The sequence below is a fragment of the Aquarana catesbeiana genome, linkage group LG11 (assembly GCF_042186555.1).
Source record: "Aquarana catesbeiana isolate 2022-GZ linkage group LG11, ASM4218655v1, whole genome shotgun sequence".
Classification (NCBI taxonomy): domain Eukaryota; kingdom Metazoa; phylum Chordata; class Amphibia; order Anura; family Ranidae; genus Aquarana; species Aquarana catesbeiana.
The window spans coordinates 256,682,382-256,970,739 of NC_133334.1; the positions used below are offsets into that span (position 1 = coordinate 256,682,382).

The following is a 288,358-nucleotide window of genomic DNA, read 5'->3' on the forward strand; positions in this document are numbered from 1 at the left end:
GCTGAGAGATATTCCTCCAGGGAAGAAGGGAGTAAAGGTGATGGTGCCAAATTATATAGAGAGGAGTAATATTCCCCAAACGTCTGAACAATATCTTTTGGCAATGAGAGTAATTGTCCATCCCTTCCTTTTATATGGGGTATGTATGATGCCGTACCCCTTTCCTTGAGCTTCCCAGCCAGCAATTTTCTACATTTATCTCCCAATTTGTATGATACCTTCCTGCCTGATTGTATTTCTGCTTTGGCTTTGAAGCGGAGAAGATCTGTTATCTGTCTCCTCAAATGGGCCAGGTCATTCCCCAAAGAAGGCACCTGTGTCTTCTTATGTTGCAATTCAAGGGCCTGGATGTCCTCTAGCAGTTCTGTTATCTGTGCTCTCCGCGCCTTCTTTAATCGGGATCCGTGTTTGATCAAAATCCCCCGAATTACTGCCTTATGTGCTTCCCATACCATGCCCGGGTCACTCCCCCGGAGTGTCGTTTATCTGAAAGTATGCTGTAAGCTCTTTAGCCACATCGTCCCGAATTTCAGGAGTCTGCAGTAGACTCTCTTTCAAACGCCAACGCCACTCCGAGGAGTAAGTGGAGCCAGACAGGGAAAGACTGAGCGTGACCGGAGCATGGTCCGACCACGTTATGTGTCCTATGGAAACATCCAGTACCGAGGCGAGTAAATGATGTGGGACCAAAAATAAATCTATACGAGAATATAATTAATGAGGGTTGGAAATAAAAGTATAATCTCTTTCCCTTGCATGAAAAGTACGCCAGGCGTCTACCAGCTGCAATTCATGTAACTTCCATAGAATACGTTTCCTGACGCAAGAAGTCCCGGAGGAGGTGTCTACTCTAGGGTCCAAAGGAACATTAAAATCCCCCCCAAGGATGAATTTACCTTCCGCAAACTCTGCTAGCTTTGAGAAAGCTTTACTCAAAAGAGTCTTGGTGCAAATTTGGTGCATATATAGTAGCCAGTGTCACCTTAACGCTGCCAATGTGGCCTTTAAGAAAGAGATAACGGCCATTTATATCCAGATGTTTATCCGTAAGAGGCCAGGATACACAACTGGCGATCAAAATAGAAACACCTTTTAGATTTTGCTTCTTGGTTAGAAGCATGGTATGCACAGGGGAAAAAATCTATTCTGGAGAAAAGGAAGAAAATGTGTTTCTTGCACAAATGCCACATCTGTACAAGAGTGCTTCAAATCATTAAGAAGCATCTAAGTTTTTCCGGGACATTAAGACCCCTTTCACACCGAGCCGCCCCGGGCGTTAGCGGTAAAGCGGTGCTATTTTTAGCTTTACCATCGTTTTAGCGGTGCTATTTGGCCGCTAGCGGGGCGGTTTTAACCTCCCACTAGCGGCCGAAAAGGGGTTAAATCTGCCCGCAAAACGCTGCTCAGTGTTTTTTGCCGGTGGTATCGCAGCGCTACCCCATTGATTTCAATGGGGAGCAGCGGTGGAGGAGCGGTGAGTTCATCGCTCCTTCACCGCTCCAAAGAAGCTCCTGGCAGGACTTTTTCTGACGCCCTGCCAGCGCACCGCTCCAGTGTGAAAGCCCTCACACTGGAGTGCATGGAGCAGCTGTTTTAGGGCGGTTTGCAGGTGCTATTTTTAACGCTATAGCGCCTGCAAAACACCCCCAGTGTGAAAGGGGTCTATATGGGGAGTTGATTTGGAATTGGCTGAGGAGCTAAGCTCCTGACCCTATTCCCCCAGCTATTTATATAATCACATAATGTAATACAACTATACAAACCCAAAATATTTGTATGCATTCATGCAAAGTGAAAGAGAGCAGCATATATCAATCCTTCTTTATATGTACCAAAGGAAGGGGAAAAAAAAAAAAAGAGGTAGGAGGGGGAAATCCCCTCCCCCTTTATATACAGTATACGAATATATACATATATAGACTCCACTCTGCTTATATGGCCTTATCTGAGCTTCTGCTGGTATCTAGCATCTTACATCTTACTTCCCTCAGGCCGTTCCATGTTCGCACAACTACAGGCTATCCAAGGGGTTCCCGCAACATCTTATTGCCATTCTGTCCCAAATCCTGTCCCATATCTAAACAATATTCTTTCCAAGTCTCCTGCTGAGGTTATCTCCCTCTCATCTCTCCACTACCCCTAATCATTCCCCACCCGTCTTTACCCCCCGCCCCACTCCACATATGCCATTTTCCTCAAACCCCATTCGTATCAGTACATTCTCGTGGGGGTATGGGAGGAGAAGGGACCAAAACAATACCCTCAATATAACGGATCTTCCACGTAGTCCGAGCTTATTTTCTCAGGCTCCGTGGCTGGAACCCTCCTTCCGGTTCCACAGTCTACCTCCGCCACAGTATACTTAGACTATATTACTAGTACTAATCACCTCTCTCAAACCAACACACCAAAAAAAAAAAAATTCTCTTTCCCACCCCCTTTCCTTCCACTCTTTAGGGGGAACCTTCTTCCCCTTTCCTCTCCCCTCGAAAAACAAACAACAAAAATCCACATTCTTGTGTCCCACCTAATTTCCTATAAAAAACATTAGGGCTGCAACTAACGATTTTTTTCATAATCGACTAGTTGGCCGATTATTGTTTCGATTAATCGGTTAAAAAACTTTTAAAAAAGTGTGGTGTATAATTTACGGTAGTTAATATGTAAAGTTTTAAAATAAAGGCAATTTATTCTTAAATATCTCTATGCAGTGGTAAATATAAATAACCAACTATATGGTTAGGGAGCAAAATATCTAATCCACTCTGAGAATAACAGACAGAAGAGATATACTGTACAGTATATACTATTAGAGGTGATATACTGTATATGCTATTAGAAGAAATATACTGTATATACTATTAAAGGGTGAATCTGGTAAATATCAGACTCAGATATCAAATTTTTTTATTTAAAAAACAATGTCAAACTTAAAAAAAAAGTCATTTTGACGGGAAAATTTGGAAATAGAAAACTTCTTGGTGAAAGGAATTATCAGACAGTGTATGTGGTTTTCGTTCATAAATTACATTCATTTTAAAAACAGAATGTTAAAAACAAGTGAAAATTTCAAACATTCTTTCATTCAGCGAATGTACAAAGATTTTTCGTCTGAATATTCTTGTCTGAAAATTGATCCGTGTGGCCAGCATAAGGCTCGGTTCACACCTATGCAGTTTGCTTTTGATCTGTTTCTGCAGTGTTTTTTGCTGTGCTTTTTGATTTTTGCGCATGTGATTTTGCTGCGATTTGCGTTTTTTTGCATTTTTTTGGCCAATTTGTTGTTGGGCTAATTAAAAAACACAAATTGCTGCAAAATTGCATTACATGCTTTTTTTGCAGCTTCTCCATTGAAGTATATTGAACCAAAAAAGCACAATTTTGCATTAAACAAAAGTCCCTGACCCTTTCCAAATAAGCAGCGGCTGAAAAAAGCATAGATGTGAACGTGTCCCGTAGTAAACCATGTAAATGAACTGTAGTGCGTTTCTGCAAAAAACACATAGCTGTGAACCAGGTCTAAGACGTTTATTAACATAATGGGGTTAAAAAAAACTAAAATTAGCCCTTTATAGTACAAAAAAGCAAATAATCACTACTGTAAGGGGTTTAATTTTTTACTGTAGAACTGTGAAAGTAATATTTACAGTAGCAATTATTTGCTCTTTTTCTACTATAAAGGGCTCATTTTGGTTTTTTTTTAACCCCATTATGTTACTGGCCGATTAATCGATTATGAAAATAGTATTTGATTAACTTCATAATCGATTAGTGGTCGATTAATCGATTCGTAATAATGGGGTTAAAAAAACTAAAATGAGCCCTTTAGAGTACAAAAAGAGCATATAATCACTACTGTAAATATTACTTTCACTGTTGCACAGTAAAATTAACCCCTTACAGTAGCATTTATTTGCTCTTTTTGTACTATAAAAGGCAAATTTTTTTTTTTTTACCCCATTATGTTACTAAACGTCTTAGGCCTGGTTCACACCTATGTGTTTTTTGGTGCTTTTTGCAGAAACGCACTGCAGTTCATTTAACTTTCACATCTATGCTTTTTTCAGCTTCTGCGTATTTGGAAAGGGTCAAGGATTTTTTTCCAACGCAATATACTTCAATGGAGAAGCTGCAGAAAAGCATGTAATGCGTTTTTGCAGCAATTTCTTTTTTTTTTTAATCTGCCCAACAACAAATTGGCCAAAAAAAAGGCATAAAAAAAAATGCAAAAACGCAAATCGCTGCAAAATCACGTGCGCAAAAAATCAAAACACACAGCAAAAAGCACTGCAGAAACAGATCAAAAGCAAACTGCATAGGTGTGTACCGAGCCTTGTGCTGGCCACACAAATCAATTTTCAGACGAGAATATTCATATGAAAAATCTTTGTACATTCGCTGAATGAAAGAATGTTGTTTGAAATTTTCACTTGCTTTTAACATTCTGTTTTAAAACGAATGTAATTTCTGACCGAAAACCACATACACTGTCTGAAAATTCCTTTGACCAAGAAGTTTTCTATTATTTCTAAATTTTCCCATCACTGTGGTTGAAAACAAATGTCGATTTGACCCCACTAATGATTAGAAAATCGAACGAATGTTCTTAAAATCAATTTTTTTTTGGAAGGAAAACATTGTTTTTGTATGGCCAGCATATAATATATTACAGTTCTGTTTGAAAATCTGCTAAATAGTCTAACTTTTTTTCTTTTACATAAAAAAATTTGATCTCTGAGTCTGATGATATTTACCAGATTCAACCTCTAATAGTATATACAGTATATCTCTCCTCTAATAGTATATACAGTATATCTCTTCTGTCTGTTATTCTCAGAGTGGATTAGTGATTTTACTCCCTAAACATATAGTTGGTTATTTATATTTACCACTGCATAGAGAGATATTTAAGAATAAATTGCCTTTTTTTTAAACTTTACATATTAACTAAATTATACACCACACTTTTTTTAAGGTTATTAACCGACTAATCGATTATGAAATTAATCGTTAGTTGCAGCCCTAGGTATATCTATTTCTTAACATTTATTAGGGAAAAGTACAAAAAGAATTAAAGATTTGTAAGAACATAAACTTTATGTTAACTTTTTCATGCATATTTACCCAGCAGAGGGCTCACTCATATAGCCGTCCAGGACCACACATCACCAAGGTCAACACATCTCCCTAGACTGTACAGCCAGGTAGTAAGCCACAACTGCCAACCCCACACAAATCGGTGACCCCCTGACGTTATCTATGCGGCAACTACCCGCAGCCAGGGCTCCTGCGACGAGCAGCCCAAGGCCCCTCGTCTGTCCCTGGCCCAGGCAGTCACTCCACAGGTGATTACAAGCAGACAGCTGTGGAACCTCCAAACCGCGACTGAACGCCAACACCTGTCTGCACCCACTATGGAGATAGACTGATGTGGGAGGTGAACCATCACATGAGTGAAGCCAAAGTCTGTTGATCTACTGATTATCCTAGTGGAGAGATTTACATTTAATATAATGGGATAGTGAGCTGAGAAAATGTTCTTTTTCCCTTCTCCTTTCCCTTCTTTCTCTACTCTAACCTTTTCCCCCCCTCTTCCCTCAAAAAAAAAAAAAAAAATGGGGATGGGGGGAGCCACCCACGGGGGGCCGCGATTTCCTGCTCGGGCTCCATGGGAAGAACGCCCAATTATGTTTGTTTCAGGGCAATCGTCCGCACCCTCAAAGATCCCATGAACTATGTGGTAAGTGGAAAAAAAGGGGGGGGGGGGAGCTACATATAAATGCGTCTACCCACACACCCTCTCTCCTACCCTTAGTCCTATATCCCATACTGATTTATATATAGTACTTTAAGGGTGCCTATCCAATATATGACACCTTGTAGAGTGCACCCCTAACCTAATAAGTGATTTATACAACATCTATTTATAAAAAATAAAAGAATTCAATAGTGCATATAAAGTCCACGCTATCTGCGAGACCTCAGCGGACTAGCTGAAAAAACATTTCCCTGAAAAGGATTCTCGCTGCCAAAAAAAAAAAAAAAAGGGATAAATTTGCTGCAATCTAAAAAAGAAAAAGAAGAAAGGGCCTTGGCCAAGTTAAGTCTCATGTCCTAGGGCGGCACAGTGGTGTAGTGGGTAGCACTCTCGCCTAGCAGTAAAAAGGGTCGCTGGTTCGAATCCCAACCATGACACTACCTGCCTGGAGTTTGCATGTTCTCCCTGTGCATGCGTGGGTTTCCTCCGGGTACTCCGGTTTCCTCCCACACTCCAAAGACATGCTGGTAGGTTAATTGGATCCTGTCTAAATTGTCCCCAGTATGTATGAATGTGAGTTAGGGACCTTAGATTGTAAGCTCCTTGAGGGTAGGGACTGATGTGAATGTACAATGTATATGTGCGTAAATTGACGGCGCTATACAAGTACCTGAAATAAATAAATAAAAATAAAAATGTCCTCCAGATTGGGAGGTAATACCAGATCCCCGGCTTCCCCCTACTGTCTGGGGTGGTAAATCATCTGCTATAGAAGAGGTTGCTGTTCGTCATAACGGTCTCATTATAGGCTGCAGCCAATTTGGGATTGAAAAAGCCTCTATCCCCAAAAAGGTGAACAATTCTGGGAGGTTGGCAGGACAAATGACGATGAGTCCTTCTTTAATGAAATGGGGTAACCCCACCGGTATGTACCCCCCAACTTCCTGATCTTGTCTAAAAGTGGGCGCAACATTGCCCTTTGTTATAAGGTAGCCGGGATAGATCTGGTAGTATTTTCACAGGGGCCCCCTCATGGTCAATTTCTCCTGCCTCCCTTGCCTTGTGACTTAATAACTCTTTATGAGCATAACGATTGAAACGGCATATAAATTCTCTGGGTCTATTCAGGTTTACTGAGCGAGGTCCCAGGGATCTATGCAATCTCTCAAACGCCAAGTCATGGGAGGGAACAGGAATAGCCAACTGCTGGCATATTGCTAGGACCATAGGATGTAATGCTTCTCGTCCTATTGCCTCAGGGATACGCCTAAACAGCAAATTATTGCGGCGACTCCGGTCCTCCAGCTCTTCCAAATGGAATTGCAAGGAAAAGGCATGGGAGGCTTGCAAAGTCTGTACCTGTTCCAGATGGGAGACTCGGTTTTCCTGGGAAGCCAGAGATGTTTCATCTGTCGTAAGTCTGTCTGTTAACTGCTGTACCTCCGTCTGGACCATCTTCAGATCCCTGCGGTGCACCTCCTCCAGATGGGAGACCATCGCCTCCATATCCGCTCGCGTCGGCAAAGCCTACAGGAGTGCTCTGAGATCCGAGTCCCCCAGTACAGGGAGCAGGGCATCTCGCTGCTCTGGAAGTCTCAGCTGCTGATAGTCCGCACAGCTCTGTGATGCTGAAGCCATTCCTGGCATAGCTAAAGGCGTAAGTGGGGCGGGGTGTGCTGACCCTATGGGCTCCACACGAACCACCGCACTTCGTATCTCCGCTACTTGACCCAGGGATACTGCTGCCTGTGCGCACGGAAAATACTGTTGAATCTTGGGTTGTGCTGATAGTTTTTGCATTCGCTTTTCTTTCCTCTTCATTCCAGCTAGTGTAGCTGCATTGATAGCTGAATAGCTGGAGGAATGGTCAAAGCTCTGTGAGTGTGTGTCTCTACTCCGCCATCTTCAGACCACACCCCCTGTCTGACGGTGCCCCCCTCACTTTCCTCTTATGTCCCCTCCCTCCTCACATGTCCCCTCTCTCCTGTCTAAATGTCCCCTCTCCCCATCTCACATGTCCCCTCCCCCCTCCTTACATGTCCCCATGTAAACCTCATGGGATGACGTGCTGTCACTTGGGATGCAGTGGCTACATGGACACAGCTGCTGCTCTCAATCCGTGTGGGTGCACCCTGGATGCATTCATTGCCGTACACCCGCACAGATGTCACAATGGGAGCAGTGGCTGTGTCCGTGTAGCCGCTGTTCCCAGGGGCAGCCAGGCAAATAAAAATGTATTTCATTTTCTGTCCAGTATCTGTGTCTGTGGAGCTGCTGTGTCTTAAATGACAGCATTGGAACTCCCTGCATGGGCATGCACAGAACACCTGTTCATCCCCGTGTGAGTTTACTGGCTCTTAAACAAAGTATGGATTCATGCACCCCGTGTGAAGGAGGCCTCAAACTGGCCTTACAGGTTAAGATCTCCATTGATCTGAATGAGAGAAATCACTTGTACGTTTATAATTTTGGAGCATATTTACCTCAATATTTATTCACATGGACCTTTTGTGTTGTGGAAATCATTGTTTCCAGCTAGCATTGTTGTATATTCATTAGTAACTCTGTTTACATAAAGCTTTTGTGTCTGTTTTAGGTCGTATGAATCAAGCTTCCTTTTAACAGTGGAAAATGTTATTTGTGCTTTCATTATGTCATTACGCGTTAGATTTTATTCCAAGATTACTCCATCCTAATGGCTTCTTCTAGTTTAATTTCTGTTGCCAGCAGCAGAATGTTTTGGAAAATGCGGCAGTCACAGAAATCAGTGCTTATTCTGACTCGATACAGAACTGCATTTTTTATTTTTTTTTTGCATTGGAAAGTGCTTGCTGTAAACACTGAGATTGCTATCTGCATTGTTACAGTGTTCCTTGAACGCTGCTAATATCTGTACCTATTTAGATATGCAGATAGGGTTAGAGCGAAAAATTGTTACTCAGAATTTATAATATATTTAGGTATGTAAAGGGTCAGTGTCAGAACGAAACCAGCAAAATGTATAAAAAATATCCTCTGGTAGAAGCAATACCAGTATTTTGGCAGATTCTGGGTACTCAATCAGTTTTCTTTCAGGAAGTTAAAATGTTTACATTTTGTTCAACCATTTTACCTACAGTTGTGTAGTTTGAAGGCTCTAATGTTGTATTTAAAGCCCAACTCCATTAGAATTAAAAAAAAAAAAGTCTACCTTCACAGTAGCCCCCCCACTATACACAGGAGAAGATGCTGGCGCTGGTGAGGGACAGTAACTGTTGAGGGAAAGGTAGGTATTGTTCCCTTTAGTTCTGCTTTAATGTGAGTGTAAACCCTTAATTTTTCTTTTTAAAAAAACAAAAACAAACATGTTATACTTACTTGCTCTGTGCACTGGTTTTGCACAGAGCAGCCCCGATCCTCCACTTCTCGGGTCCCTCCCCAGTGCTCCTGGCTCCTCCCCCCATTGAATGCCCACCTTAGATGCTTGCTATGGGGGCACTTGTGTGGAGTCGCTCCAGAGTCGACTGTGTGTCCATAGACACATAGAGTATGGCTTGGCCCTGCCCCCCGTTCCCTTGTTACTGTCTGTGATTGCAGCAATTGCTCCTGAGCCAATGAGGAGGGAGAGAGTCGCTGCACTCATGCGCATAGCTGAATCAAGATTAGGTCAGGTAAGTATGAGGGGGGGGGGCTGGGGAGGAATCTGAGGAATCCGGTAAGTGAAACAGCATCTTAAGTTTAACTTCAATTAACTCTTGCAGATTAATCAGAAGGTTAAAACCTCTGTAAGGTTTTTATTGCTGTCTGTGCAACCATTTGGAGACTTCTAGTCACTGTAAAGTGATTCAGTTGCTTTCTGTATCAACTAAAGTTACAAAGCATTTCCTGTTCCTAGATAATCCTGTGCCTGAATCCTCATAGCTATATCTGCTGTGTGAGACCATCTAAAGGCCTGATTCACACCTATCCATTTTTAGTGCTTTTTGCATTTTGCAGATTTGCACTACAGTCCATTTAACATGGTTTCCTATGGAACACGTTCTGTAGTGCAAAATGCAAAAAGCACTAAAAATGCATAGGTGTGAATCAGGCCTAAGGCAACACTGCTAATACCTGCTAGCCTCATGGGATCTGAAAATGAGATTTGGTGATGCCACTACTGTGCTGCTCCCTGTTCTGCTTGCTGATAAGAAAGCTGTACCTGATCTGAATTGCAAAGATCTCCTTCTTCATTCATTCTTTGGATCGCTGCTTCCACCCTCTGCTTCTTCAGCATTACCTCACCAATCAAATCCCGTTTCTCTAACAAGATGGTCAACTCACACAAAGACACAATGCAGAACAAAGCCAGTAATGGGGAAAAAGGTTCAGGTTTTGGAGTGCATATAGGCAACACCAGTAACTAGTCCTTTGCTCTCTGCTTGCCTTATTTTTCTGCACAGTTTCCAGAATTCAGGTCTTCTTTAACTGCTTGCTGTCTGGGGCCATTTTTAATTTTTTTTACAAACAAATTAAAATCAGCATTTTTTGTTAGAAAACTACTTAGAACACCCAAACATTAGATATTTTCAGAAAACAGGCCCTAAAAAATTAGGTTGTTGCAATTTTTTGATGACACAAGATATTTTAGCAGCCATTTATCAAATTCAAATTTTTAGGAAAAAAATACACTAAAATGAACCTTAGTGCTCACAAACACAATGGGGGTTATTTACTAAAGGCAAATCCACTGAAAGTGCACTTGGAAGTGAAGTCGCTCTAAATCTAAGGGGTAGATCTGAAATGAGTGGAAGCTCTGCTGATTTTATCATCCAATCATGTGCAAGCTAAAATGCTGTTTTTTATTTTCCTTGCATGTCCCCCTCGGATCTACAGCGACTTTACTTCCAAGTGCACTTTCAAGTGGACTTGCAGTGCAAAGTGGATTTTCCTTTAGTAAATAACCCCCAATGTGACATTGTTCACACGGGGCGTAGTACAGCATACGTATTTCCGAGTGTCATGTTTACCCTCGCGGGGATGTGCAGGTTTCCCAATTCGGATGCAGCGGCTGCACAGACACAGATGCTGCTTCCAATTTGATATCTGTGTGGGTGCACGGCCCCGAATTTAGACAGTGTGCGTTATTTTTATTCTATTTATTTATTTTTTATGAAGATTTTCATTTAGCTTTATTGCTATCACAAGTGGGGTAACAAACCCCCATGTGATAACTTTGCTCAGGTGACAGGTGCTCCTTATAGAGATTCCAGGGACCCCCAATGTCTCCCCTGCTCCCCAAAGCAGCTAATCAAGCACAGGTCATGCTGCTTAAACTAGAATTGACAAAATCAATGTCGTTTATGGCTTCATTATTCACAGAAGTGATTGGGGAATTGACATTCCTCCATCTCCTCTGTATAAAGCTATTATGGCCATTTACTGTGGTACCTGGAGGTACGGGAGAGCCTGGCAACTACTGCGGGCGGCAGCAGGAGGGGGCCTTCTAGATACCATAAAAGTTATTGGGTGGCTGAAGAGCCATTCAGATCACTTGCACTAAATAGGCAGTTGCCGGCTGTAAAGAACAGATACCAAACTTATGGTGGCTGCTGCTGCAGTGGTGGAGTTGTGGATTTGTAGTGGTGAAGCACCCATTGGTTCGCTTGGCTCCCAGGCAGGAGATGCCTGCAGTGCAGGTATAAGTGAAACGTAGATCCATTATGGCTCAGTTCATAGGCCAGGGACTCACCAATCACACCCATGTGATACTTTTTTTTTTTTTCTAGTATTATGCCCAGGTTCACATTGGGCCAATTTGCCAAATCGGCGGCTATTGCCGGCAATGACACTGTCCGAATCAGTGCGATGCCGACTTTGCGGCGCTGCACCGATTCCCAAAAGTAATTCCTGTACTACTTTTGGTGACTTTGGGGGCGATTTCAATAGACATCTGTGCATGAAGCCGCACAGATGTCTGTCAAATTGCCCCCAAAGTCAAACTGCATTACCAGGTTGAAACTGATTTCTAACCCACATCGGTGTGAACTTGGGCTGTATTTTGTTTTGTATTCATCGTCATTTAACATTCCATATACTTGTTACAAATACCATGTTGTTGTTCATCTCATATTTTATTTAACAACAATATAAAGATGCATTTAAGTCATACAAAATAACAATATAAAAATGCATTATGCTCTTTCTGTTTTTTTTTTGTTTTGTTTTTTGTTTTTTTTTGACAAAAATATCAAAATAAAATCTTTTGAATTATTCATTGCACCAAATAAGTAGAATATTTATTTTATACAATACAATGCACTTTAATGATACATATTAACAGGTTAAAGCCTTGTTGTGTGTATGTTTCTCAGAATTCCGTGCAGAAAGCGTACTCTGGTCTCACAAGCTACATCAGTGCCTTAGAACGCTTATGTCTGTTTAGAGGTTTTCAGCTCAACCAGGGTGACTGCACCTGAGTTTTCGTATTTCTCTCTATATAGAAGATACATCTGTATATAGGCATATATAAATCAGATAGAGGGTAGAGTGATTTTCTTTAACACTGTTCCGGCACTGGACAATGAACATTTCAGTTAGTTTTCACATTACTTGAACTATGAAGAAATAGCACCATGGAATTTCATTGTTAAGCTAATTGTTCTGGATTCATGTTACAGTAAGATTGTCAAGCATTTGTTACTATGATAAAGCACACCAAGTCCTTCAAAATCAGGGAGACACCTGCAATGTATGGCAAGGCTAAATTAAAAGTATTAGTCTGCCACATTGTAGATGCTACAAAGGATCACTAGCAGCGGTGGAAAGACAAGTTTATGTTACATATTGTAAAAAAAGGGTAGAAAATACTGATAATGTTTGTTTACAGTGGTCACAGAAACGGCTTACATAAAGAAAAACATTGTATGAAGGTTATGGTCAGATACTTTGTTAAACTATTCAAATTTGTAATTCAATAAGCTGAGAAGGTTCCAGTGACAAACTCCTTCCTACCGTACGTGTGTCGTGAGTCAGAATAGGGTTATTTGACTTATGTGACACAGAACTGTCATCTACATACAAGCCTGTTCAATGCTGAGAGCAGAGCAGATTTGTGTAGTTGTATGTATGTTCCACAAGTCTTAAAAACATTGAGAAAAGTGCACAAGAATGCCAAAAACAGAGGTGGACAAATTTAAAGGAAAATTCGAGAGTCAACTAAATGATTAATTCCGGTAGGGACAATTACATCCCAATCACAGTCTTTTTAAAAAAAATGGACAGAATGGCGAAGAAATAGAATCTCTGGCAAGTTTTTTGTAGTCTGTGTTCCTATTGGGAAAATTTCACCTCATTTCTTGTTGAGACCGGAAGTGATGGCAAATCTCCAGTGGGGTCACAGACTGGAATAAAACACTTTTTCAAAAAAATTGGGAAAGGTTATAACCTCTGTTGGGTTAATAACACTGTCACAGTTTTCCTGTGCCAATGTCATCTGTTTCCCTCATATCACAGGGAACGAAATTGAAGTGAAATGTCCTCAATGGTGCTCACAGAGAGCAATTAAAAACCTGTATTTAAAAAAAAAAAGATTATTCTGGAATTGGGCTTTAAACAATCAGGGAATATTTGTTTCTGTTCACATTGTATGTAGAACACTCGCTTTCAGGTTGAATCACTGTGTTTTTAACCACATCTGATTCACATGACATGTGAACCTGCAGCCTTTTTAATGGATCCCCGGTTCACATATGTGTGGGCCTGGCCACACCGCATTTTTAAAAAGAGTCCGGTACGATTTTGAGGATGGTTCAGGTGTGATTTCCATTGTCATAAACTTTAAAAATTAGCACCTAAATTCATAAACTTTAAAAATTAGCACCTAAATTGCACCTGAACCGCTGAACAAAGTCACACCAGAGGGGGGCTGAAATCCTGCTGTCAAAACCAGACCGTACATATGTGAACCCGGTCTATCAGGCTTCTTTCTCCTTCACTTTAACGGTCAGATATCCCCGGTAGAATTCCCAGGGTCCTCCACATTATAGAATAAGGCTGGCCATACAGTGTAAAATTTCCTTGTACAACTTTCCTTTAGATTTACCAAAACCATATAATTTGAGGTCAAACCTCAACACTTTCAGTTTGTATGCATTAGGCAGGCCCTTGCAGTACATAGTAATGCCCCGTACACACGGTCGGACATTGATCGGACTTTCCGACATCAAAATCCATGAATTTTTTCTGACGGATGTTGGCTCAAACTTGTCTTGCATACACACGGTCACACAAAGTTGTCGGAAAATCCGACCGTTCTGAAAGCGGTGACGTAAAACACGTACGTCGGGACTATAAACGGGGCAGTATCCAATAACTTTCATCTCTTAATTTATTCTGAGCATGCGTGGCACTTTGTGCGTCGGATTTGTGTACACACGATCGGAATTTCCGACAACGGCTTTTGTTGTCGGAAAATTTTAAAGCCTGCTCTCAAACTTTGTGTGTCGGAAATTCCTATGGAAAATGTGTGATGGAGCCTACACATGGTCGGAATTTCCGACAACAAGGTCCTATCACACATTTTCCATTGGAAAATCCTATCGCGTGTACAGGGCATTAATGGTAAAGCTAAATTAAATCGAATAAGAAAATTGTATAATGTATGGCCAGCCTAAACAATTATATAGTACCTTTGGAGTTCCTCTGCTAGAGCGTAACGACTTTGTTATGGCATTTAGTGAAGGATGTGTAGAACAGTATAATGTGGAAGAATTTCTCCTTTCTAGCCTCTTAGTTATAGAAGTGACCAGAGGGTAAATGAACCCGGGTATAGAATAATCATAAGGAGTTTATTTTTTATGAAATTGTAATCCGTCTCATTACTGCATAAAGCATACCTCCAGAATCTTAACTGTAAAGTTTATATGTATTTTAGTACCCTTTTTTCAGTCAAAAATGTTTTTGCAAAAAATCTAGTCATCAAAAGTATTGAACATTTTATTTATGTCTGTATTCTGACCCAACCATTCATACATGCATTTGACTTTTAAGTTATTGACTAGAGTGTGTCATCGTAACCAGATAACTAGAAGATACTAAATACATGTCATGATTAATCATGTTGTACCTTAGCGCCATAAATATTTCTTGTTAAACGGTCTGTCCACACAAACCTGACATTGGTAGTTACTGAAGAGTTAACCCACCTAACATTTTATCATGTCTCTGGGACTCCAGTGTTATAGTATTTGCCCTTGAACTTCCAGGCCTAAACACCTGTTGTTGGCCATTACCAGGGGTTCCACTCTCTCTTTTAGATGTTTCATGATTTTTTTCATGATGTGAATATATTAAAAAGAGTAGAAAGAATACACCCAAGGCTGGAACATCCAAGACTGCATGCTAGGTGGGAAAAAGGCCAGGAACTGTGGCAGGAGATCTGTGCCAGAATCCCCCAAGACTAGAGCAAGGGAGGCCAGCAAAGTAGTAGACTGACCCTTTAACTGAATCTTTAAATATATGTTCAAAAGGCAGCATGAAATATAGAGCATTTAACTGATATTTTTAAATATATTTTTTTTGGAAGAGCGTGGGTTTCATTTTTAATATCCAACCTTAACTCTTCAGCTAAAAGAAGTTAATAAGTAAGAAATTATGTACAACAGTAGAAAAAAAAAATAAGCTTTTGACTATTGTCTGTCCAAAGCAATTAAAAAGTTGGTTCAGTAAAATCAAAATACATATAAACATTGCAACATTTGCATAATATCAGGTGCATCAATGTAGATTACAGAACAAAGGGAACTTATTTACAAGGGTGGCAGTGCAAGTTTGGCAAAGCTTAATGGGGAAGATGGGAGCTGCAAAAGAGTAAAAAAGTATATATTTATAAACCTTGTAATTCAGGTTTTTTTTTCCCCCTTGATTGGTCAGTTTTCTTCACAAAGGACAGGTATCACGTCATTCGGTTATATCCCTTCTTAGAGGAATTTTAAAGCTAGTTATTTTTTGACCAAAAAGTTGACTTAGCAAATTGTTCTGTGATTCAGCTGTCCTGTAATTTGGTGGCTCAGTGGGTTTTGTATTTGCCCCCAACCTCCGTTTGTGAGGGGGGCCATTCATGGACAGAGGAGAGCTTTTAGGGGTATATGTGTGTAGACTTTTTGTAAGAAGAGCTCTTTTGCTTTTGTACTCTCCATTGCTTGATGCAGCATTCACTTTCTTTTGATTATGTGTATCTAACACAGTCTTTTTAAACTGACCAGTGACACCTCCTGAGTTGAGCCTGTGGTAGGCCCTATTACTCGGAGCCTCATCTTTAGCATCGGAGAGGCTGTTAACCCAGTCTGTTTTCTTTGCAGCAGCTAAAGACTCACTTTTTCCGGTTATTGCCAGCTTGACCTTTTTTTTCTTTATCTCTCCATCTAAATTCTCTTGTGACCCTGCATTGGTTTTAAGACCAGATATTTTTTGTTCTTTGCACTTCTTCAGGTGGACTTTTGGAGCTGCAGATGCTAACATTTTGTCAGCTGTTTTAAAATCTGTGTTGTTTTTGGATAAGATAACAGTTGGGTCTTTTTTTGTTAACTTTTGCTGGCTGGATGCCATCTCTTTCAAAGTGCAATTGCTGCTGTCTTGAGAGCAGGCAGCCTTGAATTTTAGTGTGGAAGATTTTAATACATTATCACCATTAGATGCTAAAACACTGGTTTGAGTTGGCGATATGCTGTTGAGTTGGTTGACTGACTTATTCTTTTTGGTGAGCTTTTGACCTTTTACTAAGGCATTTGTGTCTGTCACAGGTGACTTCTCTTTAGGGGTATTTGCCACAGTGGCCTGTGCCACATCTTGTGACAGTGACTTTTGTGTATGTTCTTTGGGTTCCTCTGTGACTTCAGGTAGTAAGCTTTTCGGCTCTTTTGAAGTGTCCCCAGGCGATGGCATTACTTTGTTAAATGTAAACGGTTCAGCTGGTTCCTGCAACACCAAATTAGAAGTATCATCCATTTTAAGTTGCAGTATTTGAATATCTGTTTGTTCTTCCTTTTCTACAACTCCTTTTTGTTTTACTTGCTTTTTGGTGTCTGGCTCAGTTACTTTGGAGTTTTTATCATTGTTTATTGGAAAGATTACATTTTTTGCTGCACAGATTGAAGAAGAAAAAGCTATGTCATCATTTAGAATGGGGAGCATCTGTTGGGTTATTTTATCATCTCTTTTCTCAGAAACATTCAGCTCACAGGGTACAGGAGACAAATGGCATAACTCATCATTAAATGTGATTGGTTCTTCCTTCCCTTCAGCAAAGAGCTCAGGAGCTTCCAGTATCATCTCTTCTGTTTTCACCGAATTCTCATTTACAGGGCTTTCCTCTGACTCTTTATCAAAGAACACACCAGGTGATAGCATTGGGTACTGAGGGGGCTCACCGGCATCTGGCAAATCAATAGAAATATCAGAATAATTTGACAACTTTGGCTTTTTAGATGGTGGCATACATTCGTATTCTGGGGAATCTATCACTTTTTCTTTCACCTCTTTTCCAGTCGTGGTCGGCCTTGTTACCCCCCTAAATTTGAATGTCAAGCTTCCACCAATCAGGTGCTTTTCCATATGTCTGTCGTATTGTTCTTTCTTAGAAAACGTGTAGTTGCATGTGCTACATATAAAAGATTTCTTGATCACATGCATAACATCCGCACAGAGTTCACATGCATAGAGGGTGGTGTGCTTTATTTCAGATTTCTCTGTCAGTTGGTGCTCATTAGTAAGATGACTTCTCAGGTCCTGCACTTCTTGGTAAGATTTAGGACATCGATGACACAGGAAGATTTTTTGCAAACTGTGAACAACAAGGTGTCTTTGCAATTTAAATGGTTTGGGGAACTGCTTTCCGCAGTGATGACAATCCCTAGATGGGTCTTTGCAGTGTGGATGCATACTTGCATTTTTGTGTATTGTATCGCTCTTGTGAGAACTGTCCAGTGGGGGGTTGATGGGCAGCTTTGGAGCTGGTGGTACCACTTGAACACTGCTTTCTGATTCTTTCTCAATAACTACCTCATCTTCTTCCTTGTGCTCTTTTGGTTCTTGCCTTTTAACCACTGGGCTTTTTTCATCAATCTCTGTGTTTTTTGATGACTTAGTGGGTGTTCTATATATAAAGGTGCTCAAAAATGTTCTTACCATGCTCTCTTCTCCAAAACACCCTGGAATCCCCATGACTGATTTTTGAGCTTGGCCTTTCCTTGCAAACTGAGTGGCATGTTCCCTCAGATGCTCATTGTACATCCATACGTCAGAGATTTCTTTCAGGCACATTCCACAGATCCAGAGACCTGCCTTGTTTTTTGCATGCTTCTCTTTTAAATGATCCCTTAGTTGTTCTCGAGAACTGAACTTGCGCTGGACACACATATAACAGGTGGGAGGAGGAGAAGGGTTATGAGTTAGCTTATGAAAATCTAGCTCCCCCAAAGTCAAGAACCACTGAAAACAGACTTTACACTTGTACTGTTTGTCTTTGCTTTTAATTTTCACATTGTTGCGATTTTTCAACTGCCTCTTTTCGTCAGTTTTACTTTTTGCATGTTTCTTACGTCTTTCTGATTTTTGTGTAACATCTGTTGCATCTGAATCGCACTGGTCAGAGTCATCGCCACATGCACTAAAAAAAGACAGTTCTCTCATGTCAAACTTTGCACTTAGCATCTTCATATCTATTGTGGGAAATTCTGGAAGTCCTGATTCATCATTTGTTTTACAGTCAATGTTTTCTTCCACTTCAGATTCTCTCATTTCTGAGCCAATCTCTGCAGAAAAATCAATGGATTCTTCTGGTGACTTAAAGATGTTTACATGCATTGAGATGTCTGAATCTTGTTCCAGTGGAAGTCGTCTTTCAGCGAGAGATTGTTCATTCATGTTTTCTGGTTTACTCTGATGCACAAAAGACAGAATTTTCTCATCTACATCCATACCTTCCTCTAGGAGACAGGGCTGGTTGTATTGTGCAAGATGCTCTGTTTGGGCAGAAGAATTAATTCCCAAAGATGAAGAATCCCCAGGAATGGATCTATAATCACATGAGTAGTGGATTTGTGAGGAGTGGCAGTGGTCACCCTTTTCTTCTTGTCTGAAATCTGTTTCAAAGGGTGAAGTTTGTCTTTTGCTTCTCTTTCCATATACACGTGTACACTTTCTTCTAATGAAGTGATCATCTCTGGGAAAGAGTTGGGAAAAGGAGTTATCGTCGTCAAACAAGCTATGAAGATCTGTCACTGTTTCCTTAGGTAAATTGGAACCTTGGACATCATTTTTAACATTGGAATGCTCTAGAGTGTTTACCTGCTCCTCTGCGCTACTTATCAAATTCTGGCCATTTGTCAGCAAGTTATTTATGGGTTGACTTTCACAGCCATTTGTAATGTGTTCAACGTGTCCCTTAATATTATCTGTCCATGTTTGCTCTTGAATTAAAGCTTCTCTGTTCATTTCCATATCTAGCACATCACTTACTAGCTTCTCATCATCATCATCTGTGCTGATAGTGCACATTTTTAACTTGACTTCTTTCAAATCATTTTGCTTCCTTGGCATATTTTTATCTGAAGGCTCTTGCCATTCTGTCTTTTCTTCAGTTGAGTTGAAGCTGTTTGAGTGCCCAATTGCCTTTAGAATGTTTGTTTTCAGGATGTTTAAAACATCATCAGGTGGAACTTGTGAATCTGCACACACTTTATTTTGAGCCTTAACTTTTCTTTTTTTGACTTTGACATTCATTTTCTTTTTGCAGGTGATATCTATACAAGATGTATTGTCAGGTAGTCCATTATTACTTTTCTCTGCTTTGGTTTTTGATGATTCTTCATCTGGCTGAAAAGAGTTGCTTTGGTTTAGGAATTCGGTGATTCTTTGCTGAGGTGTGGTGTCAGTTTGCAGGTTTTGTTTAGTTTCACTGTTGCACTTCCTCTTCCCTATTTTATTTAACACTCCAAGAGTTTTATCACTTGTGGAATCTTTGGATGACATCAGTGAGTTGTTATGTTTAACAGCTTTGTGTCTCGTCAGACCTGGTTTAGAGCGGAAGGATACAAAACATATATCACATGTTAGTGATATTCCAGACAGTTTCTTTTCTTTGATTGGGCTACGCTTTGTTGTAATTCCAATGCTCTGCAAAATTTCTTTGCTCTTGTCACCTTCCAAGATTCGGAGTACACCATCTATGATCGAATGCATATCATTGGTACCCTTTTTTTCAGACTCACTATTAGATATGCTGTTCTGTGTTTCTGATACATTGTTTTTTTCTGGAAGCAAACTTCCAGCTGTATTTTCTGTTGCTTGATGACAGTTGAAATTTACATACTCTGGAGAAGTTATGTTCATTAGATCGCACACCATAACTGTTGAGCTCTTGTCTTCACTTTGGTATGCATGATCAATGACAGGAATGTCTTGTGATTTATTCCAGTCATTCTTAGGGCGCGCTTCCTTGTGATTGCACATTAACGGTTCTACAGAGTTTTGCATGCTTTCAGAAAAAAGTTCAGTATGTAGTGTTGGAAAATTTTGATGGTTTTCTGCAGAATAAATTGGAGGATATGTATCATCTGATTCCATTGACTGACACCCCAGAATTATATCTGCAACAGATTGTACTTGCTGTTGTTTAAAGTGTGGGCAGACCAATTCAGAGCAAAAACATGGACTTAAACCATCTTCAACAACTGGTGTCACAGTGATAGTGTCTTTTGCTGTCAACTGTTTTTGGCTAGCCTCTGTAGATGATGTCCCAATTCCCTCTTCGCTGAGAAATAATGGCATACCTGTAGTTCCCACTGAGTTTTTTTCAGGTAATTGTTCTGATGGACTCATGGCTACACTGGGAAATGCTTGATCAGTGCTACATAAGGGGTCCTTTTCATTTGGGTTTAACTCCTTTTGTGGCGTGTACAGATGTTTTTGCTGTTCTATTGTATCTTTAATTGATTCGACTGTGAGCAAGTCAAAATTCAACAATGATTGCTCTGAAGTTAGTCCAAGGCCATGAAGTTGAGTTCCATATTCATCACTGCTGTTTGGCTGGACATCACTGATATTATGCTGCAAGGTGAAATGAGGAGACTTTTCAGCAAGGTCCGAGACATGGCAGTTACCTTTACTCAGTGTTGAGCTGTGTTCTTGGGTTTTGTTGTTATCTACCAAAAACAGTTCTGTTTCTTCAAGCATATTTATGTCTTGCATATGGTTGTTTGGACATACAAAACCAGAGATCTCTCTGTTCAATCCCTGGTTGCTGTCATCTTTGGGCAGTTGCACTACGTCAATATTTAAAGGAGCTGATGCCAGACATCTAACATCAGGTCTGTCACATGGAGATTCTTGAACACTAAGCATCTTTGATGTAATTATTGAATCAGATGTATATTTTTCTTTATCAGATGTGTTATTGGACCTGTCTGCCATTTTGGTTTTCATAACAAATGAAGATAGTCTATGACCGGGTTCTTCAATAACCTTCACTTCATCTCTGGTGTCAGGTAGAAGATTATCATTATGGTTTCTCACACCCTCTACACCAATGTTAATTACATCTAGGCTGGGACATGCATTATCGAAATGATTTATCTGTTCATCCTCACAGGGCACTTTGTTGATTATGGGTTCTGCAAGCATACCAGAAATTGTGTCTTTGTGCCCAAGCATGTTGACCTCATCATTCTGTGAGGTTTGTATGCCTGATCCTGATAACTGTGTTGCTCCTTTTATCTCTGTCGTTTCTTGATTATTCTCTGATTCTGCTGTAAAAGGTTCTGCACTTTCTAGAATATATGAAGCATCTGTTTCAGCATCTGACTTGTTCTCTGCAGTAATTGAAGCTGACAGTATCACTGGAAAACATGGCATAAGCATCTCTTCCTCATTGTTTTTGGCTGTTCTTGCCACAAAAAGTTGGAGCTGCTGCAATGGATTCTCTGTGGCTTCCTGAGTTGCTGTAGACTTTTCAGGTATTGTGCTCTCCTCTTTCACTAAGACTGGCATATCAAGGAGTACAGACTGTTTATTGTCCTTGTATCCATGTTTGTCTGATGTTTCCTTGTCATCTAGGATTACATGGTCATTGCTATGTGCTGTGTTATTTGCAGTCCATGGAATTGATAGCTTTATTAGTGGATCACACAGATTCGGTTCAGATGTGCTATCATTGTGATCTGGCATTACAGTCATATTTAAATGGGGAGCACTGTCATCTTTCAGATCAAATTCAGACTTAGTTTCAGAAATACTTTGAAAGTGCTCCAGCTCAGGTGGATCATCAAACTGCTCGTCCAGTTTCTGCAGTTTATTTATTAAATTTTCATTGTCATTCTGTTGGCTTTCTTTTTCTGGAGTATCATTTTCTTGGGATTTGGAAAGCAGCGTTTCCGTTGTGTCCATTGTATCATGTAGAAGTTCATGGTCAGAAAAAGTCTGGCATTCCATTTGGTTGGAAAGGCTGGGCAAGTAAACCCCTGAGATCACTGAAGGGGAGCCATGGTTAAGAGACCTTAATTCTTCTGTTAGGCAAACATCACTAGCTGCTGATTGGTACTGGTTGCTGTCTTCTGGAGAACCAAAGGAAGCCAGTGATCTGGTTTGTTCGTGACATTCAATGTTAGAACTAAAAGTATCAAACTGAACTGAACAATCCCAGGGACTTTTTAGATTTTCAGGTGTGTTGTCTTTTACAAGTGGTTGAGAGTCAAGAATGTTGTCTATTTTGGGAGGAGGCACATTACTTTGATTGTTATGATCCTCATTCAGATAAGAATTACTGCTATTCTCAATTTGATTTACCTCCATGTCTGGAAATGGAAGAGAGGAGTCTGTGAGCTCAGAAGTAATATGATGTTCGGCCAGTAATTGAGAAGGTACCTCTTTGTGAGCTTTGTTTGTCTGAAGCTGATTTTCTAGTTCTGTAACCAGCCTTTTAATTTCCAACTCATCCTCTGACTGAACAGTATTTATATATGATGCACTGTAATCAGTAATATTCCTTGAGAGATCTTCAGAAATTTGTTGAGATGGAACAGGCACTTGCTCTGGAGCTTGATTGTCAGTGCCTTGAAATTGAGTAATGTTAGCTGATAATACTGGAGCACCATCCTCAATGAGGTCCCAACTTTTCTCTGGCAAGTACTGTGTGAATGGATGTTCAAAAGGGGTTGGTTTACTAGGTTGGTTAAATTCCATGTAATTGTCCTTTGGTGGCGTTATGTTATTGTACATGGTGGACTCAAAATCGGATATTGGCAGCTCAGCAAATATAGATGAAGCGTCAAATGAAAAACTTGAGGAAACTTTATCAGGAGGATAAGTAGGTATATCTGGGCATTTTTGCTCAAAAGAGTTGATATTGTTGCCATTGCTTTGATTTGCATATATCTGTTCAACATTGATGGCAGCAGGCATTTGGGTTTTAGCAAATATAGTATTAGTGTATAAACCAGGCAAGTCCTCATGTTTATCCCCTGGAAACTGTTCACATTCCGTTCCAAACTCTTTTTGGTTTTGTTGAGGTAAAATATTTACTGTTGAATCCCCACTGAAACAAGAAATGGGTAAAGCAAAGTCTTTATGACCATAGCAAAGTTCTTCGCTTAAATTTTTTACATTATTGTCTGAGCAGGTTGAATTACTTTCAGTGTTAAGCATTTCGGGAATAGAAGATGAAGAGTTAAGTTGTTTCTTCCGGTAGTCAGTATTGTCTGAATTAAAAGTAGACAATTCTTGGGGCACATTATTTATGGCTAATATCAAGTTGGATGTATAATTATTTTGTGATAAGGTGGTAGCTGCCATTGTGTCTTTGTAAGTGCTTAGTTTTGTCTGTCTGCTTTCTTCAAAATTGAGTGCTTCTTTTATTTTGCCGGAGTTATCCACTGTTGGATCTGTGCTTTGCTGTAATGTGTCCTTTTCTTGGTAATGTGTCTCGATATTCATTGTTGATGGAAACACCTTTGAACTTGCAAGTAGGAATTTGGCAGATCCAAACCTTTTGGTCCCTTTGGAAAAGTCTGTTGAGTGAAGTTGGCTATCTGATATATTTTCTCTGTATATGGGCTTGATAAGGTTTCTTTCCAGGTTGGTGTTCTGACCTCTAGCGTTGAAGGTTTTACACCTCAGTGCTGTTTCTTGTTCATTTTCAGAGTCTGTCCTCTCCGTACTTTTAGGGCTAGAGCCAGCTTCACTTGACATACTTGTACTTTGATCACTGCTATTGGATGACTGGCTGCTTCTTCTTCGGATCCTGGTTAAGTTGTCTTTATTTGTACACCTCAGGTCTTTACTTTGGAGCTGGAATCTCGTTGCCTCTCCCATGCGCCAAATGGGCTCTTTTAATTTTTGTCTTCCACCTCTCCCTTGGAGATCCCGGTTTAAGCTATACTTCAGTCTACCATTTGGTTGCATTTTACTAGGTAGTAAATTAGCAGCAGCATCCTCATCGGAATCTGAAATGTAGTCATATTCACCAAAGGGATGGTTTTTGGTTGGTGGAAAAAGTCTTTCTGTCACCAGTGAAAATTGCACATTTTTGTTACTCTTCACTTGTAACTTGTGAAGTTTGTTTTTCTGTTGCACAATTTTGTGTATGAGCTCTTTACTCCAGGTCCCGTTGTGAGGCTTCTTTTTTTTTACATCCTTTAAAGTTGTCTTGCGTGACTTTGGGATGTCCATAGTGGATAAATCTTTTGGGTCATTTTTTCCTTGCTTAAATTCGAAAGGTTTTATAACTTTATCTTCTGTACCTTTAAAATTATTTTTGTTAAAGTTAATTTTCTTTTTTTCCTGTGATGTGAAAAAAGTTTTAATGTCCCCTCTTGTTTGCTGATCACTGTCCTCAGACCTTGTATCTGTAGCGTGTTTACTATTTGTTTCATTATCCACAAAATATGGGTGAGCAGTTCCCACCTCTGCAGATTTTGATACATTTCTCATTTTTATTGAGGTTCCGTGGTTGTAGGAGGCCTCTTTTTCAAAATGTTCAGAATTTTCTTCATAGGCATATGGGACTTGGTTATGGCGTGCATGCTTTTCCTCTGTAACTTCATTTTTTCTGGTGTCCTTAGAATCTTTGTCCTTGTGAGGCTGGCTACATGCATTAGCTTTAGATGAGGCTAGGTCATCATCCACAAAAACATCAATAAAAGTGCTGTCTATTTCAGGGTTGTCCACTTGAAATTCAAGGCCATTCAGTGCTTCTATGATTAGACTATCAAGCTTTGCGTCATCCATTTCCAATGTCTCACAAGCAGTCATAGGCAGCAAATGTGCTGCTCCATTGTGGAAAGTACTGCTTTTTAGAGGATCCTCTTTGGGTTCTCCTTTTGCATCGCAGTCAAGGAGATAATCTTTGTGAAAACCTGCTAACTGGGAATGAAATTCTATTTGTTCTTTGTGATGGGACAAGCCTGGTATTGTTTGAGAAACAGAAGATTTTCTTATGTCTCCACCATGCAGAGTGTCCTTCATCTCATTTTGGAGAGTTGAATTTAAATTACAATACTGCCGGTGCTCCAGAAAGGATGACAGATTTCCAAAATTTTGATCACACTGTTTGCAGGTTAGAAGAACATCAAGCTGATCCAAGTTTGCACTGCTAAGAGAGCTGGCAAGGAAGTGGTGGGAGGCATAGGGAGGTGGGGGTTCACTTTCAAAGCTCTCAAGGCATCCTTTACTTGGTTCACTGGCTAATTTTTGGTATTGGTTCTCTTGTAGGTTTTTAAAAGTTTGTTCATCTTTTGAAGAATCCAATAAGAAGGGGAAATTTTTTGTAAGATCTACTTTGTGATACAGAAAGGAGCCAGAGTTAAGTGGATCATTTGGATGAAAAGATTTATCTGTTTGATGACACGGCTGATGAAAGTATGGAGACGATGTCAGAGTGGGTGGCACTTGGCTCTCCTCTGAGCTTGGATTCACAGGACTATTGGACATAGGTGAAAGAGAAGAGCATGTGCTTCCAGTCACAGGGTTAGTGACTGGGGAAGGAAGTGGAGATTCACAGGGAGATTCAGCTACAAAAGTCTTACCCGACAGTGGTACTGACTGGTTGGAATTATTCCGTGATTGTGGAATTGGTTGGCTAATGCCATACAAAATGCTGTTAGTTCTTGAATCACTTATTTGAGAGTTTGTATCCTTCACACTGTCGTACAACATATCATTGGATGAGCTGTAGCTTTGCCTGCTCATTTCAGACCTTTGAGTGGAACTCCCATCTACCACAATGTGTTTTTTTGCATGATAACCTGGTAAAATCTTTGGCATCATAGTGCTGTTTTGCCAGTCTGAATTACCAAGATTGTATTGGAGTTTTGGGTTCCCGTTGTGCCTGGATAGCTCAATGTGATTTTGGTTTGCTGTGGGTGAAGTAAGGTGAACTTGCTGCCAAGGCATCCTTGGATTTTTCAGTGCCTGTCTAGGGTCAGTTGGCTGGCACTGATAGGGCATTGGGTTTCCAGAAGCATTTGGGTAAGATAAAGAGTTTTGGTCCAGAGGTGGGAAACTGTTGCTACCTGTATCCCAAGTCTGAGGTATTCTGGAAAGGTTTTTATCAAAAGGCACAGATCCTGTGTTTACATTGTTATAGGGCTTATTGGGGAAGTGCACTTTGTTCAAAGAAGTCTGTGGTATATTCCTTCGTAGGGTATTGCCTGGAGTTAGGAGTCTTTGACTGTGTACAAAGTCTTTAGTTGGCTGTTGCCTTTTACTGATTAATGCTGGCACACTGTTATTATGTAAACTAAATTCACTAGAATTAAAAACGGTTTGTTTTTCTTGAAAAGTGCTTTGGGTTTGTTCTATAGCACCAGAGGGAGTTATAGCACCAGATGAAGAAATAGCACCATTGTGTTCAGCCGAGTGTTCGTTCCTTCCTGTGTAGCATGGGGGTGTGGGTGGATGCTGAACCCCCTGCTGTTTATGGAGGAATGGAGATTGCTGGGAAGGTAAACCATAAGTACGGCTGTCCGGCAAAACAGTATTATAGGATCCATTGCCCTGTAGATCCTCTGGTCCTTCTCTTGAGGAGTTTTGGAAGGAGAAAGAATTGTGTGCTACCTGGGAGGCAGCCAGAGAGACATCAACAAAGTCTTGGCTGTTCCCATTATTGCAAAATGTATTCCCATTTGGCTCCTGTAATGGCTGAAATGGATACTGAAATGGCAGCGGTCCAAAGCCATGTGAATCCGATTTGTTGCTTTCTGGATAAGGACATAGCTTTTGGTTTGGAATGGGATACCCGCTGGTCCCAGAATAGAGTTTTTCAGAGGGATGCCACTTGTTTTCATTTGGTTGAAACTCTAAGTAATGTAATTGTCCATTGGAGCTGGATTGGTCATGAAGATTGCCCGGCTGAAGCTTTAGGCCGTGGTGAGTTCTGTTAGCTGGAGCAGTTTGTGAGGTATAGTTTGTGGAGGTCAGATTAGGACTTGGCTCTGGAAGAGAACGACTGAAGTTTAGGTCCTCTTGATGGAGTTCTGCCTCCCTCTCTGGAAGACTTGGAACATGAAAACGATAACTTCCAGAGATTGGTCCATTACTTACTTCTAATTTTTTTGGTGGTGTCACCTTCTGCTGAGGGTAAGCAATCCCAATGGTAGGGTTGGACCTTGCACTATTAAGGCTGAGTCTGTAGAGCTGGTGTTGGCTACGGTCTCCCTTTCCTGACCTTTTATTTTTGTCTTTTCCTCTACTCTTTCCTGTCGGAGACAGCGGACTACTTTTGCCATTAGTCCATGTAGTATCGTTAGAATACTTTGGCCTGTTTTGAAGAGATTTAAAGTCTATTTTACCTGCTTGTTGAGGCCTTATTACAGCCTCGCGCTGGCTACAGGTATCTCTTTCCCTACCATTCAATTGAGATGCTTTGTCAGCATTTAAGGCACTCTCTGAGTTGTCTGACACCCTTCTCGGGTCACTCCCAGCATCCTTCTTGTTGAACTGTTCAAGGGTAGTGTCATTTTCCTTGGAGCTGGGTGTTTTAGCATTGATGGCATACATATGCTTTGTCTCTCCCGTCATGGTACCACTCAGATGAGGTGGGAGGCACTTGGCACACCGGCCACTTTTGTTTTGCTCATGTTCTTCACATAATGATTTTTCCTAGGCCTTCCATGTGAAATCTGGCAGGAGATCAAAAAAGAAGCCCGATCAATGGCATATTCATTCTTGATAGTCAGACTCCAGTGCTGAGATCATCACTTTCAGGATTTCCAGGGTCAGACTGAAATTAAAGAGAAAGAAAAAGGAGTCAGCCAAAATAGTCACATGAATTTTACTAAAGCTTTAAGTACATTTATAAATAAAATTGCCTGGTCTGCTACTGAGAAATTAAGTGAAAGAAGAAGATTTTGAACTGTGTTTGTGTGCTGAGTGCTGCGTGGCATTTAGTTGTCTTATTGTTGCCATACATTTTTCTTGGCAATATACAGATATTGTTCTTGTGTGTGAGAATAAGGCCCAAGCAGAAATGAGAAAAACATTCTAACTCCATGCAGGCAGCCTTATTAGCATCCAAACACAAGACTTCAGTACTGCAGAGCTTAACCATCATGCTACCCTGTTGAATTCTGTATTTTACAGCGGCCCATGGAGAGGCACCATGATTGGGGTGTACAGTTAGATAGATAGACAGAGATCCTATTAAGGCTGGCCATAGGTGCCTTGTTCTTTTTTCGATCAGGCAGTGGGTTTAATGAAAAAAGAAAAAAAATCCTCCATCAACACAAAAGAGGTGGATGAAGAAATGGGGAAGACGTATTCCAACAGCAGGGATCAACTTCTGTTAGGCTGGGTTCACACTAGTGCAAATTGGATGTGGGTTTTTCCCTGCATCTAATTCGCATGACAGGAGATTGTGACCGGCTCTCAGTGGAGCTGGGTCACATATCTTCGGGGTGGCTTGCATAGGAGTCCTGTCCGCCTTTAGCTCCGTTTCAGGGTGGAATTCAGGCAAAAATTTGTCCCTGAAATAGAGAACAGGGACGCACCAGACCCCCTGCTGCGAGCCGCATCCGGCACAAGTGTGAACCCAGCCTCAAATGGACAGCCTGACATGGATCAACAAAAGTTTTTCAACATTCCCATTTTATATCTAACAATCCACTTCTGATGGAAAGGAACGGCCGCAGGGATCACCCAAATTCCAAATCATATACAGACAGCTTAAAGTGTTACTAAACCCAGTAATATGAAAATAGTTAATCTGCGCCCCCCCCCCCCCCCCACAGTCCTCACTGCCTATAAATCTTCTTTTTACATTAAAATACTGCCACTATATACCCTTTTGGATGATCTGTATACCGCGGTTACATGATAAACTGCAGAGTTTCTCCAGTGCTGAGAGTTCAGGAAGGAGATTTTCACTTCAGCCTGTATACACGCCCACGTGTGATGTCAATATCATGTGACCTGGCTATCTCTGAGAACAAGTAACTGTTCTCTCCAGCATAAAGGACACAGCTGAGCATGTACAGATCGGCTACTCTGCCTCTGTTAGCCTGGCCTTCCCCAGATAGACAGTGCAGGAGGGGGAGGATCTGTGCATACAGGATAAAACAGACTTTTTACACAATGCAGAGGATTAACCCCTTAAGTTCCACAGTGAGTATAACAAGCATGCTATGATCCTAGAATTGTTAATGATAGTTCCAGTACTTTTTAAACAGGTTCCCTTTAAATATACATATTGATGTGACATGTTTACCTTACATAATTTTGACACAAATCAAGATTCTTCTTGAATCTAAAGGTATCCATACACATAGGATGTCACACAATCCACCCCTGTTTGATCAGATCAGGTCATACTTTCATACCACTAGCAAAGTGTGCCTGTTCCTTGAACAAATATTCAGAACAGTGAGGTTTATTTAGCTGTAAACCTGCATTCATACCTCAGTGGAGTAAATTGCTGGTGATTTTGAAGCAGTTTTTTATGTTTTTTAAAGGCAAATTAGAGGTGTTTTATTGGCGTTTTTTGCTGGTGTTTTGAGCTTCAGGAGTTTGTTTCCTGAGCCAGGCAAGGGGAAAAAACAGTTTTATAGGAGGAGGGTTCTTCAGGTGTAAAAATGTGCAAAAAAAGTGTGTATTGCCTGTTTATATGAGCTCCCATTGAAGTCTATGGGACCAGATTACGCTCATGCAGAAATATGCTCAAGTGTAAATGGGGGGATAACGGTGTATATGATGGGATTGTGCACTTCATGTACAAGAAGATTGTTTCCTGATATTGTTACCTAATATGCCTATGTGCACCTAGGCTCCATTCTTAGGCCTCTTTCACACGATAAGCCTGCTCGGATCCTCCTGTCCATTCTTCTATGGGCAGGCGGATACCAGCGGAGATGACACCCGTCTGCCATCCGATCCGCTCAAGACAGACGTATGGCGATACGTCTGCCATCCATCTTATCGGATCGGATTAGATCTGATGAAAACGGACATGCTGTCTGTTTATTGTCCAATCTTTCTATAGAGATCAACGGGGCTCTGACGGGTCTCTCCCTGCTCAGTGAGCGGAGACGGACCTGTCATCTGGCGGCTCAGCGGAGATCAACGGAGCAATCAACTCCACTGAGCGGATCCGCCCGTGTGAAAGGGGCCTTACTTGCGAATGAGGCAGTTTGTGATTACCTGCAGGAGAGTCGGTGGGGTCTATGCAGATAGTTGTGGGTGGGAAGCCCTATTGAAAGCAATGGGAGCCTGACAGTACCCGCAGCTGTTCCCAGCAGTTCACATGCAATCACTCATGGAGCGATTACCTGCTGATGATTGGCCCTGAGTGCAGAAAGTACTCAGACACTTTTATCTAACAGTGTCTGTGATCTATGGCAGATTAGGTAAATTTACATCATTCAAACACTGGCAGGACATGCTGGGTCTTGTAGTTTCTGTATTCCTAGCTTTAATAATTATGGTTAATCTATTTAGTAGTTAAGACACAGTGTTCTTTTGCAGGCAGCATATTTGCATTGAAACATCAAACAGTAAGTCCAGTTCATTATTTTGCAACTTCCTAAGTAGTTGTATGTTTTTTTTCCCCTTCGCATCACGATAACAGAATAAGATTGATAGTGTATGTATTGTCTTTGATCATAATGTATTAGGAAAATTAAGCAAGACTGCGGTACAGTATGTGGAACAGTTTTAAAACAGCTCAGTATGTAATGTAAAGGTCCTTCTAGATCTTACAGTCTTCAATTACTGGAAAGCACAGGCTAGATGGGTACAGTATGTGAAAATGATAATAATGGAATGATTAATGTACAGCAAGTTTCGGTTCTGCAGTAAACCCTGCTTGTAGATGTTTGAAAAGTGAGTAAGGAGCGACAGCTGTCAGTTCCAGCCTCAAGGCCCATCTCCATTCCCCCATTTAATGCATAACATTGCTGTCATGGCTTTCTGGAAAATGCCAAATTAGTTGCAAAGTACTGAGACAAATGACTAATCTGTAACTGCAGTAGAACAGCATAGCCTAGCAATATGTTCCCTTTCTCCAGAAATGTCAGGTATTATCATCAGTTCTATTTAAAATTCTTTCATAGAATCTATGAATTATTCTGCTTAGTTTAGAAGGACTTCTCGTGGTGCGATTTACATTGGGGTGTGTGGGTGGGAGGGATTACCTATTAGGAAAACCTTCTACAGTTAGCAGCCCTTCCCCTAGGATACTGGAAAGAAAGGTGGGCAGTATATATTCTCCACAAAGAGGCTTCGTATATTATGCCATAGAGAAGACTGGCCATCAGCAGGGTTCAAAGAGGCGGCTGGAGTTAAACCCTTCATGACAGAGGTAAAACAAACCTTAAAGGGGTTGTAAACAATCATGTTTTTTCACCTTAATGCATCCTATGCTAGGCTTACATAGGAATCATGGGAGGGAAAACTCAGAGGTAAGTTTGCACCTTGTAACAGATTTACCCCAGGGTTTGCCATCCACCCGCACTAGCAGCTTCATTTCCCCCTCAATTACTGACTCTCTGTCCAGTTTATTGGAGGAGGGTAAACTGTCAATTACCAAAGCCTTTAGTTTCTGTAATCCTGACTAAGGATGAGCTCCGGCGTGTTCGCAAACAGCACCTGCAGAGCCCGCCAGGAAGTCGGCACTGCACAGCGCTAATCACAAGCAGTGAGACATTGTCCTGATACGCGGATGCAGAGATCGGTAAATGTCTCACTGCCTGAGCTCATCCTTAATCCTGACATTACCTTTGTTATATGACAGTCTTCATAGGCAGTGAGTTCAGCTGACATGAAAATCTAGCAAAGCCCCTGATGCTTATCCAATAAAGAGAAAATACTACTTAGACCCCTTTCACACTGAGGCAGTTTTCAGGCGTTTTAGAGCTAGAAATAGCGCCTGTAAAGCGCCTGAAAACTGCCTCCCATTCTCTGCAATGAGTGCTTTCACACCTGGCGGTGCGCTTGTGGGACATTAGAAAAAGTCCTGCATACAGCATCTTTGGGGCAGTTTGGGAGCACTGTATACAGCACTCCCAAAACGCCCCTGCCCATTGCAATGAATGGGCAGCGCTTCCGAAGTGCCTGAAAAGCACTTTGGAAATGCTGCAACATGGGAGTTTTTAACCCCGTCTTTGGGTTTAAAAGCGCCTCCCTAGCAGCTGAAAAACAACGCAAAAGCACCGCTTAAACAGCAGTAAAGCACCACTAAAACAAGCTATGCTTTACCAGTAAGGGCCGCCGCTTTCAGTGTGAAAGCAGCCTTAGTTCTGGTTTCTACAACTACCCATTTGGGACTTGTTCTCTTTAATATAGTTTGTACAGTTGATAATAGAGATGGAATTAGGTGGTACAGTAAATAATGGTCAGTGTAAGTTAAATTATCTTTATGTGAGATCTTGTATAAGATTTTATTAGCCGTGACTCACAATAAACCTATACATAGGATTAGGTTCAGGTCTAGTATCTGCTCTCTCCTTTCCTGCCTATCATGCTTTAATAGGAATCTCCAGCACTTCACAAGATTAGACACCATTGACAGTGCTGCCCTCCTGTGGATTTTACTTTGTAAGAATGATGCTATCCATACAGCTGCCGGCTCTCACTCAGGACCTGCTGAGTTGACATAGCTAAATCCACAGGCAACCCTTTGCGCATGATATTAGCTTGACAACAATCCACCACTTATACCCAATACTGCTATAACTATCAAGTCTGTTCAAATCTGCAAGGGCTTTCTGCCAAGACAAAACAGAGCAGCCAATCCTTGCCACATTATCACAGTTGCAGTCTTTCAGCTGCATAAAGAAGGTATTTTGAGCCTCCGGGCTCTATCTTGTGTCAAAAAAACTCTGCCGTCTGTCTGTTGCGGGGAATCCTGATTAAGGTTTATTGCTTATAAATTGCCAAAAGAAACAGCCATTTAACTAAATGGTTTTAAAGAACATTTCCTTCCCCTGATGGCCTTACTTGTGAGGTGTTTGCAGAGCAGAAGTAGCCAACTAGTGGTAAAGCATTAGTAAAGCACCTCTCCATTGACTATTTGTGCTGCATGCCAGAAATGTAGGATCTTCATTTATATTTTATATAGCATTACTTGATGACACAGGGGACGGTTTACTAAAACTAGAGAGTTCAAAATTTGGTGCAGCTGTACATAGTAGCCAATCAGCTTCGTTGGCAAAAAACATGAAGCTCACGTTCACACTGAGGGAGGGTTTGAAATCATGTGAATTCAGCTGAACTCGCACAGTTTCCTACCGGCATTTCAGTCTAACTTCAGGGGCAATTTGACAGACATCTGTGCGGGTTCATGCACAGATGTCTATTGAAATCGCCCCCGAAGTCGCCAAAGAGTAGTGCAGAAACTACTTTTGGGAATCGGTGTAGTGGCGCAAAGTCGGCATTGCACCGATTCGGACTGTGCCTTTGCCAGCAGTAGGCTCCGATTTGACATGTCATGTCAACTCGGCCCAGTGTGAACGTGGGCTGAAGCTGACTGGTTTCTGTGCACAGCTGCACCAGATTTTGCACTCTCCAGTTTTCAGTGAATCAACCCCATAGTGTCTGAGGTCACCTGAGAGCCTGAGAATCTAATTACAGACACTGACTGTTCCTGTTCCTTAGGCTGTGTAGAAAGATATATTTTGCTTAAATTTGCAATGTAAACCTGCTACAAAACTAATCACATAGTGAAAAAAGCATTAGCAGAGTTTAAACAGGCGAAAACGGCATGTGAAAATGATTAGCAGATCTTGAGGTGTAGACAGCTGAAGTAATATGCAAATCTCAGCTTTCCTGTAAGCATTGAGCATGGCCTCTCTCACATACTGGGCCTCCTTATTGTTTTTTTAAAAGTAATATTTAGTGACTGACCAATAGGGAGGTTCAAGAGAGACAGCAGGGAAGGGTGTAAGCCTAACTGTTACAGCCAAAAATGAGATTTCTGTTTGACTTCTCCGTCTTTACAGATTTAGTCCCGGTTCACATATATGCGATGCGGGAACCATCGCATGTCACCTGCCGGCGGTTCACACTGACATCTGCGAACGGCTGTGGGTGTTAATGCAAAGTTAATGACATCCCCAGATCGTTTCGCAGATCGTAGTGCGAACTGCCAAATGGTGCAGGAATCAGATCACATAACTGTGAACACCCATGCGATCTGATTCCAGTGCGGACCAAGAAAAAGGGTCCTGCACCATTTTGGTGTGAATGCGATGCAAATTCAATCATACAATCTGTATGGCCAAATTCTCATTGCACAGACATGGCATGTGATCTGCACAGCAACGCGGTGCGAATCACATGCAATGTCTAACATTGCACCAGTATGAACCCAGCCTTTGACCCCTTTAACACTGGGGCGGTTTTCAGGCGCTTTAGCAAAGCACCTGAAAACCGCCTCCCATTCATTCCAGTGTGCCTTTTCACACTTGGACGGTGCGCTTGTGGGACTTTCCAAAAAGTCCTGCAAGCAGCAAGGGCAGTACCAAAGCGCTGCTTTAGCGCTAATAGCCGGCGCTTTCAGTGTGAAAGTAGCCTTATACACTTTTTTGACTTCCAGTTTTTGCTGAAGGTAGTCTCTGCTTTATGCATTTTTCGCCGTGGTTTTTCGGGTTTACCTTAGGACAAACAAGCTTCAGGCTTGTGTTGAAGGGCAAATAAATGCAGCAGTTTGAGACACTTCGGGGGAGATTTACTAAAGCTGGTGCACTCAGAATCTGGTGCAGCTGCGTACAGTGCATCTGGAAAGTATTCACAGCACTTCACTTTTTCCACATTTTGTTATGTTACAGCCTTATTCCAAAATTGATTAAATTCATTATTTTCTTCAAAATTCTACAATACCCCATAATGACAACGTGAAAGAAGTTTGTTTGAAATCTTTGCAAATGTATTAAAAACAAAAAAGGAAAAAATCACATGTACATAAGTATTCACAGCCTTTGCCATGACACTTAGAATTGAGCTCAGGTGCATCCTATTTCCACTGATCATCCTTGAGATGTTTCTACAACTTGACTGGAGTCCACCTATGGTAAATTCAGTTGATTGGACATGTTTAGAAATGCACACACATGTTTATATAAGGTCCCACAGTTAACAGTGCATGTCAGAGCACAAACCAAGCTATGAAGTCCAAGGATTTGTCTGTAGACCTCCGAGACAGAATTGTATCGAGGCACAGATCTGGGGAAGGGTACAGAAACATTTCTGCAGCATTGAAGGTCGCAATGAGCACAGTGGCCTCCATCATCCGTATATGGAAGAAGTTTGGAACCACCAGGACTCTTCCTAGAGTGGGCCGCCAGGCCAAACTGAGCGATCGGGGGAGAAGGGCCTTAGTCAGGGAGGTGACCAAGAACCTGATGGTCACTCTGACAGAGCTCCAGCGTTTCTTTATGGAGAGAGGAGAACCTTCCAAAAGAACAACCATCTCTGCAGCCCTCCACCAATCATTCCTGTATAGTAGAGTGGCCCGACGGAAACCACTCCTCAGTAAAAGGCACATGACAGCCCACCTGAAGTTTGCCAAAAGGCACCTGAAAGACTCCGACCATGAGAAACAAAATTCTCTGGTCTAATGAAACAAAGATTGAACTCTTTGGCCTGAATGGCAAGCATCATGTCTGAAGGAAACCAGGCACCGCTCATCACCTGACCATTACCATCCCTACAGTGAAGCATGGTGGTGGCAGCATCCTGCTGTAGGGATTTTTTTCAGCGGGAGGAACTGGGAGACTAGTCGAGATTGAGGGATAGATGAATGCAGCAATGTAAAGAGACATCCTTGAAGAAAACCGGCTCTAGAGCATTCTGGACCTCAGACTGGGGCAAAGGTTCATCTTTCAACAGGCCAACGACCCTAAGCACACAGCCAATATAACAAAGGAGTGGCTATGGGACAACTCTGTGAATGTACTTGAGTAGCCCAGCCAGAGCCCAGACTTGAACCCGATTGAACATCTCTGGAGAGATCTGAAAATGGCTGTGCATACTTTCTATTTTTTTAAATCTGGCGCCTTTAAGATGCCAGTAATCCAGGAAGTGATGTCATGACATCGCTTCCGGTTACTAGAACCGAGACCCGAACTAAACATTGACTTTGTTTGAGTCTTCTGACAGCCAGCGGAAGCGCTGGCTGGTTGCTCTGGCCTCTCGGTTGGACGGGAGAGCCCAGGCGAGCGGCGGGAGGAGGGGGGGTGTCCTCTCCCCCTGTTTGTAATAATACCTGAGTGACTGCAGTTGTTATTACAATAAAACTCACCGTCCACTCTAAAGAACAGTACCAGGGGATGCCTGCGGTGGGATGACAGGAATGCCACTGTGATGATCTGGGTGATTTGCACTGTTCACTCATATTTTTTCTTTATTAAAACAAACTTTTTTGAAATGTCACTTAGTGATAGTTCATTAGGTTCTAATGGCTGCCATGTGGTGCAAGGCAGTGGATTGCCTCGCATTGTGATGCTCTGGAGAAAAGTACTGCTTGCGGTACTTATTTCAGGGTACACCATTGTCGCATTGATGGCACTGACCAATCAGAATCCATCTGGTCCATCCTGAAAGTGCCGATAGAGAAGAGGGAGAACAGCAGGGATTTCAAATCTCTGAAACGCTGGAGCGTCTGCGGGGGTGCTGACAGCTCAGCAGCCACAGAGATAAATACAACGGCTATTGGGGGGGGGGGCAGCAGATATAGGTTAAGGTGTCTGCTGTTCACCTTTACATTTTTTCTGTAAAGATGAACTAACCCTTCAAAGGGACCCTTTGAGGACAGAAATATTGGATCTCCCTTTGCTGATCTCCTAAGAATATTAATTTTCCAGTCTTTATCTGGCCTTGATGCTTTCTGAATCACTGACTCAGAAGAAGCATGCGGAATAGAAAGTTTGAATTCCTGAATACTCGTTCCAGGTCAAAGCCTCAGAAAATCTGGAGGTCAGATGGTTAGTATGGCAGTCAGGCATTTGGCATCATTAGAATCAGAAGTCAGCATTGGCAGCATGCATATTTTCTTAGCCTAGGTTGCATTTTATAAAAAAAAAAAAAAAAAAACACTTCAAGTGTCCAACACATGATGTATGTATCCAAAATATTGTACTTTCCATACATATGCCAGGGCCCAACTGAGAAATTATATTGTGGAAAATGATACTCCCTCGGTAGCAAAATCACCCTAGCTGACTTAAAGTGACTCTGGTCTGGCTAAAATATGCCTAGGATAACAATATTGCTGAAAAGCAAGAGCTCTGTTTGCCAGACATTTGCATCTGAACATAGTTTATTCCATACACAAGTCAGTGTAAGTGCATAGCAACTCAGATGCAGTCAAGAAATAACTCAGAATGAAGTCAAAGGAAGCCAAACAAGCACTAAAGCATAACACATTTAATTTTTTTTGGAGTCTTACACCATGTACATGAGCCCTGAGAGCGATAAGCTGATGTAAATGTAATGAAGTTCACATGTGCAATTTCGTTTTTTGTCCACCAGGAGGCGAATAAAGCTTTGAAAAAGAAGTGAAAAATCCAGCACCTTTAAAGACAGTAATTTATTTGATAAAGAATATTTCACTGTGGTCAATGAGTATACATCATTTTATATATGCAATCTGTCTTTAAAAAAATGTATGCCTTGAACGAGGAATTTTACATAGTAGAATAAAAGGAGACATGTACTGAGAGAAATATTTGGGCTGCCATTGCTAATCGAGTGATATCAATACTCTCTAAGGCCAGGTTCACACTGGTACAACATGAATGTTGTATGACTGTCATCCTACTTTGCCCTGCGACACCGTTCCTACATCGGTCTTACTTCGATCCAACTTGAATGAACAGGATACAATTTTGCTCCGACTTTGAGATACTCCAACTCGTCTTTTGACTAATCAAAACAAGCCCAGTGTGACATAAATTCCTTTTTCCTGCTGCTTTAATCACCATGTCAGATGTCACAAGTCGGATGGTTAGGACGAGAATCCGACTTTCAATAATGGGCTGAAAACTGACCAAAGTTGGACCAAAGTAGTGCAGGAACCTTTTCTCCTTTTCTAAAGTCAGACTGACTTGTGTCGGACCAGTTAAGACGGCTCTCATAGAGAACCATTGATTTGTACACGTCATGCGGCATGTGCTCCCAAAGTCAGAGCGTATGTTGCACGAGTGTGAACCGGGCCTAAATCACTGACTTGGAAGCTTTGATTTTCTGCATACTTGTTCCAGGTCAGTATTGAGGAGAGCAATAGTAATAAAGGCAGAGGCTGCCATTGCTGACCTTTTGAAAATGCTAGTTGCCTGGCTATCTCTGGCTTTGAGACATCACTTTATTATTATTACAGGTACCTATATAGAGCGGGCAATTTATGCAGCATTTTACATTGACCAGATTGGGCAAATCAGTGTAAAATCAAGACTGTAAATTTCAATACCTATTGCAGAATAGTAACCTAGAAAATATGTATTTTTGGTCAGATCAGATTAGATCTGGCCTAAACAAACCCCTTGTGAAGTTTTCAATGGCAAAACTATCTAGAGCTCTAAAAATGTCTGAATAATCATTTTGCAATATGCAAATAAGTCAATCTTTTTAACCAGACACCCACAATAACCTGCTGCCCATGTCCACCCTGCTTTAAAATCATTAGTCTTATGTTTTTCTTATTGCATGTTTTTTTTTTTTTTCAATACTTTTTTGTTAAAGCAACTCTATCACTATCAATGTTGTAAAGTAAGGACCTTCAAAAGAAGTTCCATTTGTGGTCAGAATCTTCACATTTGACATCACCACTTGTGTCGAATCTCTCCATCACCTGCTGTATGATGTGGAATCCCGCAATGATGTAGGTGCTAACAGAAAGAACCACAGAGCACAGCAGAGGATCAGGCATTTAAAACATCTGGAAACTTGTCAGATATGAAGAAGCTGCTGCTGTGCAAGAGGGTGAAGATTAGAAAATCAGAGTCACTTAATAGTTTTTAAAGCATTTTTCTTTTTTTATGTTCTAAAACTAGAACATGCTTAACTACAGTCATATTTGCAATTCTTTGCGGAATTAATTAGGCTGACAGACAAGGTTATTGGTAAGGGTAAGTATTACACATAATGATATTCAAGGTGTCGTTAGAACATGATTTTCAGGGTATGGATGTGAGGTGCTGCACCATAGGCTATTCCATCGCATGATCATGGCACAGGGTGTGATTTGTGGAGCTTGATGCTCTGACTAAGGCAGCTCACATACACCAGGGGCCTCAGGGAGCACCCTGGGAGAAGCCCAGATGTATTCAATACTAAGGGCTCATTTACACTTGTAGCTGGGAGGCAGTAAAAGCACACTGCTGAGCCCCAACTGCTTCCCCCCTTAAGCTGTAAAGGCAGCAGCCAGGGGTGTACCCCCTGTGAATGGGAATTATGCCTTTCCAAGTGAATGGTCGTGGGCTGCAACCTCGTGCAATGTATGTGGTTGAGGTGTAGTAGTGCGCATTTAGGGGGTCAAAACAGTGAGGAGGTGACATATTGCCTCCTCATGGCCCCTCAAACACCGCTGCAAAGCAATCCAAGTGCAAATTACTTTTCAGGGGATCACCCATTTTTCCTGCCTATTTAAACAGTGAGCGCCATACGAATAGTAGCAGAGTCCAAAGATCTAAAATCTTTTAGTCCTTATTTGAAATTACACTAGATGTCGTAGCCTATACAGTTTTGGGGTTAGCAAAGCCCCCCTTCATTGGGGCTTTAAAAACTATATAGGACTATGAGGGAGGACATTTGGAAAAAACTTTTAGAAACTTGTTGGTTTTGTGCTAATGGAAGCGCTTCCCTTAGTTGGGAGTTGACAGTGTGAGTTGACATCCTAAGTGCTTTTGACAGGGAACTATTAGCTCCTGCTGCGGTCAGTCAAAGCCAGTGAGCAGAGTGGGGGGGGGTCGGCGAGCCCCACTGTGTGTGTCTATGGACACGCAGAGCAGGCTCAGGGGTGAGCCCATACGTCTGCCCCTATAGCAAGTGCGTGCTGTGAGCAGACACTGAAGAGGAGGAGCAGAAAGTGCTGGTGAGAGACTCCTGAAGAGGAGGATCAGGTCTGCTCTGTGCAAACTCATTGCACAGAGCAAGTTAACTATAACAGGTTTGTTATTAAAAAAAAAAACCCTTTACAATCACTTAATAATCATTAGTTATATTTTAGTGAAATCTTTGCCTCCCCAAAAGCAGAATTCTCTGTCGTAGAACACTTTGAAAATAATCTAGCGATTTATAACCTCTCTGGCATCTCCAAATACAGTATGTCCTGTCTGACACTCTCCTCTTTATCTGTATTAATCTGCAGTCTCTCAGGCCCATGAGTTATATACAGCAGCAGGTTTAGTGTGGGGAGCTTGCCAAGTCTATGGCTTGCCTGCAAAAAATGACTTCCTTCTGTGAATTGACCCCTCTCAGGAGCTAATTGTGGTTCACATTGATGCTTGGGTTTCTAACACCCTGATGATTGAACCAGCAGACAGATATATCAACTACATCTTATCCTTCCTTCTCAGAGTTGGAATATACAACATACAGTAGGTCCCACATTCACTGGGGGGGGGGCGACACTTGCAAAGTAAAAATATGCAAGGATCGATTTGTCAATATTTTCTGTTCCTATCTGCTGTGTAGTGCTATATCCTTAGGCTCCATGCACACTGAAGCTTATAAACGGCTGTTTTTGGGAGTTTGGGCATTTTTTTTAACAGCCCATAAACTCCCCTCTGTTATACTATGTGTCCATCAGCAGTGGAGTTTATGGGCTTTTGTCTGAACACCCTAAAATCGCATTCAGGAGCTGTTTTTCTGACCACAAAAAAACGCTTAAAAACGTTAAACACGCATAAACGCTGATAAACGCTCACCAGCGTTATTTAATGTTTTTGATCTATTGAAAACAAACCCCATTTTTTCTTAACGCGGAAAAACGCTAAAAAGCTCTAATAACCGCTATTTTAAAAACGTTGAAAGACTCACTGCAAAGCTACTGGTGTTTTTATAACGTTATTTTAACGTCCAATGTGTATGGAGCCATACAATACAGATAAGTTGGTTTTCAAAAAAATTGACATAATTTTGTTATGAGGAGAAACCTAACTGCCAGCAAGCTTAATTAAATATTCAAATATATTTTCTACATTTTCCTTTACTCTCCTTGGTGCTATTATTAAGGAACTTAGAGCTTGGATACTATTCTCTTCAGCTCTCGTGCAAGTGAAAGATTAGCAGCAAGCTCTTGACGCACTCAATATATTTAAATGCTATTGGCAGGTCCCTATGAAAGTTTTCAATCATCTACTGGTCCACAGACCTGACAGCTCTGCACCTCACATCCTACCTTGGCATGAGCTCAGCTCCTTCGTGGAATAGAAATTCCTTTAGCCAATGTCAAAGTTTAGATATTTGAGGAATCTTCTTGTGCTTGCCTGCTGGCTTCTACAGGTTTGAAGAAAGCACAGAGGACTCATCTAAATGTCCATTCATTGAAGAGTTCAGCCTGGATAAATAATTGAGGTGTGTTTATATTTTATCGGAAGATAAGGGGAAAATCTTTTTAAGAGTTGTTAAGCACCTGTGGTTCTGGGTTGGTCTGGATCATTTTTCTGGTGGTCGTAAATGTTGACACAATTTTGGCTGGTAATGACAAGGGATCCAATTACTGTTTTCTAAATGCTTGTTTGAAATTTTTAGCTTTTTTTTTTTTTATTTTTTATTTTCTTGATAAAATTTCTTGATATATTTTGTTGAGAGTATATGTAATAAATACGTTTTCTTCTCAGTTCATTGTGTTCTGCAGAAAATAAAGTACAATGCTCTGCAGCGAACTACTGGATTAGGTAGATTTTAGTCAAACTTGAACAGTGTACAGACTATTTAAGATAAGGTTAAAAAAAATCAGAATATTTACTCTACTTGCTGAGTCCTTGCTCTAATCCTCATCCTCAAATCCATCTTTGTGAGCTTTTGAGAATGAAGCCTATGTGTTTTCTTGTTCCAACACTACCCTATGTCTGAGCTCACTGAATCTTCACCAACACGGAGGACATGAGAGTTTGCCGTCTTGGTCAGAAGCATTGTGAAGAGCCTGCTGAATTCAGCTAGGGTATATATTATGAAACTCAGATTAAAGGAGAACTGAAGAGATTAAAGTCCACTCCCCTGTGGTCCCAGGAGGTTTATGCCATAATGTACTGCTATGCACAGCATATTAGCACATAATTGCAGACTTTGCCCTCATGCATAAGCCCTCATGCATATTGAGCTTATAAAAAATGCTGCTTTTACAGGCATTTTTAGCCTGTAAAACACCTCTATGTCAGCCTATGTGTCCATGTACACATAGGAGTTTACATGCGTATTGGAAGAGGAGTGTTTACAGGCTGAAAAAAACACCAAAAGCGCATTTGGAAGAGGAGCTTTTGAGCAGAAAAACGCTTGACGCTAAACGTTTGTGTTTAGGTGCATTTGAGCACCTCCCTCCTGTTGAGTGCCCCCACAGCAAGCAGCTTGCTGTGGGGGCACCCGAGCTGAGCCGCAGCTCCCTGTTTCCATTCAGACACAGAGCCGTGGTTCAGCCTCGCCCCCTCTCTCCCCTCATTGGCTAACTGACTTTGACAGCAGCGGGAGCCAATGGCGTCTCTGCTGTGTCTCAGCAAATCAGGAGGGAGAGTCCCGGGCGGCCGAGATACTGGTGGACTTTGCCGGATTGATTAGGGGGCTGATGCACAGAAGGCTTTTTTTTCTTCTGGGCAATAAAATCCATTAGTGCTCAACGCTAAGTGCATATAAACATGTGTGCAATCACTTCAGCCCTGGAAGGATTTACTCTCTTAATGACCAGGCCATTTTTGTGATGCTGCATCGCTTTAACTGACAATTGCACTGTTTTGCGATGTTGTACCCAAAAATCGATGTCCTTTTTTCCCCCCACAAATAGAGCTTTCTTTTGGTGGTATTTGATCACCTCTGCGTTTTTTATCTTTTGCGCTATAAACAATAAAGCGTCACTTTTGAAAAAAAAAATAATTTTTTTCACCCTCTGCTATAATACACAGCCAAAGAAAATGTAAAGAATCTAATTTCAGTTTAGGCCAAAATATATTCTGCTATACATTTTTGTAAAAATAATCTCAATAAGCGTATATAGATTGACTTGCTCGAAAGATATAGCGTCTACAAAATAGGAGATAGATTTAGGAACTTTTAATTTTATTAATTGTTTTTACTGGTAATGGCGGTGATCTGCGATTTAGCGGGACTTCGACAAATCTGACCCTAAGTGACACTTTTTGGGGACCAGTGACACCAATGCAGTGATCAGTGCTAAAAAGACGCACTGATCAATGTATAAATGACACTGGCAAGGAAGGGGTTAACACTAGGGGGCGATCAAGGGGTTAACTGTGTTTCCTGGGTGTGTTCTAACTGTGGGGGATGGGCTTGCTGGGACAACACAGAGATCGCTGTTCCTGATCACTAGGAACAGCAGATCTCCATGTTGTTCCCTGTCAGAACGGGGATCTGCATTGTTTACATAGGCAGATCCACGTTCTGCCTTTCTGTACCGCGATTGCGGGTGGCCAGCAAACATTGAGTCTGCCGGACCGCGTGCACAGCGCCAACACTATCACATGCACAGACCGACGTACAGGTACATCAGTTTGCTCAGCCGAGCCGCCTTGCCACAGTATATATGCGGAAGGGGGTAAGCAAGTGGTTAAAGGTGCAATTTTATTATTAATTATTCTAGGTACTTATATAGCACCATCAATTTACACAGTTCTTTACATATATATATTGTACATTCACGCGAGTCCCTGCCCTCAAGGTGCTTACAATCTTAACGCCCCTATCTCAGATTCATACATACACACACTAGGGCCAATTTAGACAAGAGCCAATTAACCTACCAGCATGTCTTTGGATTGTGGGAGGAAACTGGAGTACCCGGAAACCCGCACAGGGAGAGCATGCAAACTCCAGGCAGGTAGTGCCATGATTGGGATTCGAACCGACAACTCTAGTGCTGGTAGGGGGAAGTGCTGACCGCTTAGCCAAGAGGAGAGAAGCAAACAGCCTGTGTGCATAAGGCCTAACTTGTCAAAGGAAGCCAATGGAAATCCCTTCATCATGTGGCCTGAGCTGCATATGGCTGCATGTGCATTAACACTGACAGGTTAGAGGAGGCGTTTATGGCAGAAGATACCATTGGGTATGGTCTCTTTGTTATAAAAACCCTGCCTGTCTGCAGATTTTTACATTTTACAGTTAACCTTTTGACATTCGATTCTTGCTACATGAAGTTGCCATTTAACAATCAAAACATTGAACACTATTTTGAAGCAAGACTTGTATTAAAACTAGGGTGTTGCTAATTTTATAGTAAAGCCCCACAACTCAGATAAACACCCTGCTATAGTTATTTTCCTTTGCTCATTTTTCTAAGCACCTGATATTGATTCTCCGAGCAATCTTTGACGGATGTCAGTCTCTGTCATTATTGAAGAGGTCAGGATATTTAATTTTCTGCTTCCATTTGCTCCATGTTTGCTTTAGCTTTTTTTGCTCTGTTTTTGTAAATTATTTCCTTTATTAACACTATCCAAAACCTGCTGTGACCTGCCACAGCCAAGGAAATGAAAAAGAGACCAATACTGATCTATTTATTATAGGTAAATTATTAACTATAATGGTGGCTTTTACATTCACCTTAATGAATATGTGTAGTTGGGCATTAAAAAGAGTCCATTGATAATGTCCCAGATTATAGATGGTAGGAGCTCTCTTGTAACACTATATACATATGTATTTGGAGGAGTCAGCTGAGTCATGGTGCTGGAATAGTTAAATGTGTTCTCTATTACTGCAGCTTCTGATAAATCACTGAGTAAAGTGATAGCTCTGCTGATACAGTGCAGACAGATACATTTAAACATACTTCCTAAATTATCTACTGCATTAATCTTAATGACTTTGGTAAGAGTATACACAGTACTGTGTGCTCAGTTGGCGAGAGCATGCTAGGCCTAAATTAGGGCTACTAGGAACCGTGGAATTAACAAGAGATATTTTTGAATTTTCAAATAAATGTCAAAGTAATAGTTTTATAGAGTGCACACAATCCGTCCCAATAAAGTGCCTTGTACAGTAGTCACTGACTCATCGGCATCTGCAGGGCTCTCAAAAACCTATTTCAAAAAGGCATTGTGCACCAAGAACTTAAAATATGCTTTTATGGCCTTGAAAAGAGTTGGTTTAGGCTTGAAACCCTGCCATTATGCTCAAATTATTTTTATGCTGCTGTTTTTTCATACGGAAAGAGCTACTTTTTTGCAGGAAGCATATTTGAAGTCCTTGGTACGGGATTTAATAATTTTCTTCTTGTCAAGAATTCAAATTAGCCCTCATCTGCTCAAACTCTTCCTCGGTTTCCTCAAAGGAAAGCTGGGGATTGAGCTAAAATAGGATTTCTAGGATTAAAAAAAATCAAGATGTAACGCTAACCTCCTCCAGGATCCAGCACCAGGTCTCCTTTCTGCTGAACGGCCGCTGGCACATCTAGGTTACACCTGGAGTGCTGGCATCAAGGCAAATTAGGAAAGCTGTCCCTAGATTGGTGGTGGATCGTTCAGAAGACAGCTCTACTGATTAGCGTGCCTTTAAATTGTGAAGCCACACGTAGTTCCGTATTTGAGTCACCTATTGCTACTCTTTACCCATGCTGATGTACTTACTTGCCCCTCTGACGTTGAGTGACCTGTACATGCAGTGTTATCTAGTATCCTCCAGTGTGCCTATGTCATTCTGTGAGCCTGAGTGGCTTCCTATGCACCCCAGTGTCATCCAGTACACTTCAGTGTACCTGTGCTTTATTGTGACCCCAAGTGACCTCCTGTGCACCCCAGTTTTATTTAGCTCGCTAGTGTCATTCTGTGACTCTGAGTGACCTCCTGCGCAAACCCATTTTTCTCTAGTGGCTCCAACGTGCCCCCTGACTTCAGTGCACCCCTAAGCATCCTGTGTCATCTAGTGACCCTGTACAACCAGTGACTCCAGAGCATCCTGTGTAATCTAGTGACTCCTAGTGCATCCTGTTATCCTCTATGACACCTTTGCCCCCCCCCCCCCCCAAACAAAGTTTCTGTCACACTGCACAGTTGTCTGGCTTGCTATGCTTCGCTGGTAGTATCAGCTGCTGCTGCTTCATGACTGCAGGGGGTGCGGTTACAAAAGTTACTTTAACACCAGCAGAAACCTTGTCCCGCTGTTAGAGCCGGTTCACACTGGGCGACTTGTCAGGCGACTTAGTCGCCTGACAAGTCGCGTTCCGTTCTGTACAATGAAACCGTTCTAATAGGCGCGACTCAAGTTGCTCCGACTTAGAAAAAGGTTCTTGTACTACTTTGGGGCGACTTGAGGCGACTTGCATTGACTTCTATATAGAAGTCGTTTTGCAAGTCGCCGCTGCTGTCGTGTGCAGGTCGCCTGAGGCAGTCGCGCTGCAAGTCGTGCTGCCTCAGTGTGAACCGGCTCTTACTCGCACTAATTGAAGAATTACTGTCTGTCAATGTCTATAGTAATACATAGCTATTTTAGCTTTGCTACAAGTGAATGGGGAATTTAGGATCCACTACATGGGTAGTTTTATTCTCCTGTTTCTAAATAATTCTATTTGTTAGTTCTTCAACAGCACATTGTGTTCCAAACAAGGAGATTATGAATTTGCTTAGTAGTATGAGAGTAGTTTACAGGTCCAATGATACCCTATGGGTCAGAATAGCTGTACAGGATTCCCATTCATTTCATTACAAATTAAATGATCCTTTGCAAAATGTGACTAAGGCGTAAAAACCATTCAGACTTTCAGATTGATTTTATCCTAAGAGAGAGCTTATACTGCACACCAAATTCTTAAAGGTACAATAAGGTGTATTCTTCTGCTGGTACATTCCACAAGGACTTTCCTTTTTATACCTTACTGGAGCCCTGGTCGTCCTCATGGAAAACTGATGAAAGGCTAGTTTCCATGACCATTATAATGATCTTCCTCCGATCATGACTTCCTTTGGTAGGGATTGGGTTAACGAGAGAGCTCCTGTTTAAGGTATTTACACAAGTGGAGCTTATTAAGGTGGCATGCCCCTTCTATTTAAATAGCCTGCTGATAAATCACCCCATTGTTCAGCGCAGTATGCTCTAAGAAATTAGATTTACTGTAAAAATAACGCAGACATCAGACTATATTCTCTACCAGCAGTATTTTTTGGGTTCTCCTTCGTCTCACGCAATCTCATGTGGCTAAGGGAAAATCCCAGATTTGTGCTCTTTTTTTTTTTTTTTAATTGAAACTGGTGACTGAGGTGAAGGATTTCTTAGATCTACAGTATGTACCTAGATTGTACTTTTTTAACAGTGTACATACTAAATGCTGATAGTAGTCAGTATACAGTATTTAGAACTGTAAAAATTGTGCCTGAGCCCCTTATATGATTTACATACCTTTCATGCACTTGTTTATGAATAGAGTTAGTGAGTTGGTGACATGACCGACTAGCTTTCCTGGCCAGTATAATGATCTTTCTCCGATCAAGACAGTACCAGTATAGCGTTACACTGAAAGATGTTTAAATAAATTTGGACTGAGTATATTGAAGTTTCTGGAAACTATCAGAGTAGAAAAATGAAGATGATATAGTGCATGGATCAGTGTATTTTCAGTGTTGGGAGTTCAATGCTGTTAGATTTTGAACTAAATGCTTTTGGTGTTAAGTGCTTTTAGGGCTTACTTTAATGTGAAGGCCTAGGTAGCCAGCCATAGATGGTTCGAATCTTGGCCAGTTCAGCAGTATCTGGCTGAGATTTGAACCATGTATGGGTAGGCTGAATGTATCAATCTATCAACTTGGGTGCAACCAGCCTGTCAGATTTTACATGTGATTATCGCTAGTGCCTGTTATAGCCACTAGCACTAATCACTGTGTTCTCCTGGCCGGGGTGGCCTCTTCCACCCCCCCCCCCGCTGGGAGAACATAATGGTTTCGAAGGAGAGATTCACAGTCAGTGTTAATGGGGTAATTGAGTGATTTTGGTTGGTTGCATGAAAGAAAATCGCTCTGTCTATGGCCAGCTTTAGGCAGGCCATAGATAATGCGATTTTAGGAAAGAAAATCCCTCAATCCCCTCTTGCGGAGCTATTGTGTTCTCCTGGCAGGTGGATGTGGAGACCCGTCCCTGCCAGAAGAACACAATAATTTTTACCGCTGGCAATAATCGCATACTAGAAATCCGACATGCTGGTTGTACACAAGTTGATCAATGAAACGACTTGGGTAAAATCAGCCCGACCATAGATGGATTGAATCTGGGCCGGTCCCTGCTGAACTGTCCGAATTTTGATCTATCTATGTGCGGTTTTAAGGTAGGTTTTTGGGGGGTGTATTGTAATGTTAATTGGTAAAACACAAGTGTAGTTTTATTTATTATTGTACTGATCTCCTCTCTGGACCTGTGCCCTGAACACTTACTTGGTCTGTAAGCATCAGTCCTCTTCCATAAGATCCCTGGAAACCTGCACTTCCTAAAGTGCAAGGCTTCATGTTTTTTTCCCCCCTGTGGAGGTTATCAGTATGCCCCTTACATGCACAGTACAGTGATATTCTCTGCATTATTAAGAACCACCCAGTTCCTGAGAAGAGGAAGAGGGTCCTGATCCAAATGTGATCATACTAAGCTTCTAGAAAAAAAAATACATGCTGAGGGTTAATAGTAGGGTGACGTTGGGGTGCAGGTTACAACTTAAAGCGGAACCAAAACCATCAATGTAACTGTTTCCCAAAGCAACTACATTTCAGGCATGCAGTGAATGATAACTGTTACAGTTGCTTGTGCTCTCAACCGAACTGTCAAGCCATCAAATGGCTGGTGTCATAACTGATTACATGTACAGCACAATGGCAACTGGGGATCAAACAGAGGCTAAGACCACTGCTTACTTGGCTGTGAGGCTCAATTCACACTATAGCGATGTCAGACATTGCATGTGATTCGCATCGCACTGCTGTGCAGATCACATGCGATGTCTGTGCGATGCAAATTCAGCCATGAAGATTGTATGGCTGAATTTGCTTTGCATTCAGACCAAAATGGTGCAGGACCCTTTTGTTGGTCCGCACTGGAATTGGCTTGCATGGGTGTTCACACCCATGCGTTCCGATTCCTGTCCAAATTCACAGTTCGCACTGCAATCTGCGAACCGATCTGGGGGTGTCATTAACTTTGTATTGACGCTCGCAGTGGTTCGCAGAGGGCAGTGTGAACAGCCGGCGATTCAGGTGTGACGCGGGAACCCGCACTGGATTTGCAGGGTTTCCCGCATCGCACAAGTGTGAACTGAGCCTGAAGGACAGGAGGGTTTAGTTCCACTAGAATTTTAAATGATAGGCTTTATTGATAACCCTTACACTAACTAACTCTATGTTTCAAGTTATGTTAAATATTTTGTTTGGGCCAGGCTGGCCCAAACAAACTTTCCATTACTAAAAAAATCCAGCTGCTGTCAGCATTGTATAAACTGTATGTAACATCAGCTTGGCCCAAACAAACTATTTAAAGTAACACAAAACCTGGAGTTACCGTGTTTCCCCGAAAATGAGACCTACAGTGAAAATAAGACCTACTGTGATTTTCCAGAAGGGCTGCAATATAAGCCCTAGTTTAAAGTGGTTGTAAAATCCTATAATCCACTCTATTACAGTAGTATATCATGTACAATGTGTATGTTTCTGTAATATAATTGTGCCAAATACATTTGGTACAGAGCAGCTCGGAGCTTAGCTGACACCCCCCCCCCCCGCTGCTCTCCTCCTCTTCTCCCAGCTTACAGCAGGGGATCTTGGCCCTCCCTCTGCGGTGCTCGGAGCGGGGAAGAGAGCTCCGGCGGGTCACGGAAGCGCTGAGTGGCGGTGTAATGAAGGTATTTGGCACAATTATATTACAGAAACACACACACATTGTACATTTTATAATACTGTAATAGAGTGGATTATAGGATTTAACAACCACTTTAACTTGGTTCACACTGGGGATTCCTGACAGGCAGGGAGGGAGAGGGGGAGAGAAGACAGCACATTACATGATAAGACCTAACCCGAAAATAAGCCCTACTGTATCTTTTGTTGCCAAAATTAATATAAGATATAACTTATTTTCAGGGAAACACGGTAGGATTTTAAAGTGTTTGTTACCCCAAAATTTCATATTTCCTATATGTGTTTGTTATACCATGTACCTGTATGAGAAAGTATCCTGTTATTTTTTCCTTTGTGTGAAATCCCTGGTGATCCTGCCAGTCCCCGTGCTTTCCTATTTCAAATGACCCACGATAGGCAGGGAAAGACATCTATCTTAGTGTGGTCAGTTTGCTTCTTTGCATTGTACTTGGGAACAAAGCCTGCCAGTACTCCATTGGTTCAGGCTTGTTCTGCCCTCCTGCACAGCTTTTCACTGGGAAGATTAGCGTACTGCTGTTTTTTTGCCACTTGCTCACATGCCCCCCCTGCGGTCTCCACCCCCACGCCTTGAATGCATAGACTATTTTCTGTAAGAGCCCTTTCACACTGAGCTGCGGGCTGCGTTAGCGGTAAAGCACCGATAGTTTTAGGGGTGCTATTCGGCCGCTAGCGGGGCGCTTGGAACCCCCGCTAGCTGCCGAAGAAAGAAAGAAGTTAAATGTGCCCGTGTAGCGCTGCTGCTGAAGCGCTTTGCAGGCACTTCGGCAGCGGTTCCCATTCATTTCAATGGGCAGGAGTGGTGTATACACCGCCCCAAAGATGCTGCTTGCAGGACTTTAACTTCCTGCCAGAGCAGCGCCCCAGTGTGAAAGCACTCCGGCTTTCACATTGGGGTGGCAGGGGAGGCGCTTTACAGGCGCTATTTTTAGCCCTTTAGCACCTGAAAAACTCTTCAGTGTGAAAGGGTTACATTAAAGTGTAGTGGCTCTGGTTACAACCAAAAATATAAATGTATTTTATTGGGATTTTATGTGATAGACCAACAAAAAGTGGCACATAATTATGAAGTGGAAGGAAAATGATAAAGGATTTTCATTTTTTTTTTTTTTTTTTACAAATAAATATGTGAAAAGTGCAGCATGCATTTGTATTCCGCCCCTTTACCCCGATGCTCCTAAATAAAAGTTTAAAGCAGGGTTAAGTTATACAAAAAAATATCCCTAGCTTTGAACGTCTCACGGAGCACTCTTCAATCCATCATCTGAAAATGGAAAGAGTATGGCACAACTGCAAACCTACCAAGACATGGCTGTCCACCTAAACTGACAGGCCGGGCAAGGAGAGCATTCATCAGAGAAGCAGCCAAGAGGCCCATGGTAACTCTGGAGGAGCTGCAGAGATCCACAGCTCAGGTGGGAGAATCTGTCCACAGGACAACTATTAGTCGTACACACCACAAATCTGGCCTTTATGGAAGAGTGGCAAGAAGAAGCTATTGTTGAAAGAAAGCCATAAGAAGTCCCATTTGCAGTTCGTGAAGCCATGTGGGGGACACAGCTAACATGTGGAAGAAGGCGCTCTGGTCAGATGAGACCAAAATTGAACTTTTTGGCCTAAAAGCAAAACGCTATGTGTGGCAGAAAAATAACACTGCACCTGAAAAATATCACCCTGAACACACCATCCTCACTGTGAAACATGGAGGTGGCAGCATCATGGTGTGGGGATGCTTTTCTTCAGCAGGGAAGCTGGTCAGAGTTGACGGGAAGATGGATGGAATCAAATACAGGGTAATCTTAGAAGAAAACTTGTAATGCCGCGTACACACGAGCGGACTTTTCAGCATCAAAGGTCCGATGGACTTTCGGACGACCGGACTTGCCCACACATGAACAGACTAAAGTCTGTTCGAAAGTCCGTTGGTTTGAACGTGATGACGTACGAAGGGACTAGAATAAGGAAGTTCATAGCCAGTAGCCAATATCTGCCCTTGCGTCCTTTTTTGTCCGTCGGACTAGCATACAGACGAACTGATTTTTCGACCGGACTCGAGTCCGTCGAAAAGATTTGAAACATGTTGCAAATCTAAAGTCCGTCTGATTTTCGACAGAAAAAGTCAGCTGAAGGTCCTATGAAGCCCACACACGGTCGGATTGTCCGACGGGTTCGTTCCGTCGGACCAGTCCGGTCGAAAAGTTCGGTCGTGTATACAGGGCATTAGAGTCTGGAAAAGACTTGAGACTGAGGTGGAGGTTCACCTTCCAGCGGGACAATGACCCTAAACATACAGCCAGAGCTACAATGGAATGATTTAGATCAAAGCATATTCATGTGTTAGAATGGCCCAGTGAAAGTCCAGACCTAAATCCAATTGAGAATCTGTGGCAAGACTTGAAAATTGCTGTTCACAGACGCTCTCCATCCAATCTGACAGAGCTTGAGCTATTTTGCAAAGAAGAATGGGCAAAAATGTTACTCTCTAGATGTACAAAGCTGGTAGAGACATCCCCAAAAAGACTTGCAGCTGTAATTGTAGTGAAAGGGGGTTCTACAAAGTATTGACTCAGGGGGGCTGAATACAAATGCACGCCACACTTTTCACATATTTATTTGTAAAAAATTTTGAAAACCATTTATTATTTTCCTTCCACTTCACAATTATGTGCCACTTTGTGTTGGTCTATCACATAAAATACATTTATGTTTTTGGTTGTAATATGACAAAATGTGGAGGATTTCAAGGGGTATGAATACTTTTTCAAGGCACTGTACATTTGTAGAAGCTGGTCAGACATCTGCCTTCATACTGTGGGTTAGTTATATGTAGACAGATATAACAATCTCCTGTTGTATTCCTGTGCTGAATATTAATCCGACGCTCAGCACGACTGCCTTCATCCTGAAAGTGTCATGTTTACTTTACAGTATTCAGGATCTGTTAGTAATAAAAGCTGTGTATCTTTTTTTTTTCTTTATGCTTTTCATTAAAACATTAAGAATAGAAAGGGAAAATCTGTGTTTCCTGAGATACAGTTTGTGCTCTACTGCTACTGTATTTTCTTACCAATAAATAATAAATCCAGGATATGTGATGCTCCATTTTCCAGTAATCATCAATATGATAGCAGCCATGAAGCCAAAATTTGTTTTAGTTAAACAGATTAAATGCTGCGTGAGGCTTGGTAATGACAAATCCACACATTAAGGATGGGAATGACCCTCTGAGGAAGATCAGACATAACGCACACCGGAATGAACCATTTAGATCCATATAGACTGAAAATCCAAACAGAACTGTGCACTGTGGATTGATTGAGAAGCGGGCGAGAGAAAGAATGTGGGGGTGTTAGATATAAAGATATAATAAATCACCAATTCACTCAAGCATTGGAGCAGCTCTGAGCAAACAAAGACATTTCACAGATTTAGCTGCTGATGACAATTTTAAACATTCATTGAAAGACTCCAGGTAAATCCTTGGTCAGGCTGTAAACTGGATGCATGTGTCAAGCTTGAAGAATAAATCAAGCAGTTTTAATGTCCTTTTCATCCATTTACAATTGTCCAGTCTTTCTCTGTCTTCGGAAGTAAAACTGAAAAAATATATTGACAGTTCACACAAAGATATCCAATCAGCAAACCTAACAAAAAAAAGATGACGAGATAGAAGTCTTTTTTATCTTTTTTCATTTTTGTTTGAAACCTTTCTATGGTTTCTTGGTACATTGTAGGCTACAAGTTTTACCTAAGGCTGTAAGCAAGACAAGTTATGTATATACAATGCCTTGAAAAAGTATTTATACCCCTTGAAATTTTCCACATTTTGTCATGTTACAACCAAAAACGTAAATATGTTTTATGTGATAAACCAACACAAAGTGGCATATAATTGTGAAGTGAAAGGAAAATGATAAATGAAAAGTGTGGCGTGCATTTGTATTCAGCCGCCTTTACTCTGATACCCCTAACTAATATCTAGTGGAACCAATTGCCTTCAGAATTAGTAAATAGAGTCCACCTGTGTGTAATTGAATCTCAGTATAAATATGGCTGTTCTGTGAAGCCCTCAGAGGTTTGTTAGAGAACCTCAGTGAACAAACAGCATCATGAAGGCCAAGGAACACACCAGACAGGTCAGGGATAAAGTAGTTGAGAAGTTTAAAGCAGGGTTAGGTTAGAAAAAAAACAAGCTTTGAACATCTCCTGGAGCACTGTTCAATCCATCATCCGAAAATGGAAAGAGTATGGCACAACTGCAAACCTACCAAGACATGGCCGACATGGTAACTCTGGAGGAGCTGCAGAGATCCACAGCTCAGGTGGGAGAATCTGTCCACAGGACAACTATTAGTCGTGCACTCCACAAATCTGGTCTTTATGGAAGAGTGGCACGAAGAAAGCCATTGTTGAAAGAAAACCATAAGAAGTCCAGTTTGCAGTTTGCGAGAAGGCATGTGGAGGACAAAGCAAACATGTGGAAGAAGGTGCTCTGGTCAGATGAGACCAAATTTGAACTGAAAAACTAATACTGCACATCACCCAGAACACACCATCCCCACTGTAAAACATGGTGATGGCAGCATCATGTTGTGGGGATGCTTTTCTTTATCAGGGGCCAGGAAGCTGGTCAGAGTTGATGGGAAAATGAATGGAGACAAATACAGGGCAATCTTAGAAGAAAACCTGGTAGAGTCTGCAAAAGACTTGAGACTGGGGCGGAGGTTCACTTTCCAGCAGGACAACAACCCTAAACATACAGACAGAGCAACAATGGGATGGTTTAGATTAAAGCATATTCATGTGTTAATATGGCCAGTCAAAGTCCAGACCTAAATCCAATTAGAATCTGTGTCACGACTTGAAAATTGCTGTTCACAGACGCTCTCCATCCAATCTGACAGAGCTTGAGCTGTTTTGCAAAGAAGAATGGACAAAAAATGTCCCTCTCTAGATGTGCAAAGCTGGTAGAGACATTCCCAAATAGACTTGCAGTGTAATTGCAGTGAAAGGGGGTTCTACAAAGTATTGACTCAGGGGGGCTGAATACAAATGTACCCCACACTTTTGACATATTTATTTGTAAAAAAATTTGAAAACCATTTATCATTTTCCTTCCACTTCACATACATGTGCCACTTTATGTTGGTCTATCACATAAAATCCCAATAAAATACATTTACATTTCAAATTTAAAGGGGTATAAATACTTTCTTAAGGCACTGTATATTTGGAAAGAAAAGTTGGATATTATGTGTTTTATTATATATGTCAATTACAGGTAGACCAATCGTATTTGCATATGCGCAATGTACTTTTAAGTGTGCACATTTTATGTTGTGACTTTGGTTTACAACCTTCCTCCTGGGTACACTTAAAGCCCCCTTATTGATAGTGGGTGATTCTACCGCTGCCAACTGTGACCCATTCAAGTGGTTTTGAGGGCTTGTAAGACTTAAAACAACACGGTGAGGAGGCGACACATCACCTCCCAGCCAACTATCAAATGCTCTATGAAAAATGATCCAGAGCAAATCCATTTTTGGAGGGGATGCAATGACAGCTGCATATTTAATCAAGCCTTTCGTGTCTTATTTTTCAACTTCCTTTAACCGACCAAGCTAACCTGCAAAGGTGGCTGTTAGAGGGTTGAGACAAACCATTTACCACAGATGGAGGAATCTCAGCTGCCAGTCATTGTTTTCAAGCAGCTGTGATACGCAAGGCTGGAAGAGTCACAGAGGTGAGAATGGTCATAAAACTATCAGATAATGATTTAGAAAGCTGAGGTCATTTTATCAGATATCGTTATGGCCATTTTAACCTTTCCTCACTCCCATTACTTTGCCCTAACTTCGCCTCTTATATGGCTCTTTTTATGACTTTGCTTGTTTTTTTCATTCTTGTTTAAAGTGGTTGTAAAGGCTGAACGTTTTTCACTTTAATGCATTCTCTGCATTAGGGTAATAAATCTTCTATTGGCAGCTTCCCTCAAACCCCCCAAATACCTGAGCCCCATCTAGATCCAACGCTGCTTTTTCTCTCCCTCCTCACTGGACTTAGTGACAGCTGTGGGAGCCATTGGCTCTTGATGCTGTCAATCAAATCCAGTGATGAGAAAGCGGGGGGGGACAGGGCTGGGCCGTCTATAGACACACACAGCCCAGTTCAGGATCGATTCCGCATGAGTACCACCATAGGAAGCAATTTCCTATGGTGGCACGCAGAGAAGAGGAGGAGCCCAGAGCTCTGGCAGGGGATCCCATAAGAGGAAGAAAACCATTGCATAGAGCAGGTAAGTATGACATGTTTGTTACTTAAAAAAAATAAAAATAATAGTCACTTTAACTTTCACTTATTCTTATTAGCCAGATCATGAAGGGGCTCATAAACACAGAAGTCTTTTAAATATTTTGTATCAGCTTAGACCCAACAGAGTGGATCCATCAAAACCTCGTCCTGAGAAAATGCACAGAACTTACTTTTTTAGGGTTATGAATATATTAATACTTTTAGTCACCTTACTTATATTGGTTACTAAGTTACATAGGTTGAACAGTCTGTACACTGTGAAATCCCATTTAGATGTAGCAACTATGTAGTGCGGGGGGCCTAAATGCTGGTTGACACTGGTGCGATTTTTGATGTGACTTGAGTCTCACAGAATCGCATGACAAGGGAAATCACATTATTTTCAATTATGCCTGTTCACATCAATGCGACTGTGCGGTGCAATTTTGGAAACATTTCTTGTGCTACTTTGGTGCAATTTCATTGTGATTTGGCTCCATAGAATATGCTAACCACACCCAAAGTTGCATCAAAGTCACATAACATAATCACACTGAAAATCACATCAAAAGCGCATTGCAGTAGTGTGAACTGAGCCTAAATAAATAACTTAGGGTAGACATATGCGTGACATAGTTGTCGGGTAAGTCAGAAAAAGTTTGTGCAGCCAGCTTGATAATAGTTTATTGAGCTAATATGTTATTATTTCAATTAGTTTTTGATAGGTGGGTAACAATTGGCGCTCTAGCTGGTCTGGAATGACAGGTCACTCTGTTGTCCACTGCTCAGAGGCTACTGCAGGGGCAAACAACTGCTGTCCTTGGAGCATTAATTCTCTCAGTTTTAGGATTTCCTTAATTATCAAACAAATGTAAGAGAACTAATGTGGGGTGTACTAAGCAAAATGTTTTTTCTGTTCTTAAGCCTGGATTGTGTGTTACCTGAGGACAGTTTCCCCAAACTTGATGACATGTCTTCTGTGCTTAATGGACTTTGTGTATTTTAGGCCCAGAATGGAAGCTTTGGTACATCAAATATGTCCGTATACGTCAGCATACAAATGAACTTGGCGCAGAGAAAGAAAATCTGGATACACTGAGGTGGACACCTTTTGGTCAGTAACTTTGTTCATTAATAATATATCTGTGGATACATTTGCTGCAATGTTACATCAGTAACCAATAGAATCCATGATTAGTTATTTTTTTCTGCTCCATGCTGGGTAATCTTTTTTGGTCAGGTGACATAACAATTATTTCTACTCTATGAAAACTTGTGATTGGCCCTAATAGTATAACTGTTATTGCAGATCATTGCATTTTGCGTTGGCTTGTAAAAATAAGCTTTATTTTTAATGAACTCAACTGAGTCAATATTCCATTGATGGTCAACAAGATATTGTTTCTTAAAGGACTGGACTGCTAGTGATGTCTATTCACATAAACCACAGAGGAAAAGAATCTGTAACTGTTATAAATTAGGCATTACATGGCAGCTTTGAAGACTTCCTGCAGAGGGAGCCAGTGTAGCCTAAATCCAATCATTTTATGTGCTGTACTATTATACAGTTTGTATGTATTTACTATATATCCGCTATGTGCACTTACACACCTTAAGTAAGGTCATATCTGCCTAGGTTCTGCTGTTGGAAATAAATAAGCTGAAATCTGTGAATAACGCATTCAAAATAATGAATGTGTCTAAATGGACCATATACTGTATGTGTGCATGTGTGTATGTATATTATATACGTGTGTATATGTGTGTGTGTGTGTGTGTGTGTGTATATATATATATATATATATATATATATATATATTTTTATTATTACCGTTGTACTCAGGATCAAAACTCGATCTATAGCTGTTCCCACTGGAGAGAATCTAACAGGAAAGTCCTGCTATCACAATACAATGGCACAGCGGGGAGGATTCCATCATCCACCTCGCTTGTGTGAATAGGGGAATCTGTTTGTTTTTGTTTTTTTTTTTATTTATGTTGTTTTTTTGTTTTTGCCGTTCAACCCAATCTAAAACGAAATATGAGCAGCCTTATATATCTGAAAAACAGCAAGCACTGAGATGCTTCTGTATAATGGTTTATCATGTGCATTGTTTCCACATTACATTAAAACTGGCTGGTTTATGAGTCTTTCACATAGAGTGAATGACTTGTAAACCAGCCAGTTTTAATGTAAAGCATTTGAAAGGGGAAAATCTCATGATGTGAGTCAACTAGAAGAATATATAGAGTATATCTCAAGGCTCTGAGACACTATGTTTAACCCTGTGTTTGCTGAGGACTTGGTTTAGCAGGGGTTAAGACAGCCAAAGATGTCATAAAGACACTTCAGGCAGGCGTTGGAAAACTGACCCTTTTGCCAATTTTCACAGCTTGCAGTGAGAGATTTGAAGCCGGCTCCTGTCTGGCTGTTCCATTTAGTGTCAGTGTATCCAACAAGGTCTTCTTTAAAAGACAGCCTCTACTAATTGGAAAGTGTCCCTCCCTTAAAGAAAAACACACACACCTTGTTCTGTGGATGTGGCTGGGAAGAGACATTGACAAGTCCTGGGCACGGTGTAGGCAGCGGTAAGACGGAAAGTCACAGAATGCAGGGAGTTCGAGCCGATGTCATATCATTCGTTCACCCCGTACACGTTTAGGAGCAGGCTGTGGAAAAGGAAAGATACTTAATTATTATTATTATTATACAGGATTTATATAGCGCCAACAGTTTACGCAGCGCTTTACAATATAAAAGGAGACAATACAGTTACAATACAATAAAATACAAGAGAATTAAGAGGGCCCTGCTCAGAAGAGCTTACAATCTAATAGGGTGGGGCAGGTTGTACAAAAGGTTGTAACTGTGGGGAATGAGCTGATGGAAGTTGTAGGAGATTAGTTGGAGACGTGATAGGCTTTCCTGAAGAGATGAGTTTTCAGGGATCGCCTGAAGGTAGCAGGAGTAGGGGATAGCCGGACCAGTGGAGGTAGTGAGTTCCAGAGGATGGGAGAGGCTCTGGAGAAATCCTGGAGAAATCCTGGAGGAGGAGACGAGAGAGCTTGAGAGTAGGAGGTCTTGAGAAGAGCGGAGAGGACGATTTGGGTGATATTTGGAGACAAGATTGGTGATGTAGCTCAGGGCAGAGTTATGAATGGCTTTGTATGTTGTGGTTAGTATTTTGAATTTAATTCGCTGGGTGATTGGGAGCCAGTGTAGGGATTGGAGGGATAATATACAGTAGAGAAACAAAATACCCTGGAAATGTAAATTCCTGTCAGCTGTATAGCAATGTCTGGAGTAGGGGAGGACTGGAAACCTTTGGCCTCTGGGGCAAACATAACTATTGTAAGGACCTTATTTGTGTGAGCTAAAGTTAGTGTACCAAGCATAGTCCTGCATTGATTGGAGGGCATAGTGAAAGGTGGGTGACATTAAAGTGGAGTTCCGCCCCCCCCAGCAAAAAATGAAGTTAGCAGCTGTACATACTGTAGCTACTGACTTTTAATATTGGGACACTAACCTGGCCTGGAATCCAGCCAACGTTTTCGATCGTCTCTCCGGTGCTGCCGTTGCCATTCGTGGTAAGGGAAACCGGCAGTGAAGCCTTTCTGATTCACAGCCGGTTCTCTACTGTGCATGCGAGAAGCACTTTCTGAATGGCCTGGTGGTGGGGGAAGGAGGAGGGGGCGAGATCTCTCGGAAGTGTGGACTGGTGCCTGTCAAAAACAGGTACCCCCCCCCCCCGAAAGGTGTCGGGGGGGGGAAGCAGATAAGTGGAGCTTCCACTTTTGGGTGGAACTCCGCTTTAAGGGTTCGTTTACACTTGCTTTAAAATGTGGACACTTGGACACGTTTTATAAAGCACTCTAAATGCCAATCAAAGCACCTGTCACTAAATAAAATGGTTACCTTACAGTCCTGTTCATACTGTTGTCTTTGCTTTGCTTAAAAAATTCTACCTCATGTCGCTTTCTTGGTGCTTCAGTTTCTCCAAAGCCTCCATAGAATTCTATGACAACGCTTGCTTACAGCACCTGAAGCTTTTAAGGAGCGTTTATACAACGTTAGCTTCGCTTTGTTTTGGAGGCATTGCAGATATGAGATATCCCAAGATGCCATGGGAAACCAACATGTAAACTAGAAAGATATCATCAGCAGGCCCTTCCGGTTCAGGTGTATATATTCTGGAAGTGTCTGGGGCAGACGTCACATCTGGTGTGCAGTGTGGAGCAGCAGGAAGCTCTGGAGTGGACTGGAGTGGAGCAACTAGCAGATGGCACAAGTGGTGTGCAGCATGGAAACACTATAGTAGAAGGTGAGTGGGGACTGGAGAGAGAGGACTAAGCAGCAGAGGATCAGCAGAGCTGGGGACCATTGTGTTCTCCCAGCGGGGGAAGCCATCCCTGCTGGGAGAACACAGTGATTATTGCTAGGGTCCATAACTGCCACTAGCAATAATCACATGTAAAATCCAACAGGCTGGTTGTACCCAAGTTGATCGATTTGATCAACTTGGCTACATTCAGCCCGCCCATACATGGTTCCAATCTTGGCCGTTTCCCGCTAAACCAGCCAAGATTCAAACTGTCTATGGCCAACTTTAAAGCTTTAAAGCTTAATAGCTCTGTGTAAAACCTTTTTTTTTTTAGTTTTGGATAGCGTAGGGAATTTCATTGTGTCTCCATTGGGTGGGATTCACTGCTCTTGTTTGTCCTAATGACTGTTGTTACCAAAACATAAAGTAAGGAGAAATCCAAAATTGTCCCCAGAAAAGGTGAAGTCTTCCAATGGGTGCACTTGTTCCAGGGACAGCTGTCTAAGACAGGACTTTCTCTCTCTTTCCTGTTGCAACTCTAGGACAAGAAAGGAAGGGAAATTTCCCTAATAGCAAAAAATTCCCTTATAGGGGGTTTTCCTCTACTCTATCCAAAGTAAAAAAGTGTTTTGGCTATACATACACCAGAACATTGACAGAGTACAGGTTGTTTAAACTGGTAAACAGAGGTCTGAAAACCTTGATCAGCTTCTTAAAATCACTTATAGAATTAAGTAATGGGAACCCACTTTGGAGTTCCTGGTTCTATCCCTTCCCACGGGAAGCTGTCACTTATCCCTACAGAGTTCTTCAAGGTGAGAAATAAATGGGTAAATGTACTGTCATTGCCAATAATGTAACATCTTTGTAGCATCCATCAAGACCTTGAGGCAGAAAAAGAATGTGGGCTTCCACAAAAATAAACTAAATATCAGCAAGTCTGTAACTTGGCTTAGTCAGGCCTCGGGGCCTGGGACAGAGACACACTTGTGTGAGGACCCACTGCTGGGGGAAGAGATGCCTGGACTTGTGGACTTAATATGTTTTGTGATAGCTGCAGTATAGTGCTCCACACTGTAAAGACTACTGTTTAGGAAGTCGTGTAATGGAGGTACTGTGTTCTTCACTGAAAAGACACTGTTCAGGAAGTCGGGTTATAGACTGCTATGTCGGTGTTCTACAGTAAACCACTGAAATGCATCTTGAGTGGGCACACTTTATCCTGAGGGTGAGCGGCTCAAACTTTTTTGGGGGGCAGCTGCTGGATCACTTCTATCTGATGGCCAACAGTTGGCTGGCTGCAGCTACTGGGAGAAAACCCCCTGTTTCCACTGATCTACATCAGTAGCAGTAAAAAGGTTAAAGTGGTTGTAAACCTCAGACATGAAATATGAACAAATTATATCCCTGTATGGTGTACTTGTCTCAATTAAACAAACTAAGTGTAATTTCTATACACTGCCTTGTTCCTTTTGATATCTGCATAAGTCACTTCTGACACATTTTCCTGACACCAAGAGAAACATGGTGACAGGGGAGGGACCTCCAGCTGATTGACAGCCTCAACTCTGTTCCTATGTGCTGTGTGCAGGGGTGTCTCTTCCCTCCAATCACCTGAGGATAGTCCCCTCGCTGGGTATATGTAAGGGTTTACTACCACTTTAAAGAGTTTGAAAGTGTCAGGAAAAGCTGTCACCACTACTTTTTATAAATACTGCAGAGAACAGAGAAAAACTGACATGAGAACATCTTTTAATACGTTATTTATATAGTTCGAGGATGACTAATAGAAGTCACACATTATTGTACAGATGAGCCTATAATGAGAACATAGGACAGTGATATGATTATGGAAAGTAGGCTGAATGATACAACAGATATGATGAGTTGTGCCCAACCATTGGTAAATTCCATGTTACCATGCAATACACCAAATATCAGTAAGAAAAATTGGTCAAGCATGTGAACTCTGACCTGTAGCCATGGGGTCTGCAACACAGGACTCCCTGGTATTATACCTCAGGGGAGGTCACGGGTGGTGGTAATGTTTAGTTTGCACAGCTGGAATACGGGGATGTGATGTATGAAATGGATAGTACCGTGGCTACTTCGGGCTACAGAATGACTGTGGATGATTGCTGCTTTCAGAAATAGATCACTATGTGTAAACATTTTACAGTCTGAAATGATTAATTCTTAGTAAAGAGTACAAACTGCTTGTTTTTCACCCTACATAACATCTATAGCTGTCTCCGTGTGTTAAAGTATATTAGACCCCTTTCACACTAAGGCGCTTTAGAGGCGCTATAGCGCTAAAAATAGCACCTGCAAAGTGCCTGTAAAGCGCCTCTCCTGTCACTCAAATGTGAAAGCCTGAGGGCAGGACATCAAAAAAAGTCCTGCAAGCGGCATCTTTGAGGCGCTTGCGCCCCTGCCCATTGAAATCAATGGGCAGCGCTGGCAAAGTGCCACTGAAGTGCCGCTTTGCGGGAGCTTTTAACCCTTTTTCAGGTGCTATCGGGGGTTAAAACTGCCCCGCTAGCTGCCGAAAAGCGCTGCTAAAACGTCTGTAAAGCGCGACTAAAAATAGCGATTTACCGCCGACGCCCAGGCGCTGTGAGTGTGAAAAGGCTCTTAGCGCGAACCTGCAGAAGTATAGTAGACTATAGTATATAAAATATAGTTTAGATTATCTGTCTTTCCACTCCTCACCTCTTCAGTCTCTGCTTGCATTACTAACTGACATATCAGTAGGGATGCCACACCACTTCCTCAAACTACATCTTTCTTTTTCAAAGTATTTATTGGTTTTATGACACAATGTAAGAAATCAAAAGCAAGCATATAGATCGCCCACGCAGGGGCTAAAGAATGATCAGGTATTACAGAGGAATTCAAAAGGAATACGAACATAACAACCATAGTTAAACAACTTTATGCAAACAAGATCTTTCTAAAACAAAGCTCAAAATATTCCCTCCTGCCCTTGCCCTCTTTCCTGACTTTTCCAACAAGATCAATAATACAACCATAATGCCACGTACACACGGTCGGAATTTTCGACAACAAATGTTCGATGTGAGCCTGTTGTCGGAAATTCCGACCGTGTGTAGGCTCCATCGGACATTTGTTGTCGGAATTTCCGACAACAAAAATTTGTGAGCTGGTTCTCAAATTTTCCGACAACAAAATCCATTGTCGGAAATTCCGATCGTGTGTACACAATTTCAATGCACAAATTTCCACGCATGCTCGGAATCAAGCAGAAGAGCCGCACTGGCTATTGAACTTCATTTTTCTCGGCTTGTCGTACTTGTTGTACGTCACCGCATTGTTGACTTCGTAATTTCTGACAACATTTGTGCGACCGTGTGTATGCAAGACAAGTTTGAGCCAACAACCGTCGGAAATAAATCCAGATTTTGTTGTCGGAATGTCTGATCGTGTGTACGCGGCATTAGTCTCTCCCCTCATGCCAGGGTGCTAGATGTTATACTGATCTCTGACCTGTCATTTTAGCCCTAAATTCAATCACTGTCCAAAATTGAAGACTTCCCCACCTTAACATTTCCAAAATATGGCCTTTCTTAACTAATAAAACCAACAAGCTAATCATTCACTCCCTTGTTATCTTTCGCCTTGACTATTGCAACTCCCTTTTTGTAGGTCTACTACTACACAGACTGTCCCACTTTCCGTCTTTCCTAAATGCTGCTGCCAGGCTCACCTATCTTACCAACAGCTCAGTGTCCATCACCCCTCAGTATATCTCCCAAACCGTCCTCTCTGCCCCTCCCAAGACTTCCTGTTCTCTAGCTCCCTTGTCTCCCATACTCACCTCCAGGACTTCACTAGAGCCTCTCCCATCCTCTGGAACTCCCTCCCCCAATCCCCACTCTTTCAGGCCATCTCCCACTCTATCCACCTTTAGGCAATCCCTGTAAACTCATCTCTCTAGAGAAGTCTATCCCGCTTCCACCTAACAACTGAACTTCACATTTTTCCAACAGTTCATCTCCCTAAGGCTTCGTTTAGACTTGCTTTGCTTTGAGGAGGTGTTGTATCTCCTCTTCGCTTTGTTTTAGCCCCCTAATTACCAGACAAATGCATGTGTTGTATACGTTTGCAGCGCAGCATCATCAGATTTGAAGTGAACATGCGTGAGGGCTGACCATTTTGCCTGACATTCTTTGAACCAATAAAAATTTGGTCTAAGTGCTTTCGTCCGAGCACTAATACACTGCCCAACAAGAATTCTCCTGCCTTTGTGGCTGTGTGTGGTGAATAGATGAGCTTGGGCGTGTTATTTGGATATACCCGTATTTATCGGCGTATAACACGCACCTTCACTTTAAGAGGGAAGTTTCAGGAAAAAAACGTAACTTTTAAATAAAGAACTGTGAAGCAAAATAAGGGTCAGTGCCCATCAATGCAGCCTAATCAGTACCCATCTGCAGCCGCACAAGTGCCATGAATTCAACCACACAAGTGCCATAAATGCAGCCCCATTATTACCATGACTGCAGCCCCACCATTGCCAAGAATGCAGCCCCACCATTGCCATGAATGCAGCCCCACCATTGCCATGAATGCGGCCCCACAACTGCCATGAATGCAGCCCCACAACTGCCATGAATGCAGACTCCCCATTTCCATGAATACAGACTTACTATTGCCATGAATGCAGACTCACTATTGCCACGAATGCAGACTCACAATTGCCATGAATGCAGTACCCCCATTGCCGTGAATGCAGAACTCCCATTGCCATGAATGCAGAACTCCCATTGCCATGAATGCAGCACTCCCATTGCCATGAAAGCAGCACTCCCATTGCCATGAAAGCAGCACTCCCATTGCCATGAATGCAGCACTCCCATTGCCCCATTGCCATGAATGCAGCACTCCCATTGCCATGAATTCAGCAATCCCATTGCCATGAATGCAGCACCCCCATTGACATGAATGCAGACTCACCATTGCCATCAGTGCAGCCTGATCCATGCCCATCTGCAGCCACGGAGGGGGCGGGACGAGCGGCAACAGATTACATACATGGGGAATCTGTTTTCTCAGTGGCCTCTTTAATACAAAGTCCTGCCTCCTATGATGGACAGAACAGTCATCCAATGGCAGCGCAGGAGACAGGACTTCCTATTACAGAGGCCGCTGTTTAAACAGGAAATTCTCCTGTATATATGGCAATCGTCCCGCCCCGTCCCTGTGCCCTCCAGAGCATCCAGCATATATATCTTTTGTGGCCCCAGTGCTCTGGGATTCATTGGGGGCCACAAAAGATATACATGTCCAGATTACCAGGCAGGCTGTTCAAAACCGGAATGTGGGCCGGAATTGGTCCGCGGGCTGGACTTTGGATATGCCTGTACTAGATGGAAGGAAAACTCATCCCCATCTGTTTGTTTTTAGTGGATCGGATAGGATTGGATGTTGTTGAGTGTAAACTGACACATGTCCATTTTTACACCCGCCGCTCCAAAAAAGCAATGGGAAATCCAAACATGTTTACAGACAACAGCAGAACAAGATGTGAGCGTAACTCTTCCAATGGAGACAACTATCTAAAGCCCCATACACACACGATAGGACCTTGTGCAAACTTTCCCTTGGATTTTTGTACAAAGGGCGTTGGTCAGAAGTTTGTCTTGCATACAGACGACAGGACTTTTACAGCCAACTTTCACCAAATCACGTGGTTTTTCAGCTCTTTACCACCACCCTTTGGTCAACTTCTGTATTGTTGTCTGATATTGTGTCAATCTTGCCACTTTTATTGGCGAGATTGACACCTTGTGAGCCGGGTTCACACTGGTGCGGGGATCCGACTTGGATCCCCGCCAATGCCAGGCACTGTGTTTGGTATGAATCTTGAGGGGGAACTCCACGCCAAATTTTGAATAAAAAACCGGCATGGGTTCCCCTTCAGGAGCATACCAGGCCCTTAGGTCTGGTATGGATTTTAAGGGGAACCCCCTACGCCGGAAAAAACGGTGTGGGGGTCCCCCCCAGATCCATACCAGACCCTTATCTGAGCACGCAGCCCGGCGGCCCCCCCCCTCCCCCAAAGCACCTTGTCCCCATGTTGATGAGGACAAGGGCCTGACCATGCCCCCTTATGACCTCACAGTCCCAGCATGCCCCGGGACTGTGATGTCATAGGGGGCGGGGTCACCGCCTATATAAGTCATAGCAGAGCGCACAGACAGCATTACAGCCGGAGAGAGCGTCGTGTCAACATCTCTGGAAGAGAAGAGGGAAGAAGACGATTTAAGTTGTCCGGGCTCCTCTGCTAGCAAAAGAGCCGCAAAAGAGCAGAAGATAGCGGAGGAGTCCGGCAGAAGGAAGAAGGCACCGGAGAAGAACCAGAGAGCGCGGACACGACACCGGAGAGAGGGAGAAGATGCCGGAGAGACCCCCGAAGTCGGAAGAAGACCCCGGAGCTGCCTAATAAATTAATTTTAAAACCTGTGTGGTGTGTTTTATTTATTGACACTTTTTTCCCTAGGTGAATGGGTAGGGGTACCACCCCCCCACCCCCCCATGTTGAGGGCATGCGGCCTGGTACGGCTCAGGAGGCGGGGGGGGGGGGCGCGCTCGCTCGTCCCCACCCCCTTTCCTGGCCGGCCGGGCTGCGTGCTCAGATAAGGGTCTGGTATGGATTTTGGGGGGGACCCCCACGCCGTTTCTTCGGTGTAGGGGGTTCCCCTTAAAATCCATACCAGACCTAAGGGCCTGGTATGCCCCCAGAGGGGAATTCCCTCTCGCGCTCGCCGCAGTAGGAAAATGTGTTTTTACTATTGCAGCAAGCGCGAGATGTACAGTACCCTGTCGCTGAGAACCAGCGCGATCGGTTCGCGCTGGAAACATTCTCGCGGCTGCATACTGTAGTTTGTACAAAAGTCCGATGCTTTTGTGTACACACGATCGGACTTTGCTCCATTGGACTTTTGTTGCCGGAAAGTTTGTCCGTTCGCACAGCCAACAAAAGTCCGAAGGAAAAAGAAAAAGTTTGTCCGATGGAGCGTACCCACGGTCGGATGTTTCTCCAAAACAGCTAATTTGCATGTTTGTTGTCAAAAAGTCCGATCGTGTGTACGGGCCTTAAGAAAGGTGTTCCCCTCGCTTTGGAAAAAAAAAATTCACTTTCTGTTGGATCTGCAGGTGCCCCAAAGCAAGGGGTTTTATCCCCTCCCTGCTATATTAAAAAAAAAAGGTCTACTTACGCACACACACTTTGCTTTTTAGTACTGTATGGATTTTCACCTACTGTACAACATGATTCCAATTCATTTTTTGCTGCTTTTGTGTGGCTTAGTGGTAGTTTCTGAGGGAACGCTTTCTTCTTTCAGGGGGTATGCACACTTTACACCCCTTCTATGAATAGTTATTGATGTAGAAGCAAAATACTAGGTATCCGCTACAAACATCCTGCTTTTATCTTCAATGTGGGGACCAGAACCTCAACATCAAAGGCACAGCTCTAATGAATTAAATTAAGCCAAATATAAAGGCTATTTATATTAGAAACAATGCTAGCTTTGCAGTTTATATAGGGGAAAGCAAACGTCTGTTTTAAAAATAGGATATTCTTTATTCAGCAGCCTGTACAGTTTGTTCACACTCTGGGCCAGTATAACTGTCTCTTATAAATAGTGGAAAACGTTACAAGCATACTATACAAATTCTGCATTCTTTAACGCATAGCTGTACCTCCAACATTCAGAGAAGTTAAAAGCCACTGTGGACTTGGCAATAGGGCACCAAACCACATTTCTATAACCAGCATGGCTTCCCATCACCGAAACACAACTGTCCTTTTCTCTGGATCTCCCACTGGGTCACGTCTGTTATGGTAATGCCAGTGATGCTAGAAGCTTTACATAACCTCATTTGTGACCACAGAATAATACCAATATTCATGCTATGGTGAGGCTTTCCTTCAGTCTGGGAGTCTATTGCTTGCCTCCTGCCTGTGTGTTCTTTCAGAAGTTAAAAAGGACAAATTACATACTTGTGTAATGCTGTAAGATTATGTTCCCCTTGTGCTGGCTTTTAAATCCAGAGAAACATTGCTCGAGTGTGAAGGAGACACAGTAAAACTATTTGTAGCACCAAAATTCTCCTAAAAAAGCAACTTTAGGTAGCATGTAAAATCATTTGGCAAATTGCTAATGCTCTGCAGGAATACCAATGTCAGAATGTCCATTAAATCCATTTTTACTAGAGTTTAACCACTTGCTTACTGGGCACCTAAACCCCCCTCCTGCCCAGACCAATGCTCAGCTTTTAGCACTGTCACTCTTTGAACGACAATTGCGCGGTCATACAACACTGTACCCAAATGAAATTGTCATCATTTTTTCCCCACAAATAGAGCTTTCTTTTGGTGGTATTTGATCACCTCTGGGTTTTTCATTTTTTGTTGAAAAAATTAAAAAAGACCGATTTAAAAAAAAAAAAAATACAAAACCGTTTTATATTTTGTTAATAAATTTTGCAAACAGGTAATTTTTTCCTTCATTGATGTACGCTGATGAGGCTACACTGATGGGCACTGATAGGCTGCACAGATGGGCACTATTAGGCAGCATTGGTGGGCACTGATAGGTGGCATTGGTGGGCACTGATGGGTGGCACTGATGGGCGACACTAAAGGGCATTGATAGGTGGCACTGAAGGGCAGTAATAGCTGGCACTGATAGCTGGCACTGATGGTTGGCAGTGATGGGCACTGATGGGTGGCAGTGATGGGCACAGATCGGCACTGGTAGGTGACACTGATAGGCAGCACTGCGAGGTGGTACTGATGAGGCACTGATTGGCACCACTGGTAGGCATTGATAGGTGGCACTTGTGGGCACTGATAGGTGGCACTGATGTGCTGTGGGCACTGATTTGTGGGCACCGATTCGTGGCATTGATTGCTGGCATTGGCAGGCGGTACTGGTGGGCACAGAGGCTCTTCCTCTTCGGGACTAATGTCCCTGCAAACAGAAGTCGGCGATCGGCTTTTTTTCTTCTCACGCTGTCAGGCTTACAGCTGATCATGTGGTAAGGGGCCGGGATCGTCCCCTTACTCGGATTTGTGATCACCCGAGTCTCATTGACTCAGGTGATCACAGCGTATGCCACGTGCCCCCTTCAGGGGGCTCACTGCTATGAAAATGCTATAAAAATGCACTGATTACTGTGCACTGATCACTGTTATAAAAATGCACTGATTACTGTGCAAATGTCACTGGTAGGGAAGGGGTTAACACTAGGGGGCAATCAAGAGGTTAAATGTGTGCTCCCCCAGTGTGTTCTAACTGTGAGGGGATAGGACTGACTGGAGGAGGTGACATATCGCTGTTCCCACTTAGTAGGAACAAACAATATGTCTCTTCTCTCCTGACAGAACAGGTGTTTGTGTGTTTACACATACAAATCCCTATTCCTACTCTTGTGCACGCGATCGTGTGTGGCCGGTGGGGACTACGCCCGCTGGCCACGCGCATCGGGTTCCCCGTCATGCAGCGGGTGCGCATGCTATCGCTCTTAAAGGTACAGATGTTCCCATACAGCGATTCGTGGGAATGAACCACTTTGCCGCCGTATATTGGCGTGAACCGGTCGGCAAGTGCTTAGAAGGAGAAATAGTGTCCCAAGGGCCTGATAAAGGCAAGCTAAGGGCTGCAGTTTGCTGACCACTGGCTTAGGCAGTTGGAGTGGAAGTCGGAGTAGGTACCTGCTAAAACTAGGTACCGGCTCCCCCCAAAAAATAGAGGTGGGGAGAAGGAGGTGTTAAAGCGGAACTTCCCTTTTTAGGTGAAGTTCCACTTTAATATATGTATCCTATTATTCTTTGCAGCTCGATTGTACAGGGTTTTCAGAAGTCTAGCCTTTCTCAACCAGAGTTCCTCCACACATTTTTAGGGTCTTATTGAGCAATGGCCAATTTCTGCCTCTCCAATAAGTAACTGCGGACACCAATGATCTTTTTAGCAATCTGTAAACAAGGCAATGACCACAAATGTAAAGTGCATTCTTCTCAGTGACCATCACACTAATGTCCCAGGAGCTGTAGATATAGTAATTATTAGCTGGGGTTCCCTGAGACTGGAGATTGATTTCAATGGTACCTTCATGTCAAAATCGTTGAGAAAGGTCTAGTCAGTCATTTAGTACTGTGTGGGCTCCCTGTAATCCTTCCTGCAGCCTTCTGTGGAGGTGGATAAGGATAACATCTTTGTCAGTTGTAAATGTCTCAGGACAGTTTGGGTGGAATTTGGACATCCTGACCTGCAGAATTATAGGCAAGGGTTTAGGTGTTCCTAAAGAAATGAATGCCATGATTAAAAATAAAAAGTCTGGTCAGGTCCACTTTGTCTGCTTTGTATAATTCCATGCTGAATTTTCCAGTTTGACTGAAGTGTAGCTTTAGGATCCCTGTAGTAAGTAAACTCAGGAAGTTAACTTTTTATAAATGAAGCACACACTGTAGCCAGACTTTCAAACAGCTATTTTTATCTTTATTTTCCTTCTGCCCCATCAAGTGTAAAAATACGCCAGAAATTATCATTGTGCCACTTTCGGGTTTTAAAATCTGCTGATAGCAAACTTGACAATGTTTCACCAGCTATGAAGGCCACTAAGCAGACTTTTGTGATTGGAAATCAGGGATGATATACAGAGTAGAGGAGTGATAATATGCACATCATATCAGCCAATCATACTACAGATATCAGTATGAAGGTAAATTCTGAGTTGTTGCAATGATTTCTTATTGCTTTTTGCCTTGTGTAAGGGTGTTTTTCTTGTGCAACAGTGATCTGTAGATGCAGGAGCACAATATTACAGCAGTAATCAAATCAGAAGTATGGCCAAAGCTCTTTTGACCATAGTTCTCCTGTGGGTCACAGGAGTGCCCTTAAGTCTGTACAGCCTGCTGTCAGCTAATGTTACAAAGCTGCTCCAGGCTCTGCAGGAATCCTGACAATAATGTCAGGATCCACCTACATGCCTTACTAGCAGCTGGCTCAGCCTCTCAGCATGTCACTGAAAGCCTGAGCCAGCTGCTCCTGCCCCCTCCATAACCCGGTGCTCCAGTGAGCACTGAAGGGGCAGAGCCCAGAGTGGTGACTGACCTGAGAACCTGATAACTGAGCGATCAGAGGTTTTGATCTCTCAATTCTTAGTGTAGACGCGGCGGAGGACAAATGCAGCATCACACAGATGCTGCATCCACCTAGGTGAGTATGAATGTTTATTTTTTTAAACCCACAATTCTCTTTTAAAGAGGAACTTCACCCTCTCCTCCAAAATTATTATTTAATCCCTGCCTACCAGATGCTGGGTTTTCCTCAATTTAGTTACTTAGCCACTCAGAGAATCCAGCATTGTCCTACTGCGATCCACTTTTATGCTGCCACCAGTTGGTTCGTATGCTGCCATTTTTCTCTGCGATGTCATCGGAAGGCGGCGGTCTCTTCTGGGTTCAGGCAGCCACCCCCCGATGACCAATGCCAGGCCTACCCCTCTCCTCCTTACATGAATGGAAGCTGATGCCACTTGGGATATGCAACATACATAGTTTAGGAGGCACCAGGAGCACAGCACGTCATTTCTTCCAAGGCAATAAAGGACGGGCGGGGCAAAAAAAAAAGCTAAACGAAAAAGAGAAAAAAACGTGTTGATGTAGTGGAGGGTTCAAGAAAAAAAATAGTTCAATTTTATTGTGAAGGTCCGCTTTAACGATAACCCATTATTTTGTTACACACAGGTTCATTGATTACTTTTTCTCGAGATTGCTTTTCAGCACTGGTCCCACCACTGGTGGCACATGAAAAGAAACTATAGTGAAAAAATTGGAAGAAGTGTTCTGCCCATTCTAAGATGAGCATTGTTTGACCATGCTGTTATTATTTGGGGGAAAAAAAAACATGAAAGTTGGTTTTCAAACAAGGTTCTGTGTAGGGAAAATACTACTTCTCTGTCTTGCTGTGTAAAATTCTTTGTGAAATGGGTTTTCTAAGCTGCAGGACTTGGGGGGTTGTAATGTGGTATTAGACCTTGGAGTTCTGGCAAGTGGATTCAGCCTCTATGTTTATTGTGGTGGGGCAGTGTGATCACATTGTCCACATCTGCAGAATCAATTGGATGCATGCTTCTATCATTACCTGCACGCTCCATTAGAAGGGACAGAGGAAGGGTGGAGGGAGCTTAGGGCCTGTCTGAAAGGATCTGTGTTCTAGAGATGATGGGATCAACTTACACCAAAACTTCCCAGCACTGTCAACCAACACAGGGCACTCTGTGTACAGACAGCCTGGTCCCTGCAACTGACACGTGTTTTTACAGAAATACAAAGGCTACAGTTTATTTGCACTCTGTCAGAATGATTCTTCCTCACAGCTCCACCTATAAGAGAAAATATTGCCTCTATGCTGTCTTATGCCTTCTTTCTGTCATGGGCACTAAATGCAACACAACTGGCAATCATTTGTCAGCAGTTACTTAAAGCATATTTGAATCCCAAAACGAAAATTGTATTTATTGCAGCTTACTAGTCCTTAAATATTGTAATTGCATGTTTTTCAGTCTGTTTCCCCCTTTATTTTTTACCTGATATGCCTGCGAATAACACATCCTGTCCCTGAGTGGCTATGTTTGCTCTTCCATTGTATCTATGGAGGAAGCCATGGTTGTCAGCCAGGCTGGACTTCAAATATATCTACCTTTTGGTTATCTTTAATATATAGGAGGGTGATGGGATTATTAGTTTTTGCTTCTAGTTCAGCTCACAGAAGTGACAAGGACTCTGCCTTTTTGGCAATATCAACATGAAGGAAGGAAGCCAATGCAGCCACCACATTTAGGCCCCATTCACACTTTAGCGTTCCAGGAATGTGCACAGAAACCTGTGTTTCTATGTGCGTTCCTGCAAACGTACAAAGAGTATGCAAATAAAGGGGTTGCGGGTAGCAGTCCCATGCTTGCCATGCGCAAATAACACGTATTGTAAAATGCCCTTGGCACAGTGCCAAAAAAGGTACTTGAAGTACTTTGGTGCGTTTGCCACAGGTAGGGCAAAAAAAAAAAACGGTAAAAAAAACCTACACTTGGGGCAGCCTCATGTAATGTATATTAAACTATCAAAAATATAAGATAGAGTTTTCAGATGCTATAGGAAAGCTAGAAAGCCCAACAAATTCTACCTGAAACTAAAACATCACATTTTGTTGTTCTACTCTTTTAAAGTGGTTGTAAAGCCTCAAGGTTTTTCACCTTAATGCATTCTATGCATTAAAGTGTAAGTTCACCTTTACAGAAAATCTGTAAGGTTAACTTACACTGGACCCTGTCCCCATCGCACCCGGTCCTGCTAACCTGGAGCCTGCCAATCGCCCATTATGACACATCGCATAGCCACTTTACCAGTCAGGGGATTTGAAATCCCTGTGGCTTTTTCTCCTCTTCGCCTGTGGTGACAGGATGGGCTACACGTGATGTGATTGGTCAGCGCCGCCCATGTGATGGCGCCGACCAATTAGAATGCTCCTAAACATAACCCCTGATGAGGTACGTTTAGGAGATTAAGCCAAGGGGATTTCTAAGCCCCGGACCGGTGAGGAGACTATACAATGTCTCCTAGTGGGAGATTACCGGGCCCCAGGTTAGTGGGGGCGGGGGGGGGGGTTGGTGAGGAGGGGGTCCTGTGTAAGTTCACGGGTGCCCCCAGGGAAAGTGGCTTTCCATGGGGGGGGCCTGGAGCAGTTGGCACCCCAGAAGAAGAGGATCGGGCTGCTCTGTGCAAAATTATTTAACGTGATATTAAACCTTCTATTTTGTAAGGCACTTTCATCACCTAATTTTTAACCACTTCTTTATTTTTTAATTCTTGCCTACATTCCAGCATAAGCTGGTGCCATGATCACTGCCCCAGGTTTCATGTCACAATTTTTTTCAAAATTGAGAAATTTAATACATTTTTTTCTTCACATTTTTTTTTTTTTAAAATACTGTCACTAGTGCAGTACAGCTTCATCACATAATTGGTGTGGCGGTGTTGGCTACAGCTAATCACATGTTTCAGGGTGCTGTGATTGTTCCAGGTACCATGAGAAAGCTGTGGACCAATAACCGCATCACAATAGTAAGCAAAACAGTCATGAATGGAAGCCATTCATGAATGTTTTGCTTGCTTGGCCAGTTAACCCTTCCCTATGCTATCCAAAACGTAAATAATTTCTTGGCTGAAGTTGCACTTAAAAAATATACCCAACTTACATACAAATTCAACAAGAGCAAACCTTGTTTGTAACCCGGGGACTGCCTGTATTGCTGTTTGTGCTCCTGTTAGGGAGATTCACACTCTTTATTTGTCCTGTTTACCATTATCATGAAAAGTGAAAGTAAAAGAAAATCTCAAATTTTGGGTTGACACCAAAACAGTAATAGAGGGAAAATTGTCCAATGGAAACACTAGTTCTGGTGACCCTGGTGATACCCCGGATTTCCTCAGTGTGGAGGGATTTCCTCTCACTTCCTGGCTATGGGACAGAAAAGGTAAGGGAAATATCACTAATGGGACACAGAAGGCAAAAAAAAACTGACAGGGGTTATAACCCTTTTCAAAACGGAAAAAAGTTTTTCCTTTAGTTCACCTTAAAGGTAAAACAGATTGCAATGATTGACACAACCTGAACACACAAGGTCTCTAGCTGTCATTTTAGAATGATTTGTAGTGCTCACTAGAAGCCAGTCAACAATCTTCTCAATCAGCCTACACTATGCTTCTGAAAGCTACTATCATTTGTTAATGTTACTACATAACCTTGTAGTTTTTATTAAACAATTGCATTAATTAGAGCTGGGCGATTTTTTTTCCTCCCAAAAAATCTGCGATTTAAAAAAAAAAAACTCGATTCAGGATTCAAATCAAGTTTTTTTTTTTTTTTTTAAGGACACCGCCCCGGTCCTGAGGAGCTGGGGGCAGGAGTTTTTAAGCGAACTAGGCGGACTAGGCCAACACCGCGGCCTCGCCTAAAAACTCCTGCCCGCAGCTCCTCAGGACCGGCGCAGTGTCAGCGCCGGTCCTGGTGAAAAAAAAAATCTAAAAAATTCGATTTGCAGAAAATTTGAATTGATTTGACCTCTCAACTCGATTCAAGATTCAAATCGATTTTTTCCCCAGCCCTACCATTAATGTAATTTTACCCATGTCTAGGTTTAGATTAGACCCAGCGATTGGCTCTGTGCCTTCTTATCCTTTGCTACTTTACCAGTGCAAGTTTATATGTTGATCGACACTTTCAGACATTTCTGTAATTGTAGTCTTGGTTCTTTCAAGTGGCACCCATTGATCTTGGAGTGGCTGATTAAAGAAGAGGTATTATATCATCACCTACATATTAGCTGTGTGTGTAATTAGTGGTTTTATGCTGACATGCAGTGGACATTTGATAGTAGGAAATTCCTGGAGAAAGCACGGCAAACTAGCCCAGGGGCCACTGTGTACAGCCTCTGAGATGAGGGGGATGTTAGTGTGTGAGACTGTGTATTGTTAGTACCGTAAAACTGGGAGTAACGTGCTGCCAATGTACAGTATAAGAAGAAAAATTCTCTGCCCGAGGCGGCCAAGCTTTGTGAAATCACCTTCTTGTAATGCATTGTTTCCTTGTGGTTACTGCTCATTCAGACGAAGGAAGTTGGTTGTAATTAGCGGTGTTCTGTAGATTTACATAAGGCTGCTGTCTCGACATCTATGTGTCCTAAATAATGTTTTTTTAGCTGGTTATATTAAAAGGAGATAATAGGGATAACAGGATAAGAAAATATTGTCTAAAAAAGAGATGTATTCTTGTTTAAAGCAATACGTCAGTCCACCTACCAGGTGGCTCTGTCAGCGCCCCATCTTTGGACACCAGCATTATGGTGCATGCATGCCTTTGGCTCCTGGCAGAGCACATCTGTGCATACGCAGGTGATTTTCCGCTCATGCATAAAGGCAGGGGAGGTTCAAGACTACCCTAGTAGAAGTGTTTGCGCATGTGCAGGAAACCCAATGCATTCACAGATGGCTAGGGAACTGGTGCATTTGCATATGTGCCACAAGGCTCTTTTTAGACCTGAGCCCTGTAGCACATCTGTGCATATGCAGGGGCGCAGAGAAATTCTAGCCTAGACGAGAATTGTGGAAGTGCACAAATAAATCAGGAATTTGGTGCACTTATACTAAATTAATTTATATTGTGGCTGATGGGTAATACTGTATATTTAAAGTGATTGGAATTTTTTAAAATTAAAATAAGGCTTATACTTACCCACTCTGTGCAGTGCTCTTCTCAGGTCCCCTGCCGACACTCCTGGCTCCTCCCCTCCGGCGAGTGTCCCTTTCTGTTGGAGCACTTGTGTGAGCTCGCTCCTGAACCACACTGTCTATGCCCCGTCCCCTGCTGCCTGCCCCATCCCCGGCCCCGTCCCCTGCTGCCTGCCCCATCCCCTGCTGCCTGCCCCGTCCCCTGCTGCCTGCCCCGTCCCCTGCTGCCTGCCCCATCCCCGACCCCGTCCCCTGCTGCCTGCCCCATCCCTGCTGCCTGCCCCGTCCCCTGCTGCCTCATCACTGGCTGTGATTGATAGCACCGGGAGCTCAAGAAAAGCCAGTGAGACCAGAAAGTGAGGGGAGAGAAGAGCTGCAGACGTGCACAGTGCTGGATCAGATGAGGGCTCATTTAAGTAAACGGGACAGAAGGCGGCTGTAATGCATTAAGGTAAAACATATTTTGTTTTTTTGAACAACTTTTTATAGAAACGTTTTTGTATCAGCAGGTTAGCTTTAAAGCAGAACTCTGGCCAAAACCCTTATGTAATTGCTATATAGAATAGTGAATAATTAGAACCTCTTTTGGATTTTATTACATTAGTATATTTGCCTTAAGTTAGACTTGTTGCAAATACAAGCAGTTGAAGCAGAGCAAGTGATAAATACAAAGCCGCAAAGTTGAGCTTGACTATAACATTAGTTGAGCCCCTATATCCTCCCAAGCGTCCTGTATGGTTAAACAGGCAATCCATCTCATTGAAGCACCAAGAGGTAGGTTCAAGATGCAGGAGGGCATGTTATTGTACAACACTTCAGTTACCTGTATTTACTGATCATTTAACATGTGGTTTTCACTGAATGGTAGCGATTGGTTGTTTTTTTTTCTTTTCTTTATATGCTCAATTTGAATTGTACAGTTTTGTAACATGTTTAGGTTAGGTGACAAAGTTATTGTCAGAGGTAAACGGTCCCTTTTGTATATCGATTTTTAGGTCGATCCTTTGTTTTAGATGGTTTGCATTTAAGTTGTAACAGACTGGGCAGTTAATGGGTTATCTGGTGTTTTATCCTTAATAAAAACTTTTTTTTTTAAAGTAATTGCTTAATATAAAAATACCATTTTTTTTTTTTGTGGCAATATAATAAGCAGCTGCAGGGGTCATAGCACAATTAGGCCCCTGCAGTTTAACTCATGATGGTTGTACAGCATCTGCAGCACAAAACTGCTTACCAAGCACTGCATGCACTTTGTGACAAGAGTTGCCATTGGCTGTCAACCTTCTACAAATAAATGCACCCATAACTGTAACAAAATGAATACAATTACTCCATACTATGCGCCCTGGAAAAGAGCCATGGTCTCTCCAGCAGAATTTCTAGATAAAAGGCAGGAAAAGGTTGACATTTCTGGACTCCCTGGAGCATGTTATTTAGCTGCATATTTTATGTGACTATTTCAGTTTGATTTATCTCTCTCGCTGGGCTAAGGGATGAAAGCAGCTCCTCACATGTTCCCTGTGAAGGGGACTCTTCACAGCTAACAGATGTGCAAACACAGGAACTAAATGGAGATACTGTAGGATCTTTGCAGTGAGTGGGCGAGCTCCCAGGCCCTGACACTTTGTGTGGAGGTGGCAAATATATAGAGTCTATATGAAGAAGGTGCTGGGTGGGATGTGGCAGCTGTGTCTATACCTGACTTTTTATTTTGTCTGTCTTCACACACTTCTTGAACTTTTGGTGACTTCATCTTTTTTGGTGCAATTGGTATATAAATAAAAAAACTCTGCACCTTTTTGCTTGTAGCACAGTCTGCTCAGTTTATTTCTTCAGCCTATAATACTGGTAATAAAGTGGCTCCCCTAGGCTATTCTTTGTCATTCATCTTCCTGGAGTCTAAATACGGAGCATGTTCCTAAAAGGTTGGTGAGGAAGCACAGATGGCTTTAGAATTATTATTGGAGCCCCAACAGCACATGGAGGGATGTCAGATATTAGATGGAAGAACTCATGTTGTAGACACCTGTCATTGCCATCTGAACTAGTCATTAGAATATTGATGAGCTTGGACTGACAACATAGAATGCCTGTGGTGGCTTTTTTTTACAAAGCAAGCTGATAAAATGTATACTTTGCAAAGCTGTGCCAAGATCGGGGACACATAAATGCAATGACCTAAGAAGAACCAGATGCTTATATCATGTTGGCTTTAACTCACTAGTAGTTAACGCGATCACGTGGAACCAGATGAACTGATTTCCAAGAACTTTATTTTTTTACTATAACTTACGTAGCCTTTAAGCATTACATAGCTATTCTTTTAGCTATTTTTATTGTTGTAAATAGAAGCACATGTTCTGTGGCTTAATCCAACCTGCCAGTTCCCAGTTTGGATTGGCTGGTCTCTGAATTCATATAGGCTTGCTCCACCTGCCTTTATTAGGGTCAATATTTTGTAGTACACATGTATTGTTTTTCACTTTCCAGAGTGTACCCTGTTCCATTGCAATTAAAAGGATTACATATGGTATAGTGAAGGAAAAAATCTGATTGGCTGTGGTGAGGCAACACAGACATGACTGGGACAATTATACCTTAAATGCAGTAAAGAACTTCAATCGAGACAAAAGTCAGTAGTAATAATAGTTAATATTAGGTTATGTCAACCTTGAATTGCATGTTTTTCAGTGAAAATACGAGAGGTCTTTGTGGTAAAGCATAAAGGTGTTTATAGGATTTAGATGGTAGCCTTAGGGCCAGTGTTTATGGGTTTTGGGCTGTAAATGCAGATTGCTTTTGACATCAGGCTAAAGTAGAACTATAGGCAAAACTTTTTTTTTGCAATTTGGATAGAGCAAGGGAGGGCTATAACCACTGTGAGATTTTTTTTTTACCATCTGTGTCCCTTTGCGGAGATTTACCTTCACTTTCTGTCCCGTAGCCAAACAGGAAGTGAGAAGAAATACCTGCAAATTAAGGGAATTTTTAGGGACCCTCAGGTCACCGGAACTAGTATCCCCATTGGAAGAGTTCCCTCCAATTATTTTTCTGGGGACAACCCAAAATTTGGGGTTTTCTTTTACTTTCACCTTTAATGATAATAGTAAACAGGACAAATAGAGAGGATGAATTTCCCTAATGGGGGCACAGACAGCGATAGCAACTGACAAGTGTTCAAACCCCTCTCCACTCTATACAAAATGAAAAAAAAAAGTTTTGCCTTTAGTTATAATTTAAGGTGCTTCATTGCAGGTGCATTTGACTTTTGTTCTGACTGGCATTTAATCTATTTCCATCTGCTTTTGCAATACTATAGACTTGTATGAAGAGGGAAGCAGTTGTCGTATGAGCAAAAGCCCATCAACACCAACCTATATAGATCTAATGTCTGTGAAGCACCTGCATAAGCTGATGGCTGGGGCTTTCTGTAAGGGCAATGTGAACAGCCGGGTTGAGAAACCTTGTCAGATTACTGTTTTTTCCCCTTGATAAGCCATTGTCAGTGTTGTCTGCAGTATGTCTCTCCTGCCATTCTGCAGAGGCTAAACACAAACCACCCCCAGAAAATGTATGTAGCAGTCCTTTATTGAGTGATCTAGCAGACTTAGGTCTGATTTCCCTTTGTCTTTTTCTATTTCTGCTTGAGTACATTGTTTGGTGATGGTTGTGAATATCTGAAGGATGTTTAGTGAGTCTATATAAGAGGTTTTTATCAAGTTGGTTAAAGTGTGTGTTATTTCAAAAATGAATAATACATATACCGAGTATGTGTTTGTGTATTCATATAGTTTTTGGTAAATTACGGTAGGTCTATTATGTTTTATTTTCTTAATTTGTTATAAAATACTTGGTAATCATGCCAGTTCCCCTTGTTTCCCCTTTCAATCTGACCATGCCAAGGACAGAAGGGGATCTGGGCTGGTATGGCAAGTTGCATGTCTGGGCTTATGGATACTTATAGGATTGACCTGCAGGACACTGTGCCGATGCAGAGCATGTTTCTATCTACCAAAGTCAGATTTGTCATCAAGTTCCCAATCATTCTCCTTTCAATAGAAACTACTGTATACTCTGGTGATGCATGGCATGTCTCTAGTCCTATAGTTAGCCTACGGGTTGACACTGCCCCTGCTAAGTCCTGTAGAAACTGACTGAGAGTGGCTCCTGGCAGAGATCCTAGGCGATCGTCATTAGGAAACTCTGTCCCCACCCCTCAGAGCTTGGGGAGGAAGAGGAGATATAGCTGTTTTATGACCACCAATAAAACAAAGGCAAAAAGTTTTTTTTTTCCATTTTTTATTATACTGCATTAATACAGCAGTGTGGGGTCCTAAAAAAGCAAACATACATACTCACCTAGATGGCTGCAGGATCATTCTGAGCCGCAGCTGTCCCCTCCTGTCTCTACACCGAGAACTGAGCAATCAAAGATCGCTGATCACTCAGTTCTCAGGTCCATGCTGAACACAGAGCAGTGACTGTCAGTTACCACTGTGTGCTTTGCCCCTCCAGTGCTCAATGGAGCGCTGGGCTGTGGAATGGTGGGAGCAGCTCGCTTAAACTGGGTACACACAAAACGTTTTTTTTTTTTTTCATTCAACCCCGACTAACCATCCAACAATACAGCGATCTCCTCTGCTCAGCTGTTGTGTTCTGTCAGGGGGTGCCCCCCCCCCCGCCAAAACACTCAGATCATCTTTCTCCACCATTGGCGGAGAGCGCTGATCGGGAGTTGGCCGGCTGCTGGGTCTCCAGCATGCTCGTTCGACAGAAGCCGGCCAAATGGCCAGTTTCTGTTGGGACAGGCTGCCATACACACGGGCAGAATGTCGACCGTTTCTTTTTAAATCTCCCGACATTCGGCTTCTGTGTTCCTGGCTTTAGGCTCTCAGAAGTGCGCTGAGAGGCTGAGCCAGGTGCTAGTCAGGCACATGGAGCCTGGAGCGGCTCTTTGATGTCAGCCAACAGTAGACTTCAGCACATACTTTAGAGTAAACCTTTTGTGAAGAAATATTACTGTATATATTTGCTTTCTGGTTATCATGCTCACACAATATCTTTGTATACTCTCACAGCCACTGACCTGAAACAAGTATGTAGATAGGAGTCCTGACTTCCCAAATGAGGTCCATGTCAATGACTAAAAGAGACAAGCCAGGCAACTAACAAATTCAGAAGGTTGACAATGGCATACCTCATTTCTCTTAGGACAGGTTTACTTACTTTACTTTTCAATTTCTGGGATGCGCTAATATTCACAACACTGCGCTAATATTCTCAATACTTTTTAGGGTGCTCTTCATTTCCCACACCTTTCTATTTGCCCGTTTCTTGACTGGTGGCCTTACTGGAAGCATTGGGAAGACTCCCTCAACTCTTCTGAAATATTGGGACACCTAGGGCGATCAAGAATATTCTGAGCACACGAACGTAAAGTATTTCTTTTTTTGCCCAATAAAAATATTTACACCTATTTATTGGCTAAAGGTGCATACGGGTAACATACATGTACCACTCTCCAGGTGGATGCATTTAAGTCCTACAGTCAATAAGTATTTTTATATTAGCAATAGATGTAAAAGTCTTTTCTGCTTTATCCCATCTTCCACATTACCAAAGGTTATGTATATTAATTCTACGGTGCCAAAAAGAAACAAACTTATTTAATTAATTATTATAATATCTCACCTTTCACAAATATTCTCATCATTTAGGCTACATTTACTACCATTATTTCATCTATTTTTGTTCATTTTAGTCTATGACAAAAACGATCGGCTATTACATATGTGCATTATTACATCTTGCAGGATCCGCCCTCGGCCTCAGTGGAGCTTCAGGTTTTCAAATCTCTTTTACGCCCCCTATTTTTGGGTCTTTCTTAATTTTTTTGGAGAAAAACCACCTTTTTATATTCATACATATCTAATTCCTTACTGTTACACACGAAGTAACAGCACTTAAAATATGACAATAAATTCCCGTCTACCGTAATCAGGAATACGCTGAATAGACAGACAATGTCAGTGCCTTTGTTTTTAACTATTTTGGAATGCCAAGTCAGCATACACAGTGCCAATGTAAGTGTGAATAAAATGAATAAGTATGGCATGTATATATGCTTTTATGGTTTTGTATACCCACATGCTTACATTCTTCTATCAGTACATTGTTTTCAATTTAGAATTTTCTGTAAACCTATATCCACCCCCGAGGAGGGAGGCTAAGTAACTCCGAAACGCATCGGGTGCAAGAATATTGGTACCAACACTATATCTGTGTATTAATACATGATTCGCATTCCTTATAATTTTTGCTGTATGTTTGCTTGATGTCTTTACTATGTTTTCAAATCAATAAATCATTGTTTGTACTTTATGTACTCTCTCTATGCCCTTTTACATGTGCCTTTAAAGTCCACCACTAGGGGAATTTCCTTTTTTTGCTGGTATATTTAATCTAGGATGTGGCACAACTTTGCAGCTAATTGTCGATCTACAACCTTCTTTACATGGGTGATTAGCACACCCTGTTATTTCTAGCACCAGGAAATCTGCGTATTCCTGCGGCTGGAATGGCAAGTGTTTGGCTGCTCAGCCAATATAAAACTGTCGGAAGCCGTTGTTCATAACTGTTTGCACAGCCAGTGATTGCCTGCATTGATTGTGACTCGATGCCTTTTGTGTGTGTCCAGCCAGGATCATCGCAGGTTTTTGCTTACGTCTTTCTTAACCCACAAAAACGAGCAAACAATTGCAGTCTGTGCTGTAGAATGTTCCAAAAATGAACCACTTTTCTGCGATTGGCCTGTGTACTTGCATGTGTACATTAGTTTACCAGTATACATTTTTCATTGAGGTGTTGGTAAGCTGCTGAACTGCATTTTAGCTGCAATGACACACCATCTGTCAGTGCCTAGATGAATGTAAATCGGGATATGGAAAGTAGTAAGAGCAGGAGACTCATCTGTGCTGTAAGGTGAACAGGTGAGGCCTTACTTCAAGGCGCTCTTAGAACAACTGCTACATATTTTTGCCTGCACAGAGCTGGTGTTTTAAAGCTGCACACTACATAGCTTGTAATAAACAAAACGTATTTATAAGCTGCCAGATGATTGTCCTAAATGTATGAACACTGCAAGAAGATAGCTGCATGGTTAATTGTCACGAATCGTTATCGCACTTTTTTTCCCTGTTGCGATCTTGACAAAAGTGTTTCACGAGTCTTTCTATGCAAAGAATTCTCTCTGCTCTTCTGAAGCAACAGCTGAAAAAAAAAAAACGGGCAGTCTGCCAAGAATCACAACATTCTTTTGCAGTGGAACTTAAGTATAAAAATTGTAACAATTTGTCAAAGGAATAGACTACGTGTGTAAATGAGGAAAGTTTAATTACTTAAACACTAAACCCTTTTCTGACATTTGTTGGTTTCAAGTTAAAATCATTTTTTTTGCTAGAAAATTACTTAGAACCCCCAAACGTTATATATATATATATATATATATATATATATATATATATATATATATATATATATGTATGTATATATATATATATATATATATATATATATATATATATATATATATATATATATATATATATATATATATATATATATAGTAGAGAGGCTAGAAAATAAAATGGTGGTTGTTGCAATATTTTATGTCACACTGTATTTGCGCAGTGGTCTTTCAAATGCAATTAAAAAAAAAAATTACTTTAATGAATTAAAAAAAAAGCAAAAGAACTAACCAGTAAAGTTAACACACTTTTTTTGTATAATGAAAAAGATTTTACTTAGCGAGAATCGTGATCTTTTTATTCTAAGCAAAAAAATTGTTATTCTCATTTTGGCCAGAATCGTGCAGCTCTATAAGGCAGTGCAGGCAATTGCTGGCTGTGCTCTGATAATAAAACAGTATGTGGCCATCTATTTTGGTACATGGATAAAAATGTTGCCAAAACAATGATCCATTTGATGTCTGTCCCTGGAATTGTGTCACCTAAACAGACAGCTTTGTTCTTGAATTATGGACATTGGAAACATACTATAATCTACTGTCAGCCTATACTTCTCCAGCACCAATACAGCTGTTATTGTGATCAAGATATGAGTGGCAGCCCATTGCTGTAACCATGGAGGCAAGAGCTTCAGCTGAAAGACATGCTAATTATCTGTTGAAAGTGACCTCTCTTTTGGAAGACAGATATAAAAATCTGCTTATGTCTGAGGTCGGGGATTCCCTATGTCTTTCAGTCGGATCCAGACACAATGGCAACACTGGTGTTCTCAATGAAAACTTGAAATCCAGAAATGCAAAATATATGAATATGGGAATCTGAATCATGCAGGATGATATCATAAACTCTGATCTATCTTCACGTGCCAAAGATTCAAAATCTCTGACGCCATTTCCTACGGGACATCTACTTACTGGATTCACTTTGGAAAAAGATTTATTCTAATAAAAGGGGCTGCACATACATTGTGGTGCCGTGGCATTTTTTTGGCTCTGTTGTGCCTTGAAAGAATGTTGTAACAGTAGGCTTCCTACTCAGCCTTCTGGTTCATGAATCATCAACCAACATCTAATATTACATGCGGAAGCAAAATCCTACAGAGCCTCTTTCCTTCGTCCTAGAGTAAGCTGCCAATTCCAACAATGAAGCCTACAATCAATTAAACCAGAGGGTGTCTGCACTTTCCAAAATGTGTTAATGTGCCTATAGCAGGAATACTATTGCTTTACATCAGGTATCTCAGAGCAGTGATGTCCCTCTCCAGGCAGTCTTCCTGTTTGTAAAAACGCAAGTTTGCATTTCATGTGCAGTATGCATGACTGGGTCAGGAGTTCACAGCTTTGCCCTGATGTCAATGCCTTGTTGGGCTACCTAAGGGACCACCAACAGTGTGGATTAGAGAGTGGAAAATGTTTAAGAGTGATGTGCTATCTCTATTTTATTGTGGCGTTCGTTTATTCTATATGTATGGATTGTTTGTATGTAATATGTAAAAACTAACAATGAGAATACATATTTTAATGATGGCGCATCTTTCTGTTTTCTAAATTACGGTTCTAGTAGTCATTTTGAGTCACAGAGTGACCGAAAACTCGTCTGAGGCCCCTGTAGTTCTTGCTATAAAACCAAACTTTGATGTTGGATTTTCATGCAAGGGTCATAAATATTATCACTTTAAAGAGCTAATGTTTCAGTTGTCATGTTTATTTACAGTGCCACAAATGTTATTAGAAGTAGATACAACAAATCTTGTGCCTTTCCTTTACTAAGGAAAACAAGTTTGCAGTGTAATGTAGAGTCTGCACATTTACTGAGTTCAGTTTGGGTTGAAATAGTAAATTACATGTCAGGAGAGCTAAACTGACTCTCTGAGAGTTACTCATTATAATCCAGTAGTGGACATCTGTATGAATGAATAGGATTTAGCATACTTTCTAACCCCATATTATGAGTTTCAGAATTCTAAGTTGCAGTGCATATAGCCGCACCCCTCCCTATCAGTAATATGGAGATTAAAATAAACTTGGCCACATCTGACAACTAGAAAAGACACTTGTAATCACAGAACTTTTTTAAGTCAAGAGAAAGAGGGACCTTGCAAATCTGGTAGCTTTGATGTGGGCCGATCCAGATAGGCCACAACTCCAGCTCCAATTTACATCTCCAAAATAGATTGCAAGCTTTTTGGGGGAGGTTGGGTTGGGGTTTATTTTTCTAGCTGTTTTGTCTTTTAGTATATTACTTTTATGCTTATCCCGCATCTACTGATCATATCAAAAAGCAGCCCAGGTTAATCTCTTGTGCAAGTATTGTTAACAGCTGAAGGTTACTGAGGTGCATTACAGAGTAGAGAAGAGAAACCTCCATGAGACATCAGATCCTAAGTGAAGTTAATGTTCACAGTAAATTTTCTGTCAGCAGTAAGACTCATACAGATCAGGTTATAAACCTATAAAAAACTCTATTAGTGCTGACATGGGGCGCCAGCCATCAGACATGTGCCTATAAGATTAATATAAGTTGGATTAACCCTTTGTGTGTCATGCTCAAACAAAGATATGGCTCCTCTTTAGGAGTACATATTTTTGCATATTTTGATTCATGTCTGTAAAGCTGGCCATATACAATAGTGATGACCACATCTAACAGATATATGCTTTGAAAGTGCAAAATGCCCATTTTGTATGGGATACAAAGAAGCATTTTTGCCAGTACTGTATGGTTCCTTTAAAATATCCTGAGCCTAATTCATTAAAGTCTTGACAGTTTTGATAAGTGTTCCGACACCTGCAATAGTTTCAGGTAGTTTTTAATTGCATTACTTTAATAATCTGTTGCTTTGCCTGCAACAGATTCAAAAAGAATTACAGCTAGATCACAGGTTAGGAAACTGGCGGTATTTAAGGCCATCGCTGAGGGGCTCCAGTGCTCAGAATGGGGCATGTATGTGCTTAGAATGTGGCAGTCACTCGCTCAGGGCTTGTTGGTTGGTAGGACACTGTTATCCTAGCAATCACTGACCCCATTTATCTTCCAGCTGAGGGTTTCTGCAGCAAACAGCTGAATGTAAACAAAGGTGTCTGAGATATTGGGTAACGTCATTACCTAAATGTGGAAATGGGCATATTTGGTCAGTGATGAGAATCTCCTGGCTAGCAGCTGAATGGGTCTAAGGGTACCTTAAAGCAACTAAGGACACTGTGCTGCCTAAGGACTGAAAATGCTGTTATAATGAAATATCCAGCATGGACCCTTTAACCATAGTGTCACCCACAACATTCCTTGATGCAATAAATTCATGTTTCTGTGTCTTGGCAGGTACATGAAATTGTCTCGGGCACCAATATTTTCCATGCAGAGGCATAACACAATTTTAAAGGATATCAATGACACGGTTTTTGAATTTCTGGACAAATTGTTGTTTGTGATTTTTTTCCCCTATTTATACAGCATTGACATATTTAGCAACAGAGAACAGAACCAGTCACATCTCTCCAAATTAACTTACAGTCTAATGTTTCCACCATAATCACATAAGCACCACACAGTACTGCCAGTCTGGGTGAAAGTCAATGTCTATGTGTTTTGTGTGTGTGTGTGTGTTTTTTTACAATATATAACAGTAACATACTACTTCAAAAAGACTTTTGATAAACCTGTGTAAGCATAACAATGATGGAAAGTACAGTATAAACGCTTAAAGTAATACTAGAGGTAAAGTTTATTTTTTTAAAAATTAAAACATGTCATTCTTACTCGCTCTGTGCAATGCTTTTGCACAGAGCAACCTCGATCCTCCTCTTCTTGGGTTCCCCGCTGGCACTCCTGGCTCCTCCCCCCTACTGAGTGTCGCCATAGTGACCTTTTTGCTGTGGGGGTACCTGTCCATAAGACACACAGAGCGTAGCTCAGCCCCCCCCTCAGCTCCCTCCTCATTGGCTGTGATTGTGTCTGAGCCAGTGAGGTGGGAGAGAGCTGGGAGAGCTACTGTTCTCGTGCACATCACTGGATTGAGATCAGGCTTAGGCTCAGGTAATTATAGAGGGGGAGCTGCACACAGAAGGTTTTTTACCTTCCTGCATAGAATGCAGGTAGGTAAAAAAATGTATCTTTTAGTACTACTTAAAGCACCCTACACACGATCAGAATATTGTACAAAAAATACCGCTTTCGAACCGGTCGTACAATAATCTGATTGTTAGTACACAGCTTTCGTCTGAAATTTTCCGAGGGACAAACACGAAAATTATTCTCGTACACTACCAGATTATACGATTTTCGTTTAACCAGTACAGTTTTTGTCCGAAAATACAATACAAATATATTACATCACTTCTGAAATGTTCTGTCGTACAAGAATTTGCGTACTTCAGTAACGTAATAGTTTTAAATAATATTATTATTATTATACAGGATTTATTTAGTGCCAACGCTTTACGCAGCACTTTACAATATAAAAGGGAGACAATACAATGAAATACAAGTGCGGTTCGGCACTTACCCGCTCATGTGGCGGGGCTGTAGTGGCCTCTCCTTCTCTCCTGGAGTGCAGGCAGTGGCGGCTCCGGTGTCAGCTCCCCATGCTTCCTCCACCGTGTGTCTCCTCTTCCGCCAAAGCGCTAGGCATCCAATAGGATCGCCTGACGCTTTGGCCAATTGGGAAACAGGTCTCACGACCTGCCTCCTGATTGGCGGGGAGGAACTTTAGTGTGAAAATAGTGTTCGCTATTGTCACACAACAGGGTGGGATCTGGTGCGTCAAAAAAAACCAAAACACCCACCCCGCATTGGAATCCATAGTCCTGTGCCCTGAAATGTAGATCAGGGGGCCGGACGCATGGATAGGGGAGGTGGCGTCCGTGCGCCCTCTATGGACCAGCTGCCACTGATCACATGTGTACTAGGCTTTAAACTGCTCAATGCAGGAAGACAAGTGTGTGTGCAAGATTTGGTGTGATATTGACAAATACATACCTTTTCACATTTCCTTTTAGACATTTGAACTGGTAATGTATGACGGGTAAACTTGTAGTCTGGAAGCAATTGTTCTCCTTTGTGTTAATAATGACTTCTCTGGTAGCCAAGCAGTTAATTACCCAAGACTGGAAGGAAATCCCTAGGTAGACTGAGTAGGGTAAGTGTCAGCCAAATGAAGACACAGACATCAGTACTGTATATTCTTCCCAGCTGTAAAAACACAGCAAGAAAAGCAATCGGTACAATTATATATATCTGTCTTTACATCCCAGGTATGATGTCATCCAAGTGCACAGTTTGGTCAGAGAGAGCTACTAGTGCTAATGAGAAACACATCCTTATTGTGCACTCAGGGCAGTGGTTCTTAGTAGAGTGTCTTGGGCAATGCTAGGTCTGTGCGAAGAAAATTGATTATAGGCAGGAGATTTAGCATAGCATCAGGACTGCAGGGTTAACAAGTGATGATTCATCAACTTCCCTTATTGCTTTGTTCAAAGGCATGTATTACTTGGGCCATTGGCACCTTGAATATTCATAAATATATTTTTTAAAGACATGTGCTCTCTGAGTTTTATTACCCTTTTGCTTTCATTTTCTCATTAACTTTATCACCCTTTATGGGGGAATCAGGATTTCTTTACCGCAGAGTATATAGATGGATCTTTGCCATAGCACCTCTGTTGCAAAGACTGGGAAATTTCCTCTCACTTCCTGTTGTGACTCTGGGATTGTAAGTGAAATTTTCTTATTGGGACACAGAAAAAATGACATGTCTTCCACCAAATGTCTTTTTTTTTTGCTGTCTTTGTCCCGTTAGATTTCCTTAATTTTCTGTTTCAGAGACACAAAAGGAAGTGAGAGGAAACCTCTCCAAAGTGCTACAAAATCCCATCTTAGTAGCCATTGGAACAGGTTTTCCCATTGAAAAATGTCCCCTTTTTCCTCTTCCGGTAACAGCTCTAAATGACACACTGGTGACAGCTTGTGACAGCCTCTGAAAAGCAATCCACGGTGGATTGCTTTTCAGACAGAGGTAGAGCAGATTTCAGGCAGATAAGGAGTGATGGAGTTTTTTTTGGCAGGATGGGGATTTTGCATTGAGCTATCATGCTGCAACCTCAAGCCAAGCGGCATGTTCCAGGCATTGCCACCTGTCAAACTTGACACGCTAAGTTAAAAGAGAAGAATGGCCAAAGTTTTTGTTGGCAATACTTCTCTTGTGGGTCACAGGAGTGTGCTTACTTTTGTCCCCCTGTGACCCTGATTCAGCTTATAGTGGGCATTGTTGCTCCAGGCTCTGGATGGATCCCGACAATATTGTCAAGATCTACCTGGCTGCCTGACTGACAGCTGGCTCTACCACTAAGCACGCAGCTGAGAGCAAGAGTCAGCTCTGCCTTTTCTCTTCCCAACCTGGCTCTTCAGTGGGTGCTGGTGTAACAGCTGACAGTCACTGCTCTCTGTGGGAGAAGATAAAGAACTGAGCGATCAGAGGTCAGTCATGTGATTGCTTAGTTCTCGGTCTTAGAGCCAAGATGGGACAGCTGCAGCATCACCCCGATGCTGTTAAATAGAGGCAACACACACACACCCATGAAGCAAAGCATTACAGCCAGAGTGTGTGTATTACCCCCTCTAGCTGCCATGTTAGGCTTTCGGAAAGAAGTTGGGGGCGCTAAAGTTTAGATTTCACATCACTTTTTGCCCCAGTGACAGTGATCACAGAACAAAAAGATACAGTGAATCCCCTATAATAGAGGCACAGGCAGCAATAAAAACCTGATATGGGTTCTATTCTGTGTTTTCCTTCAAAGTCACAATCCATACTATTTCCCCTGCTTATAGGTAAACAGCCTCCCTACCCAGGTCTTCTGGTATTCAAGCCATCCTGCTGCTCAGATTATACATATACAAAAAGTTTCAAACTACTGAAATATTTGTATATATCTGTCTTAATTTGCAGAATATTTGATGCCAGGTACTAAGGGTTAAATCGCCACTGTAAGTGAAATTTCCGCTAAACCATTTGCTTCCACTTACATTCCACTGAAACTCTAGACTGCTGGCAGCCCGGAAAACATTGCGTTTCCGACTCGCTACGTATATGACCAAATACAGCCTTTTTGATGGGAAAGAAGCATGAAATAATGGAAAATTCCTGTGAAAGCTGGATTTTCATTGTTCTGACACTTCAGTAAGCCAGCATTAACGCCCTTCCAGCTCCATGGGCTAAGAGGGGTTAAGCTCCAAGTTGCGACTGGACTTCTGCCCAGCCGACACAGTGCAGGTGGATTAGTGTGTCTATGGTAATCTGACAAATAAGATGTTGTAATGGCAGCATAACCGAGTCTTGCGGTACAGTCAGTGCAAAGCAAATGTACACATAGATGAGTACTCCGTCTTCTTGTCACTCGGCCTGCATACTGTTTGCTTTAGCTCACAAATTCCACCTGTCTGTTTGCTCATGAACTGTGTGATTGGTGGTAACATGGATAGCTAAATTGCTGCTACTGCTGCTATATATGCAGGATATACTAAGAAGGAAAAGGTGGTCTTCTTTTCAGACCTATAACAGGATTGAAGTGTTTCAGTAACCGAATATGATCTATTTTATTACCCAGAATATTTTACCCATATTTAGCAAAAAGCATGGGTGGGCTGGCAAATCTTTTTGCCATCTATTTTGACATTTATTTATTTTTTATTTCCAGGTACTTCTACAGCGCCGTCAGTTTATGCAGCGCTTTACACATATACAATGTACATTCACATCAGTCCCTGCCCTCAAGGAGCTTACAATCTAAGGTTCCTAACACATTCATACATACAGTACATATACTAGGGCCAATTTAGAAAGGAGACGATTAATCTACCAGCATGTCTTTGGAGTGTGAGAGGAAATCGGCGTACTTGGAAGTAACGCACGCAGGCACAGGGAGAACATGCAAACTGCAGGTAGTGCCATAGCAGGCATTCTATATGTGCCTTTCTAAATGGAAAGTCTGGATACTCTGCGGAATAAACGAGTCAGGCAACATGGAAGGTTGGAAACCATAGTTCGCCATAAACGGGGATAATTGGGAAGCAGAATTCAAGGCACTATTGTGAGCAAACTCCGCCCACGGAGGTCTGACCAGTTGTTATGAAGGTCAGAAATATAGCAATGTAGGAATTGCTCCAAGAACTGATTGGCTTGCTCTGCGGCCCCATTAGACTGCAAGTGATACGCAGAGGAGAAAGCAAGCTGAATTGCCAACTGTGCATAAAAGGCTCGCCAGAACCGGGACACAAACTGACAACCCCTGTCCGAGACAATTACCTTGGGTAGTACATGTAAGCGAAAGATCTTTAAGTGGAATACCATGGGACATTTTCGTCAACCACCATAAGGATAACTGTGTTTCCCTGGGAGTTGGGTAACTCCACAATGAAATCCATAGACAGGTGGGTCCTGGGCCTCTCTCCATTGGGTATGGGTTGTAGGAGGCCCACTGGAAGGTGTCGTGGAGTCTTTCTCTGAGCACACACGGAACAGGCAGCTATGAAGGCGGTTACATCAGCACGTAGACTAGGCCACCAGAATTGTTGGGAAATGGCCCAAAAGAGTTGATTCTTCCCAGGGTGGCCAGCAGCCTTGGGAGAATGGTAAGTCTGGAGCACGGCATTACAGAGGCTCACTGGGACAAAGCAGCGGTCACAAGGTTTCTCAGGAGGAGCATGGACCTGAGTGGCAAGAATTTTGTCACCCAAAGGAGAAGTGAGACTGGTGCGAACCGTGGCCAGAATACAATCAGGAGGAATCACAGGAACCAACTCCATCTTGGAAGTGGAGGAAAATTGTCGTGACAAAGCGTTAACCCTTACATTCTTAGTACCGGGTAAGAATGAGACAATGTAATTGAAACTAGACAAGAAAAGAGCCCATCGCGCCCTTCTGGGAGAGAGGCGTTTAGCCTCGGACAAGAATGTGAGATTCTTATAGTCAGTAAGAATGAGAACCGGCACAGTGGTACCTTCGAGGAGATGTCTCCATTCTTTGGCTAAAATGATCGCTAACGGCTCTCTGTCACCAATCTCGTAATTGCACTCCGCAGGTGACAATTTCTTGGAAAAGTAGCCACAAGGATGCATTTTGCTCTCAGAGGTAGGACGTTGAGACAGGATCAAGATGTGCCAACACAGGAGCAGAATCAAAGGCAGCCTTGAGACTCTCAAAGTCCTTAATGGACTCCCGAGACCAACTCTGTGGGTTACCGTCCTTTCTGGTCATATCAGTCAGGGGCTTGACCAGAGGCGAGAAGTTACAAATAAACTTCCGATAATAGTTGGCAAAGCCAAGAAAACGCTGCAGAGGACGCAAACCCACGGGTCGGGGCCACTGTAGGACTGCTGAAAGTTTCTCTGGGTCCATCGAAAATTCAGCAGTGGAAATGACAGGAATTTAACCTGTTCACGATGGAATTCGCACTTCTCCAATTTACAATAGAGATTGTTCTCTCTTAGTTTCATAAGCACACGACAGACATCTGTGTGGTGGCTCTCCAGGGACTTGGAAAATATGAGGATATCATCAAGATAAACCACCACACATAACTACAACAAATCTCAGAGGACATTGTTAATGAATTCCCGTAAAATTGCCAGGGCGGTACAAAGGCCAAAAGGCATTACGAGGTACTCATAATGGCCTGTTCTGGTATTAAACACAGTTTTCCACTCGTCGCCCTTCTTAATCCTCACGAGATTGTATGCCCCTCTCAAATCAAGCTTTGTGAAAACCATTGCTCCTTTGAACTTGTCACATAACTCCGTAATCAACGGAATCGGATAGGCATTCTTAATTGTGAAATGATTGAGACCCCTATAATCAATACATGGTCTCAGTTCATCACTACTCTTCTTCACAAAGAAGATACCAGCACCATCAAGAAACGAGGATTTGTGGATGAAACCTCGAGAAAGTGAATCTGCAACATACTCCTCCATGGTCCTATCCTCCAAGGCCGACAAAGGGTAACAGTTCTCGTACTCTGATGGACACGAGGCACTAACTTGGCAGCAGAAGCAGAGCGTGCAAGAACGTCAAATACCCTTTTTCAAAAGAAAGCACCATATAGCAATATAGTGTGACCAAATCCCCATATTTTTTTATAATGTTTTTTGAAAATGTCTAGGTGTTTTAAATAGCCTTGCAGGAGGTAAATGTCTTTTTTGCATGTGTGCGCTGTAATATTTTGTTCTGTTGTATGGTCTTATGGCTGCACCATCTTTAATGCATCTTTTAGGGTGTGCCCAACAAATATATTGTTTGACTATTGTATGGATTCTGACCAAATCCTTTTGGGCAGGAGCACCCCACTTACTCATCAGTGCCTCTCATTAGTGTCCACCTGTGTCATAGGTGGAGACCTCTAGTTCTCCCATATAGAGGAGTATATTGCTCCCATGGTTCAGAGAAGCAGGATTTCCCAGTCTATGGATAGCGTAGGACCCACTAACCATGGGGTACTTTGTCGCAGTAAGTGGGCTTAAGCACCATATAGCAATATGGTGTGACCAAATCCCCATATTTTTTGATAATGTTTTTGAAAATGTCTAGGTGTTTTAAAAAGCCTTGCAGGAGGTAAATGTCTTTTTTGCATGTGTGCGCTGTAATATTTTGTTCTGTTGTATGGTCTTATGGCTGCACCATCTTTAATGCATCTTTTAGGGTGTACCCCCCAAATATCTTGTTTGTCTTTTTTAAAAGAAGCCACAAACTCTGGGTAACTCAAGACAACAGGTTTTTGCGTCTCCCATAGATTGTATGTCCAGGCCAAGGCTCTCAGAAAGCAAAGATATCACGAAACCTACTTCACTTCTGTCCGTAGGAAACTCCTGGGGCAGCATCTCAAAGTATATCTCAACCTGGTTGAGAAACCCTCTGCATTGGACTAGATCGCTCCCCAAATCTTTGGGGAAGCGGAGCGGAACCAGACATACCTCAAGGCAGGTGCCTGCACAGAGACTGGAGCAGCAGCAGCAGGGACGGCCTGCAACACAGGTTGTACTGGAGCATCCACAGTGGGAGATTCCAGGTGAGCCATGTGACTCAGGAACGTTTGTAACACAATGGCAAACTAATCCATGCGGTGATCCTGCTCATCCAATCTGGAAAAAATATTACCAAGTGTATTGACTGTATCTTTTGAATTCATAGCCTTCGCCTACTGTCAGAAACCATGAATCAGACTGAGACAGAAGTACAGTTAAATCACACTTGTTTAATAATAATATTAAAAAGGTAAGCAGAGTAAAGTAGAACAGCAAGCAGGATCTAGAGCCAGAAGGAATGTCAGCCAAGCAAGTCTTTAACAGGAACACAGGAGGGCGTCTCTAGAGATGTGACCAAGGGGAAGGCTGAGATCATCTGGGCTGATTGGCTTAAGTAGGCAGGGCTGACGAGCAGGATACCATCAACAGGAGCTGGCAATTAGTAGACAGCTGAGCGGCCAGCTTTGAGAAGAAAGGGCTGAGCCCAGCCCTGACAATAAGTCAAAATAAGAAAAAAATATGCAGTGCAGAAAATCGCAGTACATCCTTTAGGCTTTCAGACTTTTAGCTTTTCTAGTTCCTCCATTTGAATTGAAAGAAATATTAAAAAATAAAACATCTGTACAAACATCCTGAACGTAAGGAACGCGTTTCTCATTGGCGCCCGCACAACCCCATCCATATGCCTTACATTAAAGGCAATAACCCTCATATTACTCTCCATCTGTTGAGAGCCTCTGTACATGGATCCAACACAAGATGGAGCAAAGCCATCGCCAAGAGATTGGCTGCTTCCATCTTCTTGCTGCTGATCACCTGCCAAGTTGAAGACTCTGAATGATATGGAGTCACAGTGCATATTCGGGTCAGATTTCTAGGCTGTGCAATCCTTTTTGTGGAAACCAAAATGTCAATCAAGTTTTTAAAGAAAGCCAAAGGCTTCTCTGTACTGCTGACAGCCTGCCTGATTTTTTGATTTGGTTTCATATGAATTTTGGTTTTGTTGTGCTCTAAAGATTTGCTTTAGCTTGACCCGGGTCAGTACCGGGTGTTTGATCAAAGGCCTTTTTTACAGGATTTTTGTTTATTCAGTGGGCGTTGCATATATCATGAAGGTTTCCCTTTTGAGTGACCCAGCATATTTGGAATTTCCAGAAATAAGTTCCAGAAATACTTAGGCCTTACACCAAAATTACACTTTTGAAATTTAAATGAGTATTTGCAATGCCCGAGGTTGCGGCATGGTGGTGTGGGCTTTTAGGGGTTAAAACCACTTATAAAACACCCCTCTAACACAAGTGTAGTGAAATTATCTTTGTTGAAATTCAGGTGGATTTAAAAGACACAAATTATTGCAGTTCTGTATTCACTCAAGCATATTTATAGTCAAAATGTAAAATCATATATTAATTTCCACATTTTGTTTTAGTAACAGTATTTCCAGCCTACTCCTATTAAAATAGAGGTATGTCTTTAAAAAAAAGGCAAACAATCATACTAACAAACAGTATCTCACAAAAGTGAGTACACCCCTCACATTTTTGTAAATATATTTATTATATCTTTTCATGTGACAACACTGAAGAAATTACACTTTGCTACAATGTAAACTAGAACTAGACGAGGGTGGGCTTCCCTACTCACCAAAAGACCCCTTAACTAAAACTTAACCTTTATTGTAAATCAGAAAAAGTATGTAAATGACCATAGCAGGTAGGTCAATAGGATGAGGTCAATAGGATGAGGTCAATGCCATCATTTATAAAAAATGTTATAATTTCCTCCTTTTATTCAATATAAAGGCTCCAGGCTGTATTAGAAGATATTTAATTTAAAGGGCTACTCACAAACACCACCTTGTATCAAGAGATGGGGGGATATCTGGCTCTTCTCCCATCTATTGGCCACATATAAAAATGAGATGAACAGAAAAAGAGAAGGTGTGCTAATAAATACTGTCTTACTAAAGATATGGGTTATCTATCTCCCAGATATGCGACACAGGTACACTCATCCATGTGGACACAAATAACCACTGATGGGCGAGCCCCATATATCACCATATGCACAAAAAAGCTTCTCTCTTAATCAAGGCTACATTAACACAAGGCATATCTCACCCCACAAAAAAAAAAAAATGAAGGGGAGAGGGGAAAGAATATGTCAGGACAAAAATTAGATCATGTGAACCTAAATTAAAATAAAGTCAGAAGGTGCTCCCAAAATCAAATCACCCAAACCTAACATTTTTCACTCTTCAAATAGAGCTTTGTCGGAGGTAAAAAAAATAAAAAAAAAAGTTAAGAAAATGAGCAACCAAGAGTAGCTGACTGTCGCATGGTGAAAAGAAAAATGTAGTGAGTGTACAGCTTATATAACAGTGTAAACTTGCTGCTCCCTCAAAATAACTCAACACACAGCCATTAATGTCTAAACCGCTGGTAACAAAAATGAGTACACCCCTAAGTGAAAATGTCCAAATTGGGCCCAATTAGCCCTTTTCCCTCCCCGGTGTCATGTGACTCGTTAGTGTTTCAAGGTCTCAGGTGTGAATGGGGAGCAGGTGTGTTAAATTTAGTGTTATTGCTCTTACTCTGTCATACTGGTCACTGGAAGTTCAACATGGCACCTCATGGAAAAGAATTCTTTGAGGATCTGAAAAAAAGAATTGTTGCTCTACATAAAGATGGCCTAGGTTATAAGAAGATTGCCAAGACCCTGAAACTGAGCTGCAGCACGATGACTAAGACCATACAGTGATTTACCTGGACAGGTTCCACTCAGAACAGGCCTCGCCATGGTCGACCAAAGAAGTTGAGTGCACGTGCTCAGCGTCATATCCAGAGGTTGTCTTTGGGAAATAGACGTATGAGTGCTGCCAGCATTGCTGCAAAGGTTGGAGGGGTGGGGGGTCAGCCTGTCAGTGCTCAGACCATACGCCGCACACTGCTGTCGTCCCAGAAGGAAGCCTCTTCTAAAGATGATGCACCAGCAAGCCCACAAACAAGTTTGCTGAAGACAAGCAGATTAAGGACATGGATTACTGGAACCATGTCCTGTGGTCTGATGAGACCAAGATAAACTTCATTGGTTCAGATGGTGTCAAGCATGTGTGGCGGCAACCAGGTGAGGAGTACAAAGACAAGTGTGTCTTGCCTACAGTCAAGCATGGTGGTGGGAGTGTCATGGTCTGGGGCTGCATGAGTGCTGCCAGCACTGGGGAGCTACAGTTCATTTGAGAGAACCATTAATGCCAACATGTACTGTGACATACTGAAGCAGAGCATGATCCCCTCCCTTCGGAGACTGGGCCACAGGGCAGTATTTCAACATGATAATGACCCCAAACACACCTCCAAGACGACCACCGCCTTGCTAAAGAAGCTGAGGGTAAGGCTGGGTTCACATCAATGTGAATTGGATGCGGGGAACCAGCTCCATAGCAGGATGCTATGGAGCTGGTTCGCATATCTCCGGGAGGCGGCTGTGGAGCGCACTGCACAGAAACGCTCCGTTTCAGGGCCGAATTCAGGCAAAGATTCAGCCCTGATTTGTCCCTGAAACGGATAACAGGGACTTACAGCGTTCCTTTGCGATCCGTGGCCGGTTTAGTTGTGAACCGAGCCTGAAGGTGATGGACTGGCCAAGCCAGTCTCCAGACCTAAACCCTATTTAGCATCTGTGGGGTATCCTCAAATGGAAGGCGGAGGAGCGCAAGGTCTCTAACATCCACCAGCTCTGTGAAGTTATCATGGAGGAGTGGAAGAGGACTCCAGTGGCAACCTGTGAAGCTCTGGTGAACTCCATGCCCAAGAGGGTTAAGGCAGTGCTGGAAAATAATGGTGGCCACACAAAATATTGACACTTTGAGCCCAATTTGGACATTTTCACTTAGGGGTGTACTCACTTTTGTTGCCAGCGGTTTAGACATTAATGGCTGTGTGTTGAGTTATTTTGAGGGGACAGCAAATTTACACTGTTATACAAGCTGTACACTCACTACTTTACATTGTAGCAAAGTGTCATTTCTTCAGTATTGTCACATGAAAAGATATAATAAAATATTTACAAAAATGTGCACCTCATTTAAAGTCCCAAAAATTCTACTTTCTTCTTTTTGTGAAAAATGTGAGGGGTGTACTCACTTTTGTGAGATACTGTGTGTGTATATATAATATAAAATCTATCAGCAACAGGGACACAGACAGAAAAAAAGGCTGACAGGAGTTCTAGACTCCCCCTTACTAAACAAAAAATGTTTGATTTCTCTGTGTTGCTGTTCTAAAACTTCCCTCACTTCCTGTCTCCTAAAATGTTGTCAGCAGAGTAGAAAGCTAGGGGAAATCTCTCTGACAGAGTCCTGTATAGTAATAAAAACCAGACAAGTGTTCTAACCCTTCTCCACTTTAGGGCCAGTTCACACCAGGAATCACACAGGAAAGCACTCCTAGTTCCTATGCGATTCACATGGGATTCAGTGTGGTGTGATATGAGCTTATTCATTTTGCATGCACTACTTTAAAAAATGCAGAGCAGCCAGGTCGTGTAGTACTTCTGTAGCATGCAATCTGGTGCACACAACTGCAGTGCATTTAGAGTGTCATTAACTTAAAGTAATGTAAACCCTCATATATACCCTCACATATATATGAAGTGAACAGCCTCAGATCATACACAGAGATGAAACAAATCGTTCTAAATAAGTTTTACATGTATATTAACTGTTTAGAAAGTGCACATTGTGTCAGAATTTTCACTTCCTCATTCAGCAGTAGCAATGTAGTGTTGGATTACACTGGGACATAGCTGATCGGAGAAAAGTCACATACCCCCCTCCACAAAAGCAGAGACTTTCAGAGCTGTCCTGTGAGTAGAGCAGCTTTATGCTAATCTATTTACAGCACCCACCCAGACACAAAATTCAGGCTGGTTTTAGAACATGTGTCGAGAACTTTTCAGAAGTTATGCTGATAACAGAAGAACGGAGCAGGAGAAATCCACAGGACTTAGTGCTTTGAAGCGAGATAAGAAAACACTGCAGATATATGTGCCCAGCTCAAAATTCATTCACATCCACTTTAACACCCACTATGTTGTTAGCACCCACTACAGACCACAACTGCAGTGCGTTTTAAACGTGCTGTGGGAATCTTGCACGAAACATGGGTTTCCCCACACTGCATTCTGGTGTAAACTGTCCCTCAAAACTAACAAAAACACTTCGGCTGGATGTATGTGAATTCATTTTATAGGACTTTCTGTGTTTGCTTCCATGCATTAATAACACTGTGAACTGTGTTTGTATTACCTTTTTAATTACATTTGTTTAGAATACTGAGCTAGACAAAAATGTAAAACTCAAAATAAAAAAAATTGGATACTGACATTAGATTACGTACAGTGTGGGTCTGGCAGGAGAAGTGTTAATACCTATGCCGGTCTACGTCTCGGGTGAATCATTCAAGAGAGTACAGTCTCTCCTACTAAAACACAGCACATATAAAAAACAGATGCCTCTTATAATGTTACAAATCAGCCCAGGCGGCTGACGGGGATTTGCTGCAGGATCAGAGCATGGTACTAACCTCATCTAATAGGAGCTACTGTTGGGAATCCCCACGGCAAGCACATATACTTTTACACTGCAGCTATATATCAGAGAAGTGAGGGATGTTTGACAGCAGGCCCAAAGCAGATCAAATTGTGCTTTTCCTCTTTGAATGCTCTCAGGAAGTCCTGGAACCCGGCTCAGTTTTTTAGTGGGAAGCAGTGACTGAGGGGGGGGGGGGGGGAGTATAGGCTCCTTACATGGACAAACAGTTCTGTCCTGCTGGAGTGATGCTCCAAAATTAAAAAAACAAACTGTATTTCAATCGGTAGAATTAAACTTTTCTGCAGCTTCTGTTCTCTTAAAGTGGTTGTAAACCCTTTACAACCACTTTTTGCTACAGGTAAGCCTATAATTAGGCTTACCTGTAGCTACACTGCATATCTCCTAAACCTACACGGCTTAGGAGTTATCCACTGTATTTGCATCCCCTATGTTTGCATGTGCCAACCTCATCGGGCACATGCGCACTGAAGCAACAGCACGTACGTTACTATGTGCCGTAGACTGTGCCATTTCCATGCGCGGGAGTGATGTCATCGCGGCTCTGGCCAATCACAGCGCTGGAGCCCACGATACCTGGAAGTAACTCCGGGAGCGGAGCAGGGTATGAGGACGGCTGCAGGGGTTTCGATCTCAAGTAAGTAATTCGTAATGAGCTAGTATGCTATGCATACTAGCTCATTTGTCTTGCAGGTTTTTTTTTTTCTTCTAGGGTTTACAACCACTTTAAGCTATTCGATCTTTTACTTGCATAGAAATGTAATACGCAGTGTCCACAAGGGTGTCCTCTCTGTTTATCTTCAGCCTTTCTGCTTCAAATCATTTTATTTTGATGGTTCTGTCCTAAACTTGAAAGCTTTTCAATCTATTCAAGTGAATGATGGTAAAAATGTTTAAATGCCACAGACAGGCTCATGATTGGCCACTTTTATCAGGTATGATAGCTATATAGTTTTAAATCCATCTAATGGGTTTATTTTCATTTGTTGGTGGCATCGGGGAATTACACATTCTGGTAGGTGTTGCTATATGAATCCAACTTTATATTGCAAAAGTCGGCAAAATACACAGTTGGTTTAAAGAAAAAAGTAGATCTTCATTAAAGTTGTTGTAAAGGCAGAAGGTTTCAGTGTTAAGCTACCCCCTCTAGTCCCCCCTGAGGCTCCATTTACATCAATGAGTTTTTTTATGCTTTTTGCAGCAATGCAGGACATTTCTTTAACATTGGTTCCTATGGAACATGTTAACATCAATGCATTTTTGTGCCTCTGTGTTTTTGGAAAGGGTCAGGGACTTTTTTAAACGCAAAACGTTGCTTTTTTTTTTGGAGAAGCTGCAGATAAGCATGTAGTGCGTTTTTGTCGCAATTTGCGTTTTTAAATCTACCCATCAACAAATCCCCCCCCCCCCCAAAAAAAAAAAAAAGCGTGGTAAAAAACACAGAAAGCACTGCAGAAATACTCAAAGGTAAGGATGAGCTCCGGCGTGTTTGCACAGCGCACATGTAGAGCCCGCCAGGAAGTTGGCACTGCGCTATGCTAATCACAAGCAGTGAGACGTTTCCCGATACGCGGCTGCAGAGATCGGGAAATGTCTCACCCCTGTGATTAGTGCAGTCCCGACTTCCTGACGGGTTCTGCAGGTGGGCTGTGCGAACACGCCGGAGCTCATCCTTACCCAAAAGCAACATGCAGAGATGTGAATCGAGCCTTACACCTGAGTCTTATCTTGATTCAGCACAGTGGATGGAGAAACAGACAAATCCTGAGATGAGGGTGTGGTGGTGCGGGACTGAGCTGCACTATCAGTAGGCACAGACAGCTCAGCTTGGGTTCAAACCTAAAGGTGTGCTACAAAAGGGGGGGGAGAGAGAGTCAATAGGAGGATCGGGGCTTCTATGTGCAAACCCACCGCACAGAGCATGTGAGTATGACATGTTTGTTATTTAAAAAAAAGTTAAGTTTACAATCACTTTAAGCCACTAAGTCTTATGAATGCTTGTTCTGAAAAATGTAGCCCGTGAAAAGTATCTCTGAGTATTTCCCGTCTCAACAAAGTAAAAAATGTCATTACAACCGAACTGAATGAAAAATTCTATCAGTGTATGGCCAGCTTAGGTTTTTAGTTACAGTATTTAGATGGCAAATGTTCTAATCACTATTTTTAATACAACAACAAAATACAGAAGACAAAATAGTTAAAATGGGTCACATCAGCAGTTTCTATAGGCCTCCTTCACACTGCATTGCATTTAAAGCACATGTGTTAATTCAGCATGTTACTGTGCATTAGAGTGGTTGTAAACCTTTTACATATAGTGAGTGGCCTCAGGTGATACACAGAGATGAAACAAATTCTCCTACATGCTTCGTACCTGTTTATCTGCAGTCTTCTCCTCTCTACATCTGTTGAAACTGCAGAATTTATAAAGCTTGTCTGAGCTGTCAGAAAACAGGGCACGAGATGAAATTACGCACTGCAGAGCTCCGTGAGGAGAGCTCTGAGAGCTGATTTGAGGGAACGGACACCCCCCCCTGCACACAGTAACAGAGCTGAGGCTATCAATCACAAGCTGCGCCCTGGAGCTCCCTTCCCTGTCACCTTTTTTTCTCTTTGGGGTCAGGAAAACTTGTCAGAAGTGACTCATGCTCACAGCAGAGGAATGAGGCAGCAGACAGAAATGATACTTAGACAAGTGCACACTACTACACATGGGTAATTCATATCTGTGCATCGCGGTACGCTATAGCACAAGAGCTTTGTCCTGTGCTCCTGCCTTGGGGTGATGTTCAAATTTATTGGCAAACCTAATCAATAGTGTAAATGTAGCTTCAAGCTAAAATCTGCTACAGTAGCTAAAAATATGTGCTCATTTCAAATAAAATAAATACTTCCAAGCTCACTTCTACTAATATGCCTCTATATGTCACAAATAGTGATTAGTGGAGAAATACTGTGTTATCATTTCTTAGCTGGCAGCACTGTTTGAAAGGTGCTTGATTGGCCATCGAACAACATTTATAAGGTAATGGTTATATCGTTCTCACCCACTGCCAAATTTTGCAGAGCTACCCTTACATCTTAGAACAGCGCCTCTATCTATAGCAGCTCAGGGCAGCCATAAAACAAGCTTCTGTTTATTAGTATTGGCTTGGATTCTCACAATCAGGAGCTGTGCTCAAACTGCAGTATATGTGTGGTGCCGTATGTTGTATCCAGTCTGCCATCTCTCAGTTGAGGGATAAAGTCTTTCCACAGCATCGGGAAGCAGTGATCCCAGATATTAGAGCCATATGTGGTCCATCAAGGAATCTTGAATAAAATTCAGTTAACACTATATTGTGACATAGCACTAGTACTAAGTGAGCAAGGCAACCTGTGTATATGTAATGTAGTCTGAAACATTCATACAGTTTTTTTTCCCCCATAATGTCTGTACATTCTTTTGAAGGTTCCAATGTACCCTGCAAATGTTTACAATTTACTTCAGATATTCTTCCATCCATGGAACAAAGGCTCCTTTTACAAGGGTGCTTTTTTACATTGTAACATTTTTTGCCTATAGCCAGGCAAGCATTCCCTACACATATTTTCAGACGCCACCAAATGCTCTATGTGCATGTACCTACTATGCCTGCACGTTGAAGGGGAAAGAAGTGGGAGCAATTATTGAACACTTCCATTATTTCAAATTAGAGCCATTGTAAGTGAGATGCTGCATCGGCGCAGCAGTTAGATGCTCCTATTGCATTAAGGTGTGCATCACTCTCAAGCACACATGCCTTTCTCTGCAGCCTCAGCTGCACTAGATAGTGAATGAATGGGAAGTGCTTTGTGCTGAGTGGCTTGCCATTCAGTCACAAACTGAAGCATAGTAAACATATTTTACTATCCTTCAGTTATAAATGGACATAGTGAGTGAATGTGTTCACTGTGTTCATTTAGAAAAGGAAGGGGGGCAGTAAATGGTATATTGGCTATCCCTTTCCTCCCCTCTCCATCTTGAAATATCCCCCTCAGCCTCAGCTGCACTAGACAGTGAATGAATGGGAAGTGCTTTGTGCTGAGTGGCTTGCCATTCAGTCACAAACGGAAGCATAGTAAACACATTTTACTATGCTTCAGTTATAAATGGACACAGTGAGTGAATGTGTTCACTGTGTTCCTTTAGAAAAGGAAGGGGGGCAGTAAATGGCATATTGACTATCCCTTCCCTCCGCTCTCCATCTTGAAACATCCCCGCGGCAGCCAAAGGAAGAGGAGGGAAGCTAGCAGCACTGCAGGGAGGGTAACATGAGGGGAAGCCCAGGCAGTAGGGGGGGTCGGCACTGCACAGAGTGATTAGGGTGTGCCCAGGCACACCCGGCACCCCCCCGCGCATGTCTATGCTTCTGCGCAAAAGGCTCTTTATTAACATTGATAATTAAAGTAGATTTAAACCCATTCATTAAAATCTTATATAAGTTTTACATGTTAATGTAATTACAAAAGTTGTGTTCAGTGTTTTTAAATCTTCAGCTTTCATTAATATAATCCTTGTGATCCCACCATGAATATCCTCGCTTAGGCACTTTCTGTTTTAGGGTAACCGCTCCCTGTTGTCCAGTTAAAGCAGAACTTTACTCTTTCAATCAACATTAAAGTGATTGTAAATGCATGCTTTTTTTTTAAAATAGCAAACAGATATTATACTTACCTGTTCTGTGCAATGGAATTGCACAGAGCAGCCCCGAACCTCGACTTCTTAGGTCCCCCGCTCCTGGCTCCTCCTCTTTGGCAAGTGCCCCCATAGAACGCCGTTTTTATGAGGGCACTCATGGTTGTTCGCTCCTGAGCCCTGCTGTATGCATCTATAGACACGGACAGGAGGACTTGGCCCTGGCCTTACTCCCTGATCACTGGCTTTGATTGACAGCAGTGGGGAACCAATGCCTAAACAAAGCATGAGGGAGCAGGAAGTGAGGGGAGAGGAGAACTGCAGACAGGCTCAGTGCTGAATCAAATGAGGGCTCAGGTAAGTAAAAGGGGAGGTGAGGGGACGATGCTGATGCCTAAACATTTTTTTCCTCAGTGCAAGGAATGCATTAAGGCAGTGGTGTCCAATCTGCAGCCCAAGATATCTATGAATGCGGCCCAACACAAAATGGTAAACTTACTAAAAAATATAGATTTTTTGGGAGGTGTTTTTGTAAAAATGTGTTTACATTCAGTGAACACATGCGGCAGAAGAAGCATTTGACAGTGGACTATAAGTTTTATGTTCCCAAAGAAAAATCTCCCACTCTTTACAATCACGCCTCATTCATGTTATCAGTTTTCAGCAGCGCCTATATTTGTATTTTTAAGGATGAAGCACAAAGGGCAAAATTAGAACGAAAATATCTAATGAGCATCATAAGAGTACATTGAGAATTGCTACTCCATCCATCCAACCGCACAGTGATATGCTAATTTTTCAAAAACCGTGTCAAATATCACTTTAGTTTTATGTTGCCCTCTTACTTCTATAATAAAAAAAATTACAATAAAATTAACTTTTACATACATTATCTATATCAGTGATCATTAACTTGTGATTTGCCCAGCATTTTCTGCTCATCAGCTATCTTTATTATTAGTGTATTTTATGTGTGGCCCAAGACGATTCCTCTTCTTCCAATGTGGCCCAGGAAGGTCAAAAGTTTGGACACCCCTGTGTCGAGGTAAAAAATGTTTAGGCTTTATGACCATGTTAACTATTTGTAATCCTTATGCTGCTAGCCTTAGTAAATAGGCAGATATTTATTTTTACTTTTAAACTTTTTTTTTTACATTTCTTTAGTTTACTGGTTTCTGTTCTGAACTAATGTCATACATCCCAGGCGTCTTCATGGGTTTTTCTTTTTTATGTCTAGTGCCGGTACGAAGGAGGGGTATTCTCAGCTAAGCACAGCCTCCTGCCTGTATGTCTGAGCTAAGGGCAGATAGATTCTAGGTGGTAAAGGCTACATAAATCATATGTGCTTGCTCAAGATGGCCAGGGCTAGAATGCTAGAGGGTGTTTTTAAAAGTTATTTCTCAACAGAGAAAGGAAGGAGACGTACATGAATAGGTGAGTTAGCTTTGAATATTAAGAAATTAATTAAATAGCATTTTGGTTTGTGTTGCTCAGATGCAGTTCCACTTTAAAGGGGTTGTAAAGGCAGGAGGTTTTTTTATCGTAATGCATATGCATTAAAATAAAAAACCTTTTGTGTGCAGCAACCCCCTAATTACTTACCGGAGCCCCTTCTCTCTCCAGCGATGTCCACGAGTGTCTATGCCGTCTGGGACACTACTCCTAATTGGCTGAGACACAGCAGCGGCACCATTGGCTCCCACGGCTGTCAATCAAAGTCAGTCAGCCAATCAGGGGAGTGAGGGGGTGGGGCCAGGTCAGGGCTCCGTGTCTGAATGGATACACGGAGCTCTGACTCGGCTCGGGTGCCCCCATAGCAAGCTGCTGGTTGAGAGGACACGTGATAGGAGGGAGGGGCCAGGAGCAGCAAAGAGGGTCCCGAGAAGAGGAGGATTGGGGCTGCTCTGTGCAATAACATGTTTGTTATTAAAAAACAAAAAAACAAAAACAAGACTTCACATCTAAGCCTTAAAGTGATTGTAAACTAATGCTACTTACATTGATTGGGCTGTTATACCAAGCACCAGATACATAGACTAAATATATTGTCACATTGTATAATAAATAATGAGAAACATTTAGCTATATGGAGGTGATATTCTGACTGAAGCATTCTTTGGTATGTTTACTACAGAAGCAGAATTCTGTACACTTTTGCCTGTTGTGTGAACTCTTTGGGTCATTATCCTCGGACACTGGACTCAAAGGTGATGGGGTTGCCTGTTGGAGTATAGAATAGGCTAGCTGATTGGCTTGGGTAGATAATTAGTTGTTTTCAGTTGAACTGTTTATTCCAGTTGGTTTTTCTCCCTCACCCATGATCTACATTTAGAAATTCATGCTTTTATGGCATGTTAGGTAAATAGAGGAGACCTTTAAATAGCACCAGCATGTAACATTTTTCCCAGACAGAATCCAGCAGAATAAAACAAACAGTTTTTCCATTTTACTATTAAGCTTTGACAGTGCACAGGAAAGTGTCAATGGCAGATGTTCACCCAGAATTAGTTTGCAGAGATAAATCGCCTCTCACTTTACAGTCTCTTTCATGAATTGGCAGAAAAGATATATTTTGTGTGGTCTTAGCTTAACATTCAGTGACTGGAGGCAATCATGGTTGTCCATTAGCTTTTGTCACGCTTATACAGTGCTGTGACTGGAGTTTTTCAATAAAAGAAATGTCCATTGCTTCAAACAACTGGCTAATTGGCTAATAAAACCCTAAAAACTAACCTATAACTGGATCCTTAAACTTCTCTTATTTGCTCTTTTATCTATTAAAGAATTTAGCCGTATCTGTTTTGACACAAACTTGCCTCATCGTGCAAGAAATGTAGAGAACTGATAACTTACGGTGCTGTCTACCTCTCTTGACTGTTATCCAGGGTAATTAAAAAGTAATGATTAAAAAAAAAAAAAAAAACAGATTTTCTTTTATTTAAATCAGATTTTTTTGATTTTTATCAAATTTATTTTAATAAAATGTTTTTGGAGAAAACTCTATCTAAAGATAGATTTCTTTTTTTTTTTTCTTGTGAAAAAAAAAAGATTTCTTTTTAAGATACATTATTATTATTATTATTATACAGGATTTATATAGTGCCGACAGTTTACGCAGCGCTTTACAACATTAGGGCAGACAGTACAAGTACAATACAATTCAATACAGGAGGAATCAGGGGGGCCTGCTCGTTAGAGCTTACAATCTAGGAACTTTAGTTTATTTAGCATGAAATGGAGCTTAGTTATGTAGCATGAGGCTGTTTATTCTGCAATATTTACATTTATGGTAAACTCATTCATGGAATCCAAGGTCTGCAAACTGAGATAACATGCACTGCATTGATGCATTCACACAATTTCACAGTAACCATTAGACAAAGTTCAGGAATATTCCTTTATCCTATTGTTTTGCAAATCTATGTACACTACAAACTGTATGATTGAATCGGTTCTGATATCACAGTTTTACTAACCTGACAGCTTATTATTCTAAATAGGAAACCTTCATTTTGTTTGCAAATATTAAAGATTCTAACTACCAGGAAGAACAAGTCCTTACATTTAAAAAGCACCTGTCATTTCGGATCCATCATGACAGCGCCTGTTAGTGGGCATCCACTCACCTGCTGCCACCACGTCCCTCACCTTGTTGTGTCACTGCCGTATCACCAGCCGTTCCATTAAAGTGAATGGGACTGTCGGTGAGTCAACAGCGGGTCAGAGGAGGAGCCACTGCAGGACAGAGATGACAATTGCTCTTTAAAAATTATGATTTAAATCAAGTTGTTTTATTTCAAGCCTTTTCCCCAGTAATTTAAATCATGATTTATTTAGACTTGATTTAAATCAAATCCACCCTGCTGTTATCAGTTAGCATTTTTACTTGTTCACTTTGTGGACTACAGAATACAACCCTCTTACATTCTTGAGATGGGCGACAACACTGCTCCTCCATAGATACAGTATGGTGAGTGAGTGTGTCACCCTAGGGCAGGAAGCATGATAAGGGCAGGATCACCAGGTGAAAATAAACAGGAAAAAAAAGTCACACAGTCCCCCTATCACAGAGCCATCCTGTCACACGCAACCCCCCCCCACCCCCCACCCGCTATCACAAAGTCACTTCTTAACACCAGAGCCCTACCTTTTGGCTCCAGCAGTGTGACACAGGGCAGGAGGTGGAAGGAGTCTGGAGGTGGTGGACTTCTGAATGCTGGGGCAGCCCTGCATGCCGCTGCCCTGCATCAGAGTCCTGTGTTGCCATGGTGTTTGGGGGAGATGGCCACCATTACCATAGCAACAAATGATAGCAACATTTATTGTTATCGTATTGGCAGCTAGCCCACCCACACCATGACAACTCTGCTGATCCTAAATCCTGTGCTTGTGGTCTGTGCTGGTGGGGAGCACAGACGGCTCCCTGGTTGAGAAACACTGATCCAGGAAATAAACTCTTGAACAAGCAGGCTAAGATAAAGTGCAATGGTAATGTGCAGTAATAGGCTGCCCAATCCATAATGCTGAGGTATTTCTTAGATGTTGTCTACATACAGTAAGTAGCAAGTAGAGAGTCGTGAGCATGGGCGTCCGCAGGTAGGGGCAAGGGGGGTCAATTGCCCCCCCCCCCTGAATCAGGGATCGGATCGGCACATTCAGCACAGTGGTGTCGATATGGGGGTGCGGGCAGCCAGCGGGGTGACGCCATCAAGGTGCTGTCAAGCCCCCCCCCCCCGTCAGTGTAGTTTGACCGAGGGCTCTTTTTCCCTACTCGGTCCAGCAGAGAACTCAACGGTGCTGTATCAGGAGAAAGCTGCGAGCTGAGGTTTCCCCCGCTCGCCCCACCTTTCTCCTGTCAGGGAGAATAGACGGCGGCTCTCACCAGGTTCCCCACCCAGCTTCCTGCCCGCTCCGTTCCTTCCCCATTGGCCATAACTGAGGGCCAATCAAAGGAGACTAGGAAAGGAGAGAATCATGGGACATGTAGTCTCGAAGATTGGCGGCCCCATTTTCCACAGGAAGGAGGCTACAGCTCGATCAAGAGAAATTGAGAGACTGCAGCCTGGAAAAAAGCTGAGGGAGTGAGTGCTACAGGACAAACAAAGAGGCGTTTACTGGAGAGAGCCACGCTACCCACTGCCACCAGAGAAAAAAGCCACGCTACCCAGCGCCACCAGAGAGAGAGCCACGCTACCCAGCGCCACCAGAGAGTGAACCATGCTACCCAGTGCCACCAGAGAGAGAACCGTGCTAGCCATCGCCACCAGAGGGAGAAGCCACGCTATCCAGCGCCCCCAGAGAGCCACACTACCCAGCGCCACCAGAGAGAGCCACGCTAACCAGCCCCAGAGAGAGAGCCACGTTACCCAGCGCTACCAGAGAGTGAAAGACTGAGCCACTGCCAGGGTAAAGACATGCTACACTACTGACCAGAATTGCCCCCAGGGAACCCAGAGTGAGTGATCGTCCAGCCGGAGGGATCACTTCTGTAGTTATGCTGGGTCTGGTAAGAGGGCCCATCGGGCATTATCCATTACTTATCCTAGGGACTGTATTACGCCTGCAGTCTGACCATGACAATGTGATAATGACATTGTCAAAAAGGGGCGGCGCATGGGTGACCCTGAAATGATGCCCCCCCTTGAAAAAAGTTCTGAGGATGCCCATGGTCATGAGTGCATCACTAGGAGGGCCGATGTCTGTATCTGGCACAAAATCAAAGTAGGGACAGATCTTTGAAACACAATTAAAGTGTTACTAAAGGCCGGACCCTGCATTCATTATATCTGGTCTCCCACAGTACACAGAACATGGAAATGTAGTTATTTCAGTAAATATAAACTTCTAAATACCTTTTCTCATCAGCAGTATATAGTTATACAAGTCTTGTGACTTCTATCAGTGTCCAGCTGAGCACTGGTTAAAGCTTGTAGGAGGAGTTTTCATTCTCCTCTGACTGTCCTATGAGGCTGCATGACCTCTGACAATCTGTCTGGACTGATTGGACCCTCCCAAAAAAAAAAAAAAATACACACCAAACTGAGCATGTGCAAAGTGCCCCGAGGCTCTGTACCATCATCAGATGGATTGGGGTCTGTGGAAGGGGAGGATCAGAGAAGACAGGATCAAACAGCCTTTTTACACAATGCTGAGGATTAACACCTTCGGTTCCACAGTGAAGTATAACAAGCATGCTTTACTGCATATGAAGACCTATTTTACTGTTGTGGGTTTAGTAACACTTTAACCGCTTCAGCCCCGGAAAATTTTACCCCCTTCCTGACCAGAGCGTTTTTTGCGATTCGGCACTGCGTCGCTTTAACTGACAATTGCGCGGTTGTGCGACGTGGCTCCCAAACAAAATTGACGTCCTTTTTTTCTCACAAATAGAGCTTTCTTTTGGTGGTATTTGATCACCTTTGTGATTTTTATTTTTTGCGCTATAAACAAAATAAGAGCGACAATTTTGAAAAAAATGCATTATTTTTTACATTTTGCTATAATAAATATCCCCCAAAAATATATATAAAAAAAAATGTTTTCCTCAGTTTAGGCCGATCGTATTCTTCTACATATTTTTGGTTAAAAAAAATCGCAATAAGCGTTTATTAATTGGTTTGCACAAACGTTATAGCGTTTACTAAATAGGGGATAGTTTTATGGCATTTTTATTAATAATTTTTTTTTATTAGTAATGGCGGCAATCAGCGATTTTTATTGTGACTGCGACGTTATGGCGGACATGTCGGACATTTTTGACACATTTTTGGGACCATTGTCATTTATACAGCGATCAGTGCGATTAAAAATGCACTGATTACTGTGTAAATGACACTGGCAGTGAAGGGGTTAACCACTAGGGGGCGGGGAGGGGTTAAGTGTGTCCTAGGGAATGATTACTAACTGTAGGGGGATGGGCTGTGTGTGTGACGTCACTGATCTCTGCTCCGATGACAGGGAGCAGAGATCGAGTGACACTTGTCACTAGGCAGAACGGGGAGATGCTGTTTACAACGACATCTCCCCGTTCGTCCTCTCCATGAGGCGATCGCGGGTATCCCCGCGGCGATCGAGTCCGCGGGACCCGCGACCCGGCTCACGTAGTTCCTGGCCGACGCGCGCGCCGCCCATGGCGCGCACGCAATGGCACGGCGGGGAATTCAAATGGACGTACAGGTACGCCCATTTGCCCAGCCGTGCCATTTTGCCGACATACATCGGCGTGCGCCGGTGGGGAACCGGTTAATATCTTTATTGCAGATTTACAGGAACCTGATGTGTTTCAGTGAGATATCTCCTCTTTTTCAGGGCTAATAGATCATGCAACTGTATCTAATTTGTAGCAAAGCAGGAAATGACAGCTAAGCAGCCTTCAGCCATAGTAAAGCAGCACGCAAAGCAGATGCCAGTTAAAGCGGGAGTAAACTCCCATGTATGATTTTCACCTGTAGGTAAGCCTACAATATGGCTTACCTATAGGTACTGTAAATATCTCCTAATAGTGCACCGTTTAGGAGATATTTACTTCAGATGCAGCCGGTGACTTCACCGGCGCGTGCGCTCTGAAGGAATGGCATACCTGTGCCATTCTTCAGAGCCATGCCGTAAACAGGGACCTCTGTGCGCATGCCTGGGAGTGATGTCATCGCCAGCTGGGCCAGTTAGATCCCGGAAAGAAGAACGGGCGAAGATGGAAGCGGTGACAGCGTTGCGCTAGAGGGCTTTGTTTTCAGGTAAGTCTATCATAATGTGCTAGTATGTGATGCTACTTTAACTTGACTTCAACTGCCCGGGGCCCGATTTTTTTTTTTGGATGCGCTTTTCTACCGCTTTAAGAAAGAGTACCTTTTACATATCTTTAAACAGCGTTCTTTGCCTTAAACATTGCTAAAACCTTTTTACTAGGTAGAAGGCTGGGTAGCAGCTCAAGCATTTGGTGGTCTGAAAGGGATTTACTAGTACAAACTATGGAGGTCATAGACCACTGCAGTGTGTTATTTTTTTTGGGGGGGGGGGGATGACAAACAGTGTAAGTCCCCCATTGACCCTCAATGCAGAACAGAAATGAGGAATTCACAAATAAAACAACTCGCAAAACAAACATAGTAAATGAGAGGAGCAGACAAGATAATCAATGTTCTATTTACTGAGAATAGTCGATGCATTATCTAAAGTCCTCTTGGTTCTTTTCTGCGTAATTGTCCCCATTCAGATCTTGTTATAGGCACTGTACTGTGACAGAAAATAACATTGTACCACATGCAGACAGAGATCTCATTCAGAAAAGAGGCTTTACTCAGCACATCACATCCTCAGCCCCAGCGCTAGAATTCCAGATTAAAGCTCTCATATCAACAAGCAGAATTATTTAGACAACACTCCACCAACAAGCATCTTGTGCCCACATTGTATCCCGAGTGAATGAATGAACTGGCGTCTTTGTTGATTTACTCCAGCCGGTGTTTTGGGGAATTTTCCTTTATTCAGCTACTTCACAGACACCCCACAAAGGAGAATAAAGAGGAGTGAGACAAGCATTTATCCTTCAAGGCTGAAAACTCTTAGCCTGCAGGCCCCAGAGATGCTATTTTTGGTTTAATGTAAAGACACAGCTTGGAGGAAACCACATAAAAGGTATCAGAACCAGACCTGAGCCAAAAAAATAAAACAAAACAATTCACCACCTCCTGTATCACTACAGCAGGCATGGGGAGCCATCAACTCTCCAGTAGTTGAGGAAATACAAACCCCATCCCATTACTGGAAAGCCACTTACTGCCAGTTGCAGATGGCCTATTATGTAGAGCAGCACATTAAGATGACATGACAGAATAAAGTAACCCATAGCTACCAATAAAGTATCATCTCATGAATTGTGTCATTCCAGTAAATAAAAAAACATGTTTGGTTATTTTGCATGAGGCTGGCTAAAAACATCACGTCCCTATGAGGTGGTTACAGATGCTTCTGACATCAGAGTTGCTATGATCTCTCATGGAGACTTTCCAACCTTTGCGCAGCATGAGAATAGGGAAGGAAGATGCCAACTGGGTCAGTCGTTTTAAGAAACAGTACTGGGTCATACTACTACTACTAGTGTTGGGCAAATGTCCATCCGTCTACTTGTGGGCAGGGCCGGTGCTAGACTATTTTGCACCCTAGGCAAGACCAGCTACTTGCCCCCCCCCCCCCAAAAAAGATTTCTATACCTCTAAAGTATAATTTTTTTTACCTCTATACGGTATAGAAAGGGCGCAAAATAGTCTAGCACAAGTCCTGTCTATACCCACCTGTGATGTTTGTTGCTCCCTCGTTGAGCTGCCAGACACAGCGAGCACAGTTACCAACGTTTACATTTTTTTTTTTAGAGGACTGAGCGACAGACAGCAGAAGACTGGGTGAAATCAAGGGACTGGGCAACAGCAGAGGGCTAGGTGACAGCAGGGGACTGGGCGACAGCAGAGGACTGGGCGACAGCCCTCCTCCTAGATCAGCTCGTGTGATAGATGCAGTGTTCTGTCACACGAGCTGATCTAGGAGGAGGGCGTGACTTTTCTCACAGTGCGGCCAAAGTTTTCACACTCAGCTCCGAGACTCACAGCGGGACATGCCCGCAGACTGTGTAATCCAGGCACAGGCACTGACTACAGTCAGGCTGCGATTATGGGCATGGTGAGACTGCATTATGGGCACGGTGAGGCTGCCATTATAGGCACGGCGAAGCTGCGATTATGGCTGCGGTGAGACAGCATTATGGCCACGGTGAGACAGCATTATGGGCACGGCGAGACTACGATTATGGGCATGGTGAGACAGCATTATGGGCACGGTGAGGCTGCGATTATGGGCACGGTGAGACTGCATTATGGAAACGGTGAGGCTGCGATTATGGACATGGTAAGTCTGAGATTATGGGCACAGTGAGACTGGATTATGGGCACGGTAAGGCTGAGATTATGGGCATGGTGAGGCTGAGTTTATGACGTGTGACGTCCTAGCCATGCCCCGCTATGTCTGGCTTTGGCCGTTGCCATAACAAGGGTGCTAAATCAGCTAAAAGTAGTTGGATCTGTATGTGCATTATGATTAATCGAAATTAGTCGATTAATCGATTAAAAAAAAATCGATTAATGGAAAACGAAAATTTTAATCAGTAACAGCCCTACTTTTTATTTATATTCATGGCCAGTTCTGCTGTGGAATTGTACCTTTCCATTACTAATATCATGTGTAGCCCTATTTACTAGGCCACATTGTGAGCCTATAGTACTGATAAGGGTCTTTCACAAGGGGTTTGGGGTTGAAACATGTCTGGGCCTTTTAAGGTAAACCCAGGCCATCCAGCCAGCTGGTTGAACCAAAATAACTGAGTGTATTTCGATCCAAATATTTGAGGTGGATGGGAGAATTCTCCCCACCATGTTATTGTATTCTGACAGTAGGACTCCTCTGTCACCAGAATACACTGATCAGCCTGTAGCCCATTGAAAATTTTCCAACAAACCTGTTCATGAAAAATTGATCGATAGGTCGGCTTCTCATAAATGGGAATGGCCATACATGGCTTTTGATTCATATATGGTCAACTTTTCTCTTTCACCTTTTACCTTAAAAAAAAGGCTCTCAAAATGTTGTAACTTTTTTTTTTTTTGCTGATATGGGACCATTAAACTTTCTTCAGAATGTACTTCTCGGTGTGCTAGTTTTCTCCTCATTGTTAGGTTCTTATTGCTGTCTGTGTCCCTATTAGGATTATTCACCCTCTTAATTTGTCCTTATGACCATTATCACTGAGATTTAAAGTGAAGGAGAACTTCTATCACCAGTTTAGAAAAGAGGGGAAATCTTCCATTGGAGTCCGTAGTTCTGGTGACAACCAAGGATTTATCCCACATTTGAGGGATTTCCTCTCACTTCCTATTGTGGGTATCCCAAAAAATTCCGACATTGATTATAACCCTTCATTACTCTATTCAGAATAAAAAAAATGGCTTTAGTTTTACTTTAATCAAAACTGGCTAATAACGAGTTACCATATACATGGGATCAGCTACAACCCAGATGCATAGGTTTGGAATGGGATGTGGTAGTGTCGCTTCCCAAAACTATGTAGATGATCAGTAGCCTCTCTGTTAGATGTGAACATCAGTGGCCTGTGGCTATAGAGGTAGTAGCCTACTGGCTGAATCCCAAGCAGCCCACATTCAGAAAAATATGTCAGTACATAGACAGATATCTATAGACGTAACCACTACTAGAAGCCTGGTGTTTTGGAAGAAAGCCACTTCCTCTACCTTTTGAGATGCTGTTTAGACTGCTGGGTAATGTCATATTTTTGATCCAGGAGAAAGTCTTTACAGCTTCTACACTCAAAAAAAAAAAAAAAAAAAAAAAAAATATATATATATATATATATATATATATATATATATACTGTATATACATATATGTGTTGTACATAGCTGATCATCTAGGGGGGATTGCTTACACTTTCTGTCCTGTCAAGCACTGCCAACCTCTGGATTTGAATGGGTCTATTAGTATGTACTTACATGGTAATAGAGCTACGCTATTCCATTCACTTCAATGACTTCCACAGGCTCCCTTGCTTTGGAGAGCATTGAAAGCAGGATGCAAGTGGAGCCTGCAAAACATGCATTACTGCATCCAATGCGGTATGAATCTAGCTTAACATTAAATGACCCATTTTAGCTCTTTGGGAAAGAACTGGTCTATTTATTCAGTGGAATGTTTTGAAACATCAAGGTTTATTTTGATATTTTACATTTAATTAAATTATATTGTTCAGTAAAATAAACTGTGCAGATTATGGGTATGCTGGGCTTATTATGATTACTGGTTTTCAATTTACATTACAGTTTAATATATTAGTACACGGAATCAATATTGAAAATTATTTTATTAGAGGAAAACAGGTTGTATTTTGATCAGGTAGATGTAAACCAATAGTATTTTTCCAAATTGTATAGCCTAAAGTAGAGCTCCACAGAGATGCTGTGTATATACCTGTACTGTAGTCCATCTTTTGCTCTGTGTGTCTTAAGCCGGCGATAGACGGATTGAATCTCGGGCAGTTCTGAAGGGACCAGCTGGGATTTGAACCATCTATGAGCAGGCTGTACCCAAGTCAATCCATCGTTTGACTTAGGTACAACCAGCATGGTAGATTTCCAACATGTGATTATTGCCAGCGGCTAGAGTTGCTATCAGTAATCATTGTGTACTCCCAGCAGGGACGTTTCCGATCCCAACCTAACCCACCCCCATGGGGAGAATAGCTCTGCGGCAGGGATTCCCCCATCAAGGCTGTTGATGGGGGAATCAAGCGATTTTCTTTCCTGCAGCCTGTGGTTGCAGGAAAGAAAATCGCATAATCTACGGCCTGCCTTAGGAAGAATGGCCTTACATCTTTGTATACTCCAACACTTCCCCCTATGAAATAATCAACTGACTCTGCTTGTCTTTTATATAGAGAAATATTCTTCATTTAGATAGATCAACGAGATTGTTCCAGATCCATGTCCCTTTGATGTTATAATAAGCCTCGATAACCATGTGTATGATTCCTTTTATCCCTTTATTAAATATGTCTGCCACATCCCTTCTCCTTATCATCACGGATTTCACTGTAAAGCTTTGTTTCCTGTGCTAGTGGCAGGTCTCTTTTACCTCTTTTACCAGGACTGGAAGCATCTATGTATATAGGACAACAGTCTTTAAGTTGCTTATGTAATAAGAGTAATTTTTACATATTTTTTATGTCTTTACACAGGATTTCTAGGTACCACTGTCACCCTTGGGTCTTCTACAATTAAATGAGTGAATAAAGTTGTTGAGCCGCATGGCTTCACTGTACAGTGTACCGTATTAAACTGAGCGTGGACTGAAGCATCTGTTGGCCTTGAGGGCCACGCTTTTATCGCCCCCCAACCACTACCCTCTTTAGCTGCAGCACAGAGAATGTACATTTCGCTTCACGCAGGAATTATACCCCCTGTCACTTTTTGCGGGCGCAATACTCCCTGAATGCGACCCATTTAAGCAAATAAGGCTACTTTGCAAAAGCCCCACAGCCACATACAGTGCATACAGTTGCAGTGTGCTAGTGCAGCAATACAATACCTCCTTACCGCCTGTCAAATGCTTTCTAAAGAGTGATCCAAACTATGGGTCGACCAATATCGTTTTTTCAGAGCCGATACCGTTTTTTCGCCTGCCTTTAAGGCCGATAGCCGATATTATGTGCCAATATTCTGTAGATTTAAACGTTTTATTTTTACACTGCACGTTTAAAAAAAAAATTGTATCACTGTTATTGCTGTCACAAGGAATGTAAACATCCCCTGTGACAGTAATAGGCGGTGACGGGTACTCTTTATGGAGGAATCTGGGATCTATAATACCCCAAACCCCTCCTCTGCACCTGAAAGTATTCAAAACGTCAAGATCGGGATTGCTTTCTATTTTTTTAAACTGGCGCCTTTAGGATGCCAGTAATTCAGAAGTCATGTCATAACATCGCTTCCGGGTTACTAGATCCGAGACCTGAACAAAGCCAGATCGGCCAGCCGGGGGATGTGCTGGCTGGTCACTCGAGCCTCCCGGTGGGACAGTAGACCCGGGTGCATCGGTGGATATTACAAGAAAGATGACAGTCCGCTCTAAAGAACAGTACCGGCAGCTGCAGGCATCACCCCGGTACAACCCCTTGAAGCAATATCGGTAAGTTTGTGACTGATACCGATGCTTCAACAAAAGTGAATATCGGCTGCACCGATAATCGGTAAACTCCTAATCCAAACGCAGATTGCTCTTCAGAGACCAAAGTTTGTGTGAATGAACCCTTATGCCGTGTACACATGACCGGACTTTTGGACAGCAAAGGTCCGACGGAACGAATCCGCCGGACAATTCAATTGTGTGTGGGCTTCATCAGACCTTTGCTGTCGAAAAATCAGACAAACTTTAGAAATAGAACGTGTTTCAAATCTTTCCGACGGACTCCAGTCCGGTCGAAAAATCTGTTCGTCTGTATGCTAGTCCGACGAATGAACGACGACGCAAGGGCAGCTATTGGCTACTGGCCATGAACTCCCTTATTCTAGTCCGGACGTACGTCATCATGTTCGAATCAGTCGGACTTTGGTGTGATCGTGTGTAGGCAAGTGCGTTGCGTCGGAACTCTGTTGAAAGTCCGTCAAAAAGTCCTTCGGAGTTCAGTCCTTCCAAAGTCCGCTCGTGTGTACACGGCATAACTCTCACAGCCTCTCTTCCTCCTCCAGGCAGTCTTATCCATAGGTGAGAACTGACATCAGAGCAAGTACAAGAAAGCTAAAGCTCGTATTATCTGGATTAAAACGATATAGGCTTTATTTAGCAAAAATCGTATGAGGGAAGATCCCTCTCAGACAGCCAGCAATACCTCATATTAGTCAATCATGTGACTGGTTGATTTGGGAGGAAATCTAACACAATCATTCCACCAGACACTTGGTTAATTGAAGTTTGTTTTTCTTTATTTCCCCTTTCTGTATATGATTCCAGGAATGGGCATGTTTGGGGGTGGTGTGCCCTTGCCAAGTACTTCATCCCATCAGTCAGATTGGGACTGTGTTGCTGAGGCTGGGAGTGAAGGATGTGTCTTTTGTCTGAGACATAATTCTATTTTGTGTAATCCTGAGTATTGTGGCTCGTCTTACACTCTTATGCCCAGTACACACGGTCGGACATTGATCGGACATTCCGACAACAAAATCCATGGATTTTTTCAGACGGATGTTGGCTCAAACTTGTCTTGCATACACACGGTCGCACAAAGTTGTCGGAAAATCCGATCGTTCCGAACGCGGTGACATAAAACACGTACGTCGGGACTATAAACGGGACAATAGCCAATTGCTTTCGTCTCTTAATTTATTCTGAGCATGCGTGGCACTTTGTCCGTCGGATTTGTCTACACACGATCGAAATTTAAAGGATCGGATTTTGTTGTCGGAAAATTTTATAGCATGCTCTCAAAATTTGTGTGTCGGAAATTCCGATGGAAAAAGTCCGATGGAGCCCACACACAGTCGGAATTTCCGACAACAAGCTCCGATTGCACATATTCCGTCGGAAAGTCTGACCGTGTGTACAGGGCATTGTAATGATGTATGAGTTGGTAACTTGGAGGATAGGTACACTTTTCATTTAACTAAAGTCAGCTTGCTGTTTAAATGGGCTGTACTGCTTTTGTTCAGAAAGGCAAGGAAAGGTCTGCCACATCTGCTTCCACTCATTAGAATACGGTATGATCCATGCTTATTGATTGCCCATGTCTATCTGCTGTGTTCATCACTAGACATACCCAGGACTGAAAACGGAATATCTGGGTGAAACAAATCTTATTATAAATACAGAGGCATGTGTACTCTTACTTAAATCTTTGCGTCCCTTATGTATTTCTTCCAGATCTGTGCAGTAGTCTAAAAGGAAACAACTTCTGCACCTTGTCTGTGCAGAGTCTCCTGTTGTGCAGACTGGTCACTGCTTCTCTCTCTTCTTGGGTACTGTGACTGGTTTTGTTTCCACCCTTCTTGTAGTTTTCTGCAAGCAGCAGTATTGGGTTCTACCCACAGCTCTGCTCTCTGCACAGGCTATGTACAGCTCAGCAATGATGTCACCTTTACATTTACAAGGTAACATCTGTGTTTTCAAAGGCAATCGGTGCACACAAACTGAATTTATATCATTTGTGGCTATTGGGCCCTGTTCACGCCCGAGCCACGATTCCACGTCGCTTTTCTTTGTGCGCTTTTGGGTGGTGTTTTTGAAGAGGCACTATTCATTTTGAACGGGCCTCCCTCTACTCCAAAAACTCACCAAAGAAGCTCATGTACCAAATTTTGGCACGGAACCAGGGGTATTTGACGTTGGCGTGTTTTGCAGCAGTTTTCATGCACTTTGTCACACGACAATCATGGCAAAATCGCACGTTTTTAGTGCCATTAGGTAATAATGGCATGCTGAAAATAAATAAATAATGGCACCGCAAGCGCGACGCACATTTTGGTGCAATTCTACCTGTGATTCCAGTATGCTCATGTGTGAACGGGACCTGAAGAAGTATATTTAAAATAAAATGTTCTGCATGGAATTTAGCTCAAGAGTAACTCCACTTTTGGTTGGGAAAAAAAAAAAAAACCCTGGGTGATACATTATACATCACAAAGATTTTAACAACTTTGAAATCTACCGGTTTCTGCTCTGAAGAAAAGGCTGTTTGGTTGTGTCAGTGTGGAAAGTGAATCTAAATGGGAGTGACTTTATTATCATATGAGGGGAAGCTCTGCGCACTTCCATCATCCAATCATGTGCAAGCAAAAATGCATTTTTTTTTTTAATTTTCCTTGCACGTGATTGGGTCATTTTTGCAAAGTGAAGCTTTACCTCATTTACTAAACTATGGAGCAACTGCACAGTCTATTTGCTTTTAGTGAATCAACCCCTTTGCATCCCCCTCCCACCAGAATACACTAATCTGAGCTTGCAGCTATTGGCTGCTAGTGCTGATCGAATGCTAGTTTTCCAGCATGCCTGTTTGACAGAAGCCAGTCGTTGGAACAGACAGCTGTACACACGGACTGAAAGACGGACGATTTCCAGCTGAATTTTCGGCCTGTGTCTCCTGGGCTTAAGAAATTCTTATTCATGAATTCAAATAAAAGAAACTATTCCCATTCTACATAACAATATCAATCGCTTGGGTTAAATCACTGGTTGTAGCGTGCTAGTCAGTATTATTAACACATGCCGATAAAATCATATGCAGAGGGGACAGACAGGAATTTGGGTATTAACAAAGATCTTAACAGAGATTTTGTGGAAGTGTTTTTGTTAAGAAATCTGCAAAGCTTTTTTTTTGTAGCCTTCCCCTGGTCCTGCCTTGCTCATATCATCCTGCTTCACCCTCCGCTGGGAGCAGGGTCAGCCTGCCGCTACAAAAGAGCCCTGTATAAATTTAAAAGAAAAGCTTCACGTTCAGTCATCTCGCATACCCTGGCTGCACGCTGGAGATTACTGCTTCTCGCCTGGAAAAAGAATATGCCTTCCAATAATAAACAGGAGCTTTTCCTCACCCACTAACCAGTCATGAGCCTTTCCCGCTTACTAACTCCTGCTGCTCTGGAAGGTCTATGCAGCTGTGTAAACGGCGATAGGAACCTGGCACTGCAAGGGTTAAATGGCCACTTATATGGATGTGTAGCATGGAGTATTAGTTGTAGTTTCATCATTATAGTGATTGCTGAAAATATAAACATGCATAGGATCTTGGGTAGGATGGTTGTGGGTTGGCAGCAACTCTCCTGTAATTACTTGCTGTTTTCATTTAAGGGAAGTATGCATGAAGATTTGTATTCCAGTTATTTGGTAACGGTCGGTCGTGTCCATTGTGCTGTTCCATCGCTTTGTCTGTGAACGCCTTGAATGAAGACCTCACAACACTGGACAATCTCTCGGTCATGTGGGAAGAAATAATCCAAAAGCTGCAGTGGAGGCCCAAAGGGATAATTAAACACACAGCGCTGACAGCAGAAAAGGCTGACAGTTAGGTGACAGGAAGGTCTTCGGAATTAAATAAGCAGTTGAAGGAAGATAGGGAGGTTTGAAAGAGGAGTAATCGTATTCTAACCTGGAACGTACTGAGTAATGATAATTATTATCTCTGTGCACTTCCATCGCCGCCAGCAGTGTTTTGAAGAAGGAGATAAATCCACGCTCTATTGAAGGCTGTGTCAGTCTGTGCTCTACTCACTGTTCACCTATGTGCTTACAGGCACCATGTATCGGTCCTTTTTTCATTAGCCTCATTTATCATAATTGTCCAGAATTAAAGTCTGTTGCCCCTATAAACCAATAAGGGTTAATCAATGGTATGAATTTAGTAAAGGCAAATAGACTGTGCACTTTTCAAGTGCAGTTGCTAGAGTGGAAGCTCTGCTGACTTCCGTCATCCAATCATGTTCATGCAAAAATACTGTTTTTTTCCCCCCTCAGCATTTCATTCAGTATTCTTTGCAAAGTGAAGCTTCAAGTGATTGTAAAGTTAAAAAAAAAATAACAAACATGTTATACTTACCTCTTCTGTGCAGTTGGTTTTGCACTGATCCTCTTTTTCTCGGGTCCCACGTGTACTCTCCTGGCCCCTCCCTCCTGTCAAGTGCCCCCACAGCAAGCAGCTTGCTATGGGGGCACCCGAGCTGAGCCTCAGCTCTGTGTGTCCATTCAGACACGGAGCTACCGTTCTGCCCTGCCCCCCTCTCCCCTGATTGGCTAACTGACTTTGATTGACAGATTGACAAGAGCTAATGGCGCCGCTGCTGTGTCTCAGCCAATCAAGAGGGAGAGTCTGGATTGACCGAGGGATTCATGGACAGAGAGGGGGCTCAAGTAAGTATTGGGGGTGCTGGGGAGGCTGCTACACACAGAAGGTTTTTTTTTATCTTAATGCATAGCATGCAAAGGGCATGGTCTATTTGTCTTTAGTAAATTCCCCCCCATAGAGTACTTGAATTTGAATTTGCTAATATTAGCTTCTTCGCCACCCTGATTGGCCAGGCTGAGATGATGGAACTCCTGCACATGCGCACAGCAGTTCATTCATTCTGGCAGCCCGCACATACCCCCCACATCTAACAGATGCCAGGATTGTGTACTGACCTGCACGAGAATGGCTGTCAGTGCAGAAATAGCAAAGAACTGCTAGCAGGTAGAATAATATTTATTCTACAATAAATATGTATATGTTAATTTTTTAATTGATTTTCTCTATATGCTCTGTGCTTTCTCCAGGTCACACTTTTACCATGCTGCCTATTTAGAAAAGTCTGAACTTAATGTACGCTTTTGCTTCCTTACCTGCAGTGGAAATACGATAACTGCAATATTCCCACACTCAAACACTCTATTCAGTAAAACAGGAGTCTAGCCCTGTAACCTCAGTAACATGTGCCAGCCAGTCATTCATGGTGCTGTGACCTGAGTTGCTCTGGGTAGATGTATGTACAGTATGAGGCTCAGTATGAGACTAAGTTATCATTTATTTTTTTGTTCATTAAGGGATACAGGATTCAATTAATCTGAGACAATTGGGTTATACTGCCGCTTACAGGATGGTTTGGACACTTGTGAACAAAAAAGCCTTTGGCCAGCCATGTACAACCCTTCCCACTCCTAATATACTTCTGTAATGCCCCGTACACAGGGTCGCATTTTCCGAAGGAAAATTTTCGATGGGAGCTTGTTGTCGGAAATTCAGACCGTGTGTAGGCTCCATTGGACATTTTCCATTGGAATTTCCGTCACACAAAATTTGGGATCTGGATCTCAAATTATCCGACAGCAAAATCTGTTCTCGTAAATTCCGATCGTGTGTATACAATTCCGACGCACAAAGTTCCACGCATGCTCGGAATCGAGCAGAAGAGCCGCACTGGCTATTGAACTTCATTTTTCTCAGCTCGTCGTACGTGTTGTACGTCACCGCGTTCTTGACTTTCGGAATTTCCGACAAGATTTGTGTGACCGTGTGTATGCAAGACAAGTTTGAGCCAACATCCATCGGAAAAAATCCATGGATTTTGTTGTCGGAATGTCCGATCGCGTGTACGGGGCATAAGTGTCCTAAGTTGATGAATTTACAATGATCAACTTTTATTTATTCATGTAAAACCTTTATTCCAAAAGGAAAAAAAAATCTGTTAGCTGTCACTGATTATAAAGTGTGATCTGAAGTTTGGCCTCCATTTGTTAGTGTTTTTAATTTTGTTAGTACATCTGACACTCCTCACTTGCCAGACTGACAATGCTGCTTTCCAGAGGTACTCCCTGTGCTCTTTCATCCAGAGTGGCGTGTCACTAATACAGATAGATGTATTATTGGGCAGATCACCAGTTGAACACAAAAGGAAAAAGCCTAAAAAAAGAAAAGTCATGCAGCCATCATATCTAATGGTTTGGTAAGCTGCATTATATTACATTTTTGGTTTTGGGTTTATTACCACTTTAGTGAAGAATAAAGCAAACAAGACTTGTGTTCTTACTGTAAAATGTTTTTATTGAAGTTCATTAAGGGACACTGTTCCCACTCCTCTGTGTTTGTGATCTAGTCCTTATTACTGCTTTTTTTTACAAGCCTGAAGCATGCAGGAAGTATGGGAGGGATTATACCGGACTGACAAATGGCTTCTTTGTCGGCCAGTGTCCAAATCCTCCAGTAGGTGGCAGTATAACTCAATTGCAGTGCAGTCTCTTGCAGTGGAACACGGTGTTACTGTTCCTAGTATTTGGCATTGAATGTATAAGCTGCTGGGAGCCTCTGGGGAAAAAAGTTAAACTTTATTTCCATTCAATTAGTGGGTTGCATAATTTCGTTTAATTAGTTATTATAGAGGGTGTATAGTATTTATATTCCCATCACAGTCCAGAACTGTATTGTAACTGTGGTGTGTGGAATGCTTTTGCAGCAATCATCGGGTTAATTGTTGGGGCATATTCACCGCTATTTCACTTCTGTCCCGCCCACAATCAAACTTTTGCTCCTAGAAAGTTTCCACTGACCCTGACTCCCTGTCCCAATCAATCGTTTCCTCCAAATGTTCCTTTCACTAAACAGGCTAGAAGCAAAGCACATTACAAAATGTATATTTAAGGGAGCAGCCCCCTTATGGAACTCTTACTGCAAGTGCTTTGTAGAGAATAAAGAAAATTATTACATTAAAACCTTTACCCATTGACAGCAGGGTGATTATAAAACCATCACCTTGGTTCTGGGAATATCTCTGGCTCAGTGTAACTAGCGCCACTCAACTCATCAGCTGCATTTTTCTAGGCGCAGTTAACATTTTTAACTGCAAAAACTTAAAATTGTGTAGCAATCTCTACTGCATACTCATATATTACTTAGACCCCTTTCACTCTGAGGCGCTTTACAGGCGCTATAGCGCTAAAAATAGCGCCTGTAAAGCGCCTCTCCTCTCACTGAGGGCGAGTGCTTTCACACTGGAGTGCTGCGCTGGCAGGACGCTCAAAAAAAAGTCCTGCAAGCAGCACCTTTGAGGCGCTGTAGGAGCGGTGTGGGCAGCGCTGCCGAAGCGCTGGCAGAGCTTTTTGAACTATTTTTCGGCTGCTAGCGGGGGTTAAAAGTCGTTTTAGTGTCGCTTTCCCTGCTAGTGGCCGGAAAGCGGCGCTTTACCACCGACACCCGGGGCGGCTCAGTGTAAAAGTGCCCTCAAATATATTAAATGCCAATGTGATATGTATTTTGTATATGAAATGTAAATATAAATAAATATCTAATATATGTATATATCAAAACATAAATATTAAACATCACTCAGTTAATCTTAGTTGTGATAAACTATATCAAACAAATAATAATAAAATAAGATCCATAAAATTAAAGTGGTTGTAAAGGCATAAGATTCTTTACCTTCATGCATTCTATGCATGAAGGTTAAAAAAAACCTTCTCTGTAAAGCAGCCGCCCCCCCCCTTAAAACATACCTTAGCCCCCTTGCGATCCAGCGATGTGATAGGCTTTTGGCAGCAGCGTTAGCCATTGGCGTGTGTGAATGGACACAGAGCCGAGGGTCGGGAGCACGCCTGCTAACCACTTGCTGTGGGGGCGCCTGGCAGGAGGGAGGGGCCAGAAGCGTTGGCGTACGACCCGAGAAGAGGAGAATCCGGGCTGCTCTGTGCAGAAACCACTGCACAGAGCAGGTAAGTATAACATGTTTGTTATTTTTTTTAATATCGCTTTAAAGTCCATCAAAACCACCAATCCAAAAGATCAAACAGCGTGATAAATTACTTTTTTCTCCAAACCAGCACCTAGATTTTTCCACCACCTGTGTACCATGTGTATATCCAAATTAGATGCTTACCCTCAAGGATAGATCTCTAATGCAGGCCATTCATGAGTCGAATTCCGAACAAATTTTCTTTTGAAGATCTGAAATTTTATGTTTTGTTATCCGATGGTGCCACCATTGATTTCAAAATTTGACCATCCAAGCTTTCAGTTTCACCTCACGTTGCTACAGAAAAGAAATGTTGTGGCCTGAAATCGTCTTTTCTTTCCGGGTAACAGCTCATGCGTATTTCTTTTTCGATTATATTTCTTGCACTATTCTATAATTGATTAGAAATTTGTTTGTTTTTCAAATTGTTTCTAACATGACCGATCACTCAAATTCGATGGCCACACGAAAATTGGCCATTGCTGCGGCCCACTAATAGTGTGAAATTGGAAGAAAATTCTTTGTTACGATTTGCGTAAAAAAAAATCTTTCAGGATTCGACCCACGAATGGCGGCCCGGCTTTAAGCTACAGGAGATCACACAGCATTTTTAGGATAGCAGCAATTCCAAATATGCAAGCCAATATATTGGAGGATTCGCCACAGCCTTTCTCTTTTCACAGTACCATCTCATCTACTCTCATTAATATTATGATTCGTATTTATTAAAGGATAAGTTCACCTTTTGAAACATGTTACATGTTCCACCCATATATAGGGTGGAACGTGTAATATGTTCCAGCTCCTGCTGCTTCTCCTGCCGATCTCCCGGGGGGGGGGGGGGGGGGATCTTCCTGTGAATGAATGTACTACAAGTACTGTCAGCCACTGCGGAAGAAGGTAGGTAGTTCTAAATTGTTAAATACAAAGTCACTGATGAGCACCCTTTTAGTCCTTTTAGTTCATTTACAAGCCCTGCAGCTTTCAAACTGACAGCCTAAATGGAGGAACAGTCTGAAGGCTGCAGGGTTTGTCTGCAGAGTTTCAAGTTTCAGGTGTTTTTGTTTTAGTCAGTAGAAAGCACTGGGGCAGGGGATTAAGGGTGGAGATCTGTTGTTTGGCCAGAAAATGTGCAACAAAATGTTCATAAAATGCTCATGTCGCAGGTTTTCAGGCATACCCATTAAAGTCTATGGGGCCAAAAACAATCCAATCTGCCAAAAAGAATCTCATGTGCTTTTTTGAACGATAGGTGTTTTGCTACAGGCAATAAATTACTCAGATGTGAACAGGGGCCATTTAAACAAATGGGAATTTGCTTGTTTAGGTGTGAATAGGGCTTTAACCTCCCTGGCGGTAATCCCGAGTGTGGCTCGGGATTAAATTTCAGTACCATTAGCGGTAACCCCGAGCCATACTCGGGATTGCATCTCAGGATCCTGGTCCAGGTTACTTACCTTGTCCCTAGGATCCTGCGATGTCCCCCCGCTGTGTCTGCGGGCTGTGTCCTCCGCCCGATGCCTGTGTGCCGGTGTTCCGTCTGATTAGGCGACCCGTCAGAATGTGTAACACAAGTGACTTCTCGTCGTGGCCATCTTGCTACACCCCGCACCTGTCCACAGTAAGGATACAGTGAGAAGGGGCAAGCGGACATATTGTTATACCCACCGGAGTTTTGCATTTTACACTTTTTTATAACAGTAAACTGAGTTTATATATTGAAATACAGTAGTTAGAACTCCGTCTGAATGTTTAGATGTTGAATTTTAAAAGCAGCCAACTTCTGTCAGATTAACAAACCTTTAAGATGAGCAGGCTTGCTGCTGCTTTTAAAATTCAACATCTGAACATTCAGACGGAGTTCTAAGTCCTGTATTTCACTATATAACCTCAGTTTACTGTTATAAACAAGTGTAAAATGCAAAACTCCGGTGGGTGTAAAAATATGTCCGCTTGCCCCCTTCTAGCTGTATCATTACTGTGGACGGGTGTGGGGTGTAGCACGATGGTGGCGACGAAACGTCACTTCTGTTACACATTCTGTTGGGTCGCCTAATTTGACGAAACACTGGGCTCCGCTCCCTGCGAGCGTCGCGACGCAGGGGGGTGGAGCCCAGCGGCAAATGTAAAAATTACTAAAAACATAACACATACAGTACACTGTAATCTGCAAGATTACATTACTGTATCAAATCATTTCACATCCCTTTTGTCCCTAGTGGTTTCTCCAGTGCCCTGCATGCAGTTTTATATTATAAATACTGTTCTTTCTGCCTGGAAACTGGAGATTGTCCATAGCAACCAAAACCGTCCCTTTACATCAAAGTGGTTTTAGACCAGGTAGAAAACAGCGATAGTGAGTTTGAACACTTGCAGAATTGAGCGATAGTGAATTGTGGGGAAATACATTTTATTAATATTATATTATTATTTTTATAATTATTTATAGTTATTTATTATATTATAATTTAAGATTTTGTGTTTCAAATTTTATCATACCCAGGATATCTACTAGACTCTTGTTTGGACAGATTTAAGTGTGTGATTACTAAGAATTACAGGCCTACAATATAAAACGGCAGATTTCTAAGCAAAACAATGTACACCGCTTTGAGATAAAAAAAACCTGACACAATCATACCGCTAGGGAGGCTACTGGCATAGTTTTGGACCTGTCCATAGTAGACCTTAACAGGGAAAATGTGTGAGGGTAAGGACGATATAATATGGACATGGAGCTGTTTATAAACCCAAACAGTGAGGGGCTTTTATTGAACAAGATAGCAACAGGATAAGGCTAGAACCTTAGTACGTCAGGCTGATGCATATTTAGGAGGTTAATCTTTTTTTTTTCAATTCAAAACAGCAACCTTAATCGTTTTGCAATTCCCTGCAATAGATTTATCATAATATTTGGAAAAGTTTTGTACTCAAAGTGGATCTGGTCATATATACTTTTTCATGCTAAGTGCAAGCATGCTAAGTAATGTGTAATGCTTATGAGTAGTTACAACCTACCAGAGAGGTCACAATACTGCCTTTGATCATGCTTTCATCTGCCTTTCTTTTCAAAGTAGTAGTACTATTATTGTTCAGGCATCACCCTGGGTCACCATCTACAGCTTTAACTAAGCTGCTGGGTCAGAGACAACACTGTCATGACACAAGTCAGAACTAGTTGTGGCCTCTTACGTTGAGACTCGCTGCAGTTACATAATACGGTTAAAATTTTCAGTTGCCAAGAGGAGACTAATGACATCACCGCAGTCTAGGCTGGAACTCAAGGAATGCATTTTATGATGACACTTTCTGGAAAAATTGTATCGTCTTATATTGTGACATGTCCGTAATGTATTTATACTGATTTGTAAAGTTACTGCAATGTCCACTTTTAAAACATGCACTTCTTAGAAGTGGCCAGGCTCATGTTTTATATTGGAGTAGTGTTGGATCAGTATGTAATCATTTTATAATAAATGTTTTTCATTGCCTTGGGGCTCATTTAAACTTGCGTCGATCTGCGGTGGATCGCTTTTCACAGAGTGGAAAAAAAGGTGGCTGACAAGTGTACAGGAGGCGATTGTGCCGCCTCCTGAACGTCTTTCTGTGTCTGTGATGTCACTCCTCCTCTTGGCTGAATTTCAAAGTTCTTTGACTTCCTGTTTCTCCCTTTCCAGTCCTAATACATCTCCCATGATCCTTTGAACCTCTATAGTTTTAGGGCGGGCTACGGGAGTCATGTGTATCAGCTGTGAGAGTTGATGTGGGTGGGTTCTAAGGTTACCGTGGGTGTTTATGGGCTTTCATATGGGTGGCGAAAGGTGTAAATGTGTCATACCTCCTCCTGTGTCATTCCTGTCTTGCAGAATGCCAAAGAATAATGGCTTACTGCAAGACTACAGAGGAAGGGCTATGGGAGGTTATTATGAAGGTGTTTCCTTCATGTGTAAATTAATCACCTCACAGAGAGCAGGCTCAAGAAGAGCAGGATCTGAGGGTTGGGACTCTCCCTGTTCACACTGGTCGGCACATTTACCTGGGCAGGTAAAAAATTCTGATTGTGATCCATTCCATCCTGCCCAGCAGCAGCACAGCTAGCTTTCAGAACATGATGTGTGTGAAGGTGTTTCCTTCTTGAATAATGCTGCGAGACGGGACTTGGGAGGTTAGGACTCTTCCTGTAGGTGTGACTGGGAGGGATTGAAAGCTAATTGGGATGTGTTCAATCCCACCCACCATCATAGCTATGAAGTAAGACATCATTTGCAGAGACTGAAAGACTACAAAAGGGAGTGTTACAGACTCTAGCTCAGCCATTTTCAACCAGGGTTCCGTGGAACCCTGGGGTTCCTCCAGAGGTTGCTAGGGGTTCCTGAACCACCTTTTTAAATGGTGCCTACAGAGTTCAAGGTTCAGCATCACTTAGCAAAGCCAGCAGCATGACACCAAATATCTTTTTAGCTGTCTTTAAGGGTGGTATTCTGAGCATCACCAAGTGGGACATTCTTCATATTGGCCACCAGTATAAGGGGATTGTTCCTATTGACACCTGATAAATTGGTTTTAGTAAGGGTTCCTTGAGACCTGAAAATTATTTTTGGGGTTCCTCTTGGGTTAAAAGGTTGAGAAAGGCTGTTCTAGAAGTTTCCATGGACCTCCAGAACCAGGGGAAGGCGATAGAGGCCTGGTCTGCAGAGCCTTCCAGTCTAACCTCAATCTGAACAAACAGCAATTACTCAGACTCACTTAACTACCGTGATTCAGCATAAATTTACCTAACCTAACTGTACAGTAGTGGGTGCTACACTAGTGTCACACTGTCCCACTCCCAACATGCAGTTTTATTCTTGCCATCATACAGCTGCCTGGAGTGTACACTGAACTGAGCATACACCGCATGGTTCCTCCAGAGGTTGCTAGGGGTTCCTTGAGCTGTGGCTGATGAACCACCTTTTTGATGGTGCCTACAGAGTTCAAGGTTCATCATCACTTAGCAAAGCCAGCAGCATGGCACCAAATATTTTTTTAGCTGTCTTTAAGGGTGGCATTCTGAGCACCGCTTTAAGTGGGACGTTCTTCATATTGGCCAACAGTATAAGGGGCATTGTTCCTATTGACCCCTGATAAATTGGTTTTAGTAAGTGTTCCTCGAAACCTGAAAATTATTTTTGGGGTTCCTCTAGGGTTAAAAGGTCGAGAAAGATTGTGTGCTTTTTTGAAAAACCTGCTTGCTGAAGCCCAGAAGATTGCACTCAGGGCTGTGTATTCTTTTCTCTGATCCCCCAATCTTTGGATACAAATATGAAGTATAGTCAGGCTGAATTCATGTCAGGTTTAATGAGATATGACAGGAATCGGTTTCACTGCATCAACAGACTGGTAAGATCGCTGAGTTCAAGATTTAGAGGAGCAGTTTGTGTGCCAGCTGTGCTTTATTGAGCCATCTTTAATACTTTTGGGATGGGGAGGAAGTACAGCCAATTGTGAATGATTTGCAGAGTAAAGGGAAGTAGCAAGATATTGCTGCCAATTGTCAGTGATTTGCAAATTCTTTCTTCTTTCTTCCTCTCATAGTCTGAGCAGCTGCACAGTACCACTGCCTAGTGTACTCATCATTTTATTCTTTGCCTGTCTGGATAAATAGCAACAGTCTAAGGGCATTTCCTTTAGTATTCTGAAGTTATTTCTCTCATCCAGTGATCAGAAAGGTTTTAGTACTAATAAATACACAGTGGAGTTGATTTTACTAAAGACACAAAGGCAGTGCACTCTGCAAGAGCATTTGCTCAAGAGCTTTGCAAAGTGAAGGTTTACCTCATTTACTAAAAATACCCAATCGCATGCAAGGAAAAAAAAACAAAAAAAAAAACAGCATTTGTTCTTGCACTTGATTGGATGATGGAAGTCAGTAGAGCTTCCCCTCTAGAGCGGGGGTCAGCAACCTGTAGATCATGATCTACAAGTAGATCGCGGGCAGGTGACTGGTAGATCACAGTCTGGGCTTGCTGACTGACATTTCAGATCATCAAACTGAGTGCATGGCAGAGGAACTATTTATAAAGTTGGAGCTGTAGTGGGGAGCAAGAGCCACTTAAGCCAATGCCTCCTCCTCTGTAATGCTGGCTCCTGTCCCATGCGGAGTGATACCAACTGCACTCCATCTCTTATCCAAGCTAAAGGTCTCCAGAGTGGTGTCAGGAGCCGGAAACAAGAGATCTTCAGGTCAGTGTGAAGCAATACACTGGGCATAACAGTATAAGGCTGCTTTCATACTGATGTGCTGCGGTTTACCCACTTCACGGGTGCAGTGCATTGTACCTGCAGCTTCCCTGCGGGTTTGCTGCATTTAGCCATAGACTTCTATTATATCCTGCGGGTTTGGTGCACTTTCTGAAAGTGCAGGAGTTTTGATGCACTTTTAGAAAGTGCACCACACCTGCAGGATATAATAGAACTCTACAGCAAAGCGCAGCTAACCCTGGAAAGTTGCAAATGCACTGCGCTGCACCCACGGTGCAGATAAACCACAGCACATCAGTGTGAGAGCAGCCTTATAGGGGGCTCAGAACAGTAAGGCTTCATTTACATTTGCAGTTTGGGGGGTGGTAAAACCCTATAGTTAAGATTGTATTTTAGAAAAGGCCCCAGACTTGGTGGCCAGTGGGGTAAAATAATTGCATAAAGCTTGTGGGCAATAGGAGGTATTGTTACTAGTAGAGGCCTGAAGAAGGAGCACGCATGCTCTGAACACGTGCTACGCCTGTTCACCTTGGACCGGTAGTGACGTCATCTCCGTTTCTGGGTGTACCCGAACAGTCTAAAAACGCTGGGAGCCACCAGCGCCGCCGCCTCTCTCAGCTGCATCCCCGCAGTGACACTGATCCTCTGGATGGAGCAGAACTGTTACAAAAGCGCTTCATACACACACAATTTGTGAGTGTCTCTTCTTTGTATTTCTTCATTAAATTCATAACTGCTGCACTTAGATGGCGCTGCTGGGTGCGGTTGGTTCAGTGTAAGCTCACCTTACAGATTTTCTGTAAAGGTGAACTTGCACTTTAAGTCTCCTGAAGAAATTCGTTGTCTACCTAAATTGTGAAGTGTGAATGCGTCCTAAGACACCCTGTTCATTTTCAATGGGCTGTCAATGCACCTTATAGTACAGAAGAACAGACACACTTTCTTTTTAACGTAACACACAGATGGGACACAGGAGAACAGCAGAAACCAATTAGCAGGTAGACAATATTCTTTGGCAGTTTGAATGCAAAATTTGACTAGAGTGTACTTTTCTATTTACTGACAGCAGCCAACTGTGTTAATAATAATTAAGTAATGGGGTATACAAAGAGTTTTATCTCAGATTCGACTTCTTTTGTGGTTGTGGCCTGGACCATAATTTTAGGTAGACATTATGTTCTGTTTGGTTGTATTGTTTGAAGGAGGCATAACCGAATATAAAAATGTACTGCCAGCAGGTGAGCAATGGTAGATCTAATGTCTGTGATATTTCCTAGTTACATGGGTATATTGCAGTAGGTTATGGTGATTTCAGCTCCACAATGCTAGACAGTGCAGACACGGTCTGAAAGGCACAGACCAGACAAACAGATGTGAAACGGAAGCAGTTTATTTAATAATCTAAGGGCCTCACAGCTATACCAGCACTATCCACCTCCTACGGCACATACATGCAATATGCCAATGGATAAGGGATCCAAATATTTCTTCAGAAATTTGAGTAACCTTTTCTGAATTTGATTGCAGGCTCTGCAAGGTATTATTACCTACAGCTGTCATGTCACTTACACAATACACTGTGCAAGCAAGCGAGTAACTGCTATTGCAGAGCATGGTGTAAATTATGGGTCACTGACAGAAGGCGCTGCTTCAGGGCAGAAGTGAGGTACCGACACTGTAGACGGTAATGTAAGAGCAGGAGGTGCTAAGGGGCAGATTTAGCGTACATTTTAGACACAATGACCAACTTTGTTTCCTCGAGATTATTGTTGGAAAATAGATCAGCTTTCTATGGAATGTGTGTCCCTAGAGCAAACTCTTAACAAAAATACTACAGATAACCTAGTAAACAGTACTAAGACTTTAGAGTAGGCTTATAGCTTCAGCCTTAAAGGGCAATGCCAATAAAAGCAATTGGTTAAGCTCCTAATACTTTCCAGTAAACACAACAAATCTGCCAAACTCAATTAAAATTTTAGTTGAATTCAGTTTAAAGCTGAACTCCAGGAATTCAACCAATCTGTAAAATGTGCTGACATACTATGAGCATAGTTCAAAGAAGTATATGCCACCTAGTGGACTTATCTCTTTTTACTGTACATCTAAAAGTTTTATGGAACTTAGGTAGTACAGCTATCCCTATACTTCAGGGGCTCTGACAGAAGAGATGCTGCCTTCTCAAACAGAGCACCTTTGCCCGCCACACACCTCTGCTGTCCATTAACAGGAGCCTTTGTATTTTGTGAATGAGTTCACATAATACAAAGTGCTCAGTGAATGGGCAGGAGGTGGTGAGGGGTGGGCAGAGTGGCTGCATGTGACTTTGCAGCTGCTGGGACTGGAACCAGAAGGTCCAGCTTTGAAGCGCTAGAAGTATAGTGATAGCTGTGTTCCCAGCACTCCATAAAAATGTAAATTGTAAATTAAAGTGACTGTAAAGTCTATTTTTTTCCCCCATAAAAATAACAAACATGTCATTTGCACAGAGCAACCTGGATCTTCTCTCTGGTCCCTCTTCTGTGATCCTGGCCCCTCCCTCCTGTCGAGTGCCCCCACAGCAATCAACTTGCTATGGGGGCACCTGAGCCAAGTCACAGCTCCCTGTGTCCATTCAGACACGGAGCCCCGGGCCTGCCCCCTCTCTCCCCTGATTTGCTAGCTGACTTTGATTGACAGCAGCAACAGCCAGTGGCGTCGCTGCTGTGTCTCAGCCAATCAGGAGGGAGAATCTCGGGCACTCATGGACATCGCTGGACAGAGATGGGGCTCAGGTAAGTATTAGGGGGGCTGAGGGGGGCTGCTGCACACAGAAGGCTTTTTATCTTAATGCATAGAATGCAATTTTTAAAATCTTACAGCGAAGGTAGCTACATCCTGAATACATTCCATGGCAAATTTGCTATGCTAAGCAGCACTAACAAATGAGAGTTAACTTGGGAGTTCTGGGACTTTCTTCTTCCTGCCCATAGAAGCATTTCTAAAAGGTGTATAGTGTAAGACTGTGTAAGCACACGGAGATACATACTACATGGTAACTATGAGGCCTGCGCACTAAAGTCCTGCCTTGCCACTGGCTCCAGACGCCGCTACTTGTCCTTAAGTTTATGAGCTAACCCCAGAACACCTCATTTCTTAGAGAGGGAACAAGGAGAGGAAAAATAAATGCTAAATGGAAAAACATTACTCTCATCTCACTAAACTTGAAGCTCGCATTCACAGCAAGCCATACAGATTGTCAGCAGCAGAATCCAACTCTGCTGTACTTACAGATGAAAGTCAGCACAGACCACATCCAGTCAGATCAATGTTGTATAACCTACTATAACTTCTATAATCCACAGAATCTGTCTGAGAAATCCATGAGAAATTAATAGCTGTCATCCAGGAGAATGCCAAGTCTGTCTGCTCTGCAGAGTTGTATAAAATGCTGATAAGCTGAAACTTCAAGTTCCATTGTCAAGTTGTTGAGATCATGACAGAGGAGCTCCAGTTGTTTTTGTGTTAAAATTCAGCAGCCACAAAAACTGTATCTGCTGTCATTTTATAAACACATACTCACCTGTCCCATGATCTAGTGATGTGCTCACCCGAGCCGTCCCTTCTCTCCCCAGCGCTGGCATCTCTACTGTGGGCACCCGGCTGTGACAGCTTGCAGCTTCACAGGGTGTCCACTGTGCATGCGTAAGTCGCGCTGTACCTGCTGAATGGTCCGGCAGTCTTCTGGGACCTGTGACATGTCCCTGAACACTGCAGGGAGGGAGGGGGGAGGAGAACTTGCGCCTGGATCGCCTAGGCAATCCAAGCGGAAGTGGGAGCAGGTACCTATCAAAACTAGGTACCCGCTCACATCCCCAAACTGTTCCCACAAAGTAAGTATGAAATTGTCCAAAATATTTTGGTAGGCTGACGCCTTAAAGTGGAGTTTCACCCAAAAGTGGAACTTCCGCTTTAAGCACTCCTCGCCCCTCTACATGCCACATTTGGCATGTAATTTTTTTGTGGGGGAGTGGGTACCTTGTTTTGACGGGGACTTCCTGTCCCACTTCCTGCTTCCGTCTCTTGGCCACCTAGACGATTCCTCCTCTCCCTCTAGGTGGCCCCTTCCTCTCTCCAATCTTCTGAAACACGTCACAGGTCCCAGAAGATAGCCTGGCCACTAGCAGAGCGCAGCGCGACTCGCACTTGCACAGCGTGCGCCCAGCCGTAAATCTGCAAGCTGTCACAGCCGGGTGCCTACAGTTGCTATGACGGCGTCGCGGAGAGGAGGCGGAGAGGAGCGAGGCTCCAGGCGGCTGCAGCACTGGAGCGTGGGACAGGTGAGTGTCTTTTTTTACAAGTCAGCAGCTACACTTTTTGTAGCTGCTGATATTTAACAAACTAAAAAACAAGTGGAACTCCACTTTAAGAATGTTCCCTTCACTGGAACTAACAGGGCCAAGTCCAACCCTGGAAAAACAACCCCACACCATAATCCCCCCTCCACAAAATTATTTGGACTGGTGCACAAAGCAAGGTCCATAAAGACATGTATGAGCGAGTTTGGGGGTGGAGGAACGTGACTGGCTTGCACAGAGTCCTGACCTCAACCCAATAGAACACCTTTGGGATGTATTAGAGCGGAGACTGTGAGCCAGGCCTTCTCGTCCAAAATCAGTGCCTGACCTCACAAAGAGTTGAAGTTGTTATAGCTGCAAAAGGTGGGCCAACTCAATATTCAACCCTACAGACTAAGACTGGGATGCCATTAAAACATGTGCATGTAAAGACAGGTGTCCCAATACTTTCAATATAGTGTACAGCAGTGTTTCTCAACCTTTTTTTTCAGTCAAGGCATCCTTTAAAATTATGGACAGTCTCAAGGCACCCCATTCCAAAATGTAAAGAACTATTTTAATAGCTTTACATAATGCGGCGGCATCGACACACGTAGGACACCCAACATTAGAGTTGATTTATTCTTACAAAGCAAATACACTTTTGCACACTAGTACCGACTAATATTCCAGTGTTTCTCCTCCCCCTCAGTTTCTCTCCATCACTCAGCTAATGTGACCCCAGTTTTGATGGAGAGGAGCAGGGGAGGGTCAAACACGGATGCTGTGCAGGCGATCAACACCCTTCTTATCAAAACTGATGACATCATTGGTTGTTAGGATGCCGTTGCCTGAAAGGTAGGCTTGATCCACCTGCTGGCTTGCTTACATTTTTGGGCAATTTTTAGGCATTTTGCCAAGGTGCCCCGGAAGAAACCTCAAGGCACCCTGGTTGAAAAAGGCTGGTGTACAGTGCATCCGTAAAATTATTCATAGAGCTTCTCTTTTTCCATGTTTGGCTTGTTACAGCTTTATTCCAAAATGAATTAAATTCATTATTTTCCTTAAAATACTACAAACAATACCCCATAATGACAATGTGAAAGAGGTTTGTTTGAAATCTTTGCAAATTTATTAAAAATAAAAAAACTAAAAAAATCCCATGTACAGGGGGTCCCCTAGTTACAAACATCCGACTTACAAACGACTCCTACTTACAAATGGAGGGAGACAACAGGAAGTGAGAGGAAATCTACCCCTAGGAAGGGAAATTCACTCTTGTAAGAGCTATTATGGGGAAAAGGTACCTCCACTGATGCTTTATCACCAAGGCTTGTTTCCACAACAACCCAAAATTTTCTAAATCCAATTGTCATTGGGACAGAAAGTGAGGTGAAATCTTCTGATCAGGGGCACACACAGCAAAACAAATGTTACAGGGGTGTTAACCCTTCCCTATGCTATCCAAAAAGCCTAAAAATAGTTTTTTTGGCTGGAGCTACACTTAAAAAATGTACCTGTTCCGACTTACAAACAGATTCAACTTAAGAACAAACCTACAGTCCCTAACTTGTTTGTAACCCGGGGACCCCCTGTACATAAGTATTCACAGCCTTTGCCATGACACTCAGAATTGAGCTCAGGTGCATCCTGTTTCCACTGACCATTCTTGAGATGTTTCTACAACTTGATTGGAGTCCACCTGTGGTAAATTCAGTTAATTGGACATGATTTGGAAATGCACACACCTGTCTATATAAGGTTCCACAGTTAACAGTACATGTCAGAGCACAAACCAAGCCATGAAGTCCAAGGAATTGTCTGTAGACCTCCAAGACAGGATTGTATCGAGGTACAGATCTGGGGAAGGTTACAAAAAAAAATTTCTGCAGAATTGAAGGTCCCAATCAGCACAGTGGCCTCCATCATCTGTAAATGGAAGAAGTTTGGAACCAGGACTCTTCCTTCAGCGGGCTGCCTGGCCAAACTGAGCGATCGGGGGAGAAGGGCCTTAGTCTGGGAGGTGACCAAGAACCCGATAGTCACTCTGACAGAGCTCCAGCATTTCTCTGCGGAAAGAGGAGAACCTTCCAGAAGAACAATCATCTCTGCAGCACTCCACCAATCAGGCCTGTGTGGTAGAGTGGCCAGACAGAAGCCACTCCAGTAAAAGGCACATGACAGCCCACCTGGAGTTTGCCAAAAGGCACCTGAAGGACTCTCAGATCCGGAGAAACAAAATTCTCTGGTCTGATGAAACAAAGATTGAACGCTTTGGCCTGAATTGCAAGCATCATGTCTGGAGGAAACCAGGCACTGCTCATCACCTGGCCAATACCATCCCTACAGTGAAGCATGGTGGTGGCAGCATCATGCTGTAGGGATGTTTTTCAGCGGCAGGAACTGGGAAACTAGTCAGGATAGAGAGAAAGATGAATGCAGCAATGTGCAGAGGCATCCTCGATGAAAACCTGCTCCAGAGCACTCTGGACCTCAGACTGGAGCGAATGTTCATTTTCCAACAGGAAAACGTGTCCCCCCCCCCCCCCCCCAGACCCCCAGTGGATTTAGTCAGGGTTCAAAGAACTATATTTCCCATGATTCTTGGAAAATGTTAAAGGGGTAGTGACTGGGCAGTTCCACACTCTCAAATAATTGCCCATATAGCTGGGCAGCCCTGTCATTTGGATATGCTGTCCATCAAGGGGTAAGGGCATGCATGGGTGGGACAGACAGGAGAGCATCACAAAACAGATCCAATCATCGCAGGTAACTCTCATAGAAAGTGGAATTCAGTTACAGTAGGGAATTGATTTTAAAAAGATGCATTAGATCTTTAGACCCAAGTTCAACTTTAAAATATATCTGAAGCCAAAACTTTTTTGGATGGTTAAAACCGCTGGTAGGTTTATTTTGTTTGCCTCCTCTATCTCATTAGGGGGGTTTCCACATACAGTACTTCCTGTCCTGTAGACTCAAAAGGAGGTGAAAAGATATATTTCCAATGTAAGGGAAATCCTCCTTTAGAGAATTGTAATTGGAACAAGTGTCCCCTTTATTCTGGTGGCAATTCAAAACTTTAGATTTCCCCTCACTTTCATTCCCAGGACAATTGAAGAGGCACTGTTGGTAGAACCTCTAAGGGGGCCATATCATTATAGACTGAGATGTTTTGTGGCTTCTTAAGGGAAATGGATGGGTAGCTTGGTAACTGAGGTGCATAAAAATGTATAGTCGCCCCCCCAAATTCTGTCATTTTTTGTGGATATCGATGGGAGCATCTAACTACTGAGAGTTAAAAATCACCTGCTGACTCTCAGATTAGACTGCCTGGTTACTGAATTCCATAATGTTTTGTCCAGCCTTGATTACCTATAAAATGCAGTTTCAATTTATGTCTGTGATGAGAAAGTTGAATTTACATTAGGTTAGAACAGTGCCCCGCCATTGGTGTCAGTAGGAAGAATAGCACCTCATATAATTTGGATGAATAGTGCCCCATCATTGGTGTAAGTGGGAGGCATAGTGCCCCATCTTTGGTGTAAGTGGGAGGAATAGTGCCCCATCTTTGGTGTAAGTGGGAGGAATAGTGCCCCATCATTGGTGTAAGTGGGAGGAATAGTGCCCCCATCATTGGTGTAAGTGGGAGGAATAGTGCCCCATCTTTGGTGTAAGTGGGAGGAAGAGTGCCCCATCTTTGGTGTAAGTGGGAGGAATAGTGCCACATCATTGGTGTAAGTGGGAGGAATAGTGCCCCATCTTTGGTGTAAGTGGGAGGAATAATGCCCCATCATTGGTGTCAGTGAGAATAATAGCGCCTCATATCATTGTGAGGAATAGTGCCCCTTGGACCGGATAATGGCTAGCAAAGGGCCGCATTTGTCCCTTGGGCCGCAGTTTGGAGACCACTGGGTTAGAATATTTTCCTTGACTGAATAGATTTGGTATTTACACTGGGAAAAATAATGATTTGATCCCCTTCAGATTTTGTAAGTTTGCCCACTTACAAAGAAATGAAGGGTTTATAATTGTTATCATAGGTATATTTTAAATGATAAAGACAGAATATCAACCATAAAAAACACATGATACAAACTATAATTCATAAGGGAATGGCTTCAATGTTATGCTCCATACACGCCTATACAAGTGCGATGCTGCATCGCGCATTGTGAATCCGTTCATTTTAGTCAGCTGCCCTTTGTGCAAAAACTGCACAAAAAAAAAGTGCAAAATCTAATTTTTTTTTTAAAGATGCTCCTCACCAAAATGCATGGAATTTAGTTTCAAAAAACAGTAGCAAGGAGTGTTGGGGCACCATTAAGAATTATTGGCACCGTGGCACACCTGCAAAAAGGAGGCATGTTTTTGTGTTCTGCGTAAACATGTTTTTTTTTTTGCATTTCTGCATCCCAGAACTGAAATCTACACTTGCGTCAACCTGCACCACTGGTGTTGAAATGCAGTGAAGGGGGATTTATCAGAATTGGAGCAGACAGAATCCGGAGCAGCTTTGCAGCCAATGATCCCCTATCTTTCATTTTCAAAGTATATCTGAACAATCAATCTGCACAAGCAATCTGAAGGTGGAAGCTGATTGGTTGCCAAGCACAGCTGCCTTATTCTGTCCGTTTCACTTTTGATAACTTGCCCCCATAGTTTCTTGTAGTTTGGCACTGGTTAGGAAACTGCCCTTTTAGTAATGTTTCTCCTTTTATCCGTTCCCTATGTATTCCCCAGCCTCTTTTTTTATGTGGAACTCCAAAGCTTCCCATACAGTTCCTCTGATGCACTGAGAAGGAGTCCTTGTACGGCCAGCAAGGGTTAAGCAGCAGCGTCTGTGAAATTTGGGAAACCACAAGCTCTGCTCTGCCCAGCAGTGAATGGGAATTCACTTAAGTGCCTCGTCTAACAGTGACAGTATCCAGTGTACACATCCAGCATGGTGTAGCTGTAAATACCAGGCGTACCTGTGTCATTATATATCCGTCAGTCCCTCTGATCAGCTCCCTGTGGATTCCTGGCCAGGAAACCTACCTACGCATAGGCTGGGAGGTCTGAGACATTACACACTGACAGCGGAAGGGGCTTCTGTCTATTACCTAAACAATATCCTCCTTTTCTCAAAAGACGCATCAAAGCGCTGCTCGGCGTCAGCGTAGCACAGGGCACTGTGATTGGCACTGGTTAGCCAAGTCCCCAATACACGTCAAGCTGTGGCTGAGTGAGAACAGTACTTGTCTTGGCAGATGCCGCAGTTTGCATAGGAATTAAGCTACAGAGACGGCTGCACATGTGTCTTTAGAATAACCCCACTGTACTCCATCATTCTATATACTGCGGCTAACTGCTGTCATTATCACACACAGAAAAGGGTTCTGTTCTAAGAGACAAAAAAAAAAGTATATATTCCATTTTCCATTCCAGATTATTACAGCATGGCAAGTTAACCCCATCAATGTCAGATTCCTGAGCACACTCCAAGTCTTGCAGCTAGCAGATAAATATTGAATCAGTCCTCACAGAAAATAGACCGGCAGTGGAAGTGTAGGACAGGGGTTAATGATGACAGGAGGAAGAAAGGAATGCCCCTTAGTGTCTAGCGATGAGGAACTCCCCTTGAAGAGACAGCTGTTTTCCCTACAGCTGATGTTGAGTCCACGCCCCTTCTCCAACCCACAGGCAGAGATTAAAAATCCCCGATCTCGGGGAAGGCAGGTCATTGTACCGTCCCAACCAGAAGAACTGCTACAATGTATTTAATCATCCTTCATTCAGGGCTTGTCACGTCCATTCATTCATTGGCTTAAACTTTGGTATCACATGACTTCATAGACTGGGGTTTTTTAAAGATGGCTACCCCATGGTGCTCTTAATATTTGTTTCGTTAAGTAAGAAAGGAAGAGTAACATTGTATAGGCTGCAACTTGATGACTAGTTGGTAAAAGAGTTAACAGAATCATTTGATACATTCAGCATACAGTAAGTGATAGGAAGGGTTAAATGCCTTTGATGATCCATACAACTAAGAGCAAAATCTGAGAAAGTAGGTAGGGGGAGCTAGTGACAGCATCCTAATCTGTCAAACCGGCAATGTATGAATACCCGTTCCCATGCCGTGATATGAAGATGAGCCCTGGCATAGAAAGGGTACATATATATCATGCACATAATTTATATCATATCATACATATGTAATATCATATATATTTCATACATATATATCATTACCTATTCTGACACTCTCATAGAAAGTGATACAACGGCTGTCACACTGTTAGAAGAACATCTGTCACCACTGGCATAACTTTGAAATGCCACAGCAAGCTATCCTGTCCTTTATATATTACCCATCAAAGGAAATAAGAATGCGTGCTATACTCAAAAGAAACCAAAAGTAAAATCAATAAATGAATGGCAACACACCACCAGCACAGAATAAGTTTCCAGCATCCAATGGCACAGGCTGGCTGACTGTCAGTTTTCTTCATGGGATCCAATTATAGCGTGCTGCCCACTGCACCCCCTGCCAACACAGCACTACTGCCACTGCATCTGACCACAGCTCCTATCCCTGGAAAATGCCTGAGTGATATGCATGCTAGTGCTTACAGAATTCTGCTCCTTGCACATAAAACTTACATCCAGTCTTAACTGCACCTTTATAGTCATTGTGTCATTTGCCAATCACTGCCAGCCATTTAACCAACAGTATCAGAGAACTGAAGACGCTATGCAGTCTGCTGTATAGATGAAATCTTCACATGCACAGATTATATCAATCAAGGCTGCAAGTTAGCAGAGAGAAGCCTTACCTCCATATCAGTTTGCTGTCATGGGGGGCTTCCTTATTGTTCCGGCTGCAGCAGTCATTGGGAGCGAGAGACAGCAGCGGTAGTGTACTAGTTCCGTAGTAATGTATGAACAGACTGAGAAAGCTTCATTACTGTGCAGAGTGCCTGGAAGTGAAGCTCACGCCCTCTCAGGCTGCATTAGCCAGTAGCACGGAGCATCCAGCAGCTGTAGACTCAGTCGCTGCTCAGCTGCTGGAATAGGATTCCCCTTCCCCCTTCTCCTGGGCTGCTGTGCCACTGCTGTCACCTGTCAGTACCTACTGCTGCTTTGGGTTAAGGCAGCAAATGCACCCTAGTTTTCTTTTCTTCTTCAACCCTTTGGTTTATCACATATGCTAATAGGCAAACACTTTTTGAAGCTAGATTTATGACAGATTTTTCCAAACATTTCCAGATGGCGATCAGACTAAGGGCATAAAAGAGTTTGAAAATATGCACCAGATTGAGCGTTTTAAATAAGGCATTTTATTGTATATGTAATTGAATATGTTTTGTATGTGTAACCTGTTCGCAGGGACTGGTACTCATGTGCATGCACTTGCATTAACTTTGTGTCAAGTGATGTTCTTAGTCTTCCCAACTATCTGAAGTAGGAAAAAAGACCCTTGCTTCAAGTGTAAATTATATCTCATTGCTGTTCCCCAGCTATACTTCCATCATTTCAAACAATTATTTCAGACAGCTATTAGTACTCAAGTACTGAATTCCAGGGATAATGAAAAATGCTTTGTATTGGACTCGAGGACCTGCAACCTCTTGAGTATGGGGAAGAAGAGACTGAGAGGATGACTATGGAGGAAGCCTGCAGGAGCGGAGGATCATGTAAATACAACTGCTTTTTGCGCCTAAGAGAGCATAGGAGAGCAGTTATCCCCTGCAGTGGGGTGGAAACCCCACTGCAAGGGAGGAATTTTTTCTTTCCCCGGAGATGGGTTTTAAAGAAAGCCAGACATAATTGGGCTTTTGCAAGAATATGAATATTACTATATTCAATTATTATGTTCGCTTAGTGCATGCTTTTCTGGCATTTATATTTGACCCCTTATTTAGCTCTGAACTGGTCACTCATATGAAGGGCATGTGTTGCTAGGCTTTTATTGAGCAATTTAAAGAAGTATAACCAAAGCTCGTTTGGCTGTACTTCTATGGATCGCAGGAGTGCAATTCGTTTTGCAATCCTGTGACACATTTTCAGCAGAGAGCAGGCTGAAGTCTGCTCTCTGCTGACGTCACGGATTTCAGTCCAGGCACCGTGTCATCGTGACAATAAGAGCCCTTTCACACTGGGGCGGGGGCGGTGTCGGCGGTAAAACGCCGCTATTATTAGCGGCGTTTTACCGTCGGTATGCGGCCGCTAGCGGGGGGGTTTTACCCCCCCGCTAGCGGCTGAGAAAGGGTTAAATACCACCGCAAAGCGCCTCTGCAGAGGCACTTTGCCGGCGGTATAGCCGCGCCGTCCCATTGATTTCAATGGGCAGGAGCGGTATACACACCGCTCCTTCACCGTTCCGAAGATGCTGCTGGCAGGACTTTTTTTACCGTCCTGCCAGCGCATCGCTCCAGTGTGAAAGCCCTCGGGGCTTTCACACTGGAATGAAAGCGGCACTTTCAGGTCGGTTTGCAGGCGCTATTATTAGCGCAATAGCGCCTGCAAACCGCCCCAGTGTGAAAGGGCTCTAAAGTCTGGATCCGCCATGTGCATGGACTGACACCTGGCTCAGCCTCTCAGGGAGCTGCTGAGAGACTGAGCTGGCTGCCCTCGCCCACTCCACAACACAGCGCTCCAGTGAGCGAGGATGGGGCAGAGCAGAGAGCTGTGATTGACAGTCAATCGTTCAGCTCTCAGTGCAGTGGCGCCGGGGGACAGATGTAGCATTGGACCCATGCTGTATCCTGCTAGGTAAGGATTAATATAACAAAGAAAAGCACAAACCCATACTTCTCTTTTAAGCTTTCTTTTGAAATCAGTTTAAGATACTTTTGAGATCATTCAGAATTCATTGCAGATTCAGTTTTCCTGCTTTTGGCCCGCACAAGCTGAGCCTGCATAGCTAAGGCCGGCCATACATGGTTTGAATCTTTGCCGGTTTAGCAGGAACCGGGGAGATTCGAACCGTTAATGGGCAGGCTTATCGACCAATCAACTTTGGTACAATCAGCCTGCCGGATTCTCTTGCAAATATCACTGTCTTCTACCGGTGGAGATGGCTTCCCCCTCCCGCCCCCGCCCTGGAGAAAACAATTTGCTGATTCCTCTGTCAACACTGCCTGTGTTGATGGGGGAATCGTGTAAATTTCTTTCCTGCAACAACCTTTTCCAACTCTACTGAGCAGGGAGGTAAGGGGACGACGACTGGAGTATGCAGCTCCAGCTGAACTGGTCTGTGCCATCTCTGTCACAGACACAGCATAATACACATAGCAGATCACTATTTGTTAACTAGGAGCAGCATCTGCTGCATTTTCTCAGCTTCGAAGAGCGGTGCAGGCATAAAGCCGGTGCCACTCTTTGGTAATTCCCCAGAATGGCGTACCTGCAGTTCAAACCTGCAACCTTTCAAATAAAAAGCTGACAGAAGAACAAAAGAGTTATTTGAAAAACCATGTCAGCCACCTGGACTCATGTGAACAGATGGAGCACATTGCACACTAAGAAAGGACAGGGGAATCTATTCAGATGACTCATTACATACAGAATAAGCAGTATATGGCAAAATTACAATCCTTTGTTTCTCTACCACATGCAGCAACTTTACCAGTCACTGGAAGTCTCAGAAAAAAAAGGATCTCAACCAAGAGGCTTGAACCCTTAACCCCTGCAGTGCCGGCAGCTCACACTTAGATGTGAGGCCTTTTTGCAGCCTTGTGAACTTGCTGTGCTGGTGTTGAACTCTGGCAATCATGTTCCAAAATGGACACATTTTTGTTAGGTAGGAACATTGCTTGTTGGTAAAAAGCATATTTACATATGAAAATCCACATCAAACCTACAAGAGGCACAGTTGTTCAGGAGTGGGGCAGAAGGCTTTGGGTATAGAAAAGCCACCTGGGAGCTGTGTTTTGTTATGATGAACATTGATTTAGCCAATTTGCAAACTGCACAGTTTATAGAACCCATTATAATTTGCAGTAGGCTATAGACTTGTGAACCACCGAAACTAGGTATCGGCAGCATTGTGCCACGACAAGGTCAGAATCATTTGCTGTAAAGTGTTTATTGCCACTTTAAAACAGTAATTGTAGATTTTTCTTAATGTTTAAATCTGCCCCAGACTGTGGGTAGATGCCAAAAGGCTGAATCGGCCACTGGCATCCAATAACAGAAAGGAATCCCCAGCTCTGCTTTCCCCCACTATCGGGTCTCATTCCTACGCTATCGGGTCTCATTCCTACTGCTGATAAAGTCTCAGCACTTTTACGGCATTCTCTGTAATTGAAATGTATTTTTATACAAATACAGTACATAGCCCAACATGGAAAGTGAAGGCTTGTTTGGTCATACTTTTCATGTGTGTCACGGGAGTGCACTTATTTTTCAGAATCAGCCGACGGCAGGCTAAGGTCCACTGTCAGCTGATGTCACAGAGCCGCTGCAGTCTCTGGATGTATCCCGACAATAATTTCAGGATCCATCCAGATGCCTGACCGTCAGCTGTCTCAGCCTCTCAGCGCACCTCTGAGAGCCTGAGCCAGCCTCTCCAGTGAGCGCTGGAGGTGCAGAGCAGAGAGCGGTGGCTGACAGTCATCGCTCTGTGCTCAGAGTGGACCTGGGAACTGAGTGATCAGCAGTCCTGTGATCTTTTAGTTCTCTGGCTTAGAGCCAGCGGGGGAAAGCTGCAGCATTGGGCTGATGCTGCACCCATATAGGTGAGTTTGTATGTTTATTTTTAGTCTTTCTCTAAAGGTGATTTGTTTTACATCTCCTGAGTCTTTGCAGGATCTCTGGAGGTATAGATTCTGGCCAACATGGGCGAATAGAGTCAGCGGATCTGAGCTTTAAAGGGGTTGTAAAGATGTTTTTTTTTTTTTTTTAAAATAACAAACATGTTATACTTACCTTCACTGTGCAGCTCGTTCTGCACAGAGTGGCCCCGAACCTGGTCTTCTGGGGTCCCTCGGCGGCTGTTTCAGCTCCTCCCCGCAAGCATTTACCACCTTCATGCGAGCTCCCTCGCACGGTGGTGAGTGCTTGCGGGCGCGCTCCCGTGATACAGCCGGCGGCTATAGCCGCTCGCTGTATCACTCGGCCCCGCCCCCCGGCGCGCCGCGTCATCGGATGTGATTGACAGCAGCGCGAGCCAATGGCTGCGCTGCTTTCAATCCATCCACTGCAGCCAATCAGCGACCAGGCTGAGCTGCAATGAAGCTGACGAGGACGAGGAGCGAAGATTCGAGGCGTCAGGTAAGTAAAACGGGGGGGGCTGGGGCGGCGGTACTGTCAAAAGTTTTTTCACCTTAATGCATAGAATGCATTAAGGTGAAAAAATTTTTACCTTTACAACCCCTTTAAAGATAAAAACTTTAATGAAGAACTCACAGGAGTTGACAATAAAAAAAAAGCTAGCATATATTCATATCATTGTAGTGAGGTTAACCTAAACAATTTAAATTAGATTTTTTTCAATTTTTGCATTTTATGTATATTGGTGATGCATTTCATCTGTCAGATTCTCCCTCTAGTGGCCATCTATTTATTGAGCAGTACAGTTAACAACTAAACTAAATTACTAGATGTAATGAGCTAAAGGTAAATTTATCATTGTAAATCATACAGACACAAAAGCCTTTAAAACATTTGCACTGTTGTAAACCCTAACAATGAACTTCTATTTGCTCCCTTTTGGTCTGTTAAATATACTGTTGAAAGATTTTTTGGTGGTATATCTGTTCAGCAAGTGCAAAGTAATATCCCTTGATCCTACCAGACATCTAGGGAGCTAGTAACTTCTGTGCACTCTGCCTGTGTGCATTGCTCACAATTTTTTTTCTGTAGACTACATACCAATTTCCCCCCTATGTTAAGGAGATAAGAGGAGCTATTCTGTAGTCCTAGTACACTTTTTGTCCTATGATCATAACACTTCTTCTTCCCCATGGATACAGTTCAGTAGGTGAGTATTGTCACCCTGGGCAGGGCCTGTGTTATTGGTAGGATCACCAGGTAAAGTTAAGGGAAATAAGCCTGCAAAAAGTGGCGCAGAGAGGCTGCATATATACGTGCGGCCGGCGGGAAGAAGTTAACCACTTTCCGCCCGCCGTATGCAAAATGACGGCCGCAGAGCGGTTCTATTATCCTGACTGGGCGTCATATAATGTCCAGCAGGATAAGGCGCTTGCACGGGCCTGCAGCGCGGTGATCGGTAGTGCAGTGTCTCGATTTGACACACCGCATCTCCGATCTTGGTAAAGAGCCTATGACGTAGGCTCTTTACCATGTGATCAGCTGTGTCCAATCACACCTGGTCACATCGTAAACAGGAAGTGCCGTTTATCGGCTTTTCCTGTATTCGCACTGACAAGGCATGAGTTGATTATTGATGATCAGTGCATTGATTATCAGTGCAGACCCATCAAGGATACCCACTAGAGCCCACCAGGGATGACAACCCCTGCCCATCAGGAATGAAAATCAGTTCCCATCAGTAATGCCTGTCAGTGCCACCTCATCAGTGCTGCCCAGTGCTGGGACAGGGTCATCTAGAGCCCAAGGCAAACATTCCAAACTGCGCCAACACCCCCCCCCCCCCAAGATATGTGATCATTATGTGTCAGAAAAAATCCCCCCCAAAAAAACACAGCACTAATCTGCATGCCTACCCCCTAATCATACAGTATCTCACAAAAAGTGAGTACACCCCTCACATTTTTGTAAATATTTTATTATATCTTTTCCTGTGGCAACACTGAAGAAATTACACTTTGCTACAATGTAAAGTAGTGAGTGTACAGCTTGTAAACCCATGTAAATTTGCTGTCCTGTCAAAATAACTCACAGCCATTGATGTCTAAACCGCTGGCAACAAAAGTGATTACACTCCTAAGTGAAAATGTCCAAATTGGGCCCAATTAGCCATTTTCTCTCCACGGTGTTATGTGACTCGTTAGTGTTACAAGGTCTCAGGTGTGAATGGGGAGCAGGTGTGTTAAATTTGGTGTTTTTGCTCTCACTCTCTCATACTGGTCACTGGAAGTTCAACATGGCACCTCATGGCAAAGAACTCTGAGGATCTGAAAAAAAGAATTGTTGCTCTACATACAGATGGCCTAGGTTATAAGAAGATTGCAAAGACCCTGAAACTGAGCTGCAGCATGGTGGCCAAGAATATACAGCGATTTAACAGGACAGGTTCCACTCAGAACAGGCCTTGCCATGGTCGACCAAAGAAGTTAAGTGGACATGCTCGGCGTCATATTCAGAGGCTGTCTTTGTGAAATAGACGTATAGGTGCTTCCAGCATTTTCAGAGGTTGAAGGGGTGGAGGTCAGCCTGTCAGTGCTCAGACCATACGCCGCACACTGCATCAAATTGGTCTGCATGGTTGTCATCCCAGAAGGAAGCCTCTTCTAAAGAAGCCTCCAAACAGTTTGCTGAAGACAAGTAGACTAAGGACATGGATTACTGGAACCATGTCCTGTTGTCCGTTGAGACCAAGATAAACTTATTTGGTTGAGATGGTGTCAAGCGTGTGTGGCGGCAACCAGGTGAGGAGTTCAAAGACAAGTGTGTCTTGCCTACAGTACAGGTGGTGGGAGTGTCATGGTCTGGTGCTGCCGGCACTAGGGAGCTACAGTTCATTGAGGGAACCATGAATGCCAACATGGACTGTGACATACTGAAACAGAGCATGATCCCCTTCCTTTGGAGACTGGGCATTATTCCGACATGATAAGCATGTCTCCAGACCTAAACCCTATTGAGCATCTTTGGGGTATCAAACAGAAGGTGGAGGAGCGCAAGGTCTCTAACATCCACCAGCTCCGTGATGTCGTCATGGAGGAGTGGAAGAGGACTCCAGTGGCAACCTGTGAAGCTCTGGTGAACTGCATGCCCAAGAGGGTTAAGGCAGTGCTGGAAAATAATGATGGCCACACAAAATATTGACACTTTGGGCCCAATTTGGACATTTTCACTTAGGGGTGTTCTCACTTTGTTGCCAGTGGTTTAGACATTAATGGCAATTAGTGTTGAGTTATTTTGGGGGACAGCAAATTTACACTGTTATACAAGCTGTACACTCACTTCTTTACATTGTAGCGAAGTGTCATTTCTTCAGTGTTGTCACATGAAAAGTTATAATAAAATATTTACAAAAATGTGAGGGGTGTACTCACTTTTGTGAGATACTGCAAATTCTCCCCCTCCCAGTACAAATCCGCCCCCTGCTGAAATCCTTCCTCTTAGCACAAATCTTTGCCCCCCATCTGCCAAATCCCCCCAGCTCAAATGTCCCCCCCTTAAAAAATGTCACCCCCTTCTAACACAAATCCTCTACCCCTAAACTTTCCCCTCCTAGTACACATATTCCCCCCCCCCACACACACACTTCAAGTCCCACCTCCCAACACAAAAATCCCCACTTCTAGCACAAATCGTCTTCCCCCCTCCCAAACTCAAATCCTCCTAAATCACAACTCTTAGCACTCCCTCTCCCAAATTTACCCTTCTAGAACAATACTTACCCCTTACCGCACCCCAAGTTGTCCTTTTGTTTTTTGTTTTTTTTGTTTGTTTTAAAAAATAAAAAACCCAGTGGTGATCAAATACCACCAAAAGAAAGCTCTATTTGTGGGGAAAAAAATGATAAAAATTTTGATTACAGTGGTGCATGACCGTACAATTGTCATTCAAAATGCGACAGCGCTGAAAGTTGAAAATTGGCCTGGGCAGGAAGGGGGTGAAAGTGTACTATATTGAAGTGGTTAAAAAGACTTTGGGGGGAATTTACTAAAACTGGAGCAGACAACTTCTGGAGCAGCTGTGCATATTAACCAATCAGTGTCTAGCTTCAGCCTGTTCAATTAAGCTATGAAAATGAAAGCTGATTGGTTGCCATTCCCAACTGCTTCAAATTCTGGCTACTGCAGTTGTAGCAAGCCCCCAATTATTTACTCATAGTACTCATAGGCATTAGATGTCATTCCTCTGATCCGGCTGTTTTCATACAAATAGAGTGCCAATATAATGCCTTTGGGGCAGTTCGGACAGTCCTGTATGACCATTCCTGGCAGACAAATCACTCGATCTGGTTGGAAAAGTGTATCTATTCATTATTTTCCTTGCTCACCCCTATGGATAGTCTTGTTCATTATTATACATACAAATTGTATCTGTAAAGCAAATAGCTTCATTCCAAATAAACTGACAATCTGCACTCTGGTGAATTTTGGATCATTCTGGCAAAGGACCAGTCGATGATCAGTCGACAAACTATGACTATATTACTTGTGGGAAAGACCACAAAAAGGTTAGTTATTCATGAAGATAATCAAAAAGGTTTGTTTTTCATATCATGACAAAGTATACCTGTTATCGCCACTTTGGCCCCCTGCGGTCTTTGGTCAACTTCAAACTTGATATAGGTTAATGTTCTGGTTTATATCAAAGCTGACTGTATTTTACAGTCATGTTCTCCCTTTTCTTTTCTATAACTTGCTCTCTTTCACAATCTCCAGTTAAAGCGGTAGTAAAGTCCCTATCTTAACCTGTACCTACAGGTAAGCAATAGGCAATGATGTTACCCACGCATGTGTAGTGACATTCTGCATTCAGGGCAGTGAGGGCACACAGTATGCCATGGAATGCAGAGCCTCTTGCCATGGCTCCCATATGCATGCGTGGGAGTGACGTCATCGCGGTCCCAGCCATTCATACAGCTGGAGCCCGTGAACCTTGAAGGAAGAACAGGTGAAGGTGGAAGCGCCGGGGGAGCCATAACAGCATTGCACTACAGGGCTCCATTTGCAAGAAAGTCTGTCATAATGCGCTAGTGTGGTGCTTACTAGTACATTATAGGATAAACCTGCAGGGGGCCCTTTTTTTTTTTTTTTTTGCAATATACCCAAAAAATTGCCATTTTCTCACCAATAATCATTCCAACACACATGGTTTTGCTTTATTGGCTGTTTGCAGCACCTCTTCATTTGTTACCTGGTCTGTCCAGCTAATTTTCCAGATCCTTCTGTAGCATTATAACATTGTGAGGGAAAACATTTCTGTGTCATACCTGAGAATGGACCAGACTTGCATTTTCAGCAATCTTTACTTTGTGCTTAGAGGGAAATTGTTCCTTCTAAGCACACAGACAAACTATTAATAGTCTTTAAATATATTTCATTTTCTTCCAATTCCCATATCAGTTATCTGTGTGGCTTGCATGCAAGGTTTGCACAAGCAATAAGCAGTGGTTTGGAAAGCCCTCTGGCTGTGAAGATATTCAATTGAATGTATTTATGTGTGTACAGGTTTGTGTATTACAGCAGACTGCACAGTTAGATGCTCCGCCGCTAAAGAGGATGTTTTAGCCTAAACAGGACATAAATTCCTAAGACTTTGTCCGCTGTTACTTTATGCAGTTGTTGCTGGGAGGATAAACAGACCGAATATGTCTCAAGAAGGCTTCTTCAAAGGGAGAATCAATGTGTGGCCCAAATGGCCTGCTGAACTGAACCGACCAGTTCACTAGGATTTTCTGATGTTTCTGGTTCCTAAATGAGTAAAGTGGTAGTGTCCTTACTAAGGGAATACGTAGGCTGCTGTAGCTGAACGCTCCTTCTTAAAAGGGTAGTTGCCTGTCATGCTGATCTAATGGCTTCAGTACTTTCCCCAGCTTGAAATAAGTTTGCAGTCTTAGAACTAGATGAGTTCTGACATTCCTGGGGTATTTGCTTGTTCCAGGTCATTGTCTCAAAGTACTGAAGTGATATGTGTATATGGAAGATGAAAGCACCACAGGTTGTTGATATGTCAGGTAAATGTATATTAACCAAAAGAAAAATCTTAAAAGAAGCCAAGCAGTGTTTTGGGGGCTCAAGAGCCGCTCTTCATCAAGGCTTGTAATGAAGAAGATTGCTTTAAGAAGCACTGGACCCGTGTGGATTGCTTAGAGCAGCCTTTCTCAACCTTTTCAACACAGACGAACACTTGACATAACTTTCCGGTCTCAGGGAACCCCTGATAAAAATGACTATATCGACAACTCATAGTACAGCAGTGTTATGGTCATCGGGATGGATGCTCCTTACACTTTTGGCCATTGTGAAGAATTACCGCCTCACAGATAGCTAAAAAGATCAATGATGTCAGTAGGAGACATCTGAGAGGCAGGAGTTGCTCATTGCTCAAAAAACCCCTAGCAACCTCCTGGAGGAACCCTGGATGAGAAACCCTGGCTTAGAGGAATGGCTAGGATTTTATGTCTACCCTAGTCCAGATCACAATCTACTCTGGTCCAGTACTTGTTAAAACATACAATTTCTTTTCCAAACAGCATACAATTTCATTAGAAGCCCTGATGCTCATTGGTTGCCGGTTGATTTACAGGACATACCAATAACCTGTGGCAATCTCATCTTTCAATTATCCATACCATTGACATTCCAAGAACCCCTGGGGGTACCGGCGTTTTGAAAGCTGCCCTGGCTTCTAAAGTAGTAAAGACCTTGAGAAATGGATCCAGTACTTCATCCACATATCAACACCTCAAAGTGCTGAAGTCAGAGGTTTACATACTATTAATTATCTACATTTTTAATAATATTCATTCATTAATTCATATTAATAATATTTAATAACATTTATTCATGCACACTAAACCGCAGATTATATAGCAAGAAACAGTTCTTTAAAGGGCGCAGCTGGCTTCCTGTCATGTGAGAAGACAAAATGTTACCCCAGCACTACTGCTATTGTGGAAGTCCATGAACTGTAGTCCGGTGCTCTAGCCGGGGGGCATTCAGGTCCCATACGTGAAATTCTTGAATCAGGAAAGGCTGGTGACTTGGATGCTCTTACATAAAAGTACTTTATTTGTTACATGGGTACACAGGTACAGAATATAACTGACGCGTTTCGGCTATGAAGCCTTCATCAAACCCATCAGCATATATTCTGTACCTGTGTACCTATGTAACAAATAAAGTACTTTTATTTAAGAGTATCAGAATTGCCAGCTTTTCCTGATTCAAGCCTCCCTGTCATGTGGTCAATACAAGGTGATACTAAAGTCTTTTTTTTTTTTTTTTTTTTAAATAACATGTTATACTTATCTGCTCTGTGTAGTGGTTTGCACAAAACAGCCCAGATCCTCTTCTTCTTGGGTCCCTCGCTGGTGCTCCTGGCCCCTCCCTCCTGCCGAGTTCCCCCACAGCAAGCAGCTTGCTATTGGGACACCCAAGCCGCTGCTTTGTGTGTCCATTCAGACACGGAACTGTGGCTCGGTCCCGCCCTACCTTACCTCCTCTCTCTCCTCATTGGCTCACTGACTTTTATTGACAGCAGCTGGAGCCAATGGCGCCTGCTGTGTGTCTCAGCCAATCAGGAGGAAGAGTCCTGGACAGCCGAGTCTCTTGTGCAACATCGCTGGATTGAGATTGGGCTCAGGTAAGTATTAGGTGGGCTGAGGGGGGCTGCTGCACACAGAAGGTTTTTCATCTTAAAGCACAGCTCCAGTGAAAATTAAGTCATCAGCTACAAAAACTATAGCTGCTGACTTTCAACAAACAGCCACTCACCTGTCCCACGATCCAGCGGTGTACTCACCTCGGCCGTTTTCTCCCTTTGTCCTCCCTCGGCGGCGCTGGTATCTTCATTGCTGGCATCTTCATTATGGGCACCCGGCTTTGACAGCTGTTGGCTTTGACAGCTGTCGGCTTCACAGCCGGGTGCCCACTGTGCATGCGCAAGTGGTGCTGCACTCTGTGACTGGTCCCGAAGTCTTCTGGGACATGTCATGTCTCCCAAAAGACTTTGAAAGGAAGTGGGGGGGGGGGGGGACTTTCGATGCCTAATTCAATCAGAATAGAAGTGGGAGCGGGTACCTGTCAAAATTGGCCTTAAAGCAGAACTTTTGGGTGGAGGTCCGCTTTAATGCATGAAATGCATTAAGATAAAAAAAAAAACTTCTGCCTTTGGAATCACTTTAAGCTGGTGGCTAACATCGAGAAATAAACTGTGGAACAAAGTTATGTGGATGTTAGCTTTCCAGTTGGGAACGTGAACCTATGTAGTTAGTTATATTCCCGCATTGCTTGTCACATATTGTAGCTTTTTAAATTTTTAAAAATGATACTTGTGTTGGTCCTTTAAACTAAAATAGATTGAGTTTCTCCAGACACAGGAGATGTTCCTGTGAGGTCTTTACTATAGGAAAAGAAATAGTTATAGGGTCACCCTGGATTTGGCTTCAGCGTCCTCTGGGATGTTAGCTTTATACCTCCTCCTGCCCAGGTCACGGCCTGCCAACACAAACCAGCTCCCTGATGTGCTTTCTTATTAATTCTGTTGGGCTCTGAGCATTGAATGAATGACATTGATTGCGGAATGTGAGTTGCATATCAGCACGTGGCATAAAGAATACAGTCTCTGATACATTGTTCAAATACATGGGATGGTTTTCTATTGAGACTTTAGAGCAATAAACAAGCAGACTTTAAAAGCAAAAATGGGCATGCCTCGTGTCACTCACTTGTCAATGCGTTTACAGTCATATTCACTAGTAATGACAACTCCCTCAATAATAACAGCAAGACATTGCCTTGACTGCTCAAGAATGACACTAATGGCAGCCTGACACAGTTTATACCCATGGCTACATTTTAATGATGTGCCTCATAGGTCTCTGTTATTATGCTGCACTCTATGACTACAGGCTGCAATATCTATACTCCTTGTACAATTAAATGTGCACAATGAGATCTTATTTGCCACCTCTAAGTTAGTATGTTCACTAATCTGTATCAGGAGTAGTATGCCCCTTCCTCATATCTATTCTGCTGCTTGAAGCCCTGGGCTGTGTGACCGTCTCACAAATCCAGGCGTGTCTCTAGCAAATAACACAACTTCACCTGTAATAACAATTCTTCACTGTTACTAGCCAATAAATAACAATACTTAAATCAATTCCCTGACATCAGACAAATGTGCCGTGTACGTGATTTTGTAGAATGCAGATATATTTGCGTTCCTTTGAAGCATATATACTTTGTGACACTGAGGTTTTCCTAACTGGTGGGATGAGCTGACCATTATTATTGCTGTTAGTAATAAGCTGCATTCACACGGCCGTAAAATTTTTACTGATGTTATTTCATGTGTTTTCTAGGAGAAAAGTTCATGCATAATAATTACTAAAAGACTTCCGTATAGATGCGTTTAAATGCGTAAAAATGCATATGCGTACATAATGATCATTTATTTTCCCCCTTCGTTTAAACTTAATTGACGTGCTTACAAATGTTTATACGTGTGTTTATCACAGCACATGTTCTTAGATGCAGATTTTTGGATTCTGTGTTACAAATCTGAATGCAGTGCATGTTTATGCACCTCTGTGATTGGCTGCATTGAAAACAATGCAGCTGTGTTAAGATTTGTAAATAACCATTTGACCTCTGAAAGGTTTTACCCCGTTCATGACTAGACCATTTTTGCTATTTGGCATTGCACTACTTTACCGGCAACGGCGCTGTCAAGCAACACTGTACACACATGAAATGCATATATTTTTTTTCACACAAATAGAGCTTTCTTTTGCTGGTATTTGATCACCACTGGGTTTTTTTTGTTTTCTATTATACAGTGGGGATGGAAAGTATTCAGACCCCCTTAAATTTTTCACTCTTTGTTATATTGCAGCCATTTGCTAAAATCAGTTAAGATCATTTTTTTCCTCATTAATGTACACACACCACCCCATATTAACATAAAAACACAGACTTGACATTTTTGCAGATTTATTAAAAAACAAAAATTGAAATATCACATGGTCCTAAGTATTCAGACCCTTTGCTCAGTATTTAGTAGAAGCACCCTTTTGATCTAATACAGCCATGAGTCTTTTTGGGAAAGATGCAACAAGTTTTTCACACCTGGATTTGGGGATCCTCTGCCATTCCTCCTTGCAGATCCTCTCCAGTTCTGTCAGGTTGGATGGTAAACGTTGGTGGACAGACATTTTTAGGTCTCTCCAGGGATGCTCAATTGGGTTTAAGTCAGGGCTCTGGCTGGGCCATTCAAGAACAGTCACGGAGTTGTTGTGAAGCCACTCCTTTGTTATTTTAGCTGTGTGCTTAGGGTCATTGTCTTGTTGGAAGGTAAACCTTTGGCCCAGTCTGAGGTCCTGAGCACTCTGGAGAAGGTTTTCGTCCAGGATATCCCTGTACTTGGCCGCATTCATCTTTCCATCGATTGCAACCAATCGTCCTGTCCCTGCAGCTGAAAAATACCCCCACAGCATGATGCTGCCACCACCATGCTTCACTGTTGGAACTGTATTGGACAGGTGATGAGCAGTGCCTGGTTTTCTCCACACATACTGCTTAGAACTTTTTGGCCTTAACTCTATCTTGGTCTCATCAGACCAGAGAATCTTATTTCTCACCATCTTGGAGTCCTTCAGGTGTTTTTTTTAGCAAACTCCATGCAGGCTTTCATGTATCTTGCACTGAGGAGAGGCTTCTGTAGGGCCACTCTGCCATAAAGCCCCGACTGGTGGAGGGCTACTGTGATGGTTGACTTTCTACAAAATTCTCCCATCTCCCGGCTGCATCTCTGGAGCTCAGCCACAGTGATCTTTGGGTTCTTCTTTACCTCTCTTACCAAGGCTCTTCTCCCCTGATAGCTCAGTTTGGCCGGACGGCCAGCTCTAGGAAGGGTTCTGGTCGTCCCAAACATCTTGCTCTTCAGGCAGTTCCTTTGACTTCGTGATTCTCATTTGCTCTGACATGCACTGTGAGCTTTAAGGTCTTATATAGACAGGTGTGTGGCTTTCCTAATCAAGTCCAATCAGTATAATTAAACACAGCTGGACTCAAATGAAGGTGTAGAACCATCTCAAGGATGATCAGAAGAAATGGACAGCGCCTGAGTTAAATATATGAGTGTCACAGCAAAGGGTCTGAATACTTAGGACCATGTGATATTTCAGTTTTTCTTTTTAATAAATCTGCAAAAATGTCAACAATTCTGTGTTTTTTTGTCACTATGGGGTGCTGTGTGTACATTAATGAGGGAAAAAATGAACTTAAATGATTTTAGCAAATGGCTGCAATATAACAAAGAGTAAAAAATGTAAGGGGGTCTGAATACTTTCCGTCCCCACTGTGTATATATATATATATATATATATATATATATATATATAGTTAATTTTATTTTATTTTTTGTGAGAAATGTATGCTCAGATGTATTCTCATTACCAAAAAGCTGTGGAGATGGTTTATTGCTCCGTCTCAAAGGGAGATATACAGAATGTGTAGCATCCTCTTTCATCCAGACCTAGACACAGAATCTGAGATTCCTTCAAGTGAAAGAAAAACAGAGCAGCCCAGGGAGCAGAGAGGCCCTAGGTGTGATCATTTAAGACGGCAGGGCGGCAACCATGAATAAACCCTTTCACTCTGGTCCAGCTACGCAGGCCACTGCCACAGAAGCTAAAGAATTTCAAGGATTCCACTGCAGGAGCCAGGCCGAAGAAAACATTGGGGGGAAATATGAAGACACATAGTTTAGGATCATTAAGACAAAAATTCTGATATTGCTCTAGGATGAATGGCCTTTTCACAGGCAAGCCATGGCCAAGGGTTAAGGGATGATGCAGCGAGCAATTCACAGACTTGTGCTCACCTGCCAGTTTTCAGTGCATATGAATAAGAGATTCAATGCATAGAGGGTTAATGTGTATGTTCTTCTATGCCTCCCTCATACTACGAGGGTTAACCATATTTAAATACAACCCAATAAAACAGTCTGTATTCTTAAAGTCAATGATAATTTTTTTTTTTTTTTTAGCATAACTTCACATTCATCTCTGTAAACTGACTGAAAAACAACCAAGCTATTGAGCCGCATTGTGAGTTTTATAAACTTTGTACATATAAACAAGCCTGAACGTGGGAGCAGTATGAATAAGAGGAGTGTATGGGATACATTTATATAACACTCCCAGGCGCTTACTCACAGCTTCATCACCGATTTACTTTTCCCTTTTGTGTCTGACTCCAGATTCACAAGGAAGCAGCGGATGTTCCAGACATATTTTTGGGGAGCGCAGTGACCCAAATAAATGAAAACAGAAAAAGGTCAAATACATTTTACTGAGGACTGCAGCTACACAGTTGCTAAGTTTCAGAAGACTATAAACTGCCGGACATAGAAAAGCAACATTCTCTCTCTTTTTTTTTTTTTATCACAGTGAGATAAAAATTCCAAAGTCTGCTTGTTCCACGTTAGGCTGCAGAAATCATATTCTATATTTCCCCAGTGACTGGAGATGTCTTAAGCCAGCCATAACATGGATTGAAAATTTGGCCAGATTAGCAGGGACCACCTAAATTTTGATCCATGTATGGGACCCTGGTTGTACACAAGTCGATCCATCAATTGACTTGTGTACAACTAGCTGGTTGGGTTTTTCCTAAATGATTAGTTCCACTGGCTATAGCCGGCAACACTAATCATTGTGTTCTGCTGTCAGGGAAGGCTTCCAGCCAGCAGAACACAATAGTGCTGCGGGAGGGATTCCCCTGTCAACACTGACTTGTCTTGGTGGAAAGAAAGAAAATTACATAATGTATGGCCAGCTTAAGCCTTTTATGTCACAAGCTCTGTGTACATATATCAAATATCTCTAAGGGCCTTTTGAAGATGTATCTCATCAGGAGATGAGATACATCTTTTTTGGTGAGAAAAAAAACCCCTCCCCTCGGGGTGATCTATGTACATTGCAGGGATTTTAACAAATGTTGTAGAATCATACCTTTTGTTATTCTGAATAAATAGCGGTTTGTTTGTCTGTGTCCATGTGCAAAGTGAATGCGTATGGCTGTAATTTTTAAATTATTAACCTGCTGCTGCACTTGCAGTGTTCTAATGAGGAAAATTGCAGGGACTGCATTCCTTTAGAAGTGATTTCCCTTTGAGTGTATCTCATCAAAAATGACATTTTTGTTGCAGGGGATGCCCCAGAAATATGACTTGTATCTTAGTGCAGACTTCTGGGTAAATCCGTGACCCAGTCACACAAGCAAGAAATGACATTTCTGGGGGGAGTTCTGAACACATCTGTCTACGGAATGCCTCCAGGTTACCATATTTGATAATTTTTTTAGAAAATCACAGAGCTGCAGATTGAAAAGAAAATGTATTTTTTAATCAAATACATTTATAATATGACTTGTGTCACAATTGTATGTTACATTATTTTTTTTTTATTTGTTTTTTTTTTTCTGATGAAAGTGGAGTTACCTTTTAAGAGTACCGCTTAGGTACAATGAACAATTATAGATGTTCCTTTAAATATAGCAAATCAGTCACTTTTTGAAATCAGTTCCATTTTAAAACAAAAGTTGTCACTGTCAGTGTTGGTTGTAGCCCTCTAAATGATCCCTATAATTATTTTCTCAAGGCCATTGGCTGCATTTTTACGAGCATCGCACGTTTCTGTTATATATAAAGTCTTTGGAGGCCAGTGGCATAAATTTGCTACTGCCAAAGGCTGGCGCTGTATTTTTACAAGCCAAACATTGTACATTTACAGACATCAGGGCTGGCAATATACAAGATAGCAGATGCTTGAAATTTCCAAGTATCCCCATTTTTGTCAACACCAAAAACTGGTACCATACAGTGCAACGAAGCTATTTAGGCCACAGAATTCCATTGTTGGGCCTAGTGTTTCATTGAATGACCTTATTTCCAGTCTCCCTTCTGGCATTATTCCTTTTCTTTGACTTCATCTAGACCACATACCAAACAGAAGGCTTGTCAGGTCATTTCATGTGGCCCTCGCACCTCTCCTGTTGACATCCCCGACTAACACTTTTGAAAGTTGGGATTTGCAGTGCGGTGAACTGCTTTGTGGATTCTTTTATATCTCCTGCAGCTATGACACCCTCCTTGTCTCCCCCTCACCCCATCTCAACAGTCAGCAGAGGACAGAACTCTGATCATACACCTCTCTGTGTAGCTGCAGCACCCCCTCATCTCCACCTTCCCTGGTCTCAGCATTCAACAGACTTCGGCAGCTGACTCCAGCCCTCCTCTGGTCCTTCTCCAGACCCTGCACTTGTTTGCTTCCCAGCTCTCTCCCCAGCTTCTTCCCAGCATCAGCACAAGGTAAGGGAGGTACACTATGATGTAAGGGGGGAAAGGGACCCTTGACCTCTGATGTGAGGAGGCTCTTGACATCTGATGTAAAGAGGGTGGGGTGCTCTAGACATCTGCTTATAATTATTATGAATATAATACAATTCTATGCCAACTGAAAAGGAGGTTTGTACACCGCTGGTATCATGCAGTACATTTATATAGTCTTACAGATACAACCAACCCTTTGAGGGCCACCATATTGCTGATGCAGTCTGCGATGGAATTGGGTTTGACACCCCTGATCTAGATGATAACCCATATCTTCATGTTAGTTCGAGAATTCATTATTGTTATGGGTAACATTTTCAGAAGCCTGCATGTGTGGAGGACACTTTACTGCATTTTCTTGAACCCAGAGATGTTCTTTTAAAATGGCCATGAATCTGTACGCTTCTGAGAACAGTAGCAGATATAATAATAACACATCTTCTCAGTGTTTTTTCTTAACAGAGTATCAAAATGCACTTATAAATTCCTCAAGATCCCTCCATTTGTGTTGGAGCTGGCTGTCTTCGAAGCCTGAACTCGGCCATAAATAGTTTGAGTGGTAGTAAAGCCAAATACAGGAGGAATCCATTGGACTGTACAGACAAAACAGGAAAAAGGTTCAGAGGTCATGACAGGTCAGGGTGTAAACCGGGTTAGGTGGATTACAGATTCCTTCAGAATTCAGGCAAGCTGATGTCGGCAGTGCTAGGAATGTTATTAACACAATTGTTAGATAATATGTGTTTTATAGCGGTAGATCAGCTTGTCTGCTCATAAGCCCGCAGGCCATGTAGGGGCTCTTCTGAATTTTTCAGAGATGTAAAGCCACTGACCCCAGAACTGGATTCAGAGAACCAATTTTTAAGCTGCAAAACACAAGGAGTGCCCTATATCATGAATTCACTGGAGGTTAACAGATTGCACCAGTCTCCTACACTGACCCAGTATGGCCTATTGCAAACCCGTGTACAATGTGCTACTTTAATCCTACTACTGCACTTTCATCCTCAGTCCTTCACCCCAAAGGTGATAACTAGCTGCAGTTTAGTGGTTCGTGGGCTGCCTTTTGATCACTGTCTACTTCAGAATTGAAATGAATCCACAGTTTCCGTTTTAGGGGCTCGCATGACCCTCTCCTCTAACCTGTTCACTTCAGACCCCCGTTGCAATAGAGCAGTTAAGAGGAATGGTTAAAAGTAAGCACAGTACCTCTCTGTGCTCACACACATAGATGCCATTATATTTATCTGGCCCCACATCTCTGCCCTAATATTTTTTTTAGCAGCGGACTAAATATTTTTAACATATGCAAACATGAATGAGTTAAGCTGCTACAGGTTCTGGGAGCGAGTTTGCTTCTGTGTACCAAGTCAAAGACAATGGTGGCTTTCTCCTCCTAAAGCATCTGCCGTCACCCAAGTCTGTTGCTCCTTTCACTTGTAAGTGGGAATAAACTTGAGCTTCATTCGTGCTTTGACTAATTCTGGAGATCCTTGTCCCTCAGCTGTGCTGGATGTGGCCGCAGTCCACACCTGCTTATGTCTAGGTAGTGCTGGGCAGCCTGCGAACGTTGCTGGAAAAAATAACCTGAGTGATCTCTGGAGGATTAATTTTAGAGATTTGTGCAGGAATTCGAAGAGTTCATCTGCATCGGCGTGACGGCAGTCTATGATACATGTGAGCACTCCTTTATAGGGTTGAAGCAATCAGCTCATTGTGATTTAATCTAGCAATACGCTGAATGCTTTTACTTCAGTTTTTGTTTTTCATACTGTCAGATTAAAATGTCATCCCCTGGCTTTAGACATATGTCTCTGGGGCTCTTGCAAGTGAGATCTTCGCACCTGATTTACCAGCCCCACCCACTTGCCAGGTACTTAATAGAGGTTCTCGCTCTCTCTTATGGATGATTTTACACTGTGCATTACAGAACATGCAGCAATGAAAAAAAAAAAGAAGAGTAGCAAGTGAAATTAAACTGCGAACCCCCCCCCCCCCCCCAGCTCAATCTTCTCTGGAAACCCCAATAAAATAAAGAACTGGCAAAGAAAGGTGCAGGTGAATGAAAAGGTCAGCAATGCAAATTCTTGAATCCCACCATACTAGTAATTTCCATTGAGCCTTTGCTTACGGACCCCTTTCACACTGAGGCGATTTTCAGGCGTTTTAGCGCTAGAAATAGTCTCTAAATAACGCCTGAAAACTGCATCCAATTCATTTCAGTGTGACTTTTCACACTGGGGCAGTGTGCTTGCGGGACCTTAGGAAAAGTCCTGCAAGCAGCAACTTTGGGGAGGTTTGGGAGCACTGTATACATTGCTATTGTCATGCTGTATACAGCGCTTCCAAAACGCCCTACCCATTGAAATGAATGGGCAGCGCTACCAAAGAAACTGAAAAGCAATTCGGAAGCTCTGCAACAAGGGCACTTTAACCCCTTCTTTGGGGTTAAAAGTGCCCTGCTGGCGGTCGGATTCAGTTGCAACTGTGGTAGGGGGCAGAGCAGTGCTAACATTTAGGGCAGTACAATACACAAATGTCATGCATTCCCGGAATTCCTCCCTGCACTGCTCTTATAGTGTTAAAAGTGCACCGCTGACGGCCAGATTCAGTTGCGACTGTGATAGGGGGGCAGTGTGGTGCACGATTCAGTGCATCACACAGCTCCCTTTTTTTTTGGTATAAACTTTATTTGAAGTGTACAAAAGTACCCTTCATATCACTGTACAGAAGTGTGTGCTGCTGTACAGTGCACTGCGATAAAATGCAGTATGAGTAGGAAACAAAGAAAACTATAAAACTCCTGTAAACGCAAGGACACACAGAAAACTATTTTCTGTGTGTTATGTTGACAGGCATTTTACAGTGTAGTAAACACCTATCATGGCACCAAGTGTGAATTCGGAATTTGTATTATTGAATTAGTTGTGGGAGCAGAGTCCAACGATTCAGACTCTATACATCTTTTTTTAGATCAAATATCTGAAAGCAGCTGATATTGCACTTTTTGTTAGGCCTTATGCACACTGGGTGTCTATCCCAAATGCATGAGATTCCAGCATTGTCATGCTGGAGGAAGGCACAGGTGTATTGACCAGCCCCGCTGTAAAACTCCATGAGAGGCTGAAAGCTGCTGCAGGTGGTCGATCTGGACGACGCACAGAGCGGTGCTAACATTTAGGGCAGTACAATACACAAACGTCATGCATTCCCGGAATTCCTCCCTGGGCACGCACTGCCCTAAATAGTGTTAACGCAGTGAAGTTAGTGTCATTCTCTGCATCATTTATTTCTGAGCCCAAGCCAGTGCGCTATGAAAACTTGATCTAACAGGAATGTTGTTGGCTGTCATTCAACCTGGAAGACTAGCAGCAGCAGCAGCAGAATGGACTAGACCTTCTGTTTGAGGTGGGGGGAGTCATCACTAGTGGGAAGGTGAGTATTGCAGCAAATAATGTCTTTTTTTTTTTTTTAAATATGCATTTTATAATAAATAAAAAGATTTGGCTATCAGGATTGGCGGATGATGCAAAGGGTAGCTCTGAACTATGGAAGGCAAATCAGGGAGGGGGCACAATGGTTTAATCACTGGAGCTCCACTTTTAATGCACCCAATTGTTTGTCTTATTTAATTACTTTTTTTTAAATAAATGGTGATCCAGCCAGTAACACACTTTCTGTCTTAGGGTGTCTCCATTCTGCATAAAAGAGCAATGGAGACACTTTTGAACAGCAAAATTGCCAATTGGGGGATAGTGTTAGAAAATGTGAATAAACTTAACTGACAAATTAAAGCGGTCAGAGGAACAATTTTTTTCCTTTTGGGGTGATGCTTTTAACTAAATGATTAAAAGTTGACCATTGTAAGCACTCCTGTCAGTGGTAAATGGCTTGTCCCAAAACTGACCATACATATACAATTTTCTTTTAGATTTACCAAAACCATATAATATGAGGTCAAACCTAAACACTTTCAATTTGTATGCAGTCGGGCAGGCCCTTGCACTACATAATTGAAGGTAAATCTAAAGGAAATTGAATAAGAAATTTGTATTATGTATGGCCAGTTTAATTGACACTTTTGCTGCACAGCTTGGTCTTTAGAGGAAACTACAAAATACTGGCTGTTCAACAGGTGAAAATAAAGGAAGAAAAGCAATAAAAAAGGAAATGAATGTATCCGCCATATCTAAAAATTGATAAGCTACAATATAATTATTATTTTTGTTTTTGTTCAGTACGGCTTTAAATTCTGCATTCACATTTACACTTTCTCAGTGTTTGTTAAAATTATTAGTAGTATGTTTAACATACATCTCCATTGAGGGAGTTTTCTCTTCAATCCCCTCCTAATTGGAATCCTTCCTGTAAACAATGTGAATGTTTGACATCGCAGCTTGATCTTCAGTTGTCACACACATAACTACTCATTCCACTATTCAGGTCCCCTTTTCTGACCCAATTAGTAAACAGTTGAAAAAAGAGACCTACATTCACAGCCTAGGGTTAGCAAAGTGGCATTCTAATGTCTGTTTACTCTGCAGAGGATCGAAAATGCCCCTAAATGGTTTTGGTTTGATCAGCACTTTGCAACCAGGCCCATGTTTGTCAGTCCTTCACTGCAAATAATACTTCTACTGAGAGCATTCAGTGGTGGTGGCATTCCTGTAAGTGGTATGGTCACCATCTGGCCTCTGTTTCGGAAGTATGGACTCTATTCTGTGTGAATAGCAAAGAGTGCGTTGGTCACATGAGACTGCTTTGCACTATGTGTTTAACTGACAGCTAGTGTTGCCGCTGATCCTGACACCAAATAGTCCTCATTCACACTTTTGGACTTTATGAATATCTTATGCAATTGGATGTAAACCCAATCATTACGAATTTAACCTGTTCGTGTCATTTCAAAAGTCTTTTCCATTCCTAAAGATGAATTCAAGTGGTATATTTTACATAGTTAAATTATACCAGCTTGAACCAATGTAACTAATTTATACCATACCAGGCCAATGCCCTTGGAAGCTGGTAATTATTGAAATAGATACTGCTACTACAGTGATCTCCACTTGCTTCTGGGTCCCATGAGGAGTGGCCATTCTGATGTACTGTGAACACAGGAGGTTGGTCTCTCAGCATGGGCACCATTAAGGCTTGGTTCACACCTATGCAGGTTGTAGTTTGCATATTCCAGGTCTCTTTTGCATTTTTCAATACATGTTTTTTAATCCATTGAAGTCTATAGAACAAAAACAAAAAAAACAGAAAGAAGTCCCTGGCCCTTTCTATAAAATGCACAGATGTGAACATGGCAGGGCCCCCTGCCCCAAAGCACCCACCCCATGTCGAGGGCACGTGGCCTGGTATGGTCCGGGGGGGGCGCGGCACTCGCTTGGCCCCCCCTATCCTGACCTGCCGGGCTGCGTGCTCGGTTGAGGGATTGGTATGGATCTTTGGGGGACCCCATGCCATTTTCTTTCTGGATAAAGAAGAAATTTGGATTTAGGGTGATCCCATGGATCAGCTAACTTACGGCTTTTTCAGACAATCAGTAATGTTAAGCGCCCTCTGAAAAGTGATCCACAGTGAATCACTTTTGAGAGGGCAGTATAGCAGTGGCTGGCAGGTGTTCTGGAGATGCTACTGCACTTTTATTTTTTTAATTGATGAATGGCAATTTTATGTAGTGGGACTGTGCCACAACTGTGGGCTAAACTCGGCAGTCTCAATTAATAATGTTGCGGTCAAGAAGCAAAGCGTCGCAGGACTACAAGCCCTGTCAGGCTGTAATGTTAGAATTCTGATGGGAGGCTGGGGGGCATTAAAATCCGTGGCCCAAGCACCTGTTTTTACAACCCACCAGATGCCAGCGTGAAAGAGCCCTTGGCGCCGGCCGCACGCAAATATGCGGCCTCTCTACGCCTGGTCCTTGCCGCAGAGGGGCCGCATGTTTGCCTGAATTGCTGTCCATACAGCTGTGTATTGTGCGCTCCCGACAGTTACCAGCGCCTATCCAAAAGTTTCCGATTACTGCTTGTGATCGGGAGTTTTTGGATCACATGACAGCCGTGACATCTAATCACAGCGATCACCTGCGCTTAAGCCCCGCCCAGCTCCCCGACATCATAAACCTCTAAAAGGGCCGGGAGGTGCCGGCGTTAAGAGTTTAAAAGATTGATGTGCAAGTTTTCCTGGCACGCCGGTCTCTTCTTCAGGGAATTTGAACTGATAGCAAGCAACATGCATTTCATACATGAAACAACAAAGTTTAGTAACACCTGAAGAAACTTGTACAACAACACAGTAATATAGTTTTTCTCTTTGTTGTTTCATGTATAAATGCATGTTTCTTACTTATCAGTTCATATTGCCTGAAGAAAAGACCAGCGTGCCAGGAAAGTTTGCACTGGGATCTGTTTAGTTAGCTTATCTTTATTGTAGTGATATTGTTATAATGAAGCAAATCAGTACATCGCTTGGCAGGACATCATCTTAAATTAACTATTTAAGGAATCCAAATTTTGGCTTTTACAGAAATATGTTTTGGATTGGCTCTAACTGTACCCGTGTGCTGCAATCTAATCATTAATCTCACTTTTATGGTGAGGTTTTCAAGAGCTCTGCTGATATTTCTAGAAAATAATACAGTTGATTAAAATTTGTGAAACCGCTGTGTACCACTGTGATAGACAAGTATAATGGGAAATATTTCTGCCTGGAATATTTCCTCACCAGCGATCAGTGACTGTGTGTCCCTGTGTACTTGTGACCTGTTTACCCTCACCATCTCGGGTCCACCCAAGGAAGTTTTTGAGCGGAAGGTTTCCTGTTACAGGTGTTCTGTCATTTATCAAACACGACCAAGCTCTATGCGGCCCATAACACAAGTTGGTCTGCTCACTTTGATGGATTAATTGCTTTTTTCAACTCCTTCTCTGAACGTTCAGTGGAATACTTGTGCACTTTTTCATGTACATGATAATGTAATGTGTGTAATTTTAGAGTTAGACAGATCTCAAGCAGAGAGCAATGACCAGGCTCATGGATGTGATAAACCAGGCCATGTTTGTGTTAAGTTTTTAAAGAATGGTGCCTTGTAATTTCTGTTTGTTTATAAGCACAAAATAATACATGTCCCTGTACATATATTCCACCTGCTTTCACACACTGTACACAAAGACACCAAGTGCAATTTGCATTTTCTAGTCCTGTCACATCTTCCTGAATTCTGTGAAGGTCATAGTTATTACATAGTTAGTCTGGTTGAAAAAAAGACAGGTCCATCCAGTTCAACCAATAGAAGGTAAAAAAATGAATCAATAAAAAATATACAATCCTACATTTACAATCCTATACCCACAGTTGATCCAGAGGAAGGAAAAAACAAAACAAAGTATGATTCTGTTTCCTCCAGCAGGGGAAAAATGCCTTCCTGATCCCCGAGAGGCAATCAGATGTTCCCTGGATCAACTTTACCTATATATTTTAGTATCCAGTTATATTATGTGCATCTAGGACAAAATCCAGGCCTTTTTTTAAAACAATCTACTGAGCTGGCCAGAACCTCCTCTTGAGGGAGTCTATTCCACATTTTCACAGCTCTTACTGTGAAGAAGCCTTTCTATATTTGGAGATGAAATCTCTTTTCCTCCAGATGTAAAGAGTGCCCCCTAGTTCTCAGTAATGATTTAAAAGTGAATAACTCAACACCAAGTTCACTATATGGACCCCTTATGCATTTATACATGTTGGTCATATCCCCCTTTAATCTCCTCTTAAGAGAGAATAAAATCAGTTCAGCTAAACGTTTCTCATAGCTGAGCTCCTCCATGCCTCTTATCAGTTTGGTTGCCCTTCTCCACACTTTATACAGTTCCCCAATATCCTTTTAATGAACTTGTGTCCAAAACTGAACTGCGTATTCCAGATGAGGCCTTACTAATGATTTGTACAGGGGCAAAATTATATCTCTCTCTCTGGAGCCGATACCTCTCTTAATGGCACAGTGGTGCAGTGGATAGCACTTTCGCCTAGCAGTAAGAAGGGTCGCTGGTTCGAATCCCACCCACGACACTACCTGCCTGGAGTTTGCATGTTCTCCCTGTGCCTGCGTGGGTTTCCTCCGGGTACTCCGGTTTCCTCCCACACTCCAAAGACATGCTGGTAGGTTATTTGGATCCTGTCTAAACTGGCCCTAGTATGTATGAATGTGAGTTAGGGACCGTAGATTGTAAGCTCCTTGAGGGTAGGGACTGATGTGAATGTACAATGTATATGTAAAGCGCTGCGTAAATTGACGGCGCTATATAAGTACCTGAAATAAATAAATAAATAATACAAGAAATTATTTGACTCGCTTTGCAAACTGCAGCTTGGCATTGCATGCTATTATTAAGCTCATGATCTACCAGATCACCCAGATCCTTCTCCTCCATTGACTCCCGCAGTTGTCCTTCTCCTAGTGTGTAAACTGCGTGCATGTTACTAGCCCCCAAGTGCTCATCAGAGTATAGCTGGCTGGAGAAAACCAAAATGACATGCTTTCATTCTGTCATCAAGCAGAAGATTGATTGAGATCACTCATACACATATTGAATACCCGTGTGGTTGTAAACCTCAGACCCGTCCCTCTAGAGTGTCTACTTGTCTCAACTAATGGCGCTAAAGGCCCATACACGATACAAAAATCAGTTGGGAAAATTCGTAAGACGAGCTGTCTGCTGATTTTCGGATCGATAGTACGGTGCTTTTGACAGACGATTTCACTTTTTTCGTCAGACAAAAGCTGGATGTGCAGGCTATAAAATTTTTGTGGGATGTGAACTCAACGTCTGAATTTCGGATGGTCAGTACAGAAATCGTCACACAAAAGTCGAAAGTACAAACACGCATGATCGGAATCAAGGAACGACTGGGAAGAGTTTGGTCTTGTAAACTAGTGTTCGTAATCTAGAATTAACGTTCATAATGTGGCAATTGATGAAATGTCGAAATGCAGCGCACATTCTCATTCTCATTCTCATCTGCGTTACTGGTGATACTGATGTAGTTATGCCAAACGTATTTTAAAAGGCATTTGTTTTGTAGTGATATAAATAATATTAATATTATGGTTGTTTGATTTTTTTGGGGGGGAAGTTACCACAACACCATTATCCCTGAGTTTTTAAGATTAAATATACAACCATGTTGGTGTCCCTTGTTAATTTTCCATTGTGTTGTTTTTAATGTAACCGCCTACTCCCAAACTGTCATTTGAAGAAAAACACATAGCCAAGTATTATTCTACACAATTTTTTTTTATTGTGCAGAAAACAAAAAAAAAAAACCAGAAATTCAATTAGAGATGCTATCTGCCATCCAAATAAAAATAACTTAACAAAAAAGTGTGAATCAACGCTCACCAAACTTCTACTAACATAAAATTAGCAGAAGGGGCCCAAAGGGTGGTGCTTGAGAAATTAACTTCCTCTTTATACTCTCATAGTACGTCACTACGTTCGTGTTTGTCGAACGACAATTTGCGGATAGTTAGTATGCTAGACAAAATCCTACACACGCGCTTTTGACAAAAATCAGGCTTTACTGTCATTTCTGCCTGCTACTTTGTTCCTTTGTTATCAGCATGAAACACTTCTGACAAGTTTTCCTGACACCAAGAGAAAAATGATGACAGGGGAGGGACCTCCAGCTGATTGACAGCCTCAGAATTATTCCTGTGTGCTGTGTGAAGGGGAGGGGGTGTCTAGCCTCCCTTCCCGAGCTCTGCAGTGTGTAACTTCAGCTCTCTGCCCCCTTTTTTCTGAACCTTCAGACAAGTTGGATAAATGCAGCACTTTGAATGGATGTAGAGAAGAGAAGATAAACAGGTACAAGTTATGTAGATATTTTGCAGATAAACAGGTACAAGTTATGTAGAAGGATTTGTTTGATCTCTATCACTTAAGGCTAGTCACTTCACTGGGTATACTGTATGTAAGGATTTACAAACACTTTAATGCATGAAATGCACGCACACAGGTTAGCCATTGTTTTAGTGCTATTTTACAACACTGTGATACATTGACTTACACTATAGGGCCTTTTGATGACCGTGGCAGACCATGACGCTGCATGGTTGTTGACGGCACACATTAAAACAAAGAAAGGTTTGAATCCAGGATTGCCGTACTTTCATATCATTATCATTTAACTTCCCTCCCCAAAGTCTTATACTCACCTGCACTTTTCTCTGCTGCAGCTAAGCATTTTCTTGGCTGACAGAGGCAATCTATTTTATGTCCCAATGGTGAAAGGCCTCTCTACAGCCATTCCTCCTTGTATATGGAGAAGTAAGGGCCTGTCTGGGAAAGTTTGAAGCAGTGGTTGTGGAGATCTGGCAAGGGGCATAGACAGGTGAGTATATGACTTGGGGTGGGGTAAATAAGAGAATAAGTGCACAAAAGTGTGCATCTTTTCATGTAGCATTTAATGAAAGAGACAGAGACTACAAGTTATTGTTCAGGAGTTGTTCACACCCAAGTTGTATAGGGCTGTTTTAGTGGTTATTTATTAAGTTCAAATCTTAATAGTTATATGTGGTACACCGTGACTGTGTATTTACTTCCAAGGACGCTAACCACTACACTTTGAAAGTTGCAGTACATTCTGATCCACACCATTCAGCGCTCAAAAGTAATCAATCTCTAAAGCAGCGTTTATACGCTATGCTTTTTTCCATGCTACCAGCAGGTTGAACAGAAAAAAAAAAAACTCATGGACCCCCACATAAACACAAGCAAAGTTGATGCAGGGATCTCTCAAGCTCGGTCTTTGTATTCCGACAGTGTGGACTCTCACCCCCGTCAGAATACATGGATCTAGCTCTTGCTCTCTGCTCGGGGAGCTGTGAGAACCGAGCCATCGGCGGTGTTCGATCGCTCAGTTCTCAGTGCAGAGGCGCCAGGGGACAGATGCAGGATCGGACCAATGCTGCATCCACCTAGGTAAGTATGAAAAAAAAAAAAATCCCATACTTCTCTTTAAAAAAAAAGTTGCTGAGGTAGGCGACGTATTGCTTCTCAACCTGTTAGCCACCGTCTGAACAGTAAACCACTGCGTATCGTTTTTCAGAGGGTGGCACTAATGCTGCTAATGTAAATGAACCCTAATGGCAAAGATGCACCTGCTATGTGTTACCATAGAAAGTAAAACCTCAGATTTCTTTGTTTCTTGTAAATTATGCCGATTAATTACTCCACAGTGCCCATACTTACAGAGGTGTATTCGGGCTTATTTTAAAGTGAGTCACAAGTTCACATTAAGGCAAAATCTTGTGCAGTTAAAGTGCACAAATGTATTTGGTCTATTGTCAGGCTCTGTTAACAACTCACCAGTGGCAAAACCACTGACATGCAAGTGCCACTCTCTCTAATGAAAGTCACTCCCTTGCTTACTAAAATGATGCACAGTCTGGACTGCTAGCAGCAAAGTGACAGTATAGGGCAAGTTTAGGTGAGTTTTAGGGATTCCAGCACTGGTGAGTTTACAGGTCCTAGCAAGCCAGTGAGGACAGACTGATGAAAGCTTTTTTTGTGCCTTCAAGTATATGTTCTGTATGTAATGTTTTTTTAACATCCCACTTGTTTGCCCTATAATTAAAGTAATAAGAATTTGAGCATTGGAAAGTTAATGCATTTCCCATTCTAAACCGATTTCTGTTGTGGGGTGGAGGTGAATATAATCAACTAAGTTCCACTCTCCATCCCTCCAGATTTAAAACAGTTGTAAACGATAACATGTTATACTTACCCCTGCTCCGTGCAATGTATTGCACAGAGTGGCTCCAAACATCATCTTCTGTGTTCCCCTGCCAGCCAGCCAATGGCTCCCTCTGCTGCCTCTGTGTCCTGCGAGGAGAGAGTGGAGAGAGCAGCTGCTGGGCACAGTGCTGGGTTCGAAACAGGCCTCAGGTAAGTATATAAGGAGATGAGGGGGTGATACAACTGCTGGGACACTTTTTACCTTAAAGTAGGGAATTATTTAAAAGTCAGCAGCTATAAATACTGCTGACTTTTACTATTAGAGCACCTACCTGTCCAGGCATCCAGCGGTGCCCTCACCTGAGCCGATTCTTGGCTTTTGGGTGCTGTGGGTGCTGGCATCACCATCTTGGCTAAGGGAAACTGGCAGTGAAGCCGCGTATGCCAGTTGGGGGGGGGTGGGTGGGTCAGTGAACTGGCATACGCGGCTGAACCGGAAGTAGGAGCAGAGGGGGGGGGGGGGGGTCAGATAAGCAGAGCTTCCCCTTTTGGGCGGTGCTCCACTTTAAGGTAAAAAATGCCTAGCCTTTATAAAAACTTTTGGTAGACCAGCTTCTGCTTGATGTGTTTACTGGAGCTGATTTAGTTCAAAGCGGAGATAACTCCACAGACGCCAGTGGTGTTTCACTTTATTGTCCCATCAGATGTATTTTACAATTGCCTTTTTATTGTTGCTTTCTGCATTACTTTAGACAAAAGCCTGTAAGTGTTTTGCTGGATGTTAAATAGCTCACAGAAATAATCCCATTCGATGTTGATCAAGTTAATCCATCTCACACTAGAAAGTCAGCTTTTTTCCTAGATTTGTTTGGCACAGGTGTCTTTGTAGTTGTGGTTTCTATTTTTACTGTTCCTCTTCTGTCAAGAAGCAGCTGAGCGGAAATCTGATTCATCCAGCTGCAGTGTTACATGTGCCATGCAGATGGCGGTATTGTCCTCTAACAGCAATCTGCATTGATCATCATAAGCTATTTACTGAGATAGGATATGTTTGCTAACTTTGTCTACCTTCACACTGGTGTTGCCCATAGGGTCTCTTGTATCAGCATGCCTCTGAAGGGTTAAATAACGTATCATGATCAAAGGACCCCTGTTGTTGTTTCTCCTGTGGGAGAATAAGCAGACCCTTCATCCTTCACCTGTCCCTCAGATGTGAGACAAACACATGGGAGGAATCTCTTTCTGTATTCAGTGACCAGAGGCAGAAGGGACATATCACTCTCCATCAATCTTCCCCTACTTCCAGCTGCTGGGACTGAACACACGAAGAGGCGTGTTCCAGCTTGACCAGGGCAGTGAGTTTATTATGACAAATATTTGGACGTGCTTTTGTCCGAGCAACTCTAAAATTTTGCACTCAACTTTATTATAGAAAGGGGTTGTTTTTTTTGTTTTTTTTTTTTCACTTGCCGGGCAAATTAAATGAGCACTTTAATTATACTGAAAAAAAAATGAAAATTAGGAATGAATATCATGTTGTGTACGCTTTCTGGTTTTGATTGTGAACCGCAGTGGTGTCTTCACTAACGGTTTTATTTACAGATTCAATCTCCACAGCTAAGTGCAAGAATCTTAAAGGTGGTTGCAAACCCTCATGGTTTTTCACCTTAATGCATTATATGCATTGAGGTGAAAAACATTCTGCTCTACAGCTGCCCCCCCCCCAGAGCCCCCCTTTTTTCTTACCTTAGACTGATCGTTCCAGCGTCGAGGACGAGCACAGCAGCTCCAGCCGCTCTCTTCGGTTCTCATTGTATAGATTGATAGCAGTGGGAGCCATTGGCTCCCATTGCTGTCATTCAAATCCAGTGACATGGGGGGCGGGGCCGAGTCCTGCTGTCTGTGTCAATAGACGCAGCAGCGGGACTTGGGGGCCTGCCCGCACGAGTGCCCCCATGGAAAGCGGCTCTCTGTGGGGGCACTTGATGAAGAGGAGGAGCGCCACCGGGGGACCCCAGAAAAGGAGGATCGGGCCGCTTTGTGCAAAACCCTTCCACAGAGCAGGTTAGTATAGACATGTTTGTAATTTTTTTTTTTTTAAAATGAACCTGTACAATAATTTAAGCTGGCCATAGATGACTCGTGTTTTTTTTTTCTTTTTTCTTTTTTTTTTATCAGCCTGCAGCCTGATCAAAAGTGAAACAAATGGATTCCTCCATCTGTACAAGTAAGGTAAATAAAGGAATCCTCCCAGCTGGCATATTGTATTCAGCCTGTCCCTGCTGATCTAAAGTCAGAAGGTTTTTTTATCTCAATGCGTTCTACGCATTAAGATAAAAAAACCTTCTGTGTGCATCAGCCCCCCCTAATACTTATCTGAGCCCCAACTTGATCCAGCAATGCTGCCCGAGAGCCTCGGCTATGCGGGACTCATTGGCTGAGACACATCAGGCTGCTGTTAACCAAAGTTGGTGAACCAATGAGGAGAGAGGGCGTGGCCAAGCCGCGACCCCGTGACTGACTGGACACACAGAGCAGCTCGGCTTGGAGGTCCCCATAGCAAGCTGCTTGCTGTAAGGGCACTTGGCAGGAGGAAGGGGCCAGAAGCCTCGGCGAGGGCAAAACTACTGCACAGAGCAGGTAAGTATATTTGTTATTTTTAAACAAAAAAAAAAAAAACAAGACTTTAATATCACTTTAAGACCAGCTCTGAACTGGTGTACAGAGAGACACCAGTGCTTAGAGTGGGGAATTTTTCCTGGGAAGCTGTCATGAATGTAAAAGTTTCCCACACATGGCTCACAGTTGCCAGGACGCCAGCTTCATAGCAACCAATGACACATTCCTGCAACTGCATTTCAGTTGAGGGGCTGTAAAACAGGTGGTTGAGCCATATCTTTATAGCCCGCCACCCCTTAAGCTGCAAAGGCGGCTGGACAGGGTTGTATGCTTGCCACAGCCATGATGCTTATTTATTATACCCCTGGTACTATCAAGTGAATGAGGCCGTGCTGAAACTGTGGGCAAGCACATGATTGTGGCATGATGGTGAAGGCTTTAAGGGTTTTAAACAGACAGTGAGGGGGTGACATATTGCCTCCACACCACTTGTCAATGCAAATGAACCCTTACTCCTTACTCGGTTGCTGGCTGGAAGATCCCCAGCTAAAAATGGAATGTAAACAAAGGGGCTACATCTACATAACTTTCAATGAATGGCCCCCATTGTGTTTCCTCTGAAGTTCTCTCCATCCTCATTCACACAAGCCTCCTCTTGATCTGAATTTGATAAATCAACTGCACAAACTTTATACTTTCCAGATCGAGTACTTCTGTCTTTAAATGTACTTGCGTTTACATACTTTTACACAAGTTTAGAGTATCTATTCTGCTCCTGGAAGCGCAGATTACATTTTTTCCCCCCATTTTTTTACACTGTTGCATTTTAACATACACACTATAATGTGTTGAGAGGCATGTGTCCAGCTTCCTCATACTAAAAATAGTATTGGGGCAAATTTACTAATACTGGAGCAGACAGAATCTGGAGCAGCTGTGCATTACAACCAATTGGCTTTCACCTTCAGCTTCTTTAGTTGGGAACCATTTGCATGGGGGGGGGGGTTTCCACGTTGTGAATCCGAGGCAGGAATCTACTGCATGCGGATATAGCAGTGGCTGCAGAGCCGTACGCTGCAATGACAGGTTGTCTGGAGCCGCAGCTATGCATATTTGTTCCCGAAGCCTGTGATAACCGCAGCCTACTATTGCAATGTACATACAGGCTTGGCGGCTGTTGTTAACCGCACACAGCTGTCTGCTTCAGGTCCCGTCTGTTCCAGTTTTAGTAAATTCTCCTCAGTGCTTGTTTCCATCTCTGCGCTGCACTGCAGTGCATTTTTTCTAAACTTGACATGTCTTTTTTTTTTTTTTTTTTGCATTTTAGTGCATTGAGGGGAGGTGTTGGGCATTGGGGGGCAATAAAGGTCAATGTGCAACAGGTATTAACCAGTTCCCACCTGTGCTATAGCTAAAAGCCAGGTACAGCCCGGGCTTACATCGCCGGGAGGGCATCCAATGACGTCCTCCAGTAATTGCGCAGCGTGGCATGATTTGTGATCGCTGCATCCTTAGGACACAGATCAGGGTAAAGGGCCAATCGCAGCGGCCCTTTACCACATGATCAGCTGTGTCCAGTGACAGCTGATAACGATGTAAATACAAGATGGTTATCGGCATTCCTTTCCTCACACTGATAGCGTGAGGAGAGGAGAGCCGATAGCCAGCTTGTGTGAAAGGGACATCTACATTTATAATCGGGGAACTGATTATCTGTGTCCTGATTATCAGTGCAGTCCCAACAGTGCCCACCAGTGCTGTCAATCAGTGCACACCAATGTTGCCAATCAGTGCTGCCAATCAGTGCCTCCTTATCAGTGTCAACTATCAGTGCCCATCAGTGCAGCTCATCAGCACACATCAGTGAAAGAGAAAAATTACCTGTTTGCAAAACATTTTTTTTAATTTGGTCTTTTTTCGTTTGTTTAGCAAAATATAAAAACCCCGGGGTGACTAAATGCCACCAAAAGAAAGCTCTATTTGTGTGAAAAAAAATGATAAAAATGTCATATGGGTACAGTGCTGCATGCCTTGGTCAATGGCTGTTATATCTTTCAACTCCAAGTCCTAAATTCAAAAGTGCATTGGAAAGGCAGATCAAAACGCATGTCAGCACACAAAAGAAACACACATTAATGCTTGATAAGGTACCTAACACACTTTTATGCACAAATGTAGATCTGAATGTGCGTAGAGAAAAGTTCTGTAAATGCATATAAATGGCTCCCCTATAAATGACTCCTTACTGGTTATTGATTATTTGCTTACAGTAGACACAGCCATTGTTTAGTGGAGTGGCCATGTGAATGCAGAGTTCACAGACTATTCTCATTACTGAGGTATGAGTCATCTGATGCCTCCATGACAACTTTAATTCATAATATAAATAGGTAGCTTTTTTCGTACCCATGTGTTTTGACTAATGCTTTGGTCACAATGGTGAACTTAGCTTCAGGGTATGTACAATTTTATGAGAAGAAGCTCCCATTTTTACTGGAAAGTTTCTTTATTGCAGCGCAAAGGGAACATCAGAGGTCCTGATGACAGTTGTCTGAATGCTCGGCATCCACCTTCTGGAAATGGGACAATTAGGCCAGGAGGTACATTGTTGCTGTCAAAACTCAAGGGAATGTGTGAGCTCAGGGCTGACAATAAAATAAAAACAAAGGCTGACCAAAAGGCCCCGTCTAATCATTATTATAAAGTATCCCACAAGCAGCACATTCTTTGCCGAAAACATGTATATGAACTTTCCGGAGACATACCCAATACACTATAATCATAAAACCTCAGCCTTTTCACACACAGTTGCATGGCATGGAAATGTTCCTTTGTCTAAATTATTATTATTATTTATTAACCACTTGCTTACGGGACAATTTTTTAATTACTTGCACACATGTTAAAATCTGAATATTTTTTTGCTAGAAATTAATGCAAGCAGAGACCCTTGAGAATAAATTGGTGGGTTTTGCAATTTTTTATATCACACGGTATTTGCGCAGAGGTTTTACAAATGCAATTTTTGGGAAAAAATACGCTTTTTAAAATTTTAATGCAAAAAAAGAAAATACATTACCCAATTTTGTTGTAAAAAATAAAATATGATGTCACGCTGAGTAAATAGATACCACACATGTTACGCTTTAAAATTGTGCACGCCCGCACATTGGCGACAAACAACGTAAATTTTACTATCCATAGGCGACGCTTTAAAAGCCTTTACAGGTTATATCTACAGAGAAAGCCTAGTGCTAGAATTACTGCTCATAATCTGACATTTGCGGCGATACTGGACATGTGTGGGACGATCTCTGTTTGCGTATGTGCGGGACCGACACACACGTTCATCTTTGCACGCTAGGATAGGGGCACTTTACATATTTTTTTATTTTATTTTTTTTGCACTGTTGCTTTACATTTTTTTTTTTTTAATATCACTTTTATTGCTGTCACAAGGAATGTAAACGTCCTTCCCAGATAGCAAGGATATATTGCCACAAATTTGTGGCAGCGCTGAATTGTAAGTCTTGTTAACTTGCTGCACATTTTCACTGGCAAGTTGTACACTTGCAGAGCACTTGAAGCACAAGTTCCAGTTTACACTTTTCCAATTTGTAGCAAATTTGCGTGGCAAGTCTCTAGCAAGAGCAAAGTTGCAGTGGTGAGTCTACAGCAAGAGCTCTGCAAGTCTACAGCATGAAAACTCAGCCACAGTGACCTCTGTGGTGGGATGACTATTTTACAGTATAACTGACCTGGGAACTTGCAGCAGACTTGCAGAGTGTTTGCAAAGAAAGTTCATCTGGAGTCATGTAACGCGGACTTGCTGCAATTGTGCAACAAACTTGTGAAGCCTGGCATGTCTAGCAATAGCTTAGCAAGTCATTTTCAAACTCGCAGCTCAATTGCTTGCTATCTGGGTTGTGACAGCAATAGTCACGTGACAGGTACTCTTTATAAAGGGATCTGGAGTAAATAAGACCCCAAATCCCTCCTTTGCCCTTGAAAGTATTGAAACTGCCAAGAACGGCGTTTTTGAATACTCTAGATTTTCAAAAAATGGTGCCGTTAACGGAAAGGTAAAGCGGAAGTGATGTCATGTCATCGCCTTCCAGGTTACCATTGCAGAAACCCAATGAAAGCCACCTCCGGCTTTGCGGCATTGTATGGGTCTCTGACCAGCCGGCGGACATCCTGGCTGGTAGCTTGAGAGAGCCGGGGTGGGGGGGGAGACGACAAGTCCCCTCCTACTGCTTGTAATAGCAATCGAATGGCTAGTTAGCCACTCCGATTGCTAATACAGCAGAGCCGACCGTCGACTCTAAAAAGTCAAATTACATGACAAGTACATGATTTGGCAGTAAGTGGTTAAAGTGGTTCCAAAAATCCACAACTTAGTGCAATACTGTTTATATTAAATGGCACTCTCAATGTACTTAGCCAGAGGACAACAATACACGGTTCCATCCATTTGTGCACCACCTTGTCATAAATGCTGCAGGTATGCTAAAACCTGCTTGTGGTATGTTGGCAGCCCATTCAACATGTATGAGCTGCGTTATCGTGACACACGTCAATGTGTAACATGGGTGCACAAACACACCACAATGCAACAGAATAATATAAATGGCCCATTTATGACCAGCTTTAGGTCACTTTGAGGCTGTGGTACTTTGTGTCACACTTTTGGTTGACAATGGGATCTACTATACTATTATTATAAACTTGTGGAAGGGGCAGAGCCACAAACTACTGTTGAAAAGACAGGTTTCTGCAAGGAAATTCACTAGTGATGTCTCAAAAAGCTGAAAGAAGACATTGCAAAATATCAAGTCTGGTTGGAGTTTACATCTAACTATTTGTATCTGTTATTTACACGTTTCCAGGAACTTTCTCTGTCCCATTTTCCTTGCAATAGGTTTTTTTGCGCTCTGTGTGTATTTCATTGGTACTGTATTGTGTTGACAGTTTATTCTGCAGACTGAGAAAGGATTCCGCCTTCTTTTTCTACATACTCGATTTCCAGGCAGTGCAGGGAGAGGTTTCTTTATGTAATCTCACACACCACCCCCATGTTGCTTTAGACATTTTGGTAATTGAGCCCTGTTGATTAACATGAGAGTTAGGGAATTGTTCACACCAGAGAAGTTTATTTAACTGTCTAATAAATCTCGGCACTTTCTCTTGTGCCTCAGATGTGGGTAAGTGCTGAGGAAGTCATGTGCAGCACAGCTGAGATTTATAATCATTTTACTGGAAGGCAGGTAAACATAACACAGGAGCGCTTCCTGCCTGCCTGCCTGTACTATTGGTAAAGCAAAATCCTCACCTGTACCACTAACACCGTCGCTACAACTTATATTTTATAATCTACAATAGGGATCGACCAATATCGTTTTTTTGGTGCCATTACTATACCAATATTTCAGCCACCTCTCTTGCCGATAGCCAATATTTATGGCTGATATTTTGTACATTTAAAAAAATGTTTCTTTACACTGTCATTTATTATTTTTATGTCTTTAATCACTGTTATTGCTGTCACAAGGAATGTAAACATCCCGTGTGACAGTGGTAGGCATTGACAGGTACTCTTTATGGGGAGATCGGGGGTCTATAAGACACAAAATTCCCTCCTTTGCACTTAAAAGTATTCAAAACGTCAAGATCGACGTTTTTGAATAGTTTATTTTTTAAAACTGGCTCCTTTAAGATGCCAGTAATCAGGGAAGTGATGTCATGACACCACTTCCAGGTTACTGGATCGGAGACCCGAATGAAGCATCGACTTTGTTCGGGACTTCGGCCAGCCGGCGGACGTGTCGGCTGGTTACTCGGGCCTCCCGGTGGGACGAGAGAGCCCGGGCGAGCGGCGGAAGGGGGGTACACTGTGATGTAAGGAAGGGTGGGGAACTCATGACTTCTGATGGTTTATATAGTCTTACAGATACAACTGGCCCTTTCAGGGTAACCATAATGTTGCTGTGGCTCTCAATAAAATTTAGTTTGACACCCTTGCTATAAACCGACCATTCAGCATTCACCTTTCCCGACTTTAGTGTAAAGTTGCTGATTTATGCTTTTTATTCTTAGATTGTACTTATGCTGTGCAGGTAGTATCAAAATGGATTTTAACCACTTTCTGTCCACTCCATAGCTGTGTTACTGCTGCGGGTATCAGGCGCGAGTGCGTGCTGCCAGCGGGTTGCTCCCGCTGTGATTATACACAGTGGGAGCCGATAATCGTGTACACAGACAGAGCGGCAGTGTGCCTATGTAAACAAGGCAGATTGCAGTTCTGTCTGTAGGGTAGGCATGGATTCTGTGTTCCTGCAAAGCAGGGACATGGATCCATTCCTTCCCCTAATAAATGCACCTCCCCCACTGTAAAAAAAACACAGGCTAGGCACTCAATTAACCCTTTGATGGCCCCTAATATTAACCCCTTCCCAGCCAGTGTCATTAGTACAGTGATAGTGCATATTTTTTAGCACTGATCACTGCATTAGCCCAGGTTCACACTGAGCTGCGGGAATGAAGCTGTGGAGTTCAGCTGAACTCGCACAATTTCACTTCTGCATGTCAGTCCTGATTTCGGCCGCAATTTCAGAGACATCTGTGCAGGTTTCTGCACAGATGTCAATGTAAATCGCAGCCCGAAATCGCAAAAAGTAGTACAGAAAGTACTTTTTGAAATCGGTGCAGCGCCGCAGATGCTGCATTGCATCGATTAGGATGGCGCCATTGACGGTAATTACCGCCAATTTGACATATCAAATGTCAAAACGCACCAGTGTGAACCAGGGTATATGCCGTGTACACACGAGTGGACTTTTCAGCATCAAAGGTGGAGTTACTACGCACTTTCGAACGACCGGACTTGCCCACACACAAACGGACTAAAGTCCGTTCGAAAGTCCGTTGGTATGAACGTGATGACGTACGAAGGGACTAGAATAAGGAAGTTCATAGCCATTAGCCAATAGCTGCCCTTGCATCGTTTTTTGTCCATCGGACTAGCATACAGACGAACTGATTTTTCGACCGGACTCAAGTCCGTCGGAAAGATTTGAAACATGCTCTAAATCTAAAGTCCGTCTGATTTTTTGACAGCAAAGGTCCGATGAAGCCCACACACGATCGAATTGTCCGGCGGATTCGTTCCGTCAGGCCTTTGCTGTCGAAAAGTCCGCTCGTGTGTACACGGCATTAGCATCACTGGTTCCCAAAAAAGTGTCAGTTAGTGTCTGATTTGTCCTCTGTAATATTGCATTCCAGCAATAAGTCGCTGATCGCCACCATTACTAGTATAAAATAAATAAATAAAAATTCCATAAATACACTGTGTGCACAATTATTAGGCATGTGAGTATTTTGACCAAATCATAATTTGTATGCATAAATTGGCCTAAAAAGGTCTAAATTGATGAAGAAATTTAATTTGTTTACATTTTTTTTTTTTTTTTTATGTGTTTTTATAGCAGATTTTTTTTTTTATTTTGCAAAATTGTCTGTTTTATTTTGTTTATAGGTCTCATCTGACCCATCCATTACCTTTGTTGAGTGCTATGTACCGTAATGCAACACATATGCACACTTGGCCTGTGAGGATAATCAAGATGCCTGCACATCTGAAGGTATGTCGAGGAAGCCTTGTCCATAGAACAACAGAAAACACTATCTATTCCCCCCTTAGGACATTTCCTTGTACACATTCTTTTAGAACTATTTAGAAGTGATGAATTTAGGTTTGCTGGACATAAGCCAGCCATGCATGAGGAACAACATTACAATGCAAATAAGAGGTAGTCTGTTTATTTTTCATATAAATCCTTTCTTGTGCACCTTCTGTAGTGACATCCATATATAAGAAAGCCAGCAGTATATTCAGATGTAGAGAGCACATAGAGCCCTTCACTGTGTATTACCCCATGGAGATTAAAGTTTACCACTTTATACTTGTAATCTTATCCAGAGGCATCAGCCCTCATTGGCTTACACCGATTAGCACTCATTTAGGGAACTTTCAGCTTAAACACTCTCAAGCAGCTCTGAAGACCCTGATAAGGATCAGCATTCTTCCATCAAAATGCCAATTTTCAGCCTAGAAAGCAGAAACTATACACAATAATCCATTTACAGACTTACTGTCTTCTCAGTCTGAATCCCATCTGTGTTTACACCTAGTGCTGCTCTCTTTCTCTAGAAACACACTCAACAAATGTATGTTCTGTAAAGGGGTGTTGTATTTTTTTATTTATTTATAATGTTATTATCCTTCGGATTTTTGCATATATGTTTAAAGTAACTGTATACATTTGTGTTGTATTCTTATTTTTTTATTTTTATTTTTTTTATCGATAATGTCATTAACCTTCAGATTTTTGCATATATATGGTTAAAGTAACTGTATACATTTGTGTTGTATTGTTATTGTGCTTATTCTTTACTAGAAGTGAGATTTACCATTCTGTCATTGAATCCAGTTTGAATGGCACTCTCAGTGGCCAATTGTATTTCTAGTTTCTTGCTGATTTATACAAACTGTACATATTGTGTTTTTTGTGGAAATAGAAGCCTCAGGATGCTTTAGTTTACATCCATATTTTGTCCAGAACTTTTGTAGCATTTTTAACACATCTGGTTTTGCAAGATCAGTCTAAATTCCAGCATCTCCCTGACAGTGCATTGGTGATGAACATGTTAATTGTACAGTAATTCTACAGTATGTATAAAAACTCACCTCTTCACACTGATGGATGTTTCGAGAACCTCCCTGCTTTCACACTTTGGCCAGAGTCGGTGACATTATTAGCAAAATGAATGAAATAATATCCCATTAGAAATGAAGGCATGGAAAAAATGTAGCTGAGAGTGACAGTCTCCCCAGAGATCCGGGCTGTGCGCACACCTGTGCTGCTGGTATAACAGAGCTTCAGGAGACCCTGCAGTGTCTGCTAGTGACATCACTTCATTAGCATGCTTCTTTTAGATCCCTTGCAGGGCCTGTCATTGACTTTGAAGGCTTTTCCAATTAATTCAGACATTAGCTCTTGGACGGTGCAGCACAAGTTGCTGTAACAGATGGAACATCATGGAATTCAACCTTACCATAAGTCTCAGTGCTGGCTCCAGTTTTGCAATGTAAATGCCAAAAACAGCTTAATGGCATTTTTTTTTTTAATGACTGAAGCATTTGACTTAGTATTTCTGTACAAACACAGTTCCAAAAAAGTTGGGACGCTGTCTAAAATGTACATAAAAACAGAATGCATTGATTTACAAATCTCATAAACCCATATTTTATTCACAATAGAAAACATATTACATGTTTGAACTGAGAAAATGTACCATTGTAAGAAAAAAAATTGGTAATTTTGAAATTGATGGCAGCAACACAGATCAAAAAAGTTGGGACAGGGCCATATTTACCATGGTGTAGCATTCTCTCTTCTTTTAACAACACTCTAAACACTTTAAACGTCTGGGAACTGAGGAGACCAGTTGCTGGAGTTTTGGGAGAGGAATGTTGTCCCGTTCTTGCCAGATATATTCCCCTAAGGAGGGCTAGACCGCTGAAGCATTGTTCCAGAGGAACTATAGACCACACACACATTGTCCTGGTCTGGTGACTACCCTTTTGAGCGCTGGAGTAGTTGGTTGTTCTTTTGCCCAACCTAGGATTCTAACTGCTAAACAGTCCTGGGTCTTCTGTGTTGTATTTTTCGTTTCAAGATGCGCCAAATATTTTCAGCTGTGAAAGGTCTGGACTGCAGGCAGGCCAGTTAAGCACCTGGATTTGCACACAGATTTCTGCAGAATCTCTGAATCTGATAGGCGGCATGGATAGGCAGCACTGATGGGCGGTACTGATGAGCACTGACGGGAGGCAATGATAGGCAGCACTAATGAGCAGGCACTGATGGGCATTGAAAGGCTGCACTGACTGGCATCACTTATAGGCACTGATTGGTGGCACTAATAGGCACTGATTGGTGACACTGATGGGGCTTTCTTGTAATCAGGGCACTGATGATCAGTACCCTGATTACCTTTCCAGGTCTCCCCTGTGAGGAGATGCCGCTGATCGGCACTCCTCGCCACACACTCTGTCGGTGTGAGGCAAGGAGAGCCGATTCACAGCACTTCCGTATTTACATGTGACCAGCTGTGATTGGACACAGCTGATCACATGGTTAAAGAGCCACGGCTCTTTACAGAGATTGGGGTCACGCCGTGTCTTAGCAACACGGCACGGCCACGATCCCCACGCTCCGTGGGCACCTTCATATGACGTCCAGCCAGAACGAGAGCCTCATCGTCCCTCCGTCATTTGACGGTGGGCGGGTGGCAAGTGGTTAACCTGACGATTTGCAAGATCCAGCTCTTCCTTGTTAGTACCACTTACTTTGCCAGCTTTTTGTTGCCCTGCCCAAATTTTTGGAGACGTGTTGTTGCCATGAGTTTCAAAATTATAATTTTTTTTTTTCCGTAAAATGGTAAATTTTCTCAGTTGAAAGATTTGGTATGTTTTCTTTTTTCTATTGTGAAAAAAATATTGGTTTATGAGATTTGTAAATCATTGCATTCTGTTTTTAATGCAGATTTTACACAACATCCCAACTTTTTTGGAATCGGGGTGGTATATTTTAGTTATATGTGTTATGCCTGTGAACTAAAAAGTAAACCACATTTAAGGCAGCATTGACACTGAGCATGGTTGAATGGATCCCCACTGGTCTGTACTCACACAAAGTGTTCCCGGGCACACCTACATCATCACCTCTGCTATCCAGAACACAGTAACCTTCTGCTTCTGTGCGCAGTGATCTATGTAGAGTTCTGTGCCCGGGCATGGTTTGCACTCACACCGAAGTAAACCGTATTGGACCACAAGTGAACTGGTTCGGAGCACTGACACTATTCAATTTGAACCAAGGGGGTAAACTGTGCCTGGGCTCTGTAAAAACTGCCAGTATGAGTTTTTTTTTTTTGCAGATCTGTACTTTTCTTGAAAAATGTAGACATGGTCCTGCCTGTCCATAAGAGCTAGTTCACATTTACTATGCGTTAGGCTGCACTTGGCAGCACAGCCCAATGCATAGAAAAGACAATTTGCCATGTATCCTATGTGTTTAGCCCCATGTGTGCTGAAAAAGTATGACCTGCTGCATTTTTTCAGTGCAGCGTGTTGTGAAGTACTGTTTTGCAATTTTGCATAAAGATTAAAAATCTCAGTGTTGGCGACATTTCAATAAAGTTACAAAAGACAAAAAAAAAAAACTGTGATGTAATCAGCAAAACGCCCTGTTTCCTTTACAGCGTGCATCAGTTGTTGCAGTGGTACGCGGTCTGCTTGTGTGGCTGAGCCCTTTACCTTACTATTGGACAAGAGGGAGCAAGACCTTTGAAGGAGAGATGTAGAGCTTATACAGGACATGGTCTCGTCTCTGCCAGCATCTAAAGAGAGCAACAGGGAAGCGCAGAAAAACTGAGTATGTGCAGCATACTTTTTTTTTTCCATTTTTTAAAAAGTGAATGTTAGAACCTCTTGCTAGGTTTTGTTTTTTGTTTTTGTTTTTTTTTGGGGGGGGGGGGGGTCTGTTTTTTGCTGTGTCCCACTGGGGAGATTTTCCTTCCTGTCCCCGACACAAAAAATAAAGTGAGAAAAATTCTTTCTAAAGCTAGGGAAAAATTCTTGATGGACCGTTGTCATCAGAATAGGTCCCAATAGGGAGATTTTCCAACACCTCCTTTTCTGGTGACAACTAAAATTTTGGATTTCCCATCGCCTTCTTTCTTGGTACCAGTGGACGACACCAGGCAAACGAGTGATGGGGTATTTGTCACTTCTGTGTCTCCAGCTAAAAGAAAAACAGCTGACAGAGATCTAAACCACCCCTGCACCATCCAAAACAAAAAAATAGCTTTAGATATATTTTAGGCAAACTTATTTCTGCACTTTACATTGTCAGTGTTTGTATACAGTACACTATAATGCCGCGTACACACGATCGGATTTTCCGACGGGAAATGTTCGATGGGAGCTTGTTGTGGGAAATTCCGACCGTGTGTAGGCTCCATCGGACATTTTCCGTTGGAATTTCCGCCAAACAAAATTTGAGATCTGGATCTCAAATTTTCCGACAACAAAATCTGTTGTCGTAAATTCCGATCGTGTGTACACAATTCCGAAGCACAAAGTTCCACACGTGCTCGGAATCAAGCAGAAGAGCCGCACTGGCTATTGAACTTAATTTTTCTTGGCTCGTTGTACGCGTTGTACGTCACCACGTTCTTGACGTTCGGAATTTCCGACAAGATTTGTGTGACCGTGTGTATGCAAGACAAGTTTGAGCCAACATCCGTCGTAAAAAAAAACCATGGATTTTGTTGTCGGAATGTGCGATCGTGTGTACGCGGCATTATACATATAGTAGTCTGTATATGCAGTAAAACATGCCTGTTATGCTCACTGTGGAATCTAAGGGGCTAATCCTCTGCATTGTGTAAAAAGGCTGCTCGATCCTGTCTTCTGAGATCCCCTTCCCCCTCTTCCACTGTCCCTGATATATCTGTTGATAGAACAGAGCCTTGGGGGCAAGCAGCGCCTGCTCAGTTTGGTGTGTATTGCAAGAGAGTTTTTTTTTTCTTGGGAGTGTGCATGTGATCGGCACAGTCTAGACAGAGGGTCAGGGGTCCTGCAGCCTCATAGAACAATCAGGGTAGAATGAAAACTACGAGCTTTAACCAGACACTGATAGAAGTCACAAGACTGCTATATACTGCTGAAGAGAAAAGGTAATTAGCAGTTTTATATTTACTAAAATAATTAAATTTCCATATGCTGTGTACTGTGAGAGACCAGATATAGTGAACGCAGGGTCCTGGGTTTAGTAACACTTTAATTAGTGAAGAAGGCATGTGTGACATTTATTCTCCTAAGCAGGACTGGCATGTGTCGCTTTTGGAATGGTCTTCATTGGCTTGAACCTGGCTGCAGCATGAACACCGTGTGGTTCCAATAGTTTTATTCTGTATTCTATAGAATTAAATATACTAAGTTGATGATCTGTCAGATGAGCTCATCTAGTTCTGAGGGTATACGTATACATGAAGTGTGTAGTTAGGAAGAGTAACATCATTGGGAAATGCAATAAAGTTGTCATGAACATGTAGTTCTGGACTCTCCTGGGAATTATGCCTGTGTTGTGTTCACTAGGCAACTGGCTAGACTCAGTAACCTTAAAAAACAATGTATAAACCCCAACCTTCTTTACTGTTTTACAGGCTGAGTCTTAAATAAGTCACACATTTGTGGCAGACTTGGCTTTTATCAGTGAAGGAAAATTATTATGGTACAGAGAACTCACACTCTGTACCATAAGACAAATGTCTGATCTGGTGACCATCTGTGCGAAATAGAAATGATGTGCCGGGGCTTTTCCATAATCTGCGTGTCTGTGCACTCTCCAACCCATTGAGTTGTATTGAGTTATAGGAGTTCTATGGATACAGCCTACACTTTCATTTCACAACATAAGCATTGTAACAGCAATATGAACATTGTTTTTTTTTTCATAATCCAATGTAGTCTTACTTTTATATGTGGATTGCTGCCTATCTGGTGGACGTCTCATTCAACAACTTTCTGGATTCCCTGCATGCTTTGCAGCTTCTCTGTTTCTAAAGAACACATATCCCATGGAAATTTTGCTCTCACGGTGTGCGTAGTGACATGTAACATGTGTACCACAATCGACATTTTCATGCCTAGGCACCCCAACATTTACATTTGAATGTGTGTGTATGCAGTGGTGTATTTAGGTTTTGTGCTGCCCTAGGCCTGACTGAGCTTGCGCACCCCCTAATTTAAATATGCCCCACCCCTTCCTGTCAAGGCCACACCCCTTTCTTTTAAAGATCCGCCCTGTCATCTTCATTGGAGGAGGACAGAGGGACGCCGCGGGAAGAGGACAGAGAGGCATGTGGCATCTTTTCATTTGGGGGGTAAGGGGATATGTGCTAGTTGCTTTGGGAGGGGAGGATCAGACTCCCCTCACTAGCACATATCCTCTCCCCTCCCAAAGCACCCAGCACATATCCCCTTACCCCCCTTCCCCTCATCCATGTGTGCATCTGTTATCTGCCCCCCTTCCCGGTTACTGTGTCCCCCTCCACTGTAAACTATACACAGACCTCAGACCGGCAGCGCGGCTCTTGCACTGAAGTCGTGTCCCTCCTCTGTGGCTCCTTCTCCTGGCTGTGTACACTAGAACATTGGAGCTGAGAAGGAGGAGGAGCTAAGGAGTGTGTGTGGCTGACAGTGGGGAGAGAGGTGGCGGCTGCTACGGAAAGCTGATCGCCGCTTGTGGGACCCCAGGTTGGCAGATTTCCTGGGTGCCCACGCTAGCACACTCTGGCTGCCAGTTACCGAAGCTCAGTGCCGGAACTTGTTGTGGGCTCCGGGACAGTGGCGTCACTAGGTTTGGTGTCACCTGGAGCTGTAAAAATTGTGTCCCCCTCCCTTAATTTTTGGACTGGAGGCCCAGCGTTGGAGCTCATTGTGGCGGTCAACAAGGCCTAGAGGATATCAGGTTAGGCACTTCCTAATGGCTCAGTCCCTGGCAACAGTAATGGATAATGGCCAACAGGCTCTCTTACCAGACCCAATGAAACCGCAACAGTGATCCCTCCAGCTGGACGTTCGCTCACTCTGGGTTGCCCAGGCGGACTCTGGTCAGTAGTGTAGCATGTCTGTACCCTGGCAGTGGCTTTATCTTTCTCCCCCTCTGGTGGTGCGGGTACAGCGTGGCTCTCTCTTTGGTGGTGCAGGAACAGTGTGGCTCCCTCTCTGGTGGTGCGGGTACAGCGTGGCTCTCTGGTGGTGCGGGTACAGCGTGGCTCTCTGGTGGTGCGGGTACAGCGTGGCTCTCTGGTGGTGCGGGTACAGAGTGGCTCTCTCTGGTGGTGCGGGTACAGCGTGGCTCTCTCTGGTGGTGCGGGTACAGCGTGGCTCTCTCTGGTGGTGCGGGTACAGCGTGGCTCTCTCTGGTGGTGCGGGTACAGCGTGGCTCTCTCTGGCGGTGCGGGTACAGCGTGGCTCTCTCTGGCGGTGCGGGTACAGCGTGGCTCTCTCTGGCGGTGCGGGTACAGCGTGGCTCTCTCTGGCGGTGCGGGTACAGCGTGGCTCTCTCTGGCGGTGCGGGTACAGCGTGGCTCTCTCTGGCGGTGCGGGTACAGCGTGGCTCTCTCTGGTGGTGCGGGTACAGCGTGGCTCTCTCTGGCGGTGCGGGTACAGCGTGGCTCTCTCTGGTGGTGCGGGTACAGCGTGGCTCTCTCTGGTGGTGCGGGTACAGCGTGGCTCTCTGGTGGTGTGGGTACAGCGTGGCTCTCTGGTGGTGCGGGTACAGCGTGGCTCTCTCTGGTGGTGCGGGTACAGCGTGGCTCTCTGGTGGTGTGGGTACAGCGTGGCTCTCTGGTGGTGTGGGTACCTCGTGGCTCTCTGGTGGTGCGGGGACAGCGTGGCCCTCTGGTGGTGCGGGGACAGCGTGGCTCTCTGGTGGTGCGGGTACAGTGGCTCTCTGGTGGTGCGGGTACAGCGTGGCTCCCTCTTTTTCTCTTCTAACACCCCCTCCCTCAGCAGAGTGCATGCATGCTGGGGGCTGTAGCATGTCTGTTGACACACAGGGCCGCCATTCTTCAGGGACTATTTTCCCATGATGCTCCCCAGAGTCTTCTGATTGGCCCTCTGCTGTGGCCAATCATGGGGATGAAAACAGCGGTCAGGAAGCTGGGCGGCGGCATGGTGAAACTAATTAGAGCCGCTCTCTCTCTCTTCTCCCTTCAGCTGACAGAAAGGGGAGGGGGGGGCGAGCGGGGGAGATACACAGACAGCCCGCATCTCTCCTCTCCCTGTCACAGCGCTGCTGATCCATTTGCCAGAGAACTCCCCCCGCTCGCCCCCCCTCCCCTTTCTGTCAGCTGAAGGGAGAAGAGAGAGAGCGGCTCTAATTGGTTTCGCTGTGCCGCCGCCCAGCTTCCTGATCGCTGTTTTCCTCCCCATGATTGGCCACAGCAGAGGGCCAATCAGAGACAGATTTACAGCTTTACGGAGGGGCGGCTTGACAGTTCTTACTTTACTTTCTAGCCCCCTCCGCACCCGCACTGCTAAGCTGTACTCCCCAGATGGTGGCCCTGCTGTGCGGTAAGAGGGCGCCGCTGCCATTTTCGGGGGGGGGGGGGCGGCTTTTTGCCGCCCCCCAGCACAGTGCCGCCCTAGGCCTGGGCCTTGTTGGCCTAGGCCAAGACACAGCACTGTGTGTATGGCAGGGGGTTTGGGGATTTTATGAGAGAGAGAACATCTCAGCCACATGTACATATTCCAAGCCAGAAGGGAATATAATGCAAGTATTCCTGTGATCTAATAGTTTCACTGCAGCTGCTGAATGTATATCTAAATCTTTGTGACATGCTGAGTATATTTACCCTGTCCTTGTTATTATTTCACATGCACAGTGCCAGGTAGCTAGGTCTGTGCTACTGTATGTGTAGTGGTCACCTTGCAGTATATTGTTAGGGGAACCTGTTTATTGCAATATAGTTTAAATGCAGTTCCTGTTATTCTAGTTATCCTTGTCACCTCTGGTCTGGGATTCTATAGCTACAGTGGGGATGCAAAGTATTCAGACCCCCCTTAAATTTTTCACTCTTTGTTATATTGCAGCCATTTGCTAAAATCATTTAAGTAAATTTTTTTCCTCATTAATGTACACACAGCACCCCATATTGACAGAAAAATACAGAATTGTTGACATTTGTGCAGATTTATTAAAAAAGAAAAACTGAAATATCACATGTGAGTGAAGCTATTAAATGAAAATAAATCAGGGCGTGTATGCAAAAAACAAAGCAGCTGTACACCAGGGTCAAACAATCAAATCCCTTACATAAAATATATAAAAAAGAAGGTGCAGCGCTAAATAAATAAAAACATCCCAGAACAAGATATAAAGATATCAATTTAACATAAATGTTTTTATTTACCATTATTTACAAGAAGGACTTTATGTTAAATTGATATCTTTATATCTTGATCTGGGATGTTTTTATTTATTTAGCGCTGCACCTTCTTTTTTATATATGAAATATCACATGGTCCTAAGTATTCAGACCCTTTGCTGTGACACTCATATATTTAACTCAGGTGCTGTCCATTTCTTCTGATCATCCTTGAGATGGTTCTACACCTTCATTTGAGTCCAGCTGTGTTTGATTATACTGATTGGACTTGATTAGGAAAGCCACACACCTGTCTATATAAGACCTTACAGCTCACAGTGCATGTCAGAGCAAATGAGAATCATGAGGATCTAAGAAACTGCCCGAAGAGCTCAGAGACAGAATTGTGGCAAGGCACAGATCTGGCCAAGGTTACAAAAACATTTCTGCTGCACTTAAGGTTCCTAAGAGCACAGTGGCCTCCATAATCCTCAAATGGAAGATGTTTGGGACGACCAGAACCCTTCCTAGAGCTGGCCGTCCGGCAAAACTGAGCTATCGGGGGAGAAGAGCCTTGGTGAGAGAGGTAAAGAAGAACCCAAAGATCACTGTGGCTGAGCTCCAGAGATGCAGTCGGGAGATGGGAGAAAGTTGTAGAAAGTCAACCATCACTGCAGCCCTCCACCAGTTGGGGCTTTATGGCAGAGTGGCCCGACAGAAGCCTCTCCTCAGTGCAAGACACATGAAAGCCTGCATGGAGTTTGCTAAAAAACACCTGAAGGACTCCAAGATGGTGAGAAATAAGATTCTTTGGTCTGATGAGACCAAGATAGAACTTTTTGGCCTTAATTCTAAGCGATATGTGTGGAGAAAACCAGGCACTGCTCATCACCTGTCCAATACAGTCCCAACAGTGAAGCATGGTGGTGGCAGCATCATGCTGTGGGGGTGTATTTCAGCTGCAGGGACAGGACGATTGGTTGCAATTGAGGGAAAGATGAATGCGGCCAAGTACAGGGATATCCTGGACGAAAACCTGCTCCAGAGTGCTCAGGACCTCAGACTGGGCCGAAGGTTTACCTTCCAACAAAACAATGACCCTAAGCACACAGCTAAAATAACGAAGGAGTGGCTTCACAACAACTCTGTGACTGTTATTGAATGGCCCAGCCAGAGCCCTGACTTAAACCCAATTGAGCATCTCTGGAGAGACCTAAAAATGGCTGTCCACCAACGTTTACCATCCAACCTGACAGAACTGGAGAGGATCTGCAAGGAGGAATGGCAGAGGATCCCCAAATCCAGGTGTGAAAAACTTGTTGCATCTTTCCCAAAAAGACTCATGGCTGTATTAGATCAAAAGGAGCTTCTACTAAATACTGAGCAAAGGGTCTGAATACTTAGGACCATGTGATATTTCAGTTTTTCTTTTTTAATAAATCTGCAAAAATGTCAACAATTCTGTGTTTTTCTGTCAATATGGGGAGCTGTGTGTACATTAATGAGGAAAAAAATGAACTTAAATGATTTTAGCAAATGGCTGCAATATAACAAAGAGTGAAAAATTTAAGGGGGTCTGAATACTTTCCGTCCCCACTGTATATCACTTTTATAGGAATAGGTTAGAAATATTTAAAATTCAAGGTTGGAATCAATACTGTAAATGATTTTACATTTTGAGTATAGATGTGCTTAAAGCCTAACTTCAGGTTTCTTGTGGTTTTAAATAGTTTGTTCAGACCAAGCTTGTCCAACCAAACTATTTCCTTCACTAACAGATGGACATGCTGTGTACTCTCTATGAAATGTATGTAGCATCAGCTATATAAAGCATATAGCGCTGTCTTCCATCAGCGGAATGGGGACTTCTCATCCGGCTCCCTGAACAAAATCGAGTTGGGCTGAGGGTTGCTCAGCCATTCACAGAAAGCCTTGTATTTCATCAATGAATACAAGTCTTCACCTGAGTGGCTGAAGTGGAGAATAAACAGTGTTTCTTCTATTCATACAGTGCTCCCAGCAGGCACCTATTATTGAAGGAAATAGTGGACCAGCTTGGCCCAGAAAAAACTATTTAAAGCCACAAGAACGCTGGAGTTAGGCTTTAAAGGCTTTGGAATAAAGGCATCCCATACATAGGGACAGTTTACCTCAAATGTACTATAACCTCTCAAGGCACCACTGTAGTGTGTTCAGTACAGTAAGAGCTGACTGACTATTGGTTGCAGTGTATTATAAACATTGCAGACAGCATCCCTGATCCTCCTCATCCCTGATGCACCCCCCCCCCCTCCCCTGTTGAGTGTCCCCATAGAAAGCAGTTTGCTATGGGAGCACTTCTGCATGCTCGCTCCCAAGCTGCGCTCTGTGTATCCATAAGAGACAGCGCAATTCAGCTCCACTCCCTCCTCACTTGCTGTGATTGACAGCAGCGGGAGCCAGTGGCTCCCACTGCTGGCTCTGAGCCAGCGAGGAGGCAGAGAGCCAGGAAGGACACTGCTCTTGTGCACATCGCTGGGGTAAAAAAAAACGTCAGCCTTTAGAACCACTTTAAGTATTACATAGGAGCACAGACTATAACAGAATGGAGTAAAGCTATAACATCCAAGTTGTATTTTACCTGATTTTTTTTTTTTTATTAGTATATCAGCGTGTCAGTGTTTCCTTGTCTGCTTCTATCGTCTGCAGTGAGTGGAAGAACTACCTGTTTATTGAGTAACTTAGACATGCTTCGCGGCAGAATGTACAGCTACAAAAACTATACCGCCGGCTGCCTTATGGAAACACACATGGGTCCCAAAACATTTTATTTTTAATTATTATTTTAAGAAAAAGTAATGTCAAATTCCTGAATAGATATGATCCAGACCAGAACACACACCTCTCTGCCTGTCAGATCAGAGACATATGGAGGCCAGAACGTTCTCCATTAACAAAAAAGCACAGACCTTGAAAACTGTGGCTAAAATCATGGAAGGGAAAATACCTCTAGGATTATTATATTTTTATTTCTGCTAAGTCCACATTCTGACGGGCATAGGTTTGGGATCTAATAATATTTTGTTGAGATCAGTAGAAGACAGTGTGAGGGAACACTTTAGTCTGGGCTAATTTTCCCCAGTTTTCTAGAACTATTTAGAAACAAAACTTTCATGCTTGATAAGCCATTGTTTGTATAGATTTGCTGGTACTTGTAGTCCATTGGCAGCTGGAAGGCCGCTGACCTTCCAGAGACACAGGTGTTCTGCAGATATCACTTTTTAATTTTAGCCACTTGCTGTCTGGGGCAATTTTTGTTTGCACAGGTTAAAACCCAACCATCATTTTTGCTAGAAAATTATTTATAAACCCCAAACATTATATACTTTCTGAAAGCAGAGGCCTTGGAGAATAAAAAAGAGGTAGCTGCAATTTTTTATGTCACATGATATTCGTGCAGCCAGTTTTTAAACTCAGATTTTCAGGAAAAATACACTAAAATTAATTTTGGTGCACACAAACACAATATAATCACTTTTTTGGTAAAATATAAAAGCTGATGTTGTGTCATACCAAACATGTCAAAACGTAAAACTGAACACAAAAACTGAACTTAATCCTGAAATGGCAACAAAATACGGTACCTAAAATTATTCATAGGCCACGATTTGAAAGCCTTTACAGGTTATCATTGTAGAGGTAGTCGTGAATGATGGCTCTAGAATTATTGCTCTCTCTCTGATGTTCACAGTGGTACCTCACATGACATGGTGCATTTGCTGTTTACATTTGTGTGCAAGACCCACTGTACACGTAAATGTGTACATTTACGTGTGTGTGTGTGTGTGGGGGGGGGGGGGGGGGGGGCACATTTAATTTTTTTAAATTTATTTTATGTACATTTTTGAAACTTTCTGACTTTTATTTTAATTTAACTTTATTGAACAAGCCCCCTATGTGATAGCTTTGGACAGTGGCAGGTACTCTTTATGAGACATCATGGGTCTATTAGACAGAAAAAGTATAGTAAAAGTGATCAGAAGGCTGTAGAGCCACCCAGATCACCTGTACAAGACAGCCGATTTTTGGCAGTAAAAAACTTTACCATGATCATGGCTGCAGCTCACATTTCACACTGAGGCGCTTTACAGGCGCTATAACATTAAAAAAAGTGCCTGTAAAGCGCCTCTCCTGTCACAGGCTTTCACACTGGAGCAGTGTACTGGCAGGGCGCTAAAAAAAAAAAATCCTGGAAGCAGCATCTTTGAGGCGCTTTAGGAGCAATGTATATACACTGCCCCTGGCCATTGAAATCAATGGTCAGTGCCGCCGAGAAATATGTCTAGGCGCAATATTTCGGCTCAGTGACTTCTGATTTATTTAGTTGTACAGTGTGTCTATGTACTTTTATAAATGTGAAAGTTTGTAAACTGGATTAAAAAACTTAAAACTTTAAGACAATGCTTCTATGGACTGTATTGAATCCTAAGGAAAATGTAACTCGTATGTAAATACAGGAAGTAGAGAAAGTAAAGAGAGACAGGATTAGGATGAGATCCCAGGTATAAGCTTATACACGGGCCGTTCCTTCAGAGTCCTGTGCCGTATGGGCCGTACCTTCAGAGTCCTGTGCCGTAAACGCCGATTACCCTGTGCATGCGTGGGAGTGACGTCATTGTGGCTCTGGCCAGTCGCACAGCCAGAGTCCATGGATGGAATGCTTTGTTTTCAGGTAAGTTTTACGTAATGTGCTAGTATGTGATTATGACATTGCCTTTCAGGTCAGAGAAAAAATGTAAAAATTAACCAGCAGTTTACTGTCGCTTTAACCACTTGCCCGCCCACTGTCAAATGACGGAGGAGCGGTGCGGCTCTCGTTCTGGGTGGATGTCATATGACCGCGCACCAGTAAGGCCACTCTTGCGTGCCCATGGCGGTGTGCAGTGATCGCGTCCACGCCGTGTTGCTAGGACACGCTGCGACCCCGATCTCTGCAAAGGGCTGCTGACGTGGCTCTTTAACCATGTGATCAGCTGTAGCCAATCACACCCGGTCACATGTACTGGAACTGCCAGTAACCGGCTCTCCTCACCTCACAATCAGCCAATCAGCGGCATGATTACAGTAAAGCCCCAGCAGTGCCACCAATCAGTGCCCATCAGTGACACAAATCAATGGCCATTACTGGTGCCAGTCAGTGCTGCCTTTAAGTGCCCATCAGTGCCTGCTCATCAGTTCTGCCCATCAGTTCTCATCAGTGCTGCCTATCCTTGCCGCCCATCATTGTGGCATAATAGTGCCTCCTCATCAGTGCCACCCAATCAGTGCCCATAAGTGCCACCTTGTCAGTGTCCATCAGTGCAGCCTATTAGTGCCGCCTCAGCTCACATCAGTGAAGGAGAAAAACCCTTTTAGAAAATTTACTGACAGAAACTAAGAAAGTTTTTTTTTCTTCAAAAATTTTGGGCCTTTTTTTGTAAAAAATTAAAAAGCCAACAGTGAATAAATACGACCAAAAGAAAGCTCTATTAAAATTATTTTATTAATAATTGAAATTATTAAAAATTAATTTGGGTACAGTGTTGCATGATTGCACAATTGTCATTCAAAGTGCGACAGCTCTGAAAGCTAAAAAATGGCCTGGGCAGAAAGGGGGTGAAAGTGCCCGGTATTGAAGTGGTTAAAGTATTACAAAAAGCAGGACCCTGCATTCACTATATCTGGTCTCCCACAGTACACAGAACATGGAAATGCAAAAGTTTTAGTAAATATAAACTGCTAAATAACTTTTTTCATAAGCAGTATGTATCAGTCTTGTGACCTCTATCAGTGTCTGGTTAAAGCTTTTAGGGGGAGTTTTCATTCTCCTCTGATTGTCCTATGAGGCTGCAGGACCCCCGGCCCTCTGTCTTAAAAGTGCCGATTGGGCCTGTGCTGATCACATGTACCCTCCCAAGAAAAAAAAAAATCTCTCTAGCAATACACACCAAACTGAGCATATGCAGCTTGTCCCCTAGCCTCTGTTCTTTCAGTAGATGGTTTGGAGACGTTGGAAGAAGGGGAGGAACAGAGAAGACAGGATCAAACAGCCTTTTTTACACAATGCAGAGAATTAACCCCCTTAGGTTCCACAGTGAGTAAAACAAACATGTTTTACTACATATAGCGACTGATTTTACTGTTGTGGGTCCAGTAACACTTTAATGCATAGAATACATTTAGGCTACTTTCACACTGGGGCACTTTTCAAAAGTTTTTGCTCTGAAATTAGCGCCTGAAAAGCGCTTCTAAAGCCACCCCAGTGTGAAAGCCCGAGTGCTTTCACACTGGGGCGGTGCGCTTGCAGGACGAGAAAAAAAATCCTGCAAGCAGAATCTTTGGGGCATTGTGGGAGCGGTAAATTCACCACTCCTAAAACGCCCCTGCCATCGAAATCAATAACCAGTGCTGCCGAAGTGCCTGCAAAGCGCTTTGGCAGTGGCGCTTTGCGGACGCTTTTAACCCTTTGTTCCACCGCTAGTGGGGGTTAAAGCGCCCTGCTAGTGGCCGAAAAGCACCACTAAGACTAGCGGCGCTTTGCCGCCGCCGACCCCCCACCCCAGTGTGAAAGTGCCCTAAAGTAAAAAAAACATGAACCTTTAGAACCACTTTAAAGTGTTTGTTAAGCCTTTTTATTAAAAACTGCCAGCCGCTCTATTAGAGGCTGGCATACCACACTACAGTATGTAAATCCTTTCTAAAAACTAGCATTCTAAATAGCTATTTAGAGCTGTCTCCAGGCCGGTCACGTGACTCGTGACCGCTTTTCTGCTCAGATACATGGCTACTGCAGGAGGGACCATGATCTCCCCCAGACGCCAGCTGGGGAGATCACGGGGCCGCTCGGCTCCTCCTGCAGAAGCCCTGTCTTGGAGCTGTAATGCGGCCGTGAGTCACGTGACTGACCTGAAGACAGCTCTAAATAGCTATTTAGAATGCTTGTTTTTAGACAGGATTTACACAGTGTGGTATGCCAGCCTCTATTAGAGAGGCTGGCAGTGACAATTTTACGTTTTTTATTTCCAATAATATCGGTGGGGCGGAGCGGAGACAGAGAGGGCACTGACAGGCAGGAAGGAATGGTTAAGGGGGAAGGGGGGGGAAGCAGAGCAGGGCAGCTATGACGGAGGGACACACTCTGACCACAGTGATCAGGGCTGAGTAGCCCTGGTTTTCGTGGTCAGTATAGAGAGGGACATACAGGAAGTGGCAGGTTTAGGGTTTTTTTTTTTTTTATAGGGGGGGGAGATCACACAGCACAAGCACTGTTGTTTAATCTGCTTTAAAGGACCAGGATATGTATTTTTTTTGGGGGGGATTAACAAACTATTTTGCAAAACAGTTATATTTAAATCATAATAACTGTCATAGTTGCTTGTGCCTGCAACTGGACTGTCGAGCCATCAATTGGCTGGTGTTATAACTGATCACGTGCAACACCATGGAAACTGCAGATCAAACAAAGGCTAATGGGGCGTACACACGGTCGGACTTTTCGTCTACAAAAGTCCGACGGACCAAAGCCGGCTGACAATCCGATCGTGTGTGGGTTTCCCCGGACTTTCAGCGGACTTTTCCAGCTGACGGAAATCTGACGGACTTTAGATTTGAAACATGCTTCAAATCTTTACATAGTAACTATGCTGGACCCAGAAATCCGCTCGTCTGTATGCTAGTCCGACGGACAAAAACCCACGCTAGGGCAGCTATTGGCTACTGGCTATCAACTTCCTTATTTTAGTCCGGTGTACGTCATCACGTACGAATCCGTCGGACTTTTGTGTGATCGTGTGTAGGCAAGTCCGTTCGTTAGAAAGTCTGCCGCAAGTCCGCCAAAAGTCCTTCGAAAGTCTGTCGGACGGGCTGTCGGACTTTTGTAGCCGAAAAGTCAGACTGTGTGTACGTGGCATTAGATTTTAGCTAACTTGTCTGTAAAGGATAGGAGGGTTTAGTTCCATTTTAACCACCAAACTGTTACCAGACTATAATATTTTTTTCCATAGCGGTCCTTTAAAAAAAAAGAGAACTTCTAATGTATTTGGGGGTTTTACTCAACAAGTAAATTGTTCTGCCATTCGGCTGGTCTGCAAACATCACAGGTTGACTCTTAGTTTGATGATTTTGAATTTACTTATGTGATACATGTCAGAAAATTGTTAAATTGCTAACACTTAACCTTTTGACTGGAAATGTCATTTTTGGTTAAAAATTCCTCTCTTTCACGAGTGGTTTAATGGTGAAGTGGCCTGTGGACCTATTCTATTCTGCCGAGACATTCTGTGTTTTTGTTAATAACAAATCATGGAATTTTTATGCTTCTTGTCTCAAGAATACAAATCTCCCTGGACTTCCATACATTTATATGTAAGAATCTATGACTGGCTGGTTGTGAAGAGTACATTCACTGCATCTGTTGAAGTGTTTTGAGATTGAAGGGTCAATTATTCCAAACAAGCGCAAAGTTTCTATATTTCCAGCAATAAAACCAAGATCCTGACGGTTTATTCTGAGACATCTTTGTGTTTAATATTCCTACACCGTGTGCGCTCTCTGTGTTTTTCTAACAGGATTAGACTTATGGGATTTTGACACAAGATTCAGTTTGCTATTATAGCATTATTGGCTCAATCAAACAGGTGCTGCTACAGAGACCTTGGCTCAATAGTAGGTATGTATTGGAGGAGCGCTGGACTCTGGAACAGATGAGAATCATTGGTCCAAAGTTAGAGTTGCTGTCTCTCAGTAGGGGTATCAGAAAGATTCCCTGGACTAGTATGTGTAGTATGAGAAAGATGAGAGCACCTCAGAGGTTTAATTAAGGCAAATAAGAAATTGTTTATTTCAGGACACCAGAAAGAACAATCCAACGCATTTCAGGGGCTCAAAGCTCCCCCTTTATCAGTGGTTATACGCTAAAAACAGATTGAAAAAATTGTTCTGGACTGCAATTTTACAGAAAGAATACGTAGACTAATGGAGTGGTGCCTGTGTGACAGCTACAGAGACTTTGACAAAGACTGATCTGCCAGCAAAAATGTAAAGTGTATGTAAAGGCAAAGCTTTTAGTTTTTTCAATAGAGGGGAGAGGGATTAGATCACTCATCAGTTTTTATCGCTGTCTGTATCTTGTTAGGGAGATTCATGTTATTCTAAAGTCAGAATGTTTTTATCTTAATGCATTCTATGCATTAAAGTGATTGTAAAGTCTCGTTTTTTTTTCTATAAAAATAAGTAACATGTTATATACTTGCCTCCTCTGTGCAGTGGATTTTGCACAGAGCAGCCTGGATCCCCTCTTCTCGGGTCCCTCTTCTGTGCTCTTGACCCCTCCCTCCCGCTGAGTGCCCCCACAGCAAGCAGCTTCTTATGGGGCACCCGAGCCAAGTCACAGCTCCCTGTGTCCATTCAGCCACGGAGCTGTGGCCCACCCCCTCTCTCTCTTGATTGGCTAGCCGACTTTGACAGCAGCAGGAGCCAGTGGTGCCGCTGCTGTGTCTCAGCCAATCAGTGTCTTAGCCAATCAGGAGGGAGAGTCTCGGACGGCCGAGACACTTGTGGACATCGCTGGACAGAGGTGGGGCTCAGGTAAGTATTGGGGGGCTGCTGCACACAGAAGGCTTTGTATCTTAATGCATTAAGATAAAAAACCTTCTGACTTTACAACCCCTTTAAAATAAAACACCTTCTGGGTGCAGCAGCCCCCCAAAGCACCTTCTAATACTTACCAATTCCCATCTCGATCCAGCAATGTTGCAGGAGAGTCTCCGCTGGTTGGGACTCTCTCTTTCTCTCTTCTCATTGGCTGAGACAGCAGCGGAACATCATCTGCTCCAGTGCTGTCAATCAAAGTCAGTGAGCAATTGAGACGAGAGAGGGGGCAGTGCCAAGCAGCGGCTCCGTGTTTGAATGGAAACACAGAGCAGTGGCTTATCTTGGGTGCCCCTGTAGCAAGCTGTTTGATATGGTGGCCCTCGGCAGGAGATAGAGACCAGGAGTGACGGCGAGGGATCCGAGAAGAGGAGGATCTGGGCTGCTCTTTGCAAAACCACTGCACAGAGCAGGTAACTGACTTGTTTCTTTTTTTTTTGTTTGTTTAAAAATAACAGACTTTACTATCACTTTAAAGATGCATTGCATTTTGGTGTGCATTGCATTTTGGTGTGCATTAAACATACTTGTATAGGTGTGTGTTGTCATACCTTTTTTTAACATGTTGCTGTATTGCTGTATGTTACAGTAAGAGTATAATTACTTTTATTTTTTTGTATTCTGTTGCAACACATTGTAACATGTTATGCTGCTGGTATGACCCACTGAAAATAACGTAATTCTACTTATTGTGAGCTAAAGGCTTTGCTGTGTGATGGGGTTTGTCTGGCATTTAGACATATCTTGCATTTGTGTGTAAGGAAGTATTCTGACGCTACAATTGTCAATCAGCCGGAAACTTGATTGTACTTCCTGATTCATCCTTCCCTCATAGCTACAGAAGAAAGATAAGTGAGCAAACGGATCACCGAAATTGGCAGTGGGCACACTGGCCTCAGTTTGGCATGACTTCACAAAATGGGGTCCAACCTCCGGAAAAAGAGAAAGGACCCAGAGTTGAGAATCCACACACATACAATCCAATTAGAGCACCAAACAAATGTCCGAGGTAAGTCCATGGTAATTTTAGTGGTAAAATTGATTCATAGCATAATGAATCCAATGCGTTTAGGTGGCTAAACACCCCCTCCCCCCTTCATCGAGGCTTAAACATTCTGACTATTCTTAAATGAAATCAGGTCAGCAGATACCAGATATAACTGCAGTGTCATTTACTGCTTGGAAAGCTTCAGGAGGGTAGGTTATGCCAGTGTTAGAGGATGCAGCAAATTGCATGCCCAGCAGAGAAAGAGCCATTCCAAATCATTGCGATAGAAATACACGCAAAGTTGTGATCAGCAGCATGAAATTCTGTTCTCCACAATAATGTGTTATAAATTCTTTATTTAGTCAAGAGAGAAGTGAAGAATATAATGATTACGGGTAAATTTTCATGGAGGATCTAGTTTAGTATATATATATTTATGGCACCTGTGGCTTCATAGTGTTTTAAACTAAAAGTTATGCTTGTAAAGCATGGCACGTGTGGAAAAAAAGAGTCATAAAAGTTTCATCTATACATGCCAATGTAGTTGTTGTGCTTAAAGGAGAACACAAACCGACGTAATAAATATATCTTTTATTTAGCTATGTCTGCTTTGTTGGGTTTTGTCTGTACTGCAAGGAGAAAAAAAAAATAGTGGTCCAAAAAAGGTTAGGGACTGTAGCAGGAAATGAAACATGTCTCGGGCCCTGTCCTTACTACTGTGGGCATTTTAGGCTACTACTAGGCTTTTCTAAAAAAAAAAACATCTAGCAATGACCCCTCAATTTTTATTTCAGGGAAGTGATTAGTAAATTGGATTTCTAGCCAACATTTTTTATATCCTAATCATACAGTAAAAGACAGGCTGAATATTTATCAATCCTGGGTTATAGGCTGGTACCTTCAGGTGATTTGACAGGACATCTGCTGGCTGTAATAGGGAACTGCAACACATACATTTTTCTCCGCATAACAACAGGTATAACAGGTGATGGCGCTGACCATTTAGAATGCGTGTGGTCTGTCCTGGAAGTGCTGCCGAGAAGAGCAGGGATTTCAAATCCCCAGACCACTGGAGGATCTGCAGGGGCATTCCTACCATATAATTGGGTAATTTAGTTCCCCCCTGAATGGTGCCTGTAGCTATCCATGGTATACAAACCCTAATTGTCTTAAGTGATACATAAGGGCTGAAGTTGCAGATATGCTCTTTAAAATGTTCTAGATTCTTTGCTATCATCATTATGGAAAGCGTGTTAGTAGAGAATGTAGTTACATTCTGGTGCAGTTACATTTCTGGTAGAGAATGTAGTTATATTCTCTCTGTTTGATCTTCATGAGGTGCTTCTTGCTATTATCCATAACTATAGTGTTCCTTCTATCCTAATCAGCCTAGAAGACATTGAAAAGTAAGTAAAGATCAGCGCTGCAAGACCTGCTATTTGGCTAATTACAGCGAGCATGAGCTAGCTTGTCTAGAAGACAGCCCACACCCAGCTCAGTGGTTCAACAATAGAGAGAGCCTGCTTTTATGGTGAACCCTACAGCTAGGAGCATATTAAAAACAAAGAAGAATTGTAACACATATTTTCCATTCTGCATAAGTAAAGCACTATTAATCAAAAGATCTGGCAAATGATGATTGGACAAATGGATATCATTCTACACCCCATTTAGAGTTTTACTTCGCTTTCACTCACATGTCAGATATTTGCCAAAAGAACAGGAAACCCAAAACCAGCATAATCTTTATTCCTAATCTGTCTATTTTTAGTCTGAAGAAAAGTGGCAGCTTGGGGTTTTTTCTGTATCCAGAGGGAAATCCTGGTGACGAGTGCCCAGGACTGCTCTGGCAGCACACACTTCAGACTCTTTAAGTTTAATTGGGCAAGAGATTTAAAGGCAGGCAAGTCTGCACAAAACATGAAAGAGATAAGGCCAAAATAAGGGTGCCGAACCAGAATATTTAAAGTTAGTTATTTCTAAAGATATCTGGGGATTAAAACATAGAAAATAAGACTGTGACATGCCTGTGAAATGAAAATTGTACACTTCATGAATGAAGAAGTTATAGATAAAGCTTGACATTTTCATGGTGCATTCCAGACAGAAATGTGGGCCACTTGCCTCAGACAAAAAAAAAAAAAAAATGAAAACATCAGATTTGGGCTTTGAGTATGGTTGGGCTTATCCTGGGCTGGAATTCTCCAGAGTAGATCAATGGGTTTCAGTGGGTTTCAGTGCCAAGACTTTAAATATTCGTGACAGACTGGGTCAAGCAAGAGTTTATTAAAATGAAGGAAAAGAGTTTTGGCTGGACATGCGCTTTAAGGATTAGGTCAGGATTTCTCAACTCCAGTCCTCAAGGCGCCCCAACAGGTCATGTTTTCAGGCTCTCCATTATGTTGTACAGGTGATTTGATCAGTTTCACTGCCTTAGTAATTACCACAGCTGTTTCATCTGAGGGCAATCCTGAAAACATGACCTGTTGGGGCGCCTTGAGGGCTGGAGTTGAGAAACACTGGATTAGGTTAAAGACCATCAGGACATAGCCTGCAGACATCTGTGGTTGTCAATTGCCACAAAACTGCTGAAAAGATGCAAGTAAGTATATCTGGGATGGGGCAGGACTGGTTTCTTAGGGTTAGGAAACTAGACAGGAAGGATAAATGCGATTTGGCGTGCAGTCCTTTACAGAAAACCTGTACTGAAAGAGCTAGGGAGGCTGTCATTGCTGAGGTTCCAAAAATGCTAGGTTCCTGGCTGACTTCTTGCTAACTATTTTTTCTGTATCAGATCTGAATCTAGTGAATTCACAGCATACCTACCTACTCAGAACGTATTCAATCCAGTCAATTAACATGATAACTAGCATTGACATTGTGAGAATGAGATGCCAGCAATAGCACCCTGCATATTTTTATCCTCACAGGTTTCACTTTGAAGTTAAGTTATTATTATATAATATTATATATTATTATACAGAATTTATATAGCGCCAACAGTTTACATAGCACTTTACAATATAAAGGGGAGACAATACAGTTACAATACAATAAAATACAAGAGGATTAGGAGGGCCCTGCTCAGAAGAGCTTACAATCTAATAGGGAGGGGCATGTGGTACAAAAGGATGTAACTGTGGGGAATGAGCTGATCAAAGTTGTAACAGATTAGTTGGAGGTGTGATAGTCTTCCCTGAAGAGATGAGTTTTCAGGGATCGCCTGAAGGTAGCTAGAGTAGGGGATAGCTGGACAGGTTGAGGTAGAGAGTTTCAGAGGATGGGAGAGGCTCTGGAGAAATCCCGGAGACGAGCATGGGAGGAGGAGACAAGGGAGCTTGAGATTAGGAGGTCATGAGAGAAGTGTAGAGAATAGTTTGGGTGATATTTGGAGACAAGATTGTTGACAAAGCTCAGGGCAGAGTTGTGAATGGCTTTGTATGTTGTGGTTAGTATTTTGAATTGAATTCGCTGGGCCAGTGTAGGGATTAGCAGAGAGGGTTGGCAGACACTGAGCGGTTGGTAAGGTGTATAAATCTTGCAGCAGCATTCATGATAGACTGAAGAAGGGATGGCCTATGGAGAGGTAGGCCAATGAGAAGGGAGTTGCAATAGTCAAGGCGAGAGAACCCAAGAGAGTGAATGAGTAGCTTGGTGGTTTCATTTGTTATGAAGGGGTGTATTTTAGAGATGTTACAGAGGTGAAGTTTACAAGCTTTCGAAAGGGATGGGATTCGAGGCTGAAAGGACAGGTCAGAGTCTAGGATTATACCTAGTACCATGGCATGAGGGGAGGGATTAATGGTTGCATTATTGATTTTGATGAAAAAGTCATGGAGGGGGGCACGGGCAGGGGGGAATATTACCAGTTCGGTCTTAAAGAGATTTCGTTTAAGGAAGTGGTGCGACATCCATGCTGATATCTCAGTAAAATAGCAATGCGAGAGGAGACTGAAGGAGTGAGGTGAGGAGCAGACAGACAGATTTGGGTGTCATTGGCATATAGATGGTATTGAAAGCCGTGGGCGGTTATTAAGTGACCAAGGGAGGGTGTAGATAGAGAAGAGAAGGGGTCCAAGAACAAAGCCTTGGAGGACCCCCACAGAAAGGGGCAATGGAGAGGAGGAGAAAGAGTTGTAGGTGACACCGAAGGAGCGCTGTGATAGATAGGCAGAGAACCAGGATAGAGCAGAACCTTGGAGGCCAAGGGAATGGCGTTTATTGAGAAGGAGCAGGTGGTCAACAGTTTTAAAGGCCGCAGAGAGGTCAAGCAATAGGAGTATGGAGTATGTTATGGCGTTAGTTATGGAGATATTTAGGTGTTAAATGCCACACTCGGTTATGCCACGTACACACGATCGGAATTTTGGTGGGAAAAAGGTATGATGGCTTTTCCAACAGGATTCCGCTCAAGCTTGGCTTGCATACACACGGTCACACAAAAGTTCTCAGAACTTTTGACCGCCAAGAACGCGATGACGTGCAACACTACGACGAGCCGAGAAAATGAAGTTTAATGCTTCTGAGCATACGTCGAATTGTTTCCGAGCATGCGTGATTGTTTGCGCCTTCGAATTGCATATAGACTAACGCATTTTCAGATAGGAATTTTTTCCGACCGAAAAATAGAGCGTCTGCTCTCAATCTTTTGCTGTTTGGAATTCCGCCAGCAAAAGTCCGATGGAGCATACACACGGTCGCATTTTCCGACCAAAGCCTCTCAACGGAGTTTTGCTGGCGGCATTTCCAATCGTGTGTACGAGGCATTAGCCAACAATTACTGCATTCTATTAAATGCAGTCCCTGTTCAGGCATTTGGAATGCTGCAGCTGCTTGAATACAATAGCCAGCAGTGGAGAATCCTCCATCCATCCAGTTTAGCATGAATGGAGAAATCTTTGCATGTATAGCTAGCCTTAGTGTCAGATGACAAGGATAAGTTGGATGTATTGTTTAGAAATTAATAAGCTAATGCATTTAAAAATGTAGTTTGAGTTCTCCCAGTTTGCAGAGCCTTTGTCACTGTCACTGCAGTCCAAATATACACATAGTTTCTGACTTTTTTAAGGCCCCATTCACATCTCGCGATTTGGGGTCATGGGAAGAATGTCTGCGATTCTGCCCGTGATTCCAAATCGCGTAGCAATTGCGGTACAGCACACTGCTTGGTTTTGGGTAACATTAACCTTCAATGGCACCCCAAACGCAATGCAATTCTGGTGTGATTGTCACATAGCAATCGCAGTAAACCGCACCTTCACAAGCTGTGCAAAGCTTGTCATCCGAAAAAGAGCAGGCGTTTTCTTTTTCTGTTGACAAGCATATATGAGGCAGCTCATTCAAGTGCATCGGCTGTCCTATGTGACATGCAGAATAGCGTGAAAATTGTGATGATGTGAATACGGACTAAGAGCCCTTTCACACTAAGTTTTCAGGCATTTTAGCGCTAGAAATGGCACCTGAAAACTGCCTCCCATTCATTTGCATGACGGCTTTCACACACTGGGGCGGTGTGCTTACGGGACGTTAGAAAAAGTCCTGCAAGCAGCATCTTTGGGGCGCTGTAAAATGTGCCCCAAAAATGCCCCTGCCAATTGAAATGAATGGGCAGCCCTTCCGAAGCGATTCGAAAACCCAGCAAAACGGGTCTTATTTTTTAAGGTCACATTATCACTAGCGCCCGAAAAGCACCGCTAAAACGCTGCTAAAGCACTGCAAAAATGACCGGCGCTTTAGCGCTGTTTTAGCGGCGCTTCAGTGTGAAAGGGGTCTAAGAGAGGGGAAGGGGAGGAGCAGGGATGGATGCACATACAAGTCCATCATAAACAACATTTATTTCAGAGCTGGCCATAACACAGTCCAGATTGAAATGAATGAAAGCAGTTTAAAAGCTGTGTGGTGTGTGTGTCTGTTTGAGTATGTAGAATGTGAATGGGTTGATTACTTAGATCCCTTGTGTATAGTAATTTGTGTTGCTTTTTTTGGTAATTGGCGAGTTAAAGATAATTTTTTTAATGTGACAACGCAAAAATTTCACAGTGATATAATTGTCTGTTGCGCAATAATCTTCTAGCAGTATGAAAAAAACTGAGTAATATCTGGAATGTCCATTACCAAAGTTTAATGCCATGTAAATGCCAAATGATTTATTGGTTCATTTACTAATGGGAATTTTCACTCTCACTTTCCTTTCTGTAGTTCACTTAGCTTATTATGAGGGTTAGTGGATTGGTGTGATGACAGACAGAGGGACTGCGAGCTAATACTGAGCTGTACAGCTAATTGCACTGAGAAATCAGCCCTAGATATTTTTTTAATGTTGTGCTTTTATTTGGCTCCATTCTTAATCGGTTTTCCATCTAAAAGTATATGTGATCCCTTACCTTGTAAAACTACCTATTCTATTAAAAAAAAAATGCTATGTGGTGTGTGAGTCTCTCTCTCTCTCTCTCTCTCTCTCTCTCTCTCTCTCTCTCTCTCTCCCTCTCTCTCTCTCTCTCTCTCTCTCTCTCGCTCTCTGTGATCACATGACCTCTGTTTTTAGCTTTACACATAGGGAGTTAGAGAGCTGGAGGTGGAGACTGCACAGGGGCATGTTAGCAGGAGGCAGAGAAACAGCAGTACAGTGATCTTCTCAGCGATTAGTAGTGAAGGGGTGTATGTCAGCAGATGTCTGACAAATAGAGTACAGGCAGAGTATTCTCCCAAGTAGAATGCAAGGAAGTAAACTGGAGCACGCTGGGAAGAATTTGCTTAATACTTGGCATGATCAATTACAAAAAAGAAAGCAGGAGGGTAGCTGGAAGGGTCACCAGGTATTTCACTCAAAGGAAGCAATGCAAAGAGAACAGAATACTTTTTAATACAAGTAAATGGTACAACAGACACATACAGGAATATGTATCAGGAATATGAAATGTTGGGGTAACATATGCTTTATGTCTTTCTTTATCAGATTGGGGTGAAAATTAGAAACGGCCCCCATCATGTGCCATACAAAATGAGATAGCAAAATACACAAATCTACAGAATTCTGTATTTAACCAGAGCTGCTTTTATCCTGTTCATTAAATAAACTCCTCTACTGAAGGATAAAAGGATGTGGCTGTAAATCACGCAAGGAACCTAGAAAAAAAAAAAAGCTGTGGATGGTACATCTGTAGATCAGTCCTCTGAAGGTGAACCCCTTTAACCTAATGCATATTGACTTGTTTTTAGTGCAGTATGTGAACTTGTAGCTCAGAGAGGTCACAGGAAGGTTTATTGGAATATTGTAATCAGTGGCGGAGAGCCAGTGCACTTCTATCCTCAATGAGACTGCCGCGCACTCTAAGTTTCCTTATGGCCCAGGGCTACAGTTTTCCCATTTCATGAATATCTACTTCTCAGGTCACTGTTTAGAAGCACACCTGCTCAAGTTTCTCCAAGCCTCGGGCTTCCAAACAACTAGCCCCTGCATGTATGCAAGGCATGTCCTAACTCGGCACACAGTGTAAGTCAAGGTAAGACTGTTATTTTATGCGCTGCGCTGGATGGCCAAGGGGGACTTGCAGGCAGGCCTCTATGATATCATGCATCATTCATAATTAATTTAGGTCAGGGGGAATATTTCAGCCTCGGCTTGAGGTTCGTGTTTTCCTGACACAAATGTGAACTTTGCTGAGCGGCAGAAAAACATGGTTGTTGCATACTTTTATCTGTTGCTGGGTAGATCTGTATGCAGAAAAGTATTCTAAGGGCTCTTTCAGACCTGTGGCTGGGGGGTGGTTAAAAAAGGTGGCTGAGCTGCAGTTTTACTGTTTAGCAGTAAAAAGAGGTTTAGCCCTTCCCTGCTCTATGTAAAACTAAAGCAAAAGTTTTGGCTATAGATGAAGTTTGAGCTCGGAGTCAAAGGGCACAGTTTCTTCCATTGACACCCATTGAAAGGGTTTAAAAAAAGCATGCAATTCATGTAATATTTAGACTGTGCGGTAAATGGATTGCCAAATGCTGTCTAACATGCACTAAATTTTCAAAAGTATTGGGACACCTGCCTTTACATGAACTTTAATGGCATCCCAGTCTTAGTCCGTAGGGTTCAATATTGAGTTGGCCCACCCTTTGCAGCTATAACAGCTTCAACTCTTTTGGGTAGGCTGTCCACAGGGTTTAGGAGTGTGTCTATGGGAATGTTTGACCATTCTTTCAGAAGCACATTTGTGAGGTCAGGCACTGATGTTGGATGAGAAGGCCTGGCTCGCAGTCTCCACTCAAATTCATTCCAAAGGTGTACTATCGGGTTGAGGTCAGGACTCTGTGCAGACCAGTCAGGTTCCTCCATCCCAAACTCGCTCATCCATGTCTTTCTTGACCTCGCTTTGTGCTCTGGTTCACAGTCATATAGGAAACAGGAAGGAGCCATCCCCAAACTGTTCCCACAAAGTTGGGAACATGAAATTGTCCAAAATGTCTTGGTATGCTGACGCCTTAAGCGTTCCCTTCACTGGAACTAAGGGGCCAAGCCCAACCCCTGAAAAAACAACCCCACACCATAATACTGCCTCCACCAAATGATTTGGACCAGTGCACAAAGCAAGGTCCATAAAGACACGGATGAGTGAGTTTGGGGTGGAGGAACTTGACTGGCCTGACCTTAACCCCGATAGAACACCTTTGGGATGAATTAGAGCGGATACTGCGAGGCAGGCCTTCTCATCCAACATCAGTGCTGGACCTCCTCAGTTTAGGAGACACACTCCTAAACCTTGTGGACAGCTTTCCCAGAAGAGTTGAAGCTGTTTTAGTTGCAAAGGGTGGGCCAACGCAATATTGAACCCTACGGAGTATGACTAGGATGCCATTAAAGTTCATGTGCGTATAAAGACAGGTGTCACAATACTTTCGACAATATAGTGTAAGACATAAGGGGATGTTTTTCCTGATTTTCTTCGCTAAAACAAAATGAGTAAGAAGAGTGGCTCTAAAATAAGATATTAGGAAGTGTGGGTTTCAGTACAGCTTTGTTGACTTTTAAAAAATAAGTAGCCAAAGACCTCCAGAAGTTGCTAACTTCTTTCTTTTCCTGAGCTTCGTGGTGGCAGACTCTGCCCTCTTTGATAATTGATGTGGGAAGTACTACAGGTAAATCTCTATGCCAATGATTCAGGGTATGTGTTACGGAGAAAACAGCAGACAGAGGTCTGCCAGAAGGGGTGGGAGATGGATGCTGTTGAGGCAGCCCTAACCGGGCTGATAACATAGGAATAGACAACAATCCCTATAGAGCAGCCCACAAGTTTCAAGATATGTTTCTGACGGAGAGCAATAATAAGATAAGAACTTACTGTCCATGTAAACACTCTGCTGGGATTTTACTCATGTCTATTGGAGAGATTTCCCATTGCTTCCTTTCCTGGTAACTGGAGGTCAGAGAGACAAGAAGTGTGAGGAAATCTACCGAATATAGTCTCAGCAATCGAAACAACTGACAGATGCGTGTTGTGGCTGTCACTAAGGCCTTCTCTTACTTCTCTTTTTCTTTTGGCCCAGAACTTATTTCCATGACCAATTGTGTCTAGTTAGGGGCCATCATATTGGTTTAGCCTACAAAACAGTTGCTATCAGTCTGCATCGGCAATGGCTGTACCTCAAATATCCAACAAACATACCCTTTGGAAGACTGATCAGACTGGCTTGTTTCCTGCCTGTTGTTTCCAGGAACCTTCAGACTACCTAGAAGATGTGACTGTGATCCCATGTGATGCACAGATGCTCAGAATTGCCATCATATAGATCTCTCCATATAACTTCCTGAATCAAAATAAGACTCAGACCATAAACAATTGTCTTCCAATGCTTCAGACAGATCAAGGGCGCACAGGAAACCTCATAATCATTCTTTGATACAGACTTCACGGCAAATTGCCTCTTATTTTTCTGTCTCGTGTTTCAGAACACTAACTTAGATAAATATAGCAAAATGCAAGAAGCAGCTGCTCGGATGTCACACTGTCTCGCTGTCAATCTTTTGCGAAGGATGCCACCCAACCGTGAGTTTCCAATGAGTGGTCATGCATATGCCGTGGACCTTTATTTACATAATAGCTGAGTCCCGAGGGATATGCTGTATAAGTGTTCATGGTATGGATTAGACACATGTCAAGGAGCATCCGCTGTGTGGGATGGGGAACTTCAAATCTTGCTGACATATGAAAAGATCTGTCGAGGAAATCTGTCTGTTTAACATTGGAGGAACTTAGAAGAGACCTTGTCATTAATTTATCACCACTTCTTAGTGTCCTTTTAAATATGACAGAACAATGTTTTCAGTGTGGGCAGCTTAACAACACAGCCTGTTTCATCAGAGCCCATATGTTGTTCATGACTTCCAGATTTATCAGATTCACCTTCCTGTCACTTGGGCTCATGTATCTACTTGCTTTCCGACTTTATCAGCAGGAACAATGGTTAATACTTTTTACTAGGAGCATACAGTGCTACATCATGTGCACCATGGTAAGACAAGGGACATAAGCTGGGTTTCACTACATGACAACTTTAGTACTTTCATGTTATGCCACAAAACATTTGATCTGTCCCCAGGAGCATTATTGCTTTAACCACTTCCCACCCGGCCACTGCACATAAACGGCCGGTTGGGCGCTCTCTCCTTCTGAGTGGATGTTCAGGAAGGTCCCTCAGAAGGAGCAGGATCGTGCGCGAGCGCTGATGTGCTCGTGTCACCCGGACATGCCGCATCTCCGATCGGCAGGAGGGCTCTGTGATTTGCCCTCCTGATCGTATGACAGCCGTGTCCAATCACAGCCGTCATGTGATGTAAATACAGAGCCGGTTGCTAAGCAGTCGGCTCTCCTCACACAGAAGTTGTCAGTGAGGAGAGGAGAGCAGATCGCTGCAGCCGGCTGGTGATCAGTGAGTATGAGCTGTTTTTTAAAGCTTTTTACTCACTGATCACCAGTCTAGTGTCCCCACAATGTAAAAAACACAAAGTAAACACACATGTCCCCAAAACACATGTCCCCAAAACACATGTCCCCACATAGTAAAAACACCTGTTCCCCACATATGTAACAGTAAAATCACATGTCCCAATGATTATCTGCACACATATGTCCGTGATCACCTGCGCACATTTGTACATGATCATTTGCGTACATCTGTCCGTGATCACACGAACCAATTATTATACACTTAACGGGATTTTTTTTTTACCAAAAACATGTAGCAGAATACATTTTGGTTTAAATTTATGACAAAATTCGATTTTATTGGATTTCTTTTAAAATAGAAAGAAGAAAATATTGTTTTTTTCCCCAAATTTCCGCTCTTTCTCTTCCGCATATATCGCAAAAAATAAAAAGCAGAGTTGTGAATAAATACCACCAAAAGAAATCTCTATTTGTGTGAACAAAATGATAAAAATTTCATTTGGGTACAGCATTGCATGACCGCGCAATTGTCGTTGAAAGTGCGAGAGCGCTGAAAGCTGAAAATTCGTCTGGGAAGGAAGGGGGTCAAAGTGCCAAAGTGCCCAGTATTGAGGTGGTTAAGATGAGGAGGGCATAAATGTAATGCAACCTGTACACCATTGCGTGTACTAAAATACCAACTCCATCCAAAAAAAAAAAAGTCTCAATTTTGGATGGACACTGGTTGGTGGGATCTCTGTAAGCTTTTAAAGTGGTTGTAAATCCTTCCATATACCCAGTGAAGGTGGTACAGGTGATACATAGAGATTAAACAAATCCTCCTACATTTGTTGCATCTGTATGTCTGCAGCCATCCTGTACATGTACAGCCTTCTACAACACACAGAATTGACACATGATCTGTCAGCTTCTCTCAGCAGCACAAAGCCGAGGGTGGGATTCTGAATTTACACACTGTACAGCAAAGCGAGAAACACTCTGATCCCTGATTGGAGGAAAGGGACACACCCCGCTCTTCACACTACACAGAGAAGAGTTGTGGCTGTCAGTCACAGGCTGTGTACTGGAGCTCTCCTCCCCGCCACCTTTTTTTTATTTGGTGTCTGGCAGAAGTAACTCATACAGCTAATAAAAGAAGGGAAACATAAGCAGAAGGTGCTTCTAGTCCTCTGCTGCTGGTCATATGTTAAAAAAAAAAAAAAAAAAAAACAACCTTTAGAATGCAGAGCAAAAATAAATGAATAATAACAATAAACTATTTTAAATTGGCATACAAATATATATTTGAAATTAAATCTTTATGAGCCAGGGTATGTCTCATTTCATCCATTCTTAATACTAAGAGCTATTTTCTACACACTCTACTTATTGTCTCACCCTGTGACCCAAGCCATTGCCGCCCCCCCTCTCACATCACTGATCAACATTCCAGATTCCAAGCCCCAAGCTCTGATATGACCACTTGATTAGTCTGGAATCTCTAGGACAGACTGTACTATGTTCATCACCACACACCTCCAACTACTTCTGTATGTCAGTCTAGATAGACATGACATATGGTGACAGCATGACTGGCCAGTCAACAGGACTGTACAGATATGTATGAAGTACATTTGTAATTTGCCCCAAACTTTGTTGTGGTGCACCCCCACCCCGCTGTGGCCTTGCACAAATGCAGTTATACATATTACAGAGTGGCTACAGATAAAGAAAAAAAAGTAGCTGCAACTGTAACATAACTCAGTAAAATATTACGTGCTCGGAGAAGCAAAGGGTGGCAAAAGAAAGCCCCATTATCTAGCTGCTTGATTACTGCTGATATATTAGAAGTACTCTGGTAGAGCTATGGAGGCGATCCGTGTGGTGGGACTACTGTCTGCTTATTAATTTTAACATTTAGTCTTCATTAGTAACATGTAGCCATCCTCAGTGGAGTGACATGGTAGTACATTCCTCTGTCAGTCACACCTTACTCCTCATCTTTTTCAGTTTGTGAAATCACTGTGCTTTTAGGTATTCACAAACAAATGGACCAAATGAGAGGATTGTAGATAACGTGTTATAGATTCCATGGAAACTGCCTGGAGCCCACATCATTAAATCATTCACTGCTGAAATCATGTCAACAATGCTTTACAGAATAACCAGAAGGTTATATGTGGTGCACAGAATATTATTGTAAATACATTAACATGTACCTGGCATGAAATTTAGCCATTTTAAAATACCTCCCTTGCCATTGCCATCTTATTTTGATAGCTGCTAGTTCCTTGACAATTAAATTGGAACTTTTGCCATACTTTTTTAAGGTTAGAGATACCGGGGGGGGGCAAAATATTAAAAACCAAAAAACGTATAAACTTTGAAGGAGGTCAGCAGTTTTACCGCTACAGGGCGGCTGCACAGAATTACGTGTATATATAGGTGATCCTGCACTTCCCGTTATCAGGCGCAAGTGCACACTGCTGACAGCTCGTTCCCTCTGTGATTCTACACAGCAGGAGCTGATCAGCGGGTCCCGCAGACCTGATATCCGCTGGTACCCGCTGATCATTCAGAACACAGGCAGAAAGGCGATCTGCCTATGTGAACAAGGCAGATCCTAGTTCTGTCCGTAAGAAAGGCATGGATCCTGTGTTCCTGCAAAGCAGAGACATGGATCCATGCCTTCCCCTAGTAAAAGCAACTCACACTACAGTAAAACACCAGCTAGGTACACAGTTAACCCTTTGATCGCCCCTGATATTAACTTCCCAGCAAGTGTTATTAGTACAGTGACAGTGCATATTTTTGGCACTAATCAATGTATTAGTGTCACTGGTCCCCAAAAAGTGTCAGTATTCAATTGCCTGCTGTAATATTGCAGTCCCTTTATAAGTCACTGATCGCCGCCATTACTAGTAAAAAAAATAAAAAAATAAATCCATAAATATATCCCATAGTTTGTAGATGGTGCACAAACTAATCCATATATGCTTATTGGAATTTTTTTTTTTTACCAAAAATATGTAGCAGAATACATATTGGCCTGAATTTATGAAGAAATTCGATTTTTTTTTTAAATTTTTTTTTAAATTGGAAACTTTTTTTTTTCTAAACTGTTGGTCTTTTTTGTTTATAGCACAAAAAATAATAATCGCAGTGGTGATCAAATACCACCAAAAGAAAGCGCTAATTGTGGGGAAAAAAGGACAAAAATGTTATTTGGGTATAGTGTCTCACGACCATTTAATTATCAGTTAAAGTAATGCAGTGCTGTATAGCAAAAAATGGCCTGGTCAGGAAGGGGGGGTAAATCTTCTGGAGCGGAAGTGGATATAAAACCTAGAATTGAAAATATAGAATGCAATGCCTGTAAAAATTATAATTTTGTTTTACAAGATTACTTTAATGATAACATTACAACAATAATTTAAAGTGGTGTAATCACGAAAAAGATATTGGCTCCCTTTTAAATGATGCTTGTCCTGAGCTTTATAGTAAATAGGAACTTTACTCTGCCATGTGACTGTGAAATCTTGAAAAATAAACTGTCAGACGTCTTCTCTGACCTGGAAACCCTTTGCTTTATCCTAAGTACCAAAATAAATCAATCCATGTTGATGGGTGTAAGATATCGGCTGCTAAATGAGTACAGGACCCAAGAAATATATTAATGATCTGAGAAGAAGGCATCAGTTGGATCTTAGATCATTACGCTGGAATGCCTCCTCCTCCTACGTTCTGTTATATCCCAGGGGAATAGCAGTTTGGCAAATAACTTATCACAATAAAAGTACACAAGATTCACGTAATTCCTGCTCTGGAGAGATACAGTTACTCCTGCTCCGCTATAAGCCAGTGGGGGTCCAGGAGGAAATGAAGAGGTGGTTAGACACACAGCACAAAGTGTCATTGTTGCCTCTTGTGTCAAACTGGGGAAGCTATTAAGCATTGCCCCAGGGGAGGAACCCTTTATTTTTAACACTTTTGGTCCATGAACAGCATTTATTCTAAAATGTAAAAGGTGTTAATGTTTATTACTATAAATGTTTACTGTCATAAATAATATTTATAACCAAAAGTAATCAAATTCTTTTTGTAAGCTTTAAGATCGCGTGGGAGGTCGGTGTCAAATGCATTCCTGCTTGAAATAAATTGCACTGTTAACCATCCAATTGCCTCTGGACTTAGAACGTCTGATAGATTTTGTCAAGCCCACATTTGGTAAAATCATTAAAACCATAGAAACAGAACAGCACAGGAACTTAATTGGCTCATTTTTCAAGGCAATATGCAATATATACAGTATCTTATAAAATTGAGTACACCCTTCACATTTTTGTACATATTTTATTATATATTTTCATGTGACAACACGGAAGAAATTACACATTGCTACAATGTAAACTTGTGAGTGTACAGCTTGTATAACAGTGTAAATTTGCTGTCCCCTCAAAATAACTCAACACACAGCCATTAATGTCTAAACTGCTGGCTACAAAAGTGAGTACACCCCTAGGTTAAAATGTCCAAATTGGGCCCAAAGCATCGATATTTTGTGTGGCCACCATTATTTTCCAGCACTGCCTTAGCATTGAGTTGACCAGAGCTTCACAGGTTGCCACTGGAGTCCTCTTCCACTCCTACATGATGACATCACGGAGCTGGTGGATGTTAGAGACCTTGCGCTCCTCCACCTTCTGTTTGAGGATGCCCCACAGATGCTCAATAGGGTTTAGGTCTGGAGACATGCTTGGCCAGTCCATCACCTTTACCTTCAGCTTCTTTAGCAAGGCAGAGGTCGTCTTGGAGGTGTGTTTGGGGTCATTATCATGTTGGAATACTGCCCTGTGGCCCAGTCTCCGAAGGGAGGGGATTATGCTCTGCTTCAGTATGTCACAATACATGTTGGCATTCATGGTTCCCTCAATGAACTGTAGCTCCCCAGTGCCGGCAGCACTCATGCAGCCCCAGACCATGACACTCCCACCACCATGCTTGACTGTAGACAAGACACACTTGTCTTTGTACTCCTCACCTGGTTGCCGCCACACACGCTTGACACCATCTAAACCAAATAAGTTTATCTTGGTCTGAGCAGACCACAGGACATGGTTCCAATAATCCATATCCTTAGTCTGCTTGTCTTCAGCAAACTGTTTACGGGCTTTCTTGTGCATCATCTTTAGAAGAGGCTTCCTTCTGGGACAACAGCCATGCAGACCAATTTGATGCAGTGTGCGGCGTATGATCTGAGCACTGACAGACTGACCTCCCACCCCTTCAACCTCTGCAGCAAATGCTGGCAGAACTCATATGTCTATTTCCCAAAGACAACCTCTGGATATGACGCTGAGCACGTGCACTCAACTTCTTTGGTCCACCATGGCGAGGCCTGTTCTGAGTGGAACCTGTCCTGTTTTTTTTCCAGATCCTCAGAGAGTACTTTGCCATGAGGTGCCATGTTGAACTTCCAGTGACCAGAGTGAGAGCGATAACACCAAATTTAACACACCTGCTCCCCATTCACACCTGAGACCTTGTAACACTAACAAGACACATGACGCCGGGGAGGGAAATGGCTAATTGGGCCCAATTTGGACATTTTCACTTAGGGGTGTACTCACTTTTGTTGCCAGCAGTTTAGACATTAATGGCTGTGTGTTGAGTTTTTTTTTTTGAGGGGACAGCAAATTCACACTTATACAAGCTGTACACTCATTACTTTACATTGTAGCAAAGTGTCATTTCTTCAGTGTTGTCACTCGAATAGATATAATAAAATATTTACACAAATTTGAGGGGTGTACTCACTTTTGTGAGATACTGTGCATAGCATTCCAAAGCAGCCAATCAAATTGTACTTTTTATTGTTTTAGCTATGTAAACAATGTCTGGTTGGTTACCCTGCTTGTTTGCAGATTACAATTCTTTGTTTTTTGCACTGCTTTGATTTGAAATCCTGTTAAGATCATAGCAGAGGACAAATGTTCCAAATGAGGTAGGATATGTAATCTCACTATAAAAGGGCTCCCCTGCCTGTGAAAAAATCCTTTCATGCGAGTCTGTTCAGCTCCAGAGATGTCTAGCAGGTTTTGGGGTGTCGATGTTAAATAGCTGACATTGTGAAGCAGAATAATGAGGTGGTAAGATAAGTTGCCCTGGAAACAGACAGAGAGACTGAGAGTTTCTTTAATAATTTAGCAGACAATCCATGATCTGCTCGTTCCTAGATCTGTAACTTTAAAGCGTATTTCCATCTTTTTGCACCTTTCTAGCAGATTTGAAAGTGTAAAGACACAGCAGTGAACGTCTTCTTTGCAAATGGTGTTAATGACCTGTCTAGTTGATGTCGTGTCTATATTGAAATTCTGCATCCAGTGTAATAAGTGTAAAATACTCATGTTTGTTGTTTTTATGTGGGAACTTATGTGGGAAACAAAATTGACACCCTTTTTTTTTCACACAAATAGAGCTTTCTTTTGATGGTATTTGATCACCTCTGCGGTTTTTAATTTTAGCGCTATAAACAAAAAAAGAGTGACAATTTTGAAAAAAAAACAATATTTTTTACTTTTTGCTATAATAAATATCCCCAAAAAATATATGTAAAAAAAAGAAATTCTTTCTCAGTTTAGGCCGATATGTATTCTTCTACATATTTTTGGTAAAAAAAAAAAAAAAAAAATCGCAATATGTGTATATTGATTGGTTTGCGCAAAAGTTATAGCGCCTACAAAATAGGGGATAGATTTATGGCATTTTTATTATTATTTTTTTTTTATTAGTAATGGCGGCAATCTGCGATTTTTATCGTGACTTAAACATTATGGCGCACACATCGGACACTTTTGACACTATTTTGGGACCATTGTCATTTATACAGCGACCAGTGCACTGATTACTGTGTAAATGACACTGGCAGGGAAGGGGTTAACCACTTGACGACCGCCTCACGCCGATGTACGTCGGCAAAGTGGCACGGACAGGCAAAATCACGTACAGGGTACGTGATTTGCCTTCCGCGGGTGGGGGGTCCGATCGGACCCCCCCCCGGTGCCCGAGGCGGTCGTCTTTTGTCCAGCGGCGATCGGTGATGAGGGGGAGACCATCCGTTCGTGGCCCCCCCCTCGCGATCGCCGCCGGCCAATGAAAACACTCCTTTGCTGCTGTATGCTAAACAGCAGCAAAGGAAGTGATGTCATCTCCCCTCGGGTCGGTATTTTCCGTTCCGGCCCGAGGAGAGAAGACATCAATGTGAGTGCACAACACACACACACACAGTAGAACATGCCAGGCACACAAAACACTCCGATCCCCCCCCCGATCGCCCCCCCAATCACCCCCCCCCCCCCCTGTCACAAACTGACACCAGCAGTTTTGTTTTTTTTTTTTTTTTTTTTTTCTGATTACTGCATAGTGTCAGTTTGTGACAGTTACAGTGTTGGGACAGTTAGTATTACCCCCCTTTAGGTCTAGGGTACCCCCCTAACCCCCCCTAATAAAGTTTTAACCCCTTGATCACCCCCTGTCACCAGTGTTGCTAAGCGATCATTTTTCTGATCGCTGTATTAGTGTCGCTGGTGACGCTAGTTAGTGAGGTAAATATTTAGGTTCGCCGTCAGCGTTTTATAGCGTCAGGGACCCCCATATACTACCGAATAAATGTTTTAACCCCTTGATTGCCCCCTAGTTAACCCTTTCACCACTGATCACCGTATATCCGTTACGGATGACGCTGGTTATTTCGTTTATTTTTTATAGTGTCAGGGCACCCGCCGTTTATTACCAAATAAAGGTTTAGCCCCCTGATCGCCCGGCGGTGATATGCGTCGCCCCAGGCAGCGTCAGATTAGCGCCAGTACCGCTAACACCCACGCATGCAGCATACGCCTCCCTTAGTGGTATAGTATCTGTACAGATCAATATCTGATCCGATCAGATCTATACTAGCGTCCCCAGCAGTTTAGGGTTCCCAAAAACGCAGTGTTAGCGGGATCAGCCCAGATACCTGCTAGCACCTGCGTTTTGTGCCTCCGCCCAGCCCACCTAAGTGCAGTATCGATCGATCACTGTCACTTACAAAACACTAAACGCATAACTGCAGCGTTCGCAGAGTCAGGCCTGATCCCTGCGATCGCTAACAGTTTTTTTGGTAGCATTTTGGTGAACTGGCAAGCACCAGCCCCAGGCGTCAGGTTAGCGCCAGTACCGCTAACACCCACGCACGCAGCATACGCCTCCCTTAGTGGTATAGTATCTGAACGGATCAATATCTGATCCGATCAGATCTATACTAGCGTCCCCAGCAGTTTAGGGTTCCCAAAAACGCAGTGTTAGCGGAATCAGCCCAGATACCTGCTAGCACCTGCGTTTTGCCCCTCCGCCCGGCCCAGCCCAGCCCACCCAAGTGCAGTATCGATCGATCACTGACACTTACAAAACACTAAACGCATAACTGCAGCGTTCGCAGAGTCAGGCCTGATCCCTGCGATCGCTAACAGTTTTTTTTGTAGCGTTTTGGTGAACTGGCAAGCACCAGCCCCAGGCAGCGTCAGATTAGCGCCAGTACCGCTAACACCCACGCACGCACCGTACACCTCCCTTAGTGGTATAGTATCTGATCGCATCAATATCTGATCCGATCAGATCTATACTAGCGTCACCAGCAGTTTAGGGTTCCCAAAAACGCAGTGTTAGCGGGATCAGCCCAGATACCTGCTAGCACCTGCGTTTTGCCCCTCCGCCCGGCCCGGCCCAGCCCACCCAAGTGCAGTATCGATCGATCACTGACACTTACAAAACACTAAACGCATAACTGCAGCGTTCGCAGAGTCAGGCCTGATCCCTGCGATCGCTAACGTTTTTTGGTAGCGTTTTGGTGAACTGGCAAGCGCCAGCGGCCTAGTACACCCCGGTCGTAGTCAAACCAGCACTGCAGTAACACTTGGTGACGTGGCGAGTCCCATAAGTGCAGTTCAAGCTGGTGAGGTGACAAGCACAAGTAGTGTCCCGCTGCCACCAAAAAGACAAACACAGGCCCATCGTGCCCATAATGCCCTTCCTGCTGCATTCGCCAATCCTAATTGGGAACCCACCGCTTCTGCAGCACCCGTACTTCCCCCATTCACATCCCCAACCAAATGCAGTCGGCTGCATGAGAGGCATTTTTATGTCCTCCCGAGTACCCCTACCCAACGAACCCCCCCAAAAAAGATGTTGTGTCTGCAGCAAGCGCGGATATAGGCGTGACACCCGCTATTATTGTCCCTCCTGTCCTGACAATCCTGGTCTTTGCATTGGTGAATGTTTTGAACGCTACCATTCACTAGTTGAGTATTAGCGTAGGGTACAGCATTGCACAGACTAGGCACACTTTCACAGGGTCTCCCAAGATGCCATCGCATTTTGAGAGACCCGAACCTGGAACCGGTTACCGTTATAAAAGTTAGTTACAAAAAAAGTGTAAAAAAAAAAAAAAATATGAAATAAAAAAAAATAGTTGTTGTTTTATTGTTCTCTCTCTCTCTATTCTCTCTCTCTATTGTTCTGCTCTTTTTTACTGTATCCTATTCTGCAATGTTTTATTGTTATTGTTATTGTTATTATGTTTTATCATGTTTGTTTTTCAGGTGTGTAATTATTTACACTTTACTGTGCTTTATTGTTAACCATTGTTAACCATTTTTTTGTCTTCAGGTACGCCATTCACGACTTTGAGTGGTTATACCAGAATGATGCCTGCAGGTTTAGGTATCATCTTGGTATCATTCTTTTCAGCCAGCGGTCGGCTTTCATGTAAAAGCAATCCTAGCGGCTAATTAGCCTCTAGACTGCTTTTACAAGCCGTGGGAGGGAATGCCCCCCCCCCCCCACCGTCTTCCGTGTTTTTCTCTGGCTCTCCTGTCTCAACAGGGAACCTGAGAATGCAGCCGGTGATTCAGCCAGCTGACCATAGAGCTGATCAGAGACCAGAGTGGCTCCAAACATCTCTATGGCCTAAGAAACCGGAAGCTACGAGTATTTCATGACTTAGATTTCGCCGGATGTAAATAGCGCCATTGGGAAATTGGGGAAGCATTTTATCACACCGATCTTGGTGTGGTCAGATGCTTTGAGGGCAGAGGAGAGATCTAGGGTCTAATAGACCACAATTTTTTCAAAAAAGAGTACCTGTCACTACCTATTGCTATCATAGGGGATATTTACATTCCCCGAGATAACAATAAAAATGATTAAAAAAAAAAATATGAAAGGAACAGTTTAAAAGTAAGATTAAAAAAGCAAAAAAATAATAAAGAAAAAAAAAAAAAAAAAAAAAAACACCCCTGTCGCCCCCTGCTCTCGCGCTAAGGCGAACGCAAGCGGCGGTCTGTCGTCAAACATAAACAGCAATTGCACCATGCATGTGAGGTATCACCGCGAAGGCCAGATCGAGTGCAGTAATTTTTCCAGTAGACCTCCTCTGTAAATCTAAAGTGGTAACCTGTAAAGGCTTTTGAAGGCTTTTAAACATGTATTTATTTTGTTGCCACTGCACGTTTGTGCGCAATTTTAAAGCATGTCATGTTTGGTATCCATGTACTCGGCCTAAGATCATCTTTTTTATTTCATCAAACATTTGGGCAATATAGCGTGTTTTAGTGCATTAAAATTTAAAAAAGTGTGTTTTTTCCCCAAAAAATGCGTTTGAAAAATCGCTGCGCAATTACTGTGTGAAAAAAAAAAATGAAACACCCACCATTTTAATCTGTAGGGCATTTGCTTTAAAAAAATATATAATGTTTGGGGGTTCAAAGTAATTTTTTTGCAAAAAAAAAAAAACTTTTTCATGTAAACAATAAGTGTCAGAAAGGGCTTTGTCTTCAAGTGGTTAGAAGAGTGGGTGATGTGTGACATAAGCTTCTAAATGTTGTGCATAAAATGCCAGGACAGTTCAAAACCCCCCCAAATGACCCCATTTTGGAAAGTAGACACCCCAAGCTATTTGCTGAGAGGCATGTCGAGTCCATGGAATATTTTATATTGCGACACAAGTTGCGGGAAAGAGACAAATTTTTTTTTTTTTTTTTTTTTTTTGCACAAAGTTGTCACTAAATGATATATTGCTCAAACATGCCATGGAAATATGTGAAATTACACCCCAAAATACATTCTGCTGCTTCTCCTGAGTACGGGGATACCACATGTGTGAGACTTTTTGGGAGCCTAGCCGCGTACGGGACCCCGAAAACCAACCACCGCCTTCAGGCTTTCTAAGGGCGTGAATTTTTGATTTCACTCTTCACTGCCTATCACAGTTTCGGAGGCCATGGAATGCCCAGGTGGCACAAAACCCCCCCAAATGACCCCATTTTGGAAAGTAGACACCCCAAGCTATTTGCTGAGAGGTATAGTGAGTATTTTGCAGACCTCACTTTTTGTCACAAAGTTTTGAAAATTGAAAAAAGAAAAAAAAAAAATGTTTTTTCTTGTCTTTCTTCATTTTCAAAAACAAATGAGAGCTGCAAAATACTCACCATGCCTCTCAGCAAATAGCTTAGGGTGTCTACTTTCCAAAATGGGGTCATTTGGGGGGGTTTTGTGCCACCTGGGCATTCCATGGCCTCCGAAACTGTGATAGGCAGTAAAGAGTGAAATCAAAAATTTTCACCCTTAGAAATCCTGAAGGCAGTGATTGGTTTTCGGGGTCCAGTACGCGGCTAGGCTCCCAAAAAGTCCCACACATGTGGTATCCCCATACTCAGGAGAAGCAGCTAAATGTATTTTGGGGTGCAATTCCACATATGCCCATGGCCTGTGTGAGCAATATATCATTTAGTGACAACTTTATGAAAAAAAAAAAAAAAAAAAAAAAAAAGTGTCACTTTCCCGCAACTTGTGTCAAAATATAAAATATTCCATGGACTCAATATGCCTCTCAGCAAATAGCTTGGGGTGTCTACTTTCCAAAATGGGGTCATTTTGGGGGGTTTTGTGCCACCTGGGCATTCCATGGCCTCCGAAACTGTGATAGGCAGTGAAGAGTGAAAGCAAAAATTTACACCCTTAGAAATCCTGAAGGCGGTGATTGGTTTTCGGGGCCCCGTACGCGGCTAGGCTCCCAAAAAGTCCCACACATGTGGTATCCCCATACTCAGGAGAAGCAGCTAAATGTATTTTGGGGTGCAATTCCACATAGGCCCATGGCCTGTGTGAGCAATATATCATTTAGTGACGACTTTTTGTAAATATTTTTTTTTTTTTTTTTTTTTGTCATTTTTCAATCACTTGGGACAAAAAAAATAAATATTCAATGGGTTCAACATGCCTCTCAGCAATTTCCTTGGGGTGTCTACTTTCCAAAATGGGGTCATTTGGGGGGGTTTTGTACTGCCCTGCCATTTTAGCACCTCAAGAAATGACATAGGCAGTCATAAACTAAAAGCTGTGTAAATTCCAGAAAATGTACCCTAGTTTGTAGACGCTATAACTTTTGCGCAAACCAATAAATATACGCTTATTGACATTTTTTTTTACCAAAGACATGTGGCCGAATACATTTTGGCCTAAATGTATGACTAAAATTTAGTTTATTGGATTTTTTTTATAACAAAAAGTAGAAAATATCATTTTTTTTCAAAATTTTCGGTCTTTTTCCGTTTATAGCGCAAAAAATAAAAACCGCAGAGGTGATCAAATACCATCAAAAGAAAGCTCTATTTGTGGGAAGAAAAGGACGCAAATTTCGTTTGGGTACAGCATTGCATGACCGCGCAATTAGCAGTTAAAGCGACGCAGTGCCAAATTGGAAAAAGACCTCTGGTCCTTAGGCAGCATAATGGTCCGGGGCTCAAGTGGTTAAACACTAGGGGGTGATCAAGGGGTTAAGTGTGTCCTAGGGAGTGATTCTAACGGGGGGGGGGTGAGCTTCCACTGACATGACAGCGATCTCTGCTCCCGATTACAGGGAGCAGTAGATCTCTGTTGTGTCATTAGGCAGAACAGGGAAATGCCTTATTTACATAGGCATCTCCCCGTTCTACCTCTCCACATCGCAGTCGCGGGCAGCCGGCGAACATAGAGTTCCCTGGACCCGCGGGCACGCTCCTGTGACGTGCGCACGCCCGATAGGCGGCAAATTTAAAGGGACGTACAGGTACCCCCATTAACCTGCCTGTGCCATTCTGCTGACGTACTACGACGTACGTATCTGTGTGCGGCGGTCGGCAAGCGATTAAAGTTGTTGTAATGGCACAAGGTTTTTTTTTTTTTTACCTTTGTGCATTTTTTTGCATGAAAGTAAAAAACGTGTGCAGCAGCCCCCCCTAATACTTATTTGAGCCACATCTCGATCCAGCGCTGTGCACGAGAGCCTCAGTTTTCCTGGGTCTCTCCCACCCCATTGGCTAAGACAGAACAACTAGCCATTGGCTCCTGCTACTGTCAATCACGGCCAGTGAGGCAATGAGGGCCAGAACCGCACTCTGCGTGTGAACTGACACACAGAGCAGTGGTTCGGGAGCAAGCATGCTTGGGTGCCGCCACAGCAAGCTGCTTGTTCTGGGGGCAGTAGGCAGGAGGGAGGGACCTGCTGCACTGACTGGGACCCGAAAATAGGTTCAGGGCTGCTCTGTGCAAAACCATTACACAGAGTAGGTAACGATAACATTTTTTTTTTTTTTTAAACAACAAGCCTTTAAATACTTTTAAATCAATAGCCTCACCACATGTGAACTGTATGGACCAAAGTCAGCAAGCATTCTACTAGGATAGGATAGTCTACTAGAATATACATTATGAGCAACTGACACTGCTGCTATATTCTGTAGATTTGAATTTTTATGATTGTGATCATAGATGGGCCTATGACTGAAACTAAATCTGCCCTATGATAGTAGTAATGGTGCTTATCTGTAGTAGAGGCTCTTGCTGTAGTTGCTGCAGTGTTTTAGGCATTGTCAAAATAGAGAGTGACTTCATATTCAATACAGGATGTACAGAACGCCATCGCTGAGGTTAACCCAGGCCCTGCAGTTCCTTTAATAATATTCTGATGTCAGGTGGTGAACCCATTGTATCACAACAAATTAGTTTCTTAGCTTTCTGAAAATCCAATTTCCCTCTTTACCTGTTTGACCTCTAGAGCCGTAAACGTCATTCTTAGTTAAAATCAGAGAGGGCTAAATTTAGAACTGCTTAGCACAAGATGATCCCAGTGATATAAAACATGGCTAGATGTACATCTGGTTTATGCCAGTAAGCATTTTCATCAGAAGTGACTCAGAAAATAGCGAGTTGTAGACAGATGAGTAGGCCTTAGTCAGAGCTCCCTCTACCTGTGTCTGGACAAGACTTTGCTTCCAGCCACTTCAGTCTTCCTTTACGCTGCCAAATTTGCACTTATACTATACAATCTGATTGTATAATCTCTACAATCTGATTTCGATTTACCAAAACTATGTAATATAAGGAGTGTGTGTATGTGTGGGGCGGAGGGGTTACTCAGATGTAGTGCTTTCCATCAACTTTTAGCCCAATCAGTAAAGTACGTTTTCAGGGCCTTTGCCCACTTTTATTTAAAAGTCAAGGTCCAAATTTCAGATTAGGTTACCCTCGCAGGTGTTTTCAGCATTACAATAAAAAAAAACACAGACATTTTAATTTCTCCAGGATTTTTTGACTCCGTAGTCCCTATGCCTGTCTCTGCATAGACTCAACACCATTTTTGTGACAAACTACCCAACTTGAGTTGCACAGGCTCCTGCCTAATTACATACAGTCTCTGTCCTGGTTGGCGACGTCCTGGTTGGATTTGAGGACAGAGCAGACACTCTCCCAGTGTCTCTTCACACCTGCTGCTGCAGCAGATTGTCTCCAGGGAAAGGAGCCCTGAGCCTAGGTTCACATTGCAGCGATTTGGCACATGATTTGACATGTCAAATCGCTTGCCAAATCGGCGGCTATTGCCGGCAATGGCACCGTCCGAATCAATGCGACGTCAACTTTGCCGGGCCGCACCGATTCCCAAAAGTAGTTTCTGTACTACTTTTGGCTACTTCGGGGTGCAACTGGTATAGACATCTGTGCAGCAACCCGCACAGATGTCTGTGAAATCGCCCCGGAAGTCGGGACTGACATGCGGTAATGAAATTGTGCGAGTTCAGCTGAATTTACACAATTTCAATACTGCTGTCAATGTGAACCGGGGCTGAATCACAACCAGCCTTTGATTGATAAGGATGTGCTCACCTGCACCATAGGTTAGAGGATTCTTCCCAGGACCCAATCCAGGAGTAACTAATCCTGGAAAAAAACAGCAAAACTTAGAATAGTCATAATGGAGCCCCTCAACCTGCACCATTAAGAACCCTGTTTGGCATATACCACTTCTGACATAATGATAAGGTGTAGCACTGTCAAATAGGACATACCTAAAAAATCTATTCAGTTAGGACCCTTTCACACGGGCTCTCCGATCAGGTCCACCTGTCAGTTTTTCAGGCGGACCTGATCGGACACTCTATTCACCTCTATGGAGCGTCGGATGTCAGCTGTGACATGTCCGCTGACACCTGCTGCTATCCGATCTGATCCTCTCCACCAAAACCAGAAAGATGGAGGTCTTTTTTTCCATCCGTCTGGTGGATCGGATCGTTTGTCCGTTTTCATCCGTTCTCCCTATAGAGGAGACCAGGACTCTGTCCATCTCCGCTATGCTTAGTAAGCGGAGACAGACCTGCCATCCGTCTGCTCAGTGAGGATCAGCGGAGCGATCCCCATTGAGCAAGTGAATCCCGCAGAACGGAGACGCCCATGTGAAAGGTCCTTAGTATTTAGCCCCCCGTTTACATTAAAGCGACTTGTCATGCGATTTGACAGGTCAAATAGTATGACAAGTTGCACCCTATTGTCGGAAATGTCACTGTTCAAATAGGTGCAACGCTGACTTTGCGGTGCTGCACCGATTTGAAAAAATAGTACATGCACTACTTTTGCCAATTTCTGAATAGAACTTGAATAGAAATCTGTGCATGAAGCCACACAGATGTCTTCAAAGCCGCACAAAGATTTGGCTTTGAAATTGTGCGATTTCAGATGAAGTCTCCCGATTTCAAAGCTGCAGTCAATGTGAATGGGGGCTAAATTAGAAAGGTCCCTTCACTACATTGTTGATGTTAGATCTAAAGAAGGTCTTAAAGTATATGTTCAGCTTTAGGTGGCAAGATAGTTGAGGGCTGACTTACAGAAACTGGAACACTTGGGCTTATTTACTAAAGGCAAATCCACTTTGCACTACAAGTGCACTTGGAAGTAAAGTCGCTGTAGATCTGAGGGGGACATGCAAGGAAAATAAAAAAACAGCATTTTAGCTTGCACATGATTGGATGATAAAATCATCAGAGCTTCCCCTCATTTTAGATCTTCCGCTCAGATCTACAGTGACTGTACTTCCAAGTGCACTTTCAGTGCAGAGGGGATTTGCCTTTAGTAAATCAACCCCATAGTGAAGCAATTTCGAATAGAAGCCAGCCAGCCTTCATGTTTCAATGAAACAAGAAAATTGCTTGGTTCTTTTGGGTAGGGGTACCCACAGACATAGATCATCATTGCCCAATCTGATTATGTTTGCATCAATATTAGATTTTCCTCAGCAGGCACTTTTTAACTGACCAGTTTGAAAAAAAAAAAAAAAGTTAACAGCAGATCTTCCTAGACAATGCCAACTGCTCAGTGCATCACAATTGGCCATTACCAATGTGCTTTTTTTTCGTACAGAGAAATCACTGAAACTTTGATTTTTACAGCTACCATCTCATTTTTTTTTTTTTTTTTAACAGGCCCGATGTATGCTAGACAGGGTATGTGGTCAAATATGATTCCTTTAAAACTTTGTAGGACTCAGTAAAACTTGTTATCTGGGCCCTAAGCTGCCTGTATGCTTGGAGGCTTTAGAAAGATTTATCCATTTCTGATATAAATTGGCCCACACTGTATATTTGTAATACTTGAATGGTACAGGTATTGTATCTTCATAAAGACACCATATTTCTGAGCATTCTGGATAATAGGAATTAGGCAGTGCTGCCTTTCTTTTAAAATGTCAGACTAATAGCCACCGATCACTTCAGTGAGATGTCTGGGGCAATACTGAACAATGGAAGGTGGAGAAGGGTATTGAAGCTGGTTCTCATTACTGAGTGCATGTAATTGCATGATATTCTGTATAAAAAAATCCTGACATAGAACTGAGGCAAATGTAAGACTGTAAGACTTATGCAGAGTCTTGATACCATTACTTTTGCGATAGAAAGCCATTGTAGCTATTGTAAACCTTCAAAAAAAAAAAAAATACTTCTAATAATAATAAACACGTTATTCTTACCTGCTCTTTGCAATAGCATAGCACAGAACAGTCCCTTACCTTTTTTTCTGGAGTCCTCTGCTGGCGCCCTTAGATCCTTTTCTTTTCCAAGTGCCCCCTCAGCAAACCGGCTGCTGAAGGGGCACGCGTGACAGCATGCTCCCGAGCCAGTCTGTGTGCGTCTATAGACCCAACATCCATAGACAGCTATGCCCCCAGCTCCCTCCTCACAGGATTTGACTGACAGCAACAGCAGCCTATGGAGCTCTCAGAGACTCCTGTGAATGCAGGATGAGAGGAACAGCACTGCTGCACATGGGGCAGCGCTAGAGCAAGAGAGGGCTTAGAACCACTTTAATGCTTTTTTAAATAGGCCAGGTTCCAATATTCTATATAGCTCCAGAGGGCTGAAAATTTACATTTTGTTTTCTGTAAACTTTGTAAGAATTAATTAAATGGTAAGTGATACCTCTCCAGAGCTATTATGGAAGGTTTCCAACACCATTAATCATAGTTCTCGTGTCTTCACACCTACAACTTTGAATTTATCTGTGCTTACCTTCATTAATTGTAAATTATACCCTATTCTTCACACCACAAGGCCTGCTTTAATATAGGAGGGAGCATGCAGAGGAGGGGCCTTTCCTTCCACCAGAGCACCATAAAAAAATAATGACAGTAGCAGGAACGCTCTGAGTGGTGACAGCAATATCCAGGAGCTCTTATGTGTCAGGTCTCTCCAGCTTGGAAAGTATTCAGAGCCCCTTCTCACGAACACAATTTACAAGGTATCATTCCTAATAAAGACCCACACTTCCAGCTCACACATCTGTCAGTGATGGGATCACCACTCACACAGACACATCTCCTTTATATCACATAGAGAGAAAATATAACAGGTTAAAGACATTGCAACAAACTCATATGACATATGTTAGGATGAGTCCGGGGGGAATCAGTGGCTGGTGAGACGCTGGCTAGCATCAGAGCCAGATATACACAGGTTACATACGCCGCAAATGTTAGAGCGAGAACAATAATTCTAGCACTAAAACTCCTCTGTAACTCTAAACATGTAACGTAAAAAATTTGAAAGCGTCGCCTAAGGAGATTTTTAAGTTCTGAAGTTTGGCGCCATTCCACAAGTGTGCACAATTTTAAAGCATGACATGTTGGGTATCTATTTACTCGGCGTAACTTCATCTTTCATAGTATACAAAAAAAATCGGGCTAACTTTAGTGGTTTTTATTTATTTATTTTTTTTATTCATTCGTTTCTTTCCAAAAAAAAATGGGTTTGAAAAATTGCTGCGTAAATGCCGTGTAACATAAAAAGTTTCATTGACCACCATTTTATTCCCTAGGGTGTCTGCTGAAACAATATATATACATAATGTTTGGGGGTTCTGAGTAATTTTCTAGCAAAAACTTATGATTTTTACATGTCGGAGAGAAGTGTCAGAATTGGCCTGGGTGAAAAGGGGCTAATTACCATAAGTAAGTAATATACAAATAATTATTATATATTATGTTTAAGTAATTTACTATATTTTCAAAAACTGTACTCAAGCAGGTGGCTTAATGGACAAGTTACTGAAGTTTGAAGTTATAACTTCCAACCAGTAATTTCACAGTAAATAGATAAATAATAAATTATTATCTTATAACATATAGCATAATATATGATTTAGCTTGTACCTTTTCAGCAGCAGCAGATTCCCATCCCCTCTCTTAACCGTGTGCGAAAAACCGAATAGGATAAACCTTATACTCATAAACCCATGTTTTTTTTCTTGTAGTTAAGAGGGCTAAGCTGGAAGGGAGCATGTGTCTTTTAGACACATGCCCCCTTCTATGACACTGCAGTGAGAGGCGTGCCTCCACTGCAGCATTTTTATTAGACAGCTTGGGCCAATGGTACTTTAGTAAAAAAGAGAAAACTGCGCTGGAAATAAAAACCTAAGCAAGCTGCAACACAAAAGTGGAATACACACAAATACAAATAGAAAACAAATATGGTTGCGCTCTGTAACCAAAACCACATAAACGTGATATTCAGTGATCAAAGTTGTAATAATAACTAAAAATAGTCCCCCAAAAAATGAATAAAAAAAATCAAAATAAATGTTCAATTGATGTAGAAAGACAATTAGTCTGATATCCAGTCAACGAAATAAGTGGCAAGTTAGTGAATATTTTGTGATAAATTCCAAAGGTGACTTTTCTTATCAAACCCACCACCATAAGAAGCGTGCGCTTACCAGCTGCACAGACAAGGTGCCCCATGATGACGTCATACCTGTGACAAAGCGCGTCGGAAGGAGCAACGTAATGACGTTACCGCACGCTTTGTCCCGTTGTTTGTTAGCACAGGCGTGTGTATTGCAGCTGGCCGCAACTTTTTATCTGTTTCTGTTCATGCCTTGTTGGCATTTTGTGCCTTTACTATTTACAAATAAACCAAGCGGGGTTTACCTATGGCCTTCCATTATTATTTTTCCTCTTGGAATTACACTTGCACCACCATCGATTGAGCTGTATGCAGGCTTCCAACTGAGAATTTACCTGTCAGAGTCTGGACCAGGAGATTCCCAAGTGATGTGGTGATTGGAGTGACATTTGGAAACCTCACTGAGGAAAAGGCCCTGGCTGGGTTTTGGCCACAGGCAAATCTTGTCTGTGCAGCTGGTAAGCGCACACTTCTTATGGTGGTGGGTTTGATAAGAAAAGTCACCAAAAAAAAAAAAACATTGGTCCAAGACTCCAAGCTATCCATTGAGCTCAGTGCCTCAGACAAGAAGTGAAGAGAGGCACTGTGAGCTCATTCTCTCAGTCTGCTGCAAACAGTGTGCCAGCTTGTATTTAAACTGGCTGCTCTGTATGTAGCTTCTGACAGGCTGCGCAAGGAGCGCCGTATCTCCGGAACCACAGATGACAGAAGCCCCCAAATTTTGACCAGTGGTGGGGTAGGACTTCGGTTACATACCCCCCCCTCAAAGTCGTTTTTTTTTTCTCTGCCTCACCTGTCTCCCCTGACTGCATGTCCCTGGTCTGTAAGATGAAGACGTTTTTTGTTGAATCCACACCAGTCCGAACTGTGATTAAGGGGTTGCCAGCCCACTTTTATTAAAATGATTTTCACTAACAAAACAGATAAAAAAAATGCCATGCCACCTGGCTCTTTCTTCAGCAGCTCCACTACTCTTGTCAGGGTCATTCAAACCCAGCTCTCTGGGCTCATATGGCTCACTCAGCCTTTAGGTACAGCAGCCAGCTTTACAGGCCCACTCCCTGACCTATCAATAGGGGATCTCTTGGCGCCCTGGGCTCTCTCACTCCACCAAGACTCACAGACTCCCTTAGTCCCCTAGATTCATTTAATCTCCTCAGCTCTTCCAGTCCTCCAGACTTACTCAGTCCTGTGGGTAAGGTACTGTTTTCTGAGTAGATCAATTCTCCTAATGGGAGCACACCTGTCTCCTGAATGGAGTACACACCTTTTAAAGAGTGCGCACACCTGCACACTCACACAGCCTGCAGGTCTCCATTAAGGCTGGATTCACACCTATGCATTTTTTGTGCTTTTTGCATTTTGCAGATTTGCAGTACAGTCCATTTAACATGGTTTCCTATGGAACACGTTCTGTAGTTCAAATCTGCAAAATGCAAAAAGTACAGTACGCTCTGCCTCACCTGTCTCCCCTGACTGCATGTCCCTGGTCTGTTGTAAGAGGAAGACATTTTTCTGTGAATCCACACCAGTCAGAACTGTGATTAAGGGGTTGCCAGCCCACTTTTATTAAAACGATTTTCACTAACAAAACAGATAAAAAAAATTTGTTCCAGCTGTGTGACAAAGACTTTCCATCTCATGCCTGGAACAATGTAGAATTGGTCTGAGTGGTGCTCATCCATTTATAGGGAGCTTTCTATTGTGTGAATGAATACAAAGCTTCCTCTGATTGGCTGAGTCAGAGATTGTGACATCATCAGCCCGTGCCTCCAATCAGAAGAAACTTGGTATTGATTCACAGAATACAAACCAGTCCCCTAATTATCAGTGTAAATGTGTGCTGTCACAGGATTGCCGGTTATCGGCTTTCCTTTTTTCACACAGTGACAGCGCTGAGGAAAGGAAATGCTGATAACCAGCATTTGTTTACATGGGATCAGCAGTGATTAGATGATCTGTAATGAAGTGTGTCCAAAGGACACAGCGATCACAGTGTGTTCCAGGGGCGCGCAGGGGGGTGGGGTTCTAGGAGGACGTCAATAGACGTCCTCTCAGAACTGGATGACTGTGCTGTGGCCATTTTTCAGCTGTAGCGCAGTCGGCAAGTGGTTAAAGCGAAAACCAAATCAATCGATTTAACTGTTTCAAAAAACAGTTAGTTACATTCCCGGGATATGCACATGTTACATTGGTTGTGCTCTCAACCAAATTGTCAAACCATCAAATGGCTGGTGTCATAACTGATCGCATGTTCAGCACCATGGCAGTTGAAGATCAAACAGAGGCCAAGATGGTAGCTTCCTTGACTGATAATGATAGGATGGTTTAGTTCCCCTTTAAAATTTTGCACAATCTTGAGGAACCCTATTCTAAAATGTAGGTGCCCAATGTCCTCCTTATTAACCATGACGTAATTGGTTTTTAGGACGCTGGCGGCTAGAAGGTTGTAATGATGCACAATGAAAATCTGCGTAACTAAAAGGCAGGCTTGATTCACCCTCTGGCTTGTGGGCAATTTTTAGGCATTTTGCCACGGCACCTTGAAGACACATGAAGATACCGTGGTTGAGAAAGGCTGGTCTAAGGTGAACTATCATAGTGTAAGAAAATCAAAGACACACCCTCTTTTCTAGCATGCAAAAACTTTGTCAATTGTGGGAAGCTCATCATATTCTCTTTTCACATGTGTTACATTACCTTATATTTGTAAAAATATATTTCACAGCTCTTTACAAGAGTACACCTAACCATTTACATGAGTCTGCTCCCCTGAAGGAACTCAGAATGTCCTTTCTTTCATTTCTTTCATTCATTCTTGGAAAACCAGTTAAACCGATAATGTGTTTTTCAGTTCATGAAGGAAATCACCCATGCAAACATGTGTAAAGCATACTCACTCCACACTTGATAGTATTTATGGCTAAAATTATTCCTAGGAACCCATTATTTATTACACAGCTTTACAAATTGTACAACCACATCAGACCTTGCTTTGAAGGAGCTTACAATCGATGGTATTTCTCGTACTTGAAGACATCTTTGAATACTCTTTCCATCTTTTTAATTTTTACCTATATTGTGTGTTCAAGATTAATTCATTTATTTTTCAGGATTCTTTAATGACATTTTCTGGTTTAACTGTTTCCCTATCAGATGCCTTTAATACCTAGATGTCCAGACAAAATCTAGCAGCGTCAGTATGCATTGGCTAACATGATAATAACTGTTTTACTCCTTGTCTATCAACATTAGTTTATAAGCGGTGTGGTAAACAAGCTTGCTGTGTTTTAGTAGCTGGAGGAAAGGGCTTTCAGTGAGAGTTTTATAGTACCCTGGTGACTCCAAAAAAGAGAATCTATCACTTGTCCAATGCTATCACATAGAGGCTTATTAGCCCCCTTGTGATAACAATAAAGGTAAATAAAGAAAGTAAATTAAAAAGGTGTATAAAATATGTTAAAGTGGTAGTAAACTCTGATATAAACTTTGTATTTACTGATAAACTTGTAAAAAGACTTATCTGTAGGTATGGTGAAAATTTCCTAAACTTGCATCGTTTAGGAGATATGCACATCGGCAATAGCTGATGACGTCACTGCATATGCTCAGTGATGCTCTGCATTCAGGGCACATGTTGCCGCGAATGCTGGAGTGAAAGCAATAATTCTAGGGCCATAAATATTGGTTAACTCTAAACTGATAACAGCTTTTAAGGCATCCTTTAGACACATATTTTGATACCATAATGTTTTGCAATTGCACAGTCATGCATAGTTTTAAGGTTTACAGTGTTTGATATCTACTTGCTCAACATAAACACATCTTTTATATTTTACCAAAAAACTGGATAAAATCTTAGTTTGCACTAAAATTCATTTTAGTGTATCTTTCCCTAAAATATGCTTCTCTCATAAATAGCTGCGAGAATATTGTGTGACAAAATAAATCACAACTACCACCATTTTATTCTCAGAAAATATATAATTGAGGGCTTAAGGTGTAGTTTTAAATTCGTTTCTGCTGACTTTAAAATGTGTAAAAAATATGTAAAAATTTCCTCGGTAGACAAGCAGTTACCTAAATTTACAACATAAATTATTTTTTACATTTTTGTGGTCATATAAGGCTTTTATTTGATACCATGGTTTACAGTGGAACTTTGCTCTGACCTTATAAACTTGCAAGTAGGAAGGATTTTTTTTACAGAAGAAACATAAGCTTGGTACGCATAGATCGAAATTTGGCCTGTTCAGCTGGGACTGACCAAATTTCAATCTGTGTGTGTCCCTCCCTGTCAAACAGAAGTTGCATGGGAATGCTGGAAAACCTTAATTCGATCAGCCGCTGCAGCCAATTACCGGCAGTGGTGATCAGTGTATTTGGAAAGCGGAGGAGTCCTGCTGTCAGAATACAATAGCACAGCAGGGAGGATGAATGAATAAAAAAAATAATGCGTGTGTACCCAACTACCGCATACGGTGGAGGGTTTATCTTGTTTAAGAATGTTTAAACAAGATAAGAATATACACTTAGTTATGCATGAACATTTCAATGTACATTATCTGCACGCCTCTGTGCCAGAACAACCATGTACAAGAAGTTTTTCTTTATAGGTGCATATCAAGCTGACTCTATCTAACACAGTAATCATATGATGGAAAACCACTTTGATTTGTTCCTGACCCTTAGTGAAGACCTAGAGGTTGATTATTTAATGAAGAGCCACTTTGATTGGTTCCTGATCTATAGTGGAGACCGAAAGGCTGATCCTATGACAGGGAACCACTTTGCTTGGTTCCAGATCCTTAGTGTATACCTAGAGCTGTCAGTGACAGCTGGATTTCACCCTAAGATTGCTTTCACACTGAGGCGCTTTACAGGCGCTACAGCACTAAAATTAGCGCCTGTAAAGAGCCTCTCCTGTCTCTCCAGTGGAGCGGTTGCAGGACGGTAAAAAAAGTCCTGCAAGCAGCATCTCTGCAGTGCTGTAGGAACGGTGTATACACCGCTCCTAAAGCACCCCTGCCCAAGGAAATCAATGGGGCAGCACCGCTGCAGCGGTGCTTTGTGGGCGATTTTAACCCTTTTTTTTTTAAAAGCACCCCGCTAGCGACCGAATAGCGCTACTAAAACAACGGTAAAGCGCCGCTAAAAATAGCGGCGCTTTGCCACCGACGCCTTGGTGTGACAGCACACTTAAAGTAGAACTATAGGCAAAACTTTTTTTTATTTGGATAGAGCAAGGGAGGGTTATATAACCTGTCAGTTTTTTTTTTTCACCATCTGTGTCCCATTACGGAGATTTCCGTTCACATCCTGTCTCATAGTCAAACAGGAAGTGAGAGGAGATCCCTGCAAATTAAGGGAATTCTTTGGAAACCCCCAGGTCACTGGCACTAGTATCTCCATTGGAAGAGTTCCCCACTATTACTTCTAATCTCTCTCCACTCGCCTTTAGTTATACTTTAAGAATGGACAGATCAGTGTGGTCCCCACTGTAAAAGCAGAACTTGATGTACATTTTCTCTGCATAATGGATCACACCTGGCAACAATAATGAATACTGTAGATTATAGATAGGAAGGGGCTAAATCAAATCAGACATGAAGGTGCAGTGCACATCTAAGCTGATTGCTGGAGATTAGTTTCCTTGTCAGTAAAAAAATGCTCATATACAACCCCTAGCAAAAAGTATGGAATCACCACTCTTGGAAAATGTTTATTCAATTGTTTAAAGGGTAACTCCACTTTCGTGGGAAAAAAATATTATAGCGCATATAATTGCGACACTAATCATTTTGTAATTGAACGGTATTAAAAATTACATTTCCTTTTCAATCTACAGCCAATGTAATTTTCTGAGAATACATTGCAATATGGCTACCTAGAGTTTTCTGTACACAGAGTGTGTACTGACCACTCCCCAGAAACATAATTTCCTGCTTGTGTGATTGACTCACCAATTTTTCAGAAGTCTGCCTAAGATACAAGTCAGAATTCAAGTATCCCTTGCAACAAAAATGTCATTTTTTGAGAGATGATCCTATGAGCATGTCTAAATGGATACAGGCCCAGCAGATTTCCTCCTTAGTGCCCTGTAGCTCCACACCTTACGGTTTAATTGTTTAGAAAAAATAACTAATCACAGACATGCCTCAAAACTATTTTAATTTAACATTCCAACTTTCTGGCTTTAAGAAACAGTTAAAAAAAAAGAAAGAAAACTGTAGTCAGTTGCAGCTGTTTTTTGCAGATCGAGCAGAGGAAAAAAATATGGAATCACTCAATTCTGAGCAATATATTATGGAATCACCATGTACTTTGCAGTTCTAAAAAAACATCTGCATCAGATTACATCCTGAAAAATTATGTCATCATCACCAAACATCCTTTCAATTGAAACTTGTGCATTTATTGAAGATTTATTGACATCTCCCCTGTACCTTTACCTGACATGCAACTCATATCATCGATGATTGGGGAAATTTGCATGTTTTCTTCAGGCAGTCATCTTCATACATTTCACTGGACTGGCACCAAACAAAAGTTGCAGCATCATCACCCTGCCCAATGCAGATTGGTGATTCATCACTGAATATCACTTTCATCCAGTCATCCAAAGTCCGTGATTGCCTTTCTTTAGCCCACTGTAACCTTGTTTTTTTCAATTTTTTTCAAATTTCCACAATCAATGATGATATGGGGTTGCATGTCAGGTAAAGGTACAGGGGAGATGTCATTAAGTCTTCAATTAATGCACAAGTTTATATTGAGATTTTGGACACTTTTCTCATTCCAACACTTGAAAGGATGTTTGGTGATAATGATATCATTTTTCAGGATGTAATCTGATGCAGATGTTTGTTTTAGAACTGCAAACTACATGGTGATTCTATAATTTTTTCCTCAGAATTGAGTGATTCCATATTTGTTTCCTCTGATCTGTAAAAACAGTTGCAACTGACTACAGTTTTCTTTCTTTTTTTATTTTTTTAAAGTGTTTCTTAAAGCCAGAAGGTTAGAATGTTAAATGAAAATAGTTTTGAGGCATGTCTGTAAGTATTATTTTGTTTACACAATTAAACAATTTAAGGAACATTTTCCAAGAGTGGTGATTCCATACTTTTTGCCAGGGATTGTAGAGTTTAGGAGAGCTTAGGATTTTTTGAGAGTTTAAGAGCATTCATTCTACCAGAAAACTTCTCTCAAAAACACAAAACAGAAGGGTTTTTTTTTTCTTCCTTTAACCGCCAAGCTTAAAATATGCCTCTAAGGCCCCTTTCACACTGGGGCGGTTTGCAGGCGTTATTGCGCTAAAAATACCACCTGCAAACCGCCCCTAAACAGCCTCCGCTGTTTGTTCAGTGTGAAAGCCCGAGGGCTTTCACACTGAAGCGGTGCGCTGGCAGGACGGTAAAAAAAGTCCTGCGAGCCGCATCTTTGGAGCGGTGAAGGAGCGGTGTGTTCACCGCTCCTAAACCGCTCCTGCCCATTGAAATCAATGGGACAGCGCATCTATACCGCGGTAATACCGTGGCTATAGCCACGCTGTACGAGCGGGTTTAACCCTTTTTTGGCCGCCAGCGGGGGTTAAAACCGCACCGCTAGCGGCCGAATACAGCAGCAAAAACGACGGTAAAACAGCGCTAAAAATAGCGCTGTTTTACCGCCGACGCCCCCACAGCCCCAGTGTGAAAGGGGCCTAAATGTCCTAATGTGCATGGACACATAGGATAACATTGAGCTACTTCGCTACTTCTATAGGCAAAACTCCTGTAGAAGCAGCTTTTTTTTAAGCCAGTGTGCAGGAACCCTAAAGTGCCATATGTTTCTTGTTACATCAATCTTCCTGACAGGAGCCCCCTGAATTATCTGAACTTTATAGGTAGTAGGAGAGCAGGCCCAACTAAGCTAGAGAACTGCCACGTGAGAAGATGGGGAAGAATGTACAGATGCCAATCTTCGTAGCAGATTCTAAAGGTGTTAGTATGTTTATAGTAACAGAATTTATGTGAACTGGCATGTTATGCTTCTGATAACCAGCCGCCATCTATAAGAATTAGAATGCTTCCCCCTTACAGCTGTATTGCAGATTTTTTCCTATGTTATTTAGTGCATGTAGATTGACTGTGGCATTCTGTATATTAACTGCTACAGGGCAGCAGCTGTGCACAGGACCACGTGTATATATATATGTGATCCTGCTCTTCCGCCTGTAGGGGGAATTCACAGCAGAAGCCGATATGCACATGCCAGTGTCCTCCAGCAACCGTCACTCGTCAGCGTATGCCCGGAGCTAATGCGAGTGCCCGGCGGGCGCGATGACCGCCGGGCACCCACGATCGCTCTTGACAGAGCGAGAACCGGGATTTGTGGGTGTAAAACCGCAAATCCCGGTTCTTTCAGGGGAGTAGAGAGGGATCGTGTGTTCATACTAAGTATGAACACCGCTCTCTCTCCTCCTAGTAGACAGTCCAATCCCCATTACATTTAGAACACACCCAGGGAACACAGTTAACCTCTTGATCGCCCCCTAGTGCACCCCTTCCCTGCCAGTGACATTTATATACAGTAATCAGTGCATTTTTATAGCACCGATCGCTGTATAGTTGTCAATGGTCCCAAAAATGTGTCAAAAGTGTCCAATTTGTCCAATATCGTAGTCCCGATAAAAATCGCAGATCACCACCATTACTAGTAAAAAATAATAATATAATAAAAATACCATAAATCTATCCCCTATTTCGTAGAAGCTATAACTTTTGCGCAAACCAATTAATATACACTTATTGCGATTTTTTTTGCCCCTAAAAATATGTAGAATAAATATCGGCCTAAACTGAGGAAAAAATATTTTTTTTGAAAATAAACGTGGGATATTTATTATAGCAAAAAGTAAAAGATATTGGGGGTTATTTACTAAAGGAAACTCCACTTTGCACTGCAAGTCCACTTGGAAGTAAAGTCGCTGAAGATCCGAGGGGGACATGAAAGGAAAATAAAAAACAGCATTTTAGCTTGCACATGATTGGATGATAAAATCAGCAGAGCTTCCCCTCATTTCAGATCTACCCCTCAGATTTAGGGCGACTTCACTTCCAAGTGCACTTGCAGTGCAAAGTGGATTTGCCTTTCGTAAATAACCCCCCATTGTGTCTGTTTCAAAATTTTCACTATTCTTTTGTTTATAGCGCAAAAAATAAAAACCGCAGAGATGATCAAATACCACCAAAAGAAAGCTCTATTTGTGGGGAAAAAAGGACGTAAATTTTGTGTGGGTAGAGCGTCACATGACCGCGCAATTGTCAGTTAAAGCGCCACAGTGCCGTATCGGAAAAAAAATGGCCTGGCCATTGAGCAGCCAAATCTTCCGGGGCTGAAGTGGTTAAACCAATTAATATACGTTTATTGGGATTTTATTTTTCCCCAAAACATGTAGCAAAATACATATTGGCCTAAATTTATGAAGAAATGTGTGATTTATTGGATGTGATTTATAGCAGAAAGTAAAAAATATTTTTAATTTTTTCAAACTTGTAGGTCTTTTCTTGTTTATAGTGCAAGAAATAAAAAATGCCACCAAAAGAAAGCTCTATTTGTTTGAAAAAAATGACCTAAATTTTATTTGGGTACAGCGTTGCACTATTCAATTGTCAGGTAAAGTAATGCAGTGCCGTATCGCAAAAAAGGCCTGGTCATGAAGGGGGTTACATTTTCCGGAGGTCAAGTGGTTAAGGTAGCTTGTCCAATCACTCAAGATTTTGTGTATCACTCCCTGTTGTAACCGTTTATAAAAATGTTCAAATTATATGATATATTGACATTTCTCTGGTCTAATTTGGGGGATATTAAAGTAACCTGTATCTCTAAAAGCCATTTAGATTTGTATGTGACAGGGTAAAGATGGGTAGTTAACTCCCTTTATCATGAGAATGGACTGAACTTCAGATGTGGGCTAATTATGAAGATCAGACTCACTCTACCTGTCATCACCTTACCTGGGATGACCGCTGATTACTATCGGTTTCAGAGGTGAATCACCTCAGCATTCTTTCCACATGGCTGTTATACCGGCTCCACTGTGCCCCGGGGTTCAGTTTCCAGTCAGAGCAGAGAACAACTTCTGAATCAATAGAACCTGCACATAATAGAGGCCTGTACCAAGAGAATTATTAAAGGCGACCATTTCTGAACCAGCCTAGTTTCCAGGTTCAATACTTCAATACTCTGAGTTAATGTCCATAAATAAGCACTCAGTCAATGAGGACCGAACTTCTGACTGGTGTAATTGTCCCAAGTTGGTGATTCCAGAGTATTGAAGCAAAAGGCAGCCATGTTAGATATATGCCTAGTTATCCAAATGAGCCTCCCAGCAAATCCAACACCCAGGATATATAGTTAACAGCACATGAGTGACTTATGTTCTGCATCCCAGTGTTGTGTTTTTTTCCACATTGATGCTGCAGATCACATGCTTGGTATAGCATCATGCAGTGTCTGAAATGGAGATCTATATTTTAAGGGCACTTAGTGCTGAAACACACCTTTGCAACAGGCAACTGAGAGCTGCACTGCAAGCCAGTTAGAATATTACCCAGTGTACTAAGGCAACGCAGCTCAGACACACGTGTGTCAGAAAATAAAAAGCTGCATGTTTGCTTTTTAGTCTGCTCCTGTGCGTTCAAAATGAATAGGTTGCCCATATGAAACACAGGTTAGTGCGTGACACAGCACACAGGATATGTTAATCTAACCTTATGCTTGGCCATACAGTAGATGGATCCAAATTTGGCTGGTTCATAAATCTTATAAACTGTAATTATAAAGGTTTTTTTCAAACCTAGTGCACTGTAGTACTATTTGTAAGTGTGTCGCCATTAATTTTAGAATATTGTCCCAAGTTATCTGTGCTACAGCCCACTACAGTGGATGATGTGCTTTGTGAAGTGGGGTTATAGTGTTGTTTTTCCCTTTTAAGGCCCAAACTGCAACACACTATGGTGTAAAGGACTTTCAAAAAGAGTGGTTGTTATTTCTCTTAAAGGTTAAGGTTTACTTTTTTAGAGAAAAATAATAAATGCACATTTTTTTGCAGGTAAAAAAATGTGCTTTTGTCATTTTCCTTTTTTTTGGAGTCTGTAAAGCATTGCACCAGCGATTGGTAGATTAGTGGTGCCATGCAGGTCTCCAGCAGATCTGCCATTGTATCTGCTTCCCAATATATCCCATGCGGGCAAGCAGATACAATCTGACAAAAAGAGAGAATGAACTACCATGGTGCTCCACAGCGCTGTGGTAACAAAAAGTGTTGGGACTTTATATGAGGCATTGAACAGGCTGTCAAACCGTGTAGTTTTTCCATTTACACAACACTGTGAATGGATGATGTGGCTGGGCAGGCGGAGCCCCACGTGGCCGCATTTTTTGCAGAGTGTGACAGCTAGCGGAGGAGCCTGAATATGGGTTTAACATGTTACAAAAGGTGAACTTCTCCTTTAAAACATCAGTGAGATTTTGTTAGGGGTCAGTTTCAAGTGGTTGTAAACCTATACATATATCCACTGAAGTGATTAACCTCAGGTGATACACAGAGATGAAAGAAATCCTCCTACATAAGCTGTATATTTTTTAGTCCTCTCTCCTCTATAGCCATTCAGAGTTTGGGGATTTACACTTTTGCATTTCGCATCATGCATTGCTCAGCTTAAGAGGACAGGGGGCAGGGGTCTGATATCACACATTGCACAGCAGAGAGCTGAGTGTAATCTGAGACCTGAATAGTGGGAATGTACACCCCCCCCACACACACACACACACACACACACACACACACACACACACACAGTGTTATAGGGAAACCTGTGCAGCTTAACCCGGGTACACACAGGCCGAATGTCAGGAGAAGACAACGTCCGGTTAAAAAAAAACGTCCAACATTCAGCTCGTGTGTATGTTGGTCTATCCGACAGACGCCGACGTGCATGCTGGAAAACCCAGCAGCTGACCGACTCCCGCTCAGTGCTATCACCCTATGGCAGAGAGCGCTGATCGGATTATTCTGGCGGGGGGTGGCGTGGCGGGGTGTCCCCTGTCAGAACACAACAGCTCAGCATGGGAGATCGCTGAACTAACCTCGCATGATTAGTACAGCGGCTCTGACCGGAGCTGATAGGATTTTTCTTTCAACCCGCGGGGTTAAACGAAAAAAAAAAATAATATTGTGTATCTGGCTTTAGTCTGACAATCATCTGCTGTGTGCTGGAGGGGGCAGGGCCATTTCCCAGGATTGCATGGTGTCAGCATAGGCTGTTAGAAGTGACTCATACAGATAGCAGAAGAAAGAGCAGATAGAAATCACACTTAGTGCTTTGGATTGAGGCAAGTACACACTATAGAAATATATACTTTGTTCATTTTTCATTTCAGGGGTTTACAACCACTTTAAATAGTAGTTCTTCTTTAAATGATAAGAAATATAAGTGTGTGTATATATACAGTATCTCACAAAAGTGAGTATAACCCTCGCATTTTTGTAAATATTTTATTCTATCTTTTCATGTGACAACACTGAAGAAATGACACTTTGCTACAATGTAAAGTAGTGAGTGTACAGCTTGTATAACAGTTTAAATTTGCTGACCCCTCAAAATAACTCAACACACAGCCATTAATGTCTAAATGTCTAAACGTGTGGGTTGCACTCACACTTCTGTGAGATACTGTGTGTGTGTATATATATATATATATATACTACAAAATTAAACCCTGCGTGTTCAGTGGTGGGTTAAAAATTAAATTGACACATGATGCTGAAATACAGAAAAAAAAGTTTGTTGTACTATTTAACAATCATTTTATCACCTACTCTGGCAAGATGGGACATGGAATGTTACTGAGTGTTATAGAAAAAACTTTCCCACATTTCTTTTCTTTCAGAATTCTCCCCTGAATTTCATACCTAACATCCACTGTAAAAACTGTTTTTTTTTTTTGTTTTTTTTTAAGGCAGTTGTCCAGATCTCAATACCAATTGATAAACGGACAGCTTTGCATTGGTGTTTCCCTTAAAGAGCCATTGTCACTGTTCCACCTGACCCACTTATACCTACCTCTCCAGTGATTCCCCCACTGCTTTTTTCTGTGTCGCAGCCAGCACCAGTATACCAAGTGTAAACTGGTTTTGGAGCCTAGAGGGAAAGTTGACATCACCCCCTCCATCATATTACAGTCCTCAGGCTTAACAATTGGGTGGACCCAAGCACTGCATCATTGGAGGAGATCACATACTTCTATGCATTGGATATTTTGCGGAGAATCTCTGGAGAGGTGAATGTCTGTGGATAACACCAGTGGCTTTACACAGACTTGTGAATAAGAAAAATAAAGAAGTGTTTTTTTCAATAATATTTTATTAGTTTTACAAAATCTAGAAATAAAAACTTTACACACGTTGTGCAACCGATTTAACAGTAGATTACATCCAGAAAAGCAAAAACTGATTGAGCAAGGTACAGTCTGTATTTGAATCTCTAAATATGCTAAAAGTACACTAGAAGAACACCACCCGAAGAGGGCAAGTCTCAGGGGTGAGGGTGGATTGTGCACTTGAAATAACACAAAATCGTCTCTGTGGTAGGCGAGCCAAGAAACAGTGTAAACACAGAAAAGTAAGAGAGAGAGAAATGAAAGTGTGTTGGGGGATAGAGTAGGAAAGGGGAAGAATGGAGAAGATACACCAGTCGTACTAGTTGAGGTAAGATTCCCAGGCTCAGGTAGATTTTGAATAATTGGGCTCCCTATAGGTGTGTCACTATAGACCTAGATGGATAAAGGTGTACAGTCACAATTGGCATATAATGTGAGATCCAAGGCTCCCATTTTTAGAAATTTGGGCATCTTATTGTCTAATGTGGCTGCCATTTTCTCATATGTCATTCATTCCGAGATTTAGGTTCCCCAAAGGGGATACACAACTTTTCCTGGAATTGGAGATAATCTGTTTTGCTGCAGTAAAAATAAAAGAGAGTAAACAGAATTCTGTCCTGGAACAATCATCTGGTTTCTTGCCTAGCAGGGCTTTTACCGGATATTTCCCCAAGGGTCTGTCTAAGACAGTAAAAATAAGTTGATGGGTGTAAGATCAGAAAGAATGGCTTTTAAGATAATCCCACCAAATACTTCTAAATGTACAAGCCACAGAATAGCCCCTAAGACCCCTTTCACACTGCCGGCGTTTTTCAGGCGCTACAGCGCTAAAAATAGCGTCTGCATAGCGCCTGAAAAAAGCGGCTCCATTCACCTCAGTGTGAAAGCCCGAGGGGTGCGCTGGCAGGGCGTCACAAAAAGTCCTGCCAGCAGCTTCTTTGGAGCGGCAAACTCACCACTCCTCCACCACTGCTCCCCATTGAAATCAATGGGGCAGCGCTGCGATACCCCTGGCAAACGCCGCTCCGGCGGCATTTTGCGGGCGGATTTAACCCCTTTCCGGACGCTAGCGGGGGTTAAAACCGCCCCGCTAATGGCCGAATAGCGCTGCTAAAACGACACTAAAATGGCGGCGCTTTACTGCAGACGCCGGTGGCGGCTCAGTGTGAAAGCCCTCTAAAGCAAGCAGAGTGGTATCTCGGGAGAGACGGTAGGGCATCAAGTACCATTGCCCTAAGGCAGGCCATAGATGGTGAGAATTGAGAATGTGCACAATTCCCCAATCAACACAGTCAGTGCTGACAGGGGAATCCCTCCTGCCGAGACATAGTAGCTGTCCCCGCCGGGAGAAGACTAGAGCAGCCTCTGGCAATAATCACAAGTAAAATCCAGAAGGCTGGTTGTATGCAAGTTGAGTGATTAATCAACTTGGTACATTCAGCCTGCCCATACACGGTTTGAATTTTGGCCGGTTCAGCAGGAATCAAACCGTCTATGGCCGGCCTAATACTTTATGCATTTTTTCACTAGCTTACAACTCTAATTCCAAAAAAGTTGGGAGGCTGTGTGAGTTTTTTGAGATGTGTTGCTGCCATCAATTTCAAAATCACCTTATTTTTTTTCTTAAAATAGTACATTTTCTCAGTATAAACGTTTGATATGTTTTCTAATTTCTATTGTGAATAAAATTGGGTTTATGAGATTTGCAAATCATCGCATTCTTTTTTTATGTAGATTTTAAGCTGGCCATAAACAGTTCAAATCTCAGCCGGTTCAGCAGGAATCAACCCTTGATTGCAGGAAAGACATTTGCTCCGTCTTTGCCTGGCCTTACACAACATCCCACATTTTTAGGAATTGGGGTTGTAGATGAAAATGCTTTTATACAGTATAAGTGCAGATAATTCATTTTTGCTTTAGATACAATTAGGAAAGTGTAGTAACTCTATGTTATTGTTACTCATAGCCCTTTTAAAAAAAACCTTATTTTAAGAATGCCATGTGGTCATTAGGATAGTAAACAACGGCTAATCTCCCAAGTGAGAGCAAAAACAATAGCAAGACAAAAACATTATGCCTCTGTCAAGTTTTTATTGTTTGGAGATTTCTTGACTTCCTTTATCTTCCCAATGAAGACTACAATAAATATCTGGTTTGGGATTCTAAGCCTTTCCTACTCTATCCAGAACTAAGAATAAAACATATTGAAGTTCTGCTTTCCAGAAATAATTAAAATGCAGGTCCCAAGTAACATGGAATCTAAACTAATTTTTTAAATTATGGCATATGCCTTCTAGTTAAGGCTTAGTATACAGTATATTCTTCCTTTGTGATGTCTAAACTGCTTTTTGAAGTTGCCAAGCTAAACCTCTATAGAACAATAAACATAATAAAAGAATTACATTTTATGCGTGTCAGCTGCAGCACAATGATTTGTGCCATATGATCTTATGAACTGGTTTTATTTAAACAATGTTTGTGAGTAAATTCCAATAAGACAGGATAGCGGGTTGTTTATTCCTGAGATCTGTGATACATTCTCATCAAGTAAACTTCTCTCAAAAGCTATTGCTCTCTAGTGTAAACTTGAGCAACCTGTGTCCCACAAGATGACATGACACTAAACGTCACAGCATTCCCCAGCAGCCCCTTCGAAGTGCTAAAGCGCAGATCAAATCTGTAGAATAGGCATCAGCATAGCATTCTAGAAGCAAATTTGGTCAACTAAGACTGATCATATAATGGAACAAAATCAGTTTTATCATTAGTAGAGAACACATGTCAAATATTGTAGGTCCATAGGTGCAGATTTATAATGTTCTAGGTAAATATCAACTTTTATTGTAAAAGTGGTCTTGGCTTTGGTTCCAAAGTATTATGAATACAGATCCATTATAGTTGCAAACCTACTAAACTTGTAAACTCTTAGCTCTTACCCACTTCACATCTTGCTACTAATGTGATCAAAAGGTATTTTGGCTCTGCATCACAGTTATGTTACAGACTAAGGGCTCTTTCACACGGGGCGGATCAGTGATCGCTCCGCCGATCCCCGCTGAGCAGAAAGATGACAGGTCCATCGCTGCACACTGTGCACACTGTGTTCTTCCGATGTTCTCCCAACGCTCTCTCCTGCTGTAATGCTAGGTCCGCCGTGTGCAATTACTTACATAGCCATGAGGTGGGGCCACCAGGTGAAGTCATCCGGAGGCCCCACCCCAGTGTGTCGTCACCGCCCCATCATGCCCGGGCATTTTTAAGCTGAAAAAACAAATCTCATGCTGCTAAAAGCAGCTGTAAAAACGTCCTGTGTGCATGAGGCTCTAAAGTGATTGTAAAGTCCCTTTTTTTTTTTTTTTTTTACAATAACAAACATGTTATGCTTACCTCTCATGTGCAGTTGGTTTTGCACAGAGCAGCCTGGATCCTCCTCTTCTCGGGTCCCTCTTCACTGCTCCTGGCCCTCCCTCCTGTCGAGTGCCCCCACAGCAAGCAGCTTGCTATGGGGGTACCCATGCCAACTCACAGCTCCGTGTGTCCATTCAGACACATAGCCCCAGCCCTGCCCCCTCTCTCCCCTGATTGGCTAACTGATTTTGACCGCTGTGGGAGCCAACATCATCACTGCTGTGCAACTCAGTGTGGTGTAATTTTATAGACAATTGGATGGGCTATAATTGCACTGGATTGCACCAAAAGTAGTGCACGCACTACTTTTTAAAAACGCACTGCAATACCATGCAATTCGGTGCAGGCAAACACACCACGTTTGCAATCTGTGTTTGGGGTGTCATTAAGATTATATTGGTCCCCCGCAGCAGATTGCACACCCAGTGGGTTTTGAATGCGGTGCCAGAAGCAAGAATGGAATGTGGGTTTCCTATACTAGTATGAACGAGCCCCAATAGACCATCAGTGTAGAAGCCAGGAGTTTTCTGTACACCTGTAGCAGCTCTGCTTGGCCATACACCACTGGGGTCCTTTCACACGGGCACTCCGATCAGGTCCGCCTGTCAATTTTTCAGGCGGACCTGATAGTATGCTCCATTTAGCCCTATGGAGCAGCGGATGCCCGCAGTGACATGTTCGCTGACACACGCCGCTTTGCGAACCGATCCTGTCGGCCAAATCCAGATGGATGGTGACCCTTATTTACATCCGCCTAGCGGATAGGATTGGATGAAAACGGAGAGCGGGACTCTGACAGGTCCATCTCTGCACAGTGAGTGGAGACGGACCTGTCATCCGCCTGCTTAGCGGAGATCAACGGAGCGATCCCCGCTGAGCAAAGCGGAGTCCACCGAGCGTACTACCCATGTGAAAGGACCCTTAGCCATGCATCTGATCTGAGAGTCCTTCTGCCAGAGGAGGGCAGAAAGAAGAGCCACTGCCATTATATCATCATAGGTAACGTCCTTTTGCACAAATTGCTGTTGTAAGATATTCCAGATCACTGAGAGAGAGGCTGAGGAATAATTCATAATCTTTTCATCTCCTTCTATCCAGTCTAGACATTGCTTTCTAATTACATATGGTCCATCGGATTCTCTCATAACTGAAATGAGACAATGCCATACTTAAACAAAATCATATTGCCGAGGAACTCAGAGTGCAGGGAAAGGATTTCCTAGAAGAAGAGTTTTATTTATATAACGATGGCTTCTGCTACCAGGAAAAATCCATTATGCTGTTATCTGCAATTTCCCAATAACAAATCCCTTTGGAAGCATCTGTAGCATGAACAGTGGCAATGCAGTTCAGAGGTGCTTAGCTGCCACTGGGACATAACAATTTCTCTAGTTCTGCTGATAGGTAGCCCACATTAGATTAGTACAAGATGGCTCCCTGGCTGAGCCAAGCCATAAGGTTTAAAACTTTGCAACACGGTTCTATTAGTCTCTCTGGGACTCTATATCTGGATTTCATTGATCGATGATTTGAAAAGCAGTTCCTTATTTTGTGTACTTTTCCAGCATTCCTCATCTTTACAAGCCTATCACCACCAGCGCTATGGGACCATGCAGTCATCTTCCTCTTTCTAGGAAAATGTCTAGCATTATCTGCTGGAGCCTCTCAGTAACGATGAGAAAATGGGGAAATGACCTGATATAATTTATAAGATATGTGTATGCTAAGCCTAGACTTTTCAGTTTGAATCTGTTAATCCATACCTTTTTCATTTCTGCCACAAATCGTCATGGGACTTCTGATTGGGATATTTAAAGCAAAGGATTAGGGGTTGCATCTCTGCCTGTAGGAGCCACTATACTGTCTTCTTGTTCTTGTGCCATTTGTTCTTATGGAAAGATATTTGTTTTCTGATATAAGTGTTTTATAGCTCACGTCTTTCATGTTTAGATCTTTTCTGTGGTCATTGTTTATCCGTGTTGGAGTGCCAGAATACGATATGCTGAATTTCCTCAGTCCATTTGAAGGATATTATACAGAACTCAGAGGAAGATGTTTATCAGTTAGTGGATTGCTTTGATAATACATTGCTGTATACAGAAAACATGATGGCATACTTAACCCCTTCATGCAGGGCTTACGTAAATATGCGGCCCCACTGGACTGGGTTTTTTTCCATGGGGCCGCATCTGTCTTTCTGCTGGGAGCATGCCACAGAGCGCACTCCCAGCACAGAGACCGGGATCCCAACAGGACCCTAGAGTCCCATCCTAATGATCAGGACCTGGAACTCCCAGTTCTAGGTCACCTGATTGCTGTGATAGCCTCTGATTGGCTATAACAGTGATCAGTCACTGTGAAGCCTCCTCCTGTGTTTCTCTCTCTGTGAATGGAAAGGATACATTGTCTGTCTGTCTGTCTGTCTGTCTCTCTCTCTCTCTCCATGCACAGAGAGATAAACAGACAACAGTGTAAAAAATAAATAAAAAAGCAAGGGTCAAAGGTCATGGTCTGTAAATTTTGGGCAGTTTCAAAATGCGCACTATTGTTTCTGGGTTGTATTACAGATACAAACAACATACACATACCGTATGTGGTATTGCTGCGATCGCCCTGGGCAGGAAAATTTATTTTGGGCTGTTCTTTGGTGGTAGGCTATGGTAGTAACAAGAAATATACTGCTAAATTAAAAAAAAAATTTTTTTTTTTTTACTATTTTGGGCCAGTTTTCCTTTGATAATAAAAAAGAAACAATCAGGAGATATCTGTTGCCATTTACCACCAAATGAACGTCCAATTTTTCCTGAAAAAAATCAAGGTATAATCCACCTGGATGCACAAAGTAGTTGAGATGATATGTACAGTTTTACTGACACATGTCAAGGTTGCATAATTGTGCTTAGGCATTAACATTTGTTTTACCCTTAGGTGCGAAGAGGTTAAGAATCAGATGGAAACTATGGGTAGTTTATATTTTGCCATGCAAACTCCACTTAAACGCTAAAAAATAGTGAGCGCACTACCTAGACTCTAATTTGCAATTTGTGTAAGGCCTCTCTCAGCTAGGGTTCCAGCAGAAGTTGGTAGAGGTTCCATGACCAATAAGCAATTTCAGACTCCCAGATAAGTGACCACTGACAACAATATTCTGTTTAGCTATCTGTAGGGCTGACCATACATGGCTCAGGTTCTTTGGCTGAATGAAAAAAATAAAGAAACAGCAGAATTCCACATCCACACAAGGTGGATGGAGAAATCCTCCCTACTGTGTCATTATATTCTTACAGTGGGACCCCCAACCGTCAAAACACACTGATCCGTGCTGCAGCCCATTGGCTCTATGCGCCAATCAGGCCTTGTCATGTGGCCCTCTGCCAGGTATCCCAGGCAACAAGAAAACATCCCCCCCTCGCAAGTCTCCATGGGAACGAGTAAACATCTCCCCATCTGTGCTGTCTCCGCCTCCACCCCCTCCTCCCTCAGCTTTGCCTCAGCCAACCATGCCGCTCTGTTTCTGCCTCCGCCCTGTCTCCACCTCCACCCCGCCTCCCTCAGCTTTGTCTCAGCCAACGATGCCGCTCTGTCTCCGTCTCTGCCCTGTCTCCGCCTCCACCCCCGCCTCCCTCAGCTTTGTCTCAGCCAACAATGCCGCTCTGTCTCCGCCTCCGCCCTGTCTCCGCCTCCACCCCGCCTCCTTCAGCCAACGATGTCGCTCTGTCTCCGCCTCTGCCCTGTCTCCGCCTCCACCCTGCCTCTGCTCTCTCGCCTCCACAGTCCCTCCAGCGACGCCGGCTTTTTGCATAGTGGCATTTTTCATGCATAGCGCCATTCTTTGGCTAGTGGCATTTTTCGTGCATAGTGACATTTTTCGTGCATAGTGGCATTCTTTGCATAGTGGCATTTTTTTGTGCATAGTGGCATTTTTTGTGCATAGTGGCAGAGATTGCTGACAGCTCTTTTTTTTTCCCCGATCCAGCGGGCTGCGTCCTGAGGGCTTTTTAAGCACTTGTGTTGATGAAGTGTGTGCTGTTTATTTTGAAGTGATGGTGAAAAAAAACATAGCAAAACATAGTACTGATACTAAACACAGAGATCCGCCCACAGAGAGAGGTACCATATATAGCCCAATACACAGTAAACTACTAACTATAGCCCAATACAAAGGGAGGGAGCCGCCTATACGGGGAGGTACCAGAGCTGGGCCAGGTAGGAAGGTAGGAGAGAGAGAACAGATCTGAGGAAACTTGGGGCGCAATCCTGACCCCTGTACTGTGTACGTAGCACATTCCTGACCCCTGCACTGTGTACATAGCGCATTCCTGACCCCTGCACTCTGTACGTAGCACATTCCTGACCCCTGCACTCTGTACGTAGCACATTCCTGACCCCTGCACTCTGTACGTAGCACATTCTTGACCCCTGCACTCTGTATGTAGCGCACTCCTGACCCCTCCACTCTGTACGTAGCGCAATCCTGACCCCTCCACTCTGTATGTAGCGCAATTCTGACCCCTCCACTCTGTCTGTATCACAATCCTGACCCCTGCACTCTGTACGTAGCGCAATCCTGACCCCTCCACTCTTTACGTAACCCACTCCTGACTCCTGCACTCTGTATGTAGTGCACTCCTGACCCCTGCACTCTATACGTAGCGCATTCCTGAACCCTGCACTCTGAGTATATATATATAGTCCTACAGATACAACCGGCCCTTTGAGGGCAACCATACTGCTGATGCGGCCCCCGATGAATTTGAGTTTGACACCCCTGATCTGGCACAAACCACAGTGACAAGCCTCCATCCCTAATTGTACATTTAGGCAAGGAAAAACAGTGGTCGTTGGGACTTTATATGAGGAATGTCACTTATAAGATAAAGATATGAAGGTACATAAAATTGAAATTTTATTCTGAAATCAAATCATCTCATAATTGCAAGGTACATGATACGATAAAGTAGTAAATTCATAACAATCCAGTAAAACAGCTGACATATATCACATTAATAGTAAATTCATTGATAGCATACAACTACATGATACAATTTACATAGAAAGGTACATAGTAGATAATGATATATAAAAAATCAAACTGTCTAGACTAGTGTAGGATTCAGCACATGATTGGTAAAATTCATTCATGATATACAAGTACATGATACTATTGGCAAGAGTGATTTCATAAAAATGGGGTTATTGAGATCAGATTGTCTTCATGTTATGGAACTCTACGCGTTTCATGGATCATGTCCACTCAGGAGTAGGATGTTAAATGTCAAAATAATTTAAATACTCAGAAAAGTATATGATAGAACAAATTCCCTAGCTTGAGCACAAAAAGAGAGGAAAGATCTAAAAAAAGGGCGCAAGGTCTAATACTTGCATATCAGCTCAGGCATTTGCCCAGCTTCTATGTGGGAAAAGGGGGTGACATCAGGTACAGTGTCTGGCCCGGGGCTGAGGCAGGAGCAGCCCACGTAGACCATGGGAACAGCCAAGAGAAAGATCAGGATTTCCGCATAGTGATCCATGTGAAGTGAATTGGCGCTATATAAATCCTGTATATTAATAATAATAATAAGATGAATGAATTTACTAATTATGTGATATATGTCAGCTGTTTTAATGGTTTGTTATGAATTTACTTCTTTATTGCATCATGTACCCAATTATGAGATGGTTTGATTATAGTATAAAATTTCAATTCTATATACCTTCATATCTTTATTTTATAAGTGACATTTTATTTATTTTTATTTCAGGTACTTTATATAGCGCCATCAATTTACGCAGCGCTTTACATATACATTGTACATTCACATCAGTCCCTGCCCTCAAGGAGCTTACACTCTAAGGTCCCTAACTCACATTCATACATACTAGGGACAATTTAGACAGGATTCAATTAACCTACCAGCATGTCTTTGGAGTGTGGGAGTACCCGGAGGAAACCCACACAGGCACAGGGAGAACATGCAAACTCCAGGCAGGTAGTGTTGTGGTTTGTGATTCGAACCAGCAACCTTCTTACTGCTAGGTGAAAGTGCTACCCACTACATCACTGTGACATCCCTCATATAACGTCCCAATGACCAGTGTTTTTCCTTGTCTATAGATTGATCCACTTCTCAAGGATGGGGACAACCATACATGGATCTACATTCATGGCCGCTGAACTGGCCACAGTTTTAACCACATATGGCCAACTTAAGGGGTAAAATCTTCCCAAACACCATCAGTCTAAGCCCCATTTCACACTGATGTGATGCGGGAAACGCACAGGAATCGAAGCATTTTGCACACCGCATCGCAATCGCGCTGTGTTCATGTGATCTGCTGCTGGTGTCTATTAAAACTTATAATAACACCCCAAAAACAGGTCGCAAAACCGCATGTTGGCCTGAATCGGATCACATGGATATGAATACCAATTCCAGTGTGGCAAAAAAAAGGTGCCTGCACCTTTTTCATGCGGATGCGGTGTGACTTGATCCTACAAAATAAAAGGGCTCAAATCATACTGCACAGAATTGCAAGTGATTTGCACAGGAGTGTGGCACTATTCCTGTGCAAATCACATGCAGTGTGAACTAAGGCTAAGCCTGCGGTCACACCAGGTACGATTTAAAGTGGTGCGATTTTAAAGCCCGACATCAACCGCCATTAAAATACTACTTCAGCACTACTTTCAGCGAGATTTGTAATGATTTGATACGACTTTAGTGCTACTTTAGTGAGAGCTGCTGTTCATGTCACAGCGAGGAACAGTGATGTTATGAACAAAAGTTGAACTAGCAAAGGGTTAATATTTAACTTCTTTCAGGCTCAAGTAGTGCTGAAATAGACACAGGTACGATTTGCAGCAAGATTTACATTATAGTCTATGGCAGTGAAATCATGCTGAAGTCCTGAAAAAGTAATACGTGAACTACTTCTGAAATCGCACTACTTAAAATCGTATCTATGAAGACACTGCCATAGAAACACATTAGATGCTACTTCAGGTATGATTTGTAAATCAAACAAACACTCTTGCGCATTAATGTGATGACTGGGATAGTTTATCTGGCCTTGCTGCCCTCCAGGATAGAGGATATCCTAATAGTCATAGAAAAAGTAGAAAAAAGCCAGTAGTGGTCCTGATGTCCTCCCCTTTACCATCTGGAAACTGTTGGTTTTAGGACTAAATGCCACAAATAGTTGGCTTTTACAAGCAACTATTCTCCACGTTTGTGAGTAGTTTTTACTTTGTTTTTATCAATAAATTTACTTGGGATAATGTACTAGACTGGCTCTCCCTCTTTTTTCTACGATTTTTAAATTGCATGTCATACCAAAAGTCGTACCGGTGTGACGGGGGCTAAGGGACATTCTTCCCAATGTCACACTAATGTACCATGAGCTGTAGTGATAGTAATTATTAGCAAGGATTCCCTGAGATCGGAAAGGTATTTTAAAATGTTAAAAAGGTTGAGAAAGGCTGTCCTAGAGGGTCTTATTGTTAGGTTTTTGATTATCAATGTCTATAATTGCAGACTCCTGTTCAATGACAAGAATTACTTGGGGGTATGAGAAGAATGAACAGGGTAGACTCTTGCTCCTAGTTATCAGTGTCCAGTGCAGTCGAAGGCAAGTTGGAACAGTGAAAACTGTTCCTTTATATCTGTTGGATTAGCCAAACCTTGTTTATTAGTTTTATAAACTCAAAATATCAAAAATCTTATTTCTGAGATGCTTGTATTCTTAAAGCCAATTGGACATTCAGTTAAAAGAGAAGTATGGCTTTCTGAAAAAAAAAGCAAAAAAGAAATTTATGCTCACCTAGGTGAGTATGCTAAATCTGTCCCCCACTGGCTCTGCAGTGAGAACTGAGCAGTCCAACACCGCTGATCGCTCAATTCTCCTGCCCCTTCCCTCTGAGCAGAGAGCCGTGACTCTCGGTTACCAATTTTCTTCTCTGCCCCTCCAGTTCTCACTGGAGCTCTGGGCTATGAAGGGGGCAGACGGGCTGGCTCAGGCGGATGGCTGAGCCAGGTGCAGATCCAGCCTCCTGGGTGGATCCTGACCATATGGTTGGGATCATTCGATAGCTTGGAGGGACTTTGTGATGTCGGTCGACAGCAAGCTTCACCCTGCTGTTGGCTGAAAATGGGACACAGGAGTGCAGAAACAACTGAACTTCTGTGATCCATAGGAGAAGTAAAGCCAAAAAGCTTTGGCTATACGTCTCCTTTAAATGAGCTAATTACATTTAAGACACACTAAGAAAATGGTGTGCAAGGTCTTATGGTTTTTTCTTTTTCTTTCTTTTGCCAGTATTATGCAAAGAAACACCCTTCCTCTCATTGGGTTAATAAAGGTCTCTCTGCAGAGGTCTGACCCCCTTGCTCTTATATGCAGTCAAAATGAGGAGGTTTACCTGCTGCCGCACCCCTCACCCGGCCATGTATTGGGCAAATAAAAGCAGCCTCAGCTCAATCCATTCAGGGGCAGGGTAAAATGCGTTGAGGCATGACTTTGATGGATTAAGCTGAGGCTGCTTTTATTTGCTTACAACATGGACGGGTTAGGGGTGCAGCAGTCTGGAAACCTCCTCTTATTTTGACTGCATGTCTTGGGTCTGTGCAAACCCATCCCCAGCCTGCACCCTCACAAATCAGGCAGCACGGGTGTAGTGGTTAGCACTGTCACCTAGCAGCTAAAAGGGTCTCTGGTTCGAATCTGCATGTTCTCCCTATGTCTGCGTGGGTTTCCCCTGGGTACTCCGGTTTCCTCCCACACTCCAAACACATGCTGTTAGGTTTATTGGATCTTGTCCACATTGGCCCTAGTATATGTATGAATGTGTGTCCCAAGCGCGTCAGGATCCTACGGAGTAAATGACCGTGCTATATCAAGATGCCACTCAACTCAGCTGCATCCTTCTTTTGGGACTCCATAAACCAACCCCCAAGCACTTACCTTGGGCCCCTTGCTCTTACAGTTCCATAGCTCTGCAATCAGCAGAGCTTGTGCTCAATGCTGATTGGAGAACTCTATCCCTTGCTCAGCAGGAGCCATGTTGGACTTCTGGAGAGAGACCACTGCTTCCACATAGCATGCTGACAGTAGACAGGTTTGGTTGCTTTCTCCATGCTTTGAGCTTTGCAGAGCGATGCGGTGCCACGGAGATGGCGTAAATGGGCCCTAAGTCCGCGTTCACATTGAGGGCCAGCTGAACTCGCACGATTTTAAACCGGCATTTCAGTCCAACTTCGGAGCGATTTGACAGACATTTGTGCGGGTTCATGCACAGATGTCAATTCAAATTGCCCCCGAAGTCACAAAAGTAGTGCAGGAACTAATTTTGAGAATCGGTGCAGCATAGCAAAGTCGGTGTCAAACCGATTCGGACCGTGCAGTTGCCGGATTAGGCGGTGATTTGACGTGCGATTTGACATGTCAAATTGCATGTCAAAATGGCCTGATGTGAACCTGGGCCAAGACTTTGCACACCTTTGTTTTGATGCAGCTGGAATGTATTTAGTTGTTTAAAATGGAAAGTTGAGTTGGACTTTTAATTCTATTTAAACTTGAATTGGGTCTGAAGTAGAAGCTCTAAAATTGTGTGCTCGTGATGTGGGAACTTACATATTAAACATTTGCTTTCATTAAAAAAAAAAAAACGTGCCTAAAAATGATTTATAAGATATGTGATGATACATGGAAAAGGACTTACGCTAGCTAGAATAATCAGATTTTTTTTTCTTCCATTGGATGGGAAATAATATCTGTTGAAGCTCTGGTTCACATTGGTGCGATTTGACATGTCAAATCGCATGTCAAATCGGCGGCAATTGACGGCAATGGCACCATCCTAATTGGTGCGGCGCTGCATTTGTGGTGTCGCACTGATTTCAAAAAGTAGTTTCTGTACTACTTTTTGCGATTTCGGGCTGCGATTTACATTGACATCTGTGCAGAAACCTGCACAGATGTCTCTGATATCGCGGCCCAAATCGGGACTGACATGCAGGAGTGAAATCGTGCGAGTTCAGCTGAACTCGCATGGCTTCATTCACGCAGCTCAGTGTGAACCTGGGCGAAAAGCCAATTTAGGAGTGATGGACCTGTATTCACGTTTCCCAAACAAGACCTGTATCATTGCCTCATAGCCTGCAGTCAGACAGTCTTATGCTGCGTACAAACGAGCGGAATTTCCGTCTGAAAAATCTTGGATGGTTTCTCCGACGGAATTCCGCTCAAGCATGCCTCGCATACACACGGTCACACTAAAGTTCTCTGAACTTTCGACCGTCAAGAACGCGGTGACGTACAACACTACGAGGAGCCAAGAAAATGAAGTTCAATGCATCAAATTATTTCCGAGCATGCGTAGGAATTTTGCGCGCCGGAATTGCTACAGACGATTGGAATTTCCGATCAGAACTTTTTCTGACCGAAAAATTGAGAACCTGCTCTCAATCTTTTACTGGCGGGAATTCCGCCAGCAAAAGTCCTATGGAGCATACACACGGTCGGAATATCCGACTAGATGCTCTCATCGGACTTTTGCTGCCGGGATATCCGATCGTGTGTACGGAGCTTTACTCTTCATCTGTCATTTTTCTGTAGAGCTTTAAATCTGATTTGTGGCTGTCAGACGCAACGGGCAGTTTCTGCTTTGTGCAGATTGATGAAGACTCTCTGACCCTAATTACAGCTAATGTAATTTCGAACTCCACATTCTTTCATCTGTAGATTTTCCTGGTTGACAGGTGTGGATGAACCACATTTTAGCTTTTGAGTATTGAGATCGATAGAGAGATAGGTAGATAGTTAATTTGTGAACAGGATAGATAGATAGATAGATAGATAGATAGATAGATAGATAGATAGATAGATAGATAGATAGATAGATAGATAGATAGATAGATAGTAAGAAATCCTGATGTCTGTTCCTGATCAGTTTTTACAAGCCTCAGTTTCAGATGAATTATATGTTGCTGTTTCTTTTTGTTATTATGGGTACTTATTGTACAGGGAATGAAAGCTGTAGGCGTACCCAGCAGATGTGGAGATATTAGGTAGAAAGATCAGAGCCTCTTTGCTGGACCGTTAGAAAGTATAAGAATAGACTCCACATAAAGGAGGCATTTCTTTTTATTAATCTGGAACATCTGAGGGTTGGGTTGACACCTTCCATTAGACCAGGATGGCAGAGAGCCAGACAGCCGAAGTGATGTCAGAGTACGCTATTATCTTAGCAGCTTATTATTTTTAGGCTGTGCTGAAAAGGTAGCATCCATCCTACTATTAATGCATCAATCTGCAGCGTTTCCATCAGCGCCAAGCTTGGCGTCTGTCTTCAAAGCATATTTGTGTCCCTATCGCTGCTGCTCCCGGCCTCATTGCAGGCAACCACATTTGCATGATCATCTGTTTCAGAGAAAGCGGGGCACTGCTGGAGCAGATTGTAAGTTCACCGCCCGGTCGCAGTTCTGCTGTCAATAAAGCATTTGTGAACAGTATAATGTAGAATGTAGGTCAGGGCAAATATTTATATAAAAAGATTTGACCCTTTTAATAACCTTTAATAAAGTTGTAAACATTTGGCTGTATTTGTCTGTGCTAATTTTGGCAAATAAAGCAGAAACCCAAACAATGAAAAAAAAAGAAATACTGCTGGTATAGGTACTAGAAATATGTCCTTTTAATAAAGTGGTTGTAAATCCTTACATATACCCAGTGAGGAAACTAGCCTCAGATGATACACAGGGATGAAACAACTCTTCCTACATAAGCTTTTTATCTGCAGCCCTCTCTTCTCTACAACCTTTTAAAATACACAGATTAAAGGCTATTTCTCAGCTCCAGCAGGCATTGTTTGGAGCTGACATCACACACTGTACAGAATACAGAACGGAGTTGAGTGTAATCTGGGACCTGAGTGGAGGGAAGGGACAGAGACCCCCTGTACACAGCCTCATAGGGAAACATGCACAGCTGAGGGTTTGTATCACCTGCTATGTTCTGGGTGGGGAAGAGGGCGGGAGGGTTGGGACCGTCTCCTGAGATTCTGTGGTGTCGGGATAACCTGTCAGAAGTGACTAATGCAGATATCAGAGTGAAGATGGAACTGCACTTGTTAATTTAGAATGACGCAAGTTCACACTATAGAAGGATATGCTTTGTTAATTTGCTTATGACACCTTGGATACTAGTAGATTCTGAAAGCGGGAGTGCCAGGGCTTGGTTCCATTGGCATTGACAGTGCTGTCGTTGTTTGGGTTCACTGGCATGGTTATTTTATGCTCTTCATATGAGGCCTATTTATATCAGCATTGGAATTTGGAAGTCTCACCTGCTGCATATGTTCCTAAACTTAAAGTGGTTGTAAAGTCACATCTATTATTTTCTTCTATCCTCTCTGTTTTAGGAACATAATAAATACAGCGTGTATATTTTTTAAAATTATAAAGCTAAATACCTTCTTTGCCCAGTACTGCTGTGTGGTCAAATGTCCTCCCTCTGCCCTCCTTCTCAATCTAAGAAGTGCAGTAGGAGGGGCTGAAATTCCCCTCTGACGTACCTGTATGCAAGCTAGCACAGGTGACCACACAGCAACCTTGGGTAAAGAAGGTATTCAGCTTTATAATAAAAATACACACAAAAATACACACACTGTACTTAATATGTTCCTGAAACAAATGTTACTTTACACTTTACCAAAGGGGAGGAGCAGCTGTAGCAGAATACTTAGTCAAGACAGGAGGAGAGGGGAGGGGGATCTGCTTCACAGTTCAAACACAGACTATGGAAATGACAGGGAGAGTAGGGGGGTTATGCCGAGATGCTGACTACACAGCAAGATGTTGGAGGCACATAATCTGACCACACTTTCAGGGATCAGCAACCATGATAAGCATTGTCAATACACACAGGGGAACACAGGAAGGGGCAGAATCAACCAGGTATTGTAAACATAGAAAGGGACAATTGACATGGAAAAACCACTGTGCTATAGCTTGTACTTTAAAGGTACAGGAGCATGTTTTTAATTTTTTTATTTTAGGGTTACAACCATTGTAATCCAGTGTTTGGACTGCCACCATGTGTACTAGGTTGTTTGTCTCCGAACACTATAAACTGGGAGCTGGATAGTGGTCAGAACCACATGCCAGGCGCCCCACCGAACATATATCCTATCAGTAAGCTGTGAGCTCTGAATAGAGGTACAACACTCTGGGGCAGATTTACTAAAGGTTGTGCCATTTTCAAAGTGCAGTTGCTCCAGAGCTTAGTAAATGAGGGGAAGCTCTGCTGATAATAGATACATTATCCAATCATGTGCAAAAGCAAAAGCAAATTGACCAAAATGTCTTGGTATGCTGATGCCTTAAGTGTTCTTAAGTTTGCGTGTAAAGGTAGTAATACTTTTGACAATATAGTGCATTTTCAATATTCTCAGCAAACACCCCCATCCATCCATGCTCTATTTTGTGGAGAAATCACTTTGAAATACACCCCCTACCATTTCTAGGTACGGCATTCTTGAGTAAGGCAGATATCATGTATCATTTACTTCTTGGAATCCATCTGTCCAGAGCTCAGGCATGCATACAGCAGTATGTGCTTCGCTGAGAAAGCCCCTCCTCCATTCCTCCAGATGAAATATTTTTGGCCTAGGCCAAAGGAAGCAACTGAAGAAATGTAAAAAACAAGTGAATATAATATACCTTCCTATGTATTTACTAAGGCTAGTAGCATTAAAAATTGTTTATTTTTATTGAGAGAGTTTAGTTCAGTTTTTTGGGCCCTAAGGCTTGGTTCACAGCAGTGCACTTGTCATGTGACTGGACAGTTGAAAGTCGCATGACTGGTTGGACCCCATTTGTGGCAAGACTATTAAAAAGGTTCCTGCACTATTTCTGTGCAATTTTAGTGCGACTTGCATTGATATCTGTTAAATGAAGTCGCACAGATGTCAGAAAGCCGCACATGAAATTGCACTCATAGTTGGCTTTAAAGTGGTGCTGAGGCAGCACCACTTCAAAACCACATTGATGTGAACCAGGGCTAAGGCCGCTTTCACATGTGGCAGAATCTGATTTGCTCAGCAGGGGATCTGTCTGTTGACCCCCCCGCTGATCAGAGCAGAGTGGGGGGGTGACAGGTCCGTGTCTTCTCAGTTTCTCCAAAGCGGACATGGACAGATTTCGCTCTGCTCTAAGCCTCGGTTCACACCAGAGGAGGCACGACTTGCAGGTCGCCTCACCCAGGCGACCTGCACACGACTGCCCGGGCGACTTGCAAAACGACTTCTGTATAGAAGTCTATGCAAGTCGCCCCCAAAGTCGTACAGGAACCTTTTTCTAAGTCGGAGCGACTTGCGTCGCTCCGATTAGAACGGTTCCATTGTACTGAACGGGACGCTACTTGTCAGGCGACTTAGGTCGCCTGACAAGTCGTCATAGTGTGAACCGAGCCTTAGGGCGGATGAGTGTAATGGACCAGCTGTACATCTACACCTGACTGCCCTCCAATCCAATCTGCCTAGATGGAAGAGAACAAATCCCCTTCCATTATTTTTTTTTTTTTTTTTTTTTTTTTATAGCCGGCCTGATGGGTTTAGATGTCGGCGTTTACACCCGCCGGTTAATAGGTATACATGAACCATCCTATCGGGTCTGCCTGAAATACTGACTGGCAGACCTAATCGGATCAGAATTGGTATTTGGCTGTGTCAAGTTCTTTTTATAAGTGGAGGTTATAATGCACATGTTCAGATTTTTCTTAGAGATGATATCTCGTCTGAGGAAAGTGTACTTGAAAATAGAAGTGTGTCAGGAGAACTATCCTAGACTATTCCAAAGGACACCCTTTGCCCGAAAGCAGCATCCACCTGAGTCACTGCAGCCATTGCCTGGAATCTCAGCAGTAAGCGTTAACACTTAACACAGGGTGTTCAACCACATAAAATACTTAAGAGGACTGTAAACATGAAGCGGCATGCAGCGCACAGCCCTTCCTGGAAAGAGCCTTGCACATTAATAGAAACAGCTTGATTTCTTCCACAATTAATGCCTTCTCTTCCTCTGAGCAAAACAACATCAAACGTTTTGATAAATACTCCCCTTTCCCCATCAACCAGCTGCAAGATATTAGATCACTTCAAAAGACTCTCCTGCTATCAGTAAATACATTAACTACTGCAGCTCCAGAACACGCCGGCAAACTTTTGTGTCTCACTGCTAGCATAGACAAAGATGGGGTGGGGTGTTCAGGTTACCCCCTTGAATTAGACCTAGGTGTAATGATGGAAGGTCTAGGGAAACATAAACTCAACACAAACTGACTGAAATTAATATCAATTAATATCATTAATTGATATTAATTTCACTTTTTCAGTCAAATTAAAAACAAAAAACACTACTATATGTTTGTTACGTTTCTCCATTCTCCATTCTAGCATACCTGAAACATTAAAAAAAAAAAATATTTCTTATCTTTCTAGTTGTTTCTTTGGAGTAGGTTTTCACAGGACTGCAAGCTATGCTTAACAATTTTCAAAGTGGGGACAGACAGAGACAAAGTGCATTAGCATACAATGCATAACCAAAATCGTATGATCTTTATTGTTAGGACAGATTATGTTCAAATGTATTTTTACAGCTGATAATGAAGATCTGCCAGCATAGTAAGAACAGGGTTATTTATGGTAAACATTAACTACTCAGCCTCCTACTTAACCCCTTCCCACCACTGCCTCCTTGGGGCGATGGCATTCAGGTCATGTGACCACTGTGATAGGCTGTCACAGCAATCACATGATTGGAAAGCTTCTGATTGATTGCAAGTATGCCTCAGGAGCTTTCAGTTCCCTGCCATTGTCTGTGCTGGGAGCGTGCAGGGTGTGCACTCTCAGCACAGAAAAGTGTTTACATAGGGCTGCATATACAGTTATGGCCAAAAATATTGGCACTTCTGTCAGATAATGCACCATTTGGCCCAGAAAAAATTTGCAATTACAATTGTTTAGGCATTCTCATGTTTATTTCTTTTGTTTGTATTAGCCAGGACACAAAAAAGTGGAGAAACAAAAAGCCAAATCTAACACATTCCACGCAAAGCTCCAAAAACGGACTGGACAAAATTATTGGCACCTTCTCAAAATTGTAAGAAATAATTGCATTCCAAGTTTGTGATGCCCTGTAATTTGTAATTGAACTCACCTGTATCAATTAACAGGTGCTGATAATATAGAAATCACTCCAGCAACCAGTTAAAATGGTGAAAAATTGACTCAAATTTTCTGTTGTGTGTCTCTGTGCCACACGGAGCATAGAGAAGTGAAAGAGCAGCAAAGAATTGTCTGAGGATTTGAGAACAAAAACTTGAGGAAAAGCATGGACAATATTAAAGTGATTGTATAGTCTTGTTTTTTTTTTTTTTAGTTAAACATAACAAACAGGTTATACCTGACCTGTGCAGTGGTTTTGCACAGAGAAGCCCAGATCCTCCATTTTTCGGGTGCCTCTTCGGTGCTCCTGGCCCCTCCCTCCTCCTGAGTGTCCCCACAGCAAGCAGCTTGCTATGAGGGGGGGCACCCGAGCCGAGCCACAGCTCCATTCAGACATGGAGCCGTGGCACGGCCCCTCCCCCTTCTCTCCTCATTGGCTGATTGACTTTGACAGCAGCGGAAGCCAATGGCGCCCCGATGCTGTCTTACCCAATGAGGAGGGAAGTCCCGCGCAGACGAGACACTCCTGCAACATCACTGGATACAGATGGGCTCAGATAAGTGTTAGGAGGGCTGAGGAGGGCTGCTGCACACAGAAGGCTTTTTATCTTAATGCATAGAATGCATTAAGATAAAAATAAACTTTTGCCTTTACAACCCCTTTAAGGTTACAAGTCAATCTCCAGAGATGTAAAAAGTAGATAAGGGCGCAAATAGAACAAATGCTACTACATTATAAAATAAAGTGCATAATATGTCGTATGAAGGTAAACATTAAATTTGTGTCAAAGTCCAAAGTTCAGAAATCACTTGTATATATGAATGAACAGTATAATATTAAAATAAAATAATAATTCAGGTCTTCTGTGCAAACTCCAACACCATGCCTCCTAAAGTGCAATGTGCTTCAATTCTCGACAGAAAAAAGTGCTTCACCTGAAGTGACATGTATATGTGCTCACCAGATTTCTAAGGCCACAAAGTGACCACCAGGCATATAAATAAAAGGATTCCTTCCTCCTTTGGCTGGATGCTTCCAAGCCACGCTCAGCCTTAATCAGCTGCTTCCAAGATTGGCCCGGACCACACTCCAGTCATAAATGGTATGAAATAGTATAGACTTCAGTCAACCATATTCTTGAGTATATATCCACAGCTCCCTTTCATTCAATCTGTAAAGTTAGGCTCCACCATAAACGAGCCACAGAAAGACATAGATAGTGTAATATTGTCTTTAAAAACACTTACAAGTCATATGTAAGGTACAGCAGGTTGCAGCACAGCTGGGGGAAGAGGCAGAGGCCGGTCCGTCACTGAGTGTATGATACAAGAAGTTATACTTACCTCCTCTGCGCAGTTGGTTTTGCACAGAGCAGCCCAGATCCTCCTCTTCTTGGGAGCCTCTTTGCTGCTCCTGGCCCCTCCCTCCTATTGAGTGCTCCCCATAGCTAGCAGCTTTCTATGGGGGCACTCGAGCCGAGTCAGAGCTCCGTCTGTCAATTCAGACACGGAGCCCCGGCCCCTCCCCCCTCTCTCCCCTGATTGGCTGACCGACTTTGATTGACAGCCACGGCAGCCAATGGCGCCGCTGCTGTGTCTCAGCCATTCAGGAGGAGTGTCCCGGACGGCTTAGACATTCGTGGACATCGCTGGAGAGTGAAGTGACTAAGGTAAGTAATTAGGGGGTGCTGAAGGGGCTGCTGCACACAAAAGGTTTTTTATCTTAATACATAGAATGCATTAAGATAAAAATCCTTCTGCCTTTACAACCCCTTTAATGTTCCTGTGTCCACTGTGCCCAACATTGTCAAGAAGTTTACAGCCCATGGCACTGTACCTAATCTCCCTTGATGTGGACAAATGAGAAAATCTGATCAAAGATTGCAGCAAAGGATTGTTCGAATGGTGGATAAAGAACCTCAATCACAGGATACAAGTGTGTCAGCTCTCACCATACATCGCAATCTGAATTAAAAAGGATACTATGGTAGGAAATCAATGACGACCCCACTGCTGACACACAAACATAAAAAAGCCAGATTGGAGTTTGCCTAAATGTATCTGAGGAAGCCAAAATCCTTTTGGGAGAATGTGCTGTGGACAGACGAGACAAACTTATGCCCTGTACACACGACCGGTTTTGCCGTCGGAATAAACTCTGAAGGTTTTTCCGACGGAATTCCGCTCAAGCTGTCTTGCATACACACGGTCACACCAAATTCCGACCGTCCAGAATGCGGTGACGTACAACACGTACGACGGGGCTAGAAAACGGAATTTCAATAGCCAGTAGCCAATAGCTTCTGTCTCGTACTTGCTTCAGAGCATGCGTCGTTTTTGGTGCGTCGGGACAGCATACAGACGAGCGGTTTTTCCGATAGTAATTTGTTCCGTCGGAAAAATCAATGAAGGAGAAAAATGACCTGTTTGCAAAATTTTATAACAAACTATTAAACATGATTTTTTTTGTTTGTTTAGCAAAAAATAAAAATCCCAGCTGTGATTAAATACCACCAAAAGAAAGCTCTATTTGTGGGAAAAAAATGATAAAAATTTCATTTGGGTACAGTGTACGTCAGCGCTGAAAGCTAAAAAATTGGTCTGGGCAGGAGGGGGGTTTAAGTGCCCATTAAGCAAGTGGTTAAACATATAGTAATTTTATTACTATAGAAGAACACTTGATATTTTTGGATCACATATATCAAGTATCTCTTAAAGCCCAATTCCAGCATCATCATTTTTTGCGGTAGTTTTAAATTGTGGGTATTGGATATTTGTTCAATCGTATTACTGTCTTTAAATCTACTGGAGGGATTTTCCCTGTCACTTATTCCTGTGTCCAGGACCAAAAAAAGAGGGATTTGCAGGGGTAAGAAGACACAAACGACAATTAAAAACCTCACAGGGGCTCTGGCACTTTGCCACTCAAAAAAGTCTAACCCTTTGGCAGAACGAAATAGGTAAACAAGGTTTAACAGGAAAATGTTCATAATAAAATATCCATACAGTAAAGTAAAAGGTTCATATTAAAATACCCATACAGTAAGAGAGTCTTCCTATCTACCCTTCACAGTGTACATAATGACCTATACATCTGTTTTTACAACCAATATGAAAGATATCTATATCAATCCAAGGTAACTCTTCACCATTCACAGATGGAAAAATTATATATTCTGAATATGCTTTGTGAATATAGCCCATTTCTTCAGGAAGATATGGGAAGTATTAGGTACAGTATATCAAATGCTATTTGAACCTAGCCAATCATGTGAACACCTATATACATTTGGGTACTGTAAAGGATACAGGGGTAGGCCACACTCTGATAGATCTATCCTTATGTCACATAAAGTATTTCCTATTTAAAGTGAAACCTAACTCTCAGTCAGTATTAACCTCCCTGGCGGTATGATTATTTCAGATTTTAGGTGCTGAAAGCGGTACAATTATTTTGCACAGAAATTTGGCGTTTTATATTGTAGGCCTGTAATTCTTAGGAATAGTTCACTTAAATCTGTCCAAACAAGAGTCTAGTAGACATCCCGGGTATGATAAAGTTTGAAAAACGAAATAAAAAATTATAATATAATAAATAACTATAAATAATTAAAACACATAATAATATAATAATAATAAAAATTATATAATAATGTAATCAAATCAAAAACACTGAAATTTGCTCAGTTGCAGAATTTTAACTTTTATTACTTTTAGTGTTTGATGACGGATCTCCCCACAAATCACTATCGCTCAATTCTGCAAGTGATTATAATTTATTATCGCTTTTTTCTAGCTGGTCTAAAACCACTTTTGATGTAAAGAGACAGTTTTGGTTGCTATGGACAATCTCCAGTTTCCTGGCAGAAAGAACAGTTTTATATATATATAACTGCATGCAGGACACTGGGCAGACCACTAGGGACAAAGGGGATGTGTAGTTATTTGATACATTACTGTAATCTGTAAGATTACAGTATGCTGTATCTATACTATGTGTTTCACTTTTGAATTTACCGCCGAACTCCGTCCCCGTGCGTCGCAACGCTCGCAGGGAACGGAGCTCGGCACTGTGAATCGAGCGAGACACAGCGGCTCGCCGATCACAGCGGGGAGACATCGCAGGATCCAGGGGACAAGGTAAGTAAATTCTTCCTGGATTCTGCGATGCAAGCATGAGTCTGGCTCGGGGATACCGCTTTTTGTATGTAAAATGCACCCCGAGCCAGACTCGGGAATACCGCCGGGGGGGTTAACAATTTTTAATCTTCATACTGCCAGCATTCGTAAATAAACAAGAAGTCATATAATTTTACTTATTTTAAACTTTTTTTTTCACATTTCTTATGCCCCGTACACACGGTCGGATTTTCCGACGGAAAATGTGTGATAGGACCTTGTTGTCGGAAATTCGGACCGTGTGTGGGCTCCATCACACATTTTCCATCGGATTTTCTGGCACACAAAGGTTGAGAGCAGGCTATAAAATTTTCCGACAACAAAATCCGTTGTCGGAAATTCCGATCGTGTGTACACAAATCCGACGCACGAAGTGCCACGCATGCTCAGAATAAATAAAGAAATGAAAGCTATTGGCCACTGCCCCGTTTATAGTCCCGACGTACGTGTTTTACGTCACCGCGTTCAGAATGATCGGATTTTCCAACAACTTTGTGTGACCGTGTGTATGCAAGACAAGTTTGAGCCAACATCCGTCGGAAAAAATCCATGGATTTTGTTGTCGGAATGTCCGATCAATGTCCGACCGTGTGTACGGGGCATTAGGTTGCTTCCTTGTTTCTGGTCTAGACTAAAATGATTTTATATGTCCCAGATGTCTTCATGGGCATTTTGTTTTTCATCTGGAGGAGAGGAAGAGGTGCTTTCTCAGGTAAGCCCAACCTCCTGCCTGCATGCCTGGGCTAAGGGCAGATGGATTCCAAAAAGTAAATGCTAAATGAATCATCTGTCTTTACTCAAGATAACCACAGCTAGAATTGCTAGGGGTGTCTTTCAAAGGGATTTCTCAACAAAATACATGGAGACATGAAAGTATGGGTGAGTTTACTTTGAATATTAGAAATGAATGAAATTGCGTTTTCTTTTACCATATTGAATTAAATTGCGTTTTCAGTTTGTAGTGCTCAGATACAGTTAGATTCCGCTTTAAGTCATCTTGCACCATTGACCATGACCAAGGATGGGCCACACGCTTATAAATGTATCTCTAAATGTCATAGAGGGTATCACATATTTAAGTCAACTTGCACCTTCAATCACACCAACAGTATAGATTTGGTATGGGGGCATCATATGAACTATTAGTAGGCCTTAGGTCCGGCCATTATATTAAATGCTTCCAGCCCCTAGGCAGTATATATACGGCCTCGGGTGAAAGCGATTATACAAGGATCATGGCTGCAGCTGGAGACATGTAAAAGTGATCTGAGCGGCTCTACATCCGCCCAATCACTTTACAGGGCTGGAAAGGCCCCCTGCCATTCCCGGGCCCTCCCGTGCCATCTCTTTCTCTGCGACGAAGGAAGCCAGAAGCGATGTATTACTTCTGATTTTGTTTGTATGTTTATTGGCTGGTACAGGCCAGTGAAGCAGCTAATTAAAACAATCTCAGGGGTCTTTAGACCCTTGAGATTTCCATAAAGAGGACCTGTCAGTGTCCCAGCTATCACAAGGAATGTTGAATTAAAAAAATTATAATTTAAAGAAAATGTGTAAAAAACCCATTTAAATAAAATACATTCAACAATTTTTTTTTAAAGAGCCCCGTGTTCACACGCAAACGTTAGATTGAGAGCAATATTTCTAGTGCCAGAGCTCACATTTAACTAAACTGGTAACCTGTAGAGGCTTTTAAAGCATGAAGATTTTTAGGTATGCCATTTCACGAGTGTGCAAAATTTTAAATCTTGACATATATCTACTTACTCTGCACAACATTATCTTTTATATTTTACTAAAAAAAATGAGTATTCTATAATGTTTGTGTGAACTAAAATTTCCTTGTGATTTATAAACTGCTGTACAAATATTGTGCGCCAAAAAAATATTGCAACAACCACCATTTTATTCTCCAGGGCCTCTGCTTTCAGAAAATATATAGTTTTTGGGGGTTCTAAGTAATTTTCTATTTAACAAAATGCTAATCTTAACAAGAATGTGAGAAATGTCAGAATTGACCTCGGCAGCAAGTGGTTAAACATGCTTTCCATACTTTACCTCCCCATTATATGGCAATGTGGGCCAAATGTTGCCATAGAAATGGAATGTAGTCTGACAGGGGATTGACCTGAACAATTGCACTACCATAGGTTTTCTAGGATGAAGCCATTGTGATTTGTTGTATGGGGTTCAGAAGTTTACACATTTTAAGGCCCTTTGATGTTTGTACCATCAGTGGAGGAGTCATGGTAAATAACATTTTTGGAAAGCATGTTTAATGTAAGGGTCTGATCTAGGGGATGCTTTCGTTTTTTTTTATGCCCCCACATCAAATCTATACTGATTGTAAGTTCAGGGGTGCAAGTTGACTGAAATAGGTGGTATTCACTATGTGACCTAAAGCCTGGTACACTACCTGGTACATAACTGACAGCTCCGGTCGGAACCGCTGTACTAATGCAAGGTTAGTCCAGCGATCTCAACCGCTGAGCTGTTCTAAAATGGGGACGGCGCTCCTGCCAGAACACTCCGATCAGCGCTCTCTGCCATTGGCTGAGAACGCTGATCGGGAGTTGGTCGGCTGCTGGTTTTTCAGCATGAAAGTCCAAACAGAAGCCAGCTGAACAGCCGGACAGACCGACATACACACAGGCAGAATGTTTGCTGGTGTTTCTTGTACCGGCAAATGTCTCCCGACATTCTGCCGATGTGTACGGGGCTTAAGGATATGTCTGTCAGAGTGTGGCCTACCACTGTACCCTCCACAGCCCCCCCTATCAGGCAGCGGAAAAACACACGTATATGGGTGTTCCCATGGCTTTATTGTTTGGCTGATTTCAAATAGCCTTCTAACTATGTATATACTGCCTATATTATAAGAAGTGGACGATGTTTACAAAAATAAAAAAAAATAAATTACCACCTTTCCATCTGTGATTGTTGCAACAATACCTTGGAATAATATAGATATCTTTCATACTGGCTGTTACAATAGAGGTATAGGCCATTATGTACACTGTGATGAGCAGAAAGGTAGGCTCTTTTATTTTTTGGATTTTTTGAAATGCTACTGTAGTAAAATATCAGCCATTTTTTTTATGTTAAAATACACCTTTAATTAAAAAAAAAAAAAAAAAAAAAAGATATTTTCAACAGTTACTAAAACATATAATATTTATCACAATACTTAAAAAGACCAATTTTTTCTGTATTATATTTTTATAGTGGCACCTCATATCTATTCATAGTACATCGCTCTTATTTCATAAAATCGGAGAGTGCAAAATCTGGTGCAGCTTCCTGGTATGTTTTTTTGTCAAAGTTTAAATGAACAAGCTAAAGTTAGAGCTGATTGGTTTCTATGCACAGCTGCACCAGATTTTGCACCCTCCAGTTTTAGTAAATCAACCCCATAGTGTTTTTTTTTGCTTCATGTGTCTCTATTGTAGATATTTCTTATAATATCCTGGTCCCCTAACTTTCTGTCACTATGACAGCAAATGAGGGACTCAGCAATAAGGATCTGATGGAGGACAGAGGTTTAAACCCCTTCCACCCTGGACTGAAGCTGGACTATGATGACTCTTCTGGTAACACATCTTTTTGTATACTGTGGTCTAGTCTTGTTGGGTAGTGCAGAAAATAATTTGCACATGGATTCCAATTCTAAACAAAAAATGTGGTTATGGTTCTTACGTAAAAAGACATATCTCTTACCCTGATCAGAACTCATTTAAAGCCATAGCTTTCCTTCTGGTGTCAGAAATGAAGGAAGACAATTCTGAGTGCACTTTACAGCCTTAGTTTGTAGATTCATCTGGAGGAAGGGAAAAGAACAGCAATATTACTTGCGGGGATTTCAGTCAACATTGACACATATGAGTTGTGTTCTACAAATATTGCATTGCTCAAAAATAGTTGACCTAAATGAATATAAGTACAAATGAATAGATGTGACAGTCAACAAATAACATGTAACAAAGTAAGCCACACCTTATTTCCACTTCCCTTATGTCATCGCATGACGAAATGCATAGGAAGCACTAGATGTCACAATATCATGCAATAGCGGCTGCCGGCCGGAAGATCGGGATTGTGTTTTTACGCTGCAGCTTTCATTTTATGCATGGTACCAAGGAGTAGTATTGTAAGAGCAATATCAATTTTTTTTTTTTTTTTTTTTTTAAAGGCTTTTTACTAATTTACTGCATCATAATATAATGTTTGGTCCTCTCTCCTTATCACTTTATATTTTGAGTTGAAATTAGTGCTATTCCTGCTCCTGGCTATACTGGGATTTGATCCTGCATGCGCATATGGCTACTCAGTAATTAGAGTGCCATGGATCTCGTGTAAGGAGTGTGCGGTCTCTATCTTCTGTCTCCACTGAATTTTGTAATAAGCCCTGAAAGTGGAATTTGGCACTGCAAGACTCTGCATGAATGCACAGTGGAGATTTTTTTTTTCACATTAATAAATGTCCTACAAATGTTTTGTGGATCACCACAATTGTATTTATATTTTGGTGTATGAGACACAAAAGCATGTTCTGTGAGTCTCTTTACACAAATCATTTATTTGTACTCATTTGCTAACTCTGGTATGTTTATAGTACAATTTGGTTTAGCGCTGCACATTTAGAGTATATATTTAGAATGAAATTAGTGTAAAAATTTTGATGCTAGCTGCTTTTTTCTTCTTTTTGATGTTTTATCGGAGCATGGAATTTCTTCTACTTTTCAATAAAATTCAATTACTATATTTTTTTTTCAGGAGCCTGGAAAGCATTGCAAGCATCATGCAGGTCCCCTGCAGATTGTCAGTGTGAGCTATCTGGCCGTACAACGTACAGCCAAGCAGATTCACACTCACAGGAAGACTAAAGCCTCGTACACACAATCGGATTTTCCAACGGGAATTGTGTGATGACAGGCTGTTGGCAGAAAATCCGACCGTTTGTACACTCCATCGGACAATCGTTGTCGGATTTTCCGTGGACAAATGTTGGATAGCAGGTTTTAAAATTTTCCGCAGACAAATATCTGTTATCGGATTTTCCAAGCATGTGTACACAAGTCCGTCGGACAAAAGTCCAAAGTACAAACATACATGCTCGGAAGCAAGGACAAGCCAGAAGCAGTCCATCTTGTAAACTAGCATTCGTAATGGAGAATTAACATTTGTGACGTGGCAAATTATGAAATCTCGAAATGCAGCGCATTTCGAAATGCATTCTCTTCTTCTTTAATGGGATAATAATGACGTTTTGCTGGTGATACTGATAGAGTTATTGCAAACGAATTTTCAAAGGCTTTGTTTTTTCTAGTGATATCAAGAATATTATTATTATGCTTTTTTTTTTTTTTTTTTTTTTCTTTTTTATTTGGGCAAGTTACCACAACACCATTATCCCCTAGATCAAAGATACATCAAAAAGCAACCAATTTTTGATCCAAGAACTCCTCCTCCTCCTGGTCCTAGACTGGACTTGGGTCAAAGCAATAACTGAAGGCCAATAGTAAATAACACGTTATCTCCTCCGATTCCGCAACATGTCTGGTTGACGAACGGGCGTTCAGAAACATACTGAAAAGCGCGAAATGAAAAGCGTGAAATTTAAAGCATGAAATGAAAAGCGCGAATCAACACTCACCAAACTTCTACTAACACGAAATTAGCAGAAGGAGCCCAAAGAGTGGTGCTAAAGAGCTGAAAAAACATGTACGTCACTACGTTTGTGTGTTGTTGGCCGACAATTGCCGTTTGTATGCATGACAAAATCCAAGCGCATGCCTTCGGACAAAAGTCCGAGGTTTTTGTCTGCGGAAAATCTGATTGTGTGAACGAGGCTTAAGGCTGAGTTCGCACTCATGCGAAATGGATGCCGGTTTCCTCCGCATCCAATTCACATAGCAGGAGTTTGTGGCCGGCTCTCTATGGAGCCGGTTTACACATCTCCGCAGCGGCTCTAGTGTGAATTGCATAGGAGCCACATGCGTCTTTTGGTCCGTTTCAGGTCTGAATTCAGCCAAAAATTTGGTCTGAAATCAAAAGGTGAATGGAGATGCACTGTACTCCTGCTGTGAGCCACAATAGGCTTATGCCGCGTACACACGATCAGACTTTATGGCATACTTGGTCCGGCGTACCGGATTTGATCAGACAATTCGATCGTGTGTGGGCTCCAGCGAACTTTGTTTTCTCAAAAGTTTGACGGACTTAGATTTGAAACATGTTTCAAATCTGTCCGACGGACTCGAGTCCGGTTGAAAAGTCCGCTCGTCTGTATGCTAGTCCGACGGTCAAAAATCGACGCAAGGGCAGCTATTGGCTACTGGCTATGAACTTCCTTGTTTTAGTCCGGTCGTACGTCATCACGTACGAATCCGTCGGACTTTGGTTGATTGTGTATAGGCAAGTCCGTTCATTCGGAAAGTCGGTCAAAAAGTACGCCGGACAAAGTCTGCCATAAAGTCCGCTAGTGTGTACGCGGCATTAGAGATGAACCCAGTTTCAATAACCTACTCAGCAGCGCCATGGTAGTTCATTGAATACTACAAGCTGCCAGCCGCAAAAGATGTCTGGATTTGTGGTTCATTCATACACAGAACTCTGTGGGCGGAGCTCTGCGCGGCCACGCTGTTTTCAAAAAGTGGCAGTACTGCTGTTACAGGGACAGAAGGCAGCGGGGAGCGGCTGCAGCAGTGGGAACATGTTACCCTAAAAACTGGTGGAACATGTAATATTTTCCCAAAGGTAAACGTATCCTTTAATCAGAAAAACGAATTTCTCGTATTACTGAAACAGCAGAGAGTTTGCGGGCCATGTCCACACAGGATGAATATTGATCATGCATCTACCAGAAAGGGTTAAATGTCTGTGTCCATGAAAATCCAACTTTAGCTGGGTAATATGCACTTGGGTTAAATATAATATAATGTAATTCTGCTTCTGCGAGCAAATAGTGCTCTATAGTGTTTGATTTTATAGTCCATCTGACAAATATTGTGCAGCGTGTGTCTCTATTCACATGAAAAGTGGTCCCATATGCCATATAATTGTATATGAGAGAGGCCTGCATAAATCATGCATACTTGAGACCTATATACAGTGGATATAAAAAGTCAAAGATAAATAATTTCAGAACTTTTTCCACCATTAATGTGACCTATAAACTGTACAACACAATTGAAAAACAAACTAAAATCTTTTAGGGGGGGGGAAATAAAAAAAATAAATTAAATAATGCGGTTGCATAAATGTGCACACCCTCTTATAACTGGGGATGTAGCTGTGTTCAGAGTTAAGCAATCACATTCAGTCTCATGTTAAATAGGAGTCAGTACACACCTGCCATCATTTAAAGTGCCTCTGATTAACCCCAAATAAAGTTCAGCTGTTCTAGTAGGTCTTTCCTGATATTTTCTTAGTCGCATACTACAGCAAAAAACATGGTCCACAGAAAGCTTCCAAAGCATCAGAGAGATCAGTCAGCAGAAGGGTACAAAAGAATTTCCAAGGCATTAGAGAAAATATGGCACAACAGTGACATTACCAAGAACTGGACATCCCTTCAAAATTTATGAAAAGACGAGAAGAAAACTGGTCAGGGAGGTGGCCAAGAGGCCTACAGCAACATTAAAGGAGCTGCAGGAATATCTGGCAAGTACTGGCTGTGTGGTACATGTGACAACAATCTCCCATATTTTTCATATGTCTGGACTATGAGGTAGAGGGGCAAGATTGAAGCCTTTTCTTACAAAGAAAAACATCATAGCCCGGCTTAATTTTGCAAAAACACATCTGAAGTCTCCCAAAAGCATGTGGGAAAATGTGTTATGGTCTGATGAAACCAAGGTTGAACTTTTTGGCCATAATTCCAAAAGATAACATGGGGCTGTTTTTCTTCAGATGGAACATGGGGCCTTAGTCAAGTTAGAGGGAATTGTGAACAGTTCCAAAGACCAGTCAATATTTGCACAAAACCTTCAGGCTTCTGCTAGAAAGCTGAACATGAAGAGGAACATTGTTGGATTCAATTGACAGTTCAATTAACAGGCTATTGTCTCTATAGCTAAAGTAAACAAGTAAGAAATGTACTTTTCTGAAGTTCTTTCAGCTCTCAAACTGAAAGAATGACTGTTAGATTACTGTCAGGTGATTAGACAATGGTACATAGATACCATTTTTGTATTCAATTGACAGTTTGCAATAGTCCATTGTTTCTACAGCTACAGTAAACAGGTATGTTTTCTGTCGTTTGGTAACTATGGTAAACAGCCTGACACATAAAAGGGGTGAGTAGAGACAGGGACACACACACCATCATGCTGTAACATCTGACGCCACTCATGATAGAAGAAACTTGCCTGATGCTTCAGGAGAATCATTGCCAATGGAGATCACGAACATACAGTAACATAAGATAAGTAACCTTTAAGTGTATTTGTGCTATTATAGACCATAAGCTGTTCAGATTGCTAGGCATTTTGCTTGTTATAGATATCTGTCAGTCTTGTATTGTATTCCTAATATTGTAAGAGTTTTTGTATGTACAGCAGCTTTGTATAGTAAAGCACATTTACACACTGCAGAAATCTCAGCTTCCTTGCTTATACCACAGAGTAACCTGCTAGATAGACAGGATGACACAGCATGACAACAAACCAAATCAACAAAGGAATGGCTTCACCAGAAGAAGATTAAAGTTTTGGAATGACCCAGCCAGAGCCCAGACCTGAATCCCATTGAAAATCTGTGGGGTGATCCGAAGAGGGCTGTGCACAGGAGATGCCCTCGCAATCTGACAGATTTGGAGTGTTTTTGCAAATAAGAGTGGACAAATATTGGCAAGTCAAGATGTGCCATGCTGATAGACTCATACCCAAAAAGACTGAGTGCTGTAATAAAATTGAAAGGTGCTTCAACAAAGTATTAGTTTAAAGAGGAAGTAAACCCTGGTGTTTTTTACTTCCTCTTTATTTCCCTGCAAAGTTAAAGCATAATGGGCTACTATGCATCGCATAGTAGCCCATTATGTGTCACCTGAAACAGAAGCCCGCGATGTCACCGTTGTCCCCACTAGCAGGGAGCATCCATCTTCGTCCCTCTTCCTTCCGGGACCGCGAACTCTGGCTCTGTGACTGGCCGGAGTCGCGTTACGTCACTCCCGCGCATGCGTGTGTGAGCCGCCAGTCACGGCATGACCCCTATTAGAAATGTTACACGATGTACCCTTTCTAAAGTACGCATGCGCCAATGACGTTGGCGCATGTGCCGTAATCATCGGCACTCGGGTCTTTAGTAAATATCTCCTAAACCGTGGAGGTTTAGGAGATATTTCCAGCACTTACAGGTAAGCCTTAATATACTATTTACCTGTAGGTAAAAGTGGTTTACAGGGTGTAAAACTACTTTAAGGGTGTGCACACTTATGCAACCATATTATTTTATTTTTTTATTTTTACTTCCCTGCACCTAAAAGATTTCAGTTTGTTGTTCAGTTGTACAGTTTATAGGTTTATAGGTCACATTAAAGGTGGAAAAAGTTCTGAAATGATTTATCTTTAAGTTGCATACTGCGCTATAGACCTATAGATTTAACAGCTACAAACACCACAATCTGACAAACATTGTGCATGATCATAGCAAGTTAAAAAGTGCTGCGCTATACATGTACATTGATATTCAGTGACTTATTCAAAAAGTTACATATATTGATAAAACAAATTCAGAAAAATTGTGGAGGAACTCAGTTATGAGGAAAGATTAGAAGAACCAAATGTATTCTCTCTTGAGAAGAGGTGATTAAGGGGGAATATGATCAACACGTATAAATACATAAGTGGTCCATATAAAGAACTTGGTATTGAGTTATTCACTTTAAGGTCATCACGGAGGACAAGGGGCACTCTTTATGTCTAGAGGAAAAAATTTAATCTCCAAATACGGAAAGCTTTCTTCACAATAAGAGCTGTGAAAATGTGGAATAGACTCCCTCCAGAGGTAATTCTGGCCAGTTCAGTAGATTGCTTTAACCACCTCAATACAGGGCCTTCCTCAATACACCCCCTTCCTGCCCAGACCAATTTTGAGCTTTCAGCGCTCTCACACTTTGACAATTACTCAGTCATGCAACACTGTACCCATATGAAAGTTACGTCCCTTTTTTTCACACAAATAATTTTGGTGGTATTTTTATTTTTTGTGCTATAAATAAAAAAGTCCGTAAATTTTGTGAAAAAAATTCCCTTTTCTTTGTTTCTGTCATAAAATTTTGCAAATTAGTAATTTTTCTTCCAAAATTTTGGCCAAAATTTATACTGCACATAACTTTGGTAAAAATAACCCAAATTAATGTATATTATTTGGTCTTTGTGAAAGTTATAGAGTCTACAAACTATGGTGCCAATCACTGAAAATTGATCACATCTGATCAGACCTTCAGCACATCAGGTGTATCTCATTTCTTGAGACACTAACAAGTCAGGAAATTCCCCCAAATGACCCCTTTTTAGAAAGTAGACATTCCAAGGTATTAAGTAGCATGGTGAGTTTTTTTAAGTTGTATTTTTTTCCCACAATTCTTTGCAAAATGAAGATTTTTTTTTTACAAAATTGTCATATTATCAGGTTATTACTCACACACAGCATATGCATACAACAAATTAAAAAAGGCCTGGATTCTTTCCTTAAAGTACATAATATAACTGGGTACTAACATTTATAGCTAAAGTTGGTCCAGGGAAAATCCGATTGCCTCTCGGGGGATCAGGAAGGAATTTTTTCCCCTCCTGTAGCAAATTGAATCATGCTTTTCTGGGGTTTTTTGCCTTCCTCTGGATCAAATTTCTTTTTTTTTGGTTGAACTGGGTGGACTTGTGTCTTTTTTTTTAACCTGACTAACTCTGTAAATGGTGTATCATATAATCCTATCTAGATTGAACCATTCACTTATGTACATAAATTATTGTCCATACGTGGCATCAAAAAGAAAAATGAAAAATGTTCATAAATACAAAAAAGCCCAAAATGTATCAAACTTCCATATTGATAGAAGAAAGCCTTTATACTCCAAAGATCACCACAGTGTGTAAGCCGTCACCAGTATATAGGTTCAGATGCCCTTATCGAATAGTGTGGATGATATTAACATAGAGTCAGGTGGGCATCAGGAGATTAAGCTCTCCCAGACTTTAAAACTGTGTAAAAGATCCACCATCCGTTCCCACATCAGTCACGGTAAACTTCTCACTCAGTAGGTCAATTGTCATAGAAGCAAAAAAGAATCTCCACATAGTGTAAAACCATTTATATCGAATTTATTAAAAGAATATTGCACTTGCATCCAACAGGAAAAAAACAGTCATGTCATCATAAAAGCCAATAAACCATTCTAATTCGTAATCGAACGCAGTTGTAAGATAAATGTCAACTCGACATGTTTCGTCTGATAAGACGTCATCTGGAGTATGCCCATATTTTCTATAATGATTTATCTTTGTCTCATTTTTTTTTTACATCACAGAAACCTGACATTTTAACAGGGGTGTGTAGACTTTTTATATCCACTGTATAATGCAAAAAATGATCTAGTTGTAGTTGGATCAGATACAGTCAGAATTGTAGGCCAGACAATGTCTTGATGGCTTTATCTGAACAAACTGAAGTTATAATCTGATTGGTTGCCATGCACAGATGACCCAGGTCTGCTACAGTTTTGATTATTATTATTATTATTATTATACAGGATTTATATAGCGCCAACATTTTGCGCAGCGCTTTACAACATGAGGGCAGACAGTACACTTACAATACAAATCAATACAGGAGGGATCAGAGGGCCCTGCTCGTTAGAGCTTATAATCTAGAAAGGAAGTGGAAACAAAAAGGTAATAACTGTGGGGGATGAGCTGATGGAAAAAATGAAAATACAGTTGCTAAGTGTGGGTAAGATAGGCTTCTCTGAAAAGAAGGGTTTTCAGGGATCGTCTAAAAGCTAAGAGAGTAGGAGATAAGCGGACAGATTGGGGTAGGGCATTCCATAGGATTGGAGAGGCTTTGGAAAAGTCCTGGAGGCAAGCATGGGAGGAGGTGACGAGGGAGCTAGAGAGCAGGAGGTCTTGAGAGGAATGAAGAGAACAAGTAGGTTGGTATTTAGAGACTAAGCTAGTGATGTAGCTGGGGGCGAAATTGTGGATGGCTTTGTACGTAGTTGTTAGAATTTTGAATTTAATTCTTTGGCTGAGCGGAAGCCAGTGGAGGGATTGACAGAGAGGAGTGGCAGACACAGAGTGATTGGTAAGGTGGATGAGTCTGGCAGCGGCATTCATGATGGATTGAAGAGGTGATAGAATATGTAGAGGTAAGCCAATGAGAAGGGAGTTGCAGTAGTCGAGGCGAGAGATGACCAGCGAGTGAATTAAGAGCTTTGTTGTGTCATTGGTTAGAAAGGGGCGTATTTTGGAGATGTTGCGGAGGTTGAGGCGGCAGGATTTGGACAGTGATTGGATGTGTTGCTTGAAGGAGAGTTCAGAGTCTAGGACTACACCTAGAACCTTGGCATGTGGGGATGGGCTTATAGTTGTGCCATCGATTTTGACAGAGAGATCAGGGGAAGGGGCATATGGGGGAGGGAAAATTATAAGTTCGGTTTTGGATAGATTGAGTTTGAGGAAGTGGTGTGACATCCAGACTGATATATCTGATAGTAAATTAGTGATACGTGAGGAGACAGAGGGAGTGAGCTGAGGGGTAGAGAAATAGATTTGGGTGTAGTCAGCGTATTGGAAGCCATGGGAGGCTATCAGTTGACCCAGGGAGGAGGTGTAGATTGAAAATAGGAGAGGTCCAAGAACAGAACCCTGGGGGACCCCAACAGAGAAAGGAAGAGGAGAGGAGGAAGTAGAGTTGTAAGAAACACTAAAGGTGCGTTTGGATAAGTAGGAAGAGAACCAGCGAAGTGTACAGTCACGGAGACCAAAGGCGTGTAGTTTTTTGAGGAGGAGGGGGTGGTCAACCGTATCAAAGGCAGCAGAGAGGTCCAGGAGAAGGAGTACAGAATAGTGTCGATTGGTTTTGGCCGTTGGTAGATTGTTTGTTAGTTTTAGGAGAGCAGTTTCTGTGGAGTGTTGAGGACGAAATCCAGACTGAAGGGGATCAAGAAGGTTATCAGCGAGGTGGATGCTCAGTCGGTTGTAGACCAGACGTTCGAGGAGTTTGGATAAGAAGGGGAGCAAGGAGATGGGGTGTAGGTTGTTAAGATTGGATGGGTCCAGTGAGGGCTTTTTAAGTATGGGTCTGACAAGTGCATGTTTTAGAGAGTTGGGGAAGATGCCAGAAGAGAGGGAGAGATTGAAGATGTGGGTTAGAGAGTGTAGCATAGGGCCAGAGGGTGAACGTAGCATTTGTGAGGAAACGGGATCCAGAGGGCAGGTGGTAAGGTGGACATTAGCAAGTAGTTTAGCAACTTCGTCTGTAGTGGTGGGGTTGAAAGAGGGAAGTAATGATTGTACCCGTGGGCATGAAGTGTAAAGCGTGGAGGGTATCGGAACAGTAGAGATCTCTGCTCGAATTGTATCAATCTTCTGTTTGAAGTGATTGGCGATCTCCTGGGCAGTGAGTGAGTTAGTGGGTGGAGGCGGTGGAGGACGAAGTAGAGAGTTGAAGGTGGAGAAGAGTTGACGGGGATGGGATGATAAGTTGCTAATGAGAGTGGTAAAATAGGTCTGCTTGGCAGTGAGGAGGCTGGAATTATATTTTTGGAGGGCAGATTTATATTGGTTGAAATCTCTCTGAGACTTATGCCGCGTACACACGGTCGGACTTTTCGTCTACAAAAGTCCGACAGCCTGTCCGACAGACTTCCGACGTACCTTCGGCGGACTTGCGGCAGACTTTCTTACGAACGGACTTGCCTACACACGACCACACAAAAGTCCGACGGATTCGTACGTGATGACGTACACCGGACTAAAATAAGGAAGTTCATAGCCAGTAGCCAATAGCTGCCCTAGCATGGGTTTTTGTCCGTCGGACTAGCACACAGACGAGCGGATTTCGGGGTCCGTCGTACTTACGACGTAAAGATTTGAAGCATGTTTCAAATCTAAAGTCCGTCGGATTTGAGGCTAAAAAAGTCCGTTGAAAGTCCGGAGAAGCCCACACACGATCGGATTACCAGCCAGCTTTAGTCCGTCAGCGTCCGTTGGACTTTTGTAGACGAAAAGTCCGACCGTGTGTACGCGGCATTAGTCTTACGCCACAGTTGCTCAAGAGCACGACTACGTTTTTTCAGACTTCTAGTATCATCTGTTTGCCAGGGTTGAAGGGGTCGGGGCTTGATTCTGTGTGTAGTGAGGGGGGCCAGTGAGGCTAGAAGAGAAGCGTTGTAGACAGAAGTGGCTAGGTTGGTGCAGGATAGAAGTGAGATTTTGTCGTAGAGGTTGTTGATAGCAGAGTAGAGAAGAGAAGGGTTGGGATGACGTAGGTTTCTGCAGGTAACTTTAAGGCGGTTGGAGGGAGAGGAGATGAAGGAAAGGGAGAGAGTGAAACTAATAAGGTGGTGATCAGAGAGAGGCCTCGTTTGTGCCATGGGAGGCCTTGATAACCCTCCCATGGCACAAATGAAGATATTATAACAACCAACTGCTCTGTGTCACAGCGTTGTTGATCATGTGCTTTGCGGAGTCTACACATATAGTGGAGGTGGTTTCATGATACCTTTTTGGGGTTCAGGACGACTCCTTTTTTCATATGCACATTTGCTTTTAAAGCGGAGAGTTACCTTCTTTCACACAACATGAACTATTTGTAATGCTTATGCTGCTAGCATTAGTAAGTAAATATGTAGGTATATTATATTTACTTGTTTTTTTAATTCTCTAATTTCTTCCTAGTTTCTGGCCTAGGCCAAAATGATATCATACATCCCAGGAGTCTTTATGGGTACTGACATGTTTCTAAGTCATCAAATTCAACTTTAACTTTTATGTGTGTGCCGAATGAAACTGATTGAATAAAGAGTCTGAATTGATGAATCATATCAACTTTGTTTTTGTACATCCA

The 288,358-nt window shown here is 42.5% G+C and overlaps 1 protein-coding gene across 1 annotated transcript; it reads right to left on the reverse strand.

Annotated features, from left to right (window-relative positions):
- Nucleotides 1-11,831: 11,831 nt before the first annotated feature.
- On the reverse strand, nucleotides 11,832-145,284 carry ZNF469 (zinc finger protein 469). The gene is made up of 3 exons (XM_073605710.1): nucleotides 145,166-145,284; nucleotides 59,081-59,223; nucleotides 11,832-27,989 (listed from the first exon to the last, which is right to left on the reverse strand). Exon 3 carries the CDS (start codon nucleotides 27,785-27,787, stop codon nucleotides 15,677-15,679), a length of 12,111 nt encoding a protein of 4,036 aa, XP_073461811.1. The 5' UTR covers nucleotides 27,788-27,989; nucleotides 59,081-59,223; nucleotides 145,166-145,284; the 3' UTR covers nucleotides 11,832-15,676.
- Between the last annotated feature and the right edge of the window lie 143,074 nt (nucleotides 145,285-288,358).

Bases quoted from the DNA above. Each gene is read 5' to 3' on its own strand.
- ZNF469 (XM_073605710.1), bottom strand. From the start codon at position 27,787: ATGACGGGAGAGACAAAGCATATGTATGCCATCAATGCTAAAACACCC.